This window comes from Adiantum capillus-veneris, chromosome 19 (genome assembly GCF_014529385.1).
Source record: "Adiantum capillus-veneris isolate H3 chromosome 19, ASM1452938v2, whole genome shotgun sequence".
Classification (NCBI taxonomy): Eukaryota; Viridiplantae; Streptophyta; class Polypodiopsida; order Polypodiales; family Pteridaceae; genus Adiantum; species Adiantum capillus-veneris.
Genome location: NC_140949.1, coordinates 4,082,010 through 4,370,367, shown reverse-complemented (window position 1 = coordinate 4,370,367; position 288,358 = coordinate 4,082,010). Strand labels below are relative to the sequence as shown.

The 288,358-nt window shown below is 42.5% G+C and overlaps 3 protein-coding genes and 1 pseudogene across 5 annotated transcripts; 3 read left to right on the top strand and 1 right to left on the bottom strand.

Annotated features, from left to right (window-relative positions):
• The first annotated feature begins 25,496 nt into the window (after positions 1–25,496).
• LOC147433485 (oil body-associated protein 2C-like) lies at positions 25,497–26,912 on the top strand. The gene is made up of 5 exons (XM_086489728.1): positions 25,497–25,703; positions 25,789–25,924; positions 26,074–26,156; positions 26,257–26,371; positions 26,457–26,912. Exons 1-5 carry the CDS (start codon positions 25,572–25,574, stop codon positions 26,726–26,728), a joined length of 738 nt encoding a protein of 245 aa, XP_086345854.1. The 5' UTR covers positions 25,497–25,571; the 3' UTR covers positions 26,729–26,912.
• A 76,516-nt stretch (positions 26,913–103,428) lies between these two features.
• On the top strand, positions 103,429–107,681 carry LOC147433484 (uncharacterized). The gene is made up of 3 exons (XM_086490809.1): positions 103,429–104,127; positions 107,374–107,399; positions 107,495–107,681. The coding sequence occupies exons 1-3, from the start codon at positions 103,429–103,431 to the stop codon at positions 107,679–107,681; spliced, it is 912 nt and encodes a 303-aa protein (XP_086346935.1).
• A 129-nt stretch (positions 107,682–107,810) lies between these two features.
• Positions 107,811–219,556, bottom strand: LOC147433483 (uncharacterized). Of its 3 annotated transcripts, none has more exons than XM_086490167.1 (18): positions 219,226–219,553; positions 218,755–218,865; positions 218,504–218,668; positions 218,371–218,433; positions 217,997–218,086; positions 217,593–217,898; positions 217,397–217,494; positions 217,221–217,283; positions 217,001–217,121; positions 216,677–216,916; positions 216,459–216,554; positions 216,314–216,379; positions 216,158–216,196; positions 215,939–216,073; positions 125,397–125,773; positions 125,189–125,282; positions 108,316–108,486; positions 107,811–108,228 (listed from the first exon to the last, which is right to left on the bottom strand). In XM_086490167.1, the coding sequence occupies exons 2-18, from the start codon at positions 218,860–218,862 to the stop codon at positions 108,130–108,132; spliced, it is 2,331 nt and encodes a 776-aa protein (XP_086346293.1). In that variant the 5' UTR covers positions 218,863–218,865; positions 219,226–219,553; the 3' UTR covers positions 107,811–108,129. The 3 variants fall into 3 exon arrangements, with proteins under 3 accessions (XP_086346293.1, XP_086346294.1, XP_086346295.1); XM_086490168.1 differs by having other exon boundaries at positions 217,221–217,256; XM_086490169.1 differs by lacking the exons at positions 125,189–125,282; positions 125,397–125,773 and having other exon boundaries at positions 219,226–219,556.
• Positions 219,557–250,986: 31,430 nt separating this feature from the next.
• LOC147433482 (ran-binding protein 1 homolog c pseudogene) lies at positions 250,987–252,882 on the top strand (annotated as a pseudogene).
• Positions 252,883–288,358: the final 35,476 nt, after the last annotated feature.

Sequence of the window (288,358 nt, the reverse complement as noted above, 5' to 3'; positions counted from 1 at the left end):
CTCCAGTAGAACACAGTTTTTGATGCAGATAGATGCTCATGGTTGTGTCAAGAACAAAATCATTCAAAGATATTCTTCAAACAAAAAGTAGGTAATGTCTAAAATATTGAGAAAAACGAGAAAGGAAACTCAAAAAAAGCCTGTATACCAGGACAAGGATTCAACCATAACACAAGTTGAATGAAGAAAGAAATATCAAGAATTGAAAAAAGCTATAAAAGAGATATATATAACAAAAATAGAAACCACTGAAGAGAATGATAAAGATATAATGAGTGTTCCATCCCATTACAATAAATATACTCTCCAAGACTAAAAAATCATAGTTGAACAACCTGTCACCAGGGAACTACGGAAACAGGGCGAGTCCTACAAAGGACTTGAAAACGCAAAAAAGATAGATTTGGCCAAACCAAGAGAAGAGCCTAGACCTGCCTACATTACAAGTGACCTGACGGACAAAGAAGAAGAGCTTTTGTTGTGCTTACTGAAAGAATATCAAGATATCTTTGCTTGGTCTTATAAGGATCTCAAGGTTGTTGATCTAGAAATCTGTCAACATACCATACTGATGAGAGATGATGTGAAACCAAGCAGACAAAGGCCATACACATATAATGCAACATTTGTCAGGAAGATCAAAGAAGAGATTAAAAAGCTAAAGGAATCCAAATTCATTTATGAAATTGAACACACAGATTGGGTGTCTCCAATTGTGGTAGTACCCAAGAAAAATGAAAAATTAAGAGTATGTGTCAATCTCAAAAAAGTGAACGCAGCTACCATTAGAGACAACTTGCCTCTTCCAATCACTGAGCATGTTTTAGAACGAGTTGCAAGAAAAGAAGCTTACAGATTTTTAGATGGCTTTTCGGGATACAATCAACTTTTGGTTGACCCCAAAGATAATCATAAAACTACCTTTGCAACTGAATGGGGTATTTTTGCCTATTGGGTTATGCCTTTTGGGTTAATTAATTCTCTTTCCACCTTTCAAAGATAGATGAGCCATGCTTTTAAAGAATATCTTTGAAATTTCTAGGAAGTATATATGGATGATCTATGTGTACATTCATCAATCCGGGTTGATTATTTTGAACGCCTCAAAAAGGTATTCGACAAATGTACACTTTATAGGATTTGCTTAAATCCTGAAAAGTGCACATTTATTGGTAGACAAGGAAAACTTCTTGGACATATAGTGTCTAAAAATGGCATAGCTATTGATATGGATAAAATTCATGTTATTGCTGATTTGCCTAGACTGACAAGATTCAAAGGGGTTCAAGCCTTCATGGGACATTGTGGATATTACAGATGATTCATTTACATGTACGCTATAATTGCAAAACCCATGTATAGCTTGATTACACACTTTGAATGGACTGATGAGTGTGAAGAATCCTTCATGAAGCTTAAGCAAGCTCTCACTTTGGCTCCAATATTGAAAGCACCAAATTGGAATAAGATATTCCACATACATGTAGATGCTTCTAATTTTGCCATCGCGTGTATACTAACTCAACCAAGAGACGAGAAAATTGATTTTCCTATTTCTTATGCTAGTCGATAGTTGAATATAACAGAGAAAAACTACATCACCACCAAAAGGGAAGGACTAGGAATGATCTATGCCATGAAAAAGTATAGACATTACCTATTAGCTAACAAATTTGTGTTCTTTGTGGACCTCCAAGCCTTATTATACTTGGTCAACAAGCCATGCAACACAGGAAGAATAGTGAGATGGTTCATCATTCTTTTGGAATTTGATTTCATTGTATTTGTGAAAAAGGGCACCACTCATCATAGATCAGATCATTTGTCAAGGATTGTTTCATGAGAACCACCTAAGGGAGTAAACAATGATCTACCAGATGCATATCTATTCTCTGTTGAAATGATACTTCAATGGTCAAAAAATATGGTATCCTTATGACCATAGCTCAAGTGGATTTGCAAATACCACTTCCTATTACAATTGGATTGATTGAGCAATCGGCTATGTATCAATTACTAGCTGGAAGGTTGTACAAAATAAATCGAGATGGAATATTTCTTTAATGCATTAATCCTGAGAAGAAAACCCAATACCTGAGTCAAGCACATATTACCATAGTAGGACTTCACTTTGCGGAAGACCAAACTATGCGACGGATCTTGAAACTTGGAGTATTTTGGCCACTTATGAGGAGTGATGTTCATTCTTTTGTGAAAAATTGTCCTGAATGTCAAAAACAAACACCCATACCTCATGTGAAATTGTTCCCAGTATCACTTGTTTCTAAGTGGAGTAACTATCTAGTTACTCCACTTATCACTTGTTCCCAATATCACTTGTTCCTAAGTGGAGTAACTATCCAGTTACTTACTTATCAAGCCGAACATTTCCTAAGGATATGAATAAATGCCGTCAAAGAGCAATTGAAACAGAAGCAAGAGACTATGCTCTTATTGGAAACCAATTGTATCGAAGAGGAAAAGATCATAATCTGCATCTTTGTGCAAATGAAGACAATTATATTCTTATTATAGAACAAGCACATGTTGGATTAGCTGGAGGTCACTTTTCGAGTGAGACCACCGCAAGAGCAATCTTAATGGTAGGCATATGGTGGCCAACATTTTTTGCAGATGCCAAGGAATATGTTTGAAGATGTGATGCATGTCAACGAGCTAAAATGCCCACCCGTGTAGATCGCATGCCCTTAAGACCAATGATGGGGGCTAGAGCTTTTTCAAGATGGGGAATAGACTTTGTTGGGCCAATACAGCCACCTGCTTATAGAACCCAAGCTCAATACATCATTGTAGCTACGAACTATTTTACCAAGTGGGCCGAAGCTAAAGCAACTCAACAGAATGATGCCAGAACCACTACCGCATTCTTATATGAGTACGTGTTCACAAGATATGGACTGCCAATAGAAATTTTTAGTGATAGGGGAACTCATTTTCTCAATGAGGTAATTGAGTATCTGCTTAATGAATTTATGGTCATCCATAACAAATCGGCTCCTTATCACCCACAAGAAAATGGACAAGCTGAGCATAGGAATAAAATTCTTAGCTCGGTATTGACTAAAGTGGTTAGTTCAGGAAGGACAGATTTGGAAAATGAATCCCCATGCTCCTCTATGGGCTTATAGAGTTTCATTCAAAACAGCTTTAAATGCTACACCCTTTAACCTTGTTTATGATCTTGATGACATACTGCCAATAGAATTTCTATTGCCGACTAAGGGTAGCTAAGGATCTTGAGTGGACTAGGCATGAATTGTCAGAGAGACTTGAAGATTTAGGAAATCTTGATGAGAAAAGGCTAACAGCTATGGCTCACATCTATGCACAAAAGAGGAAAAAAATATAGTTTTTTTATTCCCATCTAATTACAAAAACTTCAAAAAAGGGGACTTAATTTTAGTCTATTCCCTTAAGCAACACATTCCCAAGTTTAAGAAAAAGGGAAACGGACTGTTTATCATTGAAGACGTATCTACAAGTGGAGCAGTAAGTTTTCCACCCTAGATGGTCAACCAATGGCTAATTGGATTAGTGGATGTCGTTTAAAGAAGTACAATTTGCCTCTAAGCAATGAATGTCTAGAAAAGATGCATGCTGCAAAGCAAAGAAAGATAAAATGATAGCACGTTATGGATGAAGCCCAAGAAGAAGCTTGGCTTCTTCGAGTACTCAAAAGGAAAGCTGCTCTCAAAAATCAACAAATATCTATTCCCATCAACACTCTGGAAGTAGATCATCGACTATGGGAATTGCAGATAGATGCAGTGTCAACAGATGATGGGTGTTTAGATGGAATGGACCTTCGCATCAGAGTAGAGCTAAACAATCATATCACAAATGCATTGGTCGATACAGGAGCTCGAGTAAATTCATTCAGTTATTCCACGTACAAGAAAGCAACAAGCCAGTCTTTGACAGTAGGAATAGCGAGGATGCAACAAGAACCCAACACCAACATTGGGAGTAATCAACTTAAATGTGATAGTACATGGATGTTCATGCCCTCATCAATTTGTAATGCTTACCAGATGAACACATGAATGAAACAATGATTCTTGGAATCTCATGGATGCGGACTTACAAGCCAGTCCCAGATTGGGATACCAATCAGCTCAAGCTATCACCTAAAGGCGAACAACTCATTGTTCCAATTGAACCAAGCAAGGAGGAATGGAAAGGAGGTTACCACCATAGCAAACCACAAAGAAATCAATCTTCTCTATCATAATAATCAATATCTAATTCTCCTAAATTATTTTCTCATGTTAAACTGATCATTTAATATGGGGAAGTGCCAGGGGAGAAAAAGCTAGAATATTGGTTAAGCTAGCAGATCGGCCACAGTAGAGATCCAAAGGAGGGAAAATAGGGATCCAAAAGAGGGGCCATATTCAATAGAGAAATGTGCACCAATGGGCTTAAAAGACCCTAAGGTTCAGCCCATTAGGACTTCTAAAATGCTAAGGTTCCAAAATTCAAAGGTTCTATCCAAAGGTCAAAAGCCTAGGGAAATTGGATGCTCTGTGTGTGTCCCAAAAGTCTTCAACCATCCCTACATAGGAGGGGGGGAGCCCTAGAAGTAGGAGATGAGAGAGAAACTCACACACACACACACACACACACACACACACACAAGCTCCCTTTACACAAAGGTAATAAGGGACACATGATATCTCCCAACCCCAGATGCCCACAAGGTGTACTCAGTTCCTATTGGATGGCCTTGGAGGTGGACCAATGAGAATTAAGAGAGATTAAATCTAGTTTAATTAATTTAAAAACACTTAATAAAAGAACCAATAAGAATTAAGCTCTCTAGAAGACTATTGGATAGTCTCCCAAGGGGTACAATGAGCATTCAGCATCCCAATGGCTTGCCTGATTCCTATTGGCCAGGAGGCAAAGGTGTCCAATGAGAGTTTAGTTGAACTAAGTAATTAATAAAGCTCTCACAAAAGGGGAAAGGGGGACACGTGTCAGAAGACTATCACTTATGATGCTTAATTTCCATTGGCTAGGCCTAGGGAGGTCCAATGAGGTGTGAGGATGAGCAATTAGCAAGAGGGGTCAACCAAGAGAGAGAGAGGGGGGGATGATTTTTGGAAGGATTATCACACACACACTCACACAATCTCATGTGTGAAGCAAAGAAGACTCTCTCTCCTTCTCAAGCTTTAATAAAAAGCTTACCACCTACTCCAAGCTTGTGAGAAGGGAGGCCTACACCAACAACTCTTGGCTTTGTGATGCAAATCCAACCAAGAGCCAAGATTCAATGCATGTTCATCTCCTCTACCATGCTAATTACTAAGCTAAGCTATGCTAATATGAGTGATTATGTGAGGAGATGTACATCTTTCTCTCGTAAGAATACTCCTTCCTCTCAAATTACTCTCATACCCTACTAGCTCTCACCATCTTCGAAGGTGTGTGAGGTCTTGGGTCTATGTTCATGCTATTTTCCACTACACACAAGTTACTAGACCATTAAATGTTACATTCTCCATCCTATAGACAAGCAAATGCTACAAGTATCATGCAAGGAGTCAGTCAAATTTGGGTACCAAGAGCACAACTTAAGGACAAGCCGATTCAAATTTGGGGACCTCAAATATCATCTACTGTACCAAGGACGATTCCAGGGTTCAAAACACAAAGAGGAGCATCTCCGAGCAGGGAACCTAACACAAAATGGATTTGGAAGAAAAAGGAGCACTTATCTTCTTTGCAAACTGTAAAATCAATCAAGCAATGAAGAGTTAAGACTCAAAAGGCTCAACCACACCATTCTGACCAAAGAAAACCAAGATATCAATGGCAGGTAAAAGCTCGACAACCATCATTATCGATACTAACAGCTAAAAAACTCAGCGGGCCAAAGCATCCTGACGGTACAATAAAGCAAAGAGCACACAAGTTACAAGAATTGCTCTTTGGAAGACACCAAAAGAAAATCTCGACATCAGAAACCCTTGAGTTGATTACTCAAAACCCAACTCTTACACATCATAATGGTTTTAACTACATTGATCTTCAAAGCATGGTAGAGCCAACCAAGGCTATGCATAGACACAATTGTTCAACCGATGCACACAGTCGTCTCGGAGTACGCCATCTAGGAGGGGTGGAAGGGAACTAAGTAATTAAGGGCAATGTTTGAAGAGGAAGAAAAAAGTTTGATGTTAACGTGTGGTTTTTTGCAAAATTACCTAATAATGCCCTTACAAATAATCATTAGGGAGATTACCTGATAACATCTCCCCGATGAGTGTAAATAGTGTATATACTATGAGAAAATCATCAAAAAATAGTCTTTTTTTTATTATTTTTCATCATTTTTCTTGATATTGGGACTTAAAATTGGAGAAATCCAACAACAAACAATAAACCTGTGTTTTTCAATGGATTTTCTTAATTATTGGGTTTTCACTTTGCTTTTTTTAGCGTATTTTGTTATTTTCTTTATTTTTTCAATAAGCAGGTCAAGAATTAATAATAAATAGCAAATGAGCTCAGATGGAAAAATTGAAGACACTCTAATGATCAAGAGGACAAGGCGGACAGGCACAAAAAATTTGATCAAATCGGCAGATGAAAACGGGAAGCCTAAATTAGGCGGCCACAGCCTACTTTTGCAAAATTCTTGCAAAATGAGCTACATGAATCCGATTGAGGAAATTTTTGAGTTTAACATAGATTTCACGGCCTAGTAGGACTAACAGGGGAATTTGGGGAAGAATGGTTCAGGAAGTCCGAGTAGAGATATCCAAGGTAGTCTAAAATCACCTCATTTCCACTTGTCGCCCTTGGAGAGAGAGCTTTCAACCTTCTTCACGTGCGATTTTCGGAGTCCACAGTCGCCCGTTTACAACGCCGTCTCACACGAAACAAGAGGGGTAAGTTCTATACTTATCAATGGTCCATTCTGTATGGCCAGTAGCTAGTCTAAGCCCAAGGAAAAAACCCTAGAATCCGAACAGTGCACGAAGTCCTACGACCAAAAATTGACCATAGCGGACTGTCAGCTCAACCAAATTGGACGAGACTTGAACTGTAGCATGCCTCTATATAATAGAACACTTCTATATCACCAGATGACCAGTTGGGAAGGGTCGAGGGGGGTCCCAAGTAGAAAAGCTAGGTTTTTGGCAGAATTGGATTCTGACTCCACAAACAGCTTATAAATTGGGTCTATACACTATGTATATGGTTGGTTTCATAAAAACAATCAAGGCAAGCTCTCGAAAAGCAGAAAATAGCTCAAAGGCTACAAAGCGTCAAATTTGACATATGAAGTCAAACTGGCTCCAAATGGGCCAAAACTGGATGGGTTGCTTCAGGACTATGTAGCGGACAAGTCCATAGCCTCAAAAGTGACTAACCAACTCCATAGGCCATGTAGTCACAAACATCGGTGAATTCAGAGTCGACAAAGCATGAAGTGATGCTGACAAGACAAAACTATACCAAATTCAATTTAGGACTTGTTTTAGGTGTATTGAATATGTTTAGGTCAAAATTTGTCAAGTTTAGCAAAAGAATTTGACTGTTATAAATAATCACGATTATTTATTTTTGCAATTTTTTGGCTTGAAAATGGTACCTTCACCTCACCTATCACTTGTACACACCTATTACATGCCACATTTCAAGTATGAGCCAAATTGATATGATAACTTGAAAAATTGTCAAAAAACGCAAAGAAGTCCTTCCAATGCAAATTTTGAGTTATCTGCCACATTTTTTGATCCAAATCACCTTATATCTCATATACAGGGTCTACATCAAGCCTAGAACCAAGTTGCACCACAAAATGTCCAATTTGATGAAATAGTTAATAATCGCGATTATTTACTTTCTTGCCAAAATGGGAGAAAATTGCAACTTTGACCTTATGGGACCAAAGCATATGATGTCCCAAAGCCACTCACCAAATTTGAGCTAATTTGGATCTCAAAATCTCAAAATCCCTTTATATCAATTGTTTCAGAGACGAAAAGCCTAAATCTGGCATCATTTCCACCATGTGCACTCAAATGAGCCCACACTTCCCTCAGAGTATCTATTGCTATATATTTCAAGCCTATCATGCCAAAAATGCAAAAAGTTGAAAAAAATCCTCAGCTATAAATAATCACGATTATTTACTTTTGTTGCAAATTTTTGCTTGGACTTTATGGTTTTGATCTTTACATGTTTCTATGCATCTATGCATGTTCAAAAATTGATTTGAAGAAAATTGGACTCAATTTGTCAGCAATTCAAACTCAAGGGCATTTCAGAGCGAAAATTGCAAAAAAAAATCTAATTTTGGTACTAACTTCCCCTAACAGGAGTGATGCAAGTTGCGGAGAAGGCCAAGAAAAGGGTATCCCAAAAAGAGAAGCTACAAGAGATGCCACCCTACCAACTGGACCCAAGTTCAATAAAGAATGCTAAGGCAACATACTTGTCCAGAGAGCAGCTTGAAGAAAAACAACACCACAGTTTTCACCGGCAGGTTCAAGAGTGAAGAAGGACATCAAGTAGAGCTGCAACTGCTACCTAAAGAGATCTATGATGTTGCATCAAATCCAAACACAAAGGAGGCCAACAAAAGGTTGGGCCTCAGGGACTTCTACGACCAGAAACCATGCGGCATAGATTTCCAGAAAGCATATGAACTACTAGCAGTCTACAATTAAAGAGGATGGATCAGTCCAAATCACCGACCAGCAAGGGCAGAAAGTAGAAGTGGTGGTCACAAAGGAAATCATGGCCGAGGCACTGAAGTTGCCTACTGAAGGGATGACAATGAGGGCCCGTAACAAGAAGACAGCAGGCACCTTCACCAAGGACACTGCTGCAGCAACCTTTGCCGACCTCATCCAAAGGCAAGTCAAAGATCCAGCACAACTGTATCATCAGCACTTTCATTTTCTAGCAAAGAGACTACCAAGGTACACAACACCTAATCATGGAGTTGCAACTACATTTACCCAAGTGTTGAAGTTGACAACCAAGCAACCGATTGACCACGCTCAATATGCGCTATCAACACTAAAGGGCACCAAGAACGAAGGTAAAATCACATATCTGGGCACCCGGTACTGACAAGAATAGCATACCATGCTATTGGCATGGCAGACAATTTGTCGCCTGCACCAGATCAAAACACATGGATTGTGTCTGCACAGCCATCTCCTAGAACCACATGGTCGTCAAACAGAGTTTACAAGTCAGATGAAGAATCTGTTGAAAGCTCCCACAAAGCTCATAGCAGTGAGATCTCAGACAATGAAGAGAGGAGATCTAGAATAGAAGAGATGAAGAAAAAAGCAGTGGCTGCACACCAAGACAAACCTCACCAGAAGAAGGAGAGGTTTGAAAGAGAGAAACACACTTACAAAAGAAGCCACCAAGCTGCAAGCAAGGACCCAGCAAGGTGGGTTCCAAGAGATATAAGAGGACCCCGAACCAAGAATCCTGCCAGGAGAGAACCAAAAGATCCCAAGGATTCTCTTGAATGCATGTACACGGAAGCAGAAGCCTTAAAGCTAAAAGAAGTTCAAGAAGTTGAAAGAAAAGCAAAGGAAGATGTGGCGGAGTAGCAGAGACAAGCTGAAGAGGCCCAACAAAGTGAAGCCCAGCACGAACAGTGTGAGATGTCTCCTAGACCATCATCACCATATATGGAACATTCAGACCAACCGATGCCAAGTCCTCCACCTTTACCAACCATTAGATCCACGAAGGGTGAGGAAGCCAAAGAAAAAGAGCTTGACCTAGAGGATGCAGCAAATTTTGAGCAACCAAGGACAACTGAACAAAGAGAGTCCACACCTTCTACCACCATGCAACAAGAAACGGCCAAGGCACCCACGAAGCCTCAAGAAGACAAAGCAATCGAGGCAACCGCACAGCCTCAAGGAGAGGTAGAACCCCCGCCACAACCACAAGCCACCGCAGCCCCACCCAAGGAGCCACACACAGAGACTATTGAAACATCTAGGCAGCCTACAGAGCATGAATCATGGGAGGCGAATGATGAAGTCATCCTGCAAGTTAATGAATATGCCAAGCAGATTTAGGAGATGAATGAAAAAATGTGAATAGTAGCACTTAGCCGAAGTGCTAAGGCTAGAGAGCTGGAGATGGTTATTGATGCTCTACAAGGAGAATTAGATGACAGAATGAATGTCATCTCAGATCTGTAGAGACAAATCCAAGAGTTGAGAGCTGAAGCTGAACAACACCAGCTAGAAAAAGAGAAGCAACAAAAGGAGATGGAGGAGCTAGGTGAACTTCTCAACAAGTTAACAGATGCCTGTAATATCAAAGACCAACAGCTGACAGAGGTAACAAATGAACTCTTAATCACAACTCTGTTAGTACAAAAGATCCAAGTGCAGCTCGACGTAGCAAATGCATCTCTACAATATTCAGAGCAAAGGATCAATGACCAAGAAGCTTTCTTGAGAGACAGATAAGGTAAACTCCCACAGTTGCCTAGATCAAAGGTAGAGACAAAAGTATATAAGGCATTGGAAAAGAAGAATAAAGATCTTGAGCTAGAGCTAAATCTAGAGCAGTCACAACAAAGAGACCTTGCACTGATGCGAGTACAACGAGAAGAACAACTGCTCAAGGAGATAGCATAGCTCAAGCGAGTCAATCAACTGTTGTGAGAGGGACAGTCAGAAACACAAGAAGAATCTGGTACCTCAGAGCAACCAAATGTTGAAATTCCATCAGTCTCTTTTGCTGAGATGGAAACACAGCCGATAGAAGGGCTAGGACAAGAAGAAAACTTTCAGGTACCACTAACAGATGCTGAGCAAGTGCCCATGGTCCAGCTTTGCAAAGCTAAGGAAGATGCACTTAAGGAGTAGGTTTCCCAGGAGACAGATGAACAATGGAAAGCAGCGATGTATTGGGAGTTGAGAGTTCTCCATTCAGTTGATGTCACTCAACTCACTCCCAACCAAATCAATGCACAATGGCATCAACAATCATTTCCATATCCTTTGATCAAGGTAGAGCTATATTACAGGTGAAAGAAAGACTATATAAAGATATGCTGGATGAAAGTGCAGAGGATGTCCACCCCAAGTGGTGAAAGACCTTGTCGAACAAGAATCCCAGATATTTGATTTTGTTCACAAGAGCACCTTCCAGATATTTGATTTTGTTTACAAGAGCACCTGTCGCACTTCAGAAAGACCCAACCTTTTGTCATGTACCAAGGGTAAGGACATGGCAAGCACATGAAGCAATGAATAAGAAGCGGCCTACATGGATCACTATCCAAGATTTCCAACTCCAGAGCAGGGAATACCAACAAAGGAATACATGGTGAAAACCCTAATGGTCGCCATGACATTCTTCAAAAGTCTCCCTGATCTCTCATGTGCCGTGCTCTACAAAATTTTCCGAATGCTGCTTACATGCATTAAAGCTTTTCACAAGCCAAAGTAAGCAGGAGCACCGTGGATGTCATTCCTCGAGGGCAATAAGAGTCTTTTCTAGGACCTAACTGGCCAGCCTTCCAAAGAAGTTCTTTATGGCTTCTCCACCCAATTTATGTTCTTACCTTCAATATGTTGGCATTTGAGGAATCATTTTACACAGGGTTCTTCACTTGGCGAACGAAGACATTTGGGCCACTGATAAGCAACCTAACCTCCAGATTTGTTGGCTACTCAGTCATTGAGCTCAAAAACAGGGTCACCATGCAGCTCTTGCAAGTTCTAGACAAAGAAAGAAAGATCAGATATAAGAAAGCCTTACATGCACTGAAAGACCGCCTCGCCAGCCGCCGCCGCCGTCAACCCAAAGATTACTTCAGCCCATAAAGCTATGTCAAGGGACGACATAGGCGAGGAGGGGGGGAATGTTAGCAGCAAGTCGGATCACATTTCTCGGAGCTTTCATTGTAAAAACACTTATTTTGATGAATTCGAAATATTGTAACTCCTACTTTTTTGATAAACTTTGTAAGTGATGAGCCGGGGCTACAAGATTCCAGATTGTATCAACCTGTCTTCAGTTAGAGCTCCCAGATTATTAGTTTTAACCACCAAAAAGCTTTGATAAGCTATAAAAGCCAATTTTTGTAAGTTTTTTATATGTTTTGGGATAATAGAAGCACAACGTGAGCTAACGGCTCTCACTTCTCTCCTTCTCGCGCTTCCTACTCCCTCCCCGGTTGTCACATTGCAGTCGTTTCTGTTGCGTTGCAACCGCGAGTAAGAGCTATATGCATTGACGTAAGCATTTCACGATATTTCGTAGCTTTTCGCATCGCTTACCTGCGACCTAATCTCATCATAAGTAGTAATTTAGATTTAAAAGCAAAAACTAAGTATAGGCGGGGTATTGGGGCATCATTGCTAAGCATTAAGATGCATTCTGGGTCAAAAACGACTAGGTCAAAAACTCACTGCTGTTAATAATCGCGAATTTTGCACTTGACCTAAAGTGAGGTTTGAGACCATAAGCATGTGTGCTTAGGTCTTATAAACATGTCCTAGAAGTTTTGTTACGTTTGGATGTCGTTTGATGTTGTAACGGATGTGATTTGTTTGCCGATGAGCGATTGTCTTTTGGTGATTTCTGTCATTTGAGTGTAGATTGAGTTAGATGTGAGTTGTTGTTGTTTTCCAAGAGATTGACAACCTCTTATAGACTCTATGCACTAGTCGAGTCAGCTTTGTCCCATGGATTGACAATTTATTCATGGTTCTCGCTATGTCTACAATAAGATAGGAGTGAGGTTAGACACCCATCCCACAACATGTCAAATATCATGACAAGTGACCCAGGAACCCCCGATATAAGATATTTTGGGCCCACATACTACCTCATTTCTACTATTCACAAGTGAGAGAGAGCTAAAGATACATAGAGTACGCAGATCTTCTACGGCTTCATACGACGCACATAGGACACTGATCAGTGCCAGACATGAGAGGTGGGCTCCTCACCATAAGCTTTACTTGCTTTACACTAACTTCATCGCCAAAAACTAACAAAAAGGGCAATGGGGCATCGTCAGGAAGAAGTCAACAGGGTACTGCTATGCAATAACCACTAACCCGATTGCTACAAAACTTGATGGCGGTTAATCCTAGGCTAGAGGAACAAGTCTATTACCTCCTACGTTGATTTAGGTCGGCCAAAAAACCCCTACCTCCTGAGAGCCTACAAAAGACAATCTAGAAAAAGTAGCCAAAATGCCGCCAAACGTCATGAATAAGTACTCCTTGAGGTTCCCTATAAGCCTATGCAAACGCCTCCATTAACAAACTACCAAAAGATGGTCCAAACACCAGATTAATCTTCGGACACGCAAAGCGTCATTTGGCTCTCACGGAAAAATGGTGTGTTCATTTGCTACCAAGCTTCAGGACCATCATCAACTTATCATTGACAACCAACATGTAGGGTTAAACATCAAGAAATTTTTGCCGACCATCTCCTCACAAAAAGACGCTATTTGAGCGACAAACGGCCAAAAAGGTTAGCCATAACACCAAATGATACCCCAAAGACATGGGAAGGTGCTCTATTGCATCTACAAGCTCAAAAGGTGAATCTCAAGAAGAATTACCGCAAAAAGTCGTCTCCAAGTGAAGAAACCCCTTTCGGGGGCTGAAATGCCAAACAGGGAGTTTCTATGCTAAACTAATAACTTTTGAATTTGAAAACTAGCAATTAAGGCTTAGGGAACAAGCACAAAGCACTACAAAGCACCAAAAGATGATTTTGATCAAATAGACATCATACGGGTATGATGTCTCATAGCCAGATTTTGCACACACCTCACTCTTATGAATACACAGATACATTATGTCCGTATGCTCAAACATATGATTTACAAGTATAAACATCATATGCGTATAATGTCTAGCTCTATCATAGAAGAGTTATGTCAGCATTTTGACCATCCAAAATTGTACTCCATGGTTTACACATCACATACACCAAGTTTGGGCACATTTGGGCATCACTTGACCATCATATAAGTCATTTCACAAATCGAGGATCCAAAAACACATTCTATGGTCTTGGGCACATGAACACTCATCCAAATTCCATTTCAGGCACATCAGAGCAATGCACACATCTTGAGCTAACTTCACAATCAGTCTCAGCCAAAAATGATGAAATAGACATCATACAGGTATGATGTCTAACCCCTACAAACTAATAAGATGCATGGCTTATGTGGTTACCAGCTATTCCATCACAACCTTATGAGCTTGCCAATCAAATTTCACCATGAATGGTCATCATTTATCTATGATATATCCACATGGTGGAAATATGAACGCACAAACTCCTTCTATGTCCTCCCACCTACAAATCCATTTCCAAATTCAATTCTAAAGTCATTTACATCATGCACAGGCTATGGGCATCCTATCCCATCATTTTCAAGCAAAAAGGCATCAAGAGACATCATCCGCGTATAACGTCTAATGGTATTCAAATGTCATTCTGAGAGGAGTTTTTCCTAGCCAATGTTCATACCACGTGCTTATGAATCCTCCCATCAAGTTTAACCCATTTGAACATCATTTTCTCAAGCCATGGCCATAGTACATATCCAAGGTTTAAAAAAAGCTAAAGTGGACACATCTTGCCCAAATGACACCCAAACTCAATTCTAGGCATATATCCATGATGCATATGCTATGAGCTATGCACATATGAGAAATCACTTCATTCTAAGCACTGAGACATCATACGCATATGATGTCTCACAGCATGAATCTGCACCCAAAATGCATTTTTTGCCACATGCATAGCACCCTTAGGCCTTAATTTTCTTATGCTTCAATTTTTAATTTATTTGGAAAACTAGAAACTACAATAACACCAGATCTAAAGAATTACGCTAATTGTTTACACTTGGAGAATCAGCAGGATCAATGGAAGCCAGCTCATCACCACCAAAGAAGAAGAGATTGTCCTTGAAGAACATTATTGCAACCAGTGAGCCTTACACACTACCAGAAGAGATGCTCAAGCCAGCCAAAGCTTGGGTAGACAAGATGACATTAGAAAGAGAAGGAGTGGTGGTGTATCAAGGAACCTTCAGACACCTTCAAGGAAATATAGTGGATATCCCAATGAATCCACGAGAAATTTTGGAGTATGCAAACAAAGAAGAACACTCACCCAACTGGAAAGAGCAGATTTGTATAACTTCTTCACAGCACCAATAGAGGGTGTAGATGTGCAAAGAGCCTACGAGCTAGTCAGCTCAATCTAGAAAGATGGCAAGGCAGTGATTACTGCTTTGGATGGACAGAAAATAGAGGTTGTGATTACACCTCAAATCATAGCAGATGCATTAGGGCTCCATAATTAGAGTAGCTCCGTTAGAGAAAGAAGAGATGAGTAAAGGTCTACTCCCACAAGAAACCCAATTAGACATTCAAAGACGTGGTAGACTCGAGGATTGCAAAGGTCTGCAAGCTTTACAACCAATACTTCCATGTTTGCAGCAAGCGGCCACAGAAGTACACAACACATCCACATGCAAAGGCCACTACAATAACTTGGGCATTGAAAAGCAGTGCACCCTGAATTACGCCCAATATTTGCATGAGCAAGTGGGCGACATGGGTACAAAAAGTCCAAGGACATTGGAGGTGGAGAAACACTGACAAAGATTGCATGTGAAGCTATCGATACAAGAAGACGGTGGCTTGACCCACCAACCCAGAATGAGTGATTGAAGTTTAAGCAAGACACAGAAGATAAACCACCAATAGCAGTGGCACCACCAGACACCACACTGCTTGGGAGGAGGCTAGAGACTGTACCAGAGGAAGAGTCTGAGGAGCCCCCAAGGAAGAAGGGTAAGATGGAAATGACAAAAGAATCAAGGCCCAAAGAGACACACAACCAAAAGCTGCTCGGATCGAGAGGTTGATTGAGCAATTCAAAGCAAAGTGGGCACTCAGAGGAGACTTTGAGGAGTATTGGGTACCAGACCTAGCAAGGATTGGAGGAAGCTCCTCAAGACCGCTGGAGGATCGGTTTGATCATTACATCTGAGCCTATGAAGAATCTAAAAAGGCGATCGAACAACAAAAATTAGAGCCTTTCACAATGTAAGAGGTACAAGATATCAAGAGGCATCTGAAAGAAACACCAAAGGCTCCAATCAATAGAAGCAAAGGAGCTAAATAGACAAAAAGTGCAACTCCATCACCTTCACCTCCAGGCTCCTCTACTCCTCCTCCAAGTCTAAAGCCCTCTGCCTCCCAAGCACATCACTCACTAGAAAAGACGGAAGAGGAATCACCTTCACCAAAAGACAAGAAAAAAGAAGAAAGGAACACTTATAAAGACCTCCTTCAAGCAAGATACACATCAACAGAGGCTTCTGTGGTGGTCTATGGCACTCCAACCCCACCATGGGGTGCCAGGCAAGAGCGAGAGAGAAAGGGGATTCTTAAAGAACATGTGAGAGGTGATAAATCAAAAGAACCGTAGGTAGACCAAGAAACACAAAGAAGAGCACAAGAAAGAAAACCCCCACAGCCTAGAGTACCAAGGTTGGTCCAAATCCCGCATGCACCACAATGGAAACCTTTGCAACAAGAGTATTGTTGAGTATGGGACACCAAGTTCCCTTTGGACCGATTATAGACTATCAACCAAAAATGTGGTTGTACCAAATGAAGAGGATGTGAGAGCCGCATATCAAGTACTGGACAGAAGCAAAACGCCATCTCTAACACTGGCTGAAGAAGATAATATGTTGCATACCAGGGAAGACAATATGCAAATAGAACATGATCACCTCACAAACACAATCCAAATGATGACAAATCAAGATGAGGAAGTAGAACAAGAGCTTGAGACTCTTAGTAAGACACTAAGAGAGGCCGAAAGTGAATGAGACACTCTAACATTGCAAATGGCAGAGGTTTTGTGTGAAGTAAAGAGTCCCCAAGAGGAAAAAGAAAGAGTGGAGGATGAGTTGGGAGCAGCAAAAGATGAAGTGTTGGAGATGAAAGACAAATTATATCTCCAGGACTTGACAATCCAGAGGCTCAGAGCAACCCCGAGGGCTACATGAGCAGTTGTTGCAGGAGCAGATATCCAAGCTATACAAGCTTTGGAAGCACAAATCACTGCTCTCCAAAAGGAATTACGGCTAGAACAAAGACAAAGAGTTCATATAGAAGAAGGATCCCTAGCCGCAAAGGAGAGAATGATGGCTCAACACCAAGAACTCCGCAAAGAAAACAAACAGCTCCAACTCCAGTTAGGAATTCTGCAAGAGCTATTGGTAGATCAAGCAGAAGAAGCTACACAAAAAGATAGACTGGCTCCACAAAATATAAAAAAACTACAAAAAGAAGTAGCAGAAGCAAAGAAACAGGAAACAGAGTCAAAGCCCAGTGACCTTGGCATTAACGCAAGAGATGAGCCCTTGGAGGTTCCTGAAGGTGTCGAAGACCTACAACACCTAGAAGGGCAGGTACATACACAGGCAAAGGGAGAACAACCTTTAACTATAGAGGAGGAGACATGCCTCCAAAATCTGATTGGAAAATCCACAGCTGAAGACCACAAGGAAGTCTTGGAGTGGGAGAAGCAAATCATCCACTCACTAGGCCCTAGTATGGAGTCTGAGGGCTCGCCACAAATGTGCATAGGGAGGAATGGATGCAACCTTCATTCCCCTACCTTCTCCTAAAGTATGAAGTTCTGGTAATAAAGAAAAGATTTGAAGGGGAAGCAAGAAATCCATGTGTATGAGGGAGACGTCAAAGATTTAGAAACGGCAAAAAAAACAGTGGACTCCCAACCAAAGTGGAGAAAAGCATGGGTCCTCAAGTACCCCGGATTTCTAAAGTACTTGGTGGAAGCTCCCAAAAACATCAAGGATGACACTCTATTTTGCCCAATCTCTCGTGTACGCACCTGGGCAAACCACACCAGAATCTTGAAGAAACATCCCACCTGGCTCAATTACCCATCTATGCCACCACACAAGGAAGGAGAGAGAATAAGTGTATCTTATATGGTGAAAACCCTGAAGGGCACCATTAAGATTTTCACTAGCTCCCTCGATTTGACATGTGTGATGATCAGAAAGACATGCAAAACCCTCCTAGCATGCATTGAAGTGTTTGCACCGTCCAAAGCTACATACTCAACCCTACTATCAACGGGCAACACTGTCACCACAATGACATTTTATTTGTCAAAGCAGCCATCCTTGGAGGTGTTACATCTGTTATACCAAAGGCTAATGTTCTTAGCAAGCTACCACATGCAAGCCTTTGAGGAAGCCTTCTACACCGGCTTCTTTACTTACGATAGCAAAATATTCGGCCCCACAGTCACCTTGGGCAACATAAGGTACGAATCATACTTGAAGCTGCTAAAGCCCTAGGGATTCCACTGACTCCAAGATTGGGAATTCTTACAAGATCAGGATATCAAGACCCGTCATGTCAGGGACAACATGGACGCAGAGGAGGGGAGTGTTGATGGCTACGGCTAACACACAGGAAAAGCCCAATTCAATTGTAATACTTATTCTGATAAACTCGTTGTAATTATTTTGGGACTCGATTGAGTTTCCAGATTGTAATTTAGTAACTATGCGGAATCTCTAACCCCATAGTAGATGGTAGGATGTATGTGAGTTTGAGCCTCCAAGGCTGAGGTATAAAAGCCAATTTTTGTAAACTTAATACAACTTTTGAATTAATTGACTTTTTGAGTTCCACTAAGTATATGTGACTACCTGTTGTGTGTTGAGAGAGAGTGAGGTCTTCTTCTTCCCCCTACATGCTCTGTGGTGGCTACATTGTGAAGGCAACATCACCATTGTGTTAGCAACGATGAAAGCTACACTTCAACGCCAAGCTTGCACGGTTCTGGTCTCTTCATGAGAAGAGCTCTTCCACAAGATTCAAGGTGATTTTTCTCTCCAACCATGCATCTATTTTGTGATTGTTATATTTCATTGTGACCATGACGGGATGGGCTACGCCTTCAACCTAAGCACATCGAGAATCAGTCACCTATAAATTTTGGCTTGTCTTTATACATGATTTTTGGACTGGGTGTTTATGGGTAGTAAGTTGGGTTAGAGACCAAAGGATGGTGTCCTCTAGGTGTGTAGAGGTTAATCCTTGAGTTTCGTGATGATTAGGCGACATTAGCTTGCGTTTTGGTGAGCATTGGCTTCATAAGAAAGGTAGTGGTTTCGTTTTCTTAGTGTGTTCCAGTTGATTTCCTTGGGTGATTGTCTTAGAAGGTCGAGTAGGTGATTGACAACCATCTATTCGTTTCCATACACCTACAGGTCAAGCTTCATCCTTGGTTGACATCTTGTTGTTTAGCCTAGTTCTCGCTTTGCTAGTGATTGTGAGCAATGTGTCTGCCGGACAACACTTAGTCTGCAAAATTTTATGAGGAGATTTGCCAACTCGGTACCATCCAAAGAGTACTTGGCCAAGTATTCCTTATCTGCTTTGGAGATAGTTGAGATATTTTCAATTTTATCTATAAGAGAAACATCCCATCCTTGCCACTCTTTACCAAAATTGCAAGGGTTTTGACCCATTTTTCAAAGGAAACAGTATGCATTAGGGACACATTAGGGTCGCTTGAGGAGGACACAATGAGAGCCAATGCTTTAGGATCCTGAATGCATCAAAATAAATAGTAGAGAAACTTTCGAGAGAGACTCCATTGGTAATTCCAAGCCTTGATAAAGTGAGATCATCTAAAAGACAAGAAATTAGGTGAGTCTAAGAATGAAAAAACAAAAGGAAGCATACATCATTCAAAACCATAAAGGATTCTGAAACTAAGTCACTACAAGGATAGATGACTTAGTGAGGAGAACTATTACAATAGGCAAGAGAATCTAGCCAACAACTACTAGATAATTTTGCCAAAAAAAATTAGTCAAAACAAGGAGGCAACCCCCAAAAAGGGAAACCAAACTGGTATCACCAAACTGGATTCCACCCTAGGAGAAAAGGACTTCCTTTCTATATATGCATATGTAAGTGTGTGTGTGTGTGTGTGTGTGTACACACACACACACGTACTTACATACAAAATGAGAGAGAGAGAGAGAGAGAGAGAGAGAGAGAGAGAAATTGCAAATGAAAGGCTAACTACTCTTTCTTCTAAAAAATGTTGACTGCAAGACCTAACAGTCAAGACCAAAGAGACTAGCCCTCACTTGCACCCATAGGAACAACACAACATCTGGTTAGAATTGAGTATGCATGCAGGTGATGCCTAGGCATTTTAGTTGTTATCCTTGTCACAATGGCACAACTTAAAAAGGAAAATGCTATCTTTAAATTGTATAGAAACTTTAAATGTATCAATGTTGGGCAACTTGATGGTTATTACGCCCTTTCATCAAATCAAGTTGTCATTAAACATCAACTCCTCATAGATCACACAAATTATGAACAACAAAACCCAGCTTTATTCCTACAACATATATAATTTCCCATCAACAAACAAGAAATTATCACCTTCATACATGGTGTGACCATGCCATGATTAGTGTAAGTTATACATTTTTCCTTACAAGCCCTTTTAACACTAGTCATGTTAAAAAAAAAAGGCACTTTTGTGGCTTTTGTAGAAAAATAGTTCAACAACTATTGAGATGTCTAAACAAAAAATCCTCTAAGGGAAATACGTCCAACATATAGTATGAGCTGATAAAAAATTTCAATAAAATAATTGAAGGGTTGAAGCTGTCTTTGCATGGCCATCTCTTAGCACTAATCTAGTAACCTAATAGGACATAAAAGCGGCCTTTTAAGGTTTGGAAAAAAAATCCAAAACCACGGTAGATCCATTCATTTTAGAAAATCCTTTCTTGAGCTTATAATTCAAGGACTACTACATATGGAAAAAATGAGAAACTTGTGAAATTTCTCATCTCTTAGTCACAACAAGGCTCCAAAGTTGATGGACCAATCCATTTTGCCCAAAACAACCATTTCTCACGATTGATTGCATATAAATGAGACTGTGGATTTTTGTAGGACATGAGATAAAGTTCCTTGTTAACTTCAATGGGTTGGTGATCAAAACATATGGTTGCTTTTGCCTCACTATTTTCTTTTTAGCAAAAACCATAGGTACAAAAAAGTTACAGTTTTGTCATTCTGTGGACCTATCATTAAAGTTTCTATAGTCATGCTCAATACATATATTGTATACATGTTTTCTTAGTCACCCTTTGGGCCTTTGGATTCAAAAGGAGCCACGAAGCATGCCAAAAGAATAATGGATCTCTTACCAAGTGGAACCTTGCGAAATATGATGAAGTGTTAAATACAGCAAACGTGAAAAAACTTGGTTTAGCATTATGACCTCTAAGATCCCATTGAAACTACTCAATATCTAGCCAAATTTGCAGTTTGTGATTATAAATGGTTACCACCTACAAAATACACACAATTGGCTTAAGAAACTAGCAAGATTGAGAAAGTTATACTTGCTACACTAGAATGTCTCGTATTCTTTTGCAATTCAAAAACTCAACCATCATCATATACTATGCTATATAGGATATTAGGTGTCCCAAAACTCAAGAAAGATTAGTTTTATGTTACACTTTCCACTTACACAATCAAAAATTGCATTTGCATATCAAAAAAGGCACCAATTTTTTTTTCAAGTGCTAAATTTGGCCAAAAAAAAAAGGATTAGGCAATTCTTATAATTTGGTCATAGCTTTCAACTTTAACACTTAAGTTCTCCGTAGTAGCACCAAAACATGTTGAGAACTACTAAGGCTAATCCTCTAGAAATATAAGCCACACACACACAAATTTTAGAGTGGTATAGGTGCAAAACTTTGAAAAAAAAACAAAAACATGACCTGTTTTTTAGCACAGTTTAGGTTCAAAAATGTTGTACAAGAGTACAAAAAATCTCAAGTTTTTTCAACTCAAGAGGCAACTTTGTGAATATATAGCACCTAGAAACTCATTTTCAAACTCTTCAAATATATCAAGCAAAATGGTCACTTAACAGGACATAAAAGTGTCCTATTACCAGTTTAGTGCTAAGGACTAATTTGGTAAAATGCATATAATTTCACCAAATTGATTCAGTAGGTCCCCAAAACGAGTTTTTTAGAAACCGTTAATTAGTTTGGGGGGGGGGGGGGGGGGGTTATTTGTTTTTCTTAGTGCTCAAGGGATCCCCTAAGGGCAGCCAAGGCGAATAGCCTAGTGGTTAAGCTTCTGTTTATAGTCCCTATGTGCTGAGGTCAAATCCTAGGCATTTAGGAATGCTTTTGAAGCTAATTGGAGATGTTGAAGCATCTTGGGAAGATTCTCTGTATTGAAAAGTGAAAGTAGATCCATTAGGAGCCATTAGTAGACCATTGTTTTTTTAACAAACTCAAACTTCTTTGAAAAATCCCGCAATAGGTAAGTAATGAGCCTATCACACTCCTATGTTGCTTACATAATGACTGACAATGTTTACTACTCGCCGAAGTTGAGAAGTAAATTACAATTTTATGCAAAAAGGTTCTTATTAAAAAATATAAAAATTTAATTTTAGCGTTTATAACTCAAATATGACTCTCAAAGTCTTAGACATATCCTAACAAAATGCTTTAGAAGTTTCATGAATTTTTTATGTCATACGAAAAAATTATGCTTAAAATACTAGAATCTAGATATGAGCCAATTTTGTGTCCCCTTACAAGACTAGTGTTATTAAAGTACGAACATGTTTTTCTATACACTAGGTTTTCTGAGGCAAATAAAGCAACATATTTAGCTTTGTCGTGATTCAATTTTGTTGATATTTGAGCCCATTAAATTGGATCCCAGATTGTACTCATTTGAGAATTCATTGTATACCTTGGCATAATTCCCTTTGTACACAAAAGCCATGCCGATAAGCCAAACAATTTATAACATTAACCCTTACTGAAGTTGTGGTGGTGCTCTATTAGGTTTAGCATAGAGCAAGAAAACCAAACATTTGCTAGTTGACCTTCACCCATGTCACTAAAGCATATAAGTTTAAAATACTTATCATAAGCCATAATTTTTTTAGAGAACCTATAAAACTAGGTTTGCAAAGGATCAAACTGCAATCAAACCAAAGCCCAAAGTAATTAAAGTCCATCACCTTAGAGATGTATGCTAAGGTGTTTTGTAAGAATTAGCAAGAGAGCAAGAAGCTAGATATTTGTAGCCTTGCCTTTTTCCATGTCAGTCTATGCAAGTTTTCTTTGAAGAAGCTCTAAGGATTACCAGGTTTGTTGTTGTTTATACCTATAAATAAAACCCGAGCTCATAGTTTCATGAGTATGAAAAGCAAGTAACCATGGAGCAAAGCAAGAAGCCAGATATTTGTAGCCTTGCCTTTTTCCATGTCAATCTATGCAAGTTTTCTTTAAAGAAGCTCTAAGGATTACCAGGTTTGTTGTTGTTTCTACCAATAAACAAAACCCAAGCTCATAGTTTCATGAGATCAAAAGAAAGTAACTGTGGAGCAAAACTAGCTAATCTTTTTGTGTACCACTTCCAAGTTTGTTTTTTGCATAGTGATCTTAGGTATGTACCATTGAGTGTTAACTACAATCTTGCCACCCATCAATAGAGATATAAAACCGCATCCTTCTCCAAGATATGCGCCAACTTTCTATACCTTGTCAAAAGAGTATTACCAACCCCAAATTAATCAAAAACATGCAATAGATATTACATCCAATATCAAGTTTAGGTAGAACAACACATCTTAAATTAGTAGCCTTAGAGCTGCGAGACGGGGCTGCGACCCAATACACAAGTGCAGAACCCAAGCTTTGCATTGCTACCCATGGTCCTAGTACATTTAGTGTGGTTTGACGGACACGAAAGAAGAAAAAGATCTCAGAAGAGCCATTAGCTTGTTCCTCAAGCTAGAGCCGAGAAAAAAATCTAATAAATTTTGATGGTCCAACAATCTTCAACAATATTACAAGCCCAACCATCTTGCATTAGTTTCCTCAGAACCAATTCTCATGAGTAGAAGTTCCCAACTCAAGGTTCCCATCAATGTTACCTACCTTTTGAATTAGGGCCTTGCTAATGCTCTTCTTTGATTTTCTATTTGATTTAATGTGATTATGGATTGATATGGTTTTACTAGCATATGCTAACATAGAGACTGATTTACCTAAAAATAAAAAGGTATCCCACTATTGATAACTCAGATTGAAGTGCTAGTTTGACCATTTGTCCTTGCCTTCCAAACAAGGAGGATGTTTTGAACTGATTCTTTTGATGATTTTATGGATTGGTTATGAAATCTTGGGGAAATCTTGGGGACATAGTAAGTAGCAATACATTTTGGGGTTGCTCATCACCAGTTTTTCTTGCTCCATGTATTGATACATGATTGTGAGCTTCCCTTCATGCGTGGGCTTAGTACAAAAAGTCTAATAACTGCTCTAGCTTCTTAAATCTAGCTTCTACAAGATGTAGCTTTCTCCACTGCTTTGTTGAAGCCATGTTGCTTGCTTTGATTACTTGGTTCTTGAATATACATGGTTAGGTTGCTTCCACAACACTCAAACAAGACCTTATTATGAATTTTGACTTGGAATGAAAAGATTTGGTTGTCTTGCCCCCATCCCTTGACTTAGCCTACTCAAAAACTCTTGATTGTAATAACATGTTGGTTCCTAAAATTGAATAGTTTGTGATGAGTTGGTCCTGATCACTTAGTTAGAATTGGATAGCTAGCTAATGGTTTTACTACTTTGCTCTAAAGATACTTGATGGTGTTGTTGGTTATTGTCTTAGCACTCTAATTTTTATAAAAACTAAAAAACTATGAATTTAACTATGGTCTATGGTCTGGCTTCTTATTTTTATACGGAATTTTGATCCAAATGGTTAATAGTGTGTTATCACTTGCTAGGATAATGACCTTATTACCTCTTTGACTAGCTTTGATTTGCTTTGTTGATCTTAAAAGTTTATGATGTTGTAAATTTTTTTTAAATGATCATTTAACTTCTATGTTCTATTTGTTTCTTAATCTGGCATTGTCTGGGCATTTGCTTTTACATGGTTTTCCTAAGATGATGGTGTTGTTGAGGAAGGCAATGCTCATCTGAGATGGTGTGCATTAAAATTCAAGGATTTATGATTTTACACAAGTTAGCTTCATCAACATCGTACTAATCGTTTCTGCTTAAAAAGGATCTTGTTTTGCTAATATTGCTGATATGAGTAGAAAACACTCTAGCTGATGATTGGCATGATATACATGGTCGTTAATGAAGAACCCCTCAGTTGTTTTACAGGGCTAGTTTTTCTTAAACGACGCTGCTTGATGGATTACACTACTTGGTGTCGAGAAAGATTCGAACTCGAGGCCTATCTCTCAAAGAGAGAGAGAGAGAGAGAGAGAGAGAGAGAGAGAGAGCGAGAAGCTGCCAAGTGTTTTGGGACAACTTGAGTGCATGTTGTCCATCTAGAAGGTAGGCTGTTGTGCAACGCCTGTGAGAGAGAGAGAGAGAGAGAGAGATGGCGAGCAGCCACGAGGAGGGAGGCGCAGAGCAGAAGGTGGTGGGGGAGAAGGTGCCTTTAACAACCGCCACGGTGGAGAAGGGTGCTAAGCTTCTACAATCCCTCACTCCCGTGAAGCAATTCCAACAGGTAAGTACGCCCCCTGCTCTTCTTGTCCCTCACCACTGCTTTCCATTGTCTAGACTTGGTGGCAACTCTCCGCTCTCTCTCGCAGCATGTGTGCACATGGGCAATGTACTCTCATGACATGAATCGCAAAATCGAGACACATCATTATGCAGCACGCTTGAATGAAGATCTTCTCCAATGTGCAGTTTTTGACTCTGATCAGGATGATGCTCGCCTCATAGGTAAATGTTTATGAAGATATTTTCCCCTTTAATGTCAGCGTTTGTCGCTCTGTACATCAAGCAAGCTAACATGGGCAGCAAGCAATCCCCGGGAATGTATGGTTAGTGCAATTCATATCACACAGCTATCTGAGGAAATCTTTTTGCAGGTGTTGAGTACATAATTTCAGATAGGCTCTTTTTGGCTCTTCCAGAGGAGGAGCAGAAGCTGTGGCATTCGCATCTCTACGAGGTGATGTTAATTTTAATTGTAGCTTTGAATTCCAGAGTTCAGCCCTTAAGCTCTGCAAGAATACATTCTGATGCTCGGCTTTGGTTGCTTGGGGAGGCAGATCGAGCAGGGACTTTGGGTCAATCCCGGAGTTCCAGAAGTAATGCAAAAGATGGAGCTGAAAAAGCTTGCTAAAACCTACGGAAAGTTCTGGTGTACATGGCAAGTAGATAGAGGTATGTTTTTTGACAGCTTGATAGGAGAAGTTTCCGAATGGTGCTGAAAAAAATGCATGTGCATTGTATGCGTGCACAATAACAGGTGATAAGATCCCTATGGGCCCTCCTGCACTGATGATGTCTCCACAAGAGGTACCCCCAGGCCAAATCCCTGAGGAGATGGTGCACAACCGTGATGCCAAGTACAATATCACGAGCATGCAGTTAGCACAAAATAGAGCAGATATTGCAGGTTCGGAAGTGATGCATACCATGGCAGATTATTGGAAGAAAACTGGGAAAGGTTTTGTGGTTGGGTATAAGGAGGTAGACATTGCCTTAGGTGCTGGTTCTCCTCTTAAAAATTTGTCCTAAAGCTTTTCCGAGGGCTTAGTATGTGAGATATGAGAGTCTTTGCAAGCTTATGATTGTTTATGCATCGACCAATCCTTGCATTATATCATTCAAGCGGAAGCTCCTTTGTGAATATCAGTCCCTCTATATTTGCAAGCGTTCACTAATATATACCTCAAGGTTAAACATCGATAGGTTCATCAAATTTTGCTTGTGTGTGTGTTGGTTTAGCTTTAATTCTTGGCTTTGAACAGCATTATGGTTGTTTATATCGATGTTCAGAAAGTTGATTCTTAAAAAAATGAGCAGAAAGTTGATTCTTAAAAAAATGAGCATCAGTCGCTCTTATGTTAAAAGCATACCGTCTTTCCATCTTTGAGGTGCGGGCTTCTTGTAGAAGTGTGAAGATTGTTATCCAGCTTTCTGGTACTGGGTGAGAGTTATGAATGCAAGCGCGCACACTTTTATCGTGTCGAAATGGAGGCACGTTCTGTTATGGAGTCCTGCCTCATGATTATTGGTCTTTAGAGAAAAATGAGTTTTGTGTGTTGGATATATAGTTTGACATACTAGTCCGATTTTCTGCACCCGACTTTGGCAAACTGCCTGCCTGGAGCAAGGCTTATGGTTTGAGCTCAATTAGGCTCACAAGAGGCTGGCGTTGTCTAACAAGGCATCTCTCCCAACGCTGGCACTCCCTCTCACTGAGAGAGAGAGAGAGAGAGAGAGAGAGAGAAAGAGAGAGAGGAAACTTACCCTGCAAGATTTGAAGGGTATTCCGTAGTGCACGGGCTGAAACTCTCTAGGCATACACCCTGCTTTTCAGCCGAAAGGCAGCAGACCAACAAATAAAATTCAAATTTTTCAGTAACAAAAAAATTTGCTGAACTTGAAACAAACTTGTCACTTGCACTATGGGAATGGATGAAATGTCCTTTTCAATATATAGCTGATAGATGCCAGTAAGCAAACGGCTTACATTGCAAAAAAAAAAAAATGATGTGATAATTGGTTTGATCGAAATCTATTAAAATTTGTAAGACCAAGACCGTGAGATGGGCACATCTCAAAACTTCAACATCCTAAAGACAATCAAATTTCCGTCAATATATGATTTAGGGTCTTACACCAGAGGGCTCCAAAGATTAGCCTTGTTACATAGTCTTTGGAAGCTGTACTAGTCTAATTTCAGTTTTGTGCCTAACTATAGTATCAACATTGAAATACCTTTGGTTGGTTGTGTGGGGTTGCAATAGAGTAGTAACGATGTGTGGGGGTTACACGAGCCGTGCTTCTCATATTTCTCTTGTGATGTGGCACTTGCGAAAGGCTGTCCTTCGCACGCCATCATCTGCGGCCCTTTGGCTTCCTCCTCATCGAAGGCTTTTGTGGTGATTACCTACTGTTTGGTTGGTGGCGTGATTGTAGTTATCAATACGCATCGTTTACACCATGTGAGCCTCGAAGGGTTCGGCCATCATGTTCGACATTTAGATCGAGGGCAAAGGGTTTGAGATCGAGTGTTCACAATAGCCAACTGAGAGCAAAGCACGGACAGATCAGATCAAACCGTACACCTAAAAAACAAGATTGGCAACACTTGGGCATCTAGGGTGTTCATCCGGGGATCTTGGTCGCCATCGATACACACCATCAAAGCCAGTTTTGGTGCCCTTTGTGAAGTATTCTGTACATTTGTGCATAGCCTATTTGGCATACTTTTTTTCGTCTTTTTTAAAAGCTTTAAGTGAGTTTCTTATACAACTAGTAAGCGAGGGAGGTGGTGGTGGTGTGGGGAGGCCACAAAGGGACGGAAGCAGACACAGAGAGTCCTTATCTATATAATTGTGCGGACAAAAGTGATTGTATATACTTTTAATGGGTACAAAGTGATTGTATATACTTTTAATGGGTACTTTAGCTAGCATACACTATGCTTACAAGAGGATTTATGGAGATGTTTTCTAGAGTTTGGGTAGCAAAAAAGTTTTAATTGGACTCTTGTATTTCCTATTTTGATACCGAACTAGTGTTAACCTGGGGAGGGGGGGGGGGGGGGGGGGGGGGCACTTATTAATTATGCATGAGTGTAGCAGAAAAGTTCATTCAAGTTCATTTTTTCTCACATTCTCACATACATAAGGGTGTCATAAACTGGAATTTTGGGAAAAAAAATACAAATTAAAGAGAGAGGCTGCATTTTCTTTGTAAAAAACTCATAGATAAGGAGTTTTATAAATAGTCCTCTCGAACGCAAGCGATATACACAATTTATGCAGGGTTTATACATAGTGACCCTTCCAAGGTGTTAACTGGTAACAAGATCTTTCTTAAAAGAGTATCTTTACAGATTTTCAAATATTGAACCAATATTTAAGTTTTTTCTTAGTTAGTATTTCTCTTTAAAGGCTCTCTCGATTTAGAAACATTTTTAAGAGGTTCATTATTTTCTTAAAGACTACATCAGTCTTTAAGATTTTATTAAAATTATTTGATTCTTTCATATTTGTCTCAAAAGCCAAGTTTATCTTTAAGATTTTTCTTAAAGATAAATTGGTTTATTATTTTTCCTTATTTATAATTGTGACTCACCTTCTACTTCCCAAGTAGGTGTGGTGATGTCTACTAGCAATGAAACTTCAAGCCATATGGTTGCTTGTTTAATAGTAGTGACAAAAGATAATTTTTTAATCGAGCTATTTTTTTATCTAAATATATTTTGATCAAATTGTGCTTTATATGGATATATGGATATACATTGTATTCAAGCATATTCTACAGAATTTTTTTCATATAAGGAAAAAACAAGCAATCAAAAAATGCCCAAATGGAAACCAATGATGGTGGAAAAGGCAAAGCGAAGCTTGTTGAAAACATTGAGGTTTGACAGCTTCCTTTAAAAAACTATTAAACCTCGTATTTCTTGATACCAGTAATAAGGAAAGTCTCCATTTCATCTTCCTCATGCATTATCTTCGACTCTAGCTCTTTACGCAGCAATGTAATTTTAGCCTCATTGCGACTTGCATAAAGACCAGCCAAAATATTCCAAGCTTGTTTTGCAAATTTAGTTGAACGATTGTGAGGAGTAATAGTGTGCTTCACAGATAATGCAATCAATGCATGAGCTTGTGCATCTTTTACATCCCAATGAGCCTACTCTGTCGTACGCAAAACAACTCTAGCAGCAACAATCCTGCCACTAAAACCTGCAATATCCTCAACATCGCTTGTATCCATAGAACTAGGACATGCACAAGATTCAAAACGCCCTTTGACACAAGAACATGTTGCATCATCTAAGCCCACATTGGGTAATTGTCCCCATCCAATCTATCCTCAGCAACATCATCTTGAATACATATATGTTGTTGTCAGCCATGGCGAATGTCTGCACTTGATGTGTGTGGTTTATAAGGAGATACCCAAACATGGTCTTCCATATATATATATATATGGAAGACCATGTTTGGGTATCTCCTTATAAACCACCTTGACAAAAGATGATCAAAGCTCAAAATTACTACACTGATAACACATATATTAGGACCCCAGGTCCAAGATTTTAGCATGAGAATACTCATCAATACAAGAACATTCAACTCATGTTCTCATTATCAAGAAAAAAAAAACCAGGTTCATGTCACAAAGGAGGGAATTCAATGCACAAACATCAAAAAGAGCCATCACCCAAGAGAAAAAAATACTCTCAAAGCCACAAGAACTAAAGCGGATATGGGTACCAAAGAAAAAAGGCAGCACTCATGTATATATAGAATTCACTAAAGTTCAAATCAAGGAAAAACCAAAGGCTTACCACAAGCAACAAATGGTACCAATAAAGCTACTAGAAGCACAAGGATTCTACAAAGGCAATAGATGAATCTGGCTTCCAGAGTATCCAAACCAATATAGTCACAAAGAAATCCAAATTAATAAAGAAAGGCCTACATCAAGAAAAGGACGCATAGGGATCCCTAATGGTATATTTCAGTATGCCCATAAACCCTTTGTCATAAGTAGCCCTTGAGCTTTGTGTGCCATGTATGAAACTCAACACCATTAAACATATTAATTCTCTTTTCTCTCATAATGTGCTATAGAGGGTTCTTAATCAAGGTGAATATCCTTTCATTAATGTGTAGCCTCTTCACAAGATTCCATAACCTCTTCAAGTTGTGATACCACTCGAAAGCCAATAACTCCAACAAACCTTCTTTCCATGAATGTGGCAATACTTTTTTATTCCATGCAGAATTAATCATCGAAAGCAAAGGTGGCTCAAGAGAATTCCAAAAGAGTAATACCATCCCAACCATGCAACTTCCAATGACCAACATTAAGTAGACTTTGGTGTAATTCATCTTAAGTAAAGTCATCCTTAAGAGCTAATGCATCAACCAAAGTCAAAATAGGACGTACATGTGACAACAGAAAATGTCTATCACTAAGAACATCCTTCGCAGATGGTGCCGCAAAATTATTTGACCAAATTATGTGCTAAATCACAATTTTTGTACGTCCACTCTTGAAACGCACACTTTAATCATCAAATTGTATTACATTCTTTGGAATGATAGAAGGTTTTTAAGAACTGAGGGATAGCCTTTATCCATAAAACAAAATTGCCCCGATCTGATCGTCCATTTCTCAAGTTTTCGGTGATCATTATGGATTAAAATGGTTTTAACACTAGTTTGGTACCAAAACAGAACACTTTAAGTGTCCTTTTTTAACAAATTTAAATTAAATGCTACTTACAGTAGACGGTTTATTTAAGAAAACCCTCTTGATATGCTTAAATATGTTAGCTAGAGGGTCTTTTAAAAATATAACCTTGCATTTTAGAGTCTATCATGATCAAGAACTATACTCATCAAGTTGACCCTCGTAAGACAGTGATTGACACTTTGAAGAAATCGCCTTTATAAGCTCAAGAAAAAAATGAAGCGACCTTGTAGAAACTTTTAGGTGGCTCTTCCACAATTTTGCTATAGATAATTGAAAGTTTCATGTGCAAAAAAAGTGACTTTAGAGTATATAAAATAATGGAAATTTCCATGTGTTTGATATGGTTATTTCAATCATATTGTTATATACATAGAAAAATATGTTTCTGATGTATTTGTGAGTTTTAGAAAGTGATACATTGCTTGCCCTTTCCATTGATCACTCAAGGTGGCAAGTAGAAGGGTTTTGGTATGCAACAATTATTGGATCATTTCAAATATTCAAAACTACATAGGAGAAAACTTTCATTTTTTCATTCTTGAGACATAAGCATTCAAAACCTCAAATAATATCGAACTTTCCATGTAGATAAACTAAATGTATCAAAGTACATGGTACATACACAATTGGGGTGCTTAAAACCTTGGTTTCAATGTTATTATGGAGAACCCAAGATTTTCAAGAGTTTTTGCACGATAAAAAATTCAAGATAGAGTTCAAGCAACGAGATTTGATTGAGTTAGAGAGCCCAAAAAATATGTAGTTTCTTGGTTTAAACATATAAAGTCATTTGTAGTCATCAAATTGCACTAGAATAGTACTAATTTCATGAGGGGACCTTTGGAAGACCATAATTATGCTCTTATTCAGCACGTGCTCAAGTATGAAATTATGTCTATAGCTTGCATGTGACTTGAAAACTTATCTTTGAAGTGCATTCCATTGTTTTGTAACACTAAGTGCTAACACTTGGCTTTTATAAACATCAAAAAGGCCATTTCTACAAAAAGATATAATAATTATATGAATTTTTTTGGCAAAACAGCTTGAAATTTTACTAAAATTTATGTCTTAGAACTTACCAGAATTCTCTCTAGATACAGATTTTATTTTGATATGGAGAAAAATCCAGTGTTTTCTTTCCCTCATAACCAATCTATGGTAGAAGCAAGGTGTAAAAAGCTTCTTTCTAGCTTGACAAATAAATTGCCAAAACTTGGTAGAAATATAGGACACTAAAGTGTTCAACTACAGAACTAGTGTTAACATCACATAACGTGTCTTGTTCCATTGACTACCTAGAATCCCCAATAACTTGCAATTGTTGATAAATTGCCTCATTCTCTTGAACTATGCCCCTTTGACATTGCATATACCATGTGCTAGAATTGTGTATGATTGATTGAATATGCACAATAAAATGAAACCAAGCTACATCATTATCCATACACATCTTGGAAACAAGAGAAGGAATGCCATCTTTTACCATTTTCCAAAAACCCTCATGCGAAAAATAAACATTGTTGACATGCAATAATCTTCAGCGAGGAAACGGAGGATCAACCATTGGAGTATCAAAATACATCTCAATCCAAAGAGGAGCATGATCAAATAAGGAGAACGAATGATCAATCCACAATTTACATACAAACATATCATACTACTAATTACCTAGTGAATACGAACGATCTAAACATGTACGATAGGTAGAGCAAACATTATGCTGAAAAGTAAAACCCAAAACATTGATCGTGTCATAGTCCACATATCCAATGCACCCATGTCAACGACCAAGTTATTGCAAGCCCATATTTCAACACTCAATATATGTGAGTGACCTAATATGTAGTCAATAGATACAAAGAATTGTTGTCTCCACACAATAATGCATTTGAACGCTAGGGATACATAGTTTCTACAGGCAAAGTCATTTCTGACAGCTCCCTTATTCTTGATACTTTGTCAGACTCTTACGAGACTTTTGATAGTACTTGGAGACTTATGACCCAAGGAAATCCTAACGTTGTCAAGTTTACATTATGCACATTGTTGTTGCAAGAGTCCCTTTCTGCTCAAAGAAAAAGTGGTAACAACAATGTAGCCACTTCTCATGGTTCTTCTGCGAATGGTAAATCACTTGTTCCCAATTCTTCTATTGGCAGCACTTCATCCGAAAATTCTGGTTAAAAGGTTAAAAAGAAGATGCATTGCACTACAAGAGGTTGTGTGCTCTTGTGACGCTTTTAGCGACGGAAATACATTGGGTTTTTATAACCCCCGGCGTCGATACGGAAGCGTCGCTATAAACGTCGCTATATAGCGATGATTATAGCGACGCTATAGAGCAATCTGTAGCGATGCTTATAGCGACGCTGCAGAGCCTTATATAGCGACATTCATAGCGACGCCCGAGAGGAAAAATTTTTGGTGGCAGGGCATTCATTGAATCAACCATATTGAATGTTTCATTAATTGATTCACCTTTGAAAAAAAGTGCAAAGGCAGATATAGACCCAAAATAGTCACCCACAAGACAATATAACCATTAACTCCATCATCCATAGTACGTATTGTTTGCAAAATAAAGATACAAAACTGACAAGTGTGAATTGATGAAAGTAAATCAATGACAATTGTACACATAGGCAAAATCACTTCATTGTTAAACTTTGCAAATGTAATAGTTACAAACCATTGTCATTATTTAAAAAATATACATGGTTTTCAAAAAGACGTATAAAAGTCGTCTCATGATACATAAGCTATGACAAAAAGAAAGTAATGTTATCTAGCTATGGCTAAACTGACGTTGTCTAATAAAACGTTTCATTGCGTCCAAGCGGTGTATCTGTCAGATTCTGCAAAAAAAAACAATAAGATAGCTTTTTGTAAGTATTTAAACATATAGCGGCGTTTATAAAACAATACAACAAATAGAAAAGAATAAACCCTAATACTAACCATGCCGCCGCGAGAACTCGGAATGTCCATAAGGGCGTTTAAGCCCTTCCTGCTTGCGTACTCATGTTCGTACGTCCTGTCTCATCGACCACTGTCAAAACATACAAAGAATCCATTATGTTAGAATTTAAAAACCCATAAACCCTAAACTATCAAACATAGAGATCAATGCAAAAACACTTACAAAATCGGCCTCAAATGATGCCCACCCACCGCTCCCCAAGTGGGGCGAGCTCCCTACCTCTACTCGCGCTCTGGCTGCCTTCGTTTATTGCTTCCACTTGTCGAGATTCTCGCGCGCTTCTTTCTTCGTATTCTTCCAATCTTCTTTCGCCAGCCAATCTGGTATGTTCCTCCCATGCTTGATTGCTTTTTGCACTTTGGAACATTTGTGCTTGCAGTATTCGCGCATTCGAACCTTCATCATGTCTTCATTGAAGCGGTCATCCCGTGTTGGAATGGGAAACTCGTCATGAAGCATGCTGATGACTTTGTCTTTTAAATCATTCGGTACTTCACTCTAGGTGTTTAGTATGTAGTGTCTAAACACCTGAGAGCAAAGACCGCGCATGCACGAAATCACCTTCTTGCCTTCATCATCCAAGATGATGCCGCCGCTGAAGTCGACGAAGTAAGGCAAGCCCTCTTGCCACTGACGCGTGAACCTGGGTGTCCCGACAGGAGTCTCTAGCGGACTGTCAACGGGGGTACGAACGTCAGGTGTCTCCACTGGAGTCTGAGCCCCGAAGCGAGGAGTGTCCACTAGAGTGACTCCTGGAAGAGTAGCTAGTGGTGTGTAGCTCTTAGGAACGGCAGTCAGCCGCGCAAAACCTGGTGTCGATGGCAATGTCGTGGCTGGCGGGCAAAGAAGGGGAGGGTAAAGAGCCTCGTCGAACATGAGGCGGTGTCAAAGCATCAACGGCTGCATCTCCATAACAACCGCCACCGCCACCACTAGAGCGCCGGCGCCTAGACGAGTGTGAAGATCAGCTCATCGACACCGAAGCTTCGGAGCGCGCTAAATGCTCCGAAACAGAGGGAGATACGGATGGAGTGGGAACGCGCGATGGTGCGCCAGAGCGATGAGCCCCACGTACCACTGTCTCTGCTGGGGTGACAAAGAAGAAAGAAACTCCTCATCATCCATACCTGCATTAAACACACGAACATTAAACTTAATATTGAATGCATGGAGTAGAAAACATGGACAAGTAGATAGAGAGAGAGAGAGAGAGAGAGAGAGAGAGAGGAGGAGGAGGAGGAGGTGCTCGTCGTCCCTGCTTGTGAGAACATACCTAGAGCATACGTACCTGGAGTGGACTCAAAGACCATTAAATACAATGACGCATATAAATACAATGATGCAATGACGCGTTCTTCTTCTATTCAACATGAGTGATGAAAGAGGCAAGTCGATAACTCAAAATTTTCAATCAAAAGAGAGAGAGAGAGAGAGAGAGAGAGAGAGAGAGAGAGAGAGAGAGAGAGCACACACAATCAAATCTTGCATTCGAAAAACCAGGTGGTGGAGCTGCATGTGGCCATGGATTGCCCAGGATGTGAGCGCAAAATCAAAAGAGTGTTATACAACATGAAAGGTACTTAGAGAGCCAGAGTTTTTGCAAAATGGAGCAAAATTGTTCAAAACGGGGAATCGTACAAGAATCCGAACTATCTCTTTCTTTTTTGACGTAGAACTTGAAGGTGCTTGTAGCTTTGGAATGTTTAAAGGCTAGTAGCAACAGAACGCGTTCTTCTTCTATTCAACTTGAGTGATGGAAGAGGCAAGTCGATAACTCAAAATTTTCAATCGAGAGAGAGAGAGAGAGAGAGAGAGAGAGAGAGAGAGAGAGAGCACAATCAAATCTTGCAGTCGGGAAACCAGGTGGTGGAGTTGCATGTGACCATGGATTGCCGAGGATGTGAGCGCAAAATCAAAAAAGCGTTATACAACATGGAAGGTACTTAGAGAGTCAGAGTTTTTACAGAACGGAGCAAAATTGTTCAAATACAATATTTATGGCTTTAAGAGATCTCTCTCTCATCCTCGCATAGCTCAGCATAACTTCCTATATCTATATAGAGCTCTCCGTTTAAACAAATGTCCTCCGTTTCATTTTGTAGATCCTCTGCATGCACCCCATAGAGAGTAGCACCTTCATGTTCGTCTGGCACCACCTCAACGGCTTCTGACTGAGCATCTTCTCCGATCTCCTCCATTGATGCTGCTGTGATTGGCACATGGTAGCCTTCAAACGTCTGTGCACTACGAGGGGCTACCTCTATGACGTACCACACCAGTTTGATGCAGACTTTATAGGATGAAATATCACCTGCCAGAGCCACATAACTTACATGAGAGCTTCCAAGCACATAAATTCAAAAATGGGATGTTAACTATTTACATACTTACTTGTTCACAATGCTCGGGTAGTACAAAAGTGTATGTTAGGTCAATCCATTTCTTAGTTGAATCCACCTCAAGAAAACCAGACTCTCCTCTACGCACAGTAGCGTTGCAACCCTCCGTGATTATCTTGAACCATTACACGTCGAACAAGTCGACAAAAAATCTTCTATAATCGATCCTCAAAATCTCTTGTAGCGTGCCGAAGTAAGTGAATTCTGCCACCACACTGTTGGGGTATAGGCGCCTGTGCCTTGCCCAGCCGCCCAGAGTCTGGGCGCCCACTGACTTGTATACCTTATACATAGCATAAGTGTATAGGGGACTGCTCACTCTTTGAGTCTCCCCACCCACATCGTGTGTGTGTCTCCTTCTCTCTCTCTCTCACTCTCCGTCTGTGGTGCTCCCCGATCCCCTTCAATTGGTATCAGAGCTATGGTGACCGCGGAGAGCACGACGGCTTTGAGAACTTCGAGGCGATAGCTCGCTCGCTCTCGACGGTAGAGAGATTAAGAAAGCTTGGAAGCTTTGTGAGAATGCAATGGGAGCTTGTGAGCTCAGTTGAGAGTGATGTATGCTCTTGTGGAAGCTTAGAAAGGAGTGTGGAAGATTGTGTGTAAGTGAAGGTGCTGCCCTAAAACTGTGTGCGCAGCAGCACTGTTTTCAGATTCGTTTTTCTCCTTGTAGAATGCCCATCTGTTTCGACGTGGTCTACAACTTTGCAGAAGAAACGTTTTGCAAATTCCTCACCGTTTTGCTGATATTCAGCTCAGACTGACTATATACAGAAAATTCTAGATTTTCTGTTGTCGCATTGTGTGCAAGTCTGATGCACTTTTGGAAGCACGCGAGATGCTTGAAATTGAGTGCATAAATTTTGAGTTGAAGATGCAATTGCAGCTTGTGTTAAGCTTGTGGTTTGAGGGTTTTTGGTAGACTTGGGCAACGAAGTACGGAGGCGTTTACACACCATCGAGGCGGTCTCTTAAGAGACACAGTTTTTTGGAGTACACAGGTGGAGCTTCTTTCACTGGTTTTCACAGGATACTTTGGCAGTGATTTTGTGCTTGGATTCATGGTCTTTGCGGATGGTTTGCATATGGTTATGGCGCATGGTTGATGCCCATTATACATGCATTTTGACGAGCACTTTCAAGTGCCGGTGAGCTCTCTTGAGAGCATTGTTTTCGCATTGATCAAGTTTCCGGATTGCAAATCTTTTGGCGTTTGCTTATGCGCGGTCACTCCGTTGATGTATGTTGAGTGTAGTTTGATGTGCATTGATTGCTCATTGTACTGAGCTTGCAGGAAAATGGTTATTTTGTGTTGATAGCCATTGTGCGTCGAAACCCTTGCGAAATTTTCCCAGGAGTTTTATGCGTATCATTTATGCGATCTAGGTAGAGATTGCAGGTTGCACTCAGCATTTGCATGCGGTGTTCTCTGCAGGTGGGAGATTTGTGCGTGTGTATGCATCGATATCGCACAGTGTGGACTTGGTGATTAGCTCACAGATTGCAGTGTGATACTAGAGTATGCGAGGCTTGTATTGACATTGCGGGAGCTCTATTTTGGAGTGTGTCTCACAGGTTTTACATTGTGTTTCTGGCCATATTGGTAGACATTTTCCAGGTGTTGTTGGTGAGGTGGTTTTGCTTTCTAGTTTGCTACATTGTGCTCATGGCAGAGACATGTGATCGATCAGATTGTGACCTCTCACAGATGCGCATGTTTGATGGGTCAGACTTTGCAGCATGGAGAGAGTGTATGCTTGATGCATTGACACAGTGAGGGTTGCATCGACCATTGAGTGGTGATGTAGGTAGACCTTCAAACATGTCTGACGATCAGTGGCAGGAGCTAGAGGAGATGGCACTATCTACGCTCTCTTTGCACCTTGCGGAATCTGTATATGCTCTTGTTATGTATGAGACTACTTTGAGAGCACTTTGGCGCAGATTATATGATATGTATGATAGATTTGAGTCATCATGGACTCGTGTGAGACATGTACATTCACGAGCACGTCGACAGGTGACATGTTGGTATTGTGGTCATTCTGGATACGTTAGACGACGTTGTTTTCGTCGTATGCGACATCGTAGGAGACATGGCAGTCTCAGAGATGGATGTAGTGATGCCATGGACTCAGTTGCTTTGACAGTTGAGGCACATGTAGTGTCGGAGTATACTAGTGACGGGGATGTCACTTTTACCTCGAGCTATGCACGAGATGCTATACATGTGGATAGTGCACTCCCTTCGCAGTGGTTGCTAGACGCAGATGCTATGTTTCATGTCATGCCGCATCGTGCATGGTTTTGTAGCTATTCTAGCAGGATGCTTGGCAGTGTACGTTTGACCGATGGATCGGTGCATATGATAGCAGGTGCAGGAGATGTGAGATTGTCATTACCGAGTGGTGCATCTTACTTGTTACGACATGTGCGCTATGTACCAGATTTGACAATGAGTTTGATCTCGATTGGTCAGCTTAGAGATTGTGGATGTCAGATTTCGCTACGAGAGCGAGATTTTGTGATGCATTTGGGTTCGCTAGTGATTGCGAGAGGTGCCAAGAGTGGTACAGGTTACCCATTGCATGTGGATCACGAGAGAGACGGTGTTGTCTCTGTGATCATGCAGCCAAGTAGAGAGCGAAAGAGCAGGCGAGTCTCTTTTGCTTGTGGGTTGCAGGATGCTTTGCATGGAGTGCAGAGTAGTGAGCTCGTTGTGCACACAGTTGGGGCACGACTTGAGCAGTCACACAGAGAGGTGATAGAGTCAGACATGCATGATTTGTTAGTGACTGAGCAAAGCAGAGAGTCAGTTGTGCGAGATACTTCTATGCAGGATAGACAGGTAGAGCGGTCTTGCTCTAGTGAGTCACGACAGGAGGACGTTGTGCAAGAGTCTATGCATACGGAGTTAGAGCATGAGAGCTCTAGTGAGTCACAGCAAATTGAGTGGTCATGTTTGCAGTGGATGATTGCAGAGGAGACTGAGATGTCAGCGATTATGCAATCATTCCTTTCTATGCTCGACAGTGAGCATGGGGATATAGTTGTGCAGGATATGTCTACCAGCAGACACCTAGAGCAACTAGTTTGCTCTGAGGTTGCACGAGAGGTTGATGCATCTTTTGTGGACAGTCAGGAGATGCATGTGGCTGACACGCCTTGTCAGTCAGAGATGCCTATTGCCAGGGATATATATGTTGATGCATGCTCTGTAGAGCTAGCAGGGCCCGCTAGCATTGCATCGGCATTCGGTGGTCTCATGTATGAGATGTTAATCGTGAGACCGGATATCGCAGCTGCAGTGGGAGCATTTGTAGTTGGGGTTGTCAGTCGTTTGTTGACTGATGATGGCATAGTGCACAAGGGAGATATGCAGGTATTGCATACATACTTGCAGTACGTGTGCGGTACGTCTGGTGGTGTATGGACTTACACGGGAGCAGGACAGCCGGATGCACACGATCACAGCCAGCCAGTGGGCATCGGTTGAGAGCGGTTTTCTCTCACCTTTTGTAGTCTTTAGACTAGGTTCCCTTGCTTAAAGGCACCGTCGCCTTTAAGTGGGAGGTTGTTGGGGTATAGGCGCCTGTGCCTTGCCCAGCCGCCCAGAGTCTGGGCGCCCACTGACTTGTATACCTTATACATAGCATAAGTGTATAGGGGGCTGCTCACTCTTTGAGTCTCCCCACCCACATCGTCTATGTGTGTCTCCTTCTCTCTCTCTCACTCTCCGTCTATGGTGCTCCCCGATCCCCTTCACACACGATCTGCATCAGAGGACCGTCGTCGACTAGACTATTCAAATTTTTCTATGATTCCACAATCTTGAGTGAAACACTTTTTGTCGATCCGTTCCACCCTAAAATGTCGACCTTTACACCATGCTGCTGTGTATGACTTATACTACAACCAACAAAGATTATGAGTGGCCGTTCAAACATCTAGAAAGTCACTAGTCGTACATTGCAAACATACCTTGGTCGCGCAACCCCGAGAGTACTCCCACTCTTCCTCAGTCACTTCTTCACCGCATTGTTGTGCGCTTTTCAATTGGTTGTGCAACCATCTTAAGCTCATGAATGTTGGTAGGCTCTCCAGACCCGTCGGATAGTGCATCGGTGGTCGTCTTCCTCGTCTCCACTCGATTCGTGGCCTTTTTCGCTCTTGCTTTGCATCCTCATATTGTGAAATCCACTTTTGTATCACTACATTGTGAAGCATGCAAAATCGGTTGATTTTAGCCTCTAGATCTTCCGTCATCTTCTTCTCAACACCGAGATTGCACATGACAATCCGAGATATGCGCTCATCATCTATGGTTCGCCATAGTGTGTCCCGGGCTTTATCAAATCCTTCTAGCCACTCTCCAATGTACACTAGGGACTCTGATATCAGCCAATCTTCTGCCATGCTACCCTCCGGACGTGCCTTCTGATGCACATATCCATTGAGCGTTTTCATGAAACGTTCTAAAAAGAACATCCATATGGAATGTAGTGTGTAGCTATTTCCACCTCATCAACTATGTCAACAAGAAGATGCACCTGAATGGTTAGCATGATAGTAGGAAAATGTTTCTCAAACATGCACACAACCTCCGCAACGTTTAGTTTGGCGAATGGTATGGAGTCTATGTTGATCTCCTTTTGTGAGATCCATTGCACCAACTTCGCAAGTTTGTAGATTGTGTTACGGACGTCAAGAGACAAACATCCCTCAATGGCAACCGGTAAAATAAACTACAAAACACGTGCAACAATGATATTAAAGTCCACACACGAATTTGTTACACAATTCCCACTATGATATATTCCACTATGAACATACCTGACACATTTTATGCCAGTCGTGTGACTTCAAACCGGTAAGCTTTTCTTCTTTAGTAAAACACGTTCGGAGCGAGTGCATTACGCGAGTGGGGGTCCGCAAAGATGGAATGGTCTCTTTTACTTTGCATTCTTGGGCTCCTGTGAAAATCCATGGTGCTTTAGGGAGTTTTATCGATCCATCGGACGCTGTTTGCAACCAATATTTCTCCATACGATCCACATTTCTAAGGTCAATTCTGGCTCCCAAAGTATCTTTTTTGCCGTTCAGATGGTCCCATAGTAGATTACCCACATTCTTGAATATGTGCATTGGATCGAGCAAGTGATTGATCATGAGTCGAGGCCAGTATGGTAACTCGTACCATAGAGATAGTCTCTTCATCCCTGGGGGCAATCCGTCATTACACATCTCCTTCTACTCTAACCATGCTTGTGCAGACATCCTCAGTGGCTCTCTTCCCAAAAAGCCATCGCGTAACACATGATTCTCTGGAAGACACGCTTGATGACCTTCGTAGATTTGCTTCTTTAATGAGGGTGCCCTATGTGCATTTAGTCTAGGTCCACATGTGACACACGCTCTGTATCCGCTTGTTTGAATCCCTGCATGTATACACATGATACTAGATCAGCTTGAGAAAACCAAGATTTACAGTGTCTGAGTGAGGAGTGTAAATAGATCACCTGATCATTCTGTTAGTCCGGGATAGTCATGCATGGTGCACATTAGAATGCCTCTGATCAAAGCATTCCGTCGACCTGTATGTCGGCTCATATCCACCACTTCTATGCCAATCCACAATTGTTGTAGCTCTTCCAATAGTGGACAAAGATACACATCCATATTCTTCACTTTATATCGCCCCAGCACAATCAAGCTTAGCCATAGGTGCCCCTTCTTCGTAGCAACCACGGGGGAATTTTGTAGTTGACGATGACAACGGGCCATACACTGTAAGATGTTGATCTTTGACCAAATGGATTTACGCCATCCATAGCCAGGCCTAAGCACAAATTTCGAGCTTCCCCGGCAAAATCCGACCATGTTCCATCTATATGTTTCCAGGCTGCACATTCTGCAGGAATCCGCAGCACACCATCCGAAGATTTATTCTCCTCATGCCATGATGCTAGGGCGGCCATGGACTTACATTCGAAGAAATGCTTGATGCGAGGAAGCAGAGAAAAATGTTGCAAAACCTTTTGCGGAATTTTTGTTCCGTGGAGATCTACTCAATATCTCTCGGAATCACATTTTGGACACTTCTCCATGCCTATGTATTCCCCTCTGAAAAGAATGCAGTCATTAGGACAAGCGTGGATCGAATTGTAATCTATCCCCAAGTTTCGCAAAATCTTTCTTGCTTCCTCTCGAGAATCTGGCATCACATCATCAGCTGGTAGTATATGCTCTTTGAGCAATCTACACAACATAAAAATACGGTACAATTGTGTGAAAATCTATCAGATCATTATACATTTAGAGTTTTATTAAAGTAAACTAATTGTAATAGATCGCCTGAAAAGCGTTGTGATGCTATTGTCACTCCATCCAAACTTTGCCTGCATGTTGAGAAGAACCAGGAGCGCTTTCAATCTAGACACACGTGCTCCATTATACAATGGCGTATAGGCTTCACTTTTCATATCATCATAGATAAGACTTTCTGAATCCATGATTGTCTCGATCATTTCATCAATCTCGGGCTCAAACATTGCCTCGTTGGAAATGTGGTCTGCATGATCATCCCCCAAGCTGTCAGAGGCTACATCCTATGGCCTCACATACTGCTTCTTGACCAAAGCAGCTGCGAACACGTCTATTGGGTTGCAAGATTGCTGTCTGTTTGCCAGTGTCAGAGTCCGACGAGTTATAATTGGCAACAACTCGATCTATAATAGATGGATCGAACTCGCCAAATTCGCGAACGTGCTGCAAAGCAACGCGTCTTGTCCGTCGCATAGCATGCTTGCAATGATTACAAGGACATAAGATCCTCGTTGAGAGATAGGTGTTTCGGTTGGACAGCCCCACATCCTCGTCACTACTCATAATGAGGGTAAAAATCTTATAACCTGGACAACAAATTTAATCTTCTATTGTCATTCTTCGTCTTATCTCTCTCTCTCTCTCTCTCTCTCTCTCTCTCTCTCTCTCTCTCTCTCTCTCTCTCTCTCTCTCTCTTTGTTCACACTGTAAACTACCTCACATTCTCTAGTCATGTCCAATCTCCGCACACCTCGGTCTAGAGGTGCACGGAGATCAGAACCACCGGGTTATAATCTTGTCTTTATTTGTCAATGCCTATATTTGTGGGTACAAGAAATCTACACACCCACGTCTACATGATACTGCATGTAGTGGACAAAACCGTTTTTCCTCTTCTCTAGCTGTAGCATTTCACAGCATCTTAACATCTTTTCACCGTTTGTCTAACTCTAATTTTTTTATCGTAATCTCGAAGTTAGACTCTAATATAAAAACTCAATCCAAAATCTTATCTTAAATCTAACCTAATTGAACATGTGGCGATTTGCTCCATTGAAGGGTTAAAGACATACCAAACTCTTCTTCTCAGCTTTTAGAGATGCAATGCGAGATCTAGAGTGCTCCTCCTCTGACAATCTACAAGCTTTCTCTAGTTTGCCCATCAGGGAGGTGGTCTCTCCCAGCAGAATTAATTTGAGAACAAAGCGATCAGCGCCTGAAAAATTGCTGCTCCCATCAGTCAAGATCTTGCACATGGCACTTTCGAAAGCTATGTAGATGTGCAGTAGTTCTTGCATGGACCCACTTGCTTTCTTGCATGTCTCTTGGAACTTCTACGAAGCCGTCTGACTCTCCTTAGAGCTTGGGAGCAGCTCTCCATGATTGCCCTCTTCTTAGCGCATGCTGCTTCGACTTCTCTTCTGCCCCTTGCTTGCTAATATTTCATTATTTCCCCAGGTGATGCAAACATGACAAATTAGCCACAGTGTTGTGTGTGTGTGTGTGTGTGTGTGTGTGTGTGTGTGTGTGTGTGTGTGTGTGTGAGAGAGAGAGAGAGAGAGAGAGAGAGGGGCTCACCATTTCTGACAAGCGTCGGCGGCTCTCTGAGTTGCGCCTACACGAAAATCTAAATCTAACCTTATCTTAAACGATAAAAAGAAGAAAATGGTATAACATTTCTATCACCCAAGTGTGGTAGATTGGTTATGCCATTTCCCTCTTCAATAACAAGTAAATAATGTAAATAAACATAAATCTAATCTAATATAACGTAAATCTAAATCTAACGTAAATAAACATAAATAAACCTAAATCTAATCTAATATAACGTAAATCTAAATCTAACGTAAATAAACTTAAATCTAATCGAACGTAAATTTAACTAAAAATAAACCTAAATCTATTCTAATTTAACTTAAATAAAACTAAATCTAATTTAACATAAGTCTACATCTAACCTAATCTTTAACGTCTTTTGGGATAGTTTCCTACGATGTTAAAACTCTCTTCTTCTTTTGTGTGTGTGTGTGTGTGTGTGTTCCAATAAAAAGAGGAAAATGGTATAACCTTTCTATCACCCAAGTGTGGTAGATTGGTTATGCCATTTCCCTCTTGAATAACAGGTCTTGAGTTTAACTCCTTGTCGGCTAGATCTTTAGGTCTTTTTAATTAGTTTCCTACGATGTTAAATTAAACTCTCTTCTTCTCGGGTGTGTGTGTGGGTGTGTGTGCACGCCAATAAAAAAAGGAGAAAAATGGTATAACTTTTCTATCACCAAAGTGTGATAGGATGGTTATGCCATTTCCCTCATGAATAACAGGTCTTGAGTTCAACTCCTGTCGACTAGACCTTTAAGGTCTCTTGGGATAGTTTCCTACGATGTTAAGAGTCTCTTCTTCTTCTTCTTCTCTCTCTCTCTCTCTCTCTCTCTCTCTCTCTCTCTTTGTTTTTATCTTTCTCTTTCTCTCTCCCTCTCTCTCTCTCTCTTTTCCTCTCTCAATGTGTGTGTGCATTCTTTGTTTATGCATGTGTGTGTTCGTTTTTGGTTTATGCATGCTCTCTCTCTCTTTTCCTCTCTCAATGTGTGTGTGCATTCTTTGTTTATGCATGTGTGTGTGCGTTTTTTGTTTATGCTTGTGCTCTCTCTCTCTCTCTCTCTCTCTCTCTCTCTCTCTCTCTCTCTCTAAAACACAATGTGTGTGTGTGTGTGTGTGTGTGAGAGAGAGAGAGAGAGAGAGGGAGAGAGAAAGAGGGGAAGGGAACATGAGAGTGAGGAGAGGAAAGGAGCATACTTGGCTCTCCTTCCTCTCCTCGTGTGTGTGTGTGTGTGTGTGTGTGTGTGTGTGTGTGTGTGGAGAAAAAAGAGAGAGAGAGAGAGAGGGAGAGAGCGCGTTACCTTGTTTGCTTGAGCGTGCGCCGAAAACTCAGATCTCTCGGTTTTTTTTTTAGCCCTGACGGAGTCGCTATAAGCGTCATTATAGGCGTCGCTAAGTTACTTGTAATTTAGCGACGCCCATAGTAACGCCTATAGCGACGCCGTGGTTTTTCACATTTGAGTGTCGCACTCCAAGCGTCGCTACTATTAAGTACCTCTTGTAGTGTTGCCATTATTATAAAGCTAATGATCACTTGATCAAGCAGTGTCCTAAATTGAGGGGAAAAGAGGCTAAGAAGAAAGAGGTTGGTTTCACTACAAGGGCAGCAATTGTAAGTCTTCTGTGAAAGGAAATTGTGATGTTGATGTAGATGTAGAATGGGATTTTAGTGCATATTGCACTTATGATCCTTTTGTGCATGATGCATGTATGTTAGTTGTTGCAAATGCTCATGTGTGGTACTTTGACAGTGGTGCTACAAAGCACATTACCTCTCATCCGGACTTGTTTACCTCTCTCGAGGATGTCCCTCATGAGAATATAGTCACTTGTGCCGACAATTCCTTTTATCCGTTAAGGGAGTTGGAAAGATTGTGCTAACTGCTACAAATGGTAGTTATTTCACACTTGATGATGCATTGTATGTACCTGGGATCAAAAAGAACCTTTTGTCTGTATCTTCACTTGCTAGACTTGGTCTTGTTGTCAAATTTTTGGATGCCATATGTACAGTTCATGATCTCAGTTTTGGTGATGAAATTGTTGCTTGTGGAATTTATGTAGTGGATTGTATAAGCTCACTTTATATGACAAGTGTGGGAAGAATTTTACAGATGCAGTTGTGGATTCAAAGGCTGTGTCAAATGCAAAACTTTAGCATGCACATTTTGGGTATCTAAATTTTTCCTGTTTGTTGCGTTTACAGAAATCTGATGTGGTTGCTTCTTTGCCACCTCTTGAAGCACTTGTGAAGCATGTTTGTGAAGGCTGTATTTTGGGTAACATGTTGCGTTCAAAATTTCCAAAGAATGGTTCATTAAGGGCTACATACAGGTTGCAGCTTGTGCATAGTGATGTTTGTGGGCCCATGCAAACTCTGCCATTGGGAAATTACCTTTACTTCGTGACTTTTCTTGATCATTACTCCAAGCAAGCATGGATGTTTCTACTTAAAGCGAAGTTCGAAGTGTTTATATGCTTCAAGTAATTTCTGGCTATGGTTGAAAATGTCTCTAAATGTACTATGGGCACCCTCCGTTCACATCGAGGGGCTGAGTGTATGTCTCATGAATTTAATACGTTTCTGGCTAGTTGTGGGATAAAACATCAATGTACAGTGCCAAATACACCTCATCAAAATGGTGTTGCTGAAAGAAAAAACAGGTCGCTTACAGAGATGGCACGATGTATGGTCAAGAGTCAAGTTTTACCACATGTGTTTTGGCTTGAGGCTATCATGTGTGCTACTTATGTACTTAACAGGTGTCCTACAAAAGCTTTGCAGTCTATGACTCTATATGAAGCATGCATGATAGAAAGCCATCTATTGATCACATGCACGTTTTTGGCTGTTTGGCTTCTGCTTTGGTGCCATAAACGTAGCGCAAAAAAATGGATGAATAAGACTTTCAAATGCATTTTTGTTGGTTATAGTATTCAAAGCAAAGTTTATAGGTTGTACCATTCGCAAACAAAGTGTATCTTGGTTTCACAAGATGTTGTGTTTGTGGACAAATTTGTTCAACCCTTGTTGTCATGTACTAGAGACAGTAATGTAAGATCATAGGACGTTTATGACAGTATGTTGCCTCTTTTTAGTGGTGGAAATTTGGATGTAAATTCAAATGAGGCAAATGTACAGCCTATGGGGGTTTCTAAAAATATTACAAATCAGCCTAGTACTGATGTAGATGTACATGATGTACTTGATGTGGAAAGGGTTGAGAATGAACAGGCTAGAGGCATGCCAAACTGGCTGGTGCATACTTTGTGTGATAGTAAATTGGATGCACCTTTATCTAGTCGTACTCATTTAGGTTCTCGCCATGCATCTTATGCATCAGATTGTTATGCTTTGGTTGTGTCTAGCTTCTTTGATGTTGAGGAACCTCTGTCTTTTGATGAAGCACAAAATTCAAAAAATTGGAGGGCTACCATGCAATCAGAATACAATGCACTTATAGAAAATGACACATGGACTTTATGTGATTTGGCTCCTGGAAAAAATGCAATTGGTAAGAAGTGGGTTTACAAGTTGAAACACGAGCCGGATGGTAAAATTGATCACTATAAGGCTCGACTTGTTGCAAAGGAGGGGGCAAAAGAAAAAAGTGTTGTTGCATGAGCGCATATGCACTAGAACTACACACTGAGAGATATCTAACAAATTCCCCCTAGAGTGATAGTGTAACATGACATGTGGAGACTAGCCCTCTATCAAACCTAAAGCTTTGGGTAAAACTTCAAAATTGGGTCAAGATATAGCTTTGCATATGACAGTATGCAAGTGTATATCCCCTCTACAATGCACTCTTGCACATAGTGATAGTGTATCTCAATGCTTTTGGAGCCCCAAGACATTTAAAGGAGGGCCACAAAGGGCCAACATTGCAAAATTTCACCGAAAAACCTAAGAGCCCCAAAACAATTTGAGCTCGGATCATTTTGTGCCAATAGAAGATTTTGGAAAAATTATGTAAGGTTAGGCACCTTGAAGGCCTCAATACACTAACTCACGGTCAAACTCCAAGTTTTGACACATCAAGTCATTTTGTGCAACTAATATCTAAATGAGGATTTAAGCATACATATGTGTCCCAAGGTCTATAACGCAAAATTGATGCCCATCCTTCTACCTTCACTATCCCATTTAGCCATCTTTCTCCGTCTTCAACCTTTAGTGGTTGCTCCACACCTTTGGTATACATTTCTTTGATGTGTGCGCTTGTGGGGGCGCCAATTAAAACAAACAAAACTAGGATTTAATCCCAATACAAGTGTTAAATGGAATTAGCAACCAAGAAATTTACGAGAATATGCCACAAACCAATGACATTCTAGGTCAAGCTCATGCAACCAGTAGTTATTAGAAGATGGAACGACAAAGAATCATCAAAGAAGCTCAAAAGGAAGCCAAGAAGCATGTAGTAAAGATAAAATTCAAGACACCATCAGTGGACCCTTTCAAGAAAATTCATTGAGTTAAGCAGGTGACCTCATACGACATGGTTGAAGAACATTGAAAAATCATAATTTCTCTTTACAAGGGATGGCACAAATGCAAAAGCACCAAACAAAAATTTGAGTAAATGTGTGAAGCCGAACAACAATAGAACAACCTACCGAAACAAAGGCAAAGCGAAGGAGAATGAACAAGCAAAACCACCCAAGAGCCCAAACAATGAAAAACCTCAAGAAACCATTTCCTTCAAGCCCAAAAATACAACAAAAGAGTCTAACAAAGATATATTGTAAGCCTCTGCGTCTTCCCAAGGAAAGTCAAATACCCTTTTTTTTTTTTTTTTTTGGGGGGGGGGGGGGGGGGGGGGGGGGGGGGGGGGGGAACTATGTATAAGTTGTGTATATCACGTTTGTTCAAGGATTTTTTTTTTATTAAAAAAATATTTAAATTTTTAAAAAATAAAATACACCTTTTTCTTATTCAATTAGTAATTTTTTTCCAATTCCAATTTATGGTACTCTTTTGTTGTTGAAAATAGGGTTGCAAGGAAACACACATAACTTGAAGAAGACGAAAGAATCTCAAGGCACACAACAGAGAATAGTATTACTCAGTGTGCAATGGAAAGATAAGATAGCCCTAAAGTGATGGGCGTACATACAATGCATGGGGGAAAAAGCCTCCTACTGAGGGAAAAGATGCCCTAACGGTCCTAAGTGTGTTCGCACACATCACTACCACAGCTATATGGTAACAAATCCCTCCTCTGTGAGTGATGCGGTGAAGGAGAGATGGCACATACAATATAGGGAAGTGTCATGCCTTGAGCACATGGTGAACCCACAAAGAGGAGTAAGCCCAAAGCTTTGCGGAAAGCTCCGACCTTCTCATAATACAATGCCTTTGTGAAAATATCTGCAAGGTTGTCCTGTGTAGGCACATAAGCCAAGCTGACCTCTCTTGTTGAGAGTCTCTTCTTGACATAGTGGTAATGTAGCTCAATGTGCTTTTCGCGAGCATGAAAATTTGGGTTCCTTGCAATTGCCAATGCGCTCTAACTATGAGCGTACTTGTCCAACACCCAAATCATACATAAGGTGTCTAAGCCATACACACTCAACTGTAGCTATGAAGACTGCCATGTTCTCAGCCTCACAACTGGAAGTGGCCACAATAGGTTGCTTCTTGCTCAACCATGATATGCAAGGACTGCAGAGCATGAAACAAAACCACTCGTGGACACTCGTATGTCATAACAACCAGTCCACTTTGAGTTCAAAAAAGCATGTAAATTTGGCGGCAATGATCCCCCCTAGGGATAAAACAACCCAAGATGTAAAGTGCCACTCAAGTAGAGAAACATATGCTTGACAGCCTGCAAATGCTTAGACCGTGGGCTATGCATAAATCCGCTGACCTGTAAGATTGCAAACTGAATATCCGGCCTCGTGTTGCATACATAAACAAGGCATCCAGTAGCAGTTTGGTAAAGAGTGACATCGGCGAGATCACCAGCATCATGAAGACTCAATTTCAAATTTATTTCCATGGGAGTGGCAAAGTTTGCAATTTTCAAGTCTAAACTTACATAGCAATGTCCCTATGTAACTTGTCTAACACAAGGCAATATTACCATCACACTGCTTAAATTGTATATCCAAGTAGTGATGCAACATCCCCAAATCTTTCATCTTGAAAGTAGCATTCAGATCAACCCTAAATTTAGCGATATGTGCCTCATTCGGACCAGTGATAGGCAAATCATTTACATATAGAACAACAATAAGAAGTACATCGCCCTCACGCTTTACATACAAAGTGCTTTCCATTGGATTGTTACAAAAGCCTCGTTTAACCAAATGAGTGTCAGCTTTCTCATACCGAGCACAAGGAGATTTCTTCAACCCTTACAAATCTTTCTTACATTTTCACACTTTATCTTCATGCCCTTTAATGATAAAATCGTAAGGCTGCATTACATAAACTTTCTCAAATATGTCACCATTCATAAAAGCAATTACAATATCTGATTGATGTACATCCCATCCAAAATGAGCTGCCAATGCACATAGAAATGCACGCTAGTCATACGACAAGTGGGAGCAAATGTCTCTTCATAACCTATGCCTATTTTTGTACTCTAGTATGTACATTCTACCTCAATCAGCTTCCATACACAAAGCTTATTTCCTATGAGTGTCCATAGGAATCAGATGCAGTTCCATACCACCTTTTGTATCTATGTGTGATCTGTCTCATAAATTGTGAGTCCCTATTCAACCATAATGGTGTATGGATCTCTTGCCCTCTTTGTGAGCCTCTAGGACTCATGCATGACCATGTATGCTCTATCCATACCCATGTAAGGTCATCAAGGAAGATTGGGTCATTGGCTAAAGTGCAAAAGATGAGCCTCTTTTGATGACGAGTGCCCTCTCTATCTCACTTTAAAATTGTAGGATAAGTGCGCTCTTCTTGGTTTTGTCTGGCTCTTTGAGGTTTTAAAAAAGGGAAGGACTCCTCTTCCTTATATCAATGCTTCTTGCAAAGGGTCTTCCCATCTACTTGGGAGAGGAAGTGGCCTTGTCAAGGTTGACGATGTTACACTATTAGCAGCAAGCTAACCCATCTAACATTTTTTGGGAGATTTATTGTAAAAACACTTATTCTTTTGATAAATCAAGAATATTGTAACTCTTATTTAACAAGTGGATATTGTAATCTATGAGCCGTAGCTATAAGCTTCCACATTGTATCAATTTATTCTTAGTTAGAGCTCCTAGAGGATTAGTTTTTGACCAAAGAAACCTTGGCTAAGGTATAAAAGCCAATTTTGTAAAGTTAATATTAAGTTTTTGGATAAGAAACACACAGCGTGAGCTTACGGCGCTCACTTCTCTCCTTCTCATGCTTCTATCTCCCTTGTCGATTGTCACATTGCAGTGCCGTCTCTTGTGTTGCAACTACAGGTAAGAGCTCTACGCATTCACGTAAACATATCATGATAAATCGTAGCTTTTGATGTCATCGATCAGCAGTCTAATTTCATCATAAGTAAGAATTTACGCTAAGAAATCACAAAATAAGTATAGGTGGGGTATTGGGGCATCATTGCTAAGCATTTAGATGCATTCGAGGTCGAAAACGAGTAGGTCAAAATCTCACTGCTTCTGTTAATAATCGCATTGTTTGCACTTCATCAAAAGTGAGATTTGAGACCATAAGCATGTGTGTTTAGGTCTTATATACTTGTTCTAGAAGTTTCATAACATTTGGATGTCGTTTGATGCAGTAATGATCATGGTTTGTTACTGATTAACAACTAGCTTTTGATGACTTAGGTCATTTGAGTGTAACTTATGCTAGATGCGAGTTGTTTGTTGTTTTCCAAAAGATTGACACCCTCTTGATACCTCCATACACTAGTTGAGTCAGCTTCATCCCATGGATTGACAATTATGTTCGTGGTTCTCGCTATATATGCAATAAGATAAGAGTGACGTTAGGAACCCATCCACATTTGGCACTGCTATCGGGGACGAATAGACCTAAACTAGGAAAAACGAGAGCATCTAGTGTAGTTGTCCTTTAATTTTCTCTAGGACCACCTAGAGTTAAACTTTCTCTTTAAAACCCTAGAGCTTAAGAGTGTCGTCTTTTGTTGTGTAGAGGTAGCTCGGGAGTAGATTGTACTTGCTAAGTATCTTGTAGGATTGTAGGATTAGGTTAGGATTTTGACAAGAAAAGTCTTGAGATCAAGGATTAGGAAACCATAAAAAACAATAAAACAAGTTTTTGTGGACACCTTCCACAATCCAATTACAACAGAACCTAAGAGTAGGGTAAGTAGAAACTGAGGTGGGATCTCAAATCATTGCTCACTCCGAAAGAATCATTTGTGACTTGTTTATGTGAAGTTGCAAAATTTCAAGTCTACGACTTGAAACAACACCAAAAGACTGTCAACCACTGAAATTGGTTGGAGATTATGCTCATAAAAGTTGTATGAACCAGCGGGTAAGTTAACAATGCATTTGAGGTAAATTTTCAAGACTTTGCAAAAACTCAGATTATTTATATTTTCTTGATAATTTAGGCCAAATTATGTTTTAAATTCACTCGGAGGCTTAAAACATGTCACCAAAACAGTGAGTATTGAAAAATTTTCAAAAAGTGTACATTTTAGGCCAAAAGTAAATAATCGCGATTATTTACTTTTAGCTCAAAATTGATCAAGGTTGATACCAAAGACTCTATGCATGATTACAAACATCTTTTGTGAAGGTTCATAGATTTTGGATCACAAAACAGAACAAAACTTGATAAAAACTGAAATCTATACTGATTGTCGAGAAATTGAGTTTAATTTGATAAATCTTGTTCAAATTTGGTGAAACTTGACTCAGATGCTTAGTTTAAAGTGTAGAACATGTGTCTATGCTCAGGTGATCATATACGCAAAAATTTGGCAAATAAAAATAATCACAATTATTTACTTTTGTCCAATTTTCAAACATTTTTTTAAAACCAAGCATACCACAATTTCTATCATGTTGTATTGAACACTCAAATCAAATTTGGTAAGATTTGGATCTTTAAAGTAAAAATTGTGGTCAGTTTTATAAAGACAGTCTGTAGACACAAAACTATTGACAAATTGAGCACACAAATTAAGCAGGGTTTATCCAAACTTAGTGAAACTTTGCTAGAGAGCTCAAGTTGAGTTACTTTAGAACAACATAATACAAGGTCATTGGTCAAGTTTGGGCTCCATCGGATGAAAATTAGTACATGTTAACTCATTTTCCAGTTGCAAATTAGTCCTTTAGCTCTTTGCAAGGGTAGAATATGGAAGTCTCATTTGCTGACTCACTTAGCTCAGATTGAAGTGATATACATAGACCAATCACGATAGTTAGCAAAAATTATACAGTCTTTGAGATAAAATAGCTAACTTGGTTAAAATTGACACAGCAACCAGGTTGCAAGAAAAGAATTGGGAGCTTGATAGGATTTGAATTCAAGTCAAGTGGAAAAACGGATAACAATCTAATCCGCGAATAAGTACTCTATCCAGGGCTTAACAAGTCTATATGAACCTTAGATCTGATTGTATACTAGCAAATCAAGGCATACTTACAGAGATCGCTAGTAGGGTATCCACCGAACAGAGTGCGAATCAAGGTGATCAATTGGGCACTATTTTTGAAGAAGTCCCAAACACTTATTCCAACTCAAGATCTAAAATGTCTTCCTATTTGACAACAGTGCCATATAAGCACATACTCACCTTTAATAAGACTAAGTTCCATGGAGCTCAGGTTTACCTGGACCCTAATGAATAGTATAAAATTTTCATTAATGACCATGACATAGAGTTTTAAGAGGAAATTAGGGCAAACAAACAAGGAAAAATGTATATGGATAAAAAGGGACTCAGTATGTAGATGTTGAAAATCCTAATGTGATAGACAAATGGGGGTTAGAAGTGAATACTATAATTTTGGATATGGCAGCAAAAGAAGGTCCACCAACTTTAGAATTTGAGGGATACGATCAAGTTGATATGAAACCTTTGAACCGGCTTAGCACTAGTAATCATAGGATTGGAGACTATTGTTGGGAGGATAGGAAATTCAAGGATCTTTTATGGACCTCTCATGCCAAGCAATCAGGGCAATTAACACCCATGAAAATCATATATATCTTAGAGATCAACAACAAGGGTTCAAAAAATCTACCATCTTACCTATTTAAGGATTGTTATAACAATAACTTTGTTATCATGAGTCGTGACGAGGTAGAATAGACCAGATACCAAGGGTACTCTATAAGAGATCGGATATTGGGGCAAGGCCCTGATCCTATTCCAAGAGAGGAACTCCACGAGAGATCTTTTGGGATCAATGTTAGTAAACCCGAACCTACCTCATCACAAAGAAAACCAAGTGACATTAGAGCCAATCCAGGGCTACATTAGTCAACAGACAGGTTTGAGGACTCGAGACAAGACCAACTACCAGAAGAATTGGATATGAGCCAAACAGATGTGTCAAACCAGTTGAGGTCAAAAAATACAGTGGATATGGAGATCCATTTGACCACTTATCTAGTTTCAAGCAAGTGCTAAGAGCAGAACGCATATTTGATTTCCACGCTCAATTTGAGGGATTTGGAATGACTTTAGAAGGAAAATCTTTGACATGGTTCCAAAACATTTCACCAAGGGCAATCATGGATTTAATATGTTAGCTCAGGGATTTGTAGCTGCGTGTTCCAAAATTGGAATCAAACATAATATGGTAGCTCAAATCTATAGCTTTAAACAGAAACAAAGTGAGTCTGTTAGGGATTGTGCAACTAGGATGAAGCAATACATTGCAAGCTGCTCAGAATTAGAAATACCAACAGAAGAAAGATTAGTGTCATTGTTTCTAGAAGGATTGCTCAACAAAGAACTTCGTGCTATACTGTATAACAAGAAGCATACGACCCTAGAAGAGTGTGTACCAAATGCTATTGACTTGGGAGACAATTGTGATATTTTCAATGAAGGATATGTCCCTAAGGATACTCAGAGTGAGAAAACAGCATCCACAAAACCAACACAAGTGGGAACATTTGCTGCAGCACCACTTACAGCCATAGAAGACATGCTCAAAAGGATGAACAAAATGATGACTAATATGCAGAAAGCTCCTATGAGAGGACCTGGGCAAGGGATACCTCGACAGGGACAACCAATTAGGCCGCAAAAATAGTCTGCCATTGAGGGTAAATGGACAAACCATGAGACCAATGAGTGCTATTACCGACCAAAGTACGATGGAAATGTTCAATATGTGCCTATGAGACCACAATGACAAACCATGGACAGATATCAGCCTAATATAGCCCCAGCACAAAGACCATCGATAGGTGTGGAAAGACCACAATCAATGTTGGGTCAACAACCTCCATTTCCTAAACACAATGCAACGCTTGTAAAGTACATGCATTTAGAAGGAGACATAGATGAACAAGCACTAGTGCCTGGTACACCTTATGTTGAACCTAGTCCATCTACAATAATGGTAGAATAAGAGTGGTATAATTCACAACCACCATCAATGGAAGAACCCGTGACTTATGCTACACCAGAGCTTACACCGATGTACTTTGTAGCTAATCAAGGTGTTAGACCTCCAATGGTAAGACCCATGATTAAGACAAAGGCTGGAAAGTGCCATAATTGTGGTACAGATGATCATTGGAAAAATGAATCCCAGAACCTGACAAGAATATTAAGTCGGTTGAAGCTTTTTGTACACAATGTTGCAAGAAGGGCGGACACTTCCCTGAAGACTATCCAAAAAATCCGTTAAACAAAGGAAAGCAATGGTGAATGTAGTCCAAGTGATACCTAGTAGCTCTTCAAAAAGTGAATCTATTGTTGCAATCAATGTGATCACTAGAGCCCAAGCTAAGAAAAAGAAACATACTCATCTGATGAATCAAAGAATACTAAAAATTCCTCTCAAAAGACCAAGAAAAGAAGACATAAAAGATATGAGATGAGAAAACAGAAACAAAAGGAAGAAATTGAGGAGAAAGCCAAAAAACTATTCCAGACAAAAGTGAAAGAAACTAGGAGTGAAATCAAGGAAACCACAATAAAATCTCGAGGATCAATGTTGGTAGATAAAAAATTTTAGCCAATCAATGCAGTCTTGGAAGCTTTCCAAGCGGGACTTAAAACAGGCCAAAATATAGAAAACAAATAGAAAAACTATCCTTCTCCAAATATGGAAGCAGCTAAGTTTGAAGCTTATCAAAATTTGGTAAGAATTACTCAAGAAATGCTAAAAAAACAAAAACCCAAGCTTGAGAGTATAGCAAAACTTGAGGAGCTTGTGGTAGAAACCAATAAAGAGAAATCCAAAGTAGTGGTAGAACCCCAACTTGAAACTAAAGAGCGAGAACTTATAGTGCCTGACAATGAAGATGCTTTAGATGGAATTCCTTTTGTGGAGGAAGATTGGCCAAGACAGAAAAAGTGAGAGAGATTAATGATGGGAGCATAACTTTGAAATCAACTCTATAGAGGAAGTCTGGTTAGACAATGTACCTCCTGATATGGAGACAACGAAGATGAGTCCATAGTGTGCAAAACCACTGACTCTAAAAACACTACCCTCTTACTTAGGAGACAACGAAGATGAGTCCATAGTGTGCAAAACCACTCAGGTAAAAAGAGCGAAACACACTCTTGAGATAGAGACCATCCATTCAATCATGTCAACACCCATTCAATGTACTCTTACCTTGGGAGAATTGTTAAAAATCAGACCATATTTATGGAATGATTTACTAAAAAACTCTAGATAAGGTGGAATTAACAGGGCTAATTGCCAAAATTTTGGGTAATTTGAAACATGAATTGGATAACAAGGAGATGAGGTCCGTCCCTATACATAAAGGTGAAGAATACTACAAAGGGGAGGAAGGAAACACAACCCTTTCAATGAGATATAATGATGTGGAAACCGTGGAAATACTGGACAATGGGGCTGGCATAGCCATAGCCACAAAAACAGTATGGGAATCATGGGGAAAACCAGCCATTAGACAAACTCAAATGAAATTAGAATTGGGAAGGACACATAGAAAAATCCCTAAGACTGCTTGAAAAAGTGATAGCTAGTTCTTGTGGAATTTATTATCAACATACTTTTGCGATAGTGGACTTTGGAAAGAAACTTAATCATGAAATTATCTTGGGAAGGCCATTCATGTGGCAAGTACACCTCATTCAAGATTTTAGAAACAATTACCAGTACTTGAAGCAAGTGGGACCAATCCACAAGGATTAATTTGAAACATCACACTTATAGAGATGTAATGAAAACACCCATTCAAGAATTTGACTCAATCTCTTCAGTTGAATCAAAGCTTCCATCTTGGTTAAACAAAGATACACCTATTTGGATGTGGGGAGCCTCAGAAAACGGAAGTTTAAAACAAGAAGAATGCATCTTAGAAAGGGATTTCACAAATGAATCATATATACATGAACCCTTTTCAGAGCATTTCTTTGAGCCATTTGAATGGACTCAAGTTTTGGCAACAATCCATGTGTGTGTGAATACATCTATGCCTACTCAATTTTGCAATGAGGATGGTTATGATATAATTCCCATACAAATGATCTCAACCCTTCAAATTGAAGATGAAGTTCACAAACCCAAGGACTTATTGAAAGCTCAACAAGTCTTTTCAAACCTTTATTATGATGCTATTGATGATGATTTTGAAGAACATTCAGCTACATCCGAAAATTTTGGCTCAAAAAAAGAACATGTGAGAGCCAAACTACTCCTAAAAGGAGGAGAGGAAAAGTTTTTTGACTTTCCAAACCAAAAACCAAGAAGACAGAAATGGTATAAAAGGAAAATCGGAACAAAAAACTTGAAATCTAGACCTATGCCATCAGTTTCTAGTAGAACACAGATTCTGATGCAGATAGATGCACATAATTGTGTCAAAGACAAAATCATGGGTAGATATCCTTCAGACAACAAACAAGGAACATCAAAAACATCAAAGAAAATGAGAAAGGAAACTCAATCAAGTCCTAAGCACCAAGATGATGAATCATCCATGACACGAGTTGAACGAAAGAAAAAATATCAAAAGTTAAAGAAAACTCTAAAGGAGGTGTATACCATTGAAATGGAAACAGCCGAGGAAGAGAGTACAGATGTAATGAGTGTTCCATCCCATTACAAGAAATATACTCTCCAAGACCAAAAGATCATAGTGGAACAACCTATAAGGGAACTAAGAAAGCAGGGTGAGTCATATGAAGGACCTGAAAATGAAAAGAAAATAGATTTAGCCGAATCAGGAGAAGAGCCTAGACCTGCCTACATTGCAAACGACTTGACTAAAGAAAAGGAAGAGCTTAAAGATATTAAGGGTGTTGATCCAAAAATCTGTCAACATACCATACCTATGAGAGATGATGCAAAACCAAGTAGACAACAACCATATACTTATAATGAAACATGCCAAAAAGATCAAAGAAGAGATAGAAAAGCTCAAGGAAGCCAAATTCATCTATGAAATTGAACACACAGATTGGGTGTCTCCAATTGTGGTGGCACCCAAGAAAAATGGAAAATTAAGAGTATGTGTCAATCTCAAAAAAGTGAATGCAGCCACCATTAGAGATAACTACCCTCTTCCAATCACCGAGGCATGTTTTAGAACGAGTTGCATGAAAACAAGCTTACAGCTTTTTAGACAGATTTTTGAGATGCAATCAACTTTTGGTTGATCCAAAAGATCAGCATAAAACTGCATTTGCAACCAAATGGAGTATTTTTGCCTATAGGGTTATGACTTTTGGGCTAACTAATGCTCCTGTCACCTTTCAAAGATTGATGAGCCATGCTTTCAAATTAGGAATTTCTTGGAAGTATAAATGGATCCGGGCTGATCATTTTGAACATTTAAAAAAGGATTTGAAAAATATAGACTTTACAGGATTTGCTTAAATTCTGAAAAGTGCATCTTTATGGGCAGACAAGGAAAAAGTGTCTAAAAACAGCATAACGACCGGTATGGATAAAATTCATGTTATTGTTGAATTGCCTAGACCGACAACAGTCAAAGAGGTTCAGGCTTTCATCGGACATTGATGATATTAGAGACAATCATTTATATGTATGCTATAATCGCAAAACCCATGTATGGTCTGATTACACTCTTTGTCTGGACTAATGACTGTGAAGAATCCTTCATGAATCTTAAACAAGCTCTCACTTTAGCCCCAATATTGAAAGCATCTGATTGGAATAAGATATTCCATGTACATGTTGATGCTTCCAATGTTGCCATTGGGTGTATATTAGCTCAACCAGGAGACAAAAAATTTGATTTTCCCATTTCATAATTAGACAACGGAATGTGGTAGAGAAAAATTATACAACCACCGAAAGACAAGGATTAGGGATAATCTATGCCGTAAAAAAGTATAGACATTACCTATTAGCCAACAAATTTGTGTTCTTTGTGCATCACCAAGCTTTATTGTATTTGTTCAACAAGCCATGCAACATAGGGAGAATAGTGAGATGGTTCATCATTTTTTTGGAATTTGATTTCACTGTAGTTGTAAAAAAAGGCACCACACACCAAAGAGCGGATCATTTATCAAGGATTATTTCAAGAGAACCACCAAAAGGGTAGATGATGATCTGCCAAATGCATATCTGTTCTCCGTGGAAATGATACCCTGTTGGTCAGAAAATATGGTTTCATTGACGACTATAGCTCAAGTGGATTCTTAGATATCACTTTCTATTACACCAAGATTAATTGGGCAATCGGCTATGTATTAATTACTAGCTGGAAAGCTATACAAAATAAATTGAGATGGAATATTTCTTTTGTGTATTAATCCTAAGGAGAAAACCCAATACCTAAATCAAACACACATTACAATAGTAGGACTTCACTTTGTGGAAGACCAAACATTGCAACGCATCTTAAGACTTGGAGTATTTTGGCCAACCACCATGAGGAGTGATGTTCACTCATTTGTGAAAAACTTTCTTCAATGCCAAAAACAAACACTCGTACCTCATGTGACATTATTTCAAATCTCACTAGTTCCTAAGTGGAGTAACTATATAGCTACTACTTATCAAGCAGAACATTTTCAAAGAATATGAGTAAACGCCGCCAAACAAAGAGACTATGCTCTTATTGGAAACCAATTGTATCCAAGAGGAAAGGATCAACATCTATGTCTCTGAGCAAATGAAGATGAATAATACCCACTCTAGAACAAGCACATGCTGGATTAGCTGGAGGTCACTTTTCTAGTGAAACCACCACTAGAGCAATTTTAATGGCAAGCATCTGGTGTTCAACACTTTGCAGATGCCAAAGAATATGTTCGAAGATGTGACGCATGCCAACGAGCAAAAATGCCAACAAGAATGGATAGCATGCCTTTAAGACCAATGATGGGGGCTAGAGCTTTTGCAAAATAGGACATAGATTTTGTCGGACCAATACGACCACCTGCTTATGGAACTCAATCTCAATATATCATTGTAGCTACAGACTATTTGACCAAGTGGGAAGAGGCCAAGGCAACCAGGAAGAATAATGCTAGAACCACAGCCGCCTTCTTGTATGAGAATGTTTTCACAAGATATGGACTTCCAATAGAAATTGTCAGTGATATGGGAACTCATTTCCTCAATGGGGTAATTGAGTATCTGCTGAATAAATTCATGGTCATCCATAAGAAATCTGCTCCATATCATCCACAAGAAAATGGACAAGCTGAGCACACGAATAAAATTCTTAGCTCGGTATTGATTAAAGTGATTAGTTCAGGACGAACTTATTGGGAAATGAATCTACATACTGCTCTATGGGCTTATAGAGTTTCATTCAAGACAGCTTTAAATGCTACACCCTTTAACCTTGTTTATGGTCTTGATGCCATACTATCGATGGAATTTCTATTGCTGACACTAAGGGTAGCTAAAGATCTCTAGTGGACTCGACATGAATTGTCAGAGAGGATTGAAGATTTAGAAAATCTTGATGAACAAAAGCTAACGGCTGTAGCTCACATCTATTTATTGCATAGCGATGCCCATAGTGACGCTCATTGCGACACCGATAGGGGTAAAAAATAAATTAAGAGCGCGAGAAACTCAGATCTCAGGTCTAAGTTTTTGGCGCTCAAGCGAAAGAGGTAACCCGTGCTCTCCCTCTCTCTCTCTCTCTCTTTCTTCCCCCCCCCCCCCCCCCCCCCCCCCCCCCCCCCACACACACACACACACACACACACATACACGAGAAGAGGAAGGAAAGCCAGGGATGATCCTTCCCTCTCCTCTCTCATGTTCCCTTCCCCTCTTTCTCTCTCTCTCTCCCCCTTTCTCTCTCTCTCTCTCTCTCTCTCTCTCTCTCTCTCTCACACACACACACACACACACACACACATACACGCACACATTGTGTCTTTGAAAGAAAGAAAGAGAGAGAGAGAGAGAGAGAGAGAGAGAGAGAGAGAGAGAGAGGGAGCACATGCATAAACAAAAAACACATACACACACATGCATAAACAAAGAATGCATACACACACACACACACACACACACACACATTGAGAGAGGAAAAGAGAGGGAGAGAGAGAGAGAGAGAGAGAGAGAGAGAGAGAGAGAGAGAGAGATAAAGAGGGGAGAAAACAAAGAGAAAGAGAAAGAGGAAGGAAGGAAGGGAGAATAAAAAACCAAAGAGAGAGAGAGGGGGGGGGGGGGAGAAGACGAAAGAGAGAGGTAAGGGGAGAAAACACACACACACACAGAGAGAGAGAGAGAGAGAGAGAGAGAGAGAGAGAGAGAGAGGGATTAGATTAAGATTTGAATTAGATTTAAGATTGAGTTAGATTACATTTAGATTTATGTTTATGTTGAGTTTAGAATTCGGTTAGATTTAGATTTACGTTAGACTAAGATTAGGTTAGATTTAAAATTAGGGCAAGATTTAAGATTAGCTAGTTATGTTAGATTTAGGTTAGATTACATGTAGGTTTAGGATTTAAGATTGAATTAGATTTAGGTATATGTTGATTTTAAGATTAGATTAGATTTAAATTTAAGATTAATACAAGATTTAAGATTAGCTAGATTAAATTTAGACTTAAGTTAGATTACGTTTAGGTTTAGGTTAGATTTAGGTTTATTTTGAGTTTAAGATTAGATTAGATCTAGATTTATGTTTGATTTAAAATTAGATTATATTTTGGTTAATTTTTAGTGCATGTCAATGAAGGCGCGCTTTGCCCAAAGAGCAAATACTAGTTACACAACAATACGTATATTCCCATCACAATCGGACACCTATTAACTCACACAGCAACCATATTTAATTAGCCGCAAATCACCACATGTTCAATTAGGTTAGATTTAAGATTAGATTTTGGATTGAGTTTTTATATTAGAGTCTACCTTCGGAATCACGGGGTAAAAAAATTAGAGTTAGGCAAACGGTGATCCCTCTCTTCCTCTCTATGGATGCGACCTTAAGTTGGAAAGCTTTCAATGGCATGATACTCAGATTGGAGGCCAACATGTAATGTGCTAAGTAATCCCTCGAAGAAAGGTCTGTTGTGAAGAGATGTTAAGATGCTGTGAATTGATACGGCTAGAGAAGAGGCAAAGGGGTTTTGTCCACTACATGCACTATCATGTAGACGTGGGTGTGTAGATTTCTCGTACCCACAAATATAGGCATTGACCAATAAAGACGAGATTATAACCCGGTGGTTCTTATGTCCGTGCACCTCTAGACCGAGGTGTGCGGAGATTGGACACGACTAGAGAATGTGAGGTAGTTTACAGTGTGAACAAAGAGAGAGAGAGAGAGAGAGAGAGAGAGAGAGAGAGAGAGAGAGAGAGAGAGAGAGATAAAAGACGGAGGATGCCAATAGAAGATTAAATTTATGTTTAGGTTATAAGGTTTTTACCTTCATTATAAGTAGTGACGAGGATGTGGGGCAGTCCAACCAAAACACCTATCTCTCAACAAGGATCTTATGTCCTTGTAATCAATGCAAGCATGTTGTGTGACAGACAAGACGCATTTCTTTGCAGCACGTTCGCTAATTTGGCGAGTTTGATCCATCTATTATAGATCGAGTTGTTGCCAATTATAACTCGTTGGACTCTGACGCTGGCCAACAGGCAGCAATCTTGGAACCCAATAGACGTGTTCGCAGGCGCTTTGGTCAAGCAGCATACGTGAGGCCACAAGATGTAGCCTATGAGACAGCTTGAAGGATGATCATGCAGACCACATTCCCAACGAGGCAATGTTTGAGCCTGAGATCGGCGAAATGATCGAGACAATCATGGATTCAAAAAGGCTGATCTATGATGATATGAAAAGTGAAGCCGATATACCATTGTATAATGGAGCACGTGTGTCTAGATTGAAGGCGCTCCTGGTTCTTCTCAACATGCAGGCAAAGTTTGGATGGAGTGACACTAGCATCACAGAACTTTTCATGTGATCTATTACAATGTGTTAACTTTAATAAAAAACTCTAGATGTATAATGATCTGATAGATTACTTACACAAGTGTACCGCATTTTTTCGCTGTGTAGATTGCTCAAAGAGCACATAGTGCCAGCTGATAATGTGATGCCAGATTCCAGAGAGGAAGCAAGAAAGATCTTGTGAAACTTGGGGATGGATTACAATTTGATTCACGCTTGTCCTAACGACTGCATTCTTTTCGAAGGGGAATACATAGACATGGAGAAGTGTCCGAAATGTGATTGCGAGAGATATCGAGTAGATCTCCACGGAATAAAAATTCCACACAAAAATTTTGCGAGATTTTCCTTTGCTTCCTCGCATCAAGCATTTCTCCGAATGTAAGTCCATGGCCACCCTAGCATCATGGCATGAGGAGAATACATCTTTGGATGGTGTGCTATAGATTCCTGCAGATTGCGCAGCATGGAAATATATAGACAAAATATGGCCGGATTTTGCCAGGGAAGCTTGAAATTTGCGCCTAGGCCTGGCTATGGATGGTGTAAATCCATTTGGTCAAAGATCAACATCTTACAGTATATGGCCCGTTGTGATCGTCAACTACAACATTCCCCCGTGGTTGACTACCAAGAAGGGGCACTTGTGGCTAAGCTTGATTGTGCCGGGGTGGTATAAAGTGAAGAATATGGATGTGTATCTTCATCCCCTATTGGAAGAGCTATAACAATTGTGGATTGGCATAGAAGTGGTGGATATGAGCCAACACACAGGTCGACGGAATGCTTTGATCAGAGGCATTCTAATGTGGACCATTCATGACTATCCCAGACTTGCAGAATGCTCAGGTGATTCACACTCAAACACAAACACTGTAAATCTTGGTTTTCTCAAGCTTATCTATTGTCATGTGTATACATGCAGGGCTTCAAACAAGCGACGGATATAGAGCATGTGTCACATGTGGACCTAGACTGAATGCACGTCGGGTTCCCTCATTGAAGAATCAAATCTACAAAGGTCATCAAGCGTATCTTCCAGAGAATCATGTGTTACACGATGGCTTTTTGGGAAGAGAGCCATCGAGAATGTCTCTACAAGCATGGTTAGAGCAGAAGGAGATGTGTGATGACGGTTTGTCCCCAGGTATGAAGAGACTCTCTCTATGGTACGCGTTACCATATTGGCCCCAACTCATGATCAATCACTTGCTAAATCCAATGCACATTTTCAAGAATCTGGGTAATCTGCTATGGGACCATCTGACCGGCAAGAAAGATACTTTGGGAGCTACGGTTGACCTTAGAAATGTGGATCGTATGGAGCAATATTGGCCGTATACAGCATTCGATGGATCGATAAAACTCCCTAAAGCACCATGGATTTTGACAGGAGCCCAAGAACGCAAAGTAAAACAGACCTTTCGACCTGTGCGGACCCCCACTGGCATAATGCAGTTGCTCCAGGCGTGTTTCACTAAAGAAGGAAAGCTTACCGGTTTGAAGACACACGACTGGCATAAAATGTGTCTAGTATATGTTTGAAGTGGAATATATCATAGTGGGAATTGTGTAACAAATTTGTGTGTTGACTTTAATATCATTTCTAGACGAGTTTTGCAGTTCATTTTACCGGTGGCCATTGAGGGATGTTTGTCTCCTAACGCCTGTAACACAATTACAAACTTGGGAAGTTGGTGCAATGGATCTCACAAAAGGAGATCAATGTAGACTTCATACCATTCTCCAAACTAAACGTTGTGGAGGTTGTGTGCATGTTTGAGAAACACTTTCCTACTACCATGCTACCATTCAGGTGCATCTTCTTATTCAATAGTTGATGAGGTGGAAATAGCTGGCACAATACATTCGAGATGGATGTTCTTTTTAGAACGTTTCATGAAAACACTTAAGGGATATGTGCATCAGAAGGCACGTCCGGAGGGTAGCATGGTAGAAGGTTGGCTGGTATTAGAGTCCCTAGTTTACATTAGAGAGTGGCTAGATGGATTTGATAAAGCCCAGGACACGCTATGGAGAACCATAGATGATGAGCGCATATATGGGATTTTCATGTGCAATCTCGGTGTTGAGAATAAGATGACAGAAGATCTAGAGGCTAAAATCAATCGATTTTGCATGCTTCAAAATCTAGTGATGCAAAAGTGGACTTCACAATACGAGGATGCAAAGCAAAAGCAGCAAAGTGCACGGATCGAGTGGAGATAGGGAAGACGACCACCGATGCATTATCCAACGGGTCTGGAGAACTTACCAACATTCATGAGCTTAAGATGGTTGCACAACCAATTGAAAAGCGCACAACAGTGCGGTGAAGAAGTGACTGAGGAGGAGTGGGAGTACTCTCGGGGTTGCGCGACCAAGGTAAGTTTGCAATGTATGACTAGTGACTTTCTAGATGTTTGAACGGCCATTCATAATCTTTGTTGGTTGTAGTATAAGTCATACACAGCAGCATGGTGTAAAGGTCGCCATTTTAGGGTGGAACGGATTGACAAAAAGCGTTTTACTCAAGATTGTGGAATCATGGCAAAATTTGAACAGTCTAGTCGACGATGGTCCTCTCATGCAGATCTTGTGGTGGTGGAACTCATTTACTTTGGCGCGCTTCAAGAGATTTTGAGGATCGATTATAGAGGATTTTTTGTCGACTTGTTCGATGTGCAATGGTTCAAGATAAACATGGAGGGTCGTGACGCTACTCTACGCAGAGGATGTTACCATATACATGTGGTAGTGATGTGTGTGAACACACTAGGACCGCCGGTGCATTTTTTCCCTCTTTAGGAGGTTTTTTCCCGCGTGCATTATATATACGCCCATCACTGTAGGGCTATCTATCTTTCCATTGCACACTAGGTAACACACTCTCTATTGTGTGCCTTGAGCTTCCTTTGTCTTTTCCAAGTTGTGTGTGTTTCTCTGCAACCCTAATTCCAACAATTGGTATCAGAGCAAGTTACGTCCTCCCGAGCTTAGTTGCAAGCTGCTCCAGCACACGCCTGCTCACTTTCTCCAATTATAGTGAGGTTTGGCGAGCGTTCGCAGGTTGACAATCATTTCGAGAAAGCTTGTAGAGCTTGGTCTGCTCAGATTCCTAATTCGGGCTCATTTCAGCCTCCGTTTCCACTACAAGCAGGTCTGCACAGGCAATTTCGTCATTTTGTGCAAAAATTTTGTCAGTGCCAATTTCTGCATAACAGGTGCCTTACAGTCTTCTATGGTTTGTGCTATATAGCACGTGTTGTCCCCGCTTCATTTCTCCTCTTTTCGGGCAGTTTTCACATCAGGTGCAGCATTTACCATGGCTGACAACAACACAGATGTGTTCAAGATGTTTGCTGCTGAGGACAGGCTGGATGGGGACAATTACCCTATGTGGGCTTACATGATGCAACATGTTCTTGTGTCAAAGGGCATCTGGAATATTGTGCAGGGCATTGATGTACGCCCTGGTTTTGAGGATGCAGGTGATGTTGAGGATGTTGCTGGTCTTGCTGCAAGGATTACTGCTATTAGAGTTGTTTTGCCTGCGGGGGCAGAACAAGCTCGTTGGGATGTAAAGGATGCGCAGGCTCATGCATTGATTGCGTTGTCCGTGAAGCGCACCATTGTTCCTCATATCCATTCAGCAAAATCTGCAAAACAGGCTTGGGATATTTTGGTTGGTCTTTATGCAAGTTGCAATGAGGCTAAAATTGCTTTGCTACGTAAAGAGCTGGAGTCGAAGATTATGCATGAGGAAGATGATATGGACACTTTCCTTACTAGTGTCAAGGATATCAATGAGCAACTTATTTCTGCAGGTGAAGCATTTTAGATAGTTTTCTTGTGCAGACTGTTCTTGATGCCGTACCAGATTCTTACCAAACTTTTGCTAGTACTTGGAGACTTATGACTGAAGGAAATCCAGAAGTTGTCAAGTTTGATGCATTATTCACATTGTTGTTGCAAGAGTCACTTTCCAAAAAAAAACAGGACTAGACAGCGTGCAGTTGAATAGGCTTTTATTGCTTCTCAAAGAAAGGGTGGTAACAGCAATGCAACCACTTCTTATGGTTCTGCTGCGAGTGGCAAAACTTTTGTTCCCAATGCTTCTGTTGGTAGCAATTCGTCTTGGAATTTTGTGATAAGGGAAAAAAGAAGATGCGTTGCCATTATTGTAAAGCTAATGACACTTGATCAAGCAGTGTCCTAAGTTGAAGGCAAAAGATGCTAAGAAGAACGAGGGTGGTTCCACTATAAATGTTGGTTCCACTACAACTGTAGCCATGTTTGAGTCTTTTGTAAAAGGAGACTGCAATGCTGATATTGATGTAGAACGGTCTTTTCGCACAGAGTGTACTTACAATCCTGTTTGCCATGATGCATGCTTGTCAGTTGCTGCAGATTCACATGTGTGGTATTTCGACAGTGGTGCTACAAAGCACATTACCTCACATCATGAATTGTTCACCTCTCTCGAGTATGTCCCTCATTGGAACTCAGTCACTTGTGCCAACAATGCCTCTTTTCCGGTTCAGGAAGTTGGAAAGATTGTGCTTACTGCTGCAAATGGCAATTCCTTTACACTTGTTGATGCACTTTATGTACCTAGGATCAAGAAGAATCTCTTGTCTGTATCCGCACCTGCTAGACTTGGACTTGTAGTCAAATTTGTGGATGATAGATGTACAGTTCATGATCTCAGTTTTGGTGATGAAATTGTTGCATCTGGCCTTTTGTGCCGTGGGCTGTATAAGCTCACTTTGTATGACAAGTGTGGACAAAATTTTACAAATGCTGTTGCAGATTCAAGGGCTTTAAGACACAAAACTTTGGCATGCACGTTTTGGTCATCTGAATTTTGCCAGTTTGTTGCGTTTGCAAAAATCTGTTATGGTTGCTTCTTTGCCGCCTCTTGAAGCACCTATCAAACATGTTTGTGAAGGCTGTATTTTGGGTAAGATGTAGCGTTCTATGTTTCCAAAGGATGGTTCAGTTCGGGCCACATGCAGGTTGTAGCTTGTGCATAGTAATGCTTGTGGGCCCATGCAAACTCCGTCCTTGGGCAATTACCTTTACTTCATGAATTTCATTGATGATTACTCCAGGCATGCATGGGTATTTCCTCTTAAAGCGAAGTCCGAAGTTTTTATGTGCTTCAAAGAATTTATGGCTATGGCTGAAAATGTCTCGAAATGTACTATGGGCACCCTCCGTTCCGATCGAGGGGGGGAGTATATGTGTCATGAATTCAATGCATTTTTGGCTAGTCATGGGATAAAACACCAATGTACAGTGCCTCATACACCTCAGCAAAATGGTGTTGCTGACAGGAAAAACAGGTCACTTACAGAAATGGCATGATGTATGGTCAAAATCCAAGCTTTGCCGCATTCTTTTTGGCTTGAGGCCATCATGTGTGCCACTTATGTACTAAACAGGTGTCCTACGAAAGCTTTGCAGTCTATTACTCCATATGAAGCATGGCATGATAGAAAGCCTTCTATTGAGCACATGTGTGTTTTTGGTTGTTTGGCATATGCTTTAGTGCCACAAACACAGCGCAGAAAATTGGATGATATGGCTGTCAAATGTATTTTTGTTGGTTATAGTGCTAAAATTAAAGGTTACAGGTTGTATCATCCGCAAACAAAACGTATTCTGGTTACACGGGATGTAGTGTTTGTGGAAGATTATGTTCAGCCATTGCTGTCATGTACTAGAGACAGCAATGTAAGCTCACAGGACATTTATGACACTTTGTTGCCTCTTTTCAGTGGTGGAAATACGAATGTAAGTTTCAATGAGGCAAATGTACAGCCTATGGGGGTTTTTGAAAATGTTACAGATCAGCCTATTACTAATGCATCTAGATGTACATGATGTACTTGATGAGGAAAGGGCTGAAAATGAGCAGGCTAGAGGTATGCCAAAATGGCTGGTGCACACTTTGCACGACAATAAACTGGATGCACCTTTGTCTAGTCGTACTCGTTCAGGCTCTCGCCATGCATCTTATGCATCGGATTGTTATGCTTTGGTTGTGTCTAGCTTACATGATGTTGAGGAGCCTCTGTCTTTTGATGAAGCACAGAATTCAAAAAATTGGATGGCTGCCATGCAATCAGAATATGATGCACTTATAGTAAATGACACATGGACTTTATGTGATTTGCCTCCTGGCAAAAATGCCATTGGTACTTACAAGTTGAAACGCAAGCTGGATTGTGAGATCGATCGCCATAAGGCTCGACTTGTTGCAAAGGGTTATGCACACCAAAAAGGCATAGATTATGAAGATCAGCTTGGCTTATATGCCAACACAGGACAACCTTGCAGATCTTTTTACAAAGGCATTGTCTCGCGAGAAGCGAGAATCTTTTCGCAAAGCTTTGGGCTTACTCCCCTTTGTGGACTGATCATGTCCTCAAGGCATGGCACTTCCCTTTAGTCATGTGCCAGCTCTCGTTCACCGCATCACTCCAGGGGGGATTTGTTACCATATACATGTGGTAGTGATGTGTGTGAACACACTAGGACCGCCGGGGTATTTTTTCCCTCTTTAGGAGGTTTTTCCCCCCGTGCATTGTATATACGCCCATCACTCTAGGGCTATCTATCTTTCCATTGCACACTAAGTAACGCACTCTCTATAGTGTTCCTTGAGCTTCCTTCGTCTTCTCCAAGCTGTGTGTGTTTCTCTGCAATCCTTATTCCAACAGAGGAGAGTTTGGCTTCCTTGAGGTGGATTCAACTAAAAAATGGAGCGACCTAAGAGACACTTTCGTACTACCTGAGCATTGTGAATAAGTAAGTTGTTATGTGCTTGGAAGCTATCCAATTTTAGAAGTTATGTGCTTGGAAGCTCTCATGTAAGTTATGTGGCTCTGGCAGGTGATATTTCATCCTACAAAGTTTGCATCAAACTGGTGGTACGTCATAGAGGTAGCCCATCATAGTGCACGGACGTATGTGCCAATCACAGCGGTATCAATGGAGGAGATTGGATAAGATGCTCAGTCAGAAGCCGCTGAGGTGATGCCAAAAAATCATCAAGCTGCTACTCTCTATGGGGTGCATACAGAGGATCTACAAAATGAAATGGCGGACATCTACCTAAATGGAGAGCTGTATATAGATATAGGGAGTTATGCTGAGCTGTGCAAGGATGAGAGAGAGACCTCTTAAAGCCATAAACATTGTAATGGAATAATTTTTTTCCATTTTATAATATATATTTTATTCTCGCGGCTATACTTGAGAAATTTATCTTGTGTTTAATCGTCATTGCGTCCACTCCAGGTATGTATCCTCCAGGTATGTTCTCACAAGCAGGAATACTCCTCGGTGTGTCGTGAAAGTCTGATATGCCGACAAGCACTGCGCTCCAAGTGCGATGGAGACTGAGGCTGCAATCGCGAAGGAGGTGATCCGTCTCTGCTTATAGATGTTGCTCGTCCTTCCACTAGATCTAGTTGATCGTATGAAAGAGACGCTAAGAAGCAGTATTACTGCTTATAGATGTTGCTCGTCCTTCCACTAGATCTAGTTGATCGTATGAAAGAGACTCTAAGAAGCACTAATACTGCTTCTTAGCGTCTCTTTCACCCGATCAACTAGATCTAGTGGATAGGCGAGCAGCATCTATGAGTAGAGATGGATCACCTCCTTCGCGATTGTAGCCTCAGTCTCCATCGCACTCGGAGCGTAGTGCTTTTACAAGATAGTAGAATGCACACGGGAGACAAATTCACAAGAACTTCATAGGAATCTCTCTACACAGGAATCCCTCTCCCTTTATGAGTCCTCTCTCTCTCTCTCTCCCCTTGTCCATGTTTTCTTCTCCATTCAATATTAAGATTAAATGTTCGTGTGTTTAATGCAGGTATGGATGATAATGAGTTTCTTTCTTCTTTGTCACCCCAGTAGAGGTAGTGGTACGAGGATCGTCATCGCTCTAGAGCACCATCACATTGTTCTACTCCTTTAGGATCTCCCTTTTTTTTGGAGCATTCAGCACGCTCCGAAGCTTCAATGTCGACGAGACGATCTTCACATTCATCTAGGCACCGACACTCTAGTGGTGGCGGTAGCGGTTGTTGTGGGGATGTCGCCGCTGATGCCTCAACACCGCCTCATGTTTGACGAGGCTCTTTACCTTCCCCTTCTTTGCCCGCCCCCACACCAGCCACGACATCGCCATCTACGCCAGGTTTTGTGCGGCTATCGGCCATTCCCACTACCTACTCCTCCGGGAGTCACCCCAGTCCACTCCTCGCATCGGGACCCAGACTCTAGTGGAGACACTTGACATCCGTACCCCCATCGACACGCCACTAAAGACCCCTACCGGGACACCCAAGTTTACGCGTCACAGGCGAGAGGGCTTGCCGTACTCCATCAACTTCAACGGCGGCATCATCTTGGATGATGAAGGCAAGAAGGTGATCTCGCGCATGCACGGTCTTTTCTCTCAGGTGTTTAAACACTACATACTAAACACCTGGAATGAACTACCAAGTGAATGAAAAGACAGAGTCATCAGCATTGCTGCATGACGAGTTTTCCGTGTCAACACGGGATGACCGCTTCAATGAAGACCTGATGAAGGTTTGGATGCGCGACTACTGCAAGCACAACCGTTCTGAAGTGCAAAAAGCAATAAAGCATGGGTGGAACATACCAAATTGGCTGGCCAAAGAATATTGGAAGAATACGAAGCAAGCAGCACGCGAGAATCTTGACAAGTGGAAGCAACAAAAGGAGGCATCCAAAGTGCGAGTAGAGGCGGGGAGCTCGCATCACTTGGGGAGCATCGAGTGACATCATTTGAGGCCGATTTTGTAAGTGTTTTCACATTGCTCTTTAGGTTTGGTAGTTACGTCTATTTGTACTTTTAAATTCTAACATAATGGATTCTTTGTATGTTTTAAATTGTGGTCGATGATAGGAACTGACCCCACACCATACGAGCGCGAGTACGCAGGCAGAAAGGGCTTAAACGTCTTGATACACATTCTGAGTTCTCACGGCGGCATGGTTAGTATTAGGGTTTACTCTTTTCTATTTGTTGTATTGTTTTGTAAATTATATGTTTATACTTACAGAAAGCTATCTTATTGTTTTTTTTTGCAGAATCCGACAAATACGCCGCTTGGACGTGATGAGACGTCTGATTAAACGACATTAGTCTAGTCGTAGCTAGATAGCATTAGTTTCCTTTTGTCATAGCATATGTATAATGAAATGACGTATATACGTCTTTTTGTACTATTGGAAAACCATGTATATTTTCTCAATAATGACAATAGTGTTGTAACTATTACATTTGCAAAGCTTAACAATCAAGTGATTTTACCTATGATGTGTACAATTGTCTTTGATTTACTTTCACCAATTCACTTTTGTCAGTTTTGTATCTTTATTCTTTATTCCGCAAACAATACTAGGGATGATGGAGTTAATGGTTATATTGTCTTGTGGGTGAATACTTTGGGTTAACACCTTGCACTTTCTTTCAAAGGTGAATTTGGGCTTATCTTGGATTCATTTAGGTTTACTCTATTATTGAAACATTCAATATGGTTGATGGGTGAATGCCCTGCCACCAAAAAAATTTACTCTCGAGCATCGCTATAGTGTTGCTATATAAGGCTATACAACGTCACTATGAGCGTTGCTATAGGTAGCCTATAAGCGTCGCTATATACCGACGATTATAGCGATGCATATAGCGACGGTTTCAACGACGCTCATAGCGACGTCCCTGTAGCGATGCTATTAGTGATGATCTTGGCGACGCCGGGGAGTATAAAAACCCAATATATTTTTGTCGCTAAAAACGTCACAAGTGCACACAACCTCTTGTAGTGTAGGAGGGGTGGAAGAAAACTTCAAAATTAAGGGCAATGTTTGAAGAGGGAGAAAAAAAGTTGGATGTTAACGTGTGTATTTTTGTAAAATTACCTAATAATGCCCTTAAAAATCATCAACATGAAAATATCATCTGATAAAATCTCTCGGATGAGTGTAAATAGTGTATATACGATCAGAAATTACATGAAAAAATAGTCTTTTGTTTATTTTCATTATTTTTTCTTGATATTGGAGTCTAAAAATGGAGGAATTTACCAGAAAGGTAATAAAATAGTTTTTTTCAATGGATTTTCTTAATTATTAATCTTTCAATTTTCTTTTTTAGTGCAATTATGATTTTCTTTGATTTTTTAATAAACAAGTCAAAAATTAATAATAAATAGTAAATAAACTCAGATGGAGAAACTGAAGATAGGTTGATGATCATAAGGACAAGACGCACATGCACAAAAAATTTCAATCAAAACGACAAACGGAAGCGGGAGGCCTAAATTAGACCGCTAGGGCCTATTTTTGCAAATTCTTTCAGAATAAGCTAACGAAGTCCGATTGAGGAAATTTTTGAGTCTAACGCAAATTTTCTGGCCCAAAATATCTTAGGTATAGATATCTTAGGTAGCCCAAAATCACCTCGTTTCCACTAGTCACTCTTGGAGAAGAGAGCTGTCTACCTTCTTCGCGCGCGATTTTGGGAGTCCACAATCACCCATTTTCAGTGTTGTTTCACACAAGAAATGAGGGGTAAGTTTTAATCTCATCAAAGAAAATTTCTATGCAGCAGATAGGCCCAAGAAAAAACCCTAGAATCCGTTCTGTGTACGAATTCCTAGAACACAAAAATGACCATAGCGGTCTGTCAGCTCAACCGAATTGGACAAGACTTGAACTATAGCATGCCCCTATATAGTAGAACACTTCCATATCATTAGATGACCATTTGGCAAGGGTCCTGGGTCATTCTGACTCCACAGGCAGCTTATAGACAAGGTCTATAACAATGTACCTAGATGGTTTCAAGAAACCATCTCGAAGACTACAAAGCGTCAATTTTGACATATGGAGTCAAACTGACTCCAAATGAGCCCAAACTGGATTACCAGCATCAAGACTATGTAGCAGACAAGTCCATGGCTTCAACGGTGACCAGAAAACTCTACACACCAAGTGGTAACAAAAACCGGTGATTTCAGAGTCGACAAGAGCACAAAATGATGTCGGCATGACCGAATCTTACCAAACTCGTTTTAGGACTTGTTTAGTTGTAATGAAGATGTGTCGGTCATAAAATTTTCTTTTCAAGCAAAAAATCAAATGTTGTAAATAATCTTGATTATTTACTTTTTTGTAATATTCGCTTGAAAATCATCATTTTGCTTCACCTATCACTTGTACACATCTATCTCAAGCCACGTGTCAAATATGAGCCCAAAATGTCCAATAAATCTCAGACTTTGTCAAAAAACGCACTAAAAGCTCTTCAGTCTGAATTCACAAAGAGTACATCTACCGTCACCTTCTCCGACCTTATACTAAAGCAAGTAGAGGATCCCGCCCGTCTATATCACCAGCACTTCCACTTCCTCGCCAAGAGACCGCCAAGATACACTACCCCAAATCATGTTGTCGCAACCACCTTCAGACAAGTATTAAAGTCAACAACAAGACAATCAATAGATCATGCTTAGTATGTGCTTACAACACTCAAGAGAACAAAGAAGGATGAACAGTAACGTACTTGGGAGCTCCAGAAGTTTTGACCTGAATTGCATACCATGCTATTGGGATGGCCGATAACTTGCCCCAGCCCTAGATCAGAACACATGGATAATCACAACTCAACCCTCTCCACGAGCCACTAGATCAAAGAAGAAAGGGATTTATAAATCAAACGAAGAGTCCGCGGAAAGCTCACTTGAAGTCCATAGCAGTGAAGAAGTTCGGACAATGAAGAAAAAACGGCAAGGAGAGAAGAGATGAAAAGAAAAGCAATGGACGCCCATCAGGAAGAACCTTAATAGAAAAAGGCAAGGTTTGAAAGAGAAAAAGAAGCTTATGAACGAAGTCGACAAGCTACAGGACCGAATCCAGATTTATGGAGTCCAAGGGAAAACAAGGATCCTAGAACCAAAAACCGTGAAAGGAAAGTCTAAGAAGATCCTAAGGACCTGCTCGAAAGGATGTATGTGAAATTCGAAGCCCTAAAGATACAAGAGGCTTTAGAAGCTCAAAGAAAAGCAAGAGCAAAGTCGATTTCTCAACAACCACAGCAAACAGAAGTTGGAAAACCAATTGAACCACAACAGAAACTGGGGGAGATGTCTCCAAGACCACTTTCACCCAATACCAAACAAGAAGATCAACCTTTTCCTAGTCCAAGCCCTTCACCAACTAACCAATCATATGAAAGCGGGGAAACAAAACAAGAGGAGGAAGCCAATCAAGGACAGCCCAAGGAAACAACGGACCTTGTAAAGAGTCTCAAGCAAAATCTGAAGAGTGGGAAACAACAGATGAAGTTATCATCCAAGTTAATGAATATGCAAAGCAAATGCAGCTGATGACGGAGAAAATGCAAACAGTAGCTCTTAGCCACAATGCTAAAGCTCGAGAGCTTGAACAGGTGATTGATGTTCTCCAAGGTGAGCTTGAGGACACGATGAATATCATTGAAAATCTTCAAGGAAAAATCAAAGAGCTCAAGAATGAAGAATAACAAAACCAAAGTGTCAAGGAAAAGTAGCAAAAGAAAATGGAATAATTAGGAGAGATCCTGACAAAGTTATCAGATGCATGTAAAAGCAAGGACCAATAGTTGACTGAAGTAACAAATCAACTCATGAGCACTACTTAGTCAGTACAAAAGCTCCAAGTATAGTTGAATGTAGAAAATGCCTCTTTGCAATACTGAGAATAGAGAATCAATGACTAAGCGGCATTTTTTAAATCAAAGCAGGGAAAACCCAGCAGTAGCTTCACTCAAGGGGACTGATGAAGTTTACAAGACTTTAGAGGAACAAAGACTTGGGACTTGAGTTGAAGCTGGAACAAGCACAAAGAAGGGACCTCGCCCTAATGTGTATACAAAGAGAAGAGCGGTTTCTTAAAGAGATAGAGGAATTAAAGAAAGCCAATCAGTTGCTCAGAGAAGGAAATGTGGAAACTTAAGAGGAGGCAGGTACATTTGAACATCCAAATCTAGAGATACCATCAATCTCCTTCGTAGAAATAGAAACACAACCAACAGAAAGGTAGACAGAAAGTTTAAATTCCAAGTACCAATCACATACGAGGAACAAGTGTCAATGGTCCAGCTCTCTAAAGCTGAAGAAGATGCACTTAAAGAGCAGATTGTTCAAGAAGTGGATGCTGAATGGAAAGCGGCTATGGATTGGAGGTTGAGGGTTCTTCACTCTATCAATGTAACTTAGCTCACTCCCAATCAAATCAATTCTCAGTGGCATCAACAGTCCCTGCCTTATCCTTTGATAAAGGTGGAGCTATTACAAGTAAAAGAAAGACTCCACAAGGATATGCAAGAAGAGGGGTCAGATGCTCTCCACCCCACATGGAGGAAAAATTGGCTTAACAAAAACTCAAGGTTTCTCATCTTGTTTACAAGGGCACCGGCATCAATCCAAAAAGACCCAACATTTTGTCATGTACCAAGGGTAAGGACATGGCAAGCACATGAAGCATTAAACAAGAAAAGGCTGACTTGGCTTAACTACCCAAAACTGCTAGCTCCAAAGCAAGTACTGGCAATTGAGAGATACATGGTGAAAATTTTAAGGGGTTCCATGAACTTCTTCAAGAGCCTCCCTAACCTCTTGTGTGCAATGCTTTTTAAAATCTACAGAATGCTGCTCACATGTATTCAAGTTTTTCATGAGCCTGAACAAGCAAGAGCCCAATGGTGTCCTTTTTAGAAGGTAACCAAGGCTTATGCTATGATTTGAGTGGGAAATCTTCACAAGAAGTCCTTTATAGCTTCTATGTCAGATGCATGTTCTTGCCAACAAGCAATATGTTGGCATTCGAAGAAGCTTTTTACACCGGGTCCTTCACATGGCATGATTTTCAGCCCAGTGATCAGCAATCTAACAGCAAGGTTTGTTCGTTATTCAGCCATAGAGCTCAAAAATAAAGTTATTATTCAGTTTTTGAAAGTCCCTGAAAAAGAACGGCGCATCAGATATCAAAAAGCTCTTCAAGCACTTGAAGACTGCCTCGCTAGCATCAACCCGAAGACTATTTCAGTCCATGAATTTGTGTCAAGGGATGACACAGTCAAGGAGGGGGGAATGTAAGCAGCAAGCTAACCCATGTAACATTTTTTGGTATCTTTATTGTAAAAACACTTATTCTTTTGATAAATTGAGAATATTGTATCTCCTATTTGACAAGTGGATATTGTAATCTATGAGCCGGAGATATAAATTTCCAGATTGTATCAATTTATCCCTAGTTAGAGCTCCGAGAGGATTAGCTTTTGACCAAAAAAATCTTGGCGAAGGTATAAAAGCCAATTTTGTAAACTTAATTTTAAGTTTTTGGATAAGAAACACACAGCGTGAGCTGACGGCGCTCACTTATCTCCTTCTCATGCTTCTATCTCCCTTGTCGGTTGTTACATTGCAATGTCATCTGTTGCATTGCAACCATAGGTAAGAGCTCTATGCATTGACATATCATGATAAATCGTAGCTTTTGATGTTGCCGACTAACTTCATCATAAGTAGGAATTGAAGCTAAGAAATCACACAATAAGTATATGTGGGGTATTGAGGCACCATTGCTAAGCATTTAGATGCATTCGGGGTCAAAAACAACTAGGTCCAAATCTCGTTGTTGTTAATAATTACAATTTTTGCACTTCATCAACATTGAAATTTGAGACCATAAGCATGTGTGCTTAGGTCTTATATACTTGTCCTAGAAGTTTCATAACATTCGGATGTCGTTTGATGATGTAACGATCATGGTTTGTTACCAATTAGCGACTAGCTTTTTATGACTTAGGTATTTTAAGTGTAGATTGTGTTAGATGCAAGTTGTCTGTTGTTTTCCAAGAGATTGACATCCTCTTGTAGCCTCCATGCACTAGTCGAGTCACTTTCGTTGCATGGATTGACAATTATGTTCGTGGTTCTCGCTATGTCTGCAATAAGATAAGAGTGAGGTTAGGAAGCCCATCCACATACACATGTTGAGGCGGCAAGTTTGGCTCATGTTCTGTTTCTCCAAGGTGGTGTGCACAATTTGTAATTCCTCTTTTTTTTGTTTCTTATCCTCCCTGCTTGCGGAGGTTTTTCTTCACCACCTCTACCCATCCATCCTTCTTGGCTTCATTCTTCTGCTATATGTGAATACTAGCTTGGTGATCTCTTCTTTAATGGTGTGTATATCTGCTGGGTAACCCCTAGCCATGGACATCGCTTCACTTTGTCTCTCATGTTTGCATTTAGTATAATAAAATTCCCTTAAGTGAGTTTGGTGATTGGGCATGTACACTTATTCAATGCTTTCTACCACTACCCTAGGCTACTACTAGGACAATACAAAATCTTTCCAAGAGCCAAGCACTCTTTCCTTACATGGGAGTACCCCTATCAACAAGAGCTTAATGTGTAGGTCACCATGTCCTCACCATGTCATGGAATGGATGCAAGGATTATGAAGGCACTACCCCTCATAAACTCTTCATAAATATATCTTGATAAAGCTAATGTGAAGAAATTTGGACTCTATTGTTTGTTGTTGTGCAAGAACACCCTAGCTCTACTATATTTTGAAAATTTTGGTAAGGTATATTAGATTTGTAAAACAGTTTAAGCTTAAAATTACTTATGTTTTGACAATATTGTCGAGCCCTTCCATTTTTTTCATCATGGGGATCAAAAAGGACGGTCAGTTATTTTATTCATGGATGCATGTAGTTTTAAAATAAATATGCCCCAAAATCAGAGTAAAATTCATCGTGTGTTGCATATTAGATCTGGCTCAAGAAAACAAGGGCTATGATGAATCGTAAGCAATGCAAAGATGTGCTTTTTATGTGGGGGGGTATAATTCTATTGATGAGGCTATTAATATGACCTATGATTACACATCAAGTGTCTATGGAAGAAACCTTGGGGACAACCCTAGCCAGAAGGAAGTGCTAGATGGACAAATAGAGACCCGTGTTTGGCCATTTGGCACTTCCTTATGGCCATGCTATTTTTCATGCACCTTGTGGCCATGGTTTTTTTATGCACCCTCTCCAAGCCTCGACAAGACAATCACAACAAACTTGGGACACCATGGATCCCGAGGCCAGGGACTCTATAAGGGTTTCTAGCATAGTTATTTGATATGTGATCAGAGTTCGTATAAGCCCTTTCATCAAGAACCTGACATCTCCCATCAAAGCAAAGCCTTTGATAGGTTTGACCCCTATAATTACAATTTTTTGTTTCAATCTACTCTTATTCAACTACATGGAAACCAGTGCCATACCTCTTCTCCAGCTTTATTAAGATCAACTTAGTCTACCCAAGAATTTCATCCTTACTAGACTTTCTTTCTACTCAATTGTAAGAACCATTTATTTATTGCACTTAAGCCAATAAGAAGGGCACTCACCACCAAGATATTCTACATATACAATTTATGCTAGAATGAACAAGGGTAAGTACACAACTAAGAAATTCTTTGAGTCACCAATTTTGGTCATGTGAGGTTCCAAGCTTTGGGATCAAGTGCCTAGAGAGGCAGATATACCACAAGAAAGTTGGTGCGGTAGAGAGCAAGTCCGACATGGAGTTGGATGCCTATGTGGGGTCCTTGTTGGTGGACTCTGGAGAGTCTGGGTTGCTGGATCTATCTACTACTCTATGAGTAGAGGTAAAAAAATAAGGATATTGATGAGAGAGTCCTTCAAAACTCGCAAGTCCTCCCCAATATGTGCTCCAAAGCTAAAGGAGATGTCATCAAGATAGTGAGTAGAACTTATCAATGCTTAAAGTCCCATGTCAATTGGTTATACATGTTACAAAAAGGGCGTGATAAGGAGAATTGTACAATTATTAACTCATCGTTACAATTTTTTTGCCAAAATTAAAGCAAAAGCATTTTGGGCCTTTTAATGTCCATGTGCATTTGGACACTATATGTATCCAACATAGGCTAGTACACAAATGTTGAACTTTAGACGTTTATATATATATATATATATATATATATATAGATAGATAGATAGATAGATAGATATATATATAGAGAGAGAGAGAGAGAGATGAACAAAATATTATCTAGGGCCATGGGGAGTTCACTACCCACACTGAGAGTTTAAGACTTTGTATTTTGCAAAGAATAACGATTTACAAAGGGGATGTTTGGCACTGCAATGTAAAAGGAGTTTGTACAGCTCATGTTCCGAGGTGAATGAGAAAACCAAAAATCTTCATCTTCACCCTCCATGTTGTCTAAATCATTATGGACTTCCATGGCGAACCAATGCAAAATATTTATATCGCTTTAATGAGGCATGGTCTGAAAGCAAGGAGACAATATTGACGAGTTGCTTATATTATATCTCAAACTATATGGCAAGAACTTGGAATAATGAAAATTGAAGCTACTTACTATATTCGGTGAAAATCTACCATAGTTGTTTGCACACTAGTGAGGACAACATAGGAGTGTGTAGAAAAAAATATTATTTTGCACCAACTTGTTTGGGCAAAGGTTGGAGAAAACCATCGCTCCAACATCCACATGAAGTAATTTAAATGTGCACGAGAGGTTGTGAAGTGACATATCGTCCTCAAATGTAAACGAACAAATGATCGTTCAAGATAGCACCCTACTTAAAGATAGTTAGAGTAGCTACTACCCTAAATGTAAAGAATGTTTCCTTTGGTAAGAAACTGATAAAATATTATTGTTGTTTTTTTTACCATGTTATCCATCACAACGGCATCACTCCTTTTGATGGTTTTTTTTGTGCTTATAGATTTTGAGAAGTTAAAAATTTTTGTTTTGAGAAGTTTCTTATCTTGTAAAAGTATATTCAATCCTTTAATAAGCTAGAGGCATCTTATATATAAGCTTGGTGAATTTTTCAAACGGTTGAAAATATTCTTCTAAAACATGTTTCAATCATACACCGGGCTAGCTCCAAACTCTCAAAGTAGTATCATGTCAATCATGGGAAACCTCTTTAGTACTTCCAAATCATCATAGGGTAAAGCATGTTAATGTGACATACTTTTTTTTATAATTAGCATATTCAAGTTAGCACATCTAAAAAAACTTGGGTGCACGGTAAAATTTTCACAAATAATATCAAAATTTATTGGAGTTTGTTTATTTGGATTCCTTGTTTCAAGAGCATTCTATAGATATATCATATGTCATAGATCTCAAAGATCTAGCTCATGTTATGTACCAGTTAGCATATGTCAAAATCGTACTAACCAACACTATCCAAGATAGCAAAAATCATGTCACACTAACATGCTTTCATCCCATAGAACATTAAATGCCAAATATCTACTTCTAAAATACCCATCTTTGTGTTTGTTGTTTTTTTTTTAATTTAATTGATGCCTTATCAGTTTATGTTGGGGGTCCCATCGTTGCATAGCTCCAATGACCAACAAAATTATCAGTTCAGAGGCAATGAGCTACCCAGATAGGGCATGGAAATCCTCACATGATTAGTGAGCTAATCATGGCAACACAAATGGTTAACTCTATGAGGTGAGCTTCTCAACCTATGGAGGAGCTAAGCCACAATGAAGGGCAATCTCCACATCCACTTCTCTTCACCTCTAATCAACCCAATCACACACACTACCGATTGCAAGACGCACACAACACCAATCCTATCATGCAACACACTAATCGCAAGCACACACACATAGATCTATCGAGCACCACACTTCAATCAAACCTACATGCACACACAAGCAAGAGAGGGTAATCACACAAGATTAGAGAGGGATTAACCACTAAGTAGTTAAGATCTAGCTAATCAAAGCATCATAGGCAATCATAAGAAGCATGAGAGAGGCATAGTGAAAGAGAATTAAGCATTGATTAGTGTTAACCAAGTCACATGAGCAAGGAGAAGCTCAAGGACTCCATAGCCACACACCTCAAGAGCTCTCACCAAAGAGTGCTCTCCACAAATGAGCTTGAGAACCCTAATTTCTTTTACACTGCTTTATATACCTAGGGTAAAAATATGCAATGGCTGGGCGTCCAAGGCCTTTAGGGCTCCACCACTTACTGAATCTGCTACCTAGGAACACTAATTGACATGTTCTTTACAGCTTGGAACTCCCATTGAGCCCGTAACACATTAAAATATTACAATGGCTTGAAATAAATCGGGAATTTATAATACATGACCATTTTGGAAAAATGTGAAAAATGTGTAACTCCAATCTTTACTGCTTCTTCATGTTGATCTTCAATGTGCATTTGTACGTCTTCGATCTTTAGCAGCGTCTGTTAATTGATGTCGACTCAGTTAACATTCTCCCCTTCCGATTTTAGTGCTCGTCCTCGAGCACTGTTGAAAAGTGTTCGTGGAGGTTGTGGAAGGTTTTGATTGGTTGTTGATGGGCTGATTTCTTCAAGTGTCGCTGAATTTGTTGATGAGGTTCAATTTGTTGCAGCATCTATGATGTTGCATTTGTTTTTTGTAATAGCATAATGAGGAGGCTTTTGTTTATTTATGAAAAGTAATAGAATGATGAGGTTCTAAATTAGGGTCTAATACTTGGATGACCAAAGGGGAAACACCCAGTGGGAAAAAAGTGTCTTTGGGATACGCACATTATTGGGGTACGTATTAGCATGGGAAATATTAAATAAATTACTCGAGGGATTATTTGCTGATAGATATGGAATCAAATGTTGGAATTAGGGTTGCAGAGAAACGCACACAGCTTGGAGAAGACGAAGGAAGCTCAAGGCACACAATAGAGTGTGTGTTACTTAGTGTGCAATGGAAAGATAGATAGCCCTAGAGTGATGGGCGTATATACAATGCACGGGGAAAAAAACCTCCCAAAGAGGGAAAAAATGCCCTGGCGGTCCCAGTGTGTTCACACACATCACTACCACATGTATATGGTAACAAATCCCCCCTGGAGTGATGCGGTGAACGAGAGCTGGTACATGAATAAAGGGAAGTGCCATGCCCTAAGGACATGATCAGTCCACAAAGGGGAGTAAGCCCACAGATTTGTGGAAAGCTTCAAGCTTCAAGCTTCTCACGAGACAATGCCTTTGTGAAAAGATATGCAACGTTGTCCTGTGTTGGCACATAAGCCAAGCTAATCTCTCTTGCTGAGAGCCTCTCCCTGACATAGTGGTAATGCAGCTCAATGTGCTTTGTGCGAGCATGAAAAAGTGGTTTCCTCGCTTCTTTAGTGGCACCCATCCTTTTATTTCTTTCTCCAGTGATTGTGTTGCTGCCATCTGGTTCTTCCGGGGTTGCTGAGCAAAGGCTATCACCTGTTGTTCTTGTGCATGCTCAATTTTGACTGCATCCACATTCCAATCTATCTGCACATTATACTCTTTTTGCCAAGTTTTTCCCAACAACATGGGGTGTTGTGTGCTTTCATCGTCAACCACATAAAACTTGTGTGGGTAAATATATTGGTGTAGCTGTACATGCAATATAGTCCAGCCCAATGTTTTCAGCGAATGTGATGTACTACTTTCCAGCACTTGTGGAGTAGGATGTAGTTGAGCTTTGTCCTTGAGCTGTTTGTATAATTTGTAGGAGATCAGGTTTGCTTGAGCTCTAGAATCAAGCAGTGCCGTCAATTCAACTTGATTGCTACCCGCTTTGACTGCAATTATTGGCTCCACTGTGTCTTCATCAAAATTCGTTAGTCGAATAGCATTTATTCGCAAAGGTGATCCAATTGCCAATGCGCTCAGACTGTCAGTATAGATAGTGTTGGCAATGTCCTGTCCAACACCCAAATAAGCCATAAGACGTCTGAGCCATACACACTCAACCGTAGCTGTGAAGACTGCCCTGTACTTAGCCTCACAACTTGAAGTGGCCACAGTAGGTTGCGTCTTGCTCAACCATTATATACATAAACTGCCAAGCATGAAACAAAAACCACTTGTGGACACTCGCCTGTCAAAACAACCAGCCCAATCTGAGTCCGAAAAAGCATGTAAGTCTGGCAGCAATGATCCCCCCTTGGGATAAAACAAGACAAGATGTAAAGTGCCACTAAGGTAGCTAAAAATCCTCTTGACAGTCTGCCAATGCTTAGACCCTGGGCTATGCATAAACCTGTTGACCTGTGAGACTGCAAACTGAATATCCGGCCTCGTGTTGCATACATAAATAAGGCATCCAATAGCAGTTTGGTAAAGAGTGACATCAACAGGATCGCCAGTATCATGTAGACTCAACTTCAAACTTGTTTCCATGGGAGTGGCAATAGGTTTGCAATCCTCAAGTCCAAACTTACATAGCAATGTCTCTATGTAACTTTTATGACACAAGGCAATACCACCATGACATTGCTTAAACTGTATACCCAAGTAATGATGCAACAAGCCCAAATCTTTCATCTTGAAAGTAGCATTCAAATCAGCCTTAAATTCAGCAATATGTCTCTCATTTGGTCCAGTGATCAGCAAATCATCGACATAAAGAACCACAATGAGAAGTACATCACCCTCCCACTTTACATACAATGTGCTTTCTGTTGGACTGTTACAAAAGCCTTGTTTGACCAAATGAGTGTCAGCTTTCTCATACCAAGCTCGAGGAGATTGCTTCAACCCATACAAAGCCTTCTTAGGTCTACACACGTTGTCCTCTTGTCCTTTCTTGACAAAACCACGAGGCTGCGTTACATACACTTCCTCAAATATGTCACCATTCAAGAAAGCAGTAACAATGTCTGATTTATGTACATCCCAACCAAAATGAGCTGCCAATGCACATAGAAAATGCACAGTAGTCATACGACAAGTGGGAGCAAAGTCTCTTCATAATCTATGCCTTTTTGTTGTGCATAACCCTTTGCAACAAGTCGAGTCTTATGGCGATCAATCTCACCATCCGGCTTGCATTTCAACTTGTAAACCCACTTTGTACCAATGGCCTTTTTTCCAGGAGGTAAATCACATAAAGTCCATGTGTCATTTTCTATAAGTGCATCATATTCTGATTGCATGGCAGCCATCCAACTTCATCAAAAGACAAAAGTTCCTCAACATCATGTAAGCTAGACACAGCCAAAGCATAACAATCCGATGCATAAGATGCATGGTGAGAGCATGAACGATTACAAGTAGACAAAGGTGCATCCAATTTACTATCACGCAAAGTGTGCACCAGCCATTTTGGCATACCTCTAGCCTGATCATTTTTTGCCCTTTCCTCATCAAGTACATCATGTACATTTGCATCAGTAATAGGCTGATCTATAACATTTTCGGAAACCCCCATAGGCTGTACATTTGCCTCATTGGAATTTACATTCGAACTTCCACCACTGAAAAGAGGCAACAAAAAGTGTCATAAATGTCATGTGAGCTTACATTATTGTCTCTAGTACACGACCGCAAGGGCTGAACAGAATCTTCCACAAACACTACATCCCGTGAAACCAGAATATGCTTTGTTTGTGTATGATACAACCTCTAACCTTTTCTTTCAGCACTATAACCAACAAAATACATTTGACAGCCTTATCATCCAATTTTTTGCGCTGTGTTTGTGGCACCAAAGCATATGTCAAACAGCCAAAAACACACATGTGCTCAATAGAAGGCTTTCTATCATGCCATAGAGTAATAGATTGCAAAGCTTTCGTAGGACACCTGCTTAGTACATAGGTGGCACACATGATGACCTCGAGCCAAAAAGAATGTGGCAAAGCTTGACTTTTGACCATACATCGTGCCATTTCCATAAGTGACCTATTTTTCCTCTCAGCAACACCATTTTGCTAAGGATTATAAGGCACTTTACATTGGTGTTTTATCCCACGACTAGCCAAAAATGCATTAAATTCATGAGACATATACTCCCCCCCTTGATCAAACGGAGGGTGCCCATAGTACATTTCGAGACATTTTCAACCATATCCAGAAATTGTTTGAAGCACATAAAAACTTCGGACTTCGCTTTAAGCGAAAATACCCATGCATGCCTAGAGTAATCATCAATGAAAGTCACGAAGTAAAGGTAATTGCCCAAGGATGGAGTTTGCATGGGCCCACAAACATCACTATGCACAAGCTGCAACCTACAAGTGGCCCTAACTGAACCATCCTTTGGAAACTTCGAATGCTGCATCTTACCCAAAATACAGCCATCACAAACATGTTTGTAGGTGCTTCAAGAGGCGGCAAAGAAGCAACCATATCAGATTTTCTGCAAATGCAGCAAACTGGAAAAGTTCAGATGACCAAAACGTGCATGCCAAAGTTTTGCATCTGAAATAGCCCTTGAATCTGCAACTGCATTTGCAAACTTTTATCCACACTTGTCTTACAAAGTGAGCTTATACAGCCCATGGCAGAAAAGCCCAAATGCAACAATTTCATTTCACCAAAACAGAGATCATGAACTATACATCTGTCATCCACAAATTTGACTACAAGTCCAGGTCTAGAAAGTGCAGATACAGACAAAACATTCTTCTTGATCCCTGGTACATAAAGTGAATCAACCACTGTGAAAGAACTGCCAATTGCAGCAGTAAGCACAATCTTTCCAACTCTCTGAACCAAAAAGAGGCATTGTTGGCACAAGTGACTGAATTCCCATGAGGGACAGACTCGAGAGAGGTGAACAATTCACGATGTGAGGTGATGTGCTTTGTAGCACCACTGTCGAAATACCACACATGTGAATCTGCAACAACTGACAAGCATGCATCATGGATAGCAAGATTGTAAGTGCACTATGTGCTAAAAGCCCATTCTGCATCAACATTAGCATCATAGTCTCCTTTTACAGAAGACTCAACAATGGCTACATTTGTAGTGGAACCACCCTCTTTCTTCGTAGCCTCTTTCGCCTTCAACTTAGGACACTACTTGATCAAGTGATCATTAGCTTTACAATAATGGCAACGCATCTTCTTTTTTCCCTTATCACTAGAATTTCCAGACGAATTGCTGCCAACAGAAGCATTAGGAACAAAAGTTTTGCCACTCGTTAAACTGCACGCTGGCTAGTCCTGTTTTTTCTGAAAAGCGACTCTTGCAATAGCAATGTGCATAATGCATCAAACTTGACAACTTCAGGATTTCCTTGGGTCATCAGTCTCCAAGTACTAGCAAAAGACTGGTATGAATCTGGTAAGGCATCAAGAACAGTCTGCACAAGGGAACTATCTGAAATGACTTCACCTGCAGAAATAAGCTGCTCATTGATATCCTTGACATTAGCAAGGAAAGTGTTCATATCATCTTCCTCATGCATAATCTTCGATTCCAGCTCTTTATGCAGCAAAGCAATTTCAGCCTCATTGCGGCTTGCATAAAGACCAGCCAAAATATCCAAAGCCTGTTTTGCAAATTTTGTTGAACGAATGTGAGGAACAATGGTGCACTTTACAGACAACTCAATCAATGCATGAGCCTGTGCATCCTTTAAATCCCAACGAGATTGTTCTGCCATAGGCAAAACAACTTTAATAGCAGCAATCCTTGCAGCAAGCCCTGCAACATCCTCAACATCTCTTGCATCCTCAGAACCAGGACGTACATCAACCCTGCACAATATTCCAGACGCCCTTTGACACAAGAACATGTTGCATCATGTAAGCCCACATAGGGTAATTGTCCCCATCCAACCTCTCCTCAGCAGCAAACATCTTGAACACGTCTGTGTTGTTGTCAGCCATGGTAAATGTTGCACCTGATGTGAAAACTGCCCGAAAAGAGGAGAAACAAAGCGGGCACACTACGTGCTATATAGCACAAACCGTAGAAGACTGTAAGACACCTGTCATGCAAAAAAAGGCACTGACAAAAATTATGCACAAAATGACAAAAAAGTATATGCAGCACTACCTGTAGTGGAAATAGAGGCCGAAATGAGCCCGAATCAAAAATCTGAGCAGACTGAACTCTCCAAGCTTACCCGAAATATTTGTCAATCTGCGAACGCTCGCCAAAGCTCACTAAAATCGGAGAAAGTAAGCAGGTGTGTGCTGGAGCAGCTGGCGACTAAGCCGGGGAGGGCGCAACCTGCTCTGATACCAATTGTTGGAATTAGGGTTGCAGAGAAACGCACACAGCTTGGAGAAGATGAAGGAAGCTCAAGGCACACTATAGAGAGTGTGTTACTTAGTGTGCAATGGAAAGATAGATAGCCCTAGAGTGATGGGCTATATACAATGCACGGGGGGAAAAAATATCCTAAAGAGGGAAAAAATGCCCTGGCGGTCCTAATGTGTTCACACACATCACTACCACATGTATATGGTAACATTAAAAAGGCAGCAATCATGAGATGGTAGCATGATGGAACATTGGTTTTTCTGTTGTAGTCCACTCAAGGTGCATAGGCGAAAGCAAAAAGAGTGTCTAATGTATATGTCCAATGGTGGGACATCCTATTTATGCATACACAAAAATGCATGGAAAACAATATGCTGTGCAAAAAAGATTTTGAAGGGTTCTTCAGAAAGATGGTGTAGCTATAAAATCATATGACATGGCTTTGCAAGCTGGCACACCTTTAAGAACGGTTTTCATTGACGAGGATATGTGCTCTCATCTTATTGTGAATTGTGCGTGAGTGTTGGACTCTACGATACTCCACCAATTGTAAGTTAATAGACTTTGACTCTTATACTCATCTCATCCAACATGAGCGACACGATTTAGGTATGCTCAACTCTTCTAGCTTAAGCGTAAGCCTAATAACTACGACTCTTAGCACAGAGTTTAATATGACTTGAAGCTTTGTGACTAATGCTTTGCTCATTTTATGGCTCAGCAGCCCGACTCTGACTATGCCAAAGAGTGTTTTTTGCACCCTGGCGACTTGACTTTTCACATTCTTGTGCTTACTACAAACATTTCTTCATGTAAAAGTAAGCTTGAATCCTCAAAAAGAGGATTGGTGAAGGACCAAGTTGGTATTGAAGGTTTCTTTTGCCATACCTGTTTTAGCTTCTTCAAATCTGTATTTGTGTTGGTTGGGTTGTCCTTCTTTGACTATGAAGACTCCATTATTTGTTTGATTCTCCAATTAGGCATGTTGATAGGAGTCTTTGATGTTGTTGTAGGCCTCTGTTGGCTATTGACATCTGGCTTTTGCATAGGCGCATTGGAGGACTTAGGAATCCAAATATCTTGATGACCTTTGTATCTCCTTTTTTGACTTTGTTGAGCTCTGATTCTTGTTGGATGCTTGAGATCTTTATGCAGGTCTGGTGTAGTTGCAATTGGTTTGTGGTTGACTGGTAGCCAAATCTTTGTATAACCTGTATAGAATCCTTGTCTAAAAGGAAGATTCTTTGAGATCCATCTTTTTTTTTATCCTCTTGAGAGTTGTGGTTGACTTAAGCATCTTTCAATGTTGTTCTGTTGTATATCTGCTTCTTAGGTATCTTAGGATATTGTTGAGGTTGATACCTTGTGGGCCTTCTTTCCTGGGAGGGAGTTGACGTTGCTTCATATGCTCTAACCTGCGGTTTTGGTACCCATATCTGTCTGTTACCTCCATAGTACTCCTATTCTTTTAAGCTCCATTGTAATGTTATCCATCCCATGTGTTTGTATTTCTGTGTTGATTTCTTGTCTTTAATCCAAATCGGATCATCGACTTTGACTAAACTACTCGAAATAAACACTTGCTTGACTATCTTTTACTTTCTTGAGTACTTTGGCTGATATATCTTTGCTTTTTTGGGTGTCTCCTTAGAGGGTTCAGTTGGGTCAGCAATTGACTTGAAGTTTTGAAAGCCTGATTTACTTGAAGAAGCTGGTCCATGAGGGTTCTTTGACGTAGAGGCATATGCTGTCACTCCTTTTGTGCTAGTCGGTGGAAGTTCCACTTTAGCTTTACCTTTGTCCACAAGATTTGTCTTTGATTCTTGTGACTTCTCCAACTCTGAATCTAGCATTATCGATACCTGTAAATGTTGTTGGCTACCTCTTAAAAAAGAGGGTATTAGCATTTTATCTTCTTTGTAGGCCTTGTGTTGGTGTAACCACTGATGTCCAAGGATGACATCTGCATGCATGTCTTTTTGAATACTTTACCTGAAATTTTACCTTCTCTTCATGATTTTGGATGCTAAGGGTAGCAACCATTTCTTCTTGACTTGTAGCCTTACCCATGATTTTCCTGTTACCTGGCTTGTTCTGAGTAATCTTGAGAATACTCTGGATATAGTTTGCAACCATATTGCACTTTGCATTTTTATCAAGTAGAGCATTGCATATGACACTTGCTCCTTTTGTACTACTGGGGACTATAGCTATTCGTATTATTCACTCTATTGAAGATATCTGTCTTACTCTTGCCATGGTCTCATCTTGATCGCATATCCTTTGTTGTTTACCACATGAAATTGAGCTATGATGGTCTGTGAACTTACTTCAATGGTGGTGGAGATGATTCCCCAGCATTCTACTCATTTGTTTCCTCATATGCTCACAAATTCAGGAGCATCTTCCAGCTGTACTTGGCCACATCTTTTCCAAGTGCAAAAAGACATGAGTTTCTTCTCTAGCTGAAAATCTAGCTTTACTTCACTTGATAGCTTTTCTTCGTTTTCACCAACATTGTTGCACTTGATCATCTTAGGAGTCATGTCTGAATTGACTGCTTTTGTTGTGGCAGCATCCTTTGATTGAGCTTTATCTGCATTTTCTTTGCTTTGATCATCCACTTCAATCAATGTTGACACCATTGGCAGTAATATTGCACCTTTTTACAATTGATGAGCATTGTCTATCTACATCTGAGTAACCCTTGATCTTAATAGATCCAATGTACTTTCTAGTAGAATTTGTCTCTTTGGAAGAGATTTTGGTGGTGACCTTTGTGGAGCTTTTTGGACTTTAGCTCCCATTGACTTTGACTTTTTTGTCACGTGTTCTGGAAGCTTGAGGCTTTGCATCAGCTTCAAATAGTCTTTGACTTCATTCGTACCATCCATAGGGGTTTGTACCAAGTCATGAACCTGTTGGTATTCATTGCCATCTGCATCTTGATATGCATATGTGAGCTCGGTCACATGTAACTGTCTCAACACTATTACATTTGTCGGCTTTTGGCTTTGACTTGTGGGGATCAACTGAAACTTTTGTCCTTGATGATCTTTATATAAGCATTTGTCTGCAGATTCTGAGGGAACCTGGGACAATTGGAAACTTCCAACAACCATATGATCTTTCAATGGTTTCTGCTTTAAGAGGTCTCTTGTCTAGAATCTCTAGGGCTTCTAACTGGTGTAGCATTTCCTGGTACATAAGCTGAGCTTGATGGATTTACAAATCCCCCCTTTCTAGGGTGATCACTATAGCCTACTTCATTGTAAGAGTTCAAAATTGTTTGGCTCTGGTTTAGTCTCACCTTTTGGGACTGTGAAGGTACACTTTGGGTAGCATTGTTGATGTTTGGCATCTGTAAACCTTCTACATAGTTTCCTATGTATCTTTGAGAAACATGACAAATTATTCCCCAAGTCAAGTTGTAGATAGCATTATGTTTGCCCTAATATTGTCTATCCCATGGTCTCCTATGATATAGGCTTCTGTGGTTTCAAAACCCAAGGCATCATAGATGCTAGACTCTCGTCTATATCTACGACTGTTTTGGTCAAAGTATATGTTCGTTTGGTCACAACATCGAAGCTTGATTTTTGATGGAGGAGAGTTTGGCTCTGAACAAATTTCTAGGTTCACTCGGGTAATATCCTTCAGCTCTAGAGAGGATGGACTATAATAGATTCTTTCCTCTGAAATGAACCATCCTTTCTGACTATCACTTGATGCACTTCTATGAGTTGGTATGTGGACCGTTCAAACACTGGTTGATTATTATTGTACAGTTTCCCTTTTTGGTCTATATAGTGTGCATATGAATTATGTGTACCATACAAAGCTAACAGCATTCTATTTGATGTGTCTCTTAGAGTCATGAATGATTGCACGCTTGTGGCAGTGGATGCAAAATCATTTGCAAACCTAACATTCTTTTCAACCTTCCGTGACACCTGAACACCTTGACCAAATTCATGCAAGAATTTGTTGTTCAAAGAATCAATTTTAAGCTTTCCAGGTGCCTATGCAACTTTATGTTTATTTTGAACTTGCAGTGCTTATAACGGTAATGCATAATCATCTAATTGCATTAAAAGTGACGAGTGAAATGCACTTACATCAAGATTCGCATTTCCAATTTTCTCTATACCTTGCTTGGCAGTTGATATGTCCCTATTGTCTGGATTTCTTGGACAATCTTCAAAAAAATGTCCACCTTTTTGTCTACAATCTAAGCAATACGCCATGACTGGTGGTATTTCATTTGGTTCTATCATGCCAAGCTCTTGCTGAGGAGCTTCAGCTTCTGTGGTTGCCAAGTTGTCGACTTCTTCTTTCAGAACACTAAGTATCAAGCTATAGATTGCTCCATCTTGACCTTTGTACCGTCTTTGACTCGATTTTCCAATTAGATTGGCTTCAAATGGTTGATCTGTTGGATTTTGCAATTCTGGTTCTCGATTATAGATCTGACCACTGTAATCCATGTACAATGACCCTGATTGCATATGCACCAACTGTATGTTTTGTTGGCTTGTGCAGATTTTTAGAGAAACACTTGGATTGATTTTTAGAGAAACACTTGGATTGATTTTTTGCACTTCATCTTTGAGCTTGCAATACCTGGCTCCACTGAAGTTTGTGAACATCTGGGAGCTTTTTTAATATGGCTTTACCATGATCAATAGGATCTTGGCTCCTGTGCTGCTTTTGTTGCTCATTAAGTATCTATGGCCTTCTGAATCTGCATATGACTTTATCTCCATTGTAGCCATATAGTTGTAAAATCTGCTCTGTTGCAATTGTGCATCTGTTGCCGCTGCTACTAGCTTGCTCTGCTATACTTGAACTCTCGGCTCGACTTGAGTCCATGTGGACTAATTCTGTAAAAACTGTGTCCTAGCAGTTTTAGGTGTTGATTAGCAGAATTTCTGCTGCTCGATTTTGATAAGAATGCTATATCCAAAGCACTTTTGCAACTTACTACTCTTCAGACTCACAAGATTAACTCTAGCTTGAAAGTTTTAGAATAGATTTGGGCCCTGAATGGCTTAATCTGCTATCCACCGTATTTGTGCCCCTATTTGTTCAATGGAAGCTAATTTGCAATGCAGTAACTTGCACGTGCCCGTTTTCGGTTTGCACAATGACTCATAGTCCGGGACATTCTGTGTCGGAACTGTGGAAAATCTGTGCAGTGATGTTCTTGGCCAAAAAGATGAAAATCCAATTCCCAAGGATTTCCCAAAATTTAGCTCGAATTTCTAAGCTTTGATGAGTTTTACAACTCTGACTTGTCGATTTTCGGCTTGATTTTGACAAATTTAGACATTTGACTTCCCCTCACGGCTTTGAGTTGGTCGTTTTAGTTATTCTCCTGCTGATCTGCTTCGATTTAGCGCGGTTCGTGACTCTTCTAGCGTTGTTTTTTTCATTTTCTGTTGGCCTTACGGTGCACTTCACAAGCCTTGCTTTTTGGCTTTTCATTTTTCGTGTGTGGTTTTTTTTTACAGTGCGTTTTTTTGCTTTTCTGGGTCTTTTTGGCTTTTCTTGACACTCTCGATGAGTTTCATTTTATTTTTATTAATTTTATATGGAATTTTGAATTTTCTACTTTTTTGGTATTTTCATGATTTTTTTAAAAATTTTTAATTTTTTATAGTTTTTTGTGAATTTTTTATTATTTTTGTGAATTTTGTAATTTTTCGAGAATTTTTTGAAGGTTTTATCAATTTTTATGATTTATTGAAATTTTTTTGGTCAATTTTTGAATTTTTATGGATATTGTTTTGAGTTTTTATGAAGTTTTTACAAATTATTTATTTATCTATGGATTTTTTGAATTTTTTATGAGTTTTTCTTTTTTTTAAATATGAATTTTCTATGAGTTTTTCTATTATTATTTTTTATGAATTTTTTGGTTTTTTTTTCTTTTTTTGTAATTTTTTAAACTCTTTTTTTATTTTTTATAAATTTTTTTTAATTTAAAATTCTTTTGTGATTTCTTATTTTTTATAAAATTTTAAAATCTTTTTTTCGCTTTTTTTTAATGGGTTTTTTATCTTTTTTAATGGTTTAATTAAATGAAATTAAAAAAGGTTACCTTTTCTTACGTTGCTGACACGTACATGACAGCAGTCGTTGACAAGCGCTAAATGAGAGGACGCACTGACTCGGGCTTGGCGCGCCGTACGAGGAGGAAAAGAGAGAGAGGGCAAACTGCCTTGACGACGCACAGCACGAAGAGAGAAGGAGACTTTGGTGCGTTGTCAGCGAGCTCAGCGCGAGAACGACAACAGCCAATAGGGCGCTCCGGCGTACAGCACGTGAGAGAGAGGAGACTTGTACGGGCCTGCGCTGGAGAGAAAGAGAGAGAGTACGATAGAAGGCGCAGTGCTCTGACGTGGCAGGCGTGCAGAACGAGACAAGTGCGCGCTTGGGACAGTGGGCCTGTCTCAGCGAGCAACACGGGGAGGGGGGGGGGGGGAGAGAGAGAGAGAGAGAGAGAGAGAGAGAGAGAGAGAGAGAGAGTATGCCGGTGTGTGTGTGTGTGTGTGTGTGTGGAAAACGACAAGGGAGAGAGGGAGTGGAATACGGACAGCTGGGAGAGAGAGAGGGAGGGTTAGAGAGAGAGTGAGAGGAAGAGAGAGTGAGAGGGGGTGGTGAGAGAACGTAAATAATCGGACTTTTAGTGAGAGAGGGAAAATAATCGGACTGGGAAGGGGGTGGGGAGGAGAGAGAAAGTTAGAGAGAGTGAGAGTGTGGGGTGGATTCACACGGAGAGGGAAGAAGAAGAAGAGAATTTTAATGTCGGCGAAAATTATCCCAGCAGACCATAAAGATCTACCCAGTGAGGAATTTCATGCACCACAAGGCATGGGCATTGAACTTGAAACCGGGATTTTATTAAATTTTTCTTTCCAAAACATCCAAACATGCCAAAAAAATAAGCCGAAAATGCTAAAATTATCCGAAAATCCCAAAAATCGCCTGAAAAAACAAAAAAACAATTTAAAAATTTTTAAAAATCTTAGAAAATCATCTGCAATCATAATCGAACACTTTTGACACGCAAAAGCACACCAAAAATAGCATTATCGAAAACGCCAAATCCGTCAAAATCGTCAACCTGACCTCCGAAAATAGTAAAACCCTCAAAATTTGACGAACGAAGGTCAAAATACGCTCGAAATCAAGCCGTAAATACACATTCGAAACAACTCGTAAAGATCGCAAGATATCAAATTCTTTTATGTAATTAACCAAAAATTAATGTAAAAATTTACCAAAATTTGTAAAAATTATCCGAAAAATACCCCAAAATTTTTTAAAATTCTCCACACATACGGGATTAGTGCATCCAAATAAAATTACAAAAAGCACATCAATTCAATTTCCATTAATTTGATCAATAAAATCCAACCTACACAATTAAACCGACAAAATTTGACGCATTTGAAGTGTGTAAGTCCCTGTTTTGAACTCAAAAACGCAGCAATTAACCATTCACACATCAAATATGCAATCAAAACAGTGAATTAATCATACACATTAAGCACCTTTTAAGCTCGCACACACTAATAATTAGCAGTTTTTATCAATCTTTAGGTGCGGACACAAAAGGATAAATCTTGTCGAAATTACAATGTGATTTCATAAATCACTAGTTGGACATGACCACAACACAAATCAATCATCACAATTAAAAAATTATTAAGCACACATGGATTTTTATGTGCACAAACAAGAGCAAAATAGTGCACACACCTAAAATTAGGCATACACACACTCACTTAGAAAGCACATATACTTGATTTTAGTGCACACACACTTCATTTGACCATTCAAGCATGTAATTAACTCAATTACACACCCAATTTACAATCACCAATTAGCAATTACACTTGTCAAATTCATACGCCACCAAATCTAAAAAATTTCGGCATTACAACGGCATGAAAACGAACAATCCAAAAAAATTCAAAGCAACATAGCATCAACATTACATTGCATCATGATGGAGTCTCTACACAATTCTACACATCTGTAGATTTTAGGGAGGTTGAGAATATCACTTTGATTACCTTTCCATTAAAGATCAATTGAACGGTTGAAAGCTCCAATCCTTCGTAGCAAATTAGTGTGTAAGTTCGCAAAATTAGTGAAATTAGCAAGGGGTTAGTATGAAATTAGAATGTGTAATCACACAATTGGCAAGATACGTTTACAAATTAGGGAATAATGAACACATTGTTTCATGTACACACATCTAAAATCCACAAAACCATAAACACATAAGTGAAATTACTGAGAAAACACATCCGATTACGCCACAATTACACTGACGTAGGCCATCGTCCCTGACAACGACGTCAAATGTTGGGGGTCCCATCGTTGCATACCAACATAATTATCAATGCGGAGGGATGAGCTACCTAGAATAGACATGAAAACACTCACACAATTAGTGAGTTAATCATGGCAACACGAATGGTTAACTCTATGAGGTGAGCTTCTCGACCTATGGAGGAGCTAAACCACAATGAAGGGCAATCTCCACATCCACTTCTCTTCACCTCTAATCAACCCAATCACACACACTAACGATTGCAACACGCACACAACATCAATCATATCATGCAACACACTAATCGCAAGAGCACACACAGAGATCTATCAAGCACCACACTCCAATCAAACCTATATGCACACACAGGCAAGAGAGGGCAGTCACACAAGATTAGAGAGAGATTAACCATTAATTAGTTAAGATCTAGGTAATCAAAGCATCATAGACAATCATAAGAAGCATGAGAGACATAGTGAAAGAGAATTAAGCATTGATTAGTGTTAACCAAGCCACATGAGCAAGGAGAAGCTCAAGGACTCCATAGCCACACACCTCAAGAGCTCTCACCAAAGAGTGCTCTCCACAAATGAGCTCAAGAACCCTAATTTCTTTTACACACTGTTTTATATACCTAGGGTAAAAACATGCAATGTTCGGGCGCCCAAAGCCTTTATGCAGTACTTCTACCATCATGTATTTAAAAATAAACAATGAGTTCCAACACTAACTAAATCAGTAAAAAGTATTCTAAGTTAGCCAGTGTGTGTTTTCAAATATTACTACAAAGAGCAGCACGACCAATGTCTTTGTGATATTACTACAAATAGCATCATGACCAATGAGCAACAGTCTCCCCCTTCTCATCAATCCCATATGTTACTTATATTCAAGCCATTGTTTCAAAATTTTTGAAAATCATAGACCAATTCGACCCATGCCCAAGACTAATCACAAGAGTAAGTTAATGTAGTATAGTTGGCCAACATACTCTCATCCGAAAAGTACAATGCAACTTTAAAGCAAAAAAGTTTAAAAACCATAAGGATTTAAGGGACAAGCCTACGATTTCGTCCCATATTATTTAGAAAAGAGAACAACAAAAGTTTTTGGGGTACTCATCTAATTAAAGAGCAAAAGACATCCAGCAATGCCATCTTTTAGTGAGGTCAAAATCAGAACATTAATAAAACCCAACTTTCAATCCATACGAGTATGGGAGTTAAAACCACGATAGATATGAGCAAGGTAAAAACAAGAACAGGACCACAAAAGCTTCACTCAAACGTATCAATTTCAAACAAAATCAAACCCCATGCTAAATCTAAAGCACAAAGTCAAATAAGAGAAACAAACCATAACTACATTATATGTAGAAATCTTATATGTAGAAATCCTTACAATATTGAAAGAAGGTAGAGGTAGGTGATTATGTGGAAGGTCCTTATCACAAGTCAAAAACCAGGTTAACTAAGCATGCATTAAGATCCTAAGAATACAAATGGCAGGTTGCGGGTGGAGGATTAAGTGGAAGGACCAATCATAAGCACATGGTCGAAAGGAAAGTAAACAAAATTCTTCAATCCCCCTTATGGTTCTAAACCAGAAGCATCACAAAATATATACAAAGGGTAGTATCCCAAGAGCTCAAGTACACAAAATATATATTAAGGCAAATAAGCCTATGGAAAATTTTAAACCATAGAAAATGTTAGTGAAATGAACCAAAGCCACAAGTGCAAAGCTAAATGAAGAGATCAAAATTCATTTCGAAGAAATCAATCATTTCAATCCCCATTGTAGACAGAAAATTTAGCTAGTTTTTTGCAAAATATGGCTTAAGAAACAGGGCCCAGTTCTGTGGACACAAATACCAATTTCTCAAAATCCAAAAATAGTGAGGGCAAAAGATCCCATAAGATCATGCTAGGAAAAAGTGAATTTAACCATGGCTAGAACACCATGACAAATGAGAAGCTCAATAGCCATGACCAGTTTAATGCTAAATCTCTTTATGTCATATGAGAGTAGTTAAACTAGAGTGCAGCTTATGCCAGGTTAGATTCCATCATCCTTTTATTCTTTAAAAAAACTAGGATTTGTTTCCCAAACCTGAAGCATCCTATGCAATCCATGTCGAAACTAAAACTCAGTTAAATAACCAAGCAAGTAATCTGCCCTTTTTATCAAATATAGAAGAGTAGTTAAAACCTAGAGTCAACTTATGTCAAGTCAAGAGAACACTCCTAAATATTAAAATTCAACAATTCAACCAGTGCATATCATGACGAGTTTTCATGCTCAATAATCGAGTTGAAGAGTTTATCAAGCCAAATGCAAATGTCAAAACATATTTAAACTTTGCTTTCCATCATTTTTTAGAGCACTTTATAGCAAAGAGTTCATTACAGAGTTTTGTCAGAACAAGGAGTCATCATAAATAGATTGTTTTTGGGTGATATGATGCTTCACATAAGCTAGTTTTACAGGATTGCACCCACACCCATGCTCACCTGTCAGAGGCCCTCACCCTCGCCCGACATTTGACATCACTTCCTTGTCTATCCCTCGCCTCGCCTTGCCTAACGTCTCGTATCAAGGGAGATTCCTTGACTTTTTCTAATTTCCCCCAGCTGGTACCCCCTACTACTAGCTTTTTAAGGGAAAAACTTTTGAGGAAGATGCCTCTTCCACAATCTCCATGTGGGATAGGACTAGAAAGGTGCCCACTACACTCAGTAACCAACTCTTTTTCTCCCACTCTCTCTCTTTCTTTCTCACTCACTTGTAAGAAAAATTATGAAGGCTAAGTGAGGGATAGAAATCCCTCACCTTAAATAGATGCTAGGTGTATGCCTTGCGCATCCTCTCTTAACCTCTCCCAAAGATTTGAAGCTATGCTAGCCTATTGCTATTTGTTGTTCAAATCAGTCCTTGATCAAGTTGAAGATATGCATTTGCAAGGTCTTAACTAACCATTACCTCGTTGGGTGCTTGATTTACTCTCTTTGGCTATCACTAGTCGACACTAGGGTTGGACAACCTAAGGCTTGGAAGCCATCATAATACATAGCTCCATACAACCAAAGCCAAGGTAACACTCCAAGAAGAAGAATAGCAATCGGTGCCTGATTCCTAGCCAAGGATAATCCTTCAAGAATATGTAAGCCACAACAAAAGAGATAATGCTCATTTGTATAAGGTTAACACGAGGCAATAAAGCCTTGCAGAGACAAATAGGACCCTGCAAGCCATACCTTCAAGAGAAACCCTGTCGGTGAGTGATATTATATATCCACAAGGGAAGGTAGGAGAGCACCTCATACGAGATCTCATAGCGGTGCAAAGCGACAGGAAGGAAGCAGATGTGCACATCACCGAGCCGATGCAAGAGGTAGTTAATGCCTCCTCGCCATCCTATGAAGGACGGGTAACAAAATATGAAAATAACATAAGGGAGGGATCCCGCCAGTTAGGAAGCTAGCACAAGGGAGATGCCCAATAGAAGAGCATCCCCATGGGGTTTTTTTCAAGGAAACCATGTCTAAAGGGCATAACACAATCACAACGTTGGGTTTTTACATAAAGACGAATTTTGAGCATGCCTATTTCCAATTCCAAGGTAGCTTCAATAAAAAGCTTCAAGGTGGATACAAGATCCATGGAGAGAAGCCTTCCACTCAGCCTTCCCCTCTAGAATAGTAGGGGATATAAAGGAAGAATATTCCATGATTTGAGCCAAGAGGAATGAGGAGGAGAAACCAGACAGAGGACTAGTGGCAGGTCTTGGTGAGGGTCTGCGCAACTCTCTCTCTCTCTCTCTCTCTCTCTCTCTCTCTCTCTCTCTCTCTCTCTCTCTCTCTCTCTCTCTCTCTCTCTCTCTCTCTCTCTCTCTCTCCTGCTGCCCCCGCACCCTCTCTCTCTCGCGCGCTATTCGCCCCTGCCGCTCCCCCCCCCCCCTCTCTCGCGCTCCCTACTGCTCCCGCACCCTCTCTCTCTCTCTCGCGCTCCCCTGCTGCCTATCGCGCCCCCCCCCCCCCCCCCCCCCCCCCCCCCCCCCTCCCGTCTATCGCCCCCCTCCCCCCCCCCCCCCCCCCCCCCCCCCCCCCTTTTTTTGTATATCGCGGGTTAATCCCTTGTCTATCGCACGCCCCCTCCCCTTGTCTATCGCAGGTTAATTTTCAGCCTTTTTTAAGTTTTAAGTTTTATTTTTTTGACTATAGTCTATCGCCCACCTCCCCTCCCCTTAAATTTTTCAAACTTTCGCCCCTCCCCTATCTATCCCCCCCCCCCCCCCCCCCCCCCCCCCCCCCCCCCTATCTCTCTCTCGTAACTAACGTTTTCACCCCCGGGCCGTACCGCCTTCGCTCTACCACTCGTCGGGACCGCTACTAGTGTGGGTGCATACGTGCATCTAACCCCCCCCCCCCCCCCCTTGCGGACAGCGATCAAGCATGAGGAAGACAAACGATAAAGCCGACCCCCTAGAGGATGCCATTCGAAAATGCAAAGAGGAAATGATGGAGACCATCACCAAGTTGAACCGCAATCTCTGGGGCACAATAAACATTCTCGAAGGACATGTGCTGATCCAAGAGAGCAAGATAAGCACGCTGGAAGACCGAGTGACAACCCAAGAAAAAGAGATCGCGTCACTCAAGAAAGAACTCGCCGAAGCCCGATCAAGAAACACACTGGAAGAGGGCGAACTACAACCCTCAGTAATTGAAGAAATCAACACGATCAAGGAACAAGTACGGGCCATCAAAGAGGGAGAAGAACAGCACAAAGAAATGACAACTTCTTGGGTAGATGTTCTTACCAAAACCCAACAGAATGCGGACGAAGCCGAGAAATGGATCAAGGTGGCCAAGAAAGGGAAAGACAAGGAGATAACGCCCACATCCACACCCAACAACATCATTAACCAGACACTAGAGGAGGAGTAGAGGAGAAGAGTGCGCGCTTTACATGTGAGAATTTGCGGTCTTAAAGACAAAGGCAATGTGGACGAAGAGGTAAAAGAACTCACAGCCCTGATGGGGATTCATGCCGACACACACAAGGGCATGGAGAGTGGGCAACATAAAGAAAAATGGAGGCAGTGGAGAAACCTCAAAAGAAAGAGCACTCATCCTCCGTTTTCCCTCTATGGAAGCAAAGAAGTCTTTCTTGAAGAAAAGACCAACTCTTAAGGAGACTGGCATCTTTCTCGGGGACAATCTCACCCTCTCGCAGATCGCTCATATGCAGGAAGTAATGCCGGAGATTAGAGCGGCAAGGGGGAAAGGCAAGATCGCTTTCTACCGAGACGGAAAAGTCGTAATACTGGAGCGACGCTCCACATGACGGTGCGAGACTTATGGGACCACACTCAAAGTAGCTGCCTGGAATTGCAATGGATCTATGCGTCTTGATGTGGGTGCTTTTGAGGATAGCTTTACTGGAAGAGACATCATTTTCTACTCTGAGACACACCAAGCCCCGGGGCAATCCATGCCTCACATCAGTGGATATAGGTGGGAGACAGCCTACAGACAAGAGACACGCTCAGAGCACAGAGGGTGGGGCTCGGGAGGAGTGGCAGTGTTATTTAGAGAGGATCTGCAGCCATTGATACAATTAGCCCGCAGGGACGAGCACGCCAGGTACATGTGGGTGAGACTGAAAGCAGAGACAGGCAGATACCTCTATCTAGCTATTTGTTACTTTCCCCCGAGCACATCACTTTATGCACCACCTAGGGGACAATCCCCTTTCTCTATTTTAGATGACGACATATGGGAGTTCTCTAGAGACGGTCACATTATCATCCTTGGGGACTTCAATGCTAGGATTGCCCATCACCAAGCAGTGTTTTATGATACTTCAGAGGAGATGCTAAGAGAGATAGATGTGGCAGATACGGGCCTTTCCAGACAATCACACGATAAGGAATATATTGAGTATGGGCGACACCTGATAGACATGGGCACTGCACATGGATTGGCCATCTTGAACGGCCTACAGAGATTTCCTGCTGCGGGAAGTTTTACATGCTTCCCACACAGACATGGAGCCAGCACGGTGGACTATGTCATGGCACAACCGAATCTCATCTCTAGTATCCAGGATCTCACAGTTGGGCCCAGACCGGTCGGGGTGGCAGTGGATCATGCTCTGGTGTCAATGACCATCTCTTTCCAATTCAGTGTAGCACACAGGCCACGAGTAGCAGCCCCTACTCGCTACACATTCACAAGGGAGACGGACTCTGTATACATGGACGGAATCTACAGACGCCTATGCACTGAGGACCCGGGGCGACCTCTGGAGGAGCTAACTACTATACTGACACAGACATTACATGAGGCAGCAGCAGAAGCATACCCACACACTCAGCCTGAGCAGAGCCGCCGATCTGGGAGCATGCCTCAGTACAGCTGGTACGATGAGGAGTGCCGCCAGACTAGAGCCAGACTTCAGAGGGAGGTGTTGTTGGGGGACGTTACTCACAGACAGTCACAGATGGACTTTCGACACCTAGTGCGGCAGAAGAAGAGGGCTTTTTTGGCCCGACTCGAGCAGGATCTATATCAGCTATTCATGAGTCAAGACTCGCGTGAGGCGTGGCGGCTCTTTCATGAGCAATCCCCCCCCCCCCCCTACTATTTCCTCCACAGAGACCTGGGGTCAGTACGCATCATCTTTGTACATAGTACCTGAACAGCCGTCCCTCCCCAACCCCCCCGACCCATGCCCACATACATGTGTCTTTTTCACCATTGAGATGGTGAAGAAAGCTATTGATAGGATGAAGACTGGGAGAGCATATGATCATGAGGGCCTAGTAGCTGAGCATTTCATACATGCCAAAGACCTACTAGCAGAGCTTCTAGCAGTTATGTTTAACCGTGCCATGTGTGAGGGCCTACCGGACACCTGGAGCCTATCTACGATAGTACCTATCTTCAAATCAGGAGACCCCATGGAGCCTGGGAATTATCGCACTATTATGATCGGGCACACACTGGCACGTTTGTATGCATCCATTCTTGAGCAACAGCTGAGTAGATGGGCAGAGAGGGAAGGAATGCGTGTAACTGGGCAGGCAGGATTCAGGAGAGGCTTCTCTACTCTTGACCATATCCTAACACTCAGGGCCATCATCGAGGAAGGCAGATCTCATGGGAGACGGATCTATTGTAGCTTTGTGGACTTCCGCAAAGCTTTCGACACGGTACCCAGAGCTAGACTGATGCGCACATTACAGGAAATGGGAGTACCCACAGAGCTCATTTGGGGGATCATGGCATTATACAGATCAGTAGTACGGCATGTACGCACCCCGGAGGGACTCTCAATACCGGTTCACTCCACTATTGGGGTGAAGCAGGGTTGCCCACTCTCTCCTACTCTTTTCGGTATGTATGTGGATGAGGTTTCTGACTACATTGACAAGGATGGGGATGAAGGTGCACAGTTGGCAGGGACATGGATTCCACTTTTGTTATATGCGGACGATATTGTGTTGATCTCCGAATCCCCAGAGGGAATGCAACGCCAACTGGATGCTCTGCATACGTTTGCCCACGAAAGTGGTTTGTCTGTCAACCTCGGTAAAACCAAGGTTATGGTGTTTAATACCACCCCACAATGGATCAGGAGATCAGCACCTACATTCACATACGGCCAGGAGACTATGCAGTACACAGACGCTTACACTTACCTTGGAGTGGTTTTTACTTGACCCACATTCTCACTCAGAAGAGCAGCAGAGACCAGACTGACTAGAGCCCACGCAGCATTGGGTAGATTGGAGAGGATGTGTTCGCAGGTTCAGTTTTAGGAACCCCGGAAGAAGCTCTGGCTCTTTGACACCTTGGTGGCCTCAGCATTGCTCTATGGGACTGAGATATGGGGACCTTCATTGGATCACCACGGGAGGACAGGTCGCACAGACGGATGGGGGAACATGGAGAAGCCTCTCGTCTCTATGATCTCGCGGCTCATTAGAGCCAAGGCATCAGTACCACGGGCCATTATTCGTGCAGAGCTAGCGACCCCCCCACTAGTGGTAGAGGCGCTCACCAGATCAGTCTCCTTCATAAACCGCACATGGGAACTTCCCAGAGACAGATATGCTCGCATGGCACTTGAGTCCTCCCGATAGTTAGCCATACAAGGAGATACAACATGCTGGTATGGGGAGATGACATCATGGTTTCAGGCGCATGGGTTCAGCATAGACAGGCTGCCACCATTCCAATATACATTGGATGTACCATCTCTCATTCTTACACAGTCAGAGATCACCAAGCTCATTCGCCAAGACCTGACCCAGCTAGACACCAGGAGGACATGGATACAACCAGCACAAGAACTGGGCACGAAGATGGTTTTCTACAGAGACCACCTTCTCCAGCTTACGGAAGATGGTTTTGTGATGAGACCTAGATACATGGATACCCACCTGTCTCATGGGATACGGTGTGCTATTGGCCAGTTACGCACATCTCACCAGCTGCGGATTGAAACCGGGAGATATAGCGGAGTACCAGCAGAGGCCAGGACATGCCCCTTGTGTGACATGGAACCTGAGACAGAGCTGCATTATACATGTCGCTGCCCCGTCTACTACGAAATACAAGGACGCTTCCATTGCTTGTTCAGAGAGGGTTTTGGACCACTCTCAAGAGTAATGGGATACGAAGATCAAAGATGCCTGGGTCTGTTCTTGCTCGCGCTACGCAGACACAGAGAGAGCCTGATGAATGGCGAGGCTAACCAGTCCCAAAGACGGATTACAGACTTCTTCAGAGCAGACACGGGACAACCGCAAGAGCCACTCCCACAACAGAGCCCCCCCCCCCCAAAGGCACATTGATTGACCGAGCGATTGAATTGGAGAAATCCAGGTGCCCACGACTGCACAGGACTACACAGCATCGACGGAGGCTACGTCAAAAGATTTAGAGCACGCTGGCCAGGCATCCACAACTCCCAGTCAAACTACTAACCATGGAGGAAATTGATGAGATCCGCCAACGACCGATGCTAGATCTTTTGTGATTCAGCTATCCCAACTAGCCGCCCATTCTTGCTTAGTTTTTCGGCTTAGCTCACATCGACCTATCTAGAATCCCATAATATATATCTTTGTTTTGTACCGGTTATTAGGTTATTTTGTTACTCTGACTTTGTATCAGATCCACCACCTTGTAACTTTCTGGTCTCATAGGTCACTATGGCCTTTTGAAGACGTTAATATAACATTTCATTTCATTTCATTTCTCTCACCAAACCAGAGAGAGAGAGAGAGAGAGAGAGAGAGAGAGAGAGAGAGAGAGAGAGAGATCATGGTCATCTACTGTGTTGCAAGTCTTTGGATAGAGAGAGAGAGAGAGAGAGAGAGAGAGAGAGAGAGAGAGAGAGACAGAGAGAGAGAGAGAGAGAGAGAGAGAGAGAGAGATCATGGTCATCTACTGTGTTGCAAGTCTTTGGTGAGAGAGAGAGAGAGAGAGAGAGAGAGAGAGAGAGAGAGAGATCGTGGTCATCTACTGTGTTGCAAGTCTTTGGATAAGCCAGTGGGAACAGATTTGAATATGAATTTGGCAGTACATCCACATCACCTTTATATGCAGGTAAATTGCTTAGCAAGACAGTTTGTGTCATCTTGATGCTGGATCTCTTTGTAAGAAATAATTGCAGACGGCTCATAAAATCCTTATGAGTGCAGATCCCTGCAAAAGTTCTTCAAGGAAGATGTAGATGCGGTGCTTAAGACTCTAAAGCCAAGAGAAAGCGATGTTATGAGATTGCGTTATGGGCTCGATGATGGGAAGCCAAGAACCCTTAGTGATAGGCAGAGTATTTCATGTCACCAGAGAAAGGATTCCACAAATCGAAAGATCATATATCATTAGAATGTACAGAATAAACTGGTAAACCATCATTCATGAAAGAGGGGGGGGGGGGGGAGAGGGGGGAGAGAGAGAGAGAGAGAGGCCAAGATATCCACACCTTGTATCATATAGGTACTGCAAAGACTCACACCTTTCCAAAGTCATTTTCATTGCCCACAAATAGCCACCCTTCACTTCAGAATTTGAAAGACATGTACCTTTTACTGACGGAATTATGGTATAAACTGCACTGTACAGAAAACACCAGCGAGTCATCGTCATTATACAACAATCTCAATTGCGCCCCCAACACTACAATCATAACTAGGGCTGTGGTGTACATATAATCAAGATGCCAATATCAGATCCCCTTTGACAAATTTGTGACCTGCTATTTGGAGACAGATGACACAATAGAAGCTATCTACGGCTGTCACAACTACGAGAGAAAAGGCAGTTGTCCTGCTAGTCATCTGTTTGACGTGACTCTATAGTATAAGTAAAGGTCATCGGGCTTCTTCCAAATGTATTGTCGAACAGTTGCCAAGCTCATCTCAGGACGAAGAAGCTGTCAAATTACCACAGCCTAGAAGTTAAAGGTGATAAATCTGGTAATCACATTATCACACTCTATCAACTTGATTACAGACATTACCTGCTGATTGCAGAAAATTTCAACTTCAGGCCTCGTTCCAAGCTGCCATGTCCTTGTACTAGTCCTAGAACTGTCACCATTTGGAGTGCGTTGCTGGCCGCTGCTTACTGAAGACACCGTTTCTTCTGGTGGTCGCTCCAATACAAGCCTCTCCAAAACATAGTTGATTACCTGCAAAATGTGGTGAGAAGAATCAGAGAGCTTAACAAAACAATGGATTAACAAAAATCTGGCAGCCTCAGTTCGGACTCTCTCGAACTTCTTCAAAGTACCACCACACTCTGTACACATGATTTTTGACCACTTCTGGCACTCACCAAGAAGCACTGCGTGTGCTGGAATACCCTAAGTGTAGCTACCATGAGACCGAAACAGAAACTGAAACGGCTCTTACAAGTGAAATGGGAAGACCTATCAGTTCAAAACAGAAATGGGGTGGGTAAGAAATGTCACATCACGATATAGTGTGCACACGTACACTTCCACAAATCTTTACTTCTTTGCTTGCGTTAATGATTGCTACTTAGCATGAAAGATGGTTCCTTTTACTTCCTTGAAGAGAGAGATGTGCACACACACACACAGAGAGAGAGAGAGAGAGAGAGAGAGAGAGACGCCCCATGTGTCCCAATCAACCCTCTCAAGGGCCCCCCACACCAATGTGGTATTTGCTTTTGATTGCATAAATGGAATGTACACACATGCAATACCTCAAATGCAGACTCTACACTGACTCAAATGAGGAATGTCGCCGCGGTAACTCTTCAAAATGAAGGACCTCCGGGGCTGATTTGATGCACCTATGGATGCGTCTCGATGAGGGGTTGTTGATGGGTAGATCTAAGGCTGATTTGTGCTCCCCACGTGAAAGGAATGAAGGGCTGAAAACTGGCTACAAAAACACAGCCAATCCGTCGCGTAAAGCAGGGCTGAAAACGCATATCTTGATGATGCCAATGATGAGCAACAATGGGAGCACTCGATGAAGTGAGGGAATGGCCAAGAAGAGGCTCAATGGGCTGCCAAAGCAGCACAGCGCATGTGGATGGCTCGCGTTAGCAGATCTAACTGCAAAAGTGCAAATCTGGCTGCAAAAAGGCAACCGATCTCTCACAAACTAATGACATGGCAGTCCCGGATTTTACGTTGAAAAGCTGATGTGGTAGAACAATACGGAAACCCGCATTTTACATTGACTGGCTGACGTGGCAGGCTGTACGGACGCCCGAAAACGCGCTGACAGCTAACATGGCAAAGCGTACGGAATTCCGCGATTTACGTTGCAGCTTTTGGGCAGCGCCAGCTTTTAAGTTTGTAGCTTTTGATGTACTGCTTTTGAGAGGCCATGGGCCTTTAAATATGTACCCAGCTTCCCCTCAATTTTGCTGACGAGCACTGCGCAGAGAGGACCCTCGGACTTTGTAACTTTGCTCAAGCATTAATATAAAAATTAATACCAAAAGGGGTTGGGGCGCCAAACTTGGGGCCAATACCTTTGGGCACAGAACTACACCGGGCCGTGTCAACTCAATTGAATTGTGATAAAGTTTGTGAAGTGTTTTTAAGTGATTATCTCGTGTGTCATGCCAAATTCCCCACTTGGGGTGCAAGTCTGTTGCACGATCCGATCGCGTAAAGTAGAGCTGAAAACGCAAATCTTGATGATGCCGATGATGGGCAGCAACGGGAGCACTCGCTCCGGCGAGGGAATGGCCAAGAAGAGGCTCAATAGGCTGCTGATGTAACAAACTTGGACACCCCAAGTCTAGATTCTGTCACGAAAAAAGAGATTCACTTCAAAATACTTCACAATTCAAGAGTTAACATGGCCCGACGTAGTTTTGTGCCAAGAGAGATTGGACCCAAAGACTGGCGTCCCTTGCGGTATTTCTTTTTATATTAATCTTTGAGCAAGTACAACTCCAGAGAGTGCTCGCTCTCAGACAAAACGTCCAGATGCTCTAAGAAGTGAGACTCCCTTGGGTTTCTTTATTCTTACAAGAGATGCCAAAAAGCATGTAAACTCAAAAGCTTCGAGTTCAAAAGCAGAAGCCCAAAAGCAGCCAGCGCTGCCCGCAAAAATCCGTACAGTAGTGCCATGTCAGCAGTGTGAATCGCGGATGTCCATACAGCTTGCCACGTCAACAACCTGAATCGCGGACGTCCGTACAGCAGCCACGTCAACAGATCTTGCACATGATTTTAATGCCTCCTTGGTAGTTATCCATAAGTCGGAAGCTAGTCATGCCACATCATCAGTTTGTGACATACCCCCCTCTTGAAAGAATTGTAATCGCCCTCCATTACGCCTGCAAAACAGACAATGGCCATAAACCATTTCAGCAGACAGGACTCTTAAGTACCGACTCACTAGACACAGTGTGACATGAAACGTTTCGTGGTTTCGGTCATTTCGGGGTTTCGAGGTTTTGAAACGTTTCGTTTCATAGCGTCAAAAACATGAAACAGGTTTCATAAACGACATTAAATTATATATTAATAAAATATGATAAATATATATACAATGTAGCACACATGACTCTAGACTTTAATGTCTGAGAGAGAGAGAGAGAGAGAGAGAGAGAGAGAGAGAGAGAGAGACGTGCTCAGTGCTCACTGCTTAGAAGTGACTTCAAGCGAGCACGATCAAAGAGATATTCAGTATTGATGAAAGTTAAAACACAGCCACTAGTTTCATGAATCATAACTGATGCATCATTGATTCATTTAGCAAAGTAATTCTATTGAAGAAAGTTCAAACTTAATTCAATGTCACAAACCATAAGTTTTAGGGATCACAATCATCTGTTAACTGAAGCTAGACCTCAAAAAAATAGAAAAAAAGCACCAATTTTAAACGTTTCATAAAAAATGTCTGTCAGTTTCATGCGTTTCGGCAAAACGTTTCATAGGTTTCGGGGTTTCGGGGTTTCGTCTGCATGAAACGCGTTTTTATGTCACATTGACTAGACATGACACATCTAGCACTTGTACGAAGACGACAGCCACATCACTACAGATGACATCACACGACATCACATGACAAATCAGTCCATTGAAAAATTCATTCCAAATCTCAAACCATGAATTCCAACAATGTATTTAGTAACCGCATCTAGATCCATCCGGGACCTCATTGATGCCGGATTAACTAATCCTTATTGCGATCATGTCTATAGAGATTTATTAGACCGAAATGCTGCAGTCATTTCGTCTTTCAGTTCCTACACTCAAACGAGTCAAATGAGAGGGTACAAATCAATCATGTTCAATTTCGGGAATTCCATTTCATAAAATCATACAGCAGAATACTGTCACCCCAGCAGTATCCCTGAAACCCAAAGGGGATATCAGTGACTCTATTCAATCCAGGTAATCTGTAACAAAGGCGCGGAGTGACTCCCCTCTTGTGATTTAGGGAGTCACTATTTTTGGACCTTAAAGTGTGTTCGCGTCATTACCTCCGAAATGACACGAGGAACATTTTATTACTCTGCCGCTAAGTTAGCTAAGCAACCGGTTGAGATATTTTTAGATCAAAAGGTACAAAGCGGAAAAACCATGCATGAGTGCCACTTGGCACATTTTTGCCTACTTTCCACCTTGAGAGAGAGAGAGAGGCGTTGAAATTGAACGTGGGCTGCATTTTCAGCGGTATGGTGGATTGTTGCAAGTATCAAAGCTACTACGTGCTACCCTCTCATTGTCTCTCATGCCCAGGTGGTTGAGCTTGCTCCCTCCTGCCTCTTACTATCCCATATGAGCAGTAATGATGCCCCACTAGAGGGCTAATCGTTTGACTTTATGTACAGTTGTGTGGGTTTGATGCTTAAACGCCGAGGCAAGAGCCTCTTTGTACAGGAACACGAGTAGCTAACTGCTACTCCAAAGGAGGAACAAGAGATGGTGATAACCTCTCTGTACAGGTACTGAAATTCAGCCCTGTTTTAGTGCTGATTTTGGGCTGTTTTGCGCACAAAATGATGCTAGAATTGAGGATAACATAGCCCAGGATATAGGGGACAGTACAGGGATTGATTAGGACTGAAAACAGGTGAAAACAGGTCGAAAACCAGAAAATACAGCGGTCTGAAATTTACTGTTTTGGGCTCAAATGGAAGGCTTTTGATCAGAGAAAGTGCTTCCCTACTTGAGATTTTGTTCTTGGGCAAGCTATAGTGCCCTTACGCTACCGAGATTTTCCAGAACAAGTGAAAATCTGTTGTGAACAAGTCTTGTACTCTGAAGCTCTCAATCTTTGTAATTTCTCTGCTCTTAATGATAAACAAATACTGCAAGGGGCACGGCGCTGGTGTTGACTGAGTAGGTGAGTTAGTGTGTGTGTAGTTAAGTCTAGGTATTTTAATTGAAGGAGCCACCGCTTTATGTGACCATGGACCGGTTTTATGGTTCCATCGAAGGGATTTGAACTCTTTTCTTAAAGAGTCCGACACGGACAGTCTTAGGTGAGCATGATATACACACACAGTTTACACGTGAGAAAGATTACGCTAATCTTTCTTTGGATACCTTAGACTTGCTTCAGCCAGAGTTGCAGCTATGGCAGATAAAGGCAAAGGCAAGCTTCCTCCTTAAGAGAGTTCCTCTTCAACTCGCAGACACCGTAATGAAACGGCAGGTGCACAGGTATCAGCATCTGCCAGAATAGAGCGTGTGCCACAGCCTAATATGACTCTTGAAGAGCAGGAACAAGAAGATCTGTTTACTGCACAACTCATATGAGCATACTTGGCACATTTGGACAGCTTGTCAAGAGTCCCAAAATGAAGAAGTTTATGGATTACGCAAAGAGGATTCACAGGCTGAATCGTCTCATCAATGGTCATCATGCCACAGACAGATTGAAGGAATAGGATCCTCCTATTGTAGAGCGTGTTGAGAAGACAACAGCAATGGATCCAGTAGTGAATGGTCAAGGGAGTAATGCACAATCACTTATGCCGACCATTTCTACTCAGATTGCTGTCCAACCTGGATACTTTGGTGGTGGGTCAATTTTTCACGTTGTAACGGACTTGGACACTCCAAGTTGAGAATCTACCGCGACAACACAAATAATCACTTCAAACAGTTCACAGTTCACAATAGATTTGACACTGGCCCTGCGGAGTTCCGTGCCTAGAGATATTGGCCCCAAAGATTGGCGCCCCTTTCGGTATTTCTTTTTGTATTAATGTGTTCAAAGTACAAGAGTGCGGGCAGGCGCTCACACTCAGACTCTGCGTCTAGATGCTCTTGAGTTATGAGGCCCCTGCCAGCTTATTTGAAGAGTATGCCAAAAGCAGAGCCCCAAAAGCTTCTTTTAAAAGCTCGCCATAAAAATCTGCCCTTAAAAATAATCAAAAAAGGTTTCTTTCTCTCTCCCTCAATTGCGTAAAATAAAGCAACCAGGGCTCTCTCTCTCTCTCTTTCTTGCAAGTGCATAGCCAAAAGCAACCAGCGTGACAAGCCTTGCGTAGAGAAAAAACGACCCCAAAACTGCCGCTGCTTTTCTGTTGGTCGTTCGTACAGCCTGCCATGTGGCTGGTCCGCAGACTGCACTGCAATTTCCGGGAGTACACTGCCACGTCAGCATTGCCACTGCCAACCACCATTTCAACCCGCCACAAGGGTGTGTGTGTGTGCACTGGGTAGCCACGTCATCAGTTTGTGACATACCCCCCTCTTGAAAGCATTGTAATCGCCCTCGAGTACCCCTGCAAAACAGACAGAAGCCATAAACTGCCTTAGCACACACTGACTGTTAGTACCTACGCACTAGGAACACACATCTAGCACATGTACCAATCGACAATCACATCACACGACATCACAGGACATCACTAGACATCACATGACATTCAACATTCATTCGGATCTTAGACCATGATTTATCGGCAATGCAATTAGCAATCGCATCTAGATCCACTCAGAACCTCATAGATGCCCGATTGACTAACCCCTATTGCAACCATCACTATTCGAGATCATAAAGACCAAACTGTTGCAGTCATTTCGTCTATCAGTTCCTGCACTGAAAACAAGTCAAGAACAAATCAGTTTCATATTCCGAAATTCCATTTCATAAAGTCATACAGTAGAATACTAGAAGAATACTGTCAGCTCTCAGTATCCCTGAAGCTCAAAGAGACATCAATGACTCTAGTATTCTAAAATCAAGGCATCTGTTGACAAAGGAGCGGAATAACTCCCCTCTTGTGCATCCCACTGCACCAGATCTGCGGCCAAGCTGAATTCTGCGACCAAGCTGAATTCTGGGTTCCATTTGGAATAGACTATGCTAAACCAAAAGCTTCAAGGTAAAGTTTCACAATCTGAGGAGTATCTGCTAGGTCCTCCTCCTCCATCCACTTCGCATCCAATGCAAGACAGTTCTTGAATTTAACCAAGAACGGCCTTCTTACTTTACCCTTTAACCAAAATCTGTTCAGGAACAAGGATCTCCTCGTTTTCCTCCACTTCGGGTTGCTCATCGGGCTCCCCATCTTCAGGCACATCACCTTTGAAGGGTTTCAAGAGACTCACATGAAATGCATTGTGAATCTTCCAAGTGTCGGGCAGTTTCAGCCGGAAGGAGACATCTTGATCTTTTCAGAGATCTAGAAAGGTCTGTAGTATCGCATTCTAAGCTTTGGAAAAAGCATCTCCTTTCCCTTTTTCTTTCTTAGGCGTGCCTTCTCAAAACGTAAGAGCACCCAATCATCCTCCTTCAATTTCAAATCACGACGATGGCGATCCACTGCCTTTTTCTGTCTTTCTTGAGATTTCTGCAAAGCCTCACGAACCTTGCCAAAAGCCATGTCTACGTCGCACGTATACTCATCACCTTCAAAAATCTTATCTTTCGTACTTAGGAAGGGTGGAACCTTCGCAACACCTTCAATAATCTCAAATGGCGCCTTCCCCGTCGAAGAGTGTATCGTGTTGTTGTAGGCAAATTCCAAAGGTAGATACTTTTCCCATTGAGTCTTCTGATCCGAGATATAAGACCTCAATAAATCTAAAACCACTGAATTGGCAATCTCAGATTGCCCGTCAGAGTCTACGGGTGGAAAGATGACGAGAACTGCAACCGCGTGTCAATGTTCTCCCAAATTGCCTTCCAAAACAAACTCGTAAATCTGGGGTCCCTGTCGGAGACAATCGTCTCGGGCATGCCATGTAATCTGAAAATCTGGGCCACAAACAGTCTCGCTAAGTGATCCGGCTTTGCTGTTTTCTTCACTGGAATGAAATGAGCTTACTTGCTAAATCTGTCAATAATAGTCCAGATACCATCGTGACCACTCTGTGTTCTCGGAAGATCAAAAATAAAATCCATTGCAATACTTTCCCATGGGCGGGTCGGTATGGGCAAAGGCTGTAGCAATCCCTGTGCTTTATGCTTATCAAACTTGACCTTCTGGCATACCAAGCAACTGCGCACAAACTCGTCCACATCCTTCCCGAGTCTCGGCCAAAAGAAGTATCTCTCGACCCCTTTCATGGTGGTAGCAATGCCGCGGTGACCCGTAAAAGGCAGACAGTGACATTCAATCATAACCTTTTCCCTCAACGGCTGTGTAACGCACAACATGGTTTTCCTCATCAAGTAGCCATCCCGAATGGAATATCCCGCTACTGTCTCCCCATCCCGTATCCGCGTGAAAACATCTGCAAAATCCGTATCTGTGGCATATTGGTTGACCATATCCTCGAAGCTCCTATGATGAATCGCGAAAATAGCCAGAACCAACGGTTTTCGAGACAAAGCATCTGCCACCAAATTCTTTTGTCTCTGCACATGGACAATCTGGAAGTGAAAATGTGACAAGATGTTCGCCCACCGCATCTGCTTTCCGAAAGCTGCTTCTATGACAAGAAGTAGCGTAAACTCTGATGGTCTGTAAAGACAGTAAAATCCGCTCCAATTAGGTAATGCTGCCACTGAGTAAGAGCATGGATAACCGCCAAAAGCTCTTTGTCATAAATCTGTGTTGTCAATTCCAGCCTTGAGAACAATCGGCTCTCGTAAGCAATGACATGGCCTTCTTGCATTAAGACCACACCCAGCCTACGACCACAAGCATCAGAATATACTTCAAATGACTTCTGCAAGTCCGGCAAAGTCAAAACTGGTCCCGTAGTCAATTTCTCTTTCAAAGTCTGAAAGGCAGTCACCTCTGTGGGTCCCCACGAGAAAGGGACTTCTTTCTGTGTCAAGATATGCAAAGGGGAAGCAACCTCTGCAAACTTTCGTATGAAGTTTGAACCGCCTGTAGTACGAACACAATCCCAAGAAGCTTCTAACTTCATATACATTCTTCAAATCGGGCCAATCACGGATAGTCTCTATCTTGGTCGAATCCATTTGCACTCCTGCTGCTGTTGACACAATGTGTCCCAAAAAGTGTATCTCTTGTAGGAAAAATTCACTTTTCTTTGCATTAATCACTAACTTGTGATCTCGTAATGCCTGAAATACCTGAAGCAGATGATCTCTATGTTTTGCCTCATTCAAACTGCCAACAAAGAGTTTGTACTCTCAAAAAATCATGTCCATCATCCGGTTAAATGTCGCAAGAGCATTGGTTAGGCCAAAAGGCATCACCAAAAACTCAAATAACCCAAAAGTCGTCTGAAAAGCTATCTTGTAAACATCTCCAGGTGCGATTCGGATCTGATGATATCCGCTCTTCAAGTCGATCTTGCTAAAGCACAAGGATCCATGTAGTCAGTCAAGAATATCATCGATCCTAGGAATCGGAAATCTATTCTTGATGGTGATTTTGTTGAGAGCTCTATAATCGATGCACATTGTCCAAGATCCGTCTTTCTTCAAAACCAACAACACTGGAGAGCAGTACGGTGAAGTACTAGGCTGGACAAGACCCTTTTCCAAGAGGTCTTTCACTTGGTTCATAATTTCTTCGTTCTGGGCTCTCGGCTCACATGATAGGGTGGCCGGTTCGGTGGGGTGCTTCCAGGTATAAGGTCAATGGTATGATCCTCAGGACAAGCGGGTGGTAACTCGCCTGGCAAGCCCTCTGAAAAGCAATCGGCATGAGTGCGGAGAAAATCTTGGCGTTTTTTATCAAGTTCAAACATATTTGTCCTATCCTCATCATTCAACTCTCTCAAAAAGATCGAGTAAACAAACAGACTGGATTTTATTTGAAACAGCCGAAGCCGATACAATAGGGACAGACTCACCCTTAAGTTTTACATCAAATAAAATGGTTATGTCCTTCTCTGTAGTCAAAGTCGCTTTTCTCGCCCGATAGTCGACCACGGCATTGTTCTTATGATACCAAGGAATTCACAAGAGGACAACACAACCTTCCAAGGGCATTATGTAGAAGTCCCCATGCCCCAAATACCCCTGACAATGCAACCGAAGTTTACCAATGACAGGTGTAATGGCTACGTCCTTGTCGGGTACCACTAGAACTGCCTCTGCTAGTGGTCCCATCCGATCGGGTGTGATCTCGAGCCGCGCCGCCAATTCAGGTGAAATGAAGTTGGCCTTGCCTCCTCCATCAAGAAAGATCAGTGCTTCTTGGTCTTTCACTTTGCCCAAAGCTCGGCAAAGTTCTATACTTTCATCAATCGTGCTTGGGTCAGTACCCATACAATCTGGAATTAGTCATACTTTCTTCTTGCCTTTTCGTCCACGTTCCTCAGCTGCTTTCGAACCTTCAGGCCTGTCTTCATCCTTGTCATTCTATTTTTTCAGTGCCTTCTTAGGGCACTTCCCGGAGATGTGCCCAGTTTCTCCGCATCCAAAGCACTTACCCTCTTTGATGTAAAGAGCTCTCTCTTGAGGAGTGAGTTTGGGTCGTGCATCCTTTTCTTTCTTTTCTGGGTTGCTCTTCCTCTTTCTACTTTCATTTTTCGAAGTCTGTTCGGTCCTCTGCGTCATGATTTCATCTGTGAAGTAGGTCAAACTGCCTAAGTGAATGGCAAAACCCCGTCTCGCATGACTCATCAGTTCCTCAATGGAATCTGACTTTTGCTCTAAGCAATGAACATGGATCTCTCTAGGAAGTCGCAAGGTAAACCGCTCAATCTGTTCTTTGAACGAGATCTTCTTAAATGAAGAGGTTGGTAGAAAAGAGCTCCAGAATCTCTCACAATAAGTGTCCAATGTCCTTTGTGCTCATCCGAAGGTGGTTCCAAGCAGTTCGTATGTCGCATTCATACTCTCGAGTCAGCCAAGAAGAAATTAAATTTCAGCCATTTAGCTGGCGCTGTCTTGTTTAATAGAAGCGTGGACCACCAAGTTCGTGCATTTCCCTTGCAGTAAGAGGTAGCCCTCCAAATCTTGGAGTGCTCTGAGTAACGCCCTCCAGAGAAAGCTATGTCAAACTACTCGATGAAGGCCAAAGCCTTCGAAGCATCTCTATAACCAAAAAACGTGTCAATTTTAATTGACTGTGCACCTTCTTTAAACTCTCGAACTTTCTTGCTTTTATCCTCCAAAAAGTCATACTGGTTGGCTTTAAAGAAATCCTTCTTCTTTGCATAAAAGCTGTTGTCGTCAGAGTCCGAACTATCCGAAGACGAGTCCTCTGTAGAACTGTCAACCACTGGGCGAGATTTAGACTTTTTTACCTTTTTCTTGCCCTTTCCGAGGCTTTGCTTTTTGCTTCACTTTTTTCCTTTTCTATCTTCTTCGCTCGAGTCAGAGGAGCTAGAAGAACTGTCAAAAGAACTAGAAGAAGAAGAACTTGGTACTCCTTCAAATCGCACATGCTTCTTCTGCTTTCTTGCCAAGGCAAATGTAAAGTGACGACCCAAATAACCCGGGAAGTCAGTTCCTTTCTTTTGCTTTTTGTCGTGCTTTTGGGCTTTGTTCTGCGCGTCAAAAAGCTTAAAAATCCGTGTATCAACCACCTCTTCTAATTCTTACTCTGTAAACATCCTTGGAATGGGAGGTTTCTTGAGTGCCGGTTTGAGGGGTGGTTCTGTGATTTGCCGCCACTGTGAATGCAGCTCGTCGAAGGAGGTTTGGCTCATAAATTTTGCAAATTTCGGGTCCTTCCAAAATTTAGTATCATCTTTGTTGCATCGTCGATGCTCCATCTCTTCGAGCTCCGCCTAAGTAGGCCGAGGCAGGCCATACTCCTCGCGTGAATCCTCTTCATCATCTCTTCCCACATATCCGGATGCGGAGGAAGTCGACTAATCTCTGCCTAAAGCCATAGGTGCTGCGGAAAAAAAAAAGGGATCGGATTTCCCATAGAAGAGAAATCGGCCGTGCTCTAATACCACTGTAACGGACTTGGACACTCCAAGTCGAGAATCTACCGCGACAACACAAATAATCACTTCAAACAGTTCACAGTTCACAATAGATTCGACACTGGCCCGGCGGAGTTCCGTGCCTAGAGATATTGGCCCCAAAGACCGGCACCCCTTTCGGTATTTCTTTTTGTATTAATCTGTGTTCAAAGTACAAGAGTGCGGGCAGGCGCTCACACTCAAACTCTGCGTCCAGATGCTCTGAGTTATGAGGCCCCTGCCAACTTATTTAAAGAGTGCAAGGGATGCCAAAAGCAGAGCCCCAAAAGCTTCTTCTAAAAGCTTGCCAAAAAAATCTGCCCTTAAAAATAAATCAAAAAAGGTTTCTTTCTCTCTCCCTCAATTGCGTGAAATAAAGCAACCAGGTCTCTCTCTCTCTCTCTCTCTCTCTCTCTCTCTCTCTCTCTCTCTCTCTCTCTCTCTCTCTCTCTCTCTCTCTCTCTCTCTCTCTCTCTCTCTCTCTCTCTCTCTCGCGCGCAAGTGCGTAGCCAAAAGCAACCAACATGACCAGCCTTGCGGAGAGAAAAAAGAACGCCCAAAACTGCCGCTGCTTTTCTGCTGGTCGTCCGTACAGCCTGCCACGTGTCTGGTCCGCAGACTGCGCCGCAATTTCAGGGGAGTACAGTGCCACGTCAGCACTGCCGCTACCAGCCACTATTTCAGCCCGCCACAGGGGAGCGTGTGTGTGCAGTGGGCAGCCACGTCATCAGTTTGTGACACAGGCCATGGCAAGGCAGCCCACTAGTTTTCCAAGATTCATGCCAAGAGGGTCACCATGAATGTTGCCTACTGAGGCAGTGAACCCTCTTTATGCCAACATCGGTGGACAGCCAGGACATTAGACCTTCTACAGTCCTGTTCTGATGCCTGCACCACCTATTAGCATGGCTGAAATTCCTCAGCCCAGTGAGCATTTGGCAGCAAAGACTGGTGAGGTCAATGCAGAGAAGAAGATGCTTGAGGATTTTCCATTCCTACTGCCACCAATCTATGATCACTTGACCCTCTGAGCGTAAAGGCTAAGGACTATAAGATAGGTGGTCAATCGGTGAAGTTTGAGACTTTCAATGGTATGCAAGACAAGTTGAAAACTTTGACTTTTATCCAACAGTTTGATGCCGCATACTCTGGAGGTAATTTCATAGTCTTTTAAGGTGCGGAAGGCAGCAAAGTTCTTAAAGGGTAATGCTTTACAATGGTGGACCTCACTGTTAATGCAAGGACTAGGACCTACTATAAGGATTCTAGTTACTAATCCTTAATTAAGTACTTAAACTCATGATTAAGACTTAAGAAACTTGAACTTGACTCAGAGATAAGACTCAGAAAACTATGTGCTTGATTGATTGAAACTGTAATACAAGGGTTTCTTATATAGGAGACGAGCAGGTACATATGAAGGGTATGACCCTTCACGAAGAGACACATCCTTTAGGCGAATAGACATGTCTTTAGGCGAATAGACACATCCATTCGATGAAGAGCCGCAACCATTGGTTGAAGGGGCATGGCTAGTCGTCGAAGGAGTGTGGCTCTTGGTGAAGAGGTGTAACAAACTACTAACTTACAGATGCCGGCCGAGGGGCCTAAACCCTAAGAAGAACAAGTAACAGAAGAAGTGTCACAAAGTGATGACGTGGTTGTCCAAGAGCAGAAAACCCTAACCCTAATTTCTGCCACAAATCCTAATTGCTAAAACCCTAATTCTGAAAACCCTAAAACCCTAAAACCCTAATTCTGGAAACCCTAACCCTAAAACTGCAGAAACTAACCCTAAGGACAGCCTGGCAGATTTCCGAAAATTGCGCTGGCATGATGACGTGGCAGGCTGTACGGATTTTCGTAAATTACACTGGCAGCTTTTTGGCTTTGCTTTTGGACCAGAAGCTTTTGAGTTTTAAAGGCTTTTTACTGTAACTGCTTTTCAGGCCAAGGGCCTTTAAATATGAGGCTAGGGCTCATTCTCTGGCATGCTGTCACAAGACGGGCACCACGTGCCAATAGAAAAGAACAGACTGAACAGACTTTTAACACTTCAATAACAACTGAACTGAGATAGAGAGAGACGACACGCGATACGAAGTGGCGGAATTCCACCCCAGAGAGTATTGGCCCCAAACCTTGTGTCACGGGGACGTGGCAGCTGTTAACTATGTCACGAGGACGTGGCAACTACTAACTTTAGTTGTTGGTTTCTTTCCAATGGGTTTTGTTTTATTTTTGAGACCCTCTTCTTGAAGTAGCAAACGGTCGAACATTGTATGGCCAATGCGAACGGTAAGCCTGATGAGAGGAGAGGCTAGCCAATCTCAAAGACGGACCACAGATTTCTTTAGAGCAGACACTAGACAACCGGAGGAGCTACTACCACAGCAGAGCTCACATTCGTCTTGCACCAGAGGCACACTGATCGACCGAGCGATTGAGCTGGGGAGACCCAGACGCCCACGACTGCGGAGGACTACACAGCATCGACGGAGGCTGCATCAAAGGATTGGGATCACTTTGGCGAGGCATGCACGACGCCCGGTCAAACTACTGACCATGGAGGAGATAGATGAGACCCGCCAACGACCGATGCTTGATCTCCTGTGATTTAGCTATTTAGCTATCCCAGCCAGCTGCTTACTTTGCTTAGTTCACATCGAGCAGCTTAGGATTCCATAGTATTTTTATTTTGTTATATTGTTATTTTGTTACTCTGACTTTGTATCAAATCCACCACATTGTAACTTTCTGGTCTCATAGGTCACTTTGGCCTTTTGAAGACGTTAATATAACATTTCATCTCTCTCTCTCTCTCTCTCTCTCTCTCTCTCTCTCTCTCTCTCTCTCTCTCTCTCTCTCTCTCTCTCTCTCTCTCTCTCTCTCTCTCTCTCTCAAAAAAGTGGCGCGTGACCCTTTGCATTACATAAAAATCGACCATCGGTCCATATATAAGAAATATGGGAAAAACCATAACAGATGTACAAGGAGATCATGAAGGAAAATCCCATAACAAACCACAAGAAACATCTAGAGATCAAGATACTTTAACCACGTAGTGAGGTGTAGCTATCTCGATAGTGATCAAGTCTACACGGATCTGTTGAAAGCTCTGTCAACCTCGGGCAATGTAGCGAAAATCACCAAGTCCAGTGTTGTTTATCTGATTGATATAAAGCATCCAAAGTAAGAACCTCTTGTGGCAGCTCACAAAAGACAAGGGACTGTGAAATCACTAGGCCGTGCCTCCACAATCGACCGCATCCATTCTAACATTTCCTGATGATGAACTCCAAAAAAAAAAAAGCGGATCTATGGCACAACCAATTTGTACAGAGAGGGGAGGAGGACCCACTCGCTGTCCACCTCAAAAGCCAAGGGAAGGTACCAAGATGCACATCTCTCTAACCAAACCAACTTCCCTAAGGCTTCTCCGAGAACTGACTCTCAAACAAATCTACAAACTGTCTGATATCCATAAAATAATTAGCCTCGACCATTGTCTGCTCCTGTAAAATATCATAGACAGCCTCCCTCGTCCAAAAGGAGTCACCATGTAAAACCTATACTCTAAATCTGATCATGAAGCTCGCTCTCACCCGACAAAAATGTGACGAATTCTTGATAAGCGCAGGAAGAGAATGTCGACACATACTGACCCACTCCTCAAAGAAACATCTAGGGATCTCCATGGACCGACCGCAAAAAACTGAGGTGGCAACATCTTAGAGAGCGGGACATCTACAGGAGATGCAAAGCCTGCTGAAAAGTCAAAGTCCTCGGCAAACTGCGAGGATTCACTCTCCTGCTCCCCCTGAACAAAGCCTTTTGTGAGAGGTACATGTGACTGTGAGAGGTACCTGTGACTGCATCTCCAAGAGATCCAAAGCCTGTAGAACAGGATACGGATCTATCTTGGGACAACTCAGGCTGCTCCTAAACTGCCATCGACTCTCTCTCTCTCTCTCTCTCTCTCTCTCTCTCTCTCTCTCTCTCTCTCTCTCTCTCTCTCTCTCCTGGGTTTGTTCTTGCTCGAGCTGCGCAGACACAGAGATAGCCTGATGAATGGCGAGGCTAGCCAATCTCAAAGACGGATCACAGACTTCTTCAGAGCAGACATGGGACAGCCGCAAGAGCCACTCCCACAGCAGAGCTTCCCCTCGTCTCATACCAGAGGCACACTGATTGACCGAGCGATTGAACTGGGGAAATCCAGGCACCCGTGACTGCGAAGAACTACACAGCATCGACGGAGGCTACGACAGAAAATTCGGAGCACGCTGGCCAGGCATGCACGACGCCCGGTCAGACTACTAACCATGGAGGAAATTGATGAGATTCGCCAACGACCGATGCTAGATCTCTTGTGATTCAGCTATCCCAACAAGCTGCCCATTTTTTGCTTGGTTCACATCGATCAACTTAGGACCCCATAGTATTTATCTTTGTTTTGTACTGTTGTTAGGTTATTTTGTTACTCTGACTTTGTATCAGATCCACCACTTTGTAACTTTCGGGTCTCATAGGTCATTATGGCCTTTTGAAGACGTTAATATAACATTTCATTTCATTTCATTTCTCTCTCTCACACACACACACACACTCGTTGAAAATTTCTGGAGTCACCAAAGAGATGCCACGTGGCAAGGCTCACTGTATCAAACGTTCCCCCATTTTGAACCTGGCCATTTCCCGTTTCAAGGGCCTGAAACAGCATGTCCCGGTAAAATGGTAGCTACCTACTGCATCAATTGTCCGACTGAACAATAACGGAGAGAATAACAACTTTTAACTATTATAAAGTAGTGGACTTGATATAGGCCCTCCTATCTTAGGCTTTGCAATGGAATTTAAGACCAACCAAAGGCTGAAGGAACTAAGCAGTTTCCAAGCTTTGTAAGAGCACCATAATTTACTCTCTCTATCAGAAAAAACAAACCCTGCTCTGAGCTTGCACAATCAACCCATTACGGTTGGAACAAGCCTTTTCTGCCAATACCTATAATACATGTCCTTTGCAGTAAATTTCAAGAGCCAAACGACAATGAGGGTGTAACTTTGACAATACTCAAACCCAGACCTGCTGCGTTACATATTGTGTACATTAAATGCTCATGTTGCGGACAGGTTTTCACTTTACTGACAATCGCAATCCCAGCATGGATTAATGGAAATACTAATCCAGCTTAGTAGTTGTCTGTATACAGCAGCTTCCGTGCCATTACACAACCGGTGAGCAACACTGAGGCAGTAAAAGTACACTTCTTTAACTAAAGAGCCAGCAGCTAGCCAGTCAGCATGTGCAACGTCAGAATCCAAAATATAACATGTTCTTCATGCGCGACCTTCCAAGACAAAGCCCTGCCTAGGTTTCTGGGAGCACTTTCAAAATCTTCTCTAAAGAAACCAGCCACAAATAATGAGGCATAAATCACATCAAAAATATGGCCAACAATATAGTTGGCTGCATTAACTGAAATCTCCCCTGTAGTAAAGTCTCACCTCATCTTCGGCTTCATTGGCAAACTTTGATTTGGGTGTATTTATGCGTCTTCCTTGCAACAAATAATAGGAAAAAACGTACCTTGTTGATTCGCAGTATACGAGGAGCACTTAGCTTCCCTTGTGGCAGACCAGGGGCAATGGATCCCTCGCAAGGGTGTAGATAGAAACTGCACCTGTTTTGCCAGGGAACAATCTATTTATTGGTTATGTTTGGTGCAAATTCCATAAATACCACTGTGCATAAACACAATGCAATGCCATAAGCATCTGAAAGAGGCACCACGTACTTTGTATTTTCCCTAGGAGGAAGTCTCCCAAGCAGCAAACAATCCAAACACCAGGAGGGCAGAGACTTTTCATCCTCAGTTTCCTCAAGCAACCACAACTTTTTCCGCCAAGGACCTCCATGAGAACCTTCAGAAATGATTGAAGGTGATGATGATGCTGAGAAGTCAAAGGCTGGATAAACAATTACATTGGTAATTTCGAGGGCCGAATGTGATTCCAAGTCTGCTGGTGCTTTCCCACTGATATGATTACCATTTCCAGCCTCACAATGGGATTGTAGATCCCTGTTTGCAGCAGGTAACCCTACTGGTTTCTGTCCTCTACACATCAGCCAACCTGAGAACAGTCCGCGAAGTGTCTCTTGCCCTAAATTCAACTGCGATATTTCAACAAAGAGTATACACATGAGTTTCACCTGACTAGCAAATCCATCATCATGTTTAAACAAGCTAGCCCATTGTGAAAAGTGAACGCATTCAATAGATCCCTTGCACAAACACCTGAACACTCAAAACGCCAAAACTCAACAGAAACTAACAACCACTGCATTAGTTAAAAAATCAGTTTGATTGCGCGCACACACATGTATTTGGTACAAACAAATTTAAATTTACCATAGAATCTCTGTCCTTAAGGTTTTGGCTGCAAAAACGGTAGGAATTTGACGTGGTGGAGCAGTATATGTCACCGATTGATGACATGGCAAGCTGATTGCATCATTGCTGACCGGACAGGAGTTCGTTGACATGGCGGGTTGATGATGTGGCAGGCGGATGATGTGGCAGGCGGATGATGTGGTGATCTGATGACATGGCAGGCCACATGGCAAGCTGGGGTGGCAGGTTGCCAAGAATTGTTGCATGTCAGGTTGCCACGTCTACAGTGGTTGCATGGCAGGTTGCCAAATGTGAAGTAGATGCAAGGCAGGCAAGTTTTTTTGTTTTGTTTTTGGAGTCGGGTAGGGCACGCCCGGCCGCTCCCCTCATACACCAAAAAAGTATACAAGAAGAACGACCAGGACTATGCACCCAAAAACCGAAGGCAGACGCTTTTGTCACTAGTTTCCTCTGGACTATGAGAGTCTAGAATTATCTACACTCTTAGGGCCATGACTAATCCCTTGAGAGACCCATTTCGCCAACTTGATTTGGGCGTGACAGCGACCAAGTACCTCTGTTCAGAAGCCCAGGTACTGCAAGACTTGCTTCGGTCTTCCCTTTGGAGTTGCCTCCTCCAGGTAACTTATCGCTCACCTCACTAAACTGCCTTTGAAACCCGACGGTTTTCCCCTAGAAAATGCCACACCCGCTTGAAAGGGCGTCGGCTCACAGGTGGCGTCCGCTGAGGTTGGTGGTGTCTCCCGGGGGGGGGGGGGGGGGGGGGGAATGGCACTTGGGCGCTCTTGTAGCTCATCTGGCTTCGCTTGGAGAGAATTACATCATTTCCCCCGGAAGAGATCGGATTCAAAATAACAGCATAGGAAGGGGAGCATTATCTCCCCATCCGCCTATGCAGAGCACCCAAATACCGGAGTACAACTTCACTGAGGAACTTCGCCACAGGCACGTGCCCTGCAGTTCCGTCCCTCGAGTGCGGATCACGGCGTACTCAGAAGGGCATCCGCTTCCCGCGAGCCTCCCCACCAAGGAGGATAACGATCCTTTCTTCAGGGTCCAAGGAAGGGTCGATTACGTTGAAGGTGGAGTGGAATCGGTTTAGCCACCTCCCCCTGGCTTCATCAACCGCCGAACAGTTCATTAGCAAATGCGAAAGCGAACGACCCTCTAACTGGGAGCACAGCGTGCAAATGCTGTGTCCGCACATGTAACTATCCGCCAAATTGAGCCCACCTACTCTCGCGAGAGCCAGCATTCTCTCCTCCTTCCTATTCACTATAGTGCTCCTATTGAGCTGCAGCAGGTATCCACGTATTTGTTCAAAGCCGGCCTCCTTATAGGGCTTCAACGCCAAGCACGAATGCCTCTCGTCCCACTTGTCCCATGTGTGGTAGCGAACTGAGCTAAAGTCAGCCACTGGGATATACTTATTCATCCCGTTCTGAGTTCTTGTCGTCCAAGTCCACTTCTTGAACGGTTGGTTCTTACGCTTCTTGTTTACCAAGTCTACACATGGCCAGTGGTTGCATGGAAAAGTTTCCATATAGACAGTCGTTACAGGGCAAGTCTACACATGTCCAATTGCTACTTGATGTGGATAGATGCTAGTGGCTCAATTGCTTCAAAAGCCACTTGAGAAGTGGCTCAATTGCCCTAGAAACTTGGGACACCTACATAACGGCTTCATGCCAATTGTAATGAGGAGTTTTGAGGGCTCAGTTTAGGGGCGACCCTCTCCTTTCTTCATTGCTAGATTGGCTCTAGTTAAGGATTTATTAAATTATCAAAAAAGATGGATCCATAGTAAGAGGAATTATTTCAAATACATCATCAAAGGCATCATAGACTAAATATCCCTGAGAATGACTAGAGCATTGTGAAAAGGAATATCTCCAAGGCCACCTTTAACAGCTTTTAGGCAACCCTTGTACCATTTATAAGGTCCCCAGGGCCTCACTCTACAAAGTATCTTGACGTAGAGAATGAGAGCAGAGGACCCCCAGAAGTTGTACTTTGCAATGAGCAATAATAAAGAAATACGGAAAGGGAAGACACTCTTTGGGGCCACTACATCTGGGCCTGGAACTCCGCCGTGCTCTCTCTCTCTCTCTCTCTCTCTCTCTCTCTCTCTCTCTCTCTCTCTCTCTCGCGTAAAGTCCAGTTGTAACAGGCTTGGACACTCCAAGCGAGAAATCAATAGCAACACACGAATAGAAACTTCAAAATCACTGAACTTTAAGAGAGAGAGAGAGAGAGAGCGGCGTAGTTCCGTGCCCAGAGGTATTGGCCCCAAAATCTGACGCCCATTTCGGTATTTTTTAATCATTAATCATTGCAAAGTACAACTCCCGAGAGACCTCTGTTCTCAGACTCTACGTCCAAATGCTCTGGAGAGTGAGGCTCCAAGGGCTCTTATAAAGAGTACATGGGATGCCCAAATAGCAGAGCCCCAAAAGCAATAGGTCAAAAGCACTTTCACAAAAAAGCTATGGTCCCCAAAGCTAGCGTTGGAGATTCCCAAAAAGCAGCCAATGCACATCGCGGAAATTTTGTACGGCCCTACCATGTCAACATCCGTACGATCTGTACGATCTGCCACGTCAGCATATCAACGTATTTTTACGAAAATCCCTTTCAAGGTTCAAGCTTCCATCTTTTAGGGTTTCGGGCCCCACGACCGGTGCTTCATAAGTTCTTCAAATTAGTGCGTTCAGTTTCTCTTGTCCACTTGGCCATTTCTCTGCCATATGGTCATGCCACGTCATCACTTTGTGACATACCCCCCTCTTGAAAGAATTGAAATCGCCCCTAGATTACGGCTGCAAATCAGACATAAGCCATAAAGCAATTCAATAGACACTAACTCTAAGTACCGACGAACTAGACGACACAAATCCAACACTTGCACAAAGACGATAGTCACTGAACATCAAATCATATTCATATAAAATCACATAGAATTCATTGAGATCTAGGACCATGATTCCTGGCAACGTGTTTAGCAATCGCATCTAGATCCACACTGGACCTCACTGATGTCGGATTAATTAATTCTTATTGCGATCATGTCCATAGAATCTCAAGACCGAAATGTTGCAGTCATTTTGTCCTTCACACCTGCACTCAACACAATCACATGAGTGAGCACACATAAATCGAATTCATTTTACTGCAGATCCCAGCCGAGGGCCTAAACCCTAAGAGCAGATGCAACAAAAGAAGTTTTACCAACTTCCAAGTCTTGTCGCATGACCTAATGTTTGAAGGAAGTTCCCACCAACTTATGGACCCCGTCCGACTTTAAAAACAATAAAATAAAGCAGAACCTTCACTTAGAAAATCATCACGTAGCCGTGGCTGCACTGTACGAATCCTTCGCAATTCGCATTGACACGGTGACGCGACAGGCTGTACGACAGGTCCGTGTTTTGCATTGTTGAATGCTGATGTGACACGTGTACAAACTTGCTGAAATTACGCTACCCGGCTTTTTGGAGACCAGATGCTTTTAGAGTTAATGCTTTTTCATGTACTATTCTTTTTAGAGAGGCCAAGGGCCTTTCAAAAGATGGATTGGGCTCTTCCTATACCATTAAACCGAGAAGGTGAAGAAGAGCAGAGTGCCAGAGTCCCACAGAGTTGTACTTTGGTGAAGCAATATAAAGAAATACTGAAAGGGGCGCCAAGGTTTGGGGCAAGGTAGTTAGGTACGTAGTGTTTGGTACAAATTCGATACATAAGGTACGTAGTACAGAATTAATTGAGTTTTTAGGTACGTAAAAATTCGTCCTTTTTTTTACAAAGCCTAAAACAGGGGGAACTTTATACATTTACTTATGCATTTACCAAGACTTCAAATAAAGACTAGCAAATCAACAGTACACCGTTACAAATGTTAAAAACTCGAGTCCACGACTCTAACCGAACAATGAAAACGCAAAGTTGAGATTAGCTAACCATTGATCAATCTCTACAAACAAATAGTATCATATGTTTGCTGCCATGGTCACATAAAACTAAGAGCATCAAAATAAATACATAGTGAATCATGAAAATGATAAATCCAAGACTGAAGTCAGAAGTCATGACTCCAATAACTAGTAAGCACTAAAAACCGCACACTTAGCACTGCACTCAAAAGCCATCATCATCATCAGAGGAAGACGAAGATGATGAGGAGGACATCTCTGCCTCTGTGAGGACATTGCCCTCATCATCATACTCTGGCCCTGTAAATCTAGGGTCCCCTGGTGTGTCTGCATCATCCTCATGTGGATCATCCTGCTCTAAAGTTTGGAGGAGACGAACAGCCGGGTTCGCTCGAACCCAAGGTCTACGTATTGGAAGCTTCCCAATCCGAATGCTCTCTCGTCGTGCGATGTCAAGATCTGCAGCCTCCTGCTGGAGAGGGATGCTCAAGGCCCGAGCGCATGACCTGGTGACTCGCCTATCCACACTCTCCAACTCTCTGTAAAGCTCTCGCAGTATCTCGTCCTGCTCATCTCTGATACGAGTATCTATCTCCTCTACTATAGGGTCTAGAACCATCTTCACCTCCGTAGGATCCACCTGCACCAACATTGATAAAAATCCATAAAGATTTAAAGATACTTCAAGGAATTCAACCTAGTCTATATACGAGGCTTTAGCGGACTGAAGCATGGAACAAAGTTCAAACCTGCTTGGGATTTCCCAAAGCATGGAAAGAGCGCACTAGCCTCATGTTCGCTCGACAATACACCAACTTCTCTAGCTTCTCTAGCTGGGTCGTGCTCAATTTGTTCCTGATCTTCGTGTGCACCAGTAATGTGCACTCCAATTGCGCTCACAAGCGCTAGCTGAACAATCCTGATGGCAATGTAGTAATGTACACGAGGTGCAAATCTTTAGAGGACAAAAGTGCACAAGGTCGACAATTTAGGCACAACTCACAAACATGTTACAACTTGAGTGCCTAAGAGAGAATATGTCACAAAGTGATGACGTGGCTACCGACAGCAAAAACCCTAATTTTTGCTAGAATCCATAAAATTCATGCAAACACTAATTTCTACCAAAAACCCTAATTTCCGGTAATTGCGGAGGTGGAAAAATTTAAAAAAATTAAAAAAATTTATTTTTGAGTGACGCAAATCCCAGCTTTTGGCTTTTTGCTACGAAAAGAATTGGATGAGAGAGAGAGAGAGTTGAATTGCTTTACTTTTTCTCTCATTGAGAGAGAGAGAGAGAGAGAGAGAGAGAGAGAGAGAGAATCTGCTTTTGCTTTCAAGCTTTTGGGGCTCTGCTTTTAGGCATCCCTTGTAACATTTAAATATGCGGTGAGGGCCTCACTTCTCAGAGCATCTAGACGCAGAGTCTAAGAGTGAAACCCTAACTGCTCTTTGTACTCTGACATTGATTTTAATAATAAAGAAATACCGAAAGGGACGCCAGTCTTTGGGGCCAATATCTCTAGGCACGGAACTCCGCCGGGCCAGTGTAAATCTATTGTGATCTGTGAATTGTTTTGAAGTGCTTATTTGGTGTTGTCGCGATTGATTCTTGACTTGGAGTGTCCAAGTCTGTTATAGTGGTATCAGAGCACGGCCGATTTCTCTTCTACGAGAAATCCGATCCCCAATTATTTTTTCTACGACACCTATGGCTTCACGCAAGGATCAGTTGATTCCCTCTACATCTGGAGATGCAGGCAGGGATCACAACGAGGATTCCGGCAGCGAGTATGGCCCGCCTCGGCCTACTCAGCAAAGGCGAGAGATTGAGCGTCGCCAGTTGATCGACGATGCAACGAAGATGATGCTCAATTTTGCGAAGGATCCGAAATTGGCAAAATATATAAGAGAGACTTCTTTTCAGGAAGTGCATGCGCAGTGGCAAAAAACCACTACACCACCCCTGAAACCCGCTCTCAAGAAACCTGCTGATCACAAACAATACTCAGAGAAGGAATTACAAGAGGTGGTTGATGCACGGATTGCTCAGCTTTTTAACGCGCAAAAGAAAGCCAAAAAGCACAGCAAAAAGCAGAAGAAAAGCACTGACTTCCCGGGATATTTGGGTCGTCAGTCGACTTTTGACAAGGCAAAGAAACGGAAGAAGCGTGTTCGATTTGAAGGAGTACCTAGTTCTTCTTCTTCATCTGGCAGTTCTTCTAGCTCTTTAGATTCAAGCGAAGAAGACAAAAAAGATAAAAAGCGAAGCAAGAAACAAAGCTTCGGAACGGGCAAGAAAAAGGCAAAGAAGGCTACATCTCGCGCAGAGACTGACAGTTCTACTGAGGACTCGTCTATAGACGGCTCAGAGTCGATCACGGAAACTTTTATGCGAACAAGAAGAATTTTTACAAAGCCAACCACTATGACTTTCTCCAAGATAAAAGCAAGAAAGTCCGAGAGTTTAAGGAAGGTGGCCACTCGATCAAGTTTGATACTTTTTCAGGATACTCAGATGCTTCGAAGGCTTTGTCTTTTATACAGCAGTTTGACATTGCTTTCGCGGGAGGACGCTATTCAGAGCACTCCAAGATTCGGAGAGCTGCCTCTTACTCTAAGGGGAATGCTCGTACTTGGTGGTCCACGCTTCTTTTAAACAAGACTGCGCCAGTTAAATGGCAGAAATTTAAAAAGATTTTTATTTCTTCTTGGTTGACGCAAGAATATGAACGAGATATACGAGCTGCTTGAACCATCTTCGGATGACCAAGAAAGATACAATCAATGCTTACTGTGAAAGATTCTGGAGCTCTTTTCTACCAGCCTCTTCATTCAAGAAGATCTCGTTCAGAGAACAGATTGAGCGGTTTACCTTGGGTCTGCATACAGAGATCCGAGATCACTGCTTGGAACAAAAGTCAGCTTCTATTCAGGAGTTGATGAGTCATGCGAAGCGGGGCTTTGCCATTCACTCTGGCAGTCTGACCTACCCCACAGATGAGGCAATGACACAACGAGCCGAACAGACTTCTGGGAATGAAAGTAGAAAGCAAAAGAGCGACCCAGAGAAAAAGGATGCACGACCCAAGCTTACTCCTGAGAAGAGAGCTCGCTTCATCAGAGAGGGGAAGTGCTTTGGATGCGGGGAACATGGACATATCTCCGCGAAGTGCCCTAAAAAGGCACAGAAAGAACAGAATGATTGATAAAGACGACGACGGGCCTGAGAGTTCAAGAGCAGCTGAGGAACGTGGCAGAAAAGGCAGATAGAAAAGCAAAACTGGTACCACATGGCGTGGGACCTCCACCGAATCTAATGAATGAAAGTATAAACTTTGCCGCTTTTGGGGCAAAGTGAAGGATCAGGAAGCTCTTTTGAAGGAGCCAAGGCCCACTTCTTTTCACTTGGAATTGGCGGCTCGATTTAAAATTACACTCGACAGACTGACGCCACAGGCGGAGGTAGTTCGACTGGCACCCGGATGGGATGTTGCCATTACACCGAGCATTGGCAAACTTCGTTTGCAATGACAGGGGTGTTCAGGGCACGTGAGTGACGTTCTACTCACAATCCCTTGGTACCACAAGAACTACGCCGTGGTTGACTACCGGGCCGAGAAAGCGACTTTGATAAATGAAGGGCTTAGAGATTGTACTTGATGAACTTCAGTTTCTTTACTCATTCTTTTGGGAGAGAACCGAAGGATGGATAAAGGTTGAATATGTTTTGACTTGATCAAAAGAATGCCAAGATTTTTATCCACACTCATGCCGATTGTTTTTCAGATGGCCTGAAGATTAGACCATTGACCTGATACCTGGAAGCACGCCACCGAACGGGCCACCGAACCGTGTGAGCCGAGTACAGAATGAAAAAGATTATGAACCCAGTGAAAGACCTCTTGGAAAAGGGTCTTGTCCAGCATAGTACTTCACCGTATTGCTCTCCACTGTTGTTGGATTTGAAGAAAGACGGATCTTGGAGAATGAGCATCGATTATAGGCTCTCAACAAAATCACCATCAAGAACAGATTTCCGATTCCTAGGATCGATGAATACTCGACAGGTTATAGGGATCCTCGTGCTTTAGCAGGATTGACCTGAAGAGTGGACATCATCACATCCGAATCGCGTTGGGAGACGTCTACAAGATGGCCTTTCGGACGACTTTTGGGTTATTTTAGTTTTTTTGGTGATGCCTTTTGGCTTAACCAATGCTCCTGCGACATTTAAACCGGATGATGGACGGGATTTTTCGAGAGTACAGGCTATTTGTTGGCACTTTCTTTGATGATATCATTGTTTCTCCAAGAATGAGGCAGAACACAAAGATCATTTGCTTCAGAGATACACTTTTTGGGACACTTTGTCTCAGTAGCAGGAGTGGAAGTGGATTCGGCCAAGATAGAGACTATACGTGATTGGCCCGATTTGAAGAATGTCCATGAAGTTAGAAGCTTCTTGGGACTGTGTTCCTACTACAGGCGGTTCATATGAAAGTTTGCAGAGGTTGCTTCCCCTTTGCATATCTTGACACAGAAAGGAGTCCCTTTCTCGTGGGGATCCACATAGGTGACTGCCTTTCGCACATTGAAAGAGAAATTGACTACGGGACTCTGATACTACTATAACAGACTTGGACACTCCAAGTCAAGATTCTACCGCGACACGACAAGAATTCACTTCAAAACAGTTCACAGTTCACACTTGATTCGACATGGCCCGATGGAGTTTTGTATTAATCTATTGCACAAAGTACACTGAGTGGTTGGGACTCACTCTTAGACTCTGCTCCAGATGCTCTGAGAAGTGAGAGCCCAACAACACTTATAAAGAGATTACAAGGGATGCCAAAAGCAGATCCCCAAAAGTTGTCCCAAAGGCTGCCCACTAAAAGCAAGCAATTCCTCTCACAAGGCTTAGTAAAAATAAAGCACTTAAATAAAATTCTCTCTCCCCCTTGCTAATATGCGTAAGAAAAAGCACGTCCCAAATCTACCGTTGTTGCCTCCATGAAACGTGCCGTAAAAAGCGGAAATCCGTACAGCGTCCGTACACTGCCAACGTGTTCTGCGCCGGGATTTCTGGGAGCTTGTATGGCTACCACGTCAGCATTAAGCAGGGCGGGGTGTGTACTGGGTAGCCACGTCACCAGTTTGTGACAGAAGCACAAAAGATTTACCAACTTGAAGGCTCTTGCCAAGTGGCCCAAATTATTAATGGGCTAGGATTGATAATCCTAACCCCAACAACTTACAAATCCTTGGCTGAGGGACCTAAATAATAAAATAAAGCAAGACACACACTCACGCTCACAAAACTCAATTGCGTGGAACTGATGATGTGGCAGCCTGTTGTACCGAAATCCGCATTTTACGTTGAGAGTTGATGTCATAGCAACGCTGTACAAACAACCCTCTAGGCGCTTGCTTTTGGACCAGATGCTTTGAGGCACTGCTTTTAATGTGACTGCTTTTGTACAGGCCAAGGGCCTTTAATTACGTGTTGTGGGCTCTCTTTGTGGCATTTTACCGGGTGGAGATCAGAGCAGAGCCCCAGAGTTGTACCTTTTGAAGCAATATAAGGAAATACCGAAAGGTGCGCTATCATTTGGGGCCATTGTAGTCTGGGAGTGGAATCTGCCACTCCCTGTCTAGTGTGGATTATCTCTCTTTCAATTCAGTTGTTTTGAAGTGCGTAAAGTCTATTCAGTCTATTCTTTTTAGTTGGTACGATGTGCCGTCTCGTATAGTGGTATCAGAGATTCAGGTGTGCTTTTTTGAAAGCATACCAGAGTAAGTGTTGCTAAATGGACTATTTTCTTATTTTCTTCTTTTCTCAAGTAATTTCTTTTTATTGAAATTAGGATATTTAAAGATGTGCACTTGAACCGTAAGGTTAGGAACTATAGATCTACTGGAATTATTAAAAGCCATCAGGAACGGAAAACTCTGATACGTCATATGATGGGTGACATTAAGCATTGCAAAAGGGTTTTACCGTTAGTTCGGTGGGAGAGACTGGGAAACGAATATTCCTGATGCGTCACGTGATGGGGTGACGGGAGCATCGGAAAGGGAATATCTCGTTGGTCTGGCAGGAAACCCGAGCTGGAAAGAGGAATACGCGTAAAGACGCAAGCACAAGAATAAAGATGGATTCTGAGAAGCTTTTCTTAAAAAGCGGAATATTTTAACGAGTTTTTCCGGGAAGAGCAGACGCTTTTCCGCGAGGAATCTATATTTGCATTGCATTCGTGCATGTGGTTGCATCCAGGCACGCCTGGGAAGTGTTTTGAAAGGCATTGTTTTTAACTTAAAAGGTTTTATTGAGTTTTTGGGTAGGTTCAAACCAAATTTTAAAATATGCCAACCGCCCACTTAATAAGTGGGCAACCACTTTGAAAATAAAGCAACAAAACCAGCCAGCGAATTCTCTCTCCCTATTTCGGGTAGAACAACACAAAAAAGGAGGTTACCAACTTCAGCAAGAGAAGACTCTACCGCTAGATAACGCAAGAGATCGCGAGACTACGAAGCACGGAAGTCGCTTTTCCCGCGCAAGAGTGACAGGTATCTATTGTGGATTCGTCATACGAATTGTTGTCGCGTGTTTGTGTATGTGTTTGCAGGTACTTCATCACGAAGGAGAAGCGAGAAGGCTTCGGCCTACGCTTGGGAATTCCGGGAACGGAATTCGGATATTGTCTGCGGAGTCTCGACTCCGAGTACAGACGGTGAAAAAGGATTGAGAGCTCGTCTCTCGGATTTCCCTTACGAGAAGGAACAACCATTGAGTCAGAGATTTTAGAACGGAGGGGTTTTCTCCGGTTCTCGTGCTTGTAAAAAGATTCTCCCTAATAAAGGATTCTCTTTAAGGGGGGGGACCAGCCCATCTTCTGGTCCCAAATACTGTGTCGAACTTCTTCCTCAACTTTGTTTAGTTGAAAGATTATTTATTTTCATCTTGTTGATTATTCGTGCGCGCTCTTTTTCCTTGTTAGGTCATGAAGTGGTCCTGCTACTTGAGCAAAGCCTCGGACAAACCTCCGATAGTAAGAACACAATCCCAGAAAACTTCGTACATCATGTACCGTAGTGGGAGTTGGCCAATCTTGCACGACTTGGATCTTTGCGGGATCCATTTTCACTTGGTTGTGTGAGACTATATGGCCGAGATAGTGTATCTCAGTGAGAAAGAACTCACTCTTCTTCGCATTTACATGCAACTCATGCTTTCGCAATTCCTGAAACACTATATCCAAGTGCTTCCGATGTTCCTCCTCGGTCTTTGAAAAGACAAGTATGTCATCAAAGAACACTCATGTGAAAGCTCGGTGTGGGCTGAAAATTCGGTCCATCATTCGATTGAATGTGGCAGGAGCATTGGTCAAGCCAAATGGTATTACCAAAAAGTCATAAAGTCCAAAAGTTGTGCGAAAGGCAGTCTTATGGACATCTTCAAGGGCTATGCGTATCTGATGATACCCGCTTTTTAAGTCAATGCGACTAAAGATGCTTGCTCCCTGCAGCTTATCAAGAATATCATCAATCCGGGGTATCGGAAAGCGATTCTTGATAGTGATCTTGTTTAGAGATCGATAATCTATGCACATTCGAAACGTGCCGTCTTTCTTTTGCACCAGGAGAACTGGAGAGCAGTAAGGCGAAGTACTTGGTCGTACTAGACCTTTTTCCAGAAGCTCGTTGACTTGCTTCAAAATTTCCTCTTGCTGAGCAAGACTAACCCGATAAGGGGGTAGGTTTGGGGGAGAGCTACCTGGTACGAGATCAATGCGATGATCTTCCGAACGTTCCGGAGGTAGCTTGTCTGGTAGAGTATCCGTGAAACAATCTTTATACTTTCAAGAAATTGAAAACGTTTAATTTCCAAACTAGAGAGCGAACCCTCATTAGTTTTATCTCTTTCACGTGCGAAAATCAAGTAAGCAGAAACGCACTTCTTTATTTCCTTCTTAATGGAGATATGGCTTACAATAGGGAATAGCCAATCTCCTGCATCAGCAAAAAATTTAATGTTCTTGCCCTCATGCTCAAAAGCGAGGGTCTCTTCTACATAATCTAGGACCGGTTGCATATGGTAATGCCATGGCATACCCAAGATGATATCACATCCCTCGATAGGTGCCATCAAAAAGCATTCGCGGTCCTTGTATCACCTTCCAAGCTGAGCCGGTGTAAGGCCTAAACGTTCTGCAGTTTCCAGTGAGATGAAGTTGTCTGTCAATCCAGGGTCGTAGAGGATCAACACCCACTGGTTATTCACAGATCCCCAGCCTTTAAGGTGTTGGCGCTTCCCTTTCTCGGTTTCTGTATTCCCTTGCACATCAGGAATGGAATTCAAGCTCGGTGGAGCGGGTTCCTTCTTTGATTGTTCCTTCTTCGAAGATGCTTGTTCCTGCCGTTGCTGCCGAACAGGGCAGTCGGGCTTCATATGTCCTTTTTCACCACAGTAGAAGCACCTTCCTTGTTCTTTGAAGGTTTGTACTTGGTTCGGCGTGAGATACTTAAGCCGTTTTCCGGTACCCTCTGGCTTCTTAGGCTCATCCAGATCCTCTGGGGAATGCTTTTTGCCTTGATTGCCATGGTCATCATAGACCGCTCTTTGCCTTGCACGGTATGTGCTATGTTCCATCCGTCTAGGGGTACCAGTGGAATGTAAATCCTCGGCAATGATTGCCAACTCCATCATCCGCTGAAGGGTGTCATATGGGTACACCTTCATGCTCTTCCGAAGCGGTGGTTGAAGACCCGCTTCAAACTTTCGCATCTTTTCTTCGTCGGAAATCTTCATAAAAGGCGTAACTTTTAGAAGAACCGACCAAAACTTGTCAACATAAGCCGTGACTTTCTCTTGTTCCTTCTAGGCGAGCCAGTCCCATTCCTTCCGAATGTCCTTCTCGAAATCAGGTGGAAGAAATTGTTCATAGAATTCAGCTTTGAATTGAGTCCAGGTTCTGGCTTGAGTACCTTCCAGAATTTTGGCTAGCCACTAGTTGCTTGCAGTCTCCTTGAGATCCATCCCAACATGACACAACTTGGATTTTTCAGTGAATTTTCCGTTGGCAAAAGCAACTTCAAACTGCCTGATGAAAGACAGTGCCTTGGAGATATCTCTTCGTCCTGTGTAGTTATCAAAGTTCACATCCTTGTCACCGGATTTGAAAATCTGCATCTTGCGGTGACGTCTGCGGTTATCCCTCTTGAACTGGGACTTCTCTTTAGTAGCATGTAGGGAAGTAGTAGGAGTGTTCTTCGTCGGAGAAGATTTAGATACTGTATGAGAAGTAGATGTAGTAGTATAATCAGGAGAGTATGATGGAGAAGAGATGGAGACATCCTTGCTTTCATTGGAGAAAGTTATTTTTCTTGGCCCTTGCTCTTGGAAGGCCGTTTGTCCTGATCCGGAGATCCCTTGTGCGTTTCGGCACCTTTTTCCGCACCATCCACCTGCGGGTTGCTTCCATTAGCAGGATTTTCCTGACGCCCATCGGCATCCGTTCCTTGCGGCTTCTTGATTCCGTCGAAAGCCTTTTGGACAGCCGGCAACGAAACGAGTTGTTGCAATTCCGCGAGTTGGGCTCACACTTGCTGAAGTTCATCTTCAGCGGTTCTTCCGTGGCTTGTCATTGTTCTTCCCGTTCCTTCCCGGAATCGTCCTTCTTTCAGGTGGGGATTGAGACAACAAGGTGCCTTCGGTAGGCTAAAGTACCTATTAAGCCATGGACCTATTTTGATAGTGCCAGACTATAGAAACCATTCGAGGTTCACTGCGATGCTTCAAGTGATTGCATCGGTGCAGTGCTTAACCAAGAAGCCCATGCAGTGGCTTATGAAAGTAGACGACTTAAGGATGCAGAATTGCATGCCTCGATCTACGACCAGGAACTTATGGCTGTGATCCACGCCTTGTCTACCTGGAAGCATTATCTTCTAGGAGCGGATTTTGTGATCAAAACCGATCACCAGAGTTTGCGGTATTTTCTTACGCAACGGAAATTATCTGAGAAGCAAATGAGATGGGCCAACTTTTTGTCCATGTTTCACTTCCAGATCCTCCATACGGCTGGGAGTAAGAATGTGGCTGCAGACGCATTGTCTAGACGGCCTAGGGTGAATGCAGTTACTTCTGTGTATCACCAAGAATTGGAATCACTTCCAGAGTTGTATCCGAATGACCCAGACTTCTCCTCCACTTGGAATAAATTACAGAATGGAGAGGATGAATATCCCTATTCTATTCGGGATGGTTACATCTATCACCACCAAGCAATTTGCGTGGCAAAACCATTGAGAAAGAAAATCATGGAAGAAGCACATGCTTCACCGTATGCAGGTCATCGGGGAACTCTCCCTACGACCTTAGCATTGGAAAGATATTTCTTTTGGCCAAGCCTTAAAGCAGACATTGATCAATATGTCAGGGAATGCTTGGTTTGCCAAAAAGTAAAGTATGATCGGCATAAGACGCCTGGGTTACTCCAACCTTTACCTGTGTCTGATCAACCCTGGGAGAGTATTGCCATGGATTTTATTATGGATCTCCCAAAGACTCAAACTGGAAATGATGCGATCTGGACTATCGTGGACAGACTTAGCAAGCAAGCTCACTTTATTCCCGTTAAGAAAACAATCAAAGCAAACCATATGGCTAGAATTTTTTTAGCACAGATCTTTAAGTATCATGGGTTGCCCAAGTCTATTGTGAGTGATCGAGATCCTCGCATGACAGGCAACTTTTGGCGTGCCTTGTTTGATAACCTTGGCACAAAGTTGAATTTTTCTTTTACATATCATCCTCAAACGGATGGGCAGAGTGAGATCGCTAATTCCACAGTATTGGATATGCTGAAATCTTATGTGTCAGAAAGACAGTTTGACTGGGAGAAGTATTTGCCCCTTGTTGAGTACGCGCATAACAATACCGTGCATTCGTCTACGGGGAAAGCACCTTTTAAGATTCTCTATGGTAAGCCTTTGCTTCCACCGATCCTTGTCACTAAGGATAAGATTTTCACAGCAGATGAGTTTGATCGGGATTTGGACACGGCCTACGGGCAAGCTAAGAGAGCAATTTTGCGCTTTCAAAAAAAACATAAGAAAGCTGTGGACAAGCACAAAAGAAATCTGGACTTAACAGCTGGTCAATTAGTCTTGCTCAAGTTTGAGAAGGCAAGACTAAAGAAACAAGCGACTCATAAAGGGAAAGTGGTAAAACATTCCAATCGCTATTATGGGCTGTTTAAGATAATTGACCAAGTGAACGATGTGACGTTCCGATTAGACTTACCATCTAATTGGAAGATCCACAATTCTTTCCATGTTAGTTTACTCCGGCCATATGTGGGACCGCCTCCAAGTCAGCCTATTGCTGAGGAACATCCTGAGGTTGAGGAAACGGAAGAAATACTCCAACCGGAACAAATCATTCATCATCAGGAGCGGCCACTTAAGTCCGAGAAGATTACACGGAAGTATTTGGTTAAGTTTAAGAATTATTCTACTCTAGATGCTCAATGGATGAATGCTCAGTGGATGACCGAGCAAGAATTACCACCCTATCCCGAGATTCTGGAAGGATATGTACAAGCACTACAGTTGAGGACGACTGTTTCGATGCCAAGGGATGTTGCTCAATGGACTATTTTCTTATTTTCTTCTTTTCTCAAGTAATTTATTTTTATTGAAATTAGAATATTTAAAGATGTGCACATGAACAGTAAGGTTAGGAACTGTAGATCTACTGGAATTATTAAAAGCCATCAGGAACGGAAAACTCTGATGCGTCATATGATGGGTGACATTAAGCATCGCGAAAGGGTTTTACCGTTAGTTCCGTGGGAGAGACCGAGAAACGAATATTCCTGATGCGTCACGTGATGGGGTGACGGGAGCATCGGAAAGGGAATATCTCGTTGGTCTGGCAGGAAACCTGAGCTGAAAAGAGGAATACGCGTAAAGACGCAAGCACAAGAATAAAGATGGGTTCTGAGAAGCTTTTCTTAAAAAGCGGAATATTTTAACCAGTTTTCCGGGAAGAGTAGACGCTTTCCCGCGAGGAATCTATGTTTGCATTGCATTCGTGCATGTGGTTGCATCCACGGCCACCTGGGAAGTGTTGTGGAAGGCATTGTTTTTCACTTATAAGATTTTATTGAGTTTTGGGCAAGTTCAGACCAAATTTTAAAATATGCCGACCGCCCACTTAATAAGTGGGCATCCACTTTGAAAATAAAGCAACAAAACCAGCCAGCGAATTCTCTCTCTCAATTTCGAGTAGAACAACGCATCTTTATTCTTTTCGGGAAAGCAGATGCTTTCCTGCGAGGAAGTCTATGTTTGCATTGCAACTGTGCATGTGATTGCATCAAGGGACGCCTGGGAAGTGCTGTGAAAGCATTGTTTTTAACTTATAAGGTTTTATTGAGTTTTTTTGGGCAGATTCAGACTATTTTTAAAATACGCAGGCCGCCCATTTAATAAGTGGGCAGCCATCTGATAAATAAGGCAACAGATCAGTCAGCGTTTTCTCTCTCTCTTTTTCTGGCAGAACAGATAAAAAAAATTTTGAAAAAAAAATTGAAAAAAAAAAAAAAAAAAAAGACGGCTGCGATCTCTACGCAAGCAGCTATTCGTGCCCGTGGCTAGGAGCTATAAAAGCATCACATGCCCTCACTCAGGGAAGAAGACCAATCTTTGCAAGGAGGAGATGCTGCTGCACATTTCAGCCGTAAAGAAGACGTTGCCGGTGATGCCCATGGCTGCCCCAAGTGTACCAGATGTCGCCAAGACCCAGTGCGCGAGTTCCCTCGCAAAGAAGTGCCTACAAAGCGTGTCTCCATCGCGACAAGTTGCTGTTTTTCTCTGTTTTCAGCCCATAAACGTCGTAGACGAGGCTGATTTACGAGAAAGAACCCGAGAACACACCTCTTTTGTGTGTAGGATTGGAATAGAGGATTTTCTATGGAGAGATCTCTTCCGGGGAATCGCTTTTCGAGAACGGAGTTGCGTTTCGAGCGTCGAGACTTTGAAGGTAACGATTTTCATGTTATGATCTTTGAGTATTTGATTGCAGGTGTACTTCCTCTTCGTGAGGGAGTAGGAGCACAGGAAGGTATGAGCCTCTGCAGGAGAAAAGCGCTCTGAGGAACTAGAGCCAGATCAGCCCGAGGGTTTCGTACCCGAGTTTGGGAAGTAGATTCATGGATCGGAGAGAGGTAGTCTCTCAAGTTGTGATCCGGAAGTTGGGATTCCCAAGTAAGGACTTCGTGTCCGGGAAAGCAGAGTTGTTCTGCGGGAAGAGGACTCTGGAAAGAGAGTTGGAAAAGAGTTGCAGGGATGCCATGCCCTGAGTCTGGAAGGTGAGATCCAGAGGCGAGAACCTTGATTCTCGAGGAATTGGAATAAGGAACGGAAGTTCCTTGGAATAGGGTTTTGCCCTAGGAATCGGAAGCTGAGGCTTCCGAGAACCATCAAGTCTTATTCTAGAACGAACGTGGTAATACGTTCGGTTCAAGTGCTTGTATAGACTTCTCCTCAGTAATAAAGATACTATTACGAGGGGGGGGACCAGCCCATCTTCTGGCCCCAGTACTGTGTCGATCTTCTCACTCTCTATCTCTCTCTCTATTTATTTCTCTCTATATCCTTTGGCTTCAGTACTAAGTGATAAAGTCTATTTATCCAAATGTATTTTATATTGTTATGCGCTCCCGTCTGTAACAGTGGTATCAGAGCATGGTCTCCTCTTTTTCTCTGTAAAGGAGGACGACTCTGGGAAGATACGGGAAGAAGCCATGACAAGCCAAGAGAGAAGTAAGCAGGCGGAACCCTAAGTCCTGCAAGGAAAAGCTGGCAGAGTTGGAAATTTTTTCTCTCTCTGCAAGAAGTCTACACAAGGCTTGGGATTCTCTGAGAAGGCGACAAGAGCATGATGCTCAAGAACCTAGAGAATCCAAGGAGCGGAATGCTCGAGATTCTTCAGAATCCAGAAAATATCCATGAACGTCAATCCAGAGCTATAGCCATGAAATCCCGTCATTCCGGGAAGGATATGAAGAAGGTCTCTAGACCTAGGAACACTTCCAGTCAAGTTTGATACTTTTGACGGAAGGGAAGATGCCCCGAAAGCTAGCGCTTTCATTCGACAAGTTTGAAGTTGCCTTTGCAAACGGCAATTTCTGAAAAAACGTCGAAGATGAGGCATGTGATTAAACACCTCAAGGGGATTGCAAGTACTTGGTGGTATACAAAAGCTCTGCAAGGAACTTACAACAAGACTTGGATTCAATTCAAGGCTGAATTTTTCGACAAATTTTTTTCCTCTACACTTTGAGGAAGGCATCCAAGAAGATTGGGATGGGTTTGCCCAATAGGAACACGAGTGAGTCAAAGCAAGTAGTGGTTCACTCTTGCCAAGGTAGCTCCACTCTCGATCCTCTCTGAGGAAGGAAAGATGAAGAAATTCAACAAAGGACTTTTGCCCGAATTTTGTAGACGCATCTGCAAAATACTTTGCAGCAGATGGTAGAGTTAGCAATAAAAGCTGAAACTGTACACCTTAGTGTACATAGAATCCAATCCCCGTAGTGGGACCGGAATCATTGAACACAGAAAGTTTGGAGTAAGGAAATTCAATCTAACTCCTGAATGCTTGAATAGAAGACCCTCAAACTCTAAGTGAGAGAACAGGTCTTTGATCAAAGTTAAATCTTTGAGAAACTCATTAACTGCGTATTGCTTTTATGCACAAGATATGCACGTGTCTAACCAAGACAATCACTCTCGAGTGTTTATGAGAGTAGAATTGAGTTGAAACATTGCTTTATGCGATGGATTGGTTTGCTCAAATATCTGGAAGGTCAACTATTGATCTCGTATCTGGTAGTTCACCAGCAAATTACCTGCTATTGCGGGTAGGACGGCAGAAAGGAAGGAACCATTCCAAGATTTCAACCAAGAACAGCTTTCACTAAGCTTGAGTACCTTATGAACAAACACCCTCTACCCGGTAAGGGAGAACATGGTAGTGCTTTTCGCACAAGTGAATGAACACTCTCTTTATGAGGGAAGGAACAAGCGACGACTACGAACTGTGCTCGAGAATCCAAGGATTGAAATCCTAGTTTATTTAATGAGCGGGTTTTGCTCTAAGATCGAGCCAAGGGATCGTCAGGTTGAGCGTCTTCGCTCTAAGGATCTTACGAAGGGAAGGTAATTTCCCAGGTTCATCAAAACACAGCTTAAGAATTATGTACACCTTTGGATACATGGATAATACACGAAGATGCAGACCTATGCCAAGGTGGGTCATCTACCAGTTGATTTTTTTTTATGCTGAACGGAAAGAGATGAACCAACTTCCTTTTCAGGAACTAGACGAGAGTTTGTTATACTCTCTTGAGCGCCTTTTTGCGTGCAAGGATATTCCGACACGAGAATCTCTATTTGAGATGTGTTCGGTAGAAGGAATTTGAGTTTGTCTACGGAGAAGAGGTTTTCTAATGGTCGTTGATCATTGAGTACGCTATGTGCTTTTACCATTACAGTAGCAACTTTTGGTTGCGGTATATGTTTCTCCATGAGCAGGTCAAGTAGCATTTACACGCTGCTGGAATAAATTCGAACTATTATGTTCGTAAGAATATAGTTCGCCAACCGTTTCAAAATGATAAGAATTACATATGGGAGAACATCCCTGAGAATCAAAGAGGGTTCGCTCTATTGTGAACCGGGTTTGAACGTACGTTCAGAAAATGCTATGGCTAGAATCCTATCTGCCTGAGATTTTGCAAGTTGTCATTGATGCTTGCAAGGTGAATCATTTTTTATGATTTTGCAAGAAAGAGACGCTAATGGGCGTCGGGAAAACACTGCTAGTGGTAAGGTGAATCATTTTTTATGATTTTGCAAGAAAGAGACGCTAATGGGCGTCGGGAAAACACTGCTAGAGGTAATAACTCGCAGGAGAATAAGATTGGAAGGAAGTGCCGCCGTGCACAAGGAATCTTCGGATTGGAACCGTCCGCCTACGTTGAGTGACGGCCCGGAACAAGAACCTTCTTTAAGGTGATCGTAAATTGTGAAAGAAAGACATCGAGCTTAATGCTCTATGACTTGGGCATTCCCTATGTGGGAGGACACAAGAGGTTTAATATCCTCTCGACTAACAACGCAGGATTATGCGCAAGGATAGATACCTAGATTGATTTCTAGGAGGATTATTCTTCTCAGGATTGAGAAGGTGGAATTGAGTTAACAGATTCTCGGATGAGGAAACTTCCGATCTGTTGGAAAGACGCGAATGACGAGTTCTAAATGAATTATGGGAATTTTAAGTGAGAGGGCTTTTCTCACTGGAGACATCCGAGTACAGAGTATTCCTAGTGCGTCATTTAAAGTAATGACGGGAACACTAAGAACAGGAATATCTGTAAGGCCACCAGGAACGGGTACTTCTAATGCGTCACATCGAATGGGTGACAGGGAGCATCGGAAAGAAGTATCCGACCATCCGGGAACGGACATCTCTGATGCGTCATAGGATGGGTGACAGAGAGCATCGCGAAGGAGATTGTACCGTAAGTTCGGTAGGAAGTGACTAGGTGATGGGTATTCCTGATGCGTCACAAGGTGGGTGACGGGTGATGGGTATTCCTGATGCGTCACAAGGTGGGTGACGGGTGCATCGGAAAGGGAATATCCATAGCCGGGAGGAAATTCCGAACTGTGTTGGAATTGTGCACAAGGAAAAGCAAGCACTTGAATGAAGATGGGTTCAGAGGAAACTTTGAGGAAAAAAACAGATGATTTTTGAGAAAGCGGGATTGCTTTTCGAGAAAGCGGATGCTTTCCCGCGAGGAAGTCTGTGTCTGCATTGCAACTGTGCATGTGATTGCATCAAGGAACGCCTAGGAAGTGCTGTGAAAGCATTGTTTTTAACTTATAAGGTTTTATTGAGTTTTTTTGGGCAGATTCAGACTATTTTTAAAATACGCCGGCCGCCCATTTAATAAGTGGGCAGCCATCTGATAAATAAGGCAACAGATCAGTCAGCGTTTTCTCTCTCTCTTTTTCTGGCAGAACAGATAAAAAAATTTGGAAAAAAAAAAAAAAAAAAAAAACGGCCGCGATCTCTACGCGAGCAGCTATTCGTGCCTGTGGCTAGGAGCTATAAAACCATCACATGCCCTCACTCAGGGAAGAAGACCAATCTTTGCAAGGAGGAGATGCTGCTGCAGATTTCAGCCGTAAAGAAGACGTTGCCGGTGATGCCCATGGTTGCCCCAAGTGTACCAGATGTCGTCAAGACCCAGTGCACGAGTTCCCTGGCAAAGAAGTGCCTACGAAGCGTGTCTCCATCGTGACAAGTTGCTGTTTTTCTCTGTTTTCAGTCCATAAACGTCGTAGACGGGGCTGATTTACGAGAAGGAACCCGAGAACACACCTCTTTTGTGTGTAGGATTGGAATAGAGGATTTTCTATGGAGAGATCTCTTCCGGGAAATTGCTTTTCGAGAACGGAGTTGCGTTTCGAGCGTCTAGACTTTGAAGGTAACGATTTTCATGTTATGATCTTTGAGTATTTGATTCCAAGTGTACTTCCTCTTCGTGAGGGAGTAGGAGCAGAGGAAGGTATGAGCCTCTGCAGGAGAAAAGCGCTCTGAGGAACTAGAGCCAGATCAGCCCGAGGGTTTCGTACCCGAGTTTGGGAAGTAGATTCATGGATCGGAGAGAGGTAGTCTCTCAAGTTGTGATCCGGAAGTTGGGATTCCCAAGTAAGGACTTCGTGTCCGGGAAAGCAGAGTTGTTCTGCGGGAAGAGGACTCTGGAAAGAGAGTTGGAAAAGAGTTGCAGGGATGCCATGCCCTAAGTCTAGAAGGTGAGATCCAGAGGCGAGAACCTTGATTCTCGAGGAATTGGAATAAGGAACGGAAGTTCCTTGGAATTGGGTTTTGCCCTAGGAATCGGAAGCTGAGGCTTCCGAGAACCATCAAGTCTTATTCTAGAATGAACGTGGTAATACGTTCGGTTCAAGTGCTTGTATAGACTTCTCCTCAGTAATAAAGATACTATTACGGGGGGGGGGGGGACCAGCCCATCTTCTGGTCCCCAGTACTGTGTCGATCTTCTCACTCTATTTATTTCTCTCTATATCCTTTGGCTTCAGTACTAAGTGATAAATTCTATTTATCCGAATGTATTTTATATTGTTAGAACGGAGGGGTTTTCTCCGGTTCTTGTGCTTGTAAAAAGATTCTCCCTAATAAAGGATTCTCTTTAAGGGGAGGGACCAGCCCATCTTCTGGTCCCAAATACTGTGTCGAACTTCTTCCTCAACTTTGTTTAGTTGAAAGATTATTTATTTTCATCTTGTTGATTATTCGTGTGCGCTCTCGTTTGTGACAGTAAGATAGCGCTTCTAGAATCTAGAGAAACTTTTTTTTCTTTTCTCAAGAGGAAACAAGACCTACATGTACCTATAGATGGAAGCTATGTGAAGGCGAGAGTTCGTTTTTACCCTAAAAAGCACAAAACAAACATGCTTTTTGATGTTTCAAAGGTCTCTTAAAGTCTCTTAACGATTGAGAATTTGGATATGCAACATAAGTCAAGGTTGATCCTCTTGACGAGCCCTACGCGTTGACGAGAGCGGGATTCTTTTTGACAATTTGAAAATTAGGGTTCTTAACAGCAAATTAGGGTCTCTGTAGAGAATTGCAGCATTTGTAGTTTTTTTTTTTGGAAGCTCTTGTTATATGTGTGCAGATAACAGGTTTTAGGAGAGAGGAATAAGCATTTAGGAGCATGGAGTTAGACATCCACTCTGTTGCAAAGGGGAGAACCATCGGTTTGAAATTTTGCTCAAGAAATTGTTTGAAAATACTGTTTGAATTGGATTTTTTTTGCTTTGAACTTGTATACTTGTGGCTTGGGCTTTCTTGGGAAGAGTATTCAAGAGGACATTGTAATTGAAAAGATGTGCTTTTCTATGGCTCTGGCTTCTCGGAAGAAGTAATCAAGAGCAAATTAAGTGTCGTTTGGGGAACATTTACTTGTACTCTTGGAACCTCCAAGCGACAGGCTGCGGTCTGGGGAGCGTTTGGTTGTAAAAGGCTTCTATATCTCATGGCCCGAACCTTTTTAGGTTCTTTGCGGGAGGAGTGATGAGGGAGTGTTTGGTTGTAAAAGGTCTCTATATCTCATGGCTTGGACCTTCTTGGTTATTTGCGAGAGGAGGGTTCCTCGGCGACTATGTAATGGGACAGCACCACGTGTCGACGGAAAAGAACAGACTAAACAGGCTTTTAGGCACTTCAAAACAATTGAACTTAAAGAAAGACTTGACACGAGACACAAAGTGGCGTAGATCCATCCTTAGAGTGCATTGGCCCCAAACTGTGGCGTCGCTTTTGGTATTTTGTTATATTGGTTCAATGTGGTACATGTCACAAATTGGTGACGTGTCAAGCCACTGAAGAACGGAGCCACTGTGCTGATCATCGGCCAAGGGGCCTAAACCCTAAGAAGAACAAGCAACAACAACAGAAGAAGTTCTACCAACGAATGGGACCCCGTCGGATGGGTGTTGGGTTAAAGGCCTAAATAACCTCTTTTTGTACATTTTTATACAATATGAACCTGGACACATTTTTTAAAGGTCACTTATAATAAAAGTGGGAAAACCCAAAACTCACTTATTGAGTTTTCCCCCAAAAACGTGAGCTCTCTTTCTCTCCCTCATCGTTCTGCTAGTGCTTCCTCTCCTGCTGGCTTTCGCCACGCCTCTCTGCACACACACTGCACTTCCTCGCGTGCTCTTTCACTTGCACACATCGCCGCACGCTCATCAACTGGTATCAGAGCCCGATTAGGGTTTGCCCCCAAACCTGCAAACGCTGAATTTCAACCAAGAAGGTCAACTTTATCGCGAGATTTTGCAATTTCGTCGCCAAACGACTCGTCCCCGGACACTAGAGAGCTCTTGGCAACCCAAATTGACCTAAAACAGGCTGAAATTAGGTCAAAACAGGTAAAAACTAGAAAATTACAGGTCAAAACAGCAAAACGCAGGTGTTCTATATCGATTCCCGTGAATGCCCCTTGCTTTTCCCACTCAAAGCAGGTCCATTTGATGCAAATTGATGCGCCAAAACAGTAAATTTGCAAAAAATTCAGAATTGGACTGTTTTTATGTACACAAATTGAGGTTTATGTACGCGGTACGCATTGGGGATACTTGTTAATTGCTGAAATTTTCAGCACATTGTATGCAACGTGCGGTACATTGTGATCACTGAAAATTTTTAGATTTTGTGTAAGACACTTTCTGCTGCATTTTTATCCGTGCAAATGGCCTCTACTTCCTCGTCGTCTGATGCCAAGAGCTTGATGAAAATCAAGCGATTTGACGGTACAGGTTTCGACCTATGGTGGCAGGACAGGATGCAGGGGATTTTGTTCCTCAAGGATTGTGAGGACTCCCTTTTGGCTGTAAAGCCTGAGGATATACCGGATGAGGATTGGGCCAAGCTCAACAAGAGGGCAAAAGCCTATATCAAAATGGCTGTGACCGATGACATTCTGGGGGACATAAAGGGTTTGGACACTGCACATGCAATTTGGCATAAGTTGAAGCCCACACTTATGAGAATGCCACCCCTGTGAATCAGGTGCATTTGATGCGCAAACTGGTGAACATGATGCTTGACGAAGCCAAGTCGGCTTCTGAGCACTTAAGTGTTTTCACCAGTGTTATGAGTAGCTACAAGATACTTCATAACAGCTACAGGATATTGGGCTTCAACCTTTTGATGAAAAGTTGAAAGCCATATTTTTGTTGATGACTTTGCCAGACTCTTGGGAAACGCTTGTGGTTTCTTTGAGTAATAGCCCCAACCTCACATATGATGGAGTGCGAGGCTCCATCTTAAATGAGGAAATTAGACGCAAGTCTAGTGGTGGGGAAGGTGGCAGTTCTGCTTACAATGCGACAGGCAGAAGTCAGAAGCAAAATACAGGTACCAAGACTCAAAACAGGAGCAAAAGCAAGTCTAGGAATAAGTATGTGACTTGTTACCAGTGTGGCAGAAAAGGCCATAAGAAGCCAGATTGCAGGTATTTCAAGAAAGAGCAGGAAAGAAAGAAGGAATCACAGGAGAAGAAGAAGACAGAGGATAAGAAAGGGGAAAAATCAGCAGGTACCTTCTCCAAGGATTCGGAGACTATCAATGTATCCTCTAGTGTGGTTATCACAGAGTTATCCGAAAGTGAGGAGATCTTGGTTGCAGTTTCATGCCCCTCAGATTTTGTTGTAGCAAATGCAGAAGACATGCTTATCTCACGTAGAGATGTCATTGATGCATTGCTAAGTGCAAATGATGGCCTTACACAGTCTTGGATAGTAGACTCGAGTGCCTCATTTCATGTGACTCCATCTGTGGAGTGTTTTGCTTCTTATCATGCAGGCAAGTATGGCAAGGTTTACCTTGGGGATAACCATGCTTGTGACATTGAAGGAATGGGCACTGTGCGCTTGGCATTAAACAATGGCCAAGAGTTTATGCTTAAAGATGTAAGGTATGTACCAAGCATCAAGAAGAGTCTATTGTCTGTTGGCCAGATGGATGCACAAGGTTATACAACCATTTTTGTGGGGGTTCATGGAAGTTGCTTAAGGGATCAATGCTCATTGTCAAGGGATGCAAGAGTGGTACATTGTACTATTTACATGGCAAAGCTTTGCCTGGCAAGTTTCTTGCAGTGGACGAAGTTGCTTCTCATTTGGAGTTGTGGCACAAAAGACTTGGCCATATAAGCCAGAAGGGACTTGATGTGCTCTCCTCTTTGAAGAGGGTTGATGTAAAGGGCACCAAGTTAGATTTTTGTAATGACTGTTTGTATGGTAAACAAAAGAAGTCTTCTTATTATTCTGGTGTCTCGCGCAAAGCTAATGCTCTTGATTTAATTCACTCCGATGTATGTTCAATGCCTGTTAAGTCTTTTGGTGGTGCATCATACTTTGTTACATTCATTGATGATTGCACTAGGAAAGGCTTGGTATATTTGTTAAAGAATAAGAGTGAAACATTTAATGCATTTAAGAGGTTTCATGCTTTTGTGACCACGCAAAAGGGTAGTAAGCTTAAATGTCTGAGGTGACAATGGGGGGGAGTACACGTCTGCTGAATTTCAGTGTTATTGCCAAGAATATGGGATTAAAAGGGAGTTGACAGCCCCTTATAATCCATCTTCTAATGATGTTGCTGAGAGGTATAACCGTACTTTATGTGAGAGAGTGTGTTGCATGTTGTCCACGGCTAATCTCCCTCATGGGTTTTGAGGAGAGGCTTTGAAAACTGCAGTTCATGTCTGCAATCGCTCTCCTAACAGTACGCTTAAAAATGACATTCCAGAGGAGGTTTGGTCTGGCAAACCTGCCTCTTATGATCATTTGAGAGTGTTTGGCTGCGAGGCTTTTGTCCATGTTCGTAATGACTTGAGGACAAAGCTAGATGCCAAGTCCATCCAAGGACTCTTCCTAGGTTATGGGGAAGAGGGTGAAATGGGCTACAAGATATGGTTGCCTCAGTTTAAGAGGGTTGTACGCAGCCGAGATGTAGTGTTCAATGAAGCTAAATTGCTGAAAAATGCTACATCTTATGAATTTGACAAGAAATCGGTCACATTTCGGCCTCTCTTGCCACCTATTGATGTTGAAAAAGAGCCTCAGGATGTATTACCGCAAGCTGAAATTGATAATCAGCCGGTTAACGTTGAGCCAGAAGAGGTAGGACATGATTTAGATGCTCCAAATGAGGATGGACAGCCACCTGTCATGGCTGAAATGATTTTCAACAGCATGAGCATGCTGAAAATGAGTTGCCTCCTGATGTAGAACCTGTACCTGAGAATGTAGATCATTGGGTACGCAGGTCTACTCGTGTCAGAAGGTTGATACAGCGCTTTGACCCCTCTTTGCATCATGTTATGTTCACAGATGAGGGTGAGCCTCTTACATATAAAGAGGCAAAATCATGTGAGTTAAGCAGTAAGTGGGAGTTTGCAATGCAAGAGGAAATCAGATCTTTGCATGCAAACAATACTTGGGATCTTGTGCCATTGTGTCACCAGCCAGTGGCAATTCCATTTTTGTTTATTTTCTCTTTCTTTGGGGAATTTCGTTTGTTTTACCTTTTGGAAACACCCCTCTGGAAATCTAACTGCCCTGCATTGCATAGCTAGTGTGAAACTGTTCAGAGAGAGTCCAGGCCTGAGGGCTAGAGAGCACTAAGGTTGGACAAGGACTATGGTTAGCCAAAGTGGGGTCATTGGCCAGCCAAAGCGGAATCCTTTGCTACATAGGCTACATTTCAGTTCTGGGTGTGGCTCCAGTGTACAAAGAGGGTCAGATGACCTAGAAGAATGTAATGGCAGAAACTCCTAAATTTTAGGGATTGCTATTTTTGGACAGCAAAATGTCTTCGCGTCATTACCTGCAATTTGACATGGGGATCATTTTGTTACTCTGTGGCAAAGTCAACAGAGACTGCAGGTAAGATATTTTTAGACCCGAGGGTCTGAAGCGGTAAAATGCACAAATGAGTGACACTTGGCACTCTGAGGCCAAAACGTGATTTTCAGCTGTGAGCTCGTTTTTGAGTGCTGTCACAGGTGGGAGAGCTTCAATGGAGTGCTGGCTTAACCTCTATGTACAGTGAGGTGCAGGATGTCATGACCTGCGCACCTCTCACTGCTCTCTCTCTCCCCTATTCTTTATGGTTATGTCCCTCTAGTGGGCTCATCAGATTGACCAATGTACAGTTGTGTGGGTTCATGCACGATTGCCGAGGCAAGAGCCTCTTGCACAGGTACTGGATTAGCTAGCGGCTAATCCCCCGCAGGTACAGGTGATTCGGAGAGGTTTCACGTGCGAAATCTCGTCCGATTCAAAGGGCAAGTAGCCCTACACGTGCGGGAGCTCGAGGACTTGCTACGGATGCAACCGGCATGCGAAACGGAGCCAGAAACAGTGAATTACAGCCTGCTGTGTATTTTTGCAGGTTTAGGGTTTTGGCCTTAAACGGACCCTAATACCCCCAAGAGGTTCGAGGACGCAAGGGGACCGCTGTACAGGTGATCTGGCGCATTTTCGGGGCAGAAAACAGAGAATTCAGCGTGCTGCAGATTCTCGCCAGGTTTTGCAAAGTGTCCGTATGCGTCGGGAAAGTCATCCAATGCGTGGGAATACCGACTATGAAGGGTCCTAGTACAATTATGCTGTTGAAATTGGGCCAGAACAGATGGAATTCAACCTGGATTATGCGGGACAGCTTGTAGGAAATCACAAGTTTTATTCCCACTGTTAAAGAATAAAGAAATACCGAAAGGGGCGCCTAATTTAGGGGCCAGTATGGTGTCTGACTGGCATACAGATGCATTCTAGCATTTGTATCCCATTCCCCTCTCTTGTGTCATTATAGCACAGGTAGAATAGACGACTAATAATGGGTGAAAGCTAAATCAAGGTTTGAAGTAAAGTCTACCGCCCTTTTTGAAGATAACAGGCCGGTTACATGGTTCCATCGACGGGATTAAATCACTTTTTCCTCAAAAAGTGAGCTTTGGTTAATTTGGTTCAAGACAGAGAGAGTTTGGGATGACCTTGAAAACACAGAGAGTTTGAAAGTAGATCAAGTGGATTTATTGGTGAGAAAGGCTACGAGAGTCTTTCTTTGGATACAGGTGAGAAAGGCTACGAGTCTTTCTTTGGATTTACAGGTGAGAAAGGCTACGAGAGTCTTTCTTTGGATACAGGTGAGAAAGGCTACGAGTCTTTCTTTGGATACAGGATGGATGGCAACAAGGAAGAGGGTTCCTCTTCAAAGGATAGACAGCCTATTCCAACTGCACATGAAATTGGCGAGAGTTCAGGCCAAGCAGAGAAAGCTTTGCAGGTTGTTACTGCTGTGACCATGTTCAAGCAATTGATGGAGAATCCAAGATTTATGGAGTTCATACAATCTTTATCAATAGCATATCAAGTTCAAGGCAGTTTTGGCATGCCACAAACAGTGTTTAAGGGTATGCAAGGCATGGTGCCCAACCCGCCCAACCCCATGTATGCAAACATTGGTTTGCACCCAGGATTTCAAGGCACACAAGGTCAGTTTGGGGTGTCACAAGGCAACTTGCGTATGGCTGGTTTTTCAATCCCATCAGTGAATAGGACACCTGGACATCAACATGTTACTGGCCAGGGAGTACAGATGGCTCCCATAGGTGTACCCATGATACAAACTGTCTCTTATATAAGGGAAGTATGTGCCACTTCCCCCAACTTGCGAGCCCCGTTTTCATGTGATTCTTCGCGTCCCTTGTATTCGGCACTTTCTTATGATATTGATCATTCGTTCGCGTCCCTCACTCTCGTGTCCCTCTTGCGTTCACTTTTCAAGTTGCGTTCTTGTGTATGCGTTTGCTTGCCTGCAGGTCCCGTTTGCAACGCAGGTGAGCCGGCGCGGCCCCTTTTCCGCGACGCCCCGAACGAGGGCGTCCCACTTGGTATCAGAGCTTCGGCTCGAGTCCCCGCCGACCCGACATCGGCCCGTGGCCCGTGGTTGTCACCACGTTCTCGGCCCATTTGCCCCGTTTGGCCACGTTTCTCCGCGTTCTTGGCCCGTTTTGCCCCGTCCCTCGCGTTTTCTCCACGTTCCCCACCGTTTTTCGCCGTTTTGCCTCGTTTGACCCGCATTCTTGTCGTTTTGCCCCGTTTTGACGCGTTCCTCCACGTTCCTCACCGTTTTTTTCAACGTTTTACCTCGTTTTGCCCCGTCTTACACCGTTTGGGACCGGTTTTCGTCGTTTTGGACCCCGTTTTGCACTGTTTCATCGCTTTTCGACGTTGCCAAGCCCGTTTTTCACAGTTTTTCAGTTTTTGACATTTTTGAGCTTTTTCTCGGCTTCGGCATAGGAGTACAAAAATGGCTGGAAATCAAGAATGTGACGAAGGATACAGGACCGAGCCTAATCTGAATAGAGACCGCAAGAAGAAGAAGGAGACGAAGCTGCGACAAGATGACCAAGACCTAATGAAAGAAAGACTGGAGGCACGCATCATGGCCTCCGTGGAACACCAGATCAACCAGATCAACCTGATGTCTGCTAACCTGGGCGACCTGATTCAAACACAGCTAGGCCGACGACACGAAGACCGCCCAGGCACAAGCAATGTTAACACCCGACGAAACACACAAAGGCAACCGCGGCCCAGAAGGCTAGGGATAGTCGACAAAGATGAAGACTATCCGGATGACCAAAGTGAAGGGCGCTACTACAGCCCTAAGAGAAATCTAGAAGATGAGAACAGGCTGGGAAAATTCAAACCCATTCCCCCAGAGAAATACAAAGGCAACCGTACCTCACTGGAACTCAACAAGTGGTTCAGAGAGAGAGAAGATTACATGCAGTGGAACAACATAGGCAGACGCAGGTGGGTACAAGTGGCCAAAACCTTCCTGGCCGACGACGCCTATGTATGGTTCCTCACTGAACAGCTATCAAAGCACAGGGAGGACTGGGAGGACCTACAAAGAGACATGCTCAGCTACTTTGTCCCAGAGAATGAGGGCAACAAAGTCAGAGATTCGTGGCGCGATCTACGCCAGGACGGCCACATATCAGAATACATTGTCAAATACCGTCGACTCATGCTCCAACTCCCATTGATGCACACAGCACATAGGCTACATGGGTTCGTGTGCGGCCTTAAGCCCTGGGCCCGTCGAGAGGTAGAAAAACAGAATCCCAACACTTGGGAAGTGGCCGCCAATATGGCCGAAAAGCTACGCGACACAAGTTCAACACCAGGTTTGCCTCCAAATAACCCTTGCCCCAACCATTTTGCCCCCACGGCCTCAAGCAACTGGGCTAACCCACCCGTCGGGCGAGGCCGCGAATTTATAACCAATAACAGAAGCAATGACCCCCGCCCACCACCACCCAATGTCAACCCGGGATTAGGCCGCGGAAATGGCGCCTTAGTCCCACGCAGCTTTTTTGCTCGCAATTCTTACAACGGCAACAATAACCAGCCGCACCCCGATCGCATCTGGTGCAGTGACTGCAGAATCGCCCATGGACCCAACTATGCATGTGTCCGCAAGAGAAATCAGACATCATCCTCATCTAGCAGGGTCAACACCCTCCAAATAGAAGAACCACCCTCCCCCCCCAACATAAGAATCGAAGAAAGGGATACCCCTGTTGCTGACCAACAACCCCGTATTGGAGCGGTATCCCTCCACCCTCAATGCATGGCGGCAGCTATCACGAACATCCAGAATCTGTATGTCCAGGCAACAATTGGATCACAGCCGCAATGGATCATGGTAGACTTAGGCGCTACACACAATTTTCTATCCCTGCAGTGCGCCGCTCGCCTGGGCCTACGCCTCACCACCGTAAATGAAACCACTGTCAAGTATGCCCAAGGAAAAGATAGCAATGTCAAGGCAGCCCGTCAAGTCAGGATTGAGATGGGTGAATTCACATGTCGACTTGACTTCATAGTGGTACCAATGGACGACTTCGAGGCAATCATTGGTCTGTCCTTCAACGATAAGTATCTCATTGCACTCCTAGGCATGAAGGTGGACCAATTGCTTCTGAACAATCAAGGCAAAGCAGTTACAGTCCAAGGCGCTAGACTCACAACAAAGCAAGCATTCACACGTCAGGCGCATCTTCAAACCAACCCCACCCCCATCAACCGCAACGACCCCGCTCAGTTTGAAACCGGCCTGTTCAATCCAAAAAGGGCGGTAGACTTTACTTCAAACCTTAATTTAGCTTTCACCCATTATTAGTCGTCTATTTTACCTGTACTTTCAAGACACAACAAAGGGGAGAGGGATACAGGCTGCTAGATTGCACCTGTATGACTAGACGGACACCAGATTGGCACCTAACTTAGGCGCCCCTTTCGGTATTTCTTTATTGTTCAAAAGAGGGAATAAACGATGTGGTTCCTACAAGCTGCCCCGCACAAACTCGGCTGAATTTCCACTGTTCCAGCCCGATTTCGGCAACATAACTGTACTAGAACCCTTCACAATCAGTATTCCCACGCATTGACTGACTTTCCCGACGCATACGGGCACTTTGCAAAACCTGGCAAGAATCTACAGCACGCCGAATTCTCTGTTTTCAGCCCTGAAAATGCACCAGATCACCTGTACAGCGGTCCCCTTGCGTCCCCGAACCTCCTGGGAGTATTAGGGTCCGTTTAGGGCCAAAACCCTAAACCTGCAAAAATATACAGCAGGCTGTAATTCACTGTTTCGGGCTCCGTTTCGCGTGCCGGTCGCATCCGTAGCAAGTCCTCGAGCTCCCGCACCTGTAGGGCTACTTGCCCTTTGAATCGGACGAGATTTCTGGCGTGAAACCTCTCCGAATTCACCTGTACCTGCGGGGGGATTAGCCGCTAGCTAATCCAGTACCTGTGCAAGAGGCTCTTGCCTCGGCAATCGCGCATGAACCCACACAATTGTACATTGGTCAAATGAAGAGCCCACTAGAGGGGCATAACATACTGCCAAAGGGGAGAGAGAGGGCAGTGCGTAGCGTGCAGGGCATCACTCCTGGCACCGCACTGTGCATAAGAGGGAAAGCAAGCACTCCATAGCTCTTAACCTGTGACAGAGACTTGCAAAATGAGCCTCCCAGCTATAAATCACGTTTTTGCCTTCTCTATTAGTAGTAAACTGGCCTTAGAGTGCCAAGTGTCACTCATTTGTGCATTTTCCCGCTTTAGACCCTCGGGTCTAAAAATATCTCAACCGGTTGCCCAGTTGACTTCACGGCAGAGTAAGAAAATGTTCCCTTTGTCATTCCGGAGGTAATGACGCCAACACATTTTCAGGTCCCAAAATAGCAGTTCCCTAAATTTTAGGAGATACTGCCATTGTATCTTTCTAGGTCATCCGACCCTCTTTGTACACTGCGGCCACATCCAGAACTGAAATGTAGCCTCTGTAGCAAAGGATTCCACTTTGGCTAGTCAATGACCCCACTTGGCTAACCATAGTCCTTGTCCAACCTTAGTGCTCTCTTGCCCTCAGGCTTGGACTCCCTCTGGACAGTTCCACACTAGCTATGCAATGCAGGGCAGTTAGATTTCCCGAGGGGTGTTTCCAAAAAGTGAAAGTAAATAGATAATAAGAAAGAAATCAACAAAAAGGATAGATAGTAGTCACACGCTGGTGACATACCCCCCTCTTGAAATCTCAAATTTCCTCGTTTGCATCTATGTCGTACATGCTTACTGTCAACACTGATGTATTCAACACCTGTCGACACATATACGACACATACATGCTCATTGTCAACCCTGGTGTATTCAACACCTCGTCGACTCATGTATTGCCTGCGTGTGAATCCTGTCCCAATGACATAGTGGTAGCTGCGCACTCTGCCATTGCTTTGAGTCACTAACTTTGTAATGACAAAATGGTAGCTGCACATTTTGCCACTGTCTTATAGTACACGTTGGATCCCGTAACACTTTCGAGCATACCCAAACCGACAGTTCAAGAATGCAGTTACACATGTACTCTTCAATAGAAGCAATCACTGTATCCTTGACAAAGTGACAAGAAATACTCACTTCTATAGCACTAACCAAACTTTTGGACATTCCATAAGAGCAATTGCCAAACTGACAATCTGTACAGCTCTAACATTCATGTAACAGGTATTTCATTTGAGCTCACTTTAAATACCATGTACATCATTTGTTTCAGAAGCCATTGCCACAGTGACAATCCACTTAGCTTTGAAACTCAAGGGGTCAAGGTAGGTTGCAAATCGAAGGCTTCAAGGTAAAGTGATAACACAGTTGGTGACTCTGCAAGTTCACCTTCTTCCATCCACTTAGCATCCATTGGTGGATAGTTTCTGAACTTTACCTAGTAACGCCTAGCAACCTTGCCTTTCACTTTCCTTTCTTTGTGTGCCAAAATTTGTTCCGGGACCAAGATCTCGTCAAGTTCCTTGACTTCCGGCTGATCTTCAGCTTGCATATCTTCTGGCACATCACCCACATAGGGTCTGAGAAGACTCACATGAAACGCATTGTGAATCTTCCAACTGTCAGGCAATTTCAGCCTATACGCAACATCACTGATTATGTCGCACACTTGAAAAGGCCCATAGTAACGCATGCTGAGCTTTGGAAACAGTCTTTCCTTACCCTTCATCTTCTTTAACCTTGCCTTTTCAAAGCGTAAAAGCACCCAATCACCAAGTGAATATACCACTTCACGACGGTGACGATCAGCTGCTTTCTTTTGCTTTGCCTGAGTCCTTTCTGAGGCCACTTTGACCTTCTTGTACATTTCATCCATGTCCTGAACATACTTATCTGCTTCAAATATCTTGTCCTTTGTATGCAGTATGGGAGGAACTTTCTTGCCACCTTCAACTATCTCAAGGGTGCCTTGCCAGTTGATGAATGCACTGTATTATTATATGCATACTCCACCAATGGCAAATACTGCTCCCACTTTCCTTTATGCTCTGACACATAGCACTTCAGCAGATCTAGGACAGTAGAATTTGCCTCTTCTGACTGCCCATCTGTTTGAGGATGAAATGACGAAGAGAATTTGAGCGTGGTGCCTATATTCTCAAACAAGCCTCTCCAGAACAAACTTGTCATGCGTGGATCACGGTCGCTAACAATCGATTGTGGCATGCCATGATACTTGAAAATATTGCTCATAAACAAGCGTGCCATCTGATCTGGCTTTATCTTCTTCCTGACAGGATTAAAATGAGCCTGTTTGCTGAATCTGCAAATAATGGTCCAAATACCATCGTTTCCTGTCTATGTTCTCGGAAGATCAAAGATAAAATCCATAGCAATACTTTCCCATGGTTTATCTGGAATAGGTAGTGGTTGCAATAACCCTGGTGCCTTTTGCCTGTCAAACTTGACCTTTTGGCATATTAGGCATTCTCGCACAAAGGCATCCACATCTCTTCTCAATGTAGACCAGTAGAAGAATGTCTCAACCGCTTTAACTGTAGCATCGATACCACGATGCCCTGCATACGGTGGGACATGACTCTCTTCCATAACTTTGCGTCGCAATGGCTTTGTGACACACAATCTGCCATGCATCATCATGAACCCCTCTTTAAGAAGATAGTGTTCATGACGTTGTCCATCCATTAGTTGCTCGAAAACCCTTGCAAAATCTTCATCATTTGCATACTGTTCTCTCATATCATCAAGTTCATGATGATAAGGAATTGAAACAGCTGAAATTCGTGGCTTCCTTGACAAGGCATCAGCCACAACATTCTTCTTGCCTTTCACATGCACAATCTGAAAATGGAACATGGACAAGATATTTGCCCATCGCATATGCTTCTCAAATAACTTTGTCTGTGTCAAGAAGTATCGCAAGGTCTGATGGTCCGTTTGGACAACAAAGTCTGCACCTAGCAGGTAGTGTTTCCAACTTAAGAGCGCATGAATCACAACCAGTAACTCATAGACCTGCATGGTCATCTCTGGCCCTTGCAAAATTCTGCTCTCATAGGCTACTACCCTGCCATCTTGCATTAGCACTGCACCAATGCTACTACCACACGGGTCACACTGGACCACAAATGACTTCCTAAGATCTGGCAACACAATGACTGGATCTGAAGTCATCTTTTCCTTTAAGAGATTAAAATCTGAAATCTCTTTCTGTGTCCATCTAAAAGTGACTGCCTTCTTTTGAAGAGCATGTAAAGGTGAAGCAATCTCAGCGAAATTTCGGATAAACCTTCTGTAATAGGAGCATAGTCCCAAAAAGCTTCGGACATCATGCACCGTCTTCAAATTTGGCCATGACTTGATCGCTTCAACTTTTGCAGGATCCATTCTGACACCATCCTTTGAGACAATGTGTCCCAGAAAGTGAATCTCTTCCAGAAAAAACTCACTTTTCTTTGCATTGATGAGCAACCTATGACTGCGTAGCTCTTTGAACACAATGGCCAAGTGATGCCTATGCTCCTCTTCATTCTTTGAGTAGACTATCATGTCATCAAAGAATGTACCAACAAACTGCTGGTGTGGACGGAAAATTCTGTCCATCATCCTATTGAACGTAGCAGGAGCATTTGTGAGACCAAAGGGCATCACTAAAAATTCGAAAAGGCCAAACGTCGTTCTAAAAGCAGTCTTGTGCACATCCTCTAATCTAATGCGGATCTGATGGTACCCACTCTTTAGATCTATCCTGCTAAACTTAGCTGCTCCTTCTAATTTGTCCATAATATCATCAATTCTAGGTCTAGGAAACCTATTCTTGATGGTATTCTTGTTCAGTGCACAGTAGTCGATGCACATACGCCATGAGCCATCCTTTTTATGCACCAACAACACTGGAGAACAGAATGGAGATGAACTGGGCTGAATCAACCCCTTTTCTAACAGCTCCTGTACTTGGCCTATTATCTCTTTCTGCTAAGCCGCACTAACCCTATACGGAGGCTTATTTGGTGGGCTACTGCCTGGCACCAAATCTATCGCATGGTCCTCGGGTCTCTTTGGCGGTAATTGAGACGGTAATGAATCGGAAAAGCAGTCACTATACTGTTGTAAAAACATTGACCTTTCTTTATCTAGCACCGATAAATTTGATTCATCACAATCTGACACTTCACGTGCAAAAACCAAGTACGCAGAAAGATGCTTTTTCATTACAGAAGTAATAGCAGAAGCTGATACAGTAGGAATAGACTCCCCTTTAAGCTTTACATCCAGAATGTGAGTCTTTCCCCTGCTCTGTACAGTGATCTTTTTGTTGTAGGCATCCATGATTCCCTGTACACGAAACAACCAAGGAATACCTAACAACACATCACATCCGTCCAGTGGCATGATGTAAAATTCTTCAGCATCTACATAGGACTGGATATGTAGACGCAACTTTCCAATGATGGGTGTCACAGCCTCTGTATGGCCAGGACATGCCAAAGCTGCCTCTGCTGTATACCCCATCTCTTCATGTCTGATTCCCAACTTTGAAGCCAATTCTGGGGAAATAAAGTTGGCTTTGGCACCTGGATCAAAGAAGATAAGCACTATTTGATCCCTGACCTTTCCCCATGCTCTGCAAAGCTCACTTGCATCTGAATTTGGCTTATCGCCCACCATATCTGGCACTAGACCAGCCATGGGCTTCTTTCCTTTCCTGTCCTCCTTGTCTTCAGAATCAGCTGGCCTTTTCTTTGTAGGACAGTTGTAAGCAATGTGGCCAGGCTGCTCAAATATAAAGCATTTGTTTTCTGTCCTCAGGACTTTCTTTTGCTCTTCTGACTTGCGAGGAAAACGTCTTTTCCATTTCTTTGCTGGTCCTTTTTCTGATTCAGCTGTAGCTTTGTCTTTCCCTGCGTTGGCTGACTCCTGAGTCCCTTTAGGAGCCTCATTGGGAACGTGCTTCTTGGCTGAATTTTTCTTGCCTAATCCTGCCTTGACGCCAGTGTTAAATTCACAATCTTCTCCCTTGAGCAAACCATTGCCAGTGTTTGCTACCTCAATGAGCTCCGTCAAAGTAGTGACTTTTGTCTTCGTACAGTACTTTCTCAATCCTTTGGGTAGGCCACAACAGTATTTTTCAATCTGTTCTGTCAATGGCACAAACCTATAGGAAGTTACTGGAAGTAGAGCTTTCCAAAACTTCCGATTGTAATCATCCAAATTTCTGCAAGTGGCAGCATTTAGCTGGTGCCATTCTGTCATGACATCTGCTTCAAAGTCATCAGATAACCATGCTGCTGCAAAAATCTGCTTGAAGTAAATCCATGTGGACGGAGCTTGCCCTTGAAGCAATAAAGTTGTCCACCATTGTCCCGCATTCCCTGTCAAGAAAGTGGCTGCCTTGCAGACCTTTGAAGCCTCTGTAAAGTTTCCCCCTGCATAGGCCTTGTCAAACTGCTGGAGGAATGAAAGAGCCTTCTTCCTGTCATCAAACCCTGTAAAGGTCGTGAATGACACACCTTTGCCACCTTCTTTGTACGGAGTTGGCCTCTCCAGCGGCGTTAAATTGTCATATGGAAGTGACTGAAACATGGGAACACTATTAGGGTTCATCTGTGTTCCTTGGCCGCTATTAACATGACCTGGAAATGCCATATTTAGCTGCTGATTTGTAATTCCAGCCATACCAAAATTTGCCTGTGGCATCCCAAATTGGCCCTGAGTGCTCTGAAACCCTGGTTGCATACCCATGACACTATACATGGGGTTAGGCATCATCGTTTGAGCACCCCCAAACACTGTTCCTAGCGTATAAAACTGATTTCCAGGTGCATGACCAGCCATGCTCTGGAATACCGATCCACCTCCAAAATAGCAAGGGTGTATTGAAGATGGTGGGAAGACCTGTTGCATAGCTTGTAGGTTGCTTCCCTGCCCATTAGAACCAGCTATAGGCTGCTGAAAGGTGGCGGGCTGAACTGGTACAGCCTGAAAGACTGGCATCTCAGCCACCTGTTCTTGCACCTTAGGCATAGGTTGTGGAGACTGCATGTTCTCCGTCAAGTGTACAGGTGTTTCCATTGACTGTGCGGTATGAATCACCTGTGCTCGAGCCTTAACAGGCTTTTGAATAGGATCCAGTGACCCAACTTGCTGAGACGGAACAGGAGGTTGCAGAAAGGCTAAAAACCTCGGGTTCTGCATTACTTGTGTGAACATAGCCACAGCAGTAGCCAACTGGGTCCTGAATATATCGTCATCTGTCTGTGGTTGTCTTGAGGACTCACCCACTTCATGTGTCTGTTGACCCTGTGAAGAGGAAACCTCTTCAATCACATCATCTGGTCTGTCAGCCATAATTGCAATTCCTTGTGTCTGGTCTATGATCCCCTGTGTCTTCAAGCCCAAAACTGCCCAAGGCTCACTTCTATGGGAAAAAGTGATTTAATCCCGTCGATGGAACCATGAAACCGGCCTGTTCAATCCAAAAAGGGCGGTAGACTTTACTTCAAACTTTGATTTAGCTTTCACCCATTATTAGTCGTCTATTTTACCTGTACTTTCAAGACACAACAAAGGGGAGAGGGATACAGGCTGCTAGATTGCACCTGTATGACTAGACGGACACCAGATTGGCACCTAACTTAGGCGCCCCTTTCGGTATTTCTTTATTGTTCAAAAGAGGGAATAAACGATGTGGTTCCTACAAGCTGCCCCACACAAACTCGGCTGAATTTCCACTGTTCCAGCCCGATTTCGGCAACATAACTGTACTAGAACCCTTCACAGTCAGTATTCCCACGCATTGACTGACTTTCCCGACGCATACGGGCACTTTGCAAAACCTGGCAAGAATCTACAGCACGCCGAATTCTCTGTTTTCAGCCCTGAAAATGCACCAGATCACCTGTACAGCGGTCCCCTTGCATCCCCGAACCTCCTGGGGGTATTAGGGTCCGTTTAGGGCCAAAACCCTAAACCTGCAAAAATATACAGCAGGCTGTAATTCACTGTTTCGGGCTCCGTTTCGCGTACCGGTCGCATCCGTAGCAAGTCCTCGAGCTCCCGCACCTGTAGGGCTACTTGCCCTTTGAATCGGACGAGATTTCTGGCGTGAAACCTCTCCGAATTCACCTGTACCTGCGGGGGGATTAGCAGCTAGCTAATCCAGTACCTGTGCAAGAGGCTCTTGCCTCGGCAATCGCGCATGAACCCACACAATTGTACATTGGTCAAATGAAGAGCCCACTAGAGGGGCATAACATACTGCCAAAGGGGAGAGAGAGGGCAGTGCGTAGCGTGCAGGGCATCACTCCTGGCACCGCACTGTGCATAAGAGGGAAAGCAAGCACTCCATAGCTCTTAACCTGTTACAGAGACTTGCAAAATGAGCCTCCCAGCTATAAATCACGTTTTTGCCTTCTCTATTAGTAGTAAACTGGCCTTAGAGTGCCAAGTGTCACTCATTTGTGCATTTTCCCGCTTTAGACCCTCGGGTCTAAAAATATCTCAACCGGTTGCCCAATTGACTTCACGGCAGAGTAAGAAAATGTTCCCTTTGTCATTCCGGAGGTAATGACGCCAACACATTTTCAGGTCCCAAAATAGCAGTTCCCTAAATTTTAGGAGATACTGCCATTGTATCTTTCTAGGTCATCCGACCCTCTTTGTACACTGCGGCCACATCCAGAACTGAAATGTAGCCTCTGTAGCAAAGGACCCCACTTTGGCTAGTCAATGACCCCACTTGGCTAACCATAGTCCTTGTCTAACCTTAGTGCTCTCTTGCCCTCAGGCTTGGACTCCCTCTGGACAGTTCCACACTAGCTATGCAATGCAGGGCAGTTAGATTTCCCGAGGGGTGTTTCCAAAAAGTGAAAGTAAATAGATAATAAGAAAGAAATCAACAAAAAGGATAGATAGTAGTCACACGCTGGTGACACAGTTAGCAGCGATGAAAGGTAAACAGAAAGTCCCAAAACACTCGTCCCCCAGACTCAATCTCATGAGTGCAAAGCAAGCCGAGAGGGCTCTCAAGAAAGGAGCTCAAGTTCACCTCTGCATCATGCAAGCACAAGAACGGCCCACAGCAAGAATCAACTCCATCACCCTCGAACAGGCCAAAGTGGGTGATCCCTCACTTACCCCCATTCTCCAGAAGTACAAAGATGTCGTGCCCCCAGAACTTCCCCCCGGCCTTCCCCCTCCACGATAAATTCAACATGAAATTGATCTCATCCCCGGGAGTACACCCCCGGCCAAGCCCCCCTACCGCATGAATGACACGGAGCTAAAAGAGCTCAAGAAACAACTCCAGGAATTAGAGGATCAAGGCTTCATCCGGCCCAGCAGCTCTCCTTTTGGGGGCCCAGTCCTATTTGTCAAGAAGAAAGATGGCTCGATGCGGCTATGCGTGGATTATCAGGCCCTCAACAAAATCACTATCAAAAACAAGTACCCAGTTCCCCTCATGGAAGACCTCCTGGACAGACTACAGGGTGCCAAGTACTTCACGCACATCGATCTCCGCTCAGGCTATCACCAAGTCCGCATTGCCCTTAAAGACATTGCGAAGACCGCCTTTCGCAAACGCTACGGCTCCTGGGAATGGCTTGTCCTGGGTTTCGGTCTAACCGGCGGTCCTGGCACTTTTTGCAGAATAATCCATGATAGTTTCCGCGACATGATTGACGATTTTCTCATCACTTACATTGACGATCTTCTCATTTACAGCAAGACCTTAGAAGAGCACCAGAAGCATGTAGCCGCAGTACTCCAGCGCCTCCGCGAACACCAACTTTATGCCAAGCTGGAGAAATGTGAGTTTGCTGTCCAGAAAATCGAGTTCCTCGGGTTCATTGTCATGTCAGAAGGTATAATGGTGGATCCCAAGAAAGTCGACGCCGTCATCAAGTGGGTTTCCCCGACATCAATCAAAGAAGTCCGAGAGTTTGTGGGCTTCTGTCAGTACACACGCCGCTTCATCCGCGACTTCAGCAAGATTGCTGCGCCACTTACAGAGATAACCAAAGGCCACAAACCCTTTCAGTGGACCTCTAAAGAAGAAGCAGCTTTTGAAAACCTAAATATAGCAATGTGTGGTGCCCCCGTCCTCCGACTACCCGACTTCACCAAACCCTTTGAAGTTCATACTGATGCCTCCGATGGCGCCATTGGTGGTGTCCTCATGCAAGAGAATCAACCCATAGCATATGAATCACACAAATTCACCGATGTAGAGACAAGATGGACCACACATGAGAAGGAAATGCTCGCTGTCGTCCACTGCCTCCGAAAGTGGCGACACTATGTCCAAGACGAGCACACCAAAGTCTACACAGATAACATCCGCTCAAGTACTTCCAAACACAACCAAAAATCACCCCCAAGCAAGCCAGGTGGCAAGATACACTGGCCGAATACGACATCGACATTATCCACAAACCAGGTACCACAAATGTCATGCCAGATGCACTCAGTCGAAGACCCACCCTCACAGCCATCTCCACAGCAACCAGCACCCTACGCCAACGCATCCTCGACGCTCAAAAAGCTGACCCCACTGTCCTCCGAATGCTCAACGACCACATCTCTGGCAAAGCTGCCCTGGGTCTATTCGAAGTCAGAGATAACCTCTTCTACGCGCATGGAAAAATCTACATCCCCAATGACCCAAAGCTAAAGAAAGACCTCATGTGGGAAGCTCATGACTGCAAGCTAGCGGGACATGGTGGCCAGAAAAGATCTTATGACAGACTACATCAACACTACATGTGGCCCAAAATGAAGGACGACGTAATCGACTACGTGCGCACCTGCCCAACCTATCAATTGGTCAAAGCTCAAAGAGTCAAGCCTGCTGGCCTCCTCCACCCAATGCCAACACCCTCCCATCCTTGGGACATGGTAAGTATGGACTTCATCGTCAACCTTCCCCCCTCCCACGGCCTCGTCGACTACTTCACCAAGCAGGCCCACTTCATACTAGCAAAGCCTCCCGTCACCGCCTACCAAGCTGCCAAACACTTCTTCGCTAAAGTCTTCAAATACCACGGCCTCCCCTTAGCCATAGTTTCAGATCGCGACATCCGCTTCCTCAGTAACCTCTGGCGCGAGCTCTTCAAGCTGCTAGGCACCCAACTCCGCTTCTCCTCCGCCTACCACCCTGAAACCGACGGTCAAACTGAAAGAGTCAACCAAGGCATCGAAGACTACATACGCAGCTACGTCAAGGCCGATCAGAAGGACTGGTCCGAATACATGGACGTCCTAGAATTCCACTACAACAACTCCATCCACAGCAGCACGGGCTACACCCCCTTCGAGCTCTCCACAGGTAAAGAAGTCATCACCCCTCTTGCACTGGCAACCGGCAATGTGCATGCCCAGGATCTGGAATGTGAGGAGTTTCTTCAACAATGGCAGACGCGCATGCAAAATGCAAAGAAAAGCCTCGAGCAAAGCAAGGTACGCATCGCCAAATACGCCAACCAAAAGCGACGACCTGCCGAACTTTTCAAAGAAAGTGACCTGGTCCTCGTCAACTCTCAGAATATCACCCTCCCTCAAGGCCTCTCCCCGAAGTTCAATCATCGCTACTATGGCCCATACAAAGTACTCAAGTCCTTCAACGACGTCACCTTCAAACTGGAGCTCCCACCACACATCAACATCCACAACGCCTTCCATGTAAGTTTGCTCAAAAGATTTGTGCCGGATAACACCTATGGGCGAAGTCTCCCCGAATATGTGAAGGATGGCCCGCCACATGAGCCGGAGGCCATCCTAAAGTCGCGCTTTGGGCGCCGGGGACAACTCTTCTATGTCAAATGGCGCAATCGCCCCATGACGAAATGCACTTGGGTACCTGAAGAAATCATGCTTCGACTCGGAAGACCCCTTGTGCTGCGCTTCTACAACATGCCCACTGAAGAGGAGGACAACACACTAAATGAAAACCACATAGAATAGTCCTTCCCCCCACTTGTAACTACAATCATCCTAGGTAGCTAGACATTTTTGGCAACACTTCACTCCCCCCTTGTACATATCCGCCCCCAAAACCTCGGCATCAACTTTTGTATCAGCACCTCTCAAAACCCCGGCTTGACGTGGGCGTCAAGCTCTCTCAACCCGGGGGTGTATATAAGGGAAGTATGTGCCACTTCCCCCAACTTGCGAGCCCCGTTTTCATGTGATTCTTCGCGTCCCTTGTATTCGGCACTTTCTTATGATATTGATCATTCGTTCGCGTCCCTCACTCTCGTGTCCCTCTTGCGTTCAGTTTTCAAGTTGCCTTCTTGTGTATGCGTTTGCTTGCCTGCAGGTCCCGTTCGCAACGCAGGTGAGCCGGCGCGGCCCCTTTTCCGCGACGCACCGAACGAGGGCGTCACACTTTTGACAATTTGGAGTCAATGGATAAGCTAAAGCCATACAAAGAAGATGATCAGTGAGTCCATTGACACATTCAATGGTTTTGAAAAGAGGACAAAGGTTTTCTCTTTCCTCGAACAGTTTGACAAAGCATCTGTTGGAAGGAGCATTTAAAGTCAGGAAAGCTGCCACTTTTCTGAAAAAAAATGCAAGTCAGTGGTGGAATACACTATTGTTACAAAGACAGACTCCTTCCACTTTGAATGATTTCATACACGTACCGAATTAGCTAAAGGCTAATTAAAAACAGGTACAGGATGATTTAACAAGATTTCTTGCGAGAAATCTCGTGTAAATCAAAGGGCAAGTAGTCCTACTGATGCAGAAGATCAAAGGCTACGAATTGGTGCGATTGGCACACAAAACAGAGCCCGAAAGAAGAAAATACAGCTTGTTGTATTTTTCTGCAGATTTATGGTTTTGACCCTATTTGATGCCTTTTTGTCCCAAGAGCTTTGGGGAAGCTACAGGACAATAATACAAGTGATCTGGAGCATTTTAGGAGCCAAAAACAAAGAATTCAGCGTGCTGAATTTCCAGGACAGGTTTGCAAAAGTGCCCTATTGTGCGTGGATAATCACTTGGATATGTGGATTTTTGGTTGTGAAGGTTTCTACTACAGTTATGCTGCCGAAATTTTCCATTTTTGTTTATTTTCTCTTTCTTTGGGGAATTTCGTTTGTTTTACCTTTTGGAAACACCCCTCTGGAAATCTAACTGTCCTGCATTGCATAGCTAGTGTGGAATTGTTCAGAGAGAGTCCAGACCTGAGAGCTAGAGAGCACTAAGGTTGGACAAGGACTATGGTTAGCCAAAGTGGGGTCATTGGCCAGCCAAAGCGGAATCCTTTGCTACCTAGGCTACATTTCAGTTCTGGGTGTGGCTCCAGTGTACAAAGAGGGTCAGATGACCTAGAAGAATGTAATGGCAGAAACTCCTAAATTTTAGGGATTGCTATTTTTGGACAGCAAAATGTCTTCGCGTCATTACCTACAATTTGACATGGGGATCATTTTGTTACTCTGTGGCAAAGTCAACAGAGACTGCAGGTAAGATATTTTTAGACCCGAGGGTCTGAAGCGGGAAAATGCACAAATGAGTGACACTTGGCACTCTGAGGCCAAAACATGATTTTCAGCTGTGAGCTCGTTTTTGAGTGCTGTCAAAGGTGGGAGAGCTTCAATGGAGTGCTGGCTTACCCTCTATGAACAATGAGGTGCAGGATGTCGTGACCTGCGCACCTCTCACTGCTCTCTCTCTCTCCTATTCTTTATGGTTATGCCCCTCTAGTAGGCTCATCAGATTGACCAATGTACAGTTGTGTGGGTTCATGCACGATTGCCGAGGCAAGAGCCTCTTGCACAGGTACTGGATTAGCTAGCGGCTAATCCCCCGCAGGTACAGGTGATTCGAAGAGGTTTCACGTGCGAAATCTCGTCCGATTCAAAGGGCAAGTAGCCCTACAGGTGCGGGAGCTCGAGGACTTGCTACGGATGCGACCGGCACGTGAAACGGAGCCCAAAACAGTGAATTACAGCCTGCTGTGTATTTTTGCAGGTTTAGGGTTTTGGCCCTAAACGGACCCTAATTCCCCCAGGAGGTTCGGGGACGCAAGGGGACCGCTGTATAGGTGATCTAGCGCATTTCAGCGTGCTGCAGATTCTCGCCAGGTTTTGCAAAGTGTCCGTATGCGTCGGGAAAGTCATCCAATGTGTGGGAATACTGACTGTGAAAGGTCCTAGTACAGTTATGTTGCCGAGATTGGGCCAAAAAGAGAATTCTCAGCCCAATAAAAGTGACAGCATAAGGGTAGATCATAGGTTAATCTCCAAAGATCAAGATGAAGAGCAAAGAAAGATTGTTTTCGATGCTCAATATGCAAATCAGTGATATTGCATAAAGGCTGAAATTGCCTGAGAGTTGGAAGATTCACAATGCGTTTCACGTGAGTCTTCTCAGACCCTATGTGGGTGATGTGCCAAAAGATATGCCAGTTGAAGATCAGCCGGAAGTCGAGGAACTTGACGAGACCTTAGTCTCGGAACAGATTTTGGCACATAAAGAAAGAAAGGAAAAGGCAAGGTTGCAAGGTGCTGTTTGGTAAAGTTCAAAAGCTATTCACCTTTGAATGTCAAGTGGATGGAAAAAAGTGAACTTGCAAAGTCACTAAAAGTATGGGAACTTAAAACCTTGGTTTGCAACCTGCCTTGACCCCTTGAGATTCAGAGCTACATGGATTGTCAGTGTGACAATGGCTTCTGAAAGAAATGATGTACATGTTACTTACAGTGAGCTCAAATGAAGTGCATGTTACATGAATGTTAGAGCTGTACAGATTGTCAGTTTGGCAATTGCTCTTATGGAATGTCCAAAAGTTTGGTTAGTGCTATAGAAGTGAGTATTTCTTGTCAGTTTGTCAAGGATACAGTAATTGCTTCTATTAAAGGGTACACGTGTAACTGCATTCTTAAACTGTCGGTTTGGGTATGCTCGAAAGTGTTACTGGATCCAACGTGTACTAAAAGACAGTGGCAAAATGCGTCGCTACCATTTTGTCATTGGAAAGTTAATGACTCAAAGCAATGGCAGAGTGCGAAGCTACCACTATGTCATTGGGACAGGGTTCATGCGCAGGCAATACACGTGTCGACGAGGTGTTGAATACACCAGGGTTGACTGTGACCACGTACGACAGATGCAAACGAGGACGTTTGAGATTTCAAGAGGGGGGTATGTCACCAGCCAGTGGCAATTCTATTTTTGTTTATTTTCTCTTTCTTTGGGGAATTTCGTTTGTTTTACCTTTTGGAAACACCCCTCTGGAAATCTAACTGCCCTGCATTGCATAGCTAGTGTGGAACTGTTCAGAGAGAGTCCACGCCTGAGGGCTAAAGAGCACTAAGGTTGGACAAGGACTATGGTTAACCAAAGTGGGGTCATTGGCCAGCCAGAGCGGAACCCTTTGCTACATAGGCTACATTTCAGTTCTGGGTGTGGCTGCAGTGTACAAAGAGGGTCAGATGACCTAGAAGAATGTAATGGCAGAAACTCCGAAATTTTAGGGATTGCTATTTTTGGACAGCAAAATGTCTTCGCGTCATTACGTGCAATTTGACATGGGGATCATTTTGTTACTCTGTGGCCAAGTCAACAGAGGCTGCAAGTGAGATATTTTTAGACCCGAGGGTCTGAAGCGGGAAAATGCACAAATGAGTGACACTAGGCACTCTGAGGCCAAAACGTGATTTTCAACTGTGAGCTCGTTTTTGAGTGCTGTCACAGGTGGGAGAGCTTCAATGGAGTGCTGGCTTACCCTCTATGTACAGTGAGGTGCAGGATGTCATGACCTGCGCACCTCTCACTGCTCTCTCTCTCCCCTATTCTTTATGGTTATGCCCCTCTAGTGGGCTCATCAGATTGACCAATGTACAGTTGTGTGGGTTCATGCACGATTGCCGAGGCAAGAGCCTCTTGCACAGGTACTGGATTAACTAGCGGCTAATCCCCCGCAGGTACAGGTGATTCGGAGAGGTTTCACGTGCGAAATCTCGTCCGATTCAAAAGGCAAGTAGCCCTACAGGTGCGGGAGCTCGAGGACTTGCTACGGATGCGATCGGCACGCGAAACGGAGCCTGAAACAGTGAATTACAGCCTGCTGTGTATTTTTGCAGGTTTAGGTTTCTGGCCCTAAACGGACCCTAATACCCCCAGGAGGTTCGGGGACGCAAGGGGACCGCTGTACAGGTGATCTGGCGCATTTTCGGGGCAGAAAACAGAGAATTCAGCGAGCTGCAGATTCTCGCCAGGTGTTGCAAAGTGTCCGTATGCGTCGGGAAAGTCATCCAATTCGTGGGAATACTGACTGTGAAGGGTCCTAGTACAGTTATGCTGCCGAAATTGGGCCAGAACAGATGGAATTCAGCCCGGATTATGCAGGACAGCTTGTAGGAAATCACAGGTTTTATTCCCTCTGTTAAAGAATAAAGAAATACCGAAAGGGGCGCCTAATTTAGGGGCCAGCATGGTGTCTGACCCGCATATAGATGCATTCTAGCATTTGTATCCCATTCCCCTCTCTTGTGTCATTATAGCACAGGTAGAATAGACAACTAATAATGGGTGAAAGCTAAATCAAGGTTTGAAGTAAAGTCTATCGTCCTTTTTGAAGATAACACGCCGGTTACACATTGCCTAAAGGAAGAAAGGCTCTTCCTAACAAATGGGTTTACAAGGTCAAATGTGGTGATGGAAAGCCCAAGTATAAAGCAAGGTTAGTTGCCAAAGGGTATGCACAGAAAGAGGGGATTGACTTTCAAGAGATCTTTTCTCCTGTTGTAAAACTTACGACATTGCGTGTCCTTTTTGCTCTCGTTGCAGTGCTTGACTTAGAATTGAATCAAATGGATGTAAAAACAGCTTTTCTTTATGGTGACATTAATGAAGATATTTACATGAAGCAACCTGAGGGTTTTGTAGTTCCTGATAGAAAGGAACTTGTATGCAAACTAAGAAGGGCACTGTATGGTTTGAAGCAGTCATCACGTCAGTGGTACAAAAAGTTTCGACACTTTTATGCTGTCTCAAGGCTTCAAACGCAGCCATTCAGACCATTGTTTGTATACAAAGAAGGATAATGATGGAAGTCCTATAATCCTTGTGCTATATGTAGATGATATGTTGATTGCTGGGAAGCAATGCTCTTAAACGTCAGCTGAATTCAGCTTTTGCAATGAAGGATTTAGGTGATGCTGAGCACATCTTGGGCATGAGAATCAAGAGAAATAGAAAGCTGAAATTGCTCTTCTTATCTCAAGAAAAGTACATTGCTAAAGTACTTGACAGGTTTAACATGGCTGAAGCTAAGTCACTTGGAGTACCTTTACCTCCACACACAAAACTTAGCAAAGCCAATTGCCCAAAGGATGACGTGGCAGTGAATGCTATGAAGGAATCCCTTATGCATCAGCTTGTGGTTCTCTTATGTATGCTATGGTTGCCACTCGTCCTGACATTGCCCATGCGGTGGGAGTTGTTAGTAGATACATGTCCAATCCCGGCAAAGACATTGGGAAGCTGTGAAATGCATTCTAAGATACTTGTCAGGTACACAATCTAGGTGTATATGCTATGGCAAAAGTGACCTGAAGTTGCAGGGCTATTGTGATGCAGATATGGCAGGTGACTTGGATACCAGGAAGTGCACTAGTGGCTATGTGTTTGCTATTGTTGGTGGTGCTGTCTCTTGGTGTTCACGACTGCAGAAAATTGTAGCATTGAGTACTACTGAGGCTGAATATATTTCAGCCACTGAGGCTTCTAAAGAGGCCATATGGTTGGGCAGACTTGTCAAAGAGCTTGGTATGCCTGCTAGTACTCCTGTCTTGGGATGTGATAGCCAAAGTGCTGTCTATTTGGCCAAGAATGCCATGTTTCATGCACGGACAAAGCACATTGATGTGCGATACCACTTCATACGACAGGTATTGGAGGATGGTCTAGTCACCTTGACTAAGATTCACACACAGGATAACCCTGCAGATGTTCTCACCAAGAGTCTTGCTAAGGCTCAACATGAGCAGTGCATACAGCTGGTCGGAGTTGTTTAACTTAAAGGTGTCATTTATGCCTTTAAGTGGGAGGTTGTTGGGTTAAAGGCCTAAATAACCCCTTTTTGTATATTTTTATACTTTGGACACATTTTTTAAAGGCCACTTATAATAAAAGTGGGAAAACCCAAAACTCACTTATTGAGTTTTCCCCAAAAACGTGAGCTCTCTCTCTCTCTCCCTCATCGTTCTGCTAGCGCTTCCTCTCCTGTTGGCTTTCGCCACCCCTCTCTGCACACACATTGCACTTCCTCGCGTGCTCTTTCACTTGCACACACCGCCGCGCGCTCATCAACGGGGCCCAAGTGACAAAGGCATTAAAATAAAGCAGGACCCACACACACATGTGTGGATTGATGATGTGGCAGCTATACGAAAAACCCTTCCTCTCTTGCTGGCTTTCGCCACCCCTCTCTGCACACACACTACACTTCCTCGTGTGCTCTTTCACTTGCACACACCGCCGCGCGCTCATCAATGGGGCCCAAGTGATAAAGGCATTAAAATAAAGCAAGACCCACACACACATATGTGTGGATTGATGATGTGGCAGCTGTACGAAAAACCCTGATTTTACGCTGACAAGATGACGTGGTAGACTACACGGATTTCCGTGTTTTGCGTTGATTGTTGACGTGGCAGTTGTACGGATTTCCGTGACTTACGTTGGCAGCTTTTGGGCATTGCTTTTAGACCAGATGCTTTCGAGTTTGAAGGCTTTTCATGTAAACTGCTTTTGGGCCTAGGGCCTTTAAATATGAGGCCATGGGCTCATTCTCTGGCATGCTTCCTGGAGAAGGTGTAGAATCTGGAGTACTGGCTTGTACTGAGTTGATGCAATATAAAGAAATACTGAAAGGGGCGCCAAGGTTTGGGGCCAATACTCTCTAGGGTGGAATTTCGCCGCTCCGTGTCGTGTGTCGTCTCTCTCTTTCAGTTCACTTATTATTAAAGTGCTAAAAGTCTGTTCAGTCTGTTCTTTTCTATTGGCACGTGGTGCCCGTCTTGTGACAGTACACTTTTGGCTCTGCTTTGCATCTCTTGCGGATGAAATCCGAGAGAGTGAGCTCATAGCACATACTTAAAGGCCCTTGGCTATCCAAAAGCAATTACACAAAAAGTATAAAGTCTAAAAGCATCTGGTTCCCAAAATTAGCGCCCCGAGGGTTGTTCGTATAGTGCCGCCACGTCAAGGCAAAACGTGGAATTCCGTACAACTGCCATGCCACTAGCCTTTTACGCAGTTTGGTGTGTGAGATCCTCTGCTTTATTTTAGGCCCCATCAAATGGCGTGCACTTAGTTGGGTTGGGTTTAATCCTAACCCCTTGGATTTTTATGCCACTCGGCAATAACTTGTAAGTTGGTGAGGACTTCTTCTTCTTCTGCTTTTGCTAGGGTTTAGTCATCTTGGTCGGTGCTAGGGCTGGGCTCTTGGAGTCCTATATAACAAACTGCCGACGTGTCAAGCCACTGAAGACCCAACGGGTTAGGAGTATCCAAGACTAACCTATCACAAAATGATGACGTAGCATGTCCATATGAATAAATGACTAATTTATAAGTTGGTCCCAACTTATGGGGTCCTGTCCGATGGGGCCCATGGGACACACAGGCAAAGAAAAAGAGAGAGGAAGAAAAATCGCGTGGGATTGCTGACGTGGTTGAATGTACAGATGCCGCAAAACGTGTTGACTGGCTGACGTGGCAGGCTGTACAGATTTTTGCGATTCATGCTGGCAGCTTTTTGAGTGCCAATTTTGGACCAAACGCTTTTGAAACTTGAAGCTTTTCATGTATTGCTTTGCAGAGCATTTGGACGTAGAGTACGAGAGTAGAGGTCCCTCGGGAGTTGTACTTTGCAATGATTAATGATAAAGAAATACCGAAAGGGGCACCGTCACACACTGTTGACGTGTCAAGCCATTGAAGAACGAAGCTAACTTGTAGATCCCGGCCAAGGAGCTTAAACTCTAAGAAGAAGAAGAAGCAGAAGTTCCCACCAATCTATGGGACCCCGTCCGATGGGGCCCAAGTGACTAAAGGCATTAAAGTAAAACACCCAGAAGACTAGCGAAGAGAGATGATGAGGTGGCAGTTGTACGGATTTCTGAAATTTGCGCTGACTATTCTTGACGTGGCAGCTGTACGGATTTCTGCAAAACGCGCTGGCATCTTTTGGGTTCAACGCTTTTGGGACGAGCTGCTTTTGAGTTTGATTGTTTTTTATGTAAACTGCTTTCCATAGGCCACGGGCCTTTAAATATGAGCCAAGGGCTCATCCTGTGTCATGCTTCAGTGTGAAAGTGCAGGGATTAGAGTACCGGCATTGTACTCAATTGAAGCAATATAAAGAAATACTGAAAGGGGCGCAAGGTTTGGGGCCAATTCTCTCTTAGGTGGAATTTCGCCACTCCGTGTCACATGTGCTCTCTCTCTCTCTTTCAGTTCTTGGTGCCGATTTGAATTGTTGACCCTGGTTTTAATATTGGTTTCAATGATTGGTGAATTTACTCCGGGTGGAGTACTGAGAAATGATGTTTGAGAATGCTTGTTCATCTTGTGGTTATTTACGAGGGGAGTATTGTTGTTGTTATCATGGACCGGACCCTTGTGGTTATTTACGGGGAAAGTATTAAGAAGTCTGAGCAGTGGTTATTGTCAACACCTCCAAACTACGTAGGCTGCGGTCTGGGGCGGTGTTTGTTTGTAAAAGGCCTCTATATCTGTTGCTAAATTGGCTTTATCTGACAGAAAAATAATTCTAAATGAATTATTGGATTTATAACTGAGGGTTTTCTCGCTTGGAACACCAGGAAAAATAATTCTAAACGAATTATTGGAATTTTAAGTGAGGGTTTTTCTCACTGGAGACATCCGAGTCCAGAGTATTCCTAGTGCGTCATTTAAAGTAATGACGGGAGCACTGTGAACAGGAACATCTATAAGGTCACCAGGAACGGGTACTTCTGATGCGTCACATTGGATGGGTGACAGGGAGCATCGGGAAGAAGTATTCGACCATTCGGGACCGGACATCTCTGATGCGTCATAGGATGGGTGACATAGAGCATCATGAAGGAGATTGTATTGTAAGTTCGGTAGGAAAGGACTAGGTGATGGGTATTTTTGATGCGTGACAAGGTGGGTGACAGGTGCATCGGAAAGGGAATATCCATAATCAGGAGGAAATTCCGAACTGTGTTAGAATTTTGCACAAGGAAAAGCAAGCACTTGAATGAAGATGCGTTCAGAGGAAAAATAGATGCTTTCTGAGAAAGCGGGATTGCTTTTTGGGAAAGCAGATGCTTTCCCGGGAGGAAGTCTATGTCTGCATTGCAACTGTGTACGTGATTGCATCCAGGGACGCCTAGGAAGTGTTGTGAAAGCATTGTTTTTAACTTATAAGGTTTTATCGAGTTTTTGGGCAGGTTCAGACTATTTTAAAATACGCCCGCCGCCCACTTAATAAGTGGGCAGCCATCTAATAAATAAGGCAACAGATCAGCCAAGGTTTTCTCTCTCTCTTTTTCTGGCAGAACAGCGCACAAAAAAATTTATTAAAAAAAAAATTTTTAAAAACGGCAGCAATCTCTACGCGAGCAGCTATTCGCGCCCGTGACCAGGAGCTATAAAAGCATCACATGCCCTCACTCAAAGGGGAGGATCAGTTTTGCAAGAAGGAGATGCTGCTACAGAGTTCACCCGCAAAGAAGATGCTTGCCGGTGATGCCCATGACTGTCCCAAGTGTACCCGCTATCGCCAAGACCCAGTGCGCAAGTTCCATTGCAAAGAAGTGCCTACGGAGCGCGTTTCCATCTCGACAAGTTCTTGTTTTTCTCTGTTTTCAGCCCATAAACTTCGTAGACGGGGCTGATTTACGAGAAGGAACCTGAGAACACACCTCTTCTGTGTGTAAGATTGGAAGAGAGGATTTTCTATGTAGATATCTCTACCGGGGAATTGCGTTTCAAGAACCGAGTTGCGTTTCCAGTGTCGAGACTTTGAAGGTAACGATTTTCATGTTATGATCTCTAAGTATTTGTTTGCAGGTGTACTTTCTCTTAGTGAGGGAGTAGGAGTAGAGGAAGGCATGAGCCTTTGCAGGAGAAAGCACTCTGAGGAACTAGAGCCAAATCAGCCCAAGGGTTTCGTACCCGAGTTTGGGAAGTAGATCCACGGATCCGAGAGTGATACTCTCTCGAGTTGTGATCCGGAAGTTGGGATTCCCAAGTAAGGACTTCGTGTCCGGGAAAGCAGAGTTGTTCTGCGGGAAGAGGACTCTGAAAACAAAGTTGGAAAAAAGAGTTGCAGGGATGTCATGCCTTGAGTCTGGAAGGTGAGATCCAGAGGTGAGAACCTTGGTTCTCAAGGATTTGGAATAAGGAACGGAAGTTCCTTGGAATAGGGTTTTGCCCTAGGAATCGGAAGCTGAGGCTTCCGGAAACCATCAAGTCTTATTCTAGAACGAACGTGGTAATACGTTCAGTTCTAAGTGCTCGTATAAACTTCTCCTCAGTAATAAAGATACTATTAGGGGGGGAGACCAGCCCATCTTCTGGTCCCCAGTACTGTGTCGATCTTCTCACTCTCTATCTCTCTCTCTCTATCTATTTCTCTCTATATCCTCTGGCTTCAGTAATAAGTGATAAATCCTATTTATCCTAATGTATTTTAATTGTTATGCGCTCCCGATTGTGACAATATCTCATGGCCCGGACCTTTTTAGGTTATTTGCGAGAGGAGTGATGAGGGAGTCGTTGAACAGCTTATGGTCTAGACTTGGATGGTTATTTGCGGGGAGAGCGTTCATCGCCGCCTTTATGTTTCTATGGCCAACCACTGAATATTCCTTTTTGGATGAGATACTTCTAGGAAGTCAACGACCCAAGATATCAAGAGTTTCAATTTGGAATGAGACTCCTTATTGGATGAGATACTTCTGGGAAACCAACGACCCAGGATATCACGAGTTCCAATATGGGATGAGACTTCTTATTGGATGAGATTCTTTTGGGAAGCCAACGACCGAGGAAATCGAGAGCTCCGATTTGGAATGAGAAAACTGATTGTCCCTCCGAATGATCCTCGGTAATTTTTGAGCTAACTTGAGTTGTTTTCGAGATATGCTGTAATCGTGGACAATTACTTTCTTTCAAGAAAGGGGGATGTCACAAACTGCTGACGTGTCAAGCCATTGAAGAACGGAGCTAACCTGCAGATCCCGGCCAAGGAGCCTAAACCCTAAGAAGTAGAAGCAACAGAAGTTCACACCAATCTATGAGACCCCGTTCGATGGGGCCCAAGTGATCAAACGCATTAAAGTAAAACACCTAGAAGATTTCCGAAATTTGCAATGACTCTGCTGACGTGGCGGCTGTACTGATTTCCGCAAAACGTGATGGTAGCTTTTGGGTTCAACGCTTTTGAGACGAGTTGCTTTTGAGTTTGATTGTTTTTCATGTAAACTGCTTTTCATAGGCCAAGGGCTCATTCTCTGGCATGCTTCAGTGTGAACGTGCAGGGATCAGAGTATCGGCATTGTACTCAGTTGAAGTAATATAAAGAAATACCGAAAGGGGCGCCAAGGTTTGGGGCTAATACTCTCTGGGTGGAATTTCGCCACTCTCTCTCTCTCTCTCTCTCTCTCTCTCTCTCTCTCTCTCTCTCTCTCTCTCTCTCTCTCTCTCTCTCTCTCTCTCTCTCTCTCTCTTTCAGTTTTCAGTTCAATTGTTATTGAAGTGCTAAAAGTATGTTCAATTTTGTTCTTTTCCGTTGGCACGTGGTGCCCGTCTCGTGATAGGGGCAAACTTTGGGGCCAATACCTCTGCGCTCAGAACTAGTAGCTATGCCAGGCCGTGTCGACTCTCTCTCTCTCTCTGTGTCTCTATTAAAGTTCAGTGATTTCGAAGTTTTTATTCGTTCATTGCTATTGATTTCTCGCTTGGAGTCTCCAAGCCTGTTACAGGAACCCTAGCCAACTTGTAGATCCCGACTGAGGGGCCTAAACCCTAGTAGGAGGAGGAGAAATTCTCACCACCTTACAATCCCTCATCGAGTGGCCTAATTATTAAAGATTCTAACCCCCAATGTAACGGTAAGGCATCATGTACCAATGGAAAAGAACACACAAGACAACTTTCAACACTTAAAACAACTGAACTGAGAGAGAGTGCACGACACGAGACGGGGAGTAGCGGAGCTCCACCCCAAGAGAGTACTGGCCCCAAACCAAAGTTGCATCCGTACATACGTACGTACGGATCATATCCGTACCGTACAACCGTACGGTATGTACGGATAGGATCCGTACCCATGTTTTTTTTAAAAAAATTAAAAAAAGCCCTATTTGAGGTTTTGGGGTCTTCTATCGAAAAACGCCTTCTGCGGCTGATTATTCAGTGCTTCTGGTTAGAGCCTGTAGGTATTGTGCAAGGTGCAGTTGACCAGTGAGTGCTCCTCTCTTGCAGGTGATCAGTAAGATGCCTCACAAACTTTACCTAGTGTGGTGACACGCACACCCACGTGATCCAAATAGTTACTACGCCAGGTCAGCAAGGGTCGGGTACTCGTCAGTGCCAGTGCAAATACTCTGGGGAAAGCAAGACAAGTACTATTACTCATGTTCTCAAGCATCTTACAGGGATAGGTACTACAAATCATTGCGATAGTTGTGAGAAGATTCCACCTCTAATCAAGGAAAACCTAATTTGAGAGCATTTCTCCTCAGCATCGAGTGCACCTTCGAGGGGGTCTTCGATTTACAGGATGCATTACTTGGGGACCTTGGTGACACTCCGAGAGATGGAGGGATGGGTTCTGGCTCTCGCACTAGTGTGCCGTCCAGTGTTGGCACTAGTAGGAAAAGAGCTCGTGTAGCAGGGCATGATGAGGAGGACATTGGGGATGAACGGTCTACAACTCTCCCCAATGCACCGAGGCAGACCATGTTGCCTTCACGCGTAAACTCTCAGTCTTGGGTGAAAGAGAGACAAAAGATAGCAGAGATGGAGATTGCTCGCACTCTTGTAGAGTGCAATATTGCATTCAATGTGCTTCGAATAGATCAATGGAAGAGAATGGTCAGAGCCATTTCTCAGGTTGGCCCCACAGAGTCGTGGATTGGCTTGGATTTCAACAAGATGCGTACAAGTATGCTAGATGAGCAGAAAGCGGTCATTCACAGAGCAGTCACTCCAGTAAAAGTTGGGTGGCAGACTTTTGGGTGTTCTATCATTTCTGATGGATGGAGTGATGTACGTAGACGCCACATCACCAACATTCTAGTCTCATCTTGCCTTGGTACGTACTTTTTGAGAGCCGTGGATGCCGGAAAGGCAGGTGAGAAGATCAATGCAGAGTTCATCTACAAATATATTCATTAGGCCATTCTTGAGGTAGGAAAGGAGAATGTGGTGCAGGTAAATTCAATCTCCCCATCTTGTTGCTGGCATCTCTTCTCCTTGTGTTTTTTGTTCTGTCTCTACTATTTCAATGTACATTGTTTGGCTACTTGCAGGTTGTTACCAATAATGCTAGCAATTGCAAGGCCATGGGTGATATGGTAGAGAGGGATTTCCCACGCATTGTGTGGACTCCATGTGCCGCCCATTGCCTAGACTTACTCATGGAGGACATAGGAAAATTGTCATGGGTTCAGCCTATTGTGTCTGAGGCAACGAGGACTACCACTTTTTTCCTCAAGAAGCACCAAGCTCTAGCGATCTTCAGGAGACACAACATATTGGATATGGTGCGGCCCTCGAAGACCAGGTTTGCATACATGTACCTTGTTCTTCACAGATTGTACAGGCTGAGGGACCCACTTTTGCAGACTATTATGGATCCAAAGTGGCGTCTAATGCGCCATGTAGGACAGGAGCCTACCAAGGCCATTCATAGGAAGGTTCTAGATGAAACCTTCTAGATAGAGGTGCATAGCTTTGCCGTGGCTCTTCAGCCGCTCTTTGTTCTCTTGCGCGAGACAGATATGGAGGGATCTACCCTTGGTCTAGTATTTCACCTTTTCATGCAAATGAGAGGACACGTTGAGACGTGCAGGACACTACCTCTAGAGCGGTAAGAATCATTGATTCATTAGGTTGCTTACTTTGCTTTTTCTGAAATAGAATGTTAGGAAATCTGCCAATCTCAGATTCAATGATTGTTCTTTTTGAACTTGCAGACGGAACAACATTCTGGCTATTGTAGATAGTCGATGGCAGTATATGCGTCGTCCCATTCATGGGATGGCGACTATACTCCATCCCTTCTACAAGAAGCCCGAGCTTTTTGGAAACATGGCCTTGCTGACCCTTCTTTTGGAGTACCTCAATCTCATGTTCAGCGAGGATGAGCAGCTGATCATAGATGGTGAGATGTCAAGCTTCATGAACAACTTGGGTCCTACTTTCATGAGGAGGGTTGCAGTGAGACCCGAGGCTACCAAGCTTCCCCTAAGTTGGTGGCAGAACTATGAAAGTTCAGGTCTTCCACAAATTTGCAAGCTAGCTCTACATATTCTGTAACAGACTTGGACACTCCTAGTCAAGAATCAATCGCGACAGCACCAAATAAACACTTCAAAACAATTCACAGATCACAATAGATTTACACTGGCCCGATGGAGTTCCGTGCCTAGAGATATTGACCCCAAAGACTCGCGTCCCTTTCGGTATTTCTTTATTTATTAAACTCAATGTCAGAGTACAAAGAGCGGTTAGGGTTTCACTCTCAGACTCTGCGTCCAGATGCTTTGAGAAGTGAGGCCCTCACCACATATTTAAATGTTACAAGGGATGCCCAAAAGCAGAGCCCCAAAAGCTTGAAAGCAAAAGCAGATTCTCTCTCTCTCTCAATGAGAGTAAAAATAAAGCAATTCAACTCTCTCTCTCTCTCTCTCTCTCTCTCTCTCTCTCTCTCATCCAATTCTTTTCATAGCAAAAAGCCAAAAGCTGGGATTTGCGTCGCTCAAAAATAATTTAAAATTTTTTTTCCACCTCCGCGATTTCCGGAAATTAGGGTTTTTGGTAGAAATTAGGGTTTGTTTGAATTTTAGGGTTTCTGCTGTCGGTAGCCACGTCATCACTTTGTGACATACCCCCCTCTTGAAAGCATTGTAATCGACTGCGATTACGCCTGCAAAACCGACAAAATCCATAAACCGTCTTAGCAGACACTGGCTGTTAGTACCTACGTACTAGGAACACACATCTAGCACATGTACCAATCGACAGTCACATCACACGACATCACAGAACATAACTAGACATCACTGGACATCACATGACGTTCAACATTCATTCGGATCTTAGACCATGATTTATCGGCAATGTAGCTAGCAGTCACATCTAGGTCCAATCTGGACCTCATCGATGTCCAATTGACTAACCCCTATTGCAACCATGTCTATTTGAGATCAATCAGACCAAAATGCTGTAGTCATTTCGTCTATCAGTTCCTTCAACATTCATTCGGATCTTAGACCATGATTTATCGGCAATGTAGCTAGCAGTCACATCTAGGTCCAATCTAGACCTCATCGATGTCCGATTGACTAACCCCTATTGCAACCATGTCTATTTCAGATCAATCAGACCAAAATGCTATAGTCATTTCGTCTATCAGTTCCTGCACTCAAAAGAAGTCAAGAACAAATCAGTATCTTTATCAAGAATTCCATTTCATAAAGTCATCCAGTAGAATACTGTCAGCTCTCAGTATCCCTGAAGCTCTCAGTATCCCTGAAGCTCAAAGAGACATCAGTGACTTTAGTATCAAAATCAAGGCATCTGTTGACAAAGGAGTGGAGTGACTCCCCTCTTGTGCATCCCATTGCACCAGATCTTCGGCCAAGCTGAATTTCTGGGTTCCGCTTGGAGTAGACTATGCTAAACCAAATCATCGAGGTAAAGTTTCACAATCCGAGGAGTATCTGCTAGGTCCTCCTCCTCCATCCACTTCGCATCAAATGCAGGAAAGTTCTTGAACTTAACCAAGAACCGCCTTCGGACTTTACCTTTCTTCGTATCCTTATGTGCCAAAATCTGTTCGGGAACAAGGATCTCCTCGTTTTCTTCCACTTCGGGTTGCTCATCAGGCTCCCCATCATCAGGCACATCACCCTTAAAAGGTTTCAAGAGACTCACATGGAATGCATTGTGGATCCTCCAAGTATCTGGCAGTTTCAATCGGAAGGAGACATCATTTATCTTTTCAGTTATCTGGAAAGGTCCGTAGTATCGCATACTAAGCTTTGGAAAAAGCCTCTCCTTTCCCTTTTCTTTCGTAGGCGTGCCTTCTCAAAACGTAAGAGCACCCAATCATCCTCCTTCAATTTCAAGTCGCGACGATGACGGTCCGCTTCCTTTTTCTGTCGTTCTTGAGACTCCTGCAAAGTCTCGTGAACCTTGGCAAAAGCCGTACCCAAATCTCATGAATATTCATCCGCTTCAAATATCTAATTTTTCGTGCTCAGGAAGGATGGAACCTTCGCAGCACTTTCAACAATCTCAAATGGCGTCTTTCCCGTCGAAGAGTGTATCGTGTTATTGTAGGCAAATTTCACCAAAGGTAAGTTCTTTTCCCATTGAGTCTTCTGATCCGAGATACTAGACTTCAATAAATCTAAAACCACTGAATTGGCAATCTCAGAGTGCCCGTCTGGAACGATGACGAGAACTGCAACCGCGTGCCAATGTTCTCCCAAATTGCCTTCAAACAAACTCATCAATATGGGGTCTCTGTCAAAGACAATTGTCTCAAACATGCCATGTAATCGGAAAATCATCGTGATCATTCTGTGTTCTCGGGAGATCAAAAATGAAATCCATTGCAATACTTTCCCAGGGGTGGGTGGGTATAGGTAAAGGCTGTAACAATCCCTATGTCTTATGTCTGTCAAACTTGACCTTCGCGCATACTGCGCACAAACTCTTCCACATCCTTTTTGAGTCTCGGCCAAAAGAAGTATCTCTTTACCCCTTTCATGGTGGTAGCAATGCCGCGGTGACCCGTAAAAAGGTGGACAGTGGCATTCACTCATAACCTTTTCCCTCAACGGCTGTGTAACGCACAACATGGTTTTTATCATCAAGTAGCCTTCCCGAAGGGAGTATCCTGCAACTGTCTCCCCATTGTGTATTCGTGTGAAAATATCTGCAAAATCTGTATATGTGGCATACTAGTCGACCATATCCTCGAAGCTCCTATGATGTATCGCGGAAAAAGCCAGAACCAACGGCTTTCGAGACAAAGCATAAATAAAACGAAGTCGGATGTAGAGACTACCCTCACAAACGAGGTCAAGATTCAAATGCAGGAGGTCCATCTCCCGCAAGGTTGAAGACTGGGTGGCGTCTACATTGCGCGAACGACAACGACAAGAGGACATTGCTCTCAATGTTCGCATTGGCAGGCTTCCAAACGACTGGAAGGGGGAGAGGGACCTCAAGTTTCGCGAGTCCTTCGCCCGCATCCAAACAAAAACCCACATGATACAATGGGATCCAGCAACAATCACCTCTCTTACACATGAACATCGTACCAACCATGCAATCCTTACTTTCCAGACCAAGGCCGACAGAATCAAACTCTTCGAGCAATCGAGGGTTCTCAAGGACACTAAATTTGGTTTGTAGAAGATCTTACACCCACCCAACTCAAACAAAAGAAGGCAGAAGTCCAAAAGATGCGAGAAGCGCGCACAACAGGAAAATGGGCACGTTATGGAGGAGGTAAATCCATTATCCAGAAGTTCCAAACTCCCAAACCGGCTAAACCCTCACCTAACTCTCCTTAGGTTTTGTTCATCTTATTTTCTGTTTTTCATCCCTAGTTGGACCCTCAGTCCTTAACTGAGATATAACTAACAACCCCCTCACTATGAAGGAACCTTTCGTAATGTTTTCTTTTGGTCCCATAGGTCATATCTGACCTCCATGGACAATAATTCTCTCTCTCTCTCTCTCTCTCTCTCTCTCTCTCTCTCTCTCTCTCTCTCTCTCTCTCTCTCTCTCTCTCTCTCTGCATCGGAAGCAAGCAAAAAAGTTCAAAAGACGCATAAAAGCAAGATCTTGAGCACGGGATGGATACAAGACATAAAGAAGTGGTTTGGGAGATGGGATGCATTACACTTGCTACATGATGCTTCAAGTGACTCTCAAGTGAATGAAGCTTTTCTACAACGCCAATGTATTACGGCTTGGGAGAAATCCGGTGGGTCACGCTTCATACATTACACCACCTATATTGCCCCCAACTACAAAACCATGTTCTTTGCTGAGAGAGGAAACCGTACTCACACTTACATGCTTGAGCCTATTCCCTTGTCCGCGATACGCACTATCGCAGTAATTCGGCTTAGCTCCCATTTCCTTCGATGCGAGATAGGGCGTTGGGGCAATGGAGAAGAGTCAAATCGATTGTGCACATTATGCTCACTGCAAGTTCGAGAGTCTGAGTACCACACACTACTAGAGTGCTCAGCTTTTGATCACATCCGAACTTGCTTCTCTCACATTTTCAGCCATAACTTAGACCTACACACTTTCCTCTCCCAGCCAAAGTGTGGGCTCTCCATTGCGACTCTCATCACTACAATTTTGGAGCATCGAGAGTCACTCATCAGCCATACACATACTACATCACATGTAACTTTGGTCCCATAGGTCATATTTGACCTCCGAGGACGATAATAAAATCTCTCTCTCTCTCTCTCTCTCTCTCTCTCTCTCTCTCTCTCTCTCTCTCTCTCTCTCTCTCTCTCTCTCTCTCTCTCTCTCTCTCTCTCTCTCTCTCTCTCTCTCTCTCTCTCTCTCTCTCTCTCTCTCTCTCTCTCTCTCTCTGCGGAATATACTGCGTATGGGCGACACCTGATAGACATCGGCACCGCACACGGACTGGCCATCTTTAATGGCCTACAGAGGTTTCTTGCTTCGAGAGGCTTCACATGCTTCCCACACAGACATGGAGCCAGCACAGTAGACTATGTCATGGCACAACCGAGCCTCATCTCTAGTATCCAAGACCTCACAGTTGGACCCAGACCTGTTGGTGTGTGGATCATGCTCTTGTATCGTTGACCATTTCTTTTCAGTTTAGTATAGCACACAGGCCCTACTCGCTACACCTTCACGCGGGAGACAGACTCTGTATACATAGATGGGATCTACAAACGCCTGTGCACAGAGGAGCCACGGCGACCTCTGGAGGAGCTTACTACTATACTGACACAGACACTACATGATGCAGCAGCAGAGGCATACCCATATACCCAGCCTAAGCAGGGACGCCATTCGGGGATCATGCCCCAGAAGAGTTCGTATGATGAGGAATGCAGGGACACTAGAGCTAGACTTCAGAGGGAGGTGCTTTTGGGGGACATCACTCATAGGCAGTCACAGATTTTCCGACGCCTAGTGCGGCGGAAGAAGAGGGCATTTTTGGCTCGCCTAGAGCAGGATCTATACCAGCTATTCTTGAGTCAGGACTCACGTGAGGCGTGGAGGCTCTTTCATGAGCACTCCCCCCCCCCCCGCCATCACTTCTACAGACAGTTCCTGAGCAACCCCCCCTTCCCGACCCCCCCACCCCCCCCCCCCCGATCCATGCCCACACGTGTGTTTTTTTCACCGCCGCTGAGATGGTGAGGAAGGCCATTGACAGGATGAGGACGGGGAGAGCATATGATCATGATGGCTTAGTGGCTGAGTATTTCATGCATGCCAGAGATTTACTAGCAGAGCTTCTAGCAGTTATGTTTAACCGTGCCATGTGTGAGGGCTTGCCTGATACCTGGAGCCTATCTACTATTGTACCTATCTTCAAATCGGGAGACCCTATGGAGCCTGGGAACTATCGCACTATCATGATTAGACACACATTGGCACGGTTGTACGCATCGATTGTTGAGCAGCAGCTGAGTAGATGGGCAGAGAGGGAGGGGATGCGCGCAGCTGGGCAGGCAAGTTTCAGGAGGGGTTTTTCTACTCTTGACCATATCTTGACACTCAGAGCCATCATTAAGGAGGGCATATCGCGTGGGAGACAGATCTATTGCAGCTTTGTGGACTTCCGTAAAGCATTTGACACAGTGCCCAGAGCTAGATTGATGCGCAGATTACAGCATATGGGAGTACCCATAGAGCTCATTTGGGGGGTCATGGCATTATACAAGTCAGTAGTGGGGCATGTACGCACCCCAAAGGGTCTATCCACACCGGTGTACTCCACTGTTGGTGTGAAGCAGGGCTGCCTCCTCTCTCCTACTCTATTTGGTATGTATATAGATGAGGTTTCTGACTACATTGAGAGAGATGGTGATAGAGGTGCACAGCTGGCAGGGACATGGATTCCACTATTGTTATATGCTGATGATATTGTTTTGATCTCTGACTCTCCGGAGGGGATGCAATGTCACCTGGATGCTTTGCATAGGTTTGCCCAAGAAAGTGGTTTGTCCATCAACCTTGGTAAAACCAAGGTCATGGTATTTAATACCACCCTACGGTGGATCAGGATGTCGGCGCCCGCCTTCACATACGGCCAGGAGAAGGTGGAGTATACAGATGCTTACGCTTACCTTGGAGTGGTTTTTAGTGGGCCAACATTTTCATTGAGGAGGGCAGCAGAGACTAGATTGACCAAAGCCCACGCAGCATTGGGTAAATTGGAAAGGGTATCTTCACGGGTTCAGTTTCAGGAGCCTCGGACAAAGCTCTGGCTCTTTGACACTTTGGTGGCTTCTGTATTGCTCTATAAAGCTGAGATTTGGGGACCTTCACTGGACCATCACGGGAGGACAGGCCGCAGTGATGGATGGGGGGACATGGAGAAGCCTCTGGTCTCTATGATCTCGCGGCTCATTAGGGCCAAGGCTTCAGTACCACGTGCTATTATACGAGCAGAGCTAGCTGCCCCCCCACTGGTGGTTTAGGCGCTCACCAGATCCGTCTCCTTCATATACACCGCATGTGGGAACTTCCCAGAGACAGATATGCACGCCTTGCACTTGAGTCCTCTCGACAGTTAGCCATGCCGGGAGATACAGCATGCTGGTATGGGGAGATGACGTCATGGTTTCAGGCGCATGGGTTCAGCATAGACAGATTACCTCCTTTCCAGTACTGACTAGATGCGCCCTCTCTGACTCTTACACAATCCGAGATCACCAGGCTCATTCGCCAAGACTTGAATCAGCTAGACACCAAGAGGACATGGATACAGCCAGTACAGGAGCTAGGCACGAAGATGGTTTTCTACAAAGAGCATCTCCTCCAGCTTACGGAGGATGGTTTTGTGACGAGACCCAGATACATGGACACTCACCAGTCTCATGGGATACGATGTGCTATTGGCCAGATACGCACATCTTCACACTAGCTACGGATCGAGACTGGGAGATACAGCAGAGTACCAGCAGAGGCCACGACATGCCCCCTGTGTGACATCGAGCCTGAGACAGAGTTGCACTACACATGCCACTGCCCCGTCTACTACGAGATACGAGGCCGCTTCCATTGTTTGTTCAGAGAGGGCTTTGGACCATTCTCTAGAGTCATGCAGCCTGGGTTTGTTTTTGCTCGAGCTGCACAGACACAGAGAGAGCTTGATGAGAGGAAAGACTAGCCAATCTCAAAGACAAATCACAGACTTCTTTAGAGCTGCCACTGGTATAACCGGCCTATACAACGTAGAGGGCGGTACTATTTCAATTACCTGTTAACTTTACACAGAGCACTGAGAAGGGAAGAGAACACAGTTGCGTCCAGCGACTAGAATGTCACTGCGCACAAGAGACCGACACCCTGTAGGCCCCAAAGACTGGCACCCCTTTCGGTATTTCTTTATTCAAATTAAGGTAGACGATCCGACCACTTCGCACAAGCTTTCACAAAGCTGTCCAAACCTGGCGAGGGCTGAAAACGCAGGTTTTCGACCTGATTTTGGCAGCATAACGGCGCAAAAACCCCTGTAGGTCAAAAACACCTGTCTAGAACGGATTCCCTCGCTATCTGGAAGCTTTCTGGTGAGCTGTCACAGAATTTCAGCAGGCTGTAATTCCCTGTTTTTCACTGCCGGGTGCCCAAAAGCCTGTACACGCATCCCAATGCTCTCACGAGGCTCCCCCGATGTTCCCTTGTAGTTTAGGTGCGAAACCCTAAACCTGCAGAAAAACACAGCAGGCTGTAATTCCCTGTTTTGGATCGTTTTTAGCGGAGCGAACACGCCTACGCGTGTCCCAAGGGCTCCCGCACGCAATGGGACAGTTCCCCTGTGAATTGGACAAGTTTTCACGCGAGAAAACTCTCCAAACTTGCAATCTTTCGTGATGGAACTGTGCGTACCTGTGGGGGATTAGCAATTAGCTAATCCGGTTCCTCTTCAGAAGGCTCTTGCCTTGGCAAACGCGCATAAACCCCCAGAACTGTACATAGGTCAAATGAGAAGCCCACTAGTGGGGCATAACATACTGTACGTAGGGGAGAAAGAGAGCAGTATGTAGCGTGCGGGGCATCACTCCCGTCAACATACTGTGCATAGAGGGCAAGGTAAGCATTCCATAGCTTCTGTACCTGCTACAATCCACCTGAGGCTGAAAATGGCACCCCCTTTGTTGATATGCAGCTCGTTTTTGCCTCCCAGAGTGGCAGAATCGCTCACAGGCTGACACGTCGCCCAGTTTTCGAGTTTGGGCTTTCCTTGCTAAAAATATCTCAACTGGTGCGTCAGTTGACTTGGCAGCAGAGCAATAAAATGTTCCCCTTGTCATTCCAGAGCTAATGACGCGAACACATTTTCCGGTCAAAAATAGCAGTTCCCTAAATTTTAGGAGATGCTTCCATGGCGTCCCTATCGGTCTCCTGACCATCATTGAAGACTACCATTTGACCAACATCTACAATGTGGGTTAATTTACTCGCCCCTTTCAACTTAGAAAGTTGCAGTGACTTGACGAGTGGCCCAAATTCCAGTTTGGCGCACACGAGCTTCGATACTCATCAGAATTCAGTGCTAACTGGCCCCGGCAGTCCTTGTGACCGACCTAGATCCCCGATGTGAGAAACCCATTTGGCTGCAGCCGTTTCACACTGGCCATGCAATGTCCACTTGCACCTTTTCAAGGGTTTTGGGACAAACAAGTAAAAATAAAATAAATATATCTAATACTTATTTACGGAAGGCAACAGGAAAAATACACCTCCTGGTGACACACCCCACCCTTGAAATACTGCAAGCGACCTCGCTTGCATGCCAATAATACATGCGGATATCTCTTGATATCACATATATTCTATGATGGGAATCCAAGATATACATGCTTCCGGAAATGTAGCGTTGGACGATTAAACAATCCCACCAACCTGGCTACGACACATATATCAAGCATAGAAGTCTTCTAGTGTACTCATGAGCACAAACTTCTCTAGCTAAATTCTGTATGGAAAGAGTAGATACAATTGCTTAACTACTCTCTTGAGCATCATGAACCATGCTCTTGCCTTGCTCCAAAAAGGCTGCATCAAGTCACTGTGGGTTCCATTTGAAAGGCTTCAAGATACAATTGCAATAGCTGAGGTGAATCAAGCAATTCAGACTCTTCCATCCATTTGGCATCTAATGATGGATAGTTCTTGAACTTCACCAAATAGCGTCTTGCAACTTTTCCTCTAACTTTTCTTTCTTTATGTGCCAATATCTATTCAGGAACAAGGATATCATCCAATTCTTTCACTTCGGGTTGTTCCTCATCAAGCATATTCTCTGGCACATCACCAACAAAGGGCCTTAGAAGGCTGACATGAAAAGCATTATGTATTTTCCAGCCTTCTGGTAGCTTTAACCTGTAAGCTACATCGCTGATCTTTTCTGAAATCTGGAAAGGACCATGATATCGCATACTGAGCTTAGGAAACAAGTGTTCCTTGCCTTTCCTTTTCCTTAACCTGGCCTTTTCAAAGCGCAAAAGTACCCAATCACCAAGTGAAAATACAAGTTCACGACGGTGACGATCAGCAGCTTTCTTTTGCTTAGCCTGAGTCTTCTCAAGAGCAATCTTTATCTTCCTGTATGTTTCATCCATATCTTGCACATACTTGTCTGCCTCAAATATCTTGTCCTTAGTCTGCAAAATGGGTGGGACTTTCTTTCCTCCTTCCACTATCTCAAATGGTGCCTTACCTGTTGATGTATGCACAGTGTTATTGTAAGCATATTCAACCAATGGGAGATGGTGTTCCCAAGTTGCCTTGTGCTCTGAGACATAACATTTGAGTAGGTCCAAGACAGTAGAATTTGCCTCTTCTGACTGGCCATCAGTTTGCGGATGAAACGAAGAAGAGAACTTGAGCATAGTGCCCATGTTCTCAAACAATGCCTTCCAGAAAAGACTCGTCATACGTGGATCCCTGTCACTGACAATTGACTGAGGCATCCCATGATATTTAAAGATATTGCTCATGAATACATGAATATCTTGACCATGTGTTCTAGCTTTATCTTCTTCCTAACAGGAATGAAATGGGCCTGCTTACTGAACCTACAAATGATAGTCCAAATCCCATCATTTCCTGTTTGCGTCCTTGGAAGATCAAAGATAAAGTCCATTGCTATACTTTCCCATGGCCTATCAGGGATCGGCAATGGCTGCAACAATCCCGGTTGCTTTTGTCTGTCAAATTTGACTTTTTGGCATACTAAGCATGATGTTACAAATGTGTCAACATCTTGACGCAAAGCTGGCCAATAGAAGAATGCCTCAACCCCTTTCACTGTCGCATCAATTCCACGATGCCCAAGCATAAGGTGGAGCATGACTTTCCATCAAAATCTTTGGCCGTAACTGTTTAGTAACGCATAACTTTCCATGCATCATGAGAAAGTCATTCTTAAGCATATAGTGCTCATGATGTTGCCCATCAACAAGCTAGTCATAGATCCTTGCAAAATCTGAATCTTCAGCATATTGTGTCTTCATTTCGTCTAGTTCACAATGGTACGGAATTGACACTGCTGAAATTTGGGGCTTTCGTGACAACGCATCAGCCACCACGTTCTTTTTCCCTCGCACATGCACAATCTGAAAATGGAACATTGACAAGATGTTTGCCCATCGCATGTGCTTCTCAAACAACTTCGTCTGTGTAAGAAAATATCGCAAGGTTTGATGATCCGTTTGGACAACAAAATCAGCCCCTAGCAAATAGTGTTTCCAACTAGTGAGAGCATGAATTACTGCCAACAATTCTTTCTCATAGACTTGCAAGTTCCTTTCAGTCTTCAAAAGAATTCTGCTCTCATATGCGACTACTCGGCCATTCTGCATTAGAACTGCACCAAGACTATGGCCACACTCATCACATTGAACCACAAAAGGTTTAGAAAGATCTGGTAAAATAATTACCAGATCTGAAGTCAGCTTCTCTTTCAAGTGTTTGAACGCTAAAATTTCCTTGGCTGTCCACTTGAAAGTAACTCCTTTTCCTTGCAGTGCATGGAGTGGAGAAGCAATCTCAGCAAAATTTCGGATGAACCTCCTGTAATAGGAACATAAGCCTAGAAAGCTTCGAATGTCATGTACGGACTTAAAGTCTGGCCATGACCTAATTGCTTCCACTTTAGCGGGATCCATGCGTACCCCATCCTTTGAAACAATGTGCCCAAGGAAGTGAATTTCTTGCAAAAAGAACTCACTTTTCTTCGCATTGATAAGTAGCCTATTCTTGCGTAGCTCATTGAAAACTGCGGTCAAGTGATCCCTATGCTCCTCTTCAGACTTTGAGTAGACAATCATGTCATCAAAGAAGGTACCCACGAAGTTTCTATGTGGTCTAAAAATTCTGTCCATCATTCTATTAAATGTGGCAGGAGCATTTGTGAGACCAAATGGCATGACAAGAAACTCATAGAGACCAAATGTTGTCCTGAACGCAGTCTTATGGACATCTTCTCGTCTAATGCGTATGTGATGATACCCGCTCTTTAGGTCTATTCTTGTAAACAATGACGCTCCCTCAAGCTGATCAAGAATGTCATCTATCCTCGGTATGGGGAACCTGTTCTTGATAGTATTCTTATTCAAGGCGCGATAGTCAATGCACATGCGCCATGAACCATCCTTCTTCTGCACTAAGAGTACAGGCGAAAAAAAAGGGGATGAACTTGGCTGAATCAGCCCCTTCTCTAAAAGTTCGTTGACCTGACCCATAATCTCTTTCTGCTGGGCTGCACTATGTAACAAACTTGGACACTCCAAGTCAAGAATCAACCGCGACAGCACCAAATAACCACTTCAAAACAATTCACAGATCACAATAGATTTGCACTGGCCCGGCGGAGTTCCGTGCCTAGAGATATTGGCCCCAAAGACTGGCGCCCCTTTCGGTATTTCTTTTTGTATTAATCAATCATCAAAGTACAAGAGAGCGGTTAGGGTTTCACTCTCAGACTCTGCGTCCAGATCCTCTGAGAAGTGAGGCCCTCACCACTAATTTAAAGGTTACAAGGGATGCCCAAAAGCAGAGCCCCAAAAGCTTTTAAAATCAAAAGCATCAGTTCTCTCTCTCTCTTAGAGAGTCTTTTCTCTTTTTTTTTATAAAAAAAAAGCAAAAGCAAAATTCGCGTCGCTCATCATTTTCCAAAAATAAAAAAATAAAAAAAATTTAATAATCCGTCTCCGCGATTTCCGGAATTTAGGGTTTTTGGCAAAAATTAGGGTTTGCAGGAATTTTAGGGTTTCTGGCAGAAATTAGGGTTTCTGTTGTCCGCCACGTCATCACTTTGTGACATACCCCCCTCTTGAAAGCATTGTAATCGACCGCGATTACGCCTGCAAAACCGACAAAAGCCATAAACCGTCTTAGCAGACACTGACTGTTAGTACCTACGTACTAGGAACACACATCTAGCACATGTACAAAATCGACAGTCACATCACACGACATCACAGGACATCACCAGACATCACAGGACATCACATGACATTCAACATTCATTCGGATCTTAGACCATGATTTATCGGCAATATAGCTAGCAATCACATCTAGGTCCAATCGGGACCTCATCGATGTCCGATTGACTAACCCCTATTGCAACCATGTCTATTCGAGATCAATCAGACCAAAATGCTGCAGTCATTTCGGCTATCAGTTCCTGCACTCACAAGAAGTCAAGAACAAATCAGTATCATAATCAGGAATTCCATTTCATAAAGTCATCCAGCAGAATACTGTCAGCTCTCAGTATCCCTAAAGCTCAAAGAGACATCAGTGACTTTAGTATCAAAATCGAGACATCTCTTGACAAAGGAGTGGAGCGACTCCCCTCTTGTGCATCCCACTGCACCAGATCTTCGGCCAAGCTGAGTTTCTGGGTTCCGTTTGGAGTAGACTATGCTAAACCAAAACATCGAGGTAAAGTTTCACAATCCGAGGAGTATCTGCTAGGTCCTCCTCCTCCATCCACTTCGCATCAAATGCAGGAAAGTTCTTGAACTTAACCAAGAACCGCCTTCGGACTTTACCCTTATTCTTCGTATCATTATGTGCCAAAATCTGTTCAGGAACAAGGATCTCCTCGTTTTCTTCCACTTTGGGTTGCTCATCAGGCTCCCCATCATCAGGCACATCACCCTTAACAGGGTTCAAGAGACTCACATGCAATGCATTATGAATCCTCCAAGTATCTGGCAGGTCCAATCGGAAGGAGACATCATTTATCTTGTCAGTAATCTGGAAAGGTCCGTAGTATCACATACTAAGCTTTGGAAAAAGCCTCTCCTTTCCCTTTTTTTTTTCTTAGGCATGCCTTCTCAAAAGTAAGAGCACCCAATCATCCTCCTTCAGTTTCCAGTCGCGACGATGGCGATCCGCTGCCTTTTTCTGTCGTTCTTGAGACTTCTGTAAAGTCTCGTGAACCTTGGCAAAAGCCGTATCCAAATCTCGCGAATATTCATCCGCTTCAAATTTCTAATCTTTCGTGCTCAGGAAGGATGGAACCTTCGCAGCAGTTTCAACAATCTCTCATGGCGTCTTCCCCGTCGAAGAGTGTATCGTGTTATTGTAGGCAAATTCCACCAAAGGTAAGTTCTTTTCCCATTGAGTCTTCTGATGCGAGATACAAGACTTCAATAACTCTAAAATCACTGAATTGGCAATCTCAAATTGCCCGTCAGTCTGCAAGTGGAACGATGACGAGAACTGCAACCGCGTCCCAATGTTCTCCCAAATTGCCTTCCAAAACAAACTCATAAATCTGGGGTCTCTGTCGGAGACAATCGTCTCAGGCGTGCCATGTAATCGGAAAATCATCGTGATCATTCTGTATTCTCGGGAGATAAAAAAAACGAAATCCATTTCAATATTTTCCCAGGGGCGGGTGGGTGGGTATGGGTAAAGGCTGTAACAATCCCTGTGCCTTATGCCTGTCAAACTTGACCTTCTAGCATACCAAGCAACTGCGCACAAACTCTTCCACATCCTTCTTCAGTCTCCGCCAAAAGAAATCTCTCTCTACCCCTTTCATGGTGGTAGCAATGCTGCGGTGACCCGTAAAAGGTGGACAGTGGCAATCAGTCATAACCTTTTCCCTCAACGGCTGTGTAACGCACAACATAGTCTTTTTCATCAAGTAGCCTTCCCGAAGGGAGTATCCAGCTACTGTCTCCCCATCCCGTATCCGTGTGAAAATATCTGCAAAATCTGTATCTGTGGCACACTGATCGACCATATCCTCGAAGCTCCTATGATGTATCGCGGAAATAGCCAGCACCAACGGTTTCCGAGACAAAGCATCTGCCACCACATTCTTCTGTCCCTGCACATGGACAATCTGGAAGTGAAACTGTGACAAGATGTTCGCCCACCGCATCTGCTTTTCCGAAAGCTGCTTCTGTGACAAGAAGTAGCGCAAACTCTGATGGTCTGTAAAGACAGTAAAATCCGCTCCGAGTAGGTAATGCCGCCACTGAGTAAGAGCATGGATAACCGCCAAAAGCTCTTTCTCATAGATCTGTGCTGTCATCTCCGGCCTAGAGAACAAACGGCTCTCGTAAGCTATGACATGGCCTTCTTGCATCAAGACCGCACCCAGACTACGACCACAAGCATCACAATATACTTCGAATGACTTCTGCAAGTCCGGCAAAGTCAAAATAGGTCCCGTAGTCAATTTCTCTTTCAATGTCTGAAAGGCAGTCACCTCTGTGGGTCCCCACGAAAAAGGTACTCCTTTCTGTGTCAAGATATGCAAAGGGGAAGCAACCTCTGCAAACTTTCGTATGAACCGCCTGTAGTACGAACATAGTCCCAAGAAGCTTCTAACTTCATGGACATTCCTCAAATCGGGCCAATCACGGATAGTCTCTATCTTGGCCGGGTCCATTTGCACTCCTGTTGTGTTGCTGACACAATGTGTCCCAAAAAGTGTATCCATGGTAGGAAAAAAATTCACTTTTCTTTGCATTAATCACTAGCGTGTGATCTCGTAATGCCTAAAAGACTTGAAGCAGATGATCTCTGTGTTCTGCCTCATTCTTCTAGAAAACAATGATGTCGTCAAAGAAAGTGCCAACAAATAGCCTGTACTCTCGAAAAATCCTGTCCATCATCTGGTTAAATGTCGCAGGAGCATTGGTTAAGCCAAAAGGCATCACCAAAAACTCAAATAACCCAAAAGTCGTCCGAAAAGCTGTCTTGTAGACATCTCCTGGCGCTATCCTGATCTGATGATATCCACTCTTCAAGTCAATCCTGCTAAAGCACGAGGATCCCTGTAACCTGTCGAGTATATCATCGATCCTAGGAATCGGAAATCTGTTCTTGATGGTGATTTCGTTGAGAGTGCTATAATCGATGCACATTCTCCAAGATCTGTCTTTCTTCAAAATCAACAAAACTGGAGAGCAATACGGTGAAGTACTAAGCTGGACAAGACCCTTTTCCAAGAGGTCTTTCACTGAGTTCATAATCTTTTCATTCTGTACTCGGCTCACACGATAAGGTGGCCGATTCGGTGGCGTGCTTCCAGATATCAGATCAATGGTATGATCTTCAAGTCCTCTCAAAAGCAATCGGTACGAGCATTCCCCTTAAAGTAAGAGGCAGCTCTCCGAATCTTGGAGTGCTCTGAATAGCGTCCTCCCGCGAAAGCGATGTCAAACTGGTGTATAAAAGACAAAGCCTTCGAAGCATCTGAGTATCCTGAAAAGTATCAAACTTGATCGAGTGGCCACCTTCCTTAAACTCTCGGACTTTCTTGCTTTTATCTTCGAGAAAGTCATACTGGTTGGCTTTGTAAAAATTCTTCTTGTTCGCATAAAACTTTCCGTCATCGGAATCTGAGCTGTCTGTAGACGAGTCCTCAGTAGAACTGTCAGTCTCTGGGCGAGATTTAGCCTTCTTTGCCTTTCTCTTGCCCTTTCCAAAGCGTTGCTTCTTGCTTCGCTTTTTACCTTTTCTGTCTTCTTCGCTCGAATCCGAGGAGCTAGAAGAACTGTCAAAAGAAGAAGAAGAAGAACTGGGTAGGTCTTCAAACTTGACGCGCTTCTTCAATTTCTTTGCCTTGTCAAATGTCGACCGACGATCCAAATATCTCGGGAAGTCAGTGCCTTTCTTCTGCTTTTTGCCGTGCTTTTTGGCTTTCTTTTGCGTGTCAAAAAGCTGAGCAATCCGTGCATCAACCACGTTCTCCAGTTCCTTCTCCGTATATTTCTTGGAGGCACAAGGTTTCTTGAGAGCGGGTTTCGGGAGTGGTGTTGTGGTTCTCTGCCACTCCATCTGTACCTCTTCCAAAGAGGTCTGGTTCATATATTTTGCCATCTTCGCTTCCTTGGCAAAATTGAGCATCATCATTGTTGCATCGCTGATCAACTGGCGACGCTCTATCTCTCGCCGCTCCGCCTAAGTAGGCCAAGGCGGGCCATACTCTCTGCCTGAATCTTCGTTGTGATCCCAGCCTGCATCTCCAGATGCAGAGGGAGTCGACTGATCATTGCCTGAAGCCATAGGTGCCGCGGAAAAAAATTCGGGGATCGGATTTCCCGTAGAAGAGAAATCGGCCGTGCTCTGATACCACTGTAACAAACTTGGACACTCCAAGTCAAGAATCAACCGCGACAGCACCAAATAACCACTTCAAAACAATTCACAGATCACAATAGATTTGCACTGGCCCGGCGGAGTTCCGTGCCTAGAGATATTGGCCCCAAAGACTGGCGCCCCTTTCGGTATTTCTTTTTGTATTAATCAATCATCAAAGTACAAGAGAGCGGTTAGGGTTTCACTCTCAGACTCTGCGTCCAGATGCTCTGAGAAGTGAGGCCCTCACCACTAATTTAAAGGTTACAAGGGATGCCCAAAAGCAGAGCCCCAAAAGCTTTTAAAATCAAAAGCATCAGTTCTCTCTCTCTCTTAGAGAGTCTTTTCTCTTTTTTTTTATTAAAAAAAAAGCAAAAGCAAAATTCGCGTCGCTCATCATTTTCCACCAAAAAAAAAAAAATTAATAATCCGCCTCCGCGATTTCCGGAATTTAGGGTTTTTGGCAAAAATTAGGGTTTGCAGGAATTTTAGGGTTTCTGGCAGAAATTAGGGTTTCTGCTGTCCGCCACGTCATCACTTTGTGACACACTAACCCTGTATGGTGGTCTATTCGGTGGATCCTGTATGTAGAGCCTGGCACAAGATCTATAGTATGATCCTCAGGTCTCTCAGGAGGTAACTCCCCTGGCAAAGAGTCCGAAAAACAATCACTGAAACCACTCAAAAAAGTTGACCTGTCTTTATCTAAGGTAGACAAATTAGATACAACTTGAGGTACTTCTTTTGCAAAGATCAACTACGCAGAAAGATGATTCTTTATTACAGATGAAATAGCAAAAGCAGAAACAACTGAAACAGACTCGCCTTTAAGCTTTACATCAAGGACATGAGTCTTTCCTCTATGTACAAGGGTAATCTTTTTGTTGTAAGTATCCACCATAGCATGCAACCTGTAACACCATGGGATACCCAATAACACATCACAGCCCTCAAGCGGCATAATATGAAATTCTTCCGCATCCACATAGCTCTGAATGTGCAGACGAAGCTTTCCAAGAATGGGAGTAACAGGCTCTGAATGTCCTGGGCATACCAAACCTGCTTCGCCTGTCATACCCATCTCCTCTGCACGAATGCCCAACTTTGATGCCAATTCTGGTGATATGAAATTTGCACGGGCTCCTGGATCAAAGAAAACCAGCACTGTCTGGTCTCTAACTTTGCCCCAAGCTCTGCACAGCTCCGTGGCATCTGTGTTTGGCTGATCTCCAACCAAATCTAGAACAAGTCCTGCACTCGGCTTTGGCTTCTTCCCTTTATGGTCTGACTTGTCATCCTTATCCTGTGACTTCTTCTGTGGGCACTCATTTGCAAAGTGTCCTTCCTGTTCACAAATGTAGCATTTCTTGGCCTCCCTAAGAGCTTTCCTTTCTTGAAAAGTTTTGCCAAAAAAATGCCTTTTTTGTCCTTGTCCTCGTTCCGAAGAAGATTTAGACTGCTTCTTGGACCTATCAGCTTCTTGAGTGGAGGGCTTCTTTACAGGAGACTCAGAAGGCTTTGCTGCAACATTGCCCTTGGCTGAAAACTGTTTGCCCTGGGCCCCTTTCTTGTGGCTATTAAATCCATCGGAATCTCCCTTCGACAGATTGTTGGCCACTCTTGCATTCTCTATCAATTGAAACATATTCATGACAGTAGTCTTTGTGCAGTAGTCCCTGATTTTCTTGGGCCATCCCGCAACAGTACTTCTAGATTTGTTCTGACAAAGGCACAAACCTGTAAGAGGTGACTGGCAACAGTGCGGCCCAAAACCGTTTATTGTACTCTTCCAGATCCGCACATTGTTTAGCATTCAACTCGTGCCATTCCGTCATTACATCCACTTCAAAAGTGTTTGTCAACCATGCAGGCGCAAAAAATTGTTTGAATTGGACCCACGTTGTTGGGGCTTGACCCTGGTTCAACAATGCGGTCCACCATTAGAGCGCATTCGCTTTCAAGAAAGTGGCAGCCTTGCGTATCTTTGAAGATTCCGTGAAGTTTCCTCCAGCATAAGCTGCATCGACCTGCTGTTGTCACAAGGACGTGGTAGTTATTAACCATGTCACAGAGATGTGGCAACTGCTAACCTTGGTTGTTGGTTTCTTTCCAATGGGGTTTATTTTATTTGTTTAAGACCCTCTTCTTGAAGTAGCAAACGGTCGGACATTGTATGGCCAATGTGAACGGTAGATTCACCCGCAGACGGGAAGTGGTCGGCACTGGAATTCGTATGGTAAGAGGATGTCTAGGCTCAGAGCAAGATCATATAGGTCCCCTCGTCGCACTTAGCAAGTTGGTGGATACTAGGAAGTGAACTCAATTAAGGCGTAAAGTCAAGGTGGGGCTACCAACAAAAAGTATCCGACAGTTGGGCCACATTGCACTTTTGGATGCGGCTCCAATGAGGATAGATGGTCAGAAGACCAGTGGGAGCCCAACGGAAGCATCTCCTAAAATTTAGGGAACTGCTATTTTGGGCCGTGAAATGTGTTCGCGTCATTACCTCCGGTATGACTAGGGGAACACTTTATAACTCTGCCGCGAAGTCAACTGACGCGTCGGTTGGGATATTTTTAAGCGGCGAACCCGAAACGGGAAAATGCTTGAAAATGCGCCAAGTGTCACATTTTGGTGAACTTTCCTCTTGCAGAAAAATGGGCGCTGATTTTTATGCTGGGAGAGGCCTCATTTCAGCTTTTGTCACAGGTTAAGAGCTATGGAGTGCTTTCTTTCCCTCTCATGTACAGTGTGGTGCTAGGAGTGATGCCCCACACACTACACACTGCTCTCTCTCTCCCCTACGTGCAGTTATGTGATGCCCCACAAGAGGGCTACTCATTTGACTGATGTACAGTTGTGTGGGTTCATGCTTTTGTGTTGAGGCAAGAGCCTCCTTGAGCAGGAACAGGGGTAGCTAACTGCTGCTCCAAAGCAGGCACTGGTGAGGGTCATAACCTCACCGTACAGGTGCAAAATCAGCGCTGTGTATGCGCTGTAAATTCACTGTTTTTCAGCCATACGGACGCCAGGATCATTGGGAATCGTGCCCCACTGGCAAAGGACAGTTAGGGGACTGTTTGGGGCTGAAAACAGGGCAAAAACCAGTAAATACAGCGTGCTGAATTTACTGTTTTTGGACAGGAATCAGAGGGTATACGCCAGTGCAAGCGAGTTCCAGCAGGGGAATTGGTTTCGCGCAAGTTTTGGGGCTGTTATGCTGCCGAAATTTGGCCAAATCAAATGGTATCTAGGTGGATACACGTGAAGGATTCCCAGGACCTTACCTTGTAATTTACCCTCCTAAAGAATAAAGAAATACCGAAAGGGGCACCAATTTTGGGGCCTACAGGTTGTCGGCCTCTGCTCGGAGCATTCTAGCTTCCGAGCTGTATGTGTGATTAAGTGTTAATTCCCATTACAGGTTCTCTTTGCAAAGTGCTCTGTGTGTGTGTATAAAGTAAAGAATTTCGGGTGAAAGCCAACGCCTACCGCCCTACGGGCCGGTTTCAGTTGTATGAAGGTCAAAGCCTTTAATTGGTCCTCAGTTCCTCTGAAAGTTTCAAACTTCACTCTCTGCCCACCTTCCTTGTAATCCTTAGGCTGACTCAAAGGAGCCACATTATCATAAACAGGTGCCTGTAGCAGTGGTGCTCCATGAGTGTTCATTCCAGCACTCGCATCAACTGTTTTCCCTGTCATATCTGCATTTTGTACGTATGGCTGCGAAAAACCAGCCATACCAAATTGTGTTCCAGGCACTTGAAACTGGCCATAGGCACCCTGAAAACCAGGTTGGACACCCATGTTCGCGTACATAGGGTTACCCATGCCTGTTTGCATTGTCCCAAACACATTCCCTGGCATATAACCTGTGGAAGGTCCAGCCATAGCTTGAAACACTGAACCACCTCCAAAATAACCAGGATAAGTATTAGGTAATGGAAGGGTCTGACGCATAGCCTGTTCATTGCTCCCTTGACCATTCACAAACGGTTCCTGTCCACCTAAAGCAAGTTGCTTTGGATCATTGGACACCACTAGGTGCTAAACCACATGGGCTTTCCCTCGAGCATCATGAGTCCTCTGCGCATTGGAAATCTCCTTTTCCTGCAACGGCTCAGTCATGCCCTGTGTAGGAGGCTGAAAACCCTGTGTCAGAGCCTGCAAGAATTCCTGCATCCTTGGGTTGTTAGCCAACTGCTGAAACATGTCCATGCAACAACGCAGTTGAGTTCTAAACAACCTGTCCTCTTCTTGAAGAGTTGAAGGAATTTTCTCTGTGCCATGTGAGGAAGATCCCTCTTCAGGTATTTGGTCTCTCTTCTCTGCCATATCGACAAGCTCTGTGTTGCTTTCACCCACAACAATCCACGCTGCACTTTTTGAAGAAAAAGTGACTATCCCGTCGATGGAACCATATAACCGGCCTATACAACGTAGAGGGCGGTACTATTTCAATTACCTGTTAACTTTACACAGAGCACTGAGAAGGGAAGCGAACACAGTTGCGTCCAGCGACTAGAATGTCACTGCGCACAAGAGACCGACACCCTGTAGGCCCCAAAGACTGGCGCCCCTTTCGGTATTTCTTTCTTCAAATTAAGGTAGACGATCCAACCACTTCACACAAGCTTTCACAAAGCTGTCCAAACCTGGCGAGGGCTGAAAACGCAGGTTTTCGACCTGATTTTGACAGCATAACGGCGCAAAAACCCCTGTAGGTCAAAAACACCTGTCTAGAACGGATTCCCTCGCTATCTGGAAGCTTTCTGGTGAGCTGTCACAGAATTTCAGCAGGCTGTAATTCCCTGTTTTACACTGCCGGGTGTCCAAAAGCCTGTACACGCATCCCAATGCTCTCACGAGGCTCCCCCGATGTTCCCTTGCAGTTTAGGTGCGAAACCCTAAACCTGCAGAAAAACACAGCAGGCTGTAATTCCCTGTTTCGGATCGTTTTTAGCGGAGCGAACACGCCTACGCGTGTCCCAAGGGCTCCCGCACGCAATGGGACAGTTCCCCTGTGAATTGGACGAGTTTTCACGCGAGAAAACTCTCCAAACTTGCAATCTTTCGTGATTGAACTGTGCGTACCTGTGGGGGATTAGCAATTAGCTAATCCGGTTCCTCTTCAGAAGGCTCTTGCCTTGGCAAACGCGCATAAACCCCCAGAACTGTACATAGGTCAAATGAGAAGCCCACTAGTGGGGCATAACATACTGTACGTAGGGAAGAAAGAGAGCAGTATGTAGCATGCGGGGCATCACTCCCGTCACCATACTGTGCATAGAGGGCAAGGTAAGCATTCCATAGCTTCTGTACCTGCTACAATCCACCTGAGGCTGAAAATGGCGCCCCCTTTGTTGATATGCAGCTCGTTTTTGCCTCCCAGAGTGGCAGAATCGCTCACAGGCTGACACGTCGCCCAGTTTCCGAGTTTGGGCTTTCCCTGCTAAAAATATCTCAACTGGTGCGTCAGTTGACTTGGCAGCAGAGCAATAAAATGTTCCCCTTGTCATTCCAGAGCTAATGACGCGAACACATTTTCCGGTCAAAAATAGTAGCTCCCTAAATTTTAGGAGATGCTTCCATGGCATCCCTATCGGTCTCCTAACCATCATTGAAGACTACCATTTGACCAACATCTACAATGTGGGTTAATTTGCTGGCCCCTTTCAACTTATAAAGTTGCAGTGACTTGACGAGTGGCCGAAATTCCAGTTTGGCGCACACGAGCTTCCATACTCATCAGAATTCAGTGCTAACTGGCCCGGGCAGTCCTTGTCTGACCGACCTAGATCCCCTATGTGAGAAACCCATTTGGCTGCAGCCGTTTCACGCTGGCCATGCAATGTCCACTTGCACCTTTTCAAGGGTTTTGGGACAAACAAGTAAAAATAAAATAAATATATCTAATACTTATTTACGGAAGGCAACAGGAAAAATACACCTCCTGGTGACAATTGGACACCCGGAGGAGTTACTACCACAGCAGAGCTCGTCGCTTTACAACAAAGGCATATTGATCGACCGAGCGAGATCCAGACGCCCACGACTGCGGAGGACTACACAGCATCGACTAAGGCTGCATCAGAGGATCCGGGTCACTTTGGCTCGACATGCACGACGCCCGGTCAGACTACTTACCATGGAGGAGATTGATGAGATCCGCCAGCGACCAATGCTGGATCTCCTGTGATCTAGCTATCCCAGCTAGCTGTTTTAGCTGCTTAGTCCACACCCAGCACTCTAGGATTCCATAGTATTTTATTTTGTCAATTTGTCATCTTGTTACTCTGACTTTGTATTAGATCCACCACATTGTAACTTTATGGTCTCATAGGTCACTTTGGCCTTTTGAAGACGTTAATATAACATTTCATTTCTCTCTGTCACAAAGTGATGACGTGGCGGACAGCAAAAACCCTAATTTCTGCTAGAAACCCTAAAATTCCTGCAAACCCTAATTTCTGCCAGAAACCCTAATTTCTGAGAATCGCGGAGGCTAAAATAAATTTTTTTTTAAAAAATGATGAGCGACGCGAATTTTGCTTTTTTTTAATAAAAAAAGAGAAAAGACTCTCTAAGAGAGAGAGAGAACTGATGCTTTTTATTTTTAAAGCTTTTGGGGCTCTGCTTTTGGGCATCCCTTGTAACCTTTAAATTAGTGGTGAGGGCCTCACTTCTCAGAGCATCTGGACGCAGAGTCTGAGAGTGAAACCCTAGCCACTCTCTTGTACTTTGCTCTGATTAATATAAAAAGAAATACCGAAAGGGGCGCCAGTCTTTGGGGCCAATATCTCTAGGCACGGAACTCCGTCGGGCCAGTGCAAATCTATTGTGATCTGTGAATTGTTTTGAAGTGGTTATTTGGTGCTATTGCGGTTGATTCTTGACTTGGAGTGTCCAAGTCTGTTACAGTTTACCCCCCTCTTGAAATCATTGTAATCGACCGCGATTACGCCTGCAAAACAGACAAAATCCATAAACCGTCTTAGCAGACACTGACTGTTAGTACCTACGTACTAGGAACACACATCTAGCACATGTACGAAATCGACAGTCACATCACAGGACATCACATGACATTCAACATTCATTCGGATCTTAGACCGTGATTTATCGGCAATGTAGCTAGCAATCACATCTAGGTCCAATCGGGACCTCATCGATGTCCGATTGACTAACCCCTATTGCAACCATGTCTATTCGAGATCAATCAGACCAAAATGCTGCAGTCATTTCGTCTATCAGTTCCTGCACTCACAAGAAGTCAAGAACAAATCAGTATCATAATCAGGAATTCTATTTCATAAAGTCATCCAGCAGAATACTGTCAGCTCTCAGTATCCCTGAAGCTCAAAGAGACATCAGTGACTTTAGTATCAAAATCGAGGCATCTGTTGACAAAGGAGCGGAGTAACTCCCCTCTTGTGCATCCCATTGCACCAGATCTTCGGCCAAGCTGAGTTTCTGGGTTCCGTTCGGAGTAGACTATGCTAAACCAAAAGATCGAGGTAAAGTTTCACAATCCGAGGAGTATCTGCTAGGTCCTCCTCCTCCATCCACTTCGCATCAAATGCAGGAAAGTTCTTGAACTAAACCAAGAACCGCCTTCGGACTTTACCTTTCTTCGTATCATTATGTCCCAAAATCTGTTCAAGAACAAGGATCTCCTCGTTTTCTTCCACTGCGGGTTGCTCATCAGGCTCCCCATCATCAGGCACATCACCCTTAACAGGGTTCAAGAGACTCACATGCAATGCATTGTGAATCCCCCAAGTATCTGGCAGTTTCAATCAGAAGGAGATATCATTTATCTTGTCAGTGATCTGGAAAGGTCCGTAGTATTGCGTACTAAGCTTTGGAAAAAGCCTCTCCTTTCCCTTTTTCTTTCGTAAGCGTGCCTTCTCAAAACGTAAGAGCACCCAATCATCCTCCTTCAATTTCAAGTCGCAACGATGGCGATCCGCTGCCTTTTTCTATCGTTCTTGAGACTCCTACAAAGTCTCGCGAACCTTGGCAAAAGCTGTATCCAAACCTCGCGAATATTCATCCGCTTCAAATTTCTGATCTTTCGTGCTCAGGAAGGATGGAACCTTCGCAGCACTTTCAACAATCACACATGGCGTCTTCCCCGTCGAAGAGTGTATCGTGTTATTGTAGGCAAATTCCACCAAAGGTAAGTTCTTTTCCCATTGAGTCTTCTTATCCGAGATACAAGACTTCAATAAATCTAAAATCACTGAATTGGCAATCTCAAATTGCCCGTCAGTCTGCAAGTGGAACGATGACGAGAACTGCAACCGCGTGCCAATGTTCTCCCAAATTGCCTTCCAAAACAAACTCATAAATCTGGGGTCTCTGTCGAAGACAATCGTCTCAGACATGCCATGTAATCGGAAAATCATCGTGATCATTCTGTGTTCTCGGGAGATCAAAAAAATGAAATCCATTTCAATATTTTCCCAAGGGCGGGTGGGTATGGGTAAAGGCTGTAACAATCCCTGTGCCTTATGCCTGTTAAACTTGACCTTCTGGCATACCAAGCAACTGCGCACAAACTCTTCCACATCCTTTTTGAGTCTCGGCCCAAAGAAGTATTTCTCAACCCCCTTCATGGTGGTAGCAATGCCGCGGTGACCCGTAAAAGGTGGACAGTGGCATTCAATCATAACCTTTTCCCTCAACGGCTGTGTAACGCACAACATAGTCTTTTTCATCAAGTAGCCTTCCCGAAGGGAGTATCCAGCTACTGTCTCCCCATCCCGTATCCGTGTGAAAAATATCTGCAAAATCTGTATCTGTGGCATACTGATCGACCATATCCTCAAAGCTCCTATGATGAATCGCGGAAATAGCCAGAACCAACGGTTTCCGAGACAAAGCATCTGCCACCACATTCTTCTGTCCCTCACATGGACAATCTGGAAGTGGCACTGTGACAAGATGTTCGCCCACCGCATCTGCTTTTCCGAAAACTGCTTCTGTGACAAGAAGTAGCGCAAACTCTAATGGTCTGTAAAGACAGTAAAATCCGCTCCGAGTAGGTAATGCCGCCACTGAGTAAGAGCATGGATAACCACCAAAAGCTCTTTCTCATAAATTTGTGTTGTCATCTCCGGCCTAGAGAACAAACGGCTCTCGTAAGCTATGACATGGCCTTCTTGCATCAAGACCGCACCCAGACTACGACCACAAGCATCACAATATACTTCAAATGACTTCTGCAAGTCCGGCAAAGTCAAAATAGGTCCCGTAGTCAATTTCTCTTTCAACGTCCGAAAGGCAGTCACCTCTGTGGGTCCCCACGAAAAAGGTACTCCTTTCTGTGTCAAGGTATGCAAAGGGGAAGCAACCTCTGCAAACTTTCGTATGAACCACCTGTAGTACGAACACAGTCCCAAGAAGCTTCTAACTTCATGGACATTCCTCAAATTGGGCCAATCACGGATAGTCTCTATCTTGGCCGGGTCCATTTGCACTCCTGCTGTGCTGCTGACACAATGTGTCCCAAAAAGTGTATCTCTGGTAGGAAAAATTCACTTTTCTTTGCATTAATCACTAACGTGTGATCTCGTAATGCCTGAAAGATTTGAAGCAGATGATCTCTGTGTTCTACCTCATTCTTGGAGAAAACAATGATGTCGTCAAAGAAAGTGCCAACAAATAGCCTGTACTCTCAAAAAATCCTGTCCATCATCCGGTTAAATGTCACAGGAGCATTGGTTAAGCCAAAAGGCCTACCAAAAACTCAAATAACCCAAAAGTCGTCCGAAAAGCTGTCTTGTAGACGTCTCCCGGCAATATCCTGATCTGATGATATCCACTCTTCAAGTCAATCCTGCTAAAGCACGAGGATCCCTGTAACCTGTCGAGTATATCATCGATCCTAGGAATCCGAAATCTGTTCTTGATGGTGATTTTGTTGAGAGCGCTATAATCGATGCACATTCTCCAAGATCCCTCTTTCTTCAAAACCAACAACACTGGAGAGCAATACGGTGAAGTACTAGGCTGGACAAGACCCTTTTCCAAGAGGTCTTTCACTGGGTTCATAATCTTTTCACTCTGTACTCGGCTCACACGGTAAGGTGGCTGATTCGGTTGCGTGCTTCCAAGTATCAAATCAATGGTTTGATCTTCAAGCCCTCTGAAAAGCAATAGGCATGAGTGTGGAGAAAAATCTTGGCGTTCTTTTGATCGGGTCAAAACATATTCAACCTTTATCCAGCGTTCAGTTCTCTCCCAAAAGAATGAGTAAGAAACTGAAGTTCATCAAGTACAATCTCCAAGCCCTTCATTTATCAAAGTCGCTTTCTCGGCCCGGTAGTCAACCACGGCGTAGTTCTTGTGGTACCAAGGGATCCTGAGTAGAACGTCACTCGTGTGCCCTGAACACCCTTGTCATTGCAAACAAAGTTTGCCAATGCTCGGTGTAATGGCAACATCCCATCCGGGTGCTGGTTGAACTACCTCCGCCTGTGGCGTCAGTCTGTCGGGCGTAATTCCAAATCGAGCTGCCAATTCCAAGTGAAAAGAAGTTGGCCTTGGCTCCTTCAAAAGAGCTTCCTGATCCTTCACTTTGCCCCAAAAGCAGCAAAGTTTGTACTTTCATTCATTAGATTCGGTGCAGGTCCCACACCATGTGGTACCAGTTCTGCTTTTCTATCTGCCACATTCCTCAGCTGCTCTCGAACTCTCAGGCCTGTCGTCGTCTTTATCATGCTGCTCTTTCTGTGCCTTTTTAGGACACTTCGCGGAGATATGTCCATGTTCCCCGCATCCAAAGCACTTCCCCTCTCTGATGAAGCGAGCTCTCTCCTCAGGAGTAAGCTTGGGTCGTGCATCCTTTTTCTCTGGGTTGCTCTTTTTCTTTCTACTTTCATTCCAAGAAGTCTGTTCGGCTCGTTGTGTCATGGCCTTATCTGTGGGGTAGGTCAGATTGCCAGAGTGAATGGCAAAGTCCCGCTTCGCATGACTCATCAACTCCTAAATAGAAGCCGACTTCTATTCTAAGCAGTGATCTCAGATCTCTGTAGGTAGACCCAAGGTAAACCGTTCAATCTGTTCTCTGAACGAGATCTTCTTGAATGAAGAGGCGGGTAGAAAAGAGCTCCAGAATCTTTCACAGTAAGTATTTACTGTATCGCTCTTGGTCATCCGAAGATGGTTCCAAGCAGCTCCTATATCTCGCTCAAACTCTTGAGTCAACCAAGAAGAAATAAAAAGCCTCTTGAATTTCAGCCATGTAACTGGCACAGTCTTGCTTAATAGAAGAGTGGACCACCAAGTGCGAGCATTCCCCTTAAAATAAGAGACAGCTCTCCGAATCTTGGAGTGCTCTGAATAGCGTCCTCCCGCGAAAGCGATGTCAAACTGCTGTATAAAAGACAAAGCCTTCGAAGCATCTGAGTATCCTGAAAAGTATCAAACTTGATCAAGTGGCCCCTTCCTTAAACTCTCGGACTTTCTTGCTTTTATCTTCGAGAAAGTCATACTGGTTGGCTTTGTAAAAATTCTTCGTGTTCGCATAAAACTTTCCGTCATCGGAATCTGAGCTGTCTGTAGACGAGTCCTCAGTAGAACTGTTAGTCTCTGGGCGAGATATAGCCTTCTTCTTGCCCTTTTTCTTGCCCTTTCTAAAGCTTTGTTTCTTGCTTCGCTTTTTGCTTTTTCTATCTTCTTCGCTCGAATCCGAGGAGCTAGAAGAACTGTCAGAAGAAGAAGAAGAAGAACTGGGTACTCCTTCAAATCGAACACGCTTCTTCTGTTTCTTTGCCTTGTCAAAAGTCGACTGACGACCCAAATAACCTGGAAAGTCAGTGCTTTTCTTCTGCTTTTTGCCGTGCTTTTTGGCTTTCTTTTGCGCGTCAAAAAGCTGAGCAATCCGTGCATCAACCACATTCTCTAGTTCCTTCTCCGTATATTTCTTGAAGGCAGAAGATTTCTTGAGAGCGGGTTTCGCGAGTGGTGTTGTGGTTCTCTGCCACTCCATCTGTACCTCTTCCAAAGAGGTCTGGTTCATATATTTTGCCATCTTCGGGTCCTTGGTAAAATTGAGCATCATCTTTGTTGCATCGCCAATCAATTGACAACGCTCCATCTCTCTTTGCTCCGCCTGAGTAGGTCGAGGCGGGCCATACTCTCTGTCTGAATCTTCGTTGTGATCCCAGCCCGCATCTCCAGATGCAGAGGGAGTCGACTGATCATTGCCTGAAGCCATAAGTGCCGCGGAAAAAAAATTCGGGGATCGGATTTCCCGTAGAAGAGAAATTGGCCGTGCTCTGATACCACTGTAACAGACTTGGACACTCCAAGTCAAGAATCAACCGCGACAGCACCAAATAACCACTTCAAAACAATTCACAGATCACAATAGATTTGCACTGGCCCGGCGGAGTTCCGTGCCTAGAGATATTGGCCCCAAAGACTGGTACCCCTTTCGGTATTTCTTTTTATATTAATCAGATCAAAGTACAAGAGAGTGGCTAGGGTTTCACTCTCAGACTCTACGTCCAGATGCTCTGAGAAGTGAGGCCCTCACCACTAATTTAAAGGTTACAAGGGATGCCCAAAAGCAGAGCCCCAAAAGCTTTAAAAATGAAAAGCATCAGTTCTCTCTCTCTCTCTTAGAGAGTGTTTTCTCTTTTTTTATTAAAAAAAAGCAAAATTCGCGTCGCTCATCATTTCAACAAAAAAAAAAGCCTCCGCGATTTCCGGAAATTAGGGTTTCTAGCAGAAATTAGGGTTTGCAGGAATTTTAGGGTTTCTGCTATCCGCCACGTCATCTCTCTCTCTCTCTCTCTCTCTCTCTCTCTCTCTCTCTCTCTCTCTCTCTCTCTCTCTCTCTCTCTCTCTCTCTCTCTCTCTCTCAGGACTACACAGGAACTACGGAGGATACGTCAAAAGATTCAGAGCACGCTGGCCAGGCATGCACGACGCCCGGTCAGACTACTAACCATGGAGGAAATTGATGAGATTCGCCAACGACCGATGCTAGATCTTTTGTGATTCAACTATCCCAACTAGCCGCCCCCCTTATATCTTTTGTGATTCAACTATCCCAACTAGCTTAGTTTTCGGCTTAGCTCACATAGACCAATCTAGAATCCCATTATATATATCTTTGTTTTGTATTGTTGTTAGGTTATTTGGTTACTCTGACTTTGTATCAGATCCACCACCTTGTAACTTTCTGGTCTCATAGGTCACTATGGCCTTTTGAAGACGTTAATATAACATTTCATTTCATTTCATTTCTCATGTTCCCCGCATTCACGTTTCTCTTGCGCTACACTCTGACACAAACCATGCACAAGCACAAAGAGCACTTGTCAGTGAACAATCACAATCACATTCACACCATTATCACATAGAATCGTGATAAATATCAAGCATATCGCTTCATTGATTCCATGCACACATGCCAATGACCATCCCTATCAGACAATTCATTTACAAAGCACACATCTCCACAAATCCTAGTCCACACTGGGTTTTAGATCATCATTCACATAGTTTCATTCTTCTTTCCCTTCAAGTACACTATCAAAAAATAAAACTGCAATAGAATATTCGCCTATCTCATATGTTTTCCTTTGTCCAACCAGAACATTGGGTGTTCCGTCCTGTCTAAAAGTTCCTAGCTTGTCAGAACGATGTTTCAGCACTCCGAGGTACCGGCTTGGCCTTTCCTATTACTGTGATCTCATGAGCCATCGTGTTGAGGAATTGGAGAAACACGTCTCAACATACTGGCCGAAAAAAATTTGATCCACGTGGTATAGAAAGGAAGCTGACAAGTCAAAGAGACAATGCAAATAGGTGGTACTGGTAGAACAAGTGGAAGAGAAATCGGTGGAGTTGACTACTTGGAAGAACCCGTGATTTGCATCATAAGATACCATATAGACTCTTTTAATTATCATCTTCCACTGTCAACAAGATACTCCCGATCCATGGAATTTGTTGCAGGAATTTCTTGGTTTTGAGAAATCTAGCATCCTCCCGACAGTCCTTCCGTGATAGTCAAATTTGGTCCTGCCTCCATTGTACAGAAATGATAACTCCTTTTGCGAGAACAAGAGAAGTGCTAGGCTCTGACGCCATTAAAACCAGCAGGCACCTCGTGTCAAGGCGTAGATTACTGAAACTAACTCGAAACTTATGTGAAAACTAAACTCAAGAAAGAGTGAGAGGCGGATTCCCTCTGAAAAGATTGACCCCCAAATAGGCGCCCCAAACATTATTTCTTCATTTTTATTGATTCAAGACAAGTGTAAAAGCAGCTCAGAGCAGCCACTCTCAGAATCTGAGTTACAACTGGCACACAAGCCTTTGATTCATAGCTCTTGATTAAAAACAGTCCCCAAAAGAAATTGCTAACGCCAACTCGATTCAGTAAAGGCAACGGGTAGACCTTTCCGCAAATAAGGGCAGAGTGTGAGCAGCCATATCATCGGCCCTGCATCCATACAGTCTCCTCCGTAAATGGCGCCGCAGATTGCAGGTCCGTACTGTCATCTGCCACGTCACTGTCCAGTTCGTTCAATTGTTTTTGCTTTACAGCCAGCATGTATGTATGTGGGGGACTAAAAGCCAAAGGTTTTTGGAAACTTGTAGTTCTAGCTTTTTGAGGATAACTCGTCATTAAGCTTCTGAGAAGTGCACGTTAAACATAAATTCTCAGGTGAGTCAAGCATAAGAGGCTCACACAGAGCTCAACTTTTGTAATCAAATCTTAATTAAAAAATACCACAACTGGGGCCACCAGAAATGGCAATTCAAGGCCATTGATCTCTCTTTTATGACCATCCCACTTAACTGTCTTCTTCTCTCTCCCTTCACTCTCTTGTTGAATTCAGTTTTCAAATTGTGCAGTACTTATTATTCAATCGTTGCGGATATCATAGCATACACTGTTGATTTATTTTATCAGTAGTACAAAGTGGTTTCAGAGGCGCCACAGAAAATACTAGTCAAAAGAATCCTCAGAGAGCAAAATGAACAAGCAAGAAAATCTTCACCTTCAGTCAAATATACACATTCTTAATTTTCAAGCATAGTAAGAATTTTAAAAAAACTGTCAGATGAATAGAACTCTACATTCTTCAAACAGTACAAGTAGAATAAAGTTTAACGTGGATCATTTACTATGCTTTTAAAAGAACTATCCTTTCAGCACTTATCAATTAGACTTCTAAGGATATCAAGAGTAAAAAGTCACAAATTGGACGTGAACTTTTTCGTCACTTTATTCAGCTCAACACACAAATTCATCCTTGCACAGAGGAGATTAAAGTTTCAAGCATTCCATACCTTCTGTTCCTCTGAAGCTCCTGGAACTTGAAGATCAACAGCATACATCTCTGCTGAGAAGCAATGAGGACTTTCGAGATGCACAGAAATGCTACCCAACCGTGTATCTACTACGAACCATGAAGGAATGCTGACCTGATGGCAGAAAAGGTAACTATAATACTTCAGCCAAAGAAACACCAAGAATCTCAGCTGCTGCTACAAAAGCGTAATGCATACCATTTCAAACAACTCTTTCTCCTTGTCCTCGAATGGAACCTATCAAAATGATAAGACAGAAATATTACCCATTCACAAACTAAAGTCGACCTACTCATACAGCTCCCCTCCCAACATTATGCAATTAAATTGTTCATAACAGCTTATGAATAGCACCTTGCCAAAATCGTCAATTACAGCTCCTTTGGTTATTTCCCAAAGCTTCACAATTCCTGCAGCATCCTGTTCTCTTGCACGGACAACAGTAAGGATCAGATGGCTTTACAATCAAGTTTGCCTTCAAAGTTTTCAAGAGCCAAACCTTTGTCAAAACACGACGTTTGTCATTGAGAACTGTGTGCTGAACAATTGCTGGTGTTCCAGGCACAGTACATGCTGGCGTTGTGTTTAGTGGTGTCTGGAGAATTCACCATGAATAAAGAAAGCAGTATTAAATCTAGATACCTTTCAATTGTGTTGCCAGTGTTCACAGTGTTTTAAAAAATGCCACACTATGCTAAGTAATCTAACTGTACTTACAGGGGGAGAGTTTTCAAGGCAAGCCCTTGCCCTGGCAAATGGTAGAGTTCCAGCCACAAAAGAGCTAGCCCTCGACAAGTTTTTGGAAGGGCTCCTCTCTTTGGTAGGCCACTTATGAAACGAAGAGTCTGATGTCGAAACCCACAACCATTCTTCACCTTCCAATGCTAAAGAAAGGATAGGATGATTATCTGAACACACAAGCAAGCTCTCGCGAGATGATAAATCTGTCAAATAGACCTGTAATCAAACAATACAATCTGTGACTAAAAGACATCTACAGCAGTCCGTGAAAAATGATCCAACTATAAACCAAAAACTTACAGAATGATCACGCCCACCACTGTAAACATGGGTGAACGAAGGAGTGGTTGCAAGGGCCCATACAGAATCAGTATGGACAGCATACGAATGCACACATCGCTGCTGTCCCAGATCCCATAGCCTGCAATTAACTTAATGATGTCAATACAACTGAAAAGTCTAGTACATGCACAAAATTACCAAACGTTCTCATAAGAGAAAGTTGACACTTGCTGCACACCTGATCATTGAATCTGAGGATCCTGACAAACAAAACCTGTGCAACAGGATATACCACAACACTCTGTAAGACAATAGGATAAAGTCATAACACGCTGTCAAACAAAACTCCTGCATAGGCATGCACCTCATGTTCGCCGTAGCATATGAATAGAGCCTCTCCTTTAACCAATTTACCTGCCAGAGGGATCCAGCAGGAGGGCCCTTATATTGTCTGTGTGGCCTTTTAGTTTCATTGTTTTTGCCCCGCTTCTAGGATCCCACACTCGAACTGCCTATCACATAAGTAACAGCAGCAAGTTCAAAGACAATAACGGTCAAGAAATGGGACTTAATTCAGTTAAACCTTGCACAGATTGTGTTGATATCCAACCTTCTCAGTGCCTCCAGAAACCAAAATGGTCGCTGTATCATTCATAGCCAATGCATACACTGATTCTTTGTGTCCCTTGGCTGTTATTGGGGTATAGCCCTGAGGGACACCTGCATTTTGCACAGCAGGATTATAACTGGTCATATTAGGACGGTCCCCAGTTGCTAGTTGGGCTGAAGGCACAGGACTGCCATTCGTTTCACATACATTTTCTTCAACAGCTGCCTTTGATAGTGGTACATTTGCAGCATCAAGATCCCATACAAATACTTCGCCACCAAGTCCAGCTGACGCCACTAAATTGCTCTGCAATGTTTTCACAAAAAATCAAGCCACACATTCGTGCTAATTATATCTGCCACACTTTTTGGGGCAAGAGCTAGATATTTTGTCACATGACTCACATGCTTTGCTGCTGCCAAGGATATGACATAATCAGAATGCTGACGGAATGTCTTTATACAGTGGCCCTCATCTGAGAAAGCTCTCCAAGTCTAAACAAGAAAAATCTGGATCAAACAGCCAGTTATCCACTGTTCACAAGAGCCACAGAAACTCTTTCGTACTTCTTCAGGGACAGCCCACTGAAAAGCCTCATTCCTAAATACATCTTTTTGTAGTAAGGTTGACATATACAAGATGTGCTAAAATAACATGAAGAGTGTACTCAGTAAAACTTCTCTCAAAGAACGCTGGGATGAACTAGACTTGCAAACCAGAGTCCATGTGCCAACTTTTAAACTGAGTTACTCATGGAATGAGAGTACGGCCTAAGTACCTTCAAGGTAGTATCTGCTGAGCATGAAACTAATGTTTCACCAGACAAAACAACATCATTCACCTGAAAAGAATGAAAGTAATGTGAGGTTATATCAGTTTGCTATATGGACAGACTGCCCATAGAGACGTACCCAGTCAGTATGAGACTCAAACGTTCCAGTGCAAATAGTTGCTTTATCTCTGCTATCCCACCTTTTCACAGTACCATCACGGCTACCACTATACACAAAAGCACTGCTTCCATCATCAGAAGCAGGAAGAAATTGAACTGCAAGGCAGTTTATGCCAGAAGAATGCTGCAATAGAAGAATAAGAATTTTGTTGAGTGCTACTTCAATAACATAAACCCGAGTACTTGCGCAAAAGATTTTTGGCTAAAAACCTTGGGCTCCTGTGAATCACAGAGAACATAAGTTAGACGACGTTCTTTTCGTGGCCGCGTTGAATTTGCCACATTATTTGAACTTCCCACGCGATGCATTCCAGCCATCACCTACACAACATAAGCTACGTGATGATTCCGCTCAGAATAGAGCAAAATCCCCCAGAGCATGACAAATATAGACACTTTTGATGGAACCCAAACAACATGGCCCTGATTTTAAAGGCGCAACTGAACCAATCGTTTAATGCATCAATCCATGTACTGTGGATCCATCAGCTGCAAATTAATATGGTTATACCCACCATTACAAATTCAAAGTAAAATTCAACAATAGAAGTATGATCAGCCTGGAAGGTATTCATTGATCTGCAGTACTGTGGAAGGTTGTCCTCCAGGCAAGGAAACGGCATCAACATATACACTGGCTACCACTCTTAATCATCAAACAACAATGGAAAGCTCCAATACCTGCTCATTTGCAGGGCATGGTAAGCCGGCACCAAGTAGACTAGCTACCTACAGAACTCCGCTGCCTGTGCGAACCCTCAGGCTGGAAAAATGCAGCATAGGCACAGGTTTGCAAAGTAGCTGCCAACTCCAGAGAAAACGGTGATATATGCAGAGAGCGTTTACAATGCTCTGAAGTTCTCGGAAGGACCATGGAGCACCAGGTCCCAGCATCAACCTTACAATTCAACAATGAAGGTCCGTCTGCATCATTTGATCTTGATTTCGCAGTTGCTCGAAGACTTTTGCTAACACAATGAGAGCTTGTCGTGATTAGTATTAGTATGGGCATTTTAGCATGCCCATACTAATACTAGACTTTTTGGCTTTTCATGTGAAGGATTTCACGTTGGTTGCTAAGAGGCTCAATTTTTTTCTCAAACAAGTGAAGCAAGCGAGGACGATTTATTTATTTTTAAGTAAAAGCCAACAGGTGAATGTGGATTGAAAGGGTCCTCATTGCTAGATATGCATGCATGCATCGCTAGGTCAGCATGCAAACTGCTTAGTTGTCGAAGAGAGAGAGAGAGAGAGAGAGAGAGAGAGAGAGAGATCTCTTGGACATGCAAACTATTTTTCCCAAACAAGTGAAGCAAGCGAGGACGATTTTTTTTTAAAGTAAAAGCCAACAGGGAATCAACGCAGATTCTAGTGGAGTGAGTGTGGATTGAAAGGGTCCTCATTGCTAAATATGCATGCATGCATCGCTAGGTCAGCATGCAAACTGCTTAATTGTCGAAGAGAGAGAGAGAGAGAGATCTCTTCGACATGAAAACTATTTGCATGACAAAGATCTCTCTCTCTCTCTCTCTCTCTCTCTCTCTCTCTCTCTCTCTCTCTCTCTCTCTCTCTCTCTCTCTCTCTCTCTCTCTCTCTCTCTCTCTCTCTCGCTCGGGGTGCCAGCAAGGGCCAGGATATGTCACCTATGTAACGTAGAGCTAGAGACAGAGCTGCACTACACATGTCACTGCCCAGCATACTATGAGATACGCGGCCGCTTCCACTGCCTGTTCAGAGAAGGTTTCGGACCTTTTTCTATAGTCATGAGATACAAGGATCAAAGATGTCTCGGATTGTTCCTGCTAGAGCTGCGCAGACTTAGGGAGAGTTTGCTGAGGACATCAGGGGAAAGACAGTCTCAGAGACGAATCACAGATTTCTTTATACCAGCCAGTGGAGAGCCAACAAAGCAGTCATTACAGCAGATCTCAGAGCCTACTCATACTAGAGGTACGCTGCTTGACCGAGCCATTGAGCTTGGTAGATCCAGACGCCCACGACCTCGGGGGTCTCTCACTACCGACGAAGGTTGCAATAGAAGATACAGATTACTCTAGCTCGACATGCAAGACGCCCAACCAGGGTACTGACCATGGAGCAAGTCGATGAGATCTGGCAGCGACCGATGAGAGATTTCATCTAAACCCACCAACCCCCCCATCCTTTCCTCTTAGTGTTCTAGTGTTAGTTCTTTGTTACTTTGTAATTTCTGTACTCATACATGGTATCAGATTCACTAGTTGTAACTTTTTGGTCTCATACGTCATTTTGGCCTTTTGAAGACGTTAATATAACAATTCATTTCATTTCTCTCTCTACTGACCTGCTCCATCCCTCACGCTGCCTGCTCCATCTCGCAGGTTACGATAGTGGGGGCAGTTTATGAGGTGTTGCACGTGTTGTTGTGCACACAGGGCAAATGGCCTCTGCAGTAGGTTGCATAGGGCTCTGAGGTGCCTCTACGCACACAAGACAGAAGCTACAGCAAGTTGCGCAGGGCTCTCAGGTGCAGCAGGTTGCGCTAGATGTAGTGGGTCGTTGTGCACAATAGTTTGTCTTCTCTCTTTCTCAGCGAGCACGTTTTGCATGTTCGGGCAGCAAGCCCTTGTCTACAATTGTTGTGAGAGGGCGTGTGGTCTTCTTAAGAGTTGGTCTCTTCTTCAAAAAGTACTTCTTCACTTCCATGGAGGGAAAACAAAGGATGAGCACCTTTCTCGAGCATGACCTTACCCTCTCGCAGATCGCTCGTATGCAAGAGACTGCTGACCTGCTCCATCTCGTAGGTTACGATAGTGGGGGCAGTTTATGAGGTGTTGCATGTGTTGTTGTGCACACAAGGTAGAAGGCCTCTGCAATAGGTTGCACAGGGCTCTGAGGTGCCTCTACACACACAAGGAAGAACCCTGTTGCGCGGGGTTCACAGGTGCAGCAAGTTGTGCAGGACGCAGTGGGGTCGTGGTGCACAATAGTTTGTCTTCTCTCTTTCTCAGCGAGCACGTTTTGCGTGTTCGGGTAGCAAGCCCTTGTCTGCAATTGTTCTAAGAGGGCGTGTTGGTCTTCTTAAGAGTTGGTCTCTTCTTCAAAAAGTACTTCTTCGCTTCCATGGAGGGAAAACAAAGGATGAGAACCTTTCTCGGGCATGACCTTACCCTCTCACAGATCTCTCATATGCAAGAGACTGCTGACCTGCTCCACTCCTCGTGCTCCATCTCGCAGGTTACGATAGTGGGGGCAGTTTATGAGGTGTTGCACGTGTTGTTGTGCACATAGGGTAGAAGGCCTCTGCAGTAGGTTGCACAGGGCTCTGAGGTGCCTCTACGCACACAAGGCAGAAGCTGCATCAGGTTGCGCGGGGTTCACAGGTGCAGCAAGTTGTGCAGGACGCAGTGGGGTCGTGGTGCACAATAGTTTGTCTTCTCTCTTTCTCAGCGAGCATGTTTTGTGTGTTCGCGCACCAAGCCCTTGTCTGCAATTGTTACGAGAGGGCGTGTTGGTCTTCTTAAGAGTTGGTATCTTCTTCAAAAAGTACTTTTTCGCTTCCATGGAGGGAAAACAAAGGATGAGAACCTTTCTCGGGCATGACCTTACCCTCTTGCAGATCGCTCATATGCAAGAGACTGCTGACCTGCTCCACCCCTCGTGCTCCATCTCGCAGGTTACGATAGTGGGGGCTGTTTATGAGGTGTTGCACTTGTTGTTGTGCACACAGGGTAGAAGGCCTCTGCAGTAGGTTGCACAGGGCTCTGAGGTGCCTCTACGCACACAAGGCAGAAGCTGCATCAGGTTGCGCGGGGTTCACAGGTGCAGCAAGTTGTGCAGGACGTGGTGGGGTCGTGGTGCACAATAGTTTGTCTTCTCTCTTTCTCAGCGAGCACGTTTTGCGTGTTCGGGCAGCAAGCCCTTGTCTGCAATTGTTGTGAGAGGGCGTGTTGGTCTTCTTAAGAGTTGGTCTCTTCTTCAAAAAGTACTTCTTCGCTTCCATGGAGGGAAAACAAAGGATGAGCATTTTTCTCGTGCATGACCTTACCCTCTCGCAAATCGCTCATATGCAAGAGACTGCTGACCTTCTCCATCCCTCGTGCTCCATCTCGTAGGTTACGATAGTGGGGGCAGTTTATGAGGTGTTGCACGTGTTGTTGTGCACACAGGGTAGAAGGCCTCTACAGTAGGTTGGACAGGGCTCTGAGGTGCCTCTACGCACACAAGGCAGAAGCTGCATCAGGTTGCGCGGGGTTCACAAGTGCAGCAAGTTGTGTAGGACGTAGTGGGTCATGGTGCACAATAGTTTGTCTTCTCTCTTTCTCAGTGAGCATGTTTTGCGTGTTCGGGCAGCAAGCCCTTGTCTGCAATTGTTGTGAGAGGGCGTGTTGGTCTTCTTAAGAGTTGGTCTCTTCTTCAAAAAGTACTTCTTCACTTCCATGGAGGGAAAACAAAGGATGAGCACCTTTCTCGGGCATGACCTTACCCTAGAGGCTAGGACATGCCAACTCTGTCACATGGAGCCATAGACAGAGTTGCACTACACATGCCACTGCCCAATCTACTATGAGATATGAGGCCGCTTCCATTGCTTGTTCAAAGAGGGCTTTGGACCACTCTCTAGATTCATGGGGTGCAAGGACCAGAGATGCCTAGGATTATTTTTGCTCGAGCTGCGCAGATACAGAGAGAGCCTAATGAGAGGAGAGGCTAGCCAGTCTTAGAGATGGATCACATACTTCTTTAGAGCAGACAATGGACATCTGGAGGAGCTACTACCATAACAAACTCCACATTCTCCTCGCACCAGAGGCATGCTGATCGACTAAGCAACCAAGCTAGGGAGATCCGGACATCCACGACTGTGGAGGACTACACAACATCAATGGAGGTTGTATCAGAGGATTCTTATCACTTTGGCCCGACATGCAGGGCGCCTGGTCATACTATTGACCGTGGAGGAGATTGATGAGATCCACCATCGAGGATCGATGATGGGTCTCCTGTGATTTTAGCTCCTTATGAGGATACATCTACACTACATTGTCTTAGCCCCCCATTCGCTTCACCCTCTACCCCCTTATTCATTTCCTACCCAAGACCAGCTAGCTCCTTAGCTCACATCTAGCAGCTTAGGATTCTATAGTATTTTTATTTTGTTACTCAAGACTTTCAATCAGATCCACCACATTGTAACCCTTTGCTCTCATAGGTCACTTTGGCTTTTTGAAGACGTTAATATGACATTTCATTCATTTCTCTCTCTCTCTCTCTCTCTCTCTCTCTCTCTCTCTCTCTCTCTCTCTCTCTCTCTCTCTCTCTCTCTTTGAGGGATCAAGTGCAAAGACGGTCCCGGAGACAGACCAAAGACTTCTTCAAAAGACTAGCTACTATGAAGAGGGGATGGGAATGGAGAGAGCTTTTGGAGAGAGCTTTGAAGGGAGACTTTTCTAAGCCTTTCACTGGTATAGTGTTTACAGGGAAAAAAACTTTCCGCTCCTAGTTGGAGAGAGTTTTTTGGAGGAAGCTTTTTCTCGTTATTTCACATCCAATAGAACATTCAAAGTAGCATGTGCATAGGAACAAAACCTTCTTTTTCATGAGTGGAGCTATCAAATAACTCCACCATTGCCACGTTTGACCTTGAGGACATATCCACACCCATTTTTGTGACCAACAAAAACTTTGTGGACAAGGTTGAATCCAATACAAATTGAAATGGCTGACCTAATGTCACACCATCTTTCACATGAGTCTGAATGTCACCGTCCGTAGTGGAAATGATGGCAAACATCTCGTTGTTACTACAACCCCCATAATCTACAGGATTGACCATGGAAATCTTGCACGGCAATCAAGCAACAAAGGTTCACCGCCAATAGTATTCAAGAACAAACTCACCTTACATGATGAAGAAGAAGCCATCATTGGTAGAATCTTCTAGAGCTTAGTGGCTATTAGCCGACACCCTAGCCTATATTTATAGACAACCAACACACCCAGATACAGACAACAAAGCCATCTCTATGTTACCCTATCATCAAGTAAATCTTAGAGAAAACCCTTGTGGTTAACGGCTTTATGTAGGTGACATACATGCATACAAAAGACGGCCTAGAGCATCTTTTTAAAATAGCTTAAATGCTTCAAAGCTTCTTGTCCTTGCCTATGGATTCTTCCATAAATGGTCGAGATGCTTGAGAGATTTGTGGCCTCACCCTTGTCTGCTTCACAATGCTAGAGCATTTCACTTGGAACAAGGAGAGAGCTATTTAAATCGATATTTTACTCTAGTGAAGTAAATCTAGTCTTAGAGTGCATAAACCATAGTCATTGACCATAATTGAAAGGGGGGGGACACCATTTTCTCTTAATTTTACTTGTGAGAAAGTTCCAACAACTAGATAAAGCCACGTGGCATGGCAGTGGAAGAATCGAGAAGGAATATTCGAAGGTGGTTCCATGAGAAACCTCCAAGAAATGGGAACGTGCTTAAACAAGGTTGTCCGACCCTTTCATGAGATGGATAACAAGGCAGGGACGATTGAGCGTGTCGTGTTGCAAGTAGTGCATGCGCATGAGTTGGGAGCACGTGGTTAATTCTACTTGTTTTGAATCTGGGCTTTGCAAAGAGAGAAGAGAGAGATCTACAAAGCCTTAATTTTACATTTGCAAAGGTCAATTACTGTCATATTGTTATAAGTTTCATAACACAATTGAGCTCCGAAAATAAAATGGCAAATTATTATTCCCTTTCAGGACAATGTTCCCTGGGAGCTTGGGAAATCTTGCGCCACCAATTATTAAAGAATGCAACGGGGTTATAATACTCAAAGGTTTATTTTATGATTTTGCTTGGAATTCCTTCCCAATTTTATCCACTTACTAGCGCCCATCCAACAACAATCCTTCTCTTGTGTTGGTCCCCCGTTATAGGTAGTCATACTCTCTCTACTTTGCCATGGCCAATCTCCATGTTTTAATAGATTCATCAACATATTTTTGTTATGCGCTTAAGTGTGTTAAAAAATAGGAAAAATTACCAAAATACCCTCTAATTTGTGGAAATCCCCAAAATACACCTCAAATTTCAAAAATTCCCAAAATACCCTTGTATCTATTTGGTTGGATTGTTCAAGATTTTCTATTCATTATTCCTATTTTGACAATTGAGATCCGTTTATGAGTGCTTAGCATATAATTGGACACAAATTACCTCTCCAAAAAAGGCAATTATGTCCAAAAGTAATGAAGCAATTCATCTCCAAAGCCTAGATAACTAGCTCAACTTTTAGTTTTAGCATCTTATATTGATAGAGTATGTGACCACGATTTTTTAAAAAATCAAACCTAAACAATCTAGGGAGATCCTCGCATGACATCTATGCAAAATCCCTCTCTCTCAAAAGAAGCCAATAATGACTGAAGTTTGCATGGCAGCATCTCTCTCTCTCTCTCTCTCTCTCTCTCTCTCTCTCTCTCTCTCTCTCTCTCTCTCTCTCTCTCTCTCTCTCTCTCTCTCTCTCTCTCTCTCTCTCTCTCTCTCTCTCTCTTCTCATAAGCACATTAAAAAAACAAATAGTCCGGAGATTCCTTTTTGTTCTCCCACCCCCTTGAGGGCTTGTTCTTCCCCCGTCCCCCACCTTTTTGTGCCTATTCTCCCCACCTCGCTTAGCATTGCCCCTCCTACCCTTTGCATTTCATCTCACGGTGTATGATCTCGACACCCATGAGCAGCACCTTGTCAACCTTCAACTTCCTTCTTTCTAATGGCAAGGCAACTCTAACTCAACTACTACTATACAACTGCTAGTTGCTGAGAGCCCCCTTCTCCTCCTTTTCCGCTGGCCAGCCATGCCCTGCGCCTAGCCTCCCGTGCCCTTCGAACATTTGCTTGCCTTTCTACCTATCATCATGAGTTGGTCTGCCTTTGTCTAGCTCGGACCCCTCCCATCGCGCTAACAACCCCTTGAGCTCCTTTTTTGCACCTTTGTCCATGCATTTCCACACCTTTAAAATGCATATGCATGTCATCATTTTGGCACTTGCAACCACACCTCCCCTCCTCCAACCCTTCCCACCACAGGCCACCACCCTCCTCTTGTTGCCTTCCCATTGCCTAAGGTGTAAGCTCCTCGTGCAAAATCCCTTTTGCTTCCACCTGCAGAAACCCCAACTTGCCGTGTGAGGAACTTAAACGAGCAATCTATGAGATGAACGAGCAATGCAGGGAGTGAGCGCTAGCGCTCGTAGTAGCAAGTGGTCAATCTCTCTCTCTCTCTCTCTCTCTCTCTCTCTCTCTCTCTCTCTCTCTCTCTCTCTCTCTCTCTCTCTCACACACACACACACACACACACACACACACACACACACACACACACACACGCACGCACTTGAGATTGGTGGACACTAGCGAAGAGTGTAAAAAACGCACGCACACACGTGCGCGCGCTTGAGATTGGTTGGCGCTAGCGAAGAGTTTAGAAGATGAGAGAGAGAGAGAGAGAGAGAGAGAGAGAGAGAGAGAGAGAGAGAGAGAGAGAGAGAGAGAGAGAGAGAGAGAGAGAGAGAGAGAGAGAGAGAGAGAGAGAGAGAGAGAGAGATAGATTTTATTATCGTCCTCGGAGGTCAAATATGACCTATGGGACCAAAGTTACATGTGATGTAGTATGTGTACGGCTGATGAGTGACTCTCGATGCTCCAAAATTGTAGTGATGAGAGTCGCAATGGAGAGCCCACACTTTGGCTGGGAGAGGAAAGTGTGTAGGTCTAAGTTATGGCTGAAAATGTGAGAGAAGCAAGTTCGGATGTGATCAAAAGCTGAGCACTCTAGTAGTGTGTGGTACTCAGACTCTCGAACTTGCAGTGAGCATAATGTGCACAATCGATTTGACTCTTCTCCATTGCCCCAACGCCCTATCTCGCATCGAAGGAAATGGGAGCTAAGCCGAATTGCTGCGATAGTGCGTATCACGGACAAGGGAATAGGCTCAAGCATGTAAGTGTGAGTACGGTTTCCTCTCTCAGCGAAGAACATGGTTTTGTAGTTGGGGGCAATATAGGTGGTGTAATGTATGAAGCGTGACCCACCGGATTTCTCCCAAGCCGTAATACATTGGCGTTGTAGAAAAGCTTCATTCACTTGAGAGTCAATTGAAGCATCATGTAGCAAGTGTAATGCATCCCATCTCCCAAACCACTTCTTTATGTCTTGCATCCATCCCGTGCTCAAGATCTTGCTTTTATGCGTCTTTTGAACTTTTTTGCTTGCTTCCCATGCAATTGTAGGAAGTCGATGTGAGGGGTTTTGACGCATCTTTATCATGTACTCCACAACCCTTTCCATGCCCATAACCTCAATTGGAAGAGATCCCGACTCAAGAAGTAGGAGCATATATGGTGTTTGTGTCTTAACTTGGAGAAAGTTTGTAAGAAAATGCTTTTGGACATTCTCAAACTCTTTCCAAGTAGACTTTGAGATGCTCCCACCCCACACTTCAACTCCATAAAGAAGAACCGGTGTCACCAATGCATCAAAAAGATACTTCTTGAGAACCCAACACTTGATGTTTCCCGCATTACACATGTTCTCAAATGCATAATATGCTCTCTTTCCCGCTTCCAAACGACGCATAGCACATTCATGCCACTTGTGATTGGATGGAACCTCAAGGCCAAGGTACTTAAAGCTCTCAACAACTTCAAGTGTCTCGTTGTTGTACACAATGCATGGCTTCTCCTTATGGTTGGTTTTCACAAGCATAACCTTTGTTTTGGATTCATTTACAATCAGCCCACTATGCAAGCAAAAGTTCTCAAGGACAACCATAAGCTTTTGTGCATCTTCTAAAGTGTGTGCTAGAAGCACTACATCATCCGCATACAACAAAAGCATGATTACCGCATTTCAAATAGTGACCTCTTCAATGCCTTCTTCTTGCATAAAGTCAAGTACCATTTGTTCCAATTGATCAATGCATAGACCAAAGAGAGTTGGTGACAATGGACATCCTTGTTTAACCCCAATAGTGCTCACAAAAATTTCTGAAATTTCTCTTCCCATGCGCAATTGACAAATCACCTTCTCATAGATTCGAGAAACCGCAAGCATAAACTCACTTGGCACTTGGAGTTCTTCCATCCTTCTCCACAAATTGTTACGTGAAATCATATCAAAGGCTTTCTTAAAGTCCACAAAACAACAGTACAATCGCTTGCCTTTTAACCGACTTTCCTCCATGAGAACACGAAGAGTGACAAGATGATCAATGGTGCTATGGCATCGACGAAAACCCGCTTGTCCCTTTGCACGCTTGTCATTCTCTTCAGCCCAATCACTCAATTTCATCTCCATTATGCACCCAAATAACTTTGCCATAAGAGACCCAATCATTATAGTCCGGTAGTTGCTTACATTCTTTACATCCCCATCTTCTTCTCTTCTTTTGAATCAATGCCTTGTATGTATGCAAATGACTTTGATAGTTGTCTTTGTCCATAGTTGCATCAAGCTTTATCAAGGACTTTCGAGCATCTTGACATTCTTTATCAAACCACCTTTTGCGTGATCTATCTTTGTTGATACCATGGAGATGCTTTATGGCAAAGCATTCTTCCGCACAAGAACAAATAGCTTTCTTGAAAGCTTCCCATTTAGTTTCCAATGGTGCATCACATTGAAGATTTGTCATCCATAATTTTTGCTCAACCATTTCAATGTACATTGGTGCTCGTTTGAAATCCATACATAGTGATAACTTCTCTTTCCTTTGGCTGAGATTATCGTGCTTAGTTGCTTCTCCACATGAAAGGTCAATACATAAGGTGCGATGGTCGGATTCAGAGGTCCATTGACCAAACATAAAACTCTTTATGCGATACATGATGGCTTCAGAGAGTAGCATATAGTCAATCACACTATCCCCATTATGTCTTCTACATGTAAATCCATTGGTTCCACTCCACAAAGATACACCATTGGCAATGAGCATACCCGTGCTATTACACATGTGTAAAAGTAACTTTCCATAGTGATCCGGCTCTTTCTCATCCATTGAAGTACGATCATACAAGTGAACTTCCTCCAACTCCCTTGAAATGTATGGCATATCAAATTGTTGAGTATCATGTTGCAATGTTTTTGTGCGAGCATTCATATCTCCAAATACAATAACATCACCTTCACCTTTGAAATAAGCAATGTCCTCTTCCAAATCCCTCCCATCCTCTCTCTCTCTCTCTCTCTCTCTATGTGTGTGTGTGTGTGTGTGTGTGTATATATATAGACACACACACACCCGCACACATCCACGAGTGGACGCTAGCGCTTGAGTGATGAAGCAAGTCATCTCCAAAGCCTAGATAACCAGCTCAGCTTTTAGTTTTAGGGAGCGCGCGCACACACACACACACACACACAGACACATTCGCGAGCGGGCACTAGCGCTTGAGTAATGAAGCAATTCATCTCCAAAGCCTAGATAACCAATTCAACTTTTAGTTTTAGCATGTTGTAGGCTATTGATAGACAATCAGTCTTCTTATCAAAAGCTACAAAATTTTTAATCTTTTGAGAATTTAATCTCACAACGAGGGGTAATTTGGGAATTTTGGAAAATTTGAAGGGTATTTTGGGAATTTACGACAAACTATTGCGGGTATATTGCAAATTTGTGAAATTTGAGGTGTATTTTGGGAATATTTGCAAATTAGAGGGATATTTTGGTAATTTTTCCTTAGAATTATCATCGTGTACGACGCTTTTATTCAACATAAGTCTCTCTCTTTCTCTCTCTCTATCTATCTATCACACACACACACACACACACACACACACACATATCCATAAGTGGGCTCTAGCGCTTGATTGTTGCCAAAAATGAGTGAGAGAGAGAGAGAGAGAGAGAGAGGGAGGGAGAAAGGGACATACGGAGGATGGGAGGGATAGAGAGAGGGTTCGCCTTTATAAAGGCATTTAAAGTAATTTTTTTTACTCAATTTACAATTATTATCGTCTGCGACACTTTTGTTCAAGGTAAGTCTCTCTATTTCTCTCTCTCTATCAAACACACACACACACACACACACACACATATGCAACCAAGAGTGGGCACTAGTGCTTGGTTTACCCTAAACGATATAGAGATGTTTTGCATTGCCGGAGAGAGAGAGAGAGAGAGAGAGAGAGAGAGAGAGAGAGAGAGAGAGAGAGAGAGAGAGAGAGAGAGAGAGAGATTTTATTATTGTCCTCGGAGGTCAAATATGACCTATGGGACCAAAGTTACATGTGATGTAGTATGTGTATGGCTGATGAGTGACTCTCGATGCTCCAAAATTGCGGTGATGAGAGTCGCAATGGAGAGCCCACATTTTGGCTAGGAGAGGAAAGTGTGTAGGTCTAAGTTATGGCTGAAAATATGAGAGAAGCAAGTTCAGATGTGACCAAAAGCTGAGTACTCTAGTAGTGTGTGGTACTCAGACTCTCGAACTTGCAGTGAGCATAATGTGCATATTCAATTTGACTCTTCTCCATTGCCCCAACGCCCTATCTCGCATCGAAGGAAATGGGAGCTAAGCCAAATGGCTGCGATAGTGTGTATCACCGACAAGGGGATAGGCTCAAGCATGTAAGTGTGAGTACGGTTTCCTCTTTCAACAAAGAACATGGTTTTGTAGTTGGGGGCAATATGGGTGGTGTAATGTATAAAGCGTGACCCACCTGATTTCTCCTGAGTCGTAATACATTGGCGTTGTAGAAAAGCTTCATTCACTTGGGAGTCAATTGAAGCATCATGTAGCAAGTGTAATGCATCCCATCTCCCAAACCACTTCTTTATGTCTTGCATCCATCGCGTGCTCGAGATCTTGCTTTTATGCGTCTTTTGAAGTTTTTTGCTTGCTTCCCGTGCAATTGTAGGAAGTCGATGTGAGGGGTTTTGACGCATCTTTATCATGTACTCCACAACCCTTTCCATACCCATAACCTCAATTGGAAGACATCCGACTCAAGAAGTAGGAGCATATATGGTGTTTGTGTCTTCACTTGGAGAAAGTTTGTAAGAAAACTCTTTTGGACATTCTCAAACTCTTTCCAAGTAGATTTTGAGATGCTCCCGCCCCACACTTCAACTCCATAAAGAAGAACCGGTGTCACCAATGCATCAAAAAGATACTTCTTGAGAACACAACACTTGATGTTTCCCGCATTACACAAGTTCTCAAATGCATAAAATGCTCTCTTTCCCGCTTCCAAACGAAGCATACCACATTCATGCCACTTGTGATTGGACGGAACCTCAAGGCCAAGGTACTTAAAGCTCTCAACAACTTCAAGTGTCTCATTGTTGTACACAATGCATGGCTTCTCCTTATGGTTGGTTTTCACAAGCATACCTTTGTCTTGGATTCGTTTACAATCAGCCCACTATGCAAGCAAAAGTTCTCAAGGACATGCTACCCCTCCTTGTCCTCTTCGTTGCTTAAGATTCTTTGATCACATCAATGAATGTACATTATCCTTTGTGTTTCATGCTCCCAAGTTTCAACAAGAAGTACAACATCGGCTTTGCTTGTTAGTTCATCAATGCCAATCCCCGCATTCCATGGCTATCCATTACAACTCCAAAATCATATTTTCAATTGTGACTCGGTCTCATAGATCATGCATCCCTATTTGCTCGAGGAACTTGCCTTCTCCTTGGACACATTTTCTTCATGAGAGATCTCCTTGTTTTTCTTATTCTTTTCCTCATATGCCTTGCGACGCATATTTTGTTGCTTAATAGTGCGATCTTCACATGCAAAACATTTTGTATCCCTCAAATAGATCCAACTATTATTAAGGATAATCTTTTGCTTGATCTCATCCGGCATGGTGCAATTGGCCGTTCTCGCGAGCGAAGAGCTCCTTGCTTCCCCACTATATGTGCTCCATAGACCATAACTCCGGACATGCCAAAGTGGGTTTTGAAGAAATATTCAATAACAATGGCAAGAGAAGGAGGTGTCTCTAGCTTCTCTTCGGAAATTCCACAAATAACAATGTTCTTGGAATGTCGCTCCCGTTCTTTCAACTCCTCCACATCCACATTCTCAACATTCTTTGTTTGAGCCATATCTTGAATGAGTGAGGAATTAGAAGCCACATTGCTACCACATACATCAGCCCAAAACTTGTTTGTGCATACATTTTTCATGTCGCATACATCCCGGCTCATGGTGTCGCATTTCTCCTCTTTCAATACATGGTCATGCTCTACTTTGCTCATCCGCTCCTTCAAAGCATTCAAGTCCACAAGAGAGCGTTTACAATCCTTGACTTCCTCTTCAAGTTGCATCAAACGTGTTGTTTGCATCTCAAGTGTCCTCTTGAGATTCTCATTCTCAACCACAAGTACCCTTAGTGTGCCATTCTCCATTGCAAGTGCTCGTAAGTCTTCGCCTTGTTTGTTTACAGTCTCTTGCAATGATACCAAGTATGCCATGATCATGCTTTCCGATGTCGTTGGTTGGGTGGTTTTGTTTCTATCTCTACACTTAGGAGATCTTGGATCATTTTCCACAATGGTTGTGGACCTTGTTGAAGAGGAAGAACCCTTGCAAGTGCCGGAAGAGATTGTATGTAAAATAAGAGACGAGAGCCAATTTTCTTGAACCTATTCACTTTGGAAATGCTATTACAGAAACACCTTCCATAACTCTAAATTTTTTTGTCTTTATGTCAATGCGTAGAGGGCTTCGTGCTCTTCGATTGAGGCTATAGATCACCCAAATCGGAGTTTGGATGAAGAAGTTATGATCCAAAGAGTGAACTGTTGTCTACTAGGTCAAAAGACGACAGCGTTTTTTGTTGGGGAGAGAGAGAGAGAGAGAGAGAGAGAGAGAGAGAGAGAGAGAGAGAGAGAGAGAGAGAGAGAGAGGGTGGGTGAGAGGGAGATTGGAAGGGAGAGAGCGAGAGAGATAGAGGGGTTTGAAGGACGAGAGAGATAGCGGGTTGAAGAAGGGAGCAAGGGTGAGAGAGCCTGGTTCGATTCACTACAAGAGGATGATTGGACGAAAGAGGAGGATGGTACACCTATGGGATGTACAATTCAACACCCACTATCTCTAAGTAAAGTTTTTTTGCATGCTTTGACATCCGTTTGTTGTGCAGGGGCTACGGAAGGTGGGCATTGGTTTGTTTGGCAATTTCTCATGCAGTATACAAATGAGAACAACCTCGACGTTCAGTACGGAGGAGACTGTGGAGCGTTGGCTTTCTTGGGGAGCCATATGGGCCGTATCTTTGACAATATTTGAGAGCAACAAGGCATTCTCCACCAGAATATGCACTAGTTTGGAAATGCAAGCCCATCGACTGAGAGAGATGCAAGAGCGAGGCAAGAGACATGCAGCTGAGGTGGAGCATGCCATGAAGGCAACATCTCTTTTGAAATGACATCCAAACATTGTGGAGCTAGATCCACCGGCCCATGACTTAGAGTATATTTTTCAAACATCACCTCACATTGTGTGGACTCCGACCTTTTTTGTAAGCCATTATAAATAGTCGATCATTTTTGCTTATTCTCAAGTACTCTGATCTTGTAAATAAGCGATTATTTTCTATTCCTGCCACCCTATCCATGAACTATGAGAGAGATATGTGGACTTGTCTGATCTGGTGATTAAGTGGATTTTTTCTATTCCTGTAACTCTTTTCATGAACTTGCAGTCGTTGTGGTTGTACTTTCTTGGTAGTTGAGCACATTAAAGAAACCAATAGTCCCGAGATTCCTTTTTGTTCTCCCACCCCCTTGAGGGCTTGGTCTTCCCCCGTCCTCCCACCTTTCTCTTTGCCTACTCTCCCCACCTCGCTTAGTCTTGCCCCTCCTTTTTTGTAAACCATTATAAATAGTCGACCGCTTTTGCTTATTCTCAAGTACTCCGATCTTGTAAATAAGCGACTATTTTCTATTCCTGCAACCTTATCCGTGAACTATGAGAGAGATATGTGAACTTGTCTGATCTGGTGATTAAGTGGATTTTTTCTATTCCTGTAACTCTTTTCATGAACTTGCAGTCGCTGTGGTTGTCCTTTCTTGGTAGTTGAGCTTACCACTGGCAAGTTCCCAAATTTCACATCATGATTCCTTTGACACTCTATATCGATGTCTGTTGATGTGACGGCACAATTTTGTGTGATGTACTACAACATTTACCCAAATGCCATGAAAAGAAGCACATTGCTTGTCATCTAACTGAGCGCATTAGCTTGGCTTTACACGCTACCCACCATTACATCGTCGCTCTTTCATATGTTTGACCTGCTATTAACCTGACCTACTATTAACCTTAGTAATGAAGGTACAACATCACGGAATCGTAACCGGTTGTTCTAGCTAGATATCAGTAAAGCATGGTTACATGATCTTGCCCTAAGTCATTGTGGAGAATTGATATCAAAAATTACTAAGAAAAACAATAGCAAATAGATAATGTACAATCTTACTAACACTCACCTCAGCAACATCATGCCAATTGAGGTGCGTTTTTCTCTCTTGAATTGTTAAGTACATCTCCCCCTCCCCCGCCTTATGCATTGCATCCTTTAATGATTGAAACATGCACATATGCTTCGTCTTTGGCTAGCCTCTACAATGGGCCAAATGCTACATCAGAGAAGTTCTATCCAACACCATTTACTTTGATGCTTATTTTGTGGAATCAAGAGTCATATGATGCTCTTGCATGTGAAACATATACACTTATCTTCATATGTATTGTAGCTTGTGTGCAAGCACATTCTTAGAACTGCACATAGACCTCCAACCACCCAACTCGCACTCTATAGTGGTGTCTGTTGATGTGGTGGCATAGTTTTGGGTGACGGGATGCAACATTAACCAACATTTGGTGGAGGGAACTTTTGCATAAGATTAGGGAATCCAACACAAAGTTCAAGGAGGGAGATTTTTCAATAAATTTTCCAACCGGTCCATTTTCCATGAAAAGCTCCCTCCGTTCCCCTACTCCGATGAAGATAGAGGAGCAACCACCACAGCAAGCTTCAGAGTCCACTTGCACCAGAGGCACATTGATTGACTAAGCCCTTGAGCTGGGGACATCCACACGTCGACTACGAGGAGCATCACAACATTGATGGAGACTACAATAGCAGAAGATCACGACTACTCTACTATAGCACAAAAACGCCCAATCAAAATACTTACCATGGAGGACATTGACGAGATTCGACAGTGATCGATGCTAGACATCTCAAAACACCGACGACGTTGATGATGATTTTTACAGTCGTGATCCCTCATGAGATTGTATCTTTGTTTTTTTGTTAGAGAGCTCCTAGTCAACCCCCCTCCCCAGTGCCCTATGGTTTTATTTTAGTTGTTTAGTTTTTTTCCATACATTTTATCAGATTCTTTGGAGATGTAACTTTTTGGGTCTCATAGGTCATCTTGGCCTTTTTGAAGACGTTAGATATAACATTTCATTTCATTTCTCTCTCTCTCTCTCTCTCTCTCTCTCTCTCTCTCTATATATATATATATATATATATATATATATATCTCTTTGTGTGACAACACGTGACCTAACAAAGCCATCCCTTGTCCCGCCCCCAACCATAAGGGTGGCCCTGTGGGGGAGGCGTCATCCTACAAACTACCCCCTTCTCTCGTCAAGTCTATTATGCACTAGCTTGCTTTATCCATGCTTCAGTCGAAGGGTCACCTGCTCGCCATCAAATCCACCGACCTGCTCCTGTTGACCATCAAAGTTGCCATCAAATCTGTAGACTTGCACTAGGGCAGACCTATTGCACGTACTATATAGCTCTCATGCCACCCACAAAGTGCAACCAGTTGCACTTGGTGAAGGTCTCAAGTTGTGGGCATAACATCATTTTTCTTGATAGTGACAATGTATTCCCTTGGTACCCCAACCCCCACATGCAAGAGCTTCCTTGCGATGGTAGCTGTGCCAAGGAAGGACCCTCTTGCCCACCAAGATGCAAGGATTTTATCCCTAGAGTCTCAAATTCGAGAGCTCATTAGAGAGAATGAAGCATTCAAGTGACACTTGCGCAAGCTTGATGATTTGCAAGAATTTGAGAGCCAATATTTTCTTGTAAAAGCACATGAATTCAAAGCTTCCCTCATGGAGACAATCAAGGTGGTCCAGGAAGAAGTCCATGAGACAACACATACGAATATCGACACCAAGATACAAGTAGCCTTACAAGAATGTCGGATACAATAATCTCTGGGCCTCAAGGTCAAGATTGGGGGGCTCCACACACCATGGCGCACCAATGAGGACACACTTAAAGATGCAATCACCAAGCTCAATGACATTATCCAACCCATTCACATCAAGCCTAAAACCATCTCTTGGATGAATGACATACATAAGTGTGTTCCACCCGAACACTGTGTCCTCACATTCAAGGACAAGGAGGAGCGAATGAGCTACTACGCAAATCCCTCCTCCTCAAGGGAAAAAGGATTTGGATCGCCAAAGAATTGACCACAAATCATCTCAGGGTTGAAACAAGCAAGCCCAAGAAGATGCATGACGCTCATAAACAAGGTAAATGGGTAATGTATCAAGGTGGTAAATCCATCATTTAGGAGTTTCAAACTCCCACACTAGCTCCTCCCCCCCCCCCCCCCCCACCCCACTTGACACCCCCAGGTTCTTTCCTTTCGCTCTTCCCTTTTCTTTTCTTCTGTTTTACCCCCTGATGGACTCCCAATCTTTAATCGATATGTATCCCACACTCTCAACTCGAAGGAATTGTTGTAAATGTTTTGCTTTCGATCTCATAGGTCATATCTAACCTCCATGGACAATAATTCAATCTCTCTCTCTCTCTCTCTCTCTCTCTCTCTCTCTCTCTCTCTCTCTCTCTCTCTCTCGGCTTGTTGGCCAAGGTTGTTGGAGAAACATGCTCAGTGTGGCATTCACAACGATAACTGGATTTGGAGAAGGAAGGCATGTCTATTGGGGAGCTCCATTGTGCCTGCAACGGATCAAGAGGAGAAAAGAAAAGAGATCCGAGGGGGTTGCATAGAGGTGTAGGTGGAGAGGAAGATGAGTGGGGGGTTGCAGGGAGGGGAGGAGTAGACCTATAAGGAGGGACTAGGGAAGGAAAAGGGAATATTTATAAAATTGCTCAATTTGAATCATGGATATTAATGGAGTGCAAATATTAAGCACTACACCATTCTCTAAGAAGCCTTGTTTCCACATATCACCGTGAATTTGCTTAACTTTTGGCAATAGTGCAGATTGCAATACATACTTGTCCTCACAAAGCAGTTGTTCAAAAAAATATAGAGCCACATGGGCTCGCCCTTTTAAAGTATATCCCATGATCATAGTGTTCCACAATGCAAACTATCATCGAATAAGGTATGTTTTATAAGAGTCTTACCAAGCACAGAGCAAGGTTTATCGAGAGAACACAAAAATTGAGCGATATCTAGGGAAAACACACACACACACACACACACACACACACACACACACACACACACACACACACACACACACACACACACACACACACAGATATATATATATATATATATAGATAGATAGATAGATAGATAGATAGAGAGAGAGAGAGAGAGAGAGAGAGTTCTATTATCGTCCTCGGAGGTCAAATATGACCTATGGGACCAAATGAACACGTCACGTGGTGTGAGTGGAGGTCATAAGTGACTCTCGATGCTCAAAAATGGCTGAAATGAGCGTCGCAATAGAGATTCCACATCGTGGTTGGGAGATGAAGGTATGTAGGGAGAGCTCCTGGCTGAATATATGGGGAAAAGAGAACCTAATGCTGAGCAGTCAAGTAGTGTGTGGTACTCACTCTCTCGCACTTGACGAGGGCATAAGGTGCAAAGTCGATGAGACTCCTCGCCAGTGCCCCAACGTCCTGTCTTGCAACATAGAGAATGGGAGCTAAGATGAATGGAGGCAATGGTACGGATCACACTCAATGGGACGGGCTCAAGGATGTAGGCATGGGTTCGGTTACCTCGTTCGGAGAAGAAGAGAGATTTGTAGTTTGGATCAACGTGTGTGGTGTAATGGCTGAAGCGAGAACCTCTGGATTTCTCCCAAGCTGTGATACATTGGCGTTGTAAGAAGGCCTCATTAACTTGGGAGTTGATCGACGCATCCTTGACCAAGTGACATGCATCCCATCTTCCAAACCATTTCTTGATGTCAAGCATCCACCCCGAACTTAGTATTTTTCTCTTGCATGTCTTTTGGACATTTTGACGCTTCATATGCGATTTTAGGAAGTCGGTACAAAGGGCTACGTTGTGTCTTAATCATGTACTCACAACCCTTTGCATGCCGAAGACCTCAATAGGAAGCGATCCGGACTCAAGAAGTAAGAACATGTAGGATGTTTGTGTCTTGACTTGGGGAAAATTGGTGAGAAAATGCTTTTGGACATTCTCAAACTCTTTCCAAGTAGACTTCCCGATGCTTCCACCCACATCTCCACTCCATAAAGAAGGACCGGTGTCACCAATGTGTCAAAGAGGTACTTTTTGAGAGCCCAACACTTGATCTCTCCAGCATTGCACATGTTCTCAAATGCATAATAAGCCCTCTTTCCGGCTTCGAAGCGACGCATTGCGCAATCCTTCTATTTATGATTGGATGGAACCTGAAGGCCAAGGTACTTGAAGTGATCTACCACTTCAAGTTGCTCATTGTTGTATACAATGCATGGATTTTTGTCATTGAGAGTCTTTGCAAGCATAACCTTGGTTTTGGATCCATTCACGATCAGCCCGCTATGTATGCAAAAGCGTTCCAAGACACTCATAAGCTTTTGTGCATCTTCTAAGGTATGTGCTAAGAGCACTACATCATTGGCATAAAGCAAAAGCATGATCACCGTATTTCCAATCTTAACCTCTTCTATGCCTTCTTGCTGCATAAAATTAAGAACCACACATTCCAATTCATCAATGAGTAGCCCAAAGAGGGTTGGGGAAAGTGGGCATCTTTGTTTGACACCAATGGTGCTTGCAAAAAATTCTGAAATTCCATCTCCCATATGTAGTCGATATATCACTTTTTGGTAGATGCGAAAGACTGCATGCATAAATTCTCTCGGAACTTGAAGGCTTTGCATACGTCTCCAAATATTTCCTCCCCAGTACCATGTCAAAATCTTTCTTGAAATCCACAAAGCAACAATACAACTTTTTTCCTTTCAATCGAGACGCTTCCATAAGAAGTCGAGGAGTGACAAGGTGATCAATAGTGCTATGATGCTTTCTAAAGCCTGCTTGGCCAAGCGCACATTTGCCATTCTTTTTAGCCCATTCACTTATCTTCATCTCCATGATTCACCCAAATAACTTTGCCATCAAAGACCCAACCATTATAGTGCGATAGTTGTTCATATTGTTTACATCTCCTCCTTTGTGCAAAGGTTTGATACAATTTTCACTCCAATCATGAGGCATGCCATGCTGAAGTGCAAGGTTAAACATATCGCATATCCAATATCGTGTTTTCTTGCTTGTCCATCTAATCATTTCAACCTTGACACCTTGAAGGTCCCCTGCCTTGCGAGTAGCAAGTTTCTCAAGTGCCCGGCATACATCTTCAATGGTAAAGAAGGGAGACATAAATGGAAGGGAGCTACAAAACTCCATCTTATCAACATTGGGTTGCTCATAGAGGTTCTTGCAATGCATATACATATCCTCAAGAGTCAAGTCACCAAAGCTCTCAACGTGCTTGCCTTTGAGATTTTGCCAAAACTTGCCACATGCATGTGCTTTCTCTTGCGCTAAAAGAAGTTGTTTTTTGACTTCCCACCTTCTCCTCTTCTTTTGAACAAGTGCTTTGTATGTGTGTGAATGTTCCAAGTAAACTTCCTTGTCATTGCTTGCATCCAACCTTAGTAAGTGTTTTTGGGCTTGCCCTTCTTAGACCTTTTGCAAGACGTGTTTCACCGAAAAGCATTCCTTCGCACAAGAGCAAATGTTGGGAGAAGAGGGGGAGAACGACCGCTTAAACTATTCAACACAAGCTTCCAAGCAATCGCCATCAACCTGTCCACCTCTTCTTCCAATTTCCAAGCACACACACTCACACCTAGACTATGACACACACACACACACACACACATACACACACACACACACACACACAGTAAACATAAAATTGACATAGACATGCTTGTAAGAGATGTGTAAGAGATGGATACTAGATTAGAGAGTACACAACAAATAACCATAGCTTAAGAGAGTAGAGAAGAGAATCTGCAAGAGAAAGGCCTAAATCTAGCCCCAAACTCCATGGCACCTCTCTTGTGGAGTTGTTATTTAATATATTATGTTTGAGTTTTAGGTGCCAAAAATTGAGGCCCCTCCTTTTTACAACCACTTCACTTTTGTAAATGAGTGAAGCTCATTAGTTCTTGCATGACCCATAAGGGGAGTTCCCACTACAACTATTTACAGAGCCATAGTGGCTTATTGAAAATATGTTCTAAGATACTGTGAAAATATAAATTGGCCAAGAGTAATTGCCGTCGCCTCTTCATCAACTTCCCGCATTCCACTCTACAAAATCATCATCAACTCAATTAGTAAAATAAATAGACAGCACATAATTAACCATTACGCCAGCTATCCAAATTGCAGCTAACCACTACAACAGGAGGGTGCCCAGTCTCGTAACATCCCTCCCACCAGGGATAGCAACTGTCCTCAGTTGCTCAATAGAGAAATCAACTGGACCGTGAGTGATGGAAAGTGTGGAGAAGGTCGAGAAAGTTGTGAAAAAACTTTTCAGGCATCCATTTGGCATCCTCTCTAGGGTGGCCCTTGAAAGTCAAAAGGTAACGGTTATAAACCATTCCAGTGCGTGTAGTGGTGGTCTCATGGTTAACTATTTTATTAGGGAGGAGTTGCTCTTATGGGTCTACAAGTGAAGGTGGGTCTTCATAAATGTGATGTGTAGGTAGGGGTCCTTGGAATGGGCGTAAAAGACTAATGTGAAAGGCATTGTGAATGTGCCAATGTGCAGGTAGTTCTAAACGAAAAGAAACATCATTAATGACAGCGAAAATTTTGAAAGGTCCATAAAAACGAGGAGCAAGCTTAACAAAGACATTAGTATCAACACTTTTGATCCTTCGTTTTTCGATGCGAAGTAAAACATGATCGCCTTCTTTGAATTGGTGTGCCTTGCGATGCTTGTTAGCATGCTTGGTGTAAAGTTCTTGTGAGTGTTTAATGGTAGAATGCACACTTGCATAAATATCATGAAAGTCAATAGTGAAATCATTAGCGACGGCGGGCAGGCACAACATTAGAAAGACGTGAAGCAGGAGGAGGAAGAGAATGACCATATACAATTTCAAATGGAGACATACCAGTGGTAGTGTGAGTGGTGTTGTTGTATGCAAATTGCAAAATATGTAGGTAATCATCCCATTTCTTAGGTTGAGAAGAAACATAAGCCTTCAACAAGTCAATAATAGTGCGGTTGGTGACTTCGGTTTGACCATTAGATTCAGGATGAAATGCAGAAGTGAAGTCAAGTATAGTGTCAAGATTTTCAAACACAGTAGTCCTAAAAGCACTACAAAATTTTGAATCTCGATCAGAAATAATCACTTTAGGCAAGCCATGATGTGGGAAAACAGTCTTAAGAAACAAAAGTGCAGCTTGATGTGCTGTGAGTGTTTTCTTACACGGAACAAAATACGCTTGTTTAGAGAAACGGTCAATAATAGTCCAGATCATGTCATGTTCGTGCATTGTGAGTGGGAAACCAATAACAAAATCCATTGAAATATGTTCCCAAGGTCTTTCAGGAATGGGGAGAGGATGTAAAAGTCCCAATTTCTTACTTGTAGCTGCTTTGATTTTTTGACAAATCAAACAAGTTGAAACATACTGTTTAACATCCATTCTCATAGTAGGCCAATAGAAATCACGACATAAATTTTGAAAAGTTGCAGCAAATCCTCTATGTCCAGCATAAGGTGGTTTGTGTAATTCTTCAATAATTAATGTACGAAAAGGTTGAGTCACACACAATTTTTGTTTGAAATAAAGGAAGTTTTCTTGAATAGTGTATTCGAGAAATGTGTGTACATAATTATCAAGCATGTGCAACCATGTAGTTTTGAAGTCATCATCATGTGCATAAGTTTCAGGCATAGCGTCAAATGAAGTTCTCGTAATGGTTGATAGATGATTAAGTGAGGGTCTTCTACTCAAAGCATCAGCTACAACGTTTTCTTTACCAGGTTGGTATTGAATGTTGGGCTGAAAACTTTGAATAAAAGTGGCCCACTTAATATGTCTATCATCTATTAAGGGCTGAGAAAGTAAATATTTGATACTTTGTTGATCAGTTTTAATAATCAAGTCAGTACCCATTACATAGTGTTTCCAAATTTTCAATACATGTACCACAACAGTCAACTCTTTATCATAAGTACTGAACTTTGTTTTTGACGATTTGAATTTACGACTTTCCAAAGAAATTGGATGGTTATCTTGCATAAGGAATGCACCGATACCTTTTCCACTAGCATCAGTGACTACCACAAAGAATGGTCTTTCAAAATCAGGCAATTGCAATACAGGTGCATTAGTTAAAGAATGTTTAAGTGCATTGAATGAGCTTTCTTGCAAATCAATCCATTCATAAGGCGTATTTTTCTTCAACAAGAGCATCAAATAATGTGATTTGTAAGCAAAATTACGAACAAATTTCCTGTAATAGCTACAAAGACCAATAAAAGATCGTAGCTCATGCAAGTTTTTGGGTCTAGGACATGATTGAATGGCTTCAATTTTCTTTGGATCGACATGTATTCCCTTACCTGATATAATGTGTCCCAAATATTCAATGTTAGATTGGAAAACGAACTCTTTTCAGGATTCAAATACAAGTGATTTTGTGCAAGTAGATCAAATACACGTGTTAAATGTTGTTTATGCTCTTCTTCATATTTATTGAATACCAAAATGTCATCAAAAAATACAATCACAAAATCTTGATGGTCAATGAAAATTCTATTCATCATGCGTGTGAATGTGGCTGGTGCATTTGTCAAACCAAATGGCATGACAAGAAATTCATAGTGTCCAGTTTGTGTTCTGAAAGCAGTTTTATAGACATCATGTTCAAACAACTTGACTTGGTGATATCCTGATTTGTGGTCAATTTTGCTAAAGATGTTTGCCCCTTTCAGTTTGTCTAATAGATCATCCACTCTAGGAATAGGAAACCTATTCTTAATGGTGATCTTGTTTAAAGCCCTGTAGTCGATACACATACGAAAGGTTCCATTTTTCTTCTTGACAAGAAGTACTGGAGCTCCATATGGTGAACTACTAGGTCGGATTAGGCCTCAGTCAAGTAAATCAGTGATTTGAGTTTGTATTTCCCTGTGTGCGGTAGGATTTATACGATAAGGTGCTCTACAAGGAGGGTCACTACCCGGTATGATGTCAATTTTGTGGTCTTCTGGGCGTGATGGTGGAATTCCAGGTGGCAGATCATGCATGAAACAATCTTTAAATTGTGAGAGAAATTCATCGTGGGTGGAGTTACGTGAAGTTTTCATTTCAGCAGAAATTTGATTTACCAACACTTTTCCCTTGTTTTCCCCTGTTTTCGAATTGCTCGTTTGGCTTGAGTGTGAGAGAGGAGAGGAAATTTTTGATGTGCCGGTGTTGTTTGGATGGAGAAATTTTTATTATTATGAGTGAGAGACATTGTATGTGTTTTATAATTAATCAACGGGTCAAATTCATGACGAAATGGCATTCCCAAAATGATATCAAGACCATGCAATGGTGCTACCAAAAACGTGCTTGAGTGAACTCACAAATGTAAACTTCAACAGTGACTTGAGTTTTACAATTGAAACGTTGATTATTAAAAACAGTTTTGACCTTGTGAGGTGATGAGATTTCAGAGAGTGATAGTTGCTGTGTCAATCGTGTGGAAATGAAATCATGGCTACTACCATCATCTAACAGAATGGTGACATTTTCACCCTTAACAGTGCCTTGCACTTTAAACAAAGTGTGAGGAGATATAGGAGTACCTGAGGATGGGTTGTCATCGTTATCATAATCAGGATCATATCCCTCATCGTAGTTAACTTCCACTTCATTGTCGTCGGGTGTAGCATCTTCGATGAGGTTAAGAGTAGCTCCGTTGGGGCGGTTGTTGGTGAAGGGTTTTTGAGTTGAATTCTGTTGACTCCATTGGAATGGCCATTGGATTGACCATTGCCCTTAGCATGACCATTTGGGCACTTATCTGCATAGTGACCATACTAAAAGCATTTAAAACACTTCACCTTTTTGTTACCATTAGAATTTGGAGGAGAACGTTGGTTGAAAGAATTTTGGTTGCCTCGTTGTTGGATGTTGTTGTTGCTCATATGAGGTTGAGCAGTTGTAGGAGAATTGTCGAATCTACGTCTTTTGAAAAAAGTACGGCTTTGGTGTTTGTTTCTGTCAAAGTTAGTAGAGAAAGGAGGTCTCTTGTTGCGGTTAGTGTTAGCAGGTTGATCAGTGTGAGAGGAATGTCCACCTTTCTTCTTTTCTGCGTTGAGAGCCAAATTAATAGCCTTTGACAGAGAATCTGGTTCGAACATATCTACCTTAGCACTAATTTGTAGTGCCAAGCCTGATATATACTTTCGCTTCAATTCCTGCGACTAACATGTTCAATGGCTTGCAATTGAATTAAACAATTCCAAAAACGGTGAGTGTAATCCTGTACATCTTCATTTCTACCCTGTCGAATTAAATTCCACTGATGTCGTGCTTTAGCTTTGTACTGAGTTGACAAAAATTGGGGTAAAAACACTTTTTTAAATGCATTCCAGGTGCGTGGTCTTCTTCCATGTTGTTTGGTGGCATTCCACCACAATGCAGCACTGCTAGTGAGATGATTGGATGCACACTTTACCATTTCACGCTTGGGAAAGTCTTCATCATGAAAATAGTCATCTAGTTGACTAACTCATGCTAGAACCGTGCTAGCATCTTTAGTGCCATCAAAATCTTTGAAAGTGAAGGCTTTTCTGCTAATTTTGTTTTTCTTGGGTGCCGGTGTAGATTCGGTGCGTGCAGAATGCAATAATTTATCTTCAAGTTCTTGCCTTTGCATGCGTTCATATGTGAGTGATTGTTGTAGATTTTGAAGTTGTTCCGCAATCATGGGTGCTTGGGGAAGGTGTGCCATGATTGCGTGCTTTTTTATGTTTTCCTCTCTTTATATATATATATATATATATTTAAATGGTAATGCTTAAAAAGGCTATTTGGTGATATTCACAAATGCAATATGCGGAATAAAAGAGTAAAATAAATGATAGAAATGTAATGTACTTAGCTGAGAAATAGCGGTGGCGTCTAATCCGGAATGGCGACGCGCTAGGAAATTGCCAGAGAAGTGGACGATCCGACAGTGCGTCACCGAGCGAGTTGAATTTTGTAGCGTCCGATCTCCTTATCCCAAAAGGTAGTGGTAATTTTAACTTTCACCCCAAAGGTTGTCGAATATGTTCGGCGAAGAATGGACGGCCAATATTCCCCTTTGAACAGCGAAAGAGAAAGCTTGTGCGGCCAAAGGAGTCAGTCGAATTGGTTTTAATGGAGTCGGTGACTTATTGTTGATTTGGGTTGGTGGAGACCGACCAAGCGATTATAGAAGGGTGCCCGAGTCCTTAATAAAAGGGGGCAACTTAATACTTAAGTTGAATGGCCACAATTGAATTGGAAAGCCTTTAGAGGCTTGGGTTAAATGAATTTGAAGGTTTATTTTAAAATGGGACCGTATGCTGCAGTGGGAGGCCAAATGAATCGAGTATTGCCGTGGGCGGCCAAAGTAAAAGGAAGACTGCAGTGGGCAGCCGAGTAGGAATAATGGGCGGCCAAAGTTTTAAACCACACCTTTAAAGAAAAAAAGAGTGTGTAAAGGCTTAATCAAAAGCCTTGCATGGTGGCGACAGCGTGCAGGCAGGACTTCGACAGCGCGCCGCAGGAAAACTGAGAGATGGCGACGTTTGTAGGTCGTTTCGGCCCGAGTGCAAGACAAGGGAAATGCTCCCAAGACCAAGGTGATACCTTCTATGTTCACTGTGTTTGTTTTTGGAGGGGTCACTGGTGATGCTTTTTGCCAAACAAGGGGGAATTCCCACAGCCGTGCTCTGCTTTGTTTATGTCGAACCTCTTGTTAGCTACAAGATGTTGTAGTTAACACATCCTTAAGCTCCTTGTGTGATAAAAGGCCGTCGGGTGTTACAATCAGGTCCTTCGAGTGGTAATCCTTGATTGTTTAGGTGCTTGGATACACTATCTGCCTCCAGAGCTGCCACTTCTTTGATGATATTTTATCAATTTCGCTTTTCGACCTTCTAAAATTTCTCCAAAGTACGGTGATGCCGTGTTGTCAAGCCTCGTCTCTTCAAGAACCCTTCTTTTCTACGACTCTCGCTCCTTGGCTTCATAATCACCAAGAGTTAGCTATTAATTAAAACTTAAGTTGGCCATATCAATTCTCAATGTCCATTAGCAAAATTCATTTGTCGATTTGTCGAGTGATCGCCGGTTAGCTTCAGGTTGCAAATCTGATATTGTCGATTGATAATTTCTCTTCAAAATTGGAATTGGATTGTCGATTTTTCTCAAACCCGAAGCTTTGATACCACTGTTGGGAGAAGAGGGGGAGATCGACCGCTTAAACTATTCAACACAAGCTTCCAAGCAATCACCATCAACCTGTCCACCTCTTCTTCCAATTTCCAAGCACACACACTCACACCTAGACTATGACACACACACACACACACACACACACACACACACACACACACAGTAAACATAAAATTGACATAGACATGCTTGTAAGAGAGTGTAAGAGATGTGTAAGAGATGGAGACTAGATTAAAGAGTACACAACAAATAATCATAGCTCTTATAAGAGAGTAGAGAAGAGAATCTGCAAGAGAAAGGCCTAAATCTAACCCCAAACTCCACGGCACCTCTCTTGTGGAGTTGGTATTTAATATATTATGTTTGAGTTTTTAGGTGCCAAAAATTGAGGCCCCTCATTTTTACAACCACTTCTCTTTTGTAAATGAGTGAAGCTCATTAGTTCTTGCATGACCCATAAGGGGAGTTCCCACTACAACTATTTACAGAGCCATAGTGGCTTATTGAAATGATGTTCTAAGATACTGTGCAAATATAAATTGGCCAAGAGTAATTGCCGTCGTCTCTTCATCAACTTCCCGCATTCCACTCTACAAAATCATCATCAACTCAATTAGTAAAATAAATAGACAGCACATAATTATCCATTACGCCAACTATCCCAATTGCAGCTAACCACTACAACAGGAGGGTGCCCAGTCTTGTAACAGCAAATTACTTCTTTGAAAACTTTCCACTTGCATTCTAATGTTGGGCTCTGTTGTGATGCTATCATGCTTAACATTTGGTCCACCATATTAGCATATCGTTTGAAGTCTAGACATAGGTAGAGAGAGAGAGAGAGAGAGAGAGAGAGAGAGAGAGAGAGAGAGAGAGCATAGGAGAAGGACTATTTGTTGCCATTTTTAAGTCGACGGTTTGAACATTGTACCATGGATCTCGAGCCATCCTTTTAGCCTTGACCTCAATGTACACTGTCAAGGCACTTCAATGAAGCAAAAATCAACACATCAAAGTAAATAAGCGGGCCTCAAGTAGTGATTTTTTTTTCCAAAATAATTCCAACCCACATCAATAGTTGGCTACTTGCTATCAAATATTGCAATCAACATACATAGCTTGCAAAAATAAAATATAAGTAAGGAGAGGCACTCAAAATATGACATGTCCATGACCAAAAGAAATAGAATGCTCACAAATGATTGAACGGGTTCCTAGCGGGAGGTCTATTCTCCTCATCCACCACATCTGCATAACTCAATGCCTCCTGCCTATCGACCCCTCTAAATTGGGGATGAAGAGGAGGCAACACCAATGTCAAAATCAAAGTGCCGTCACTATCCAATGTTGCACAAGCACGTCTTGAAGAGAGACATGCTCTGAAAACAGGCGGAGTCCCATAACCAAACTTCAAACAAAGACCCTTTGGCCTGCACAAAAGCTCTACAAGACTAGCAATGAAAGAAGGGCTACATTGCATGTATCCTTGCCATGCAAGCCCAAAATTCATAGCCGTGTAAGGGAACTCTAGTACGTAGTGTCGCATGATGGTATCTATAAGAGTCATTCCCATAGCATAAAAAAATGGCATGCTCTCATCAAGGTGAAGTGGACCTCGTGCACCATGCCTATGAATGAAGAAAAGCATTGAACTATCACACTAAAAGAAGCATGAAAACACTTAGAATGGAATATTTTATTCATTCCATACGCAAGGTACTAAAAACATAATCAACCTCCTGATGATCACCACCAACATCCACAAATTCATAAGGTAAATGATGAATACTAATAACTCCTTGACGATGAACAACCATGCTAGATGCTCTACTCATCTCCTCAATCCGCTAAAGAGTACCACTTACCATATAGAAATCAGATTATAAACAAAAGTAAACAAAGCAACAACAATTTTAGCTGGCTTAGTATAGAAGATATTTTTACCTGAAGTAGATCCCAAAACAACAAGCTCTCTAGAATCTTCCAATGTACCGTGTGTCAAATGGATGGAAGCTCTCACATGCTCCTCAGTGCAACATGGAGCTTGTGAGGGTGTAGAATGCAAGACACCTCCAAAAGGCAAGTAAAAAAAAACCAAAATTGGCAACCCACAGATCGAGACTATTATCCCTCTTGTGTCCACCAACATCTGCAGACCGAACTCTAACCATATACTAGTGATTGCACACTCGAACAAAACTCACAAGCAATCATAATGTAGTCTCCTGATATAGCTAAAAATCTATGATCTCTCGGTGCCTACAGAACATACTGCTATCTAAGGAAAACAAAACGTACCGAATGATGCAAGCTATGTGTGTCAATAGCATTTGTCAATTACAAACAACAATGAAATTACTAAACCATGGGTTCATTTTCACACCGTATTCTATTTAAAAATCAATAGTGAGATTGATAAATCTTTGTGAGTTAAGTTAAGGGAATAATTTTAAAAGTAATACCCAACAAACTTTCAATTACAAATGCCTTATTTATCCAATTATAATCAAGATAGTGTAGGATAGTGTCCCAAAAGGATAATTGTATGAACATGATACTAAAGATAGAAACTGGATAACAATAATATCAATGCCTCTTTATAGAAGCAAAGAAAAAATATTAATTACCATTAGACATTCTTTCATCATTCTCATGGTTCAACTTTGGGACACTGCTGTAAATTGTCCTGCGTGAATGTGGGATAGTTTTGGGAAGTGTCCTAAAAGGTTAATTTTATGAAAATGATGCTAAGGATATTCACTGTTTAGCACTTTCAAAGAAAGATGAGATTAAATTTTGAAGGACGTCCCTTCATTTTTTGAATACATTCCCCTACTCAAATCCATTTTGTGACAACACATTATGAAAAAGAGTTTCAATTTACCGTGAACTATAAGAATTGAATTAACAACTACTAAAAAAGTCATAATCAGAGAGAGGATTATATTTCTATGAGGATAAACTCATATATAGCACTAGCACCATATATTCCTTTGACCCTTCGCGTCTACCCATATATATCCCATAAGGGCAAACCATAATAGAACTTACTGTATTGTATGCAGAGAAGGAGACATACAAATTGCCAAACCTACAATTATCATGCTCTAGGGAGACATGTTGGGTAGCAAAAGCACACTTGTAAGCTTTTGTAGCAAACTATCTTTGGATTTTGCAAAATCCCACCTATATATTTGTTTCGGACAAATATTAATCACTAAGATTTAGCAACCTCATAATGAGACACCGATCATTTACATCACAATTGTCAAACTACATTGTCAAACTTCTCAATCCATTGCATTTTCTATCTATCTGGACAAGGCCATTGAGCATACCGCGCCAATGCAGAACCAATTATGGCATGTTACCAATTGTCCCAACTGTGCTCCATTTGATGTGCTTGTCATCCCACATCATCAAAATTCCCAATCCATTGAGACCATTGAGCATACCGCATCGGCGGGGAACCAATTATGACATGATCCCATTTTACAAAAAAGAGCTAAAGATTTCATAATAAATCCAAATAGAGCTAATGGTTTCCCAATTAACATCACATATATTCCTTTATCTACCACGCCTAAGCCTTTCTTCATGCTTTGACACGCTCATCTTTGCAATATCCAAAACAAAAGGAGCATTTAAGTGCGTGAGCTGATTCCACCAAGCCAAGCTACTACTGGGCTTGGTCCACATCTGTTGTTGTTGTTCATATTCAATGTTTGAGTATAGAAAAAATGGGACTGTACCCTAAACTGTACCGCACCCATGTGGGAGCCGTTAGGGTAGTGTCCCATGAAAGATGCACCAACATGCTATTGAGTAGGGCCAAGTCTCACTTGATGCTTAGTTTGCTTCTCTGCTCCAAAGTCACTGCTAATTTGTTATTGATGACTTTATGAATAAAGACACTTTCCTTAAACAATACACCTCTATTCTAAATTTGAACGATGGCTCTGTGTTGTGTGCATGTTTCCTAATACAGAACCATGAGTTGCATGAAGTTTACATTTTCACAGTCCTTCAATGATTTCGCTTATTTGTTTAATACAAAATGTTAATGTCGAGAGCATGTTTTCTGCCCTTAACCCTCCCGCGCTGGCACGGTACTACTTAGGGGCAGGTCTTGACCTTATTATAGGGGCAAGCACACTGCATCTCGGCTTCATGTGTGTCCCTTATGGTCCCACGCCAACGTGGTATGGACTAGCACCGAGCAGGTTACATAGGGGACTGCTGCTTCAGTGCCCCTAAAACCCGTTCTTTAGCTTGTCCCCAATTGGAGCTGCTGTATCTTGCACCGAGCAGGTTGTTTTCGAGCAGGTTACACAAGGAGCAATTGCTCTAGCTCCCCTAGAAGCCGTCCTTCAACCTGTGCCCTTTTGGAGCTGCTACAGCTTGCGGCCCAAATAAGAGAGAGAAAGGAGAGCACGTTTTCTGCCCTTAACCCTCCCGCGCCGACGCGGTACTAGTTAGGGGCAGGTCTTGATGTTATTAATGAGAGAGGCGGAGAGAGAGGGAGCGTTGTGCCTACCTCTGTATCTTGCTTTTCATATCTTTCCCCAACAAGAAAATTCTTTTGCGTGCCATCATTATACCTCAATCATTTGTACTGATAGGAAATCGGGCCGAGCCGAGGGGAAGCTAAGCCGCTCAGTGTTCTCTGCTCTGCATGCCTTACAGTTTTCCACCTCAAGAGTACTTGACCTTCAGTAGAGGCAGAAAGCTCCGTCATACAAGTCTTCATGTATAGAGAGAGAGAGAGAGAGAGAGAGAGAGAGAGAGAGAGAGACGGGAATGCTGAGCAGGTGCAATGGCAAGTGACAATGAAAAAGAGGTAGCCACACAGGCATCTGCTGAAGATGGTGATGACTCCAGGCCGTCGGCTGAAGAGGAAGACACGGGCAGGGACGTTGCTCCCATTGTCAAGCTTGATGCTATTGCTGTCAGCACCGGCGAGGAGAACGAAGATGCCCTGATTGATTTAAAGGCCAAGCTTTATCAGTTTGACAAGGAAGGGAACCAATGGAAAGAGTGAGGTGTTGGACAAGTAAAGCTCTTGAAGCAGAAGGACACCAAGAAGGTTCGGTTAGTCATGCGGCAAAGTATAACCCTGAAATTTGTGCGTACCACACATTTGTTCTGTCTATTAGTCTACAGGAACATCAAGGCAGTGATAAAACATGGGTGTGGCATGCTTCTGATTATGCTGAAGGAGAGCTAAATCTTATGCATAAGGAAGCCGAGGAAGTTGGAGGTTTGCTTGAGAACCTGAAAGTTGCTGACAAAGCAGGGAGTGAAGAAGAAAAGGAGGAGAGTAAGTTAGATAGTAAGGAAGAAAGCGTTTCTAGTGAAGGAAAGTGATATAAGGGGGCTTGACCTGCCCCATGAGGTGCCTCAGCTCTCTACACATCCTGCAAAGCTGATCTCGTGCATTCCCGCCATTGAGCTCTGCCCTGCAGCGTGAATCGCACGTGTCAAACTTGGCCAATGTGTGTTCACTGCATTCTATGTCCAACATTTTAGTATTGACCCTGTGTGAAATGAAAAGGCTGCCATTGACTGCAAAATGCCCATGGCCGCCAGTCCTAGTGTGACAGGGGCCTACGTTGGTTATTCCACCTTGCTGTCAGAGTCTTGGATACCTTGTATGTAAGCATAAATAATCATCAATTGTGTGTGTGTGTGTGTGTGTGTGTGTGTGAGAGAGAGAGAGAGAGAGAGAGAGAGAGAGAGAGAGAAATGAAATGTTATATTAAACGTCTTCAATCGGCCAAAATGACCTATGAGACCAAAGTGATACAATCTTGGTTGATCTAATACAATGTCTGGGTACAAAATAAAAACAAAGTAAAGTGAAAAACTAAAATCATCATCATCATCAATGCCCGAGGATGTCTAGCATCAAGAGTCATTCTAGAAAGTATTGGATCGACTGTCAAAGGGCATCGTCAATGTCCACCTTTGTAAATAGCTGCACTGGACGTCTCCCATGTCATGCTAGAATAGCCCTAATCCTCTGATCGAGCCTCCGTCGATGACGTGGTTGCCCTCGTAGACATGGGCATCTAGCTCTTTTGAGCTCATTGGCTATGTCTACACCTATACCTCTGGTATAGATAGGCTTTGAAGTTTGCTATGAAGCTTGCTCATTTGATTACCGAGTTGCTCTAAAGAAGTCAATGATCACCCTCTATGAATGTCTCCCACTGTTTGATCTCCTGAAGAAACTCTCCATGTGTCTACATAGCTCTAGCAAAAACAACCCGAGGCATCTCTGATCGTGATATCTCATAACTCTAGCCAACGGTCCAAAGCGCTCTCTGAATAGACAATGAAGCGGCCTCGCATCTCATAGTATACTAGACAATGACAAATGTGACGTAACTCTGTCTCTAGCTCTATATGACACAACTGGCATCTCTTGGTCTCTGCTGGTACTCTCCTAAATCTACCAATATCAATCTCTAACTGATGCGATGATGTGCACATCTGACCAATAGCCCATCGTATTCCATAGGATAAATGAGTGTCCATATAGGCGAGTCTGATCACATATTCATCCTTTTTTAGTTGGAGAAGATGTTCTCTATGAAAAGCCATCTTTTTGCCCATCTCCTATGCCTGTTGTATCCAAGTGCTCCTTGTATCAAAGCTGAATTAGATCTTGATGTATGAGTCTAGTGATCTCTGTCCATGTGGGAGATAGAGAGAGTGCATACACACACACACACACACACACACACACACACACACACACACACACACAAATATAAAGCGTATTAATTTATTTTATTACCCTGCATGTTTAAGATAAAACATGGTTTTCTCATGCGTGTCTCACGTGCACCCCCAACGTATGTACAAGTGTGACCTATTTAGCTAGCATGACAACATGAGCTGCTCATCTTGGAAGCTGTAAGCCACAAATTTAATTCTCCATTAGTGGCAAGATATGTGGGCCCATTAAATAAAAGTGTCAATTGCCAAAGGTTTTGTGTCGTTCTTCTTGTACGTACAAGCATGGCCATTGTAGTTGGCATGACATTAGGAGCTGCTCATCTTGGAAGCTGTAAGCCACAAATTCAATTCTCCAACATCGATAAGAAATATGGGCCCATTAAACAGAAGTGCCACAATCGCCAAAGTTTTTGTTGCCACATACCTTTGTTACTGTCACTACACTTGTTTACAATGCACCACATAGCAAGCATAATGCTTCTGCCTCTTCGAGTCTTTGTCTAGAGAAGAAGGTGCATCGAACGATTTGGACAATTAGACGCACAAAGTTTGGTAAAAAAAATGGCGTGTTTTGGTGTTCTTTTTGGAGAGAAAGTATGTTGTGGTAGGTTCATAAACAATAATTCAGATAATGTGCAAAATGGTGTTTTTGCACCATGCTTTTGGGGAAGGAGTGTTGCAAGGTGATAATTTGATAGCACAGATGAACGACTATTGGGCAATGTGGAGCACAACCTAGCTCTTTCTATGCTAAATTTAAAGAAAGAAAGCATGCTAGATGGAGTTCAAAATCAAGCAAAGACTTCAATGGGAGGATAGCATTGGGTTGAAGCATGCATGAAAAACTAGTGAGAGAGGTTATTTTGGTGCCTAATGTGTCGCATGTTTTTTATGTTAATACTCAAGGCTCCATTAAAAGGGGGCGACACATGTTGTGACCATTGCAAACTTCCCTCAATGTACTTGTGAGGATTCTTGGGTTGAACTTTATAGCTCATGAGTTTATGCATTAGGCTACACTAACAAAAATGGAGTTGTTCCAGGGATTGGGTGGGGCCAGAGTTTCAACATAGCATTAGATTTACAAGCTAAGGTTTACGGTCCTCTCTGAATTGGCCATTTTTTGGATTCCTTGCAATTTCCATTGAAGGAGGGATGACTAGAGTTTTGATAGATTATGTTATTTAATCAGTTACAAATTTATATTGTAGCAGCAATCACCTTCATGCACTCGAGTTTTCAATCCTCTGTAGATTGACCATTTTGTTGGACTATTTGCACTTGACAGTATGGCAAGGTTTAATTAAAAAATCACTTTGTGAACATTACAATTCTATTTACTTTCGCTCGAAAAAATGACACGCTCGGTTTTTTTTGCTCGGTGTATGGATTTCCTCGTTTTAATGGAAAGTAACTGTACCTAATTGTTGCATTGTAGGTGTTTCCCAACTAAGTGGTTATTGTTCATTCAATGTCAAAACATTTCCACAATTGATTTCATCTGAACTAAAAAGTTTACAAACATGTGTTTCAAAAGATCATGATAAATTCACTACGTGCTCGCATGTTGTGCCCAAAAAAGTAAAGAACCATATGTGCATATGGCGGGAAGGTGGCACCATCCTCACCCAATTTTTATAAACAATAGGGAACATGCCCTTATTCTGTATACTTGTTATCAACTCCAATGTTGGAGGGTCACGACATGCTTCTCCTCTAGTGTTGGACATTCAATTTTTATGTTTGGCATGTGCAATACATGAAAAAGAGTCCATTACCTTCAACTTTCTTAGACTTGATAGTCCTATAGCACTCTATAATGATTTAGCAACTCAAGTTCTCACGGTTGATGCCCTTTTTAAGAGCTAGCTTTCTAACGTCTTGATCCCTCCTCCTCTAGTCTATGTGCTCATCATGGTCATCATGCTCTCTGTGAGTCCTTCTAGCACCATCCCTCTAGCTATGATCTCTTGTATATTCATCCTCTCGTTCATGGTCTCTCCATCTTTCATACCTTCTCTCATGTTGACCGCCATATCCATCATCATGTCAATCATGCATTGTCCTAGGTTTCAATCAGGAAACCCACGAGCTGCACAAAGTAGCAATGATGCATGTTCATTGAACAACTCAAGTTCTCATGGTTTATGCCCTTTTGAAGAGCTTGGGCTAGATGCATGATCATTGAACAACTCAAGTTCATGTGGTTGATGCCCTTTTTAAGAGCTAGGGTTTCTATCATCTTGATCCTCCTACTCTGCTCTCTGTGTTTCATCGTCTTCATGCTCTTTGTGAGTCCTTCAATCACCATTCCTCCAGCTACAATCTCTTGTATATTCATCCTCTCTATCGAGGTCTTTCCATCTTTCATACCTTCTCTCATGTTGACTACAATCCCCATCATCATGTCAATCATGTGATGTCCTAGGTTCAAATCATGAATCTCGCAAGCTACACAAAGCATCGATGATCCATGATCATTGAAAAGCTCAAGTTCCTATCACCATGTTGTGTGGATTAGCTGAATTTTGACAATAAGTTTAAAGAAGTGTAATTGTCACATTCTCCTTTAGTGGTAAGAAGATAAAGCACTCCGTGATTAGCCTTTTGCTATTTAGTCCACATCTTGCACATTTTAACTCTCTTTAACAATAATATTTTACCTAAAGTTGTTGGAATAAAGGTAGCTCAAAGGCAGTGTGCCTCTAACTCGGGGCCGGACATTCAGATTGCCCACTCCATTTACCCTTATTCTCTATCTACAAAGCAATAAGGAGCTCTCACTATCACATTGAGAGGCTGCTCCACCCACATCCGTTCTCTCTCCTCCACACAAAGCATGCACTACACTCGCACCGCTCTCGCAAGGTCCTTCAACTAGTAGCAGAGCTTGCTATGGTGCTACTCTAATTTCTTGAGTGACCTCCCTCTCCAATCAAAGCTATGGCTTGAAGTCTTAGGTGAAGTCCACACAAAGATAATTAAAATAAAATCTATTTTTTGTATTGCGCACAGAGTGTAGCATGTGAAGAGCTCACACAACAAGAAAACGAGAGGCACAAGGAGTAGAGTGCATCTGAGTATGAGAGAGAAGAATTTTTGCCCACATTTGTGCGTACGCACTTTCAAGGAAAATTTTGGTTCCAATTTCTATGGCAACAGGCTCATATTTCCAGTAAGCATCTTGCAATTTTATGGCATCTAAGAGTTTTATCTCCCTTTGGAAGCCAATGTTCGCCCTTAGAATCTCCATCTAAGCAGCACATCAAAAGATGGTTTTTTGATAGCTATTTTGGATTTTGAATGAGGATATACATCACATGAGCAAGGAGGTAGAGACTTCTTGGCACCGACGGATACACACTCAGAGAGGGCTCATATTGTAGAGTTTGGAGAGCAACACTACAAAGTTCCACACCTATGTCCAATTGTAGGGGCATGTCTTGACATATGACTCTACTCCACACACACATACTTTCTCTCACATCTAGAGAGAGCACAGCGTGACTAGAGACATATTGGACACTTTCTAAGCGCACACACAACTCAAAGACACATATTTTTCTGCATCGATGCTATGGGTGGAGTCTTTGGACACACACACATGCATACAAACAATTTTTTGCATCGTTTGCACACAGAATGTGCTCTTCTCTCTACATTTTTCATAGAGGGTTTGACAACCATATACTCTTGGCTTATGTATGCCTCTTGTGTTTTGTTGTATGCCATGTGTGGTTGATAGGCTAAGTCACATAGGATCACAACAACTGGTAGCAGATGCTTGAGAGTAGGAGTTGTTTGCATCGAGCATAAAGGTGGGGATTTCCATGCACACACGCATACATATTGAAACTTGCCAGGTTGTGTATGCATTTTGGTTGATTATGCCATATTGTGGATTAGCTCATTCATGAGCACATGTTTGTTAAGCTAGATTGGCTCACGAGTTCATCTCTATAGGTTTTGCGTTTAGCCACATATTGGCTCGTGGTTTTCATTTTCTACAAGTGTTTTGGACACAAATCAAGAACGTGTAAGATTTACTATGGGATGTATATGATCATTTATACACCTATGTGGTTTATGCAGTATTGCCTACTTGTGCTCTTCTGAGAGCAATTTTATACACACTTGTCTATGCTAATTTTCGTTGAGATTTTGGTCAATTTTCAAGGGAAATTTTTCCTAGTTTTCTTGCCATGTTATGATGCCATATGCATTCGTATGTTGATTCTACAAGGTTGACTCTCCAAAGACAACGATCTCGTTCTTTTCCACTTGTGTGATGCTAGCACTGTGGTCATACAAGGCACATTCGATGGTGTTGCTTCGGGCGTATGAGGCAACACAAGAGATGCATGCATGATGCATATATGGTAGTGATGCCAATTAGTGAGGCACTTGCAGTGGTTGAGGATGCTAGTAGTAGTGATGTCACCTTTGCCTTTACTTTACCTGCTATCACCTTTATGTGCAAACTTTCTCCACATTGATTGCTAGATAATGATGTTGTTTTTCATGTCATGCCATGTCGTCAGTGGTTCAAAAAATTTCTAGCGAGAGATTTAATTGTCCGCATCTTGCTGATGCTTCAACATGTGACACTGTTGGTGTTGGAGATGTATGTTTGTCATTACCTAGTGGTGCATTTTACACGCTTTTTCATGTGCATTATGTCCCTAAGCTGAGACAAAGTTTGATCTTAGTAAGATAGTTGCAAGATAGTGGTTGTCATGTATTTCTTGGAGAGTAGTGTTTTTAGATGCATAGGGGTTCAATAGTGATTGTGAAAAGTGCCCGGAATGGCATGGTTTACCCTTTGCATGTTTCTCATGTATGAGACGGTAGTGTCTTTGTCACTTGTAGGCATTAATAAAGATGCGACGTCTCTTCTTCATATGAGCTCCAAGATGCTATGTGGGACATGTCTATGGTTTTTGTGGATACAAAAGTAGAGCAGGTGTGATCTTGTGAGTCACATCAAGTTGAGTTAGAGATGATGGATGTGGACTTCTTTGATATGCTCATGCTAGAGGCTGGCATGGTTATGCCAAGACATGTGGACCCAGCCACTATAGATGAGGGTGAAGTGATGAAATCTTGGTGTCAGAGTTGACACATCCATATGTTACTAGTCTTGATGCTAGAGATGCATATGATGCTGATAGCATTAAGGTGGCTAGGTTAGTCGAGATTCCTAGCAAAGGTAAAGTCATCATTCATTACTTTTGTCTCCATTCACACTACGGTGATGTATGGTAGGTGGTCGTTCCTTGTCTATAGATCAGATTCTGCTCACAGCTATTGTAGTCTTTGACTCTGTTGGTTTTAGATTGCAAGTTAATCCAAAATTACTTACCCTTGTGCATTGTTTTGATTCTTGATTTCAGGAACATTTTACCTATAAACGAACTACTCTTGGATGGACGGTTCATTTGAGGACTATCCATAGAAACTGGTTAAAGCATGGAAAACTTCTACGATTGACTATGAACGACATCCGTACTATTCTCTACTGGCTAACAAAGACTTAAAACTCCCACTAGAGTATAATCCTCTCTGTTAACATTGTCACTTATAGCTTCAATGAGACTCATGGATTTTTTGATATGAAACAGCTCTTTGGCTTCAAACTTGACTATTCTATTCTCATCAACTTGATGAGGCAGTAGGCCCGTACTCAATGGGCTACTGCCAACTCATTGAGTATGGTGCCTGGGTTAGGGCGCGCACGCGTGCACACACACACACACACACACACATGTCACTTTCATATGTGGCTTACTGTTCTGAGAATGGATACTTGCTAATATTTAACACCGCTCTCTCTCTCTCTCTCTCTCACACACACACACACACACACACACACACACACACACACACACGCAACCATACACAAAGAGTCACATTCCTTAGGTGTTGGGTGTAACATCTGCAACCATTCCCTAGAGGAACCATCTAACAAATTAATTAAGTCATTTAGTAGATCCATTAGGCATAACATCATCAAGATGTTGGAAAAGAAACATCCTTCCCCATTGGTGATTCATCTAAAGGATTTATTGTGGGCTTTGTAGGTAGACATAAGGTACAGTAGTGGAGAACATGTATCCACTTGAAATGTAGGGAAAAACTTATAGTAGCGTGTTAAGCACTCCTTGAGGGTGAATGAGTGAGGCAAGAAATCTACTTCACCACGCCTCTTTTTTGCTTCCTTAATCATGTACTATTTACATAAAAATACTGGGTTGTTAGGAGCCTTATGTAAAACATGTGATGTAATATAGTGCTCTCAAATTGTTACCTACATGTTGCCTGAAAATATGTTTGATGATTTTTTATGGGGTAGATGCAAGTCACATAATTTCCAAAACAGAGTCTTGATCATGTGCTTAGGTATATGGTTAGGCAAGTGTATGACCTTGTGTTGAGCAAGCGATGTTAAAAAAACCTAGAGTTCCTCGATGGCAGTATAGAGACATAGGGATTGGGTAGGTATGTGGTTTAGACCTTTACAAAAAAATGAACTTAGGGACTTCATCTAAAGCATTTAAATCATAACACAACATGTGCCCAATTTCATCATCAACTCTAGAAACCTGGTTATGACATAAGCAAACAATGGTTTGGTTCTCCAAGAAAACAAACTTAGCATGCATAGACTTTGCTTTCTAAAGTCCACAAAAGACCATCCAAGGCATGTTCCTTCCCAAATATGTATGGAATGTATATCCAACCCAAATAGAAATAATCCAATTTTTTTTTACGAGGGAACTTACATCCACAAAAGCATTCCTATAGGTAGGATGTTATATGTGGTTGGGATTGGTAGAAGGCATGGAAACCAAAATCTTTTGCCCTGCTTCATCTTTTGGATATTTCATAATAATCAAATGTACAATAAGTTCTTGGAAGATTGAGCACATCCAAGTGTAAAGGCAATGCAGGTTCTTGAAACAAGTGTAGAAGCAGCGGTGCCTGAAAGGTCTGATGATGCAAGTATGGGTCTGTTTTGTCCACCCATGGCTTGGTGTACTAATGAGTAGCTTGCTGATGACTCAAAGGGTGATGCAAATAGGGGTCCATGATGTTGGAGTGGGTGGTGAGTGAAGTAACATGGGCTATGTGCCTTTGGATTCTGTGCACAACAAACTCTTATTTACCACTTCTTCTTCATTCGCTTCTAGCTCATTGGGTATGGGATTGCTTGTAGGGTTGATTGGTTGGAAGAGAGGATATTTAGGTGCCTCTTTTAGTGTAATTAATCTATATTGCCTTATGAGGGGATTATCCCTCAACCTCCTTCCATGTAGCTCTATGAACCTCCTCATAGTCGGAGGGGATTGTTCTCTCCACCGTTTTTACTCCTTAAAGGCTGAGTTGATGATTGCTTGTAGATTAGTGATAATTTCCCTCACCCTAGCAATTGCCATAGGTGGACTTTCTTTAGATAAAGCATATTTTACAAGCCATGCATGCACATCAAGGAGAGGCAAGAGTATGTGTTCATAGTTCTCATCAACCTCTACACATTGCATGTTAGGCTCAATCATGATAGCATGGAAATTAGGGTCCTTGATACATAACAGTAGGCCCTGAATGAGAGGCTGGGTAATGGGGGAAGTCTATCCCCATAGCAAAGCTTGATTAACTCTACATGCCAAGATATAACAATTTACTGCTTGGAATTTTCAAGTTTAATGATTTGAGGACAAAGGATTTTGAATAGAATGTGTTGTTGAGACCACCATTATGTGTGTAAGGAAAAAACTAGGTTACATAACCATTAAACATTCCATAAAGTCGAAGGATAATGACACATAGATTCTCATTCCAAAAAACGTGTAATGCATATGAATTTAAATCATAGTTTAGGTTCAATCATTGGTATGCATACATGCCCGGTCACCATCTTGTGTAGCTCTAAGCAAGCCTTGTAATGGTTACTTGCACCCATCATGAAAAACGGTTGCGGTCTCAAGTTTTTTCTTCAACATTGTAACTTGTCACCTCTCTTGCACTTTCTTCTAGATGAGGACTCCTCGTCCATGAGGACTTTGTCTTCTTTCTCCTTCAAACCACAAGCCTTATTTGGTGATGCAATAGAGTCTCCTACACAATGACAATGAGACATTGCAAACAATTAAGCAAGGGTAGCAATGAGAAAATACATAGCTGACCAAGTAAAGAAAAACAAAGTCACCCAAGTTATCCTTCATAGTATTGTATAGAATCTCATCTAGGTTGAATCGCCTCTATTTCTCAGCATGATCAAGCATAGTAGAGTATAAATCCTCTAAAAAAGTTCAGGGAGCTTCATTTCTTCTGGCTTTTTGTGACCAATTTCCAATAATTATCACAACTAGATGAGACGTATCATTTTCAGTCATGCATCTTTTTTTATAAAGCTGAAATTCTATCCCATTAAAAGAGACATTGATTAGCATATTAGTATTCACTTCATGGTTTGCATGTGTCAAAATTATAAGACACTTGTTATTAATGTCAACTTAGAGTAAACACTAGACACTACATAGACGTTATGGTGGATTAGTGAAAGCAACATTCATGGCTTGTGTATGTAATTAAAGATATAGAGAGACAACATAGACTCCAAATAAAATCAAGATTATGCATTAAAAATGAGAGATCACAAGCTATTCTCTACATGTTTCTTTATGTCATGTGTGTGTGTGTGTGTGTGTGAGTGAGAGAGAGAGAGAGAGAGAGAGAGAGAGAGAGAGATAGATAGATAGATAGATAGATAGATAGTTCTATTATCGTCCTGGGAGGTCAAATATGACCTATGGGACCAAATGAACATGTCACGTGGTGTGAGTGGAGTTCATAAGTGACTCTCGATGCTCAAAAATGGCTGAAATGAGCGTCGCAATAGAGAGTCCACATCGTGGTTGGGAGAGGAAGGTATGTAGGGAGAGCTCATGGCTGAATATATGGGGAAAAGAGGACCTAATGTGGTCAAAAGCTGAGCACTCAAGTAGTGTGTGGTACTCACTCTCTCGCACTTGACGAGGGCATAAGGTGCAAAGTCGATGACACTCCTCGCCAGTGCCCCAACGTCCTGTCTCGCAGCGTAGAGAATGGGAGCTAAGACGAATGGAGGCAATGGTGTGGATCGCACTCAACGGGATGGGCTCAAGGATGTAGGAATGGGTTCGGTTACCTCGTTCCGAGAAGAAGAGAGATTTGTAGTTTGGGGCAACGTGTGTGGTGTAATGGCTGAAGCGAGAACCTCCGGATTTCTCCCAAGCCATGATACATTGGCGTTGTAAGAAGGCCTCATTAACTTGGGAGTCGATCGACGCATCCTTGACCAAGTGACATGCATCCCATCTTCCAAACCATTTCTTGATATCAAGCATCCACCCCGAACTTAGTATTTTGCTCTTACATGTCTTTTGAACCTTTTGACTTGCTTCATATGCGATTCTAGGAAGTCGATGCAAAGGGCTACGTTGTGTCTTACGCATGTACTCCACAACCCTTTCCATGCCCAAGACCTCAATGGGAAGCGATCCGGACTCAAGAAGTAAGAGCATGTAGGGTGTTTGTGTCTTGACTTGGAGAAAGTTGGTGAGAAAACGCTTTTGGACATTCTCAAACTCTTTCCAAGTAGACTTCCCGATGCTTCCACCCCACACCTCCACTCCATAAAGAAGCACCGGTGTCACCAATGTGTCAAAGAGGTACTTTTTGAGAGCCCAACACTTGATCTCTCCTGCATTGCACATGTTCTCAAATGCATAATAAGCCCTCTTTCCGGCTTCCAAGCGACGCATTGCACAATCCTTCCATTTATGATTGGATGGAACCTCAAGGCAAAGGTACTTGAAGTGATCTACCACTTCAAGTTTCTCATTGTTGTATACAATGCATGGATTTTCGTCATTGAGGGTCTTTACAAGCATAACCTTGGTTTTGGATCCATTCACGATCAGCCCGCTATGTAGGCAAAAGCGTTCCAAGACACTCATAAGCTTTTGTGCATCTTCTAAGGTATGTGCCAAGAGCACTACATCATCGGCATAAAGCAAAAGCATGATCACCGCATTTCCAATCTTAACCTCTTCTATGCCTTCTTGCTGCATAAAATCAAGAACCATGTATTCCAATTCATCAATGAGTAGCCCAAAGAGGGTTGGGGAAAGTGGGCATCCTTGTTTGACACCAATAGTGCTTGCAAAAAATTCTGAAATTCCATCTCCCATACGTAATCGACATATCACTTTTTGGTAGATGCGAAAGACTGCATGCATAAATTCTCTCGGCACTTGAAGGCTTTGCATACGTCTCCAAAGATTTCCTCGCGGTACCATGTCAAAAGCTTTCTTGAAATCCACAAAGCAACAATACAACTTTTTTCCTTTCAATCGAGACGCTTCCATAAGAACTCGAAGAGTGACAAGGTGATCAATAGTGCTATGATGCTTTCGAAAACCTGCTTGGCCAAGCGCACGTTTGCCATTCTTTTCAGCCCATTCACTTATCTTCATCTCCATGATACATCCAAATAACTTTGCCATCAAAGAACCAACCATTATAGTGCGATAGTTGTTCACATTGTTTACATCTCCTCCTTTGTGCAAAGGTTTGATCCAATTTGCACTCCAATCATGAGGCATGCCATACTGAAGTGCAAGGTTAAACATATCGCATATCCAATATCGTGTTTTCTTGCTTGTCCATTTAATCATTTCAGCCTTGACACCTTGAAGGTCACCTGCCTTGCGAGTAGCAAGTTTCTCAAGCGCGCGGCATACATCTTCAATGGTAAAGAAGGGAGACATAAATGGAAGGGAGCTACAACCCTCCATCTTATCAACATTGGGTTGCTCATAGAGGTTCTTACAATGCATATACATATCCTCAAGAGTCAAGTCACCAAAGCTCTCAACGCGCTTGCCTTTGAGATTTTGCCAAAACTTGCCACATGCATGTGCTTTCTCTTGTGCTAAAAGAAGTTGTTTTTCGACTTCCCACCTTCTCCTCTTCTTTTGAACAAGTGCTTTGTATGTGTGTGAACATTCCAAGTAAACTTCCTTGTCTTTGATTGCATCCAATCTTAGCAAGTGTTTTCGGGCTTGACTACATTCCATGTCAAACCATTTCTTCTTGGTGCTACCCTTCTTAGACCTTTTGCAAGACATGTGTTTCCCTGAAAAGCATTCCTTCGCACAAGAGAAAATTACTTCTTTGAAAACTTTCCACTTGCATTCTAATGTTGGGCTCCCTTGATGCTCTATCATGCTTAACATTTGGTCCACCATATCAGCATATATAAGTGCTCGTTTGAAGTCTAGACGTAGGTACAAATGATTCACATCATGATTGGAGGCTACATGCTCGGGCCGTTTACCACACTTGAGGTCAATACATAACATCCTATGATCCGATTCCGGATTCCATTCACCAAGTGTAAAGCTTTGTATGCATTCTAGAGTGGCTTCTGAGAACAACATATAGTCAATCACGCTAGCACCATTGTGCTTTCTACATGTAAAGTCATTGGTGCCTTGCCATAGAGATACACCATTTGCAATGAGCATTCCGGTACTATTGCACATATGTAGAAGTGACTTTCCATAGTGATCCACTTCTTTTGCATCATTAGAACTTCGATTATACATGTATGAGTCATCCACTCTTCTTGATACATGCGGCATGTCGACTTGTTGTGTGTCGTGTTGTAACATATTTGTGCGAGCATTCATGTCTCCAAAAACAATGACTTCACCTTGATCCTTGTAATGAGCAATGTCTTCCTCTAGTTCAACAAAGGGCTGATCTCTATCCATATTCAAGCGAGCATAAAAGTTGGAGTCATAGTGAGGAATGTAGCAGCCGGCCACAAACATGACTTGACCATTTGGTGGGCTGATTTTCAGCCATAAGTAGCGTTTATACTTATCTTCTTTGACAATGGAAACATCTTTCAAACCCTTTTTGGTCATACATGCTACGCCTCCTTGGCCTCTTCGTTGCTTTGCATTTTTGGCCCACATCAAAGAATGTACATCGTATTTGTCAAATCCAAGAATTCGTTGCGCATCATGCTCCCATGTTTCGACAAGAAGTATCACATCGGAGTCATTGGTAAGCTCATCAATGCCAATTCCCGCATTCCATGGATACCCGTTACAATTCCAAAAGCTTATTCGCAAGCGTGAGTTGGTCTCATAGATCATGTGTCCCTATTTGTTGGGTGGACTTGCATCCTCCTCAAGTGACTTTTCTTCTTGAGATGATACCTTAACCTTCTTGCTTCTTTCCTCGTATGCTTTGCGACGTACATTTTGTTGCATAAGAGTGCGATCCTCATATACATTACAACCCGTTCCTTTGAGGTAGATCCAACCATTGTCAAGGATGATCTTTCTCTTTACCTCATCAGCCATGGTACATACAATAGGTCTTTCTCCCGAGCGAGGGACTCCTTGTTTTCCAACTCGATGTGCACCATAAGCCATGATTCCTGACATGCCAAAGTGTGTAGCAAAAAACTCTTCAATAGCAACCGCAAGAGATTGGGGTGTTTCCATGCTTTCCTCCTTGATTCCACGAATGACGATGTTCTTTGAGCGTTTTTGTCGTTCTTGCAATTCTTGAGTGTCCACATTCTCTACATTCTTTGCTTGGACAACGGCTTGCGTGATAGGAGATGTAGAAACCACATTATCCTTACATATATCAGCCCATGATTTGGATGCATTTCTCATCTCACATACATCATGTCGTATTGTATCTATCGTTTCCTCTTTCAATACATGATCACTCTCAACTTTGCTCAAGCGCTCTTTCACTACATTCATGTCCACAAGAGAGCGTTTACATTCTTGAACTTCATTCTCAAGATGCATCAAGCGTGTTGTTTGCATTTCAAGAACCTTCTTGAGGTGCTCATTCTCCACAACGAGAACTCTTAAAGTACCATTCTCCATTGCAAGTGCGCGCAACTCTTCACCTTGCTTGTTGACGGTTTCTTGTAACGAGATCAAGTAAGCCATGATCATTGCTTCCGTTGTTGTAGACGATGTGGTTGGATTAGCATCCAAATTCCTTGGAGATTTTGCATCATTCTCCATGGCGAGTGTGGCTTTTCCACCCTTGCGAGTTTTGTCTGACATTGCCTTCAAGTCGGCAACAAAAACGCAAAGTTTTGACAGTTTTTTCAGTTCTGAGATGCTGTTACAGCAAAGCCTTTCATTACACAGAAAAATTCTGTCTTTACATCAATGCGTAGAGGGCTTCGTGCTCTTCGATTGAGGCTATAGATCACCTAAATCGGAGTTCGGATGAGCAAGTTATGGTCAAAAGAGTGAACTGCTGCCTACGAGGTCAAAAAACGGCTGTGTGTGTGTGTGTGTGTGTGTGTGTGTGTGAGAGAGAGAGAGAGAGAGAGAGAGAGAGAGAGAGAGAGAGAGAGAGAAATAAATAAATAAATAAATAAATATAGAGAGAGAGCATGAATTGCACATGATTGAAATGTGTAAGGCCTACATCAATACTGAGAGGGTTTTTCAAAATTGGTAACTAATTGTGTTGGATTTGAGTATAACTCAATTTTGTTTTGAATTGATATATATGTGTGCACTGATTTTGAGTTATGTTACCACAAACCCCCGGTTTCCACTTTCATTTCTACTAATTTCATGCAAATTTTGTGCTAGCATTCTCTAATTCCATGCTAACTTTCAGTAATATCTACTAACAAGTGACTAGTTTTGCAAACCTAGCCACCAATATTGAAGTGTAATGTATGCATAATTTTCTAATTATAGGTTGAATCTTCACTCTAATCAAGTTAATTTGTGCTAATTGATGTCTAATCTTGTGATTTGAGTGTTTGATTTTTGGCCAAAATTGGGCAGTTTTGTAATCAAATTGGGAGTGGACACATATTGTGCAACCATGCTTCTATGCCTACAACAAAGATTTTCTTGGAATGCATTTAACATGTAAATGCACTTATTGAAAATTTTTATTGCTAATTTGGACTCATTTTTGTGCTTAATAAATGCCAAAACTACTCTTTCTTGGTAGGTGTTGCTGCCCATTGTGGGCCCTAAAAATTGCCAAAGCACATTAGGCTTACCAAGTAAAAGTTGAAATGCAATATTGACCTAATAATTGTGTACAAGTGTCGTCCGAGTGTGCAAGGTAGAGGAAGGTTTTGTCTGAAGCAACACGAAAACAATGTGAATAGTTAAACATTTCATCTTGCAAAGAGACATAGAGTGAGAATGTTGAGTGTATAGTGCACACCATGCAACGGTTCCATAAAAAGTATGGTGGAGAGTTGGCACTGTGTCTCCCCAAAAAATATAAGGAATGAAAGTTGTGCCCTGCCACATAATATTTATGTGTTCTCCAAGTAAATGTTGGGGTATAAAGCCCAATGTGGTCGCCCAGGTAAGTGGGTGGGCCGCCCGGTATGTACACATATTCTTTTGTTAAAACCTAATAAGAACTCACTATGCTCTACACATTACAATAGAGCGAGTTCACCATATCCTCGTGCTCTTCTTCTCGCACTCTCTCTAGCGTCGTACTTTCGCTCGCACTCCTTCAACTGGTATTAGAGCTCAGATCGAAGCTCGGGGCAGCATTTGCAGGTAGCCAGAGTCACCTGCTCAGATTGGAGTGAGATTCGACAGGCGAAGACACGACCCCAATTCTTATGGGAGATTCCGAAGGACTTGGTGTTCTCAGAATTTCATTCTGAGGTCATCTCGGCCACCATTCGGCTTCGACAAAGTTCTGCGCATGCCATTTTCGACTACGTGGTCTCGGCGAGTGCAGATCCGACTCTGCAAATTTGGGGTTTCGGCCTACGATTGCAAGTGCTGAGGATATCTGCACTTCCAGAGTGCTGATTTGTGGCTGTCTACACAACGAAGGAAGGCTCACAGTTCTTGGAGGCATGTCACATACGACACGGGTCCACCTACACACAGACTGTAGGCGACATCCACTAGTTCATCAAGTAGCTTGTGTTTGCTGCTTGATATTCCAGATTTCATCCTGACATTGTAGGTACTTCCACATGGGATGTATTGTTAGAGATGATGTATGTCTGTTGAGGGTTTGCTGGCTGTGAGTCACGCAGCAAACAAACGCCGCAGCGGTTACAACATACAGTTGGAAATTTGTGGATGTATGACTTTGTGGGAAGTCTATGTACTATCAGATTTACTGCAGCCTTTGTTGAGGGTCGAGTGAGGTTTTATTGAGCTGGGGGATTCTCGAATGTTGAGATCCTTTCGGTGATACAGGTCTTGGAGAGATCCCTCGAGCACCCTTAGATAGGCAACTAGGATGTATTGACTGTGAGTTAGACAGTTGGGATTGCATCTTTGCTTTACTGCCGTTGAGGCATTGTCGCAGTCTATGCTTACAGGACAGTGACATGACAGTGAGAGACAGTACAGGTGGAGGACAGGTTTAGCCATAGCTTACAGTGTTAGAGAGACAGTGATTTTTTGAGCTGTTTTTGGTCTGTTTTTGAGTACACTAGAGCCATTTTACAAAGGAGACTCTATCGAAATTTATGCAGAATTTGAAGCTTTGTTGGTTCATTTGACACGTTGATATTGGTTCAGAGGTCAGTTTACAGGGGAAACTCTGTCGAATTTTTCCTAGGAAAGTAAACTACTGTGAAGCGTAGCTATGGCTGGATCACAGGACACTGCTCTTTACAATATCAAGAAGCTGGATGGAACCAATTTCCCATTGTGGAAGAAGCAAATTTGGCACGTGTTGGTACAAAAGAAGCAGATAAAACCTATAAAGCTCAAGGGGATAAAACCAGAAGATATGGACGAAGATGAATGGAGCGAAATGGATGAATTGGCACTTTCTACCATTATGCTGACTTTGGCAGAAAGCGTTTACTTCAATGTAGCAGACGAGATGTCGGCTTATCAAGCATGGACAAATCTGAGTGATCTTTATGAGAAGCGGTGTGCAGCTTCACAGGTATACTGGCTTAAGAAGCTTGTTGACTTGAAGATGAAAGAAGGGACCCCTATGTCCAATCATCTGAATGAATTCAACACCATCTACATTCAGCTGTCAGCTCAAGGTGTCAAGTTTGATGAACCTGTTGGAGCTATGTTCCTGTTGATCACATTGCCGGAAAGTTGGGACACTTTTCGCACAGCTTTGAGTAATTCTGCACCTCCAGATGGTTTGACCATAGCAGGTGTAGAAGACAGTCTACTTACTGAAGAAACCAACAGAAAGACAATGGAAAAAGGCAAAGGAATAGCCATAGTTGTCAGGGGAAGGACCAAAGAAAAGTACAAAGGTGGAAAGAGGAATCAGTCTCGTAGCAAGTCCCGCGTTGCTAAAGGCAAGAGTGACATAGAATGCTACCATTGTGTCAAGAAGGGTCACATGAAAAGAGACTGCAGAGAATGGAAAGCAGAAAAGGGAAAAGAGAAAGCTGAAGACCATGGTGAGAAGAACAAGTCCTCAGTGAAGATTCAAGAAATAAATGTGACAAACACTGTTACAGAGGATGACAGTCTAGTGTCAGGAGACATCTACTTCTTGAAGAATACAATGGACTCAGCTCTTCTTACAGCATCTGATGGAAATGCACTGAGTGACTGGATTATATACTCAGGGGCATCACTTCATGTGTCTCCAAACAAGGAGTGGTTTACCTCTTATGTGACCACTAAAGATCATGTTCGGCTAGGCAATGGGCAGACATGTGAGGTCTTAGGTGTTGGAGATGTTCAATTGAAGTTTCAGATTGGCTCTTCTTTCACGCTGAAGAATGTGAGACATGTTCCCGCAATTACAAAGAGCTTGATCAGCACAGGTTTACTTGATGATGCTGGATACGTCACCACTTTTGGACAAAACATGTGGAAGATATCCAAGGGTACGATGACAGTAGCACATGGAGTAAAGTCTGGAGGACTTTACATGATTTATGTATCAAATGTCTCTAAAAATGTAATCAATGTAACCGAGCAGCCGAACATTTCTTTGTGGCATAGCCGGTTAGGACATATGTCCAAGAAGGGAATGGAAATCTTGTCTCGTTCTGGTTATTTGCTTGGCTTTTCATTTAATGATTTTGAATTTTGTGAACATTGTCTGTATGGTAAGCAAACACAGCACCCACATAAGCATAGAAGCAGTAGAAGAGATACACAGTTGGCACTTGTTCATAGTGATTTGTGTGGACCTATGCCTAACCTATCTCTAGGGGGAGCTTCTTACTTTATGACATTTATAGATGATTACTCGAGGAAAGTATGGGTTTACTTTCTCAAGCACAAGGATGAAGCGTTTAGTGTTTTCAAAACGTTTGTGACACTTGTGGAGAATCAGAGTGGCAAGAAGCTTAAATGCTTACGCACTGACAATGGTGGAGAGTATGTTTCAAAGGCCTTTCAGGACTTTTGTGAGTCAAAAGGTATAAAACATGAACTTACTGCTCCTTACAATCCTCCTCAAAATGGTGTTGCTGAGAGGATGAATAGGACCATACAAGAGAAGGTCAGAAGTATGTTGTCTAATGCACAGCTACCAAATGGGTTTTGGGCTAAAGCTGTATCAACAGCTGTTCATCTTATAAATAGATCTCCTAGCAAGGTTTTGCAGAAGGATTCAGTGCCAGAGATGGTATGGTCAGGCAAAATGCCCTCATACAAGCATCTTAGAGTCTTCGGCTGTGAGGTATATACTCACGTTCCAAAGGAATTTAGGAACAAACTTGAGCCAAAGAGTAGAAAGTGCATCTTTCTAGGCTATGGTAATTCTGGTGAGATGGGGTACAGACTTTGGGATCCCGAATCCAGAAAGGTTATCCGCAGCAATGATGTTCACTTTAATGAATCCAAATATCATTCTAAACCAGAGAGGGTTGAGGAGATTAGAAGAGTTGTCTTCCAAGAAGATGGACCTGCACATGCAAGACAAAATGTCAGGGCACAAGAGGAGCAAGGACATGATAGATTGGAACCACAGGTTGTGGCTGAGCCTGAGCCACCTATTTTGCGTAGATCTTGACGTATCACACAACCTCCTGATCGGTTTGTTCCATCTATGAACTATGTCATGCTGACTGATTGCAATGAGCCTTCATGTTACAAGGAATCAGTGCAAATGAAGGACTCCGGGAATTGGCAATTGGCCATGCAGTCAGAGATGACAGCTCTGCATAAAAACAAGACATGGAAGCTAGTTAAATTACCACAGGGCAAAAAGGCTCTACCTTGTAAATGGGTTTACAGGTATAAGATCACCGCTCATGATGGTCAACCAAAGTACAAAGCAAGGCTTGTTGCCAAGGGCTTTAAGCAAGAACAAGGCATTGAGTTTGATGAAGTCTTCTCTCCGGTGGTCAAGATGACTACATTGAGATGCTTTCTTGCATTGGTTGCCATATTAGATTTGGTGTTGCACCAAATGGATGTCAAGACAGTGTTCTTGCATGGTGATTTAGATGTGGAAATTTACATGCAGCAGCCAGAAGGGTTTGTTGAGAAAGGCAAGGAAGATTTGGTATGCCAGTTGTTAAAGAGTCTTTATGGCTTAAAACAATCACCGAGGGCATGGTACCATAAGTTCCACAAGTTTATGCTTTCTCAAGGCTACAAACGTAGTGAGTTCGATCACTGTCTATATACAAAGAAGGCTAAAGATGGCAGTTGGCTGATCCTTATTTTGTATGTGGATGACATGTTGATTGCTGGCAAGCACTTGGAAGAAATTTCAGCTTTGAAGTCAAAGATGGCAAAATCGTTTGACATGAAAGACATGGGTGAGGCAAGTCATATACTTGGTATGCGCATTGAGAGAGACAGATCAAAGAAGCTGATTTGGTTATCTCAAACAGAGTATATTGACAAGGTTTTGCAACGTTTCAATATGGAGAAGGGAAAGGCATTGAGTGTTCCATTGCCACCATATGTGAAACTTAGCAAACAAGATTGTCCTGTGTCTGAGGAAGAACATGCTGAAATGGATAAGATTCCATATGCGTCTGCAGTGGGTAGTTTGATGTATGCAATGATTGCTACTCGCCCAGACATTGCATTTGCAGTGGGAGTAGTAAGTCGATACATGTCAAACCCAGGCAAGAAACATTGGGAGGCAGTGAAAGGAATATTGAGATACCTGAAAGCTACAAAGAGTATGCGTATATGCTATGGGAGTCAGGAGCTAAGTGTAAAGGGTTTTACAGACTCAGATTATGCAGGTGACTTAGACAACCGAAGGTCTACGCCAGGGTATGTCTTTACATTGGCTGGTGGAGCAGTATCATGGCGTTCTAGATTACAAGATTGTGTTACTCAGTCTACTACAGAGGCTGAATATGTTGCAGCATCAGAGGCATGCAAAGAATCAATTTGGCTTAATCGACTAGTAACAGATTTGGGAATCAAAGAAGAGATGCCTGTGTTATATTGTGATAGTCAGAGTGCTATACAATTGGCTCGCAATCCAGTTTATCACTCAAAGACAAAGCATGTGGATGTGAAGTATCATTTCATCAGGGAAATGCTCGAGGATAAGCAAATTCAGCTTGTCAAAGTTCACACCACAAAAAATCCTGCTGATTTACTTACAAAAGGACTTCCCTCAGAGAGCTTTGCGCATTTTCGCAAGCAGTTAGGTGTAGGGTAGTACATCACTTCTCTACATCTCTTGTATATTAGCTTGTATAGTAGCTTCTCTCACACTTAAAGTACCACATTGGACTTTAAGTGGGAGGTTGTTGGGGTATAAAGCCCAATGTGGTCGCCCAGGTAAGTGGGCGGGCCGCCCGGTATGTACACATATTCTTTTGTTAAAACCTAATAAGAACTCACTATGCTCTACACATTACAGTAGAGCGAGTTCACCATATCCTCATGCTCTTCTTCTCGCACTCTCTCTTGCGTTGTACTTCCGCTCGTACTCCTTCAGTAAACACATCGGCATGGAGGTTTGGATGCAAATTACAAACCTTGCAATTTACTTGAGGTGGAGCAGTACTTGTCAATTCAAAACATCCATTGCTATGAATATATATGCTTCCTGGATTACACATCACAAGAATTAAAATCTATGTAAAAGACATAAAATATAGAATTAAAATCCACGAGTTATGGATCTCTAAGTGGCTTGTGGATGCCTTTTGCTTAGGGGAAGTAAACGTGTCAAGTGCAACACATTATTTCTAGCACAATTGTGAATAAGTGAGAACTCAGGGCTTATTTATAGCTTTTGCCAAGTAGGGGCGTGCTTAAAGCTACCCCCTGCTACACAAGTAAGCCCTTTGATTGATATCTCACATTACCATGCTATTTTAGGCATAGTGTGGTCGTGGAGACCACCCAGTGCTTCTACATTACCGAGTCGGTCTAGTTATGAGGCTTCTAGGCCTTGTAGTTGCTTACATGCTTCATTTGAGTGCCACATTGCCCCAATGTGACTCCATGTGCAACCCATGTGATTTGTTATCCATTCTAGCCAGTAAGATTGCATATTTTTCAGCCCTTATATTTTCCAAAAGATCTGCAAAACTCTTAGGGTTCCCTTAAAGGTTCAAACTGGGTTTCAAGGTCTAGATTTGTCCCATTTTGGAGTAGAAATTTTTTGGTGAATTAATACCCAACTTACCCAACTTAACATTGTTAACATATAATAATTTATCCAATTTGGACTTCCCTTTATCCATTTATGATAAAACAATGTTGACTTTAGTGGAAAGGAAAGTGGATACCCCACACTAACTATCCCTTAAGGGGGAGGATATCTCTAGCCTAGTAAATAATTTCATGATCATAATCATGCAACTCACTTACATTGAGTGTTGGATCCATGAAAAAGACAAAGTAGTTGTGCTTTTGAGTTCTCTACTCAACACCTATGATAACATAGTCACATTTCTAGAGCAAAAGGATCCCACAACTTTACTGTAACAAGTCATGAGTGCAAAAGAAAAGAAGCAAAAAAAGAAGATTACATCAAATGTAGGAGCATGTCTTGCATCATCATAATCATCTAGGGTATCATCATCATCTAGATCAAAACAATCAGAAGAAGTATTACAAGTGTGGCAAGCCTGAACACTTTTTCCAAGGACTACTACAAGAACAAATATTGTAGCAATTGTGACATCAAAGGCCATCCACCATCAAAGTGTCATAAGAGCAGTAGAAATAGGGATAAAGGTAGGTCAACATTGCAGAGGACGAGGACAAAAATGAAGACAAGGAAGAGGAGAGAAGTCTCTATGTTTGTACTACACCTAACCCTTATAGTGATTACATTGATGTGCTATAGATGATATTTATGGTCTTCAGTCCACTTATCAATTATGTAAGATTCTTTGTTTGAGAGGAGAATACTTCAGCCTAAATGACACCATATCATGATGAGACCACCTATTGTAGCCCATGTGGCATTGGTCTGTGTGGTAGTGAGTCTCTATGTAGTTTTCAATAGTCCAAAGTCCAAGGGGAGGGTTGTTGGATAAGTGGCCTTTGACCTATGCCACAACACATTGGTGTGTACCATCTCCAATCTAGTTAGGAGTTCAATCAATAGGTGACCATGTGATAACATGTGGACTTAGGTGTGCCACACAAGGAGCCAAATAAGTGCCCTTTGGAGGCTATATTGGGAAGTTTCCCTTTGCCCTTAGGGGAGATACCTTTTGGCTCTTGAGAGGCGTACCTAGCCATTGTACTACCCTTGCACTAGCCATGCTACTTTTATATAAGTAGCTACAATTTGTACACATTCTGCTAGTGTTGTTAGACCATTTTATAAAATCAAAATATTCATATTTGTTTTACACTTTGTGCATTGTGTCATTGCTATCTATAATCATTCACCATGAATGTACTCTAATTATGCTCCCTAACCCTAACAAGGTGACTCTACCTCTACACGTACATTATAGATATATGAGATCACTGTGATATGTTGCTCTCAAAGGTTCCACATTTGGAGGTTGATGCTATTCGCATTGGGTATGTATGAGGGCTTGTGCACCTATGCTGCTACTTTCAAGAATATCCATCCATCTTATTGCGACCGCTTCTCACAGATTGAACACAGACTAACGTAATTAGAGTTATTAATGAGTGACTAAAGTTCTCATAGCAAAGTAAGAATTGATAATCAAAGCAAGAAGTAATCAATTCTCTCAAATCTAGAGTAGCAAAAGTGTATGTCTACATGAATTCTTGACATGTAAATGAGACAAGACTTATGAGCAAAATGAAGTTTAGATTAATCAAATAAAAATCTACTCTATTTACAAGAATTAAGCACTACCTTTCAAAGAATGGCTTTGCTCAAGGATACGCCACTCATACAAACACCTCAAGAGTGGATACTTAAGAATGGGTTCTCAAGAGTGAATCCTCCCTACACAAAAGGCTTTTAAAAAAAGCATGGACTCCAAGCCTCTATACAATGTGAATAGATTAAGCTCATCCACCATAAGATATACAAATGTGAGCCCAAAACACATACAAAATGAAAGGAAGAAATTGTGGCATTTCCTTTGCTTGTTGCATGTGTTAGATTTCACTAACATTCCCCCCTCTTAATCTGATGCACATCCTTGTACTGAAAATGGCTAATCCCTATCAGCCTTAGGTATCAGTTTAGGGCCTCGACCATGCAAGGCAAGGTGGTTCCTTGAGGGTTCTCCTTGTGAAATCCGTAAGAGGATTTTGTTTGAAAATTCACCTTTGCCATTAGCTTGAAGATAGAATTCTTATGGACTAACATATGCATAGTGGTCATATCCTTGATTACTTTACTAAGAAAATATCAGCTTGGTTCAAAATTAACTCAGTGGGGCAACCATACCTTGCTATCATGCTCATGTAGTCAAGTCCAACACTCATTTGCTCTACCAAATTTTTGTTAGTGTAATTTATATCATAAGACAATTGAGAACAAGCCCATCACCCAGTTGCTTTGCCGAATCTTTGCTCATGTAAGTTATATCATCGGATGATTGATGATACCAAGCCCACCTCCTAGTAGCTTGATCCTGTGTAAAGGTGCAAAGGGACACTTCAAATCCCAAAAAGATAATGCAATGTGTAAAGGTGGAAAAGGACACTTCAAATCCCAAAAAGATCATGCAATATGTAAAGGTGAGAAATGATTCTTGTGGCTACTGCTTTTCAAATACTAAAGAGCAGTAGCCACAAGAGTTGAGGAGGAAAAAAATTCAAGAATGATGTTGTGCATGACAACCATCTCCACCACCACTAACCACTCAGAAGAAAAGAAGATGAAGATCAAGAATTGTGGCTTTGTGGGATATACCCAAATACTGAAAGAGCACATGCCCTATTATTTCAAAATCTCTCTTTCACAAATAGTCCATGAAATCATGGTATCAATCAGTGACTCAATGACAAGAATCTACAGCACTGCATTATTGGCCTTGCACGAAGCAACAGAGGATATAATGGCGCATTAGGAAAATTTAGAGCTCATTTTTGGGCCTTGTAAGAATTGTTGATGTGGCATAGCTTTCAAACAGTGGGGATCGGTAAATTTTTTTGTAAATAAGATCCAAACTTGTCGGAGGTTGGATATTTAGAATCTACTCTTAAAATGCTATCTATTGATATATAGCATGCATGTATCGAACATTGCCTTCATATAGATCTAGAAAAAGGTAATTTTAGATTACCGTAACGGTAACAAAAATTGGTTGATTGAAAAAAATGGCATAACTTTCATAGAAGTCATCCAAACTTTTCGGACCTTATCTCTTTAGAATCCATTTTTTAAAAGCTTTCCAGTGATAGGTCATATCATGGGGTTCTGAGAAATATTTAGAGGGGTCTACTGGGTTGCTTTCTTTTGTACAACTTTGATGATGTGGCACTCTTAAAAGGCCCAAAAATGAGTTCAAAACTTTCCTAATAGGCTTGCACGAAGCAATAGAAGACATATTGGCCTAGCTATCTATGAATGGAGTTTTGTGTATGACACATGCTAAGAGGATCACATTAGAGGTCATTGATTTAGGACTAGTCATGAGTTTGAGAAATGATTATTGCCTCCATGAGCCATAGGTTTTGCCCTTGTAATCAAACTCTTTTGAGAGATGTAGTTTTTTCATGTATAATTTGTTGACCTTCTTGTCTACTTATCTCAATTGTACTTCTTGAGTGGTTTAATTTTGTAAATTTAAATAATGGTGTTGATTAATATAGCATCGGACCATATGTGAACATATCAAACTCTTTAAATACTCACGATTGTTGCTACGATTGAATCTAGGTACCGAAGATGGCAGATGGGCAATTTTTTGTGAAAAGTGACCCACATGGGGGACTATACAGCCAAGAAGGGGGTCAAGGAAGGGGTACAACACCTGAGGGGACGAGCCGGCCCAAAAATGGTGCTCAGTCAAAATGGCTCCTAGCGTGCCGTGGCACACATGGCCTTTTTTGGGCCCGTTTGATCAAAATGGCTCTTGGCATACTGTGGTGTACAAGGACTCTTTGGGGTAGCTAGCCCCACCACATTCCCAAACCCATGCAAGTTTGATGTGTTGATAGAGCCCTTGAACACAAGCACTAGTGTATCTACTTGATCTGTAATTTCTAGCGTGCTAAGCTGCACGAAGAAAGTTGCATGCAATGTCACCATAGAAAAAACCTACAAACTGACTTATCTACCCAAAATCACACTAGAAACTTTTTTTAAAAATCCAAACAAAACTTTTTTTTTTGTCATAAAATATTATAAGATACCATTTCAAGTAATTGACAACCATAATCGCTCAAGTTAGACACTGTCACATTATTGCAAGGCTCAATTGTAATATTCTTAAACTGTCTACTCTTAAAATTTAACTAACACTTTCACAACACAAATACTTGCTCATGAATCAAAACCTTCACTTGATAGTTTATTGAAAATTTAAAAACTCCACAAAAATTTGAAAATGAACATACATGCATAGACATGTAACATACTACACCATCTTCATTAAGTAAGGGTAAAATTTTCATCAATTGCAAACTTTCATAGCAATACATCATGGAAACGTAATGTCCTCATTAAAAAAGCCCTTTTTCCTAGGCCAAACAACTTTCTCATTGAAAACAAAGAGGTACTATTCGGGTGATGTGTATCTTAGGTTGAGATACTCTCAAAGATGGAAAAAGTGCAAATCATCAGTGATAGGGAATTGACCACTTTGGTTTTCCTCCAACTACAAGGAAGTCGTTGTTTGTACCATCATCTCTGCAAATCCACATTGTTGGTGTCCTATGGATACCCTAGAATTGAAAGATATACACAAATACATGTAGAGACATAATCTAAGTTACCATTTCTTTGTGGGGCCCATTGGGGCATGGCTACATGCACATCCACCTCCATTCTCCTTTTGGTTGCTGCCATCAATGCATTGTCCAGTGTAGGCCATTTTAGACTCTCCAAGCTTGGTGAGTGAGTGAGAGATAGTTTTCTTTGCCTAGGGGTGACATAAGTACATGGCTATTGAAAAGGATATCTTGTGAGGAAAGCTTTGAGGATAAATGACCAACATGTAACAACTCCATGTGGATGGCTTTGAAGGTGTCTGTGGAAGATTCTACTGTCTCCCACTCTACAAAATTAGATGGAAAAATATATATAAGAATTAACAAACACAATATATCATGCACACACTTGAAGCATCCTATGAGGTCAAAGAATAAATAAAACAACCCTAATTATTTAAATAGCGGGGTACATATAGTTTGTAGGAACCCTCTATGGAGGTAAGGTTGTTTTGCACTTTAATTGAGAAGCTGTATACACATGCTATACCTTTGCTAACTGCTTACCATTTGGATTTTGCTTGAACTCCATGATTCTTCCATTCTAGTGGTGTGCCTGAGAAGCCATGTGTCTCCTTGAGACCTTGTGCGCACCTCTTGAACTTAATTACATTTTCACCCACATAAATCACTTATGGTCAACAATGACCAAATGAATACTGTGGTTTTGCATATTGCCACAAGAATTGATACAATAACAAGCCTAGCTCATTGAGCACCTGAGGAAGCCATGAAAAGCAATGTAGCACCACTTGCACAAAGAAATTAAATATTACTTGATGTACACTCTTTGTTTCAATTGCATATAGAGAAAAATTAAGATCTATGCAAAGAAAATCAATTACACCACTATAAGGCTCTATCTACAACTTGAAAATCAATGGCAATATGGTAAGCATAGCTATGAACAGATTGAAAACACGAATGAAGCTCACTATTTTACTTAACAATGCATCCAAATAAGCTTAACGGTCATAGCAAACATTGCTCCTATGAATGAGAAGAAATTTGATCTTCAAAAACAAAATTGCAATGTGAGGGAATACCAATTGAAATTTGAGAGCTAAATGGGAAAGAAGGAGCAAGGAATCTGTTGAGGAAAGTAAAACCTTGCAAGAGAGAGGCTCTAGAAGTAGCCTATGCAAGGTGAGGTTCTTTAAGCAATGGAGAGCTTCAATAGGTGATGGCTACCATTAATGAGAAATGAAGCAAGCTTGAGGAGAAAAAAGTGATCTTGAAGGAGACCAAGTTTGCATAGCTAGAGTGGAGGGAGGCTAGAGATGATAGAGTAGAGAGACAAGGGAGAGAATGATCAACACATTTTGGGGAGACCCTTTTAAGAGAGGGAGGAGAAACTGGTAGCCTCTAGAGAGAGAAACAACTTGTTTTCATCCCAGCTTTTTAGAAAAGGGTTCAAAAGCCTACAAGTTTGATCACTCACTTTTCGGCCTTGCCACACCTATCATTACAGTGCACAAGAAACCACCCATGTGCTTATTCCATAATCCCATTTTTAATCCAATGGAAATAAAGAGGCCCTCCTAGATTATTGTAAGCAAGGGAAGTACACAAGTGATAGGTGCTACTAAAGTAGCTTGTAGGTTGTCAGTTCCCTTTTTAGTGGTTGGGTTGGGATGAGGAGGTGAGGCCAAGGTTGGGATGGGCATAATCTTTGATTTGGTCTCAAATTTTTGAGCGTAGCTAGGCAAGTTTCTTAGCGTTATTTGGCTACTAGTCTTGCTATTGCTTTTCCAAAATTCCCTCATGAGAGCCTCCATTTCAGTCTCATCTTCCCATTCCTCAAGGGGTGCCATGGTCAAGAGAGGAGGGTTTACCGTTTCTTCTCCATGAGAGTTATTGGAGACATCTTCCCAGACTTGAGAAATCATATGCTCATTGTGTTCTTTTGTTTTGGGAAAATCTTTAGAGGGTGTCTTTTCAGAGTGGACCCCCTCTTCAGAATCGAGAAGGTCTCTAGTGTATTGATGGTTGGTAGAAACTTGTGGTATGGTTGCTGGAATGGCTCTAAAGTAGCTTGAGCTAGCTTTATCAGTTTTTGATTGTATGGGAAATGTGGTGCCTCCTCCAGAGCATAAGGGTACTCTCTCAATTTGGCAAGCATATCCTTGATCAATGCCACTCAAGAATCCATGGCAACAGGCCGTCATCTAGTTTTCCAATTACAACAATGCTTAACTGAGGGGACATCCCAAACTTTTGAACCTTCCTTGGTTGCTCTCAGTTCACTCTTTTCTTGGTTTTGTTGGTTTTTATTTGGCTTATCCTCCTCTTAGAGCAATGGGAAGAATCTGCGTCAAGAGAAATCTCTGTTGGAGGGTTGATCTCTTGTTGAACTTTTGCTTGTGCTCTTGCGACTACCCTAAAAGGGGTTACCTCTTCTCCTTCCAAGGAAGATAGTGAGCCCAATACTTGCACCCAGGTTCAAAGTAGCCTTGGGAGGATTATCATCTAAACATTTTACCAAACAATTTTGGGTTAAATGATTGACATGGCAATCCCCATAGTACCTCCAAGCTACATGCTCGACATTTTTCTTGTCGTAAGTGTAGTCTCTCATCCAATGGTTTCCACCACACTTGAAGCAAGCAGCACTTTTCTCAGGGATCTGGGGTTGAGGCCTCTTAAGCATTGGGGTTTAGCCCTCATAGGTTTCATGATCACATTAGGGAGAGAGGATCGTCACTAGAGTATTCATAACAATTGCTAGTTTTTGTGAAATTCCAATTCAAATAGGTAGGATCATAATACACCTCACAAGAGATCATTACTAGAACCACGATTGTAGGTTCACTTCCTTTTTTGTCAAGAACTACATCCACATATCTTACAACCTCGGCTCCGGGGAAAGGTAGTTGTGCCCCTAAAACTCGCATGGGTTGAGTTGTTGAGCTCCCCTCTATTGATTGGTCACTCTTCCCTCAGGTAGGTGGTTGGTTAGATCTTCTTAGGAGATTGAGTGCACATGCTTTTTTTTTTTTTTTTGTGTGTCACGGTTATCGATTTTCCTATAGACTTCACTCCATAACATACACCTAACTACTTGAGCTATATTTGTACCTGTTTGGCAACTCCCCTTGGGGTGGTTACTTGTGTAGATTTTGCATACATAAGCTCTTGGGTAGCTCACATGACCCTTGCCATTACCATATGTTTTATCCACCTTACGTCTACATAAGGCCACTATCCAAATCTCACATTCTGCAATCAATCAAGCAAGTTAACATTTCTACATTGTGTATTGAGCTCTCTTAAATTTTCATATTATCTATTGCTATGGTGTCTACACAACCATGAATGCCACAAATGTGTATCCTCCATAATCCTTACATGTGGTATCAGAGCATAGTGTGTGGTTGAGACTAGTATGATGATGCCACCAGGTAGTAGATGGTTGGGATTTGGGCCTTCAACAAAGATACAACATAAAGTTGACCAAGTGGGCATGAGGGACTTCACACTTCAAACAAGTTGAGGTGGTAGGAAAACTCCAAAAGAAAACGCTATGTCTCTTGGACACCCATGTGAGTCACCTTTGGACTTTACCAAAGAAAAACTTCAAGTACTTTATATTTCCAAACAAGGAGAACAAAGATTCATACATACCAACCCAATAATGGGTAAGCTTGATTAGTTGTGCTACACAACTCCAAAGCTTATTATTAAAGATTTAATCTTAGGTTTCAAAATAAATAATTGTCCCACAAATGAAGCTCCAAGGAACCGCAATCCTTGACATTGAAATGTGTAAGGGATCAATTGATCAGGATTATCTTGATCAAAACATATAATGGCTAAAGTAGAGTATATAATCAAGCACGTTGGTATGATGCAAAGATATGACAAAAGTGTGCAAATAGAACACATGTAGTGCATTAATTGAGCATTACCACAAGGGTCTCTAGATTTTAAATCAAGAACATGCTCAATCCCCAAGGGAAATCACCTAATAGCACTTCAGTTGTTGGTATCAATTGCTATGGTGGATAAGATGTTGTACCATTCATGATAGAGACATAATTAAAAAAATAGAGAAACTAATTACTAAATTCAATGAAAGCATAAAATTGACACAAACACACATGATTATCAATAGATTATTGAGTGTATACACAAGCTCAATTTGTAGAGAGCTAAGCATCTTTGCACACACACATTGGATGATATCACAGGTAAGCCAACTAGGAGTACAAACTAAGATTTCCACATAGGACACACACATGATATTCACATGGTATATCACATGGCTTAACACATCACAATTCTAGGTGGAGAGGTTTCTGTCACGAGAGATGCAACAAAAAGCCCCCAATAGCCCTAGGGGCTGCTATATAATCACGATTATATATCACACAAGTTCAACATGAGGCGGTTTAAACATTTGAAAAGTTATGCAATTTAACAGAGATATATTAGCAAAAGGGGGGTTTAGAAATCATTTTTGGAGAAAAACTTGTTAATTCATCAAAAAATATGGATCACTATTCATGTCCACAATTTAACAAAGGGGTCTTTAATGTACCCTCCAAACGCACGTTATATAGGGGGGTTCTTAATAGTAGACCCCCCCTGGTAGAGGCTCAGAATGTTTTGGTGCCAATAAGATATTTCAAAAAATATAATGCAAGGTTGGGCACTTTTTAGGCCTTGGTACACTAACTCATTGGCAAAACCTAAGTTTTGACCCCAAATTTTTCTCACAGCGTTTTGTGAGATTGAAGTCTAAATGTGATGCAGCTTTTGCTAGGGTATAGGTTCGAGGAGGTAGCTCCAAGGAGGTAGCTTCAAGGAGGTCAAGCCTTCTCACCTATAAAAACTTTGCAAGCATTACAGTCGAACCATTGATCCTCATGATCATGTGGCACAATCCTTCCGAGTGATTTACATTGATAAGGTCATCGACATTCACACCATGGTCCGAGGATTTGGCGTTACCTTGGAGGGAATATCTCTAAACTGGTTCCAAATCTTACAAGAGTCTATTTTGTACAGTTTTGCGACACAAAAACAAGCATTAAACACAACACTCTCATTCAAAAATTCAGCTTTAAGCAAGAATCTAACGAGATGATGCGAGATGCAACGACCAATTGGAGCAATATATATCGAGATGCCCTACTTCAAAGAAACCCTTTGAAGAGCATCTCATTTTGTGTTTCCTAGAAGGGCTTAAGAACAAAACCCTATTCATGCATCTATTTGGTAAGAATCGTTCCACTCTAAATGAATGTTATGGAGATGCTTTGGTGTATGCAAATAATTACAACCTGAAAGGAGCTATGAAAAGGATAGATATTAAACTCGAAAACCTCTAGTACTACCACATGCCATGTTAGCTCAGAGGCCATAATAGACCAAGTGTTGTGGAGAAAGTGGCAAGACAAGATCAAGCTACTATATACGTAATTAACCATCACATGGGGAAAGTGTGACCATGTACATAATGGTACATGATTGGATTTTAAGGATTGTTAAGTGTAAGCTAAGTGGATAAATGGAATCAATGAGTAGATGGATATGCACCACATATGGTAATGGCAAGGGTCATGTGAGCTACCACAAGTAGCATGTGGCTATCGAGTGTGTAGCATGCGTTTATGAAATGAGTAGCATATGTGTGACGTTATAGGGTTCCATGGGGAAAGTGTGACCATGTACATAATGGTATATGCTTGGCTTTTAAGGATTGTTAAGTGTAAGCTAAATGCTTACCCCAACATGAAGTGAACTAGAATAGCTAGCAAACCAAAATGAAAAATTGAACTCAACAAATGAAATTCTAAGCATGTGAGTGCCCTAGAGAAAGCCTTAGAAAAGCTAGCTTCCAAAAATAGAAAAAAATAGGTGCCAATTTTAGATGGGCAGCCAAATAAGGAAAAAGTGATGCACATCTATGCATACACACGATCGAAGCCTCAAAAATGTCAAGATTTTGCAAGCATGACAAATAAATGGTACCCAAAAAAATTTTATACAAGACAAAATTTGCAAAATGATACTCCATCTTAGAATTTCGAAAGGCTGGCTATCATTGACAAGAGGGAAATGTGTTCATTTTCAGAAACGTAACAAAGCTATAGCAGTGGACAACATGGCTCCATATACACCCCAATTCTCCTAAACCTTCTTGCTGGCCTCCATTCTCTTTCCAATCAGAAAAAAATTAAACAAAAAGTGAACCAATGAATGTAAACTTTGTCTAGACAAAATACTTTGGCACAAACATCCTCATCTTTTGACCTTGTACACGAAATAGATCACGTTGAAGATCCTGAAAGCCATAATGATTGAATATTCCTGTACGTTGTTGGGAGTCCAATGCTTGTTCACATAGAGGGCCTCCAATGTTTGATTGAGAATCTTCACCGTAATGTACTAGAATCTACACCTCAAGCTCGCATATCCATGATCTTAGTAAGAAAATTTGAACAAAGAGATGTCAAGCCTTTAAATAACGCATCCCAATACCTATTTCTCCCACCCTACAATAGTATATATCCCCACTTAGGATGCCCTCCACAGAACCCCAATTCTCTCCTAGCAACCTTCCCAAGTCGTCATAGTGCACATCCTTGAACACAAACATTGTAGCACTTTCCACGAATGCAAGATCATTTTATGTATGCACAAAACAATGCATAGGGAAGTACCAACTCAAGCTGACTGATCTAAAAGATTTAGAATAATTCAAGGATTTTGGGACATATAATACCATATTTGGCTTCAAAGATGATACCAGCATATATTTGGCTTGAGCCACTTCAAAGTTAATAGAAACAAGACTTGGATAAGTTTAAGCCTCCCATAACCATGCACAATAGAAGAGGAAGATATATGCTTGTGTCTTTACACCAACTTACAAAGGTGAGAAAGTCATTGCTCCAATTTCCACATGCAATGCTTCAAAAGTGCGAACAAAGAGATGTCAAGCCTTTAAATAACACATCCGAATACCTGTTTGTCCCACCCTACAACAATATATATCCCCACTTAGGATGGCCTCCACGGAACCCCAATTCTCTCCTAGTAGCCTTTCCAAGTCGTCATAGTGCACATCCTTGCACACAAACATTGTAGTACTTTCCACGAATCCAGATCATTTTATGTATGCACAAAACAATGCATAGAGAAGCACCAACTCAAGCTGAATGATCTAAAACCTTTAGCATAATTCGAGGATTTTTGGATATATAATACCATATTTTGCTTCAAAGATGTTACCCAACATAAAGCCACTATAAACTTAATAGAAACAAGACTTGGATAGGTTTAAGCCTCCCATAACCATGCACAATAGGAGAGGAAGATATATGAGTGTGACTTTACACCAACTTGGTTGGACAAAGGTGAGAAAGTCGTTGCTCCATTGTCCACATGCAATCCTTCAAAAGTGCTTGAGAGGCTATCAAGTGGCTACGGCTCCACCAATGTAGATAAAAAAACGACTACAAAAGAAAGTAGATACAAAATTTAGTAATCCAAAAGACCTTTCAATGTGGCTCCACACAAAACTCATTACCAAAAGAGGTAGTCACAATGTGGTGGGAATACCCTTATAGCAGGTTGTTGCCACTACATGCTTGACATTGTCGCCACTACATGCTTGACATTGAAAAATTATATTGAATAATGGCTACGGTTTCCTTGTCATTGTCATTCTTGAAACCACAGAGCCTCCCGTTGCAATAGTGGTCCACATTTCCACAATCTCAAACACGATGAGTAGTAAAAGTGAATGGCTATATGCACATCCACTCACCATCTACACATCTTGTGTTATGGCGTACAAATCCTAGAAGCTTGCTGGATATAAAAATCATTTTCTACTCTCCAAAGTCTCCCCCAATTTATGCTTCGCTAAATTCTTGTTACACTTTTGCCACCACCTTAGACTCGTGTGACAGAGGGTACAAATGATACTGAAATTTGATGGTCTTGTCTTTGTATTGTTGTAAGAGGCCCAATTTCCTTTTAAAAGGGCTAAGTAGCATGCTATTAAACATGCATTTGTGACCACAAAAGAAGAATGCTGTTGTTGTTGCCACTTCCAATGCTTCTACACGTAGCAAGCATGTCCCCAAAGGTCCTTCTTCAAACAACAATGGGTTTGAGAAGTGTGGTGAGAAGTCGATTTCTGTAAGGCAACTGATCATCTCATCTAGCAATGCTCTAAAGTTAAGGCCAAAGAGGATCGAAAGAAAGAGACAAATGCAACCATTGCAAATGCTTTTACTAATGTACATTAATTTCGTAAATAGTATGCAAGATACAAAATGGGCTTTAGTGTGCAATGTCATTATGGCCTGATGCATGTATTGCAAAAACTTTGAATCATGTGTCATAACAAGAATATTGTCACGTGTGCCACAATGCCTCTTAGGGAATTGGGAAGACTATGTTTACTATTGCAAGTGACAATTCTTTCACACTTTTGGATGCTTTGTATATACCTGGGGTCTTGTAGTCAAGTTTATGGATGACAAATATATTGTGCATGTTCTTAATTTTGGTGATAACTATGACATCTGATACTTTGCTTTGTGGGTTGTATAAGCTCAATGTATACAAGAAAGAACATAGTGGCCCATCAAGCTGCCATTACCTAGACATGTAATGGATTGAAGGATCTTGCAAAGCTGGCAACAATTGCCATCTCTTTTTTTTAAATGTGGTGCACCATGTAAAGACTTGCAACGCTTGCCAAAGATGCCCTAAAGCTCACTCACTAGGCCGACCAACCTTTGTAAACCCTAATGGCATGGCAACCCTTCAAAAAGTGGGAGATAGATTTTATAGGTCACATCACCCAACGTTGCCCACCTAGTGGAACTAAGTATTTCTTGGTGGCTACCAAGTATGGGCGATAGATGGCTACAGCTTGCAGCTGCTTCTTATAAGAATACCTTTTGCAAGATTGGCTACCAAAAGGAAAGTGAACAAGGCACACACTTTGTCAGTGAGCTTCTGGTGGCAAATCTTTTCAACAG

Excerpts from the sequence above, each read along its gene's own strand:
- LOC147433485 (XM_086489728.1), top strand. The coding sequence starts at position 25,572 with ATGGCGAGCAGCCACGAGGAGGGAGGCGCAGAGCAGAAGGTGGTGGGG. Across the intron at positions 26,157-26,256 it reads GGCATTCGCATCTCTACGAG|ATCGAGCAGGGACTTTGGGT; the intron begins GTGATGTTAATT and ends TTGGGGAGGCAG. Across the intron at positions 26,372-26,456 it reads TACATGGCAAGTAGATAGAG|GTGATAAGATCCCTATGGGC; the intron begins GTATGTTTTTTG and ends GCACAATAACAG.
- LOC147433484 (XM_086490809.1), top strand. The coding sequence starts at position 103,429 with ATGTGGGTGAGACTGAAAGCAGAGACAGGCAGATACCTCTATCTAGCT. Across the intron at positions 104,128-107,373 it reads TGACACAGACATTACATGAG|TACATCCACATCACCTTTAT; the intron begins GCAGCAGCAGAA and ends TGAATTTGGCAG. Across the intron at positions 107,400-107,494 it reads CACATCACCTTTATATGCAG|ATCCCTGCAAAAGTTCTTCA; the intron begins GTAAATTGCTTA and ends TTATGAGTGCAG.
- LOC147433483 (XM_086490167.1), bottom strand. The coding sequence starts at position 218,862 with ATGGCTGGAATGCATCGCGTGGGAAGTTCAAATAATGTGGCAAATTCA. Across the intron at positions 217,122-217,220 it reads TCCTCAGATTCAATGATCAG|GCTATGGGATCTGGGACAGC; the intron begins GTGTGCAGCAAG and ends AGTTAATTGCAG. Across the intron at positions 216,074-216,157 it reads AGAAAGAGTTGTTTGAAATG|GTCAGCATTCCTTCATGGTT; the intron begins GTATGCATTACG and ends TTCTGCCATCAG.